At 43.1% G+C, this 285,677-nt stretch overlaps 5 protein-coding genes and 1 non-coding gene across 15 annotated transcripts; 3 read left to right on the top strand and 3 right to left on the bottom strand.

The window, feature by feature from the left end:
- Positions 1-24,635: 24,635 nt before the first annotated feature.
- Positions 24,636-56,002, top strand: Ctps1 (CTP synthase 1). Of its 2 annotated transcripts, XM_041652251.1 has the most exons (19): positions 24,636-24,789; positions 27,986-28,164; positions 29,477-29,647; positions 31,570-31,670; positions 32,535-32,651; positions 37,294-37,377; positions 37,983-38,063; positions 40,706-40,857; positions 42,380-42,512; positions 44,736-44,824; positions 45,796-45,890; positions 46,643-46,705; positions 48,912-48,955; positions 50,009-50,105; positions 50,999-51,054; positions 51,138-51,234; positions 51,762-51,906; positions 52,322-52,410; positions 52,872-53,637. In XM_041652251.1, exons 2-18 carry the CDS (start codon positions 27,999-28,001, stop codon positions 52,404-52,406), a joined length of 1,776 nt encoding a protein of 591 aa, XP_041508185.1. In that variant the 5' UTR covers positions 24,636-24,789; positions 27,986-27,998; the 3' UTR covers positions 52,407-52,410; positions 52,872-53,637. The 2 variants fall into 2 exon arrangements, with proteins under 2 accessions (XP_041508185.1, XP_041508184.1); XM_041652250.1 differs by lacking the exons at positions 24,636-24,789; positions 52,872-53,637 and adding an exon at positions 54,388-56,002.
- LOC121448330 (U1 small nuclear ribonucleoprotein C-like) lies at positions 33,556-34,133 on the bottom strand. The gene has a single exon (XM_041652253.1). The coding sequence runs from the start codon at positions 34,131-34,133 to the stop codon at positions 33,654-33,656; it is 480 nt and encodes a 159-aa protein (XP_041508187.1). The 3' UTR covers positions 33,556-33,653.
- On the top strand, positions 34,805-34,932 carry LOC121448958. The gene has a single exon (XR_005974427.1).
- On the bottom strand, positions 55,811-59,261 carry Slfnl1 (schlafen like 1). The gene is made up of 4 exons (XM_041652252.1): positions 58,875-59,261; positions 57,059-57,403; positions 56,718-56,861; positions 55,811-55,933 (listed from the first exon to the last, which is right to left on the bottom strand). The coding sequence occupies exons 1-4, from the start codon at positions 59,259-59,261 to the stop codon at positions 55,811-55,813; spliced, it is 999 nt and encodes a 332-aa protein (XP_041508186.1).
- Positions 59,262-62,662: 3,401 nt separating this feature from the next.
- Scmh1 (Scm polycomb group protein homolog 1) lies at positions 62,663-193,456 on the bottom strand. 9 transcript variants are annotated; one of them, XM_041651516.1, is made up of 19 exons: positions 193,216-193,456; positions 162,180-162,309; positions 139,768-139,830; positions 139,047-139,070; positions 136,150-136,374; positions 131,558-131,697; positions 130,610-130,680; positions 122,546-122,780; positions 117,323-117,411; positions 110,788-111,031; positions 87,352-87,581; positions 83,050-83,176; positions 75,313-75,513; positions 73,504-73,695; positions 68,744-68,938; positions 66,318-66,383; positions 64,601-64,743; positions 63,619-63,733; positions 62,663-63,110 (listed from the first exon to the last, which is right to left on the bottom strand). In XM_041651516.1, exons 6-19 carry the CDS (start codon positions 131,631-131,633, stop codon positions 62,935-62,937), a joined length of 2,160 nt encoding a protein of 719 aa, XP_041507450.1. In that variant the 5' UTR covers positions 131,634-131,697; positions 136,150-136,374; positions 139,047-139,070; positions 139,768-139,830; positions 162,180-162,309; positions 193,216-193,456; the 3' UTR covers positions 62,663-62,934. The 9 variants fall into 9 exon arrangements, with proteins under 9 accessions (XP_041507450.1, XP_041507441.1, XP_041507442.1 ...); XM_041651507.1 differs by having other exon boundaries at positions 62,663-63,733; positions 193,216-193,450; XM_041651508.1 differs by having other exon boundaries at positions 62,663-63,733; positions 131,558-131,700; positions 193,216-193,450.
- LOC121447999 (40S ribosomal protein S15a) lies at positions 188,037-188,487 on the top strand. The gene has a single exon (XM_041651517.1). It carries the CDS (start codon positions 188,061-188,063, stop codon positions 188,451-188,453), a length of 393 nt encoding a protein of 130 aa, XP_041507451.1. The 5' UTR covers positions 188,037-188,060; the 3' UTR covers positions 188,454-188,487.
- Positions 193,457-285,677: the final 92,221 nt, after the last annotated feature.

Below are 285,677 nucleotides of genomic sequence, written 5' to 3' on the forward strand. Positions count from 1 at the left end.
CTAAAGGTGTCTGGCAGTTATGACCAGCCTAGAAAAAAACCAGACATAAGCCGGATCTGCGTGTGCCCGGGGGGTGCCGTGTCCTAGGCTATAGCGCCCTCTGGTGTCTAGAGCTCAGCTCAGCACTTGACACTAAGTGAGTGAGACTTGGTAAGGGAACCCCTCGTTAACCTCCCAGCCTCTGATTCCCTCCCCTTTTCTTTGGGTTTTTCCAGACAAGGTTTCTCTGTGTAGCTATGGCTGTCCTGGAACTAATTTTGTAGACCAGGCTGGCCTCGAACTCAGAGATTCACCTGCCTCTGCCTCGAGGATTGGGATTACAGTGCCTGTGTCACCGCTGCCGCCTGGCTGGTTTTCTCCTCTTGACCTCACCTACAGTCACTACCCTGACCTGTGACTTTCCAATGCTTCTGAGACAAAAGTGCGTCTGTCAACGTCGCTAGCTATTTCCTGGCTGGGGACACTCCAGTTTGCGTCCTCAGTGGCATAAAAAGAACCTGTTTGAAGAGTCAGAGTCCTCCCTGAGGTAATGAGATTTTGGGAGGTCCTGAATCAACCTGGGTGTCTCTATATGTATGTGGCTTACAGACTCTGAAAAGGCTACTTAGCCTCTGTAACACAAAAACAAATACCTCTTGTGCTCTGCCTTGGCTCTCTTTCAAAGCAAAAAAACCATAGTCAAGTACCCAGGCCTTACAGAGTGTCCAGTACCATTCATTAACGTAGGCAATCAAGCTGGGTGGTGGTGGTGCACACCTTTAATCCCAGCACTCAGGAGGCAGAGGCAGGCGGATCTCTGTGAGTTTGAAGCCAGCCTGGTCTACAAGAGCGAGTTCCAGGACAGCTAGGGTTGTTGTACAGAGAAACCCTGTCTCGAAAACAACAACAACAAAAGATTATACACTCAGCAAAAATACTTGAGACAGACACTAGCCCCAGTGTAGGGTGTATAGGAGAAGATAAATGAGACAAAGGTCTCAGCCTCTGAGCACATGCTCTGGTGTCTGGTGGATGGGGTGGGGTGGAGCGCCGGTAATAAACAGAATACATTAAAAGTTGTTAAGCAGTGGTAAAAGTAGGCAAAGACTAGAGACCAGTGGAGGGGACTCCTCTCAGGAGAAGTCATATCCGAGTAAAGACTTGAGCAAAGATTGGGTTTACATGTGCATATAGGAAAGTCATTGCAAAAACCCTGCAAGGCCAGGAAAGGGAGATGCAGGAGCGGAAGTGAGGAATCTAAATCGAGTACTCCTTTAGGGATGGCTGTCAGGGCTTTTGGGAAGGCAAGCAAACTGTAGTGTGATTTGAGACAAAATCCAGCTGAGGGTGTGTCTCAGACCGATCCCGCAGGGCAGTTTGGGAATTTAAGTTCACGGAAGGGTTCGTCCCACCCCAAAGCAGGCTAAGCGGACTCGCTAATTCCTCCCCATCTGCCCCTAGTGTGGGGCCATCCTAAGAGGCAGTGCGTGTGGGCGTAGTGGGAACCAGGGTTGCAACTAACAAGAACAGCGGCCTCCTCAAAGGCGGGCAATGCGCATGGGCAGAACAGGCCCAGGAAGCTGGGACGCGCACAGAAGGGAAAGGGGAGTGGAGGCTCCTGGTTAACACCCTGCTCTAGGCAATAAGGTGAAGAAAGATCAAAGGCAGATTCACCACAGGAGGGAAGGTCAGAGGTCTCAGAGGCCCGCTCTGGGGCAAAAGTCTGACTTTTCTCTAAGAGGCACCAGTCTGCTGAGAAAGCGTCTCTTTTCATCTTCTTCCTTGCTGTTCCTTTCTTAGCTGGAGTTTGAACCTGAGGCTGGAGGTCATGCAGCCATCTTGTAACCAGGAGGCCATGAGGAAGTGAATGTGAAAACCGAAGCTAAGCCTAGCAAAGCAGAAAGACAGAAGGGGCCAGAGACCCTCGTGAACTTATGTGGCAGCACCAGGGATGCTTAGCTCCAGGCTTCTTTTATGGAAAAAACAATAAATTCCTATTAAGGCATTGACTCTGGGGCATACTCCCACTAAAGTGTCTGTCTGTCCACAAGCTTCCTACCTGAAATATTTGAGCCTCTGGTTATTATAACTCCTCCTCAAGTTTGCCAATCCTCTGTGTGGCAAGGTCTATTTTGCTTTATTGTGCAATTATTTAGTTATGAATGCCATTGAGCATTTTACTTTATGTTTTTATTGTGACAGTGTCTAATGTAGATCAAGTTGGCCTCGCATTCATCACACACTGCCGGGATAACCTTGAACTTCTGCTCTTCCTGCCTCTACCTCTCCAGGACTGGGAAGTCTGCATCCCTACACCCCCTTCACTTCATGCCAGAGGTCTAACCAAGAGATCCGGGCTGGGGATCAGGTTGGCATCAACTGAACTACATCCCCAGCTTCCCACTGAATTTTATTCATTTGTTAACTCGAGATAGCATTTTGGAGGGGGCAGGTGTGGTGGTGTGGATCTTTAACTGGGGCTCTTGGGAGGCAGAGTCAGGTGGGACCTCTGAACTCAAGGCCAGTCTGGTCTGGGTCAGTTCTGGGACAGCCTTGGCACACAGAGAGACCTTGTTCCAAAACAAACAAACAAACAAACACACACACACAAACAAACAAGCAAACAAACTGAAGACAGCATCTTGCTACATTTGAATTCAGTATATAGCCCAGTCTGGCTTCAACAAGCCGGTGACTCCCCTGCTTCAGCCTCCAGAGTGGCAGGATTACAAGTGTTCATCTCTACCCCTGGCTCCGTGAATATTTGAATACTTGTTGGATGTCTGTGTATGTGAACTGTGTGTTTCTGGGCTCTGCCCACTGTTATATGAAGGTTAAAAAGAAAGAAAGAATTAGCAGGCATTGGCCTCTTAGAGACTGTGGACATTCCTGCAGAACTGAACCTGCAGTTTTAACTTTGCATCAAGTCTTCAGTCACGTGATCACAATGCATGTCTTGTTCTGGAATCCCTGTTTCCATTCATTAGGATATAGCTTTCCCCTGAGCGGGCCATGAATGAGCCGGAGGTACGCCGGCCTGTTCAACTACGGGATAGTTACCACAGCTGAGAATATATTTAAGCTCTAAGAGATCGCTCCCTCTCTTCCTGAGTCCAGTGGTAATTATTTTAGCATCTTGGTTTTACTCAAAACCGGCTGCTGGGTAGCCTTCGGGGTGGTCGTGGTCACACTGTTACCCTCGGTCACACACAGCAGACAGTTCAAGATGTCGCCTGCAGCAGTTTGTTTTGTTTTGTTTTTTGTGTTTTTTCTTTTGTTTTTTTCGAGACAGGGTTTCTCTGTGGCTTTGGAGCCTGTCCTGGAACTAGCTCTTGTAGACCAGAGCTGGTCTCGAACTCACAGAGATCCGCCTGCCTCTGCCTCCCGAGTGCTGGGATTAAAGGCGTGCGCCACCATCGCCCAGGTTTGTAAGGTGATGTAAAATAGAGGCATTTCAAGTTGTCCGTGGTGGCTCACACAGAAAGTTCCGGGCCAGCCAGGCCTACAAAGAGAAATCCTGTCTCAAAATAACGACAACAATAAAAGGCTCAACTTTCAGAGATTTTGCCAGTACTGGGTTTAATCTTTAATACTATTTTTTTTGATTTTTGTGGTTATTCTAGAAACACCATAGAATTTAATTAATTGCAGAGATCTCTTTTGTTACATTATAGTCTGTAATAGCCTGCCTGCCTTTTGAATGCGTTGCAAGACTTTGCTGAAATATTGAGCAGTTAGAAAGACTTAAAACTAAACAGAGCTCAATCTCACCACCCTGGCTGTCACCAGCAGAAGAGACAGAACAGGGGCACCCTCCACTGTTCATCCGGAAAGGGAGTGACTATCCAAAGGACGGTTTTGTCACATACTTGTTAGCTTAAAAAAAGAGATAAAAGTTGAAAATTAGGAATCATTCCCACTTCACAGTATTCTGAAGCCTCAAAATCTGACTTGACATTTTTGATCAAAAATTCCAAGAACCCTGTAAGCAGACGCGTTTAGTGAAAGGTGAACTGGGGGGGGGGGGGGCGTGGGTCTTTACCCCTTCCAGGTGGCCCAGCCCTTGACCAGTTTCCGGAACACAGCCCTGGCAGCTGTGGGCTATCCTGAGGGTGGGAGAGCTTCCCTGTGCCTGTGGCAGTGGACAGCACTGTGTCACTGACCTTTGTGGGTGGCGCTGGGCTGGGGGCTGAGTGGCCCCTGCAGGCCCTGCGTTCCTGTGTGACAGTCCTTGATTAAACCTCCTGACACTGAGGTACTCCTCCGGTTTATATTCATGTTTTTTTGTTTTTTTTTAATTTTTTTAATTTTTATTATGTATACAATATTCTGTCTGTGTGTATGCCTGAAGGCCAGAAGAGGGCGCCAGACCTCATTACAGATGGTTGTGAGCCACCATGTGGTTGCTGGGAATTGAACTCAGGACCTTTGGAAGAGCAGGCAGTACTCTTAACCGCTGAGCCATCTCTCCAGCCCTATATTCATGTTTTTATGTCCACATTGGGAGAATCCACTGGAGGACGATGGGAACTTGAGCCTGGTTTCCTCTGAAGGTATCCAGGCATTTCTCCTTTTCTGACTTTAATCTGTGTCCATTCTCTATGACATCCGTAACCATACGGTGTCACGACTGTTCTGATCTCTGCCATTCAGCCAATCCCTGGGTCCAGAGATGATCTTGGGAGCCCCCTCCCACCTCACAATGTGAATGTGTGTGAGCAACAGTTACAGATTCGGAGAAAAGGATGAAACTGCAAATGCTTATCTGTGAATCAGCTGGGATTATCTGAAACCTAAAGAAAAATTAGGGCAACTACAGAGAGCTGTGTCTGTGTCTGAAGAAAACGTCAGCACGACTGGAAGACAAGGAGCCAAAATGCCATTGCAGTCGGAGGCATTTGTAGTGTTTCAAGCAATACAGCATTGCGTGTTGTCCATGAAAGACAAGGCAGAGCCATTAGATCAGAGAACAATTACACCAGGCAGGGGAGCTCCTAAGAACCCTAATTCTATTAAAAGCAAGAAAGCCATTTCTGACAATGGCCGGACGTGATGGATGTTTCTGCCTTCTGCGGGATCCACACGCGCAGTTTCTTGTCAATGCTCACGGTGACCGGGAATCTGAAGAAAGGATAATCAGAAAAGCAAACCCAAGGATTTTTGTAGCCATCTCAAGCATAAAATCTAATATAGAAAACATATTTAGGGAAGAAAGCTCATTCCTCATAAAAAAAAAATTTGAAAAGCTATTACTTGGACATTTTATCCTAATTAAATATTTACTGAGTTCTGAAATGCTTTTTGTTTTTTTTTTCTTTTTATGTGTACTATAAAGAAAATGTGAGTGGGAAAGTCCTTTGCTGACTTTGAGAAGTCTAGGGTTTCTCTGATGTGTCATAAAATGCTTCCATAGTCCACGCATCCCACCCACGGTGTGAGAAACACCGGGGAGTACTTGTCCTGCCATAAGAAGATTCAAAATAACGATGGCTTAGAACGCAGAATTTTCTTTTCCTCTCCGTTGACAGCTATACAAGAGGAATCCCAGGATGATGGAGGGATTCCTTAGGACAGTGTTCTGATGACCCCACCAGCAGGGAGGCTGCAGAGCGTCCTCTGTGTAGTTTTCCTTACTGCAGCCAGCACGCATTGCCAGGCATTCCCTAGCTGCCTAGTACTCCGTGCTTCCTAAAGGAGCAGCGCTCTTAGAGCCGAGTAGACGTGTATCGCGCCCCATCTCTGGTCACCAAAGCCGGGGATCTGTCAAGGGGCCTATCTATCCTTTCTAAGACTCGGTTTCCACATCTGTGAAATGAGAAGAGAGTCAACAATCTAGCAGGCTTCTGTGAGAACCAAATGAGGAACTGGGGTAAAGCACAAGCAGAGGGGAGCGTGGGCTTTTCCTCAAGGTCTAGTGCAGTGTCCACACCAGGGGGGCAGCATTAGTGTCAGTGGAACTGAAAGGAATGGGATGTTAGTCTCGGCCCAGTGGCCTCTGGGGTACGCAGGCTCCAGTAATTAACACACATACACACACCCCAAAAAACCAACCAGAGGAGTGCTTCAGATCCTGATTTGGAGAGCACCCTGGTGGGCTAAAGGCCTTAACAGGGAATTCACAGCATCTGCCCCACCCACTAATGTTATTTTTTCACATCGTTAGTGAAAACCTCTGGGCAGTTTCTACAGGAGCCTGTGGATGGAAGCAGGGTGGAAATGGACCCTAATGAGGAGTACTTGCTTCTAGGCCTGAAATGGTAGCCAGGCTGCTGGGAACTTCTGCAATCTGTAGAAACAGAGTTTATTTGGGGCTTGACTGCTCAGCCAGCAACTTTATTTCCCAGTCTCTCTTGAAGCTTAACTTATTATAAGTGTTTGTGTGTGTGTGTGTCTCTGTGTGTTGGGGGCTTGCCAAAGTGCACAGGCTACAGCAGGCCTGTGGAGGGCAGAAGACAATTCTGTGGCCTTGAGTCTCTCCTTCCACCTTTATGAGGGTTCTCGGGACTGAACTCAGTTTGCTAGGCTTGCGAGGCCTTTATCCTCTTAACCATCTGTCTAGCTCTGTGACTGCTTGTCCAAACCTGAGCAGTCCAGGTCTGGTATGTCTGGCCGGAAGCGAGGGAGTTGTTGCTGTTGTTCTCTGAAGGGGAGAGACAGTGATAGGACCAATGAGTGTTGTGGGACAATGGTCTGTACCCTGTCACTTGTATTTTAAATAAACGCTGATTGACCAGTAGCCAGGCAGGAAGTATAGGCAGGGTGACCAGGCAGGAAGTGGAGGCAGGGCAATGAGAATTCTGGGAAGAGGAAAGCTTCAGTCTGGGGTCATCACCTAGACAGAGAGGAAGGCAGACACAGAGCAAGCAAGATGCGACTACCTCGCCGAAAAAGGTATCAAGCCACGTGGCTGACACAGACAAGAATTATGGACTGATATAAATTATAAGAATTAATTAATAAGAAGCCTGAACTACTGGACCAATCAGTTTATAATTAATATAGACCTCTGTGTGTTTCTATGGGACAGAAACCTCAGACAATCAATGAGAGGTACCTGGTGGTTCTAGCTTGTCCTTCTGCCACTCAGAATGCTCCTCTTCTCACCCTGGCTCTGCAGGCCCCACAGGTTCCAACCAGGCCCACCCTCACACAGGTTACAGCCAGACAGTCTTCCCCACTGGTGCCCTTTGCTGAGTCTGTGCTCATCTGGTCAGGGCTCCCTCTCAGCTCCAGTGTCTGCTGTGACAGCTCCTTGGAGGACTGTAGCCAGCCTCTTCTTCACTTCCCCAGCTCTGCTTCATTGTGTGAGGCCTAATTCCAACACCTCCCTAAACCCATCCATGCAAATGGATCTCATTTCCTGTAAGGGACCAGACTCAAATACCTCTTGCCAGGGTAGAGATGTGGGGATTTAGAAATATAGTAAAGAATATGAAGATGCAAATGAAAATAATAGAACCTGGAAACAACCTAAATGCCCCTCGATCGCAGAATGGATAAAAAAATGTGGTACATTTACACAATGGAGTACTACACAGCAGAAAAAAATAACGACAGCTTGAATTTTGCAGGAAAATGGATGGAACTAGAAAACATTATTTTGAGTGAGGTAACCCAGACACAAAAAGACAATTATCACATGTACTCACTCATAGGTGGTTTTTAAACATAAAGCAAAGAAGGCCAGCCTACAAACCACAATCCCAGAGAACTTAGACAACAATGCAGACATTAAGAGAAACTTACATAGATCTAATCTACATGGGAAGTAGAAAGTAGAAAAAGACAAGATCTCCTGAGTAAATTGGGAACATGGGGACCTTTGGGGAGGGTTGAAGGGGGAAGAGGAGAGGCAGGGAGGGGAGCAGAGAAAAATGTAGAGCTCAATAAATATCATGAAAAAAAAAGAAAATAATAAAACAGAGAAACATATAGGACCACGCCACAGGTCTCCGAGCAGTGGCGGCAGGCAGCAGGCAGCAGGTCTGAGACCACTGAGACCATGGCAGCCATGATGGCAGCTGGGTCCCAGGCAGGAAGCGGTGTGGCAGGTAAGAGACCCAGACAATGACCTTGAGGGAGCAGAACTCTCCCTCAATCTAGGTTGGGCCTTTGAGGTAGGACCACAACAATCTTGAAGGAATTAGAGGTAAATTCTGACTCTTTGACCTTTGGTCAACAGGGGAAAAGCTCACATTTCCCAGCCTCCACTTCCCTCACTTGTCCTTGGATTTTTTTGTTCCAATTTCTTGCTTCTTGAAACTTTCTCTTACAGGCTCTGCTCTCCGGTCCTCCCTGCCTATGAATTTCACTATGACAACACTGAGGTTTCTATGTGAAGAAAATCCCCATTTGTTCAGTCCACCATCTTAATCAGCAGGCTACCTGTCCTCATTCAATGAAGTGTTTGTTCCGTGAATGCCCTGGGCCTCCTGCCTCTGTGCCTGTGCCGGAGCGCACAGGCTACCTGTCCTCATTCAATGTAGTGTTTGTTCCGTGAATGCCCTGGGCCTCCTGCCTCTGTGCCTGTGCCGGAGCGCACAGCCACCTCCCTTCATCACACCCTCATTCCCCACTGCACTGGTCACTCTCTGGGATGACCTCTGCCCCTCACTGGAGACTGCTCTGGGAAGGTGAGGTACATTCCTGTGGATTCCAAGGTCTTCCACCTCCCCACCAATGCCCTGACCTCTGGACCCCAAGCTGTCTTTGTAACTTTGGTGACATAGGCAGTGCCTGGCACATGGAAGATGCCAAAAAAAAAGCTTGCTCAATGAATAAACAAAATAGACACCCATTCTACTGACTCCTTTGAATTGTTTGCATAGTGACCTTCGAAGGAAGATGATTTGTTTACTGAAAAAGGAAGAGAAAAGCTGGGGCTGGTGGGGCTGGTAGTTGAGAGAAGAGGATCAGGACCTCAAGGTAATCTTTGGTTAAGTTGCAAGTTGGAAACCTGCCTGAAAAACACAAAAACTAACTAACCAACTAGCTAACTAGCTACCTACCTACCTAACTAACTAACTAGTAAGTGAGAGAGAGGGAGAGAGAACAAGAGCAGGGGAGCCTGAGACTGAGCACACAGGTACCTCTTACAGGCACGCAATAAAATGTGAATATCACTGTGCTTAGCAAATGCTTTTTCAGGGGCTGGAGAGATGGCTCAGAGGTTGAGAGCACTGGCTGCTCTTCCAGAGGACTGGGGTTCAATTCCTAGCACCCACATGGCAGCTCACACCTGTCTCCAGTTCTAAGGCTTTTGGCACCATCTCACTAACACACATGCAGACAAACACCAATGAACATAAAATAAAAATAAACTATTAAGAAATGATTTCTGGGTCTTTAATAACATTATTCTAAGTTCTGCTTTAAAATGAGACCTGATGAGTGCACCCCCCACAAGCACCTGAATCCCCAGGAACTCCTCATCCATACCCACACCTCCTCCCCACTACAAGAGAGCACTGAGAGGTCAAACCTATGGCCTTGGAGGTCAAGGTTGCGGTTAAGCTGGAGAGGACTGAGGCAACTTCTAGCTTCTGTTTGTGTTTTCTTCATGACCTGATGTTCTAGTTACACAGGTGGGACAAATACAGAGAATTTATCGAGTTGTGTAGTTAGAATTTTTACATTTATTTAAAAATTTTAAAATTGGAATACTTTAAACTTATAATAAATTGTAATCTTTTAACATTTATTTATGTGTTTGTTTGTTTACTCATTTGTTGGTCACGTGTGGTACACACATTCTTTACCTGATGAACCATCTCACCAGCCCTCCAAATATAACATTAGATTAAAAAAAACCCATCTTAGACTTCCTTCTTTAGACTCTAGTCTTCAAAGGAATTCAAACTCACAAACAGATGGGAGCTTTTCCTGTGTCCCTTAGAGCTCAGATCAGTTAAATACACGTTGAATGCAGTTATTTTAAAAGGTTGAATCATTTAAAAACTCTTCCATGCAATAGGAACTCAAGTGCTTATTATGTAAACGTGAGGGTTGTTGGACGCCCTGTTTTCCACCAGGTTTCAAACGCGCCTTTCTTTCATTGTGCTAATGACAGGAGTGTGAGCTGTTGCTCCTGGAGACAGAATACGTCTCTTAGACAGATCCTGGGTACAGATGTCTGGAGCCTGGCCCAGAATTTGAAATTACAACTATTGAGTTTTATACACATATAATAGCTCCAGTGAGTGCTTGGTGGATGCGAAATCTCGATTGTCTCTCCGCTCTGCGTCATTAGATTAGGTCACTCGATGCTGTGGCAGCTGGAAGCACACTGGGTGTGTAGTGAGTACCCAGAGTGTATTGACGTACTGACCCATCACAATCCCCAGGCCACAAACCACCCTTGGGAAACATTGCCTGGCAACACTCAAGACCCTCAGATTATTGACCTCAACTGATGTAAAGATGGTTTTGTGGTGTTTTCCCAGCAACTGGAATACAATAATTGGTTTGCTTTCAAGAATGCTTGTTTGTCTTGGTCAGATAAGTGGATAAAAGCCAGACCACGAAGTTTACAGTCACTAGATAATTTCAGAGCTTTAATTTAGTTCACAATTGAGGGGCTGATATGTGCCCAGCTCTGTGCTGGGAACAGTGGACAGAATGCTATTTCTAAGGCTGAAAGGCTCGGTTAGTACTGAGTTAGTTAGTGCCTAGCACCCAGAAGTCCTGAGGTTTGATCCCCACCACACTCTTGTAATCTCAACACTTGGGAGGTAGAGGCAAGAGGATCAGGAGTACCAGGTCATCCTTGGCTACCTAGGAAGTTAGAGGCAAGCCTGGGCTACAAGGAACCTAACTTAACAAAAGCAAACAAACAAATGGACTGGAGAGATAGCTCAGCAGTTAAGAGCACTCCTTTTTCTTGCAGAGGACCCAGATTCAGTTCCCAGAACCCATTTGGTGGCTTACAACAGGGAATCCAACATTCCTTTCTGATCTTTGTGGGCACCAAGGACACCCGTGGTGTACATACATACATACATACATGCATGCAGGCAAAACCCCGAATACATAAAATTAAATATTAAAAAATAAAAACAAAAACAAACAAAATGCCCCAAAACAAAAGCAAAAAGAATGTTGTTTCCAGAGCTGCCATATTGGAAGTGGGGACCGCACACTTGGGGTGGTTCTGGAGGATTTGTGAAGGTTGCAGGGTGGCGTTACCTAGCCCTCCTGCAGCTAAGGAGTCAAAAGGAAGGATTCCCATCCCTTGGTCTAGAAATCCATCTGTAATCTTTTGTGTTGTAGGTGCTGGGATGGAAGCATCGAGAGGTCCTGCAGGTCAGAGCAGCAGGCTACCTACTGCCTCCAATACCTGCTGTCAGGGCGAGAGGTGGTAGGATGGACTTACAGAGGAAGGGTAACTAAGTGGCCTAGGCTTGTGGGTTGACCCAGGCAAGGAAGGTCTTCTTTCTCGTATATTTTATCCCAAGTATGAACATATGATGCAAAATAATCATGTTGTGTTTCCCATTTCTTTTTCACGAAGTCTCATCAATTGGTAGTGATACTTCCACTAAAAATAATGGTTCCAAGAAGTTAGAACTGCCTCCCCATGCTTGGGATGTAATAGCACTACCTATGGAATATTTGTCAACTAAGAATCCATTATTGACATTTTTTTTTAAAGTGAGGTGATGTGGGATTCCCTTCTGTATGCTGTGAATACCATTGGTTAATAATGAAACTGTCTTGGGCCTGAGCAGGGAGTAGAGGTAGGCGGGGAAAACTAAACTGAACACTGGGAGAAAGAAGGAGGAGTTAGAGAAAAGACAAAACTTCTTCTTGGAGCCAGACAAAACTTTACCCAGTAAGCCACAGCCATGTGACGATACGCAGATGACTAGAAATGGGTTAAATGAAGATGTTAGAGCTAGCTGGCAATACACTTAAGTAATTGGCCAAGCAGTGATTTAAATAATATGGTTTCTGTGTGATTATTTCAGGGCTAAGCAGCTGGGAATGAAACAAGTGGCCTCCTTACAACAGTGAGGGATTACTGCTGCCAAGGTTGTGAACTCGTTACGTATCCAACAATGATATCACATTCTAATCCTTCTGCCTCTACCTCCCGAGTGTGGGATTACAGCTGTGTGCCCACCACACCCAGTTTTATGTACGTTATCAGAGATCTCTGCCAGATTATTCTCACATTTGATTGATGTAGGGAGCATCAATTAACTTGAGGTGATATAAAGTCCACCCACATGACTAACTGCTGGTTACAGGCCATCTGCATTTAAGAGGGTACAGAACAGCTTCCTCCCTGTATCTCCAGAGATAACCCTGGATCCACTGCCCTCAGTAACCCAGCATCTAGGAAGAAGCTCCATAGAGGAATAGCAGTGGCTACGTTCCTCCTGTCCCCAGCAAGCCCGCATCAGAGTGTGTGCCACCCTTACTTCCTGAGAAGTTGTTTAGTCACATCTTCACTTGGTGGCATGGTCACCAGCTTTTATTCGGAGCCATTATGAGGAGCAGGTCGGTGACTCCTTCCTGTGTGTCCTCTTCATGAAGACTAGAGAGGAAAATGAATTTTGAGATCAGTGGCAGGAATGATGGTCTTTTGTTTATTCAGTAACTGTTTACTGAGCACCTACCGTATACAGACACCGTGAGGTGCTGTGGACAGACTTACAAATGCAGTAGTGAAGACTCGACTCAATTTACCAATTATTCCATCAAGTATTACAATTTTGATAACTGTTACTAGAAAGAATAGGAGGGACTCAAGGATGATAGAAAGGGAACCCGAGAGGATGTTTCTCCTGAGCAATTACTGAATGCTTGTTACTCGTTTAAACTGGTTGTCTTCACTTTGACTTACTGAAAGCTTGGGGCTGGAGAGATGGCTCAGAGGTTAAGAGCATTGCCTGTTCTTCCAAAGGTCCTGAGTTCAATTCCCAGCAACCACATGGTGGCTCACAACCATCTGTAATGAGGTCTGGTGTCCTCTTCTGGCCTTCAGACAGAATATTGTATACATAATAAATAAATAAATATTTAAAAAAAAAGTTGAAGAGAGAACAGTTAAGAGCCCTGAAAAAGTCTATGATCTAATTTCTTTTCTGGACTTCCTCATTTGTGAAATAACTACTTATTAAAAGCCTACTGTGTGCTGAGACCAGAGGGACTCTGGGCAAACGAAAGAAACAGTACTTGGGAGGCAGAGACAGGCAGATCTCTATGAGTTCGAGGCCAGCCTGGTCTACAAGAGCTAGTTCTAGTACAGACTCCACAGCTACAGAGAAACCCAGTCTTGAAAAAAAATTTAAAGCCGTGTGTGTGTGTGTGTGTGTGTGTGTAGGCATGTTTGTGCATGCACAGGCACAGGTCAGAGGACAGCAGGTGTCTTCCTCAGACACTGTCCACCTCCTTTGAAGCACAGTCTCTCATTGGCCTAGAGCTCATCAGTGAGTAGACTGGTTGGCCAATGAGCCCAGGATCTTCTTGTCTCTGTCTCTGCAGTGCTAGGGCTGCATGCACACATCACCACACTGGGCATTTTTACATGGGCTCTGGGGATTGAACTTGGGTCCTTATGTTTGCAAGGCAAGCATTTTTACCTACTGAGCCATCTCCCTAGACCTACAGTGTGCTTTTTAAAATTTTATCTTGAAGGCAATGGGCTGTCATTGAAAAGTAAAGTTTGTGGCTTTTTGGAGCCCATTCCCTGTGGCAGGATACCTTGTTCAGCCTTGATACGGGGCAGGGTGGGAGGAAGGGCTTGGTCCTGCCTCAAGCTGGTGTGTCAGACCTTGTTGACTCCTCAAGGAAGGCCTTACTCCTTCTGAGAAGTGGATGGGGGATGGGAAAGGGGTGGGGGAGGTGGGAGAAGAGGAGGAAGGGGAACTAGAGTTGGTATGTAAAATGAAAAATAAATTTTTTAAATAAAAATTATGAAAAAAAGAAAAGTTCTTTGGAAGGCAGAGGCAGGTACACCTCTGTGATTTCAAGGCTAAGCTGGTTTACCCAGCAAGTTTATATATATACAAATCATATATACATATGATATATACACATACACACACACACACACACACACACACACACACACACACATATATATATATATATATATATCTTACCACCTTTTGGGGGAATTTATTGGTAAATGCTGATGGCAGATACTATCCAAGAGATCAGATGGGAAAGCTGTTGTGACAAGGGAGCCCGGGAAGTTTCTGGGGCCAGAGCAATCTCCTACTGGGCAAAGCATGGGCTCTGGGCTCTGGGGATCCTGGCAACCTCCGCCACTCACCACCATCCAGATAAGCTTGTCATGGTGGGTGCATCCACTGAGGTCCTCATACTCTTGACACCAACATCTTCGCTTACCCCTCTTCCCACAAAGGGTAACAAGGACAGGACAGACTTCAGGGCCCATGAAAGTACCATTCCATTTCTTGTCAGACACCTGAAGGCCTACAACATAACCCTCATAGTTCCTAGCCCTGATTCTTTGCTATAGCCCACAGCATGGGCAGTGGGTTCTCAAAGCCCAGAATCATCTTGTTCGTCTCCTTGCTCTTTGGGCTCATAGGACCTTGAGTACCTGGCATTGGTGTGCTTCTGGCCAGAGCCCTCATCAAGTCCCCACAGTGGGGGTAGAGGATCTTGTTATTGTCTCCTCAGTTCAGAAGCTGGAAAACCGCCTTGAATTCTACAGTTTGATCCTTAATGAAGTCACAAATTTTACTGTTCATAGTAGGACTTTTTCTGCTTAATTTTTCTCTCATATTTTGCATACATATACACACAGAGTACTTTAAATTCTTTGTGATCAAAGACATTATAAATTGTGATTATAAATTCACTAAATAACGTAAGTAAAAAAGTGAACTTAGATGAGGAGACCTGATTTGACAGACAGCATGCAGCCAACAAGAAAGGCTAGATATGCATTCAGAGGGTGTCCCTTCAATGGATAAACAAGAATCTGGGAATAGTGGTTGTCTCTGAGCAGAAACTGGGGACCAGGGCACAGGTGTGGCCTTTCCAGGCATGCCTTCCTTTTGGGCTTCTGAATCTTGTGTCATGCATATGTTTTTTTTAAGTGTATTATAATTTTAGAATATTCTCAGTCTGTGAAAACTGACAACATATTTGATAATAGTTGTCTCTCTCCTGCCCTATCTCTCACTGAGTTAACCTGTGAGATTGCTAGACAGACTGACAACGTGGTGATGTGAAGTCAAGGACAGGTTCCAGGCTGGGCAGAATGAGGGGGACAGCACAGAAGGCTGGTTCAAAGAGAATGGCACACTGCCTTGGGAGGCCATTTGCATTCACTGCAGTTTGGCCTTCATAATCTGTACCAGTGGTTCTCAGTTTTCCTAATGCTAACCCTTTCATACAGTTCTTCATGTGGTGACCCCCAGCCATAAAATTATATTCGTTGCTACAACACAGCTGTAATTTTGCTACTGCTATGAACTGTAATGGAAATATCTGTGTTTCCTAATGGTCTTAGGTGACCCCTGTAGGTTGTTCACCCCAAAGGGGTAGAGGCCCACAGGTTGAGAACCAATGATCTCTAAGATGGTGGTAATGGTGGTGTTTTTATTTGCATTCATTCACTCCATTCCGGTCTTCATCATCTTTAAGATAGTGGTAATGGTGGTGTTTTCATGGGAGGGTACTAGTGAGAAAGATGTTAGATTCTGCTTATTAAAAGGTGAACAAGATGGTACCTGATAAAGAATTGGAGGCAAAGGAAGGTTAAGTAACCTCAAAGAGATTCCAATCTGGGTGGAGGAGCCAGACAAGAAAATAAGCAATGTCAACACACTGCGACCAACACCTCGGGCAGCATCCAGTAAGCTGAGCATGTGTGGGAGGGGTGCTGTCTTAATCCAGTCCCCTGGGAACATGGCCTGAGGTGGGGCTCTTGAGTCAGTGAACAACTGAAGAGTGCTGGAGGGCTCAGCACCTTTAAGCCATGACTGGAAACCTCAGGTGGAGTTGTGTAACTGGATGTGTGTGCTGTGTAAAACCACCCAAAGGAATTCAACATCAAACATGCGATGAACCTAAGATAGCTTTGGGCAGTGCTCAACCTGGTTTGTATCTTGTGATTTTACCACAGCCTTGGTTCAAGGCGTACAACGTGTACACACTTTGCACTGTACATGCAAAGCCAGTGACTGTTGCCTGAAACGCCTTGGTTCAGTTTTAAATCTGTTGCGTGCTATAAACTGCAGAGGACATGCTGAGTCTTCTGCTCTTACAGAAGCCTAGTAGTTTGACGACAGAAAACAAAGACTTTCCATATTTTCCTGCCATTATTTCTTAGCATCAAGTCTGTATATATTTGAATTGCATTGTATTAGAACGGGATGCATCTGAGTTGGCAGAGTACATTTCTGTTCTGGAGGAAGCCTTGGGTTCAGGCAAAACAAGCACGGTGGTCCATGTCTGTCATCCTCACCTTTGGGAGGAGAATGAAAAGTTCAAGGTTGCCCTTGTACTAAGAAAAGGAAAAGAATGTTTGATTAAGAAATTGTTGTTTGGTGAGGTAACCCAGACACAGAAAGACAATTATCACATGAACTCACTCATAGGTGGTTTTTAAACATAAAGCAAAGAAAATCAGCCTACAAACCACAATCCCAGAGAACTTAGACAACAATGCAGACACTAAGAGAGACTTACATAGATCTAATCTACATGGGAAGTAGAAAGTAGAAAAAAACAAGCTCTCCTGAGTAAATTGGGAGCATGGGGACCTTGGGAGAGGATTGAAGTGGGGAGGGAAGAGACAGGGAGGGGAGCAGAGAAAAATGTAGAGCTCAATAAATATCAATAAAAAAAGTATGAAGAAAAAGAAATTGTTGTTTGGGGTAGGAGTTGGAGAGACAGCTCAGTGGTTAAGAGCACTGGCTCAGAGGACCTGAGTTTAATTCCCAGCAACTCATAATCATCTATAGTGAGATCTGATGCCTTCTTCTGGCATGCAGACACACCTGTAGAGCACTCATACGTAAAATATAAATAAAAATTATTAAAAATTTTGTTTGGGTTGCTGATTTGATTTTAACTTTTTTAAGAATCATTAAATGAATTGGCTTGGGATTAGGACTGATTTACAGCAATTTCTGAAGCAGCTATAAACATAGTCCTGACATTTCATGTTACACAGTTATTTAGTCTTCTCACTACTGATGATTATAAAATAAAATCTATCAACTCAGGAAAACCTTGAAGATACCCTATGTCCTACAGTATCAAGTATTCAACCAAGATGTGGTGTGTGTGTGTGTGTGCATGCGCGCGTTCATGTGCATGGGCATATGAGGTGGCTGAGAGGACAAAGGTTGATGCTAGACTGTCTTCCTCAAATGTTTCTCCAGCTTAATTTTTGAGACAAGGTCTCTCACTGAACCTGGAGCTTACCTTTTTGGCTAGACTTGCTGACCTGGCCAATAAGCCCTAAGATCTACCTGTCTCTGCCTCCTGTCACTGAGATTACAAGTGTGTGCTGCCGTGTTCATCTTTTCATGTGGGTGCTGGGGATTCAAACTCAGGTTGGTCCTCATGCTTGTGCAGGAAGTACTTTGCTCACGGAACCATCTTCCCAGTGACTTCATTCTTCATGTAAAAATAAGCAAGCTGAAACTTGTTTTTTTTTTCTCCTTTTCTCAATAAAAAAAAAATAAGCAAGCTGTCCATTTCAGTAGTATGCAAATTGTTTTCATGTTTCAAATATATATTTTGATATGTTATACATATAATTACCTTAAGTTTCTTCTTTAAAAATATTTATTTATTTATTATGGACACTCTATTCTGTTTGCATATATGTCTGTAGGCCAGAAGAGGACACCAGACCTCATTACAGATGGTTGTGAGCCACCATGTGGTTGCTGGGAATCGAACTCGGGTCCTTTGGAAAAGCACGCAATGCTCTTAACCACTGAGCCATCTCTCCAGTCTCTTAAGTTTCTTCATGATGTATTATCATTAAATGTTTATTTTATACACCTATGTAACCCAGAGTTCCTTCTAGGGTGAAAAGAGGTTGTGAGTGGAAAATACTTCCTGATCTAGGCTAACACCCATGAAGGAGTAAAGGGAACCAACAGGGCAAGGGAGAAGCTAGGAATATGTATGTTTCATTTAGGGACTGCCAAGTTTTGGTCTTCATACTAATTCTATACTTCTGTAAAGAAAGTTTTATTGAAACACAGTTTTCTTGGGACAAGCCACACTTATTTCATTATGTGTAGTGGAATAGTTCTGTACACTATGTGAAGATGTGTCATTATGATTGGTATTAATTAAAAGCTAAATGGCCAATAGTTGGGCAGGAGGTTTATCAGGGACTTCTGGACAGAGAGAGCACTGGGAAGAAGAAAAGAAGTGTCACCAGCCAGACTCAGAGAAAGAAAGATGCGCAAAATGGAGATAATCACTGTGTGGAAGAATGTAGATTTAAAAATGTGGGTTAATTTAAGTTATAAGAGCTAATGGGCTTTTTCCATCTCTCTCCCAAAGAGGCAGCTTCTGCCATGCTCCCTTCTCCCCACTTCTCCCCTTTCCCCCTCTGTCTCTATTTCTCTTTCTCTGCTCTTCCCCCTTCTCTCCTTACCCCCTCTCCCTTTCCCTTCCATAACCCACAAAATAAATATCCATCCTCAAAAAAAAAAAAAAAAGCTTATAGGGCAAGCCTAAGCTATAGGCCAAGTTTTTATAGTGACTAATAAGTCTCTATGTCATTACTGGGGAGTTGATGGTCCCTACAAAAAAGTCCAGCAACAAATGGCATCCAAAGTGGGAGCATGTATCTCCACGTTTAAGACCTGAGAAGGATTAAAAAAGGGTTCCAAACACACAAAAATGAAGACAAATGTGGATTCCTTGTCCTGTAGTCTCTCATGCAGGCATCGGCATAGAGACTCCTGGCCACTGCCTGTGGGCTTGAGCCAGTGCCAGCTGGTTTAAGGTTTTGCTCATGTAGACATAAAAGGTTACAGATATGATATAAAGACAGATTCAGATAGAAAAACAAAAACCTCTAAATAAGTTACAATGTGTTTAAATATGTGCGTGGGTTTAAAAAAAGAAAAGAAATGGGTATAGACAGTCATAGAAAAAGTAATTTATAAATAATAAGACCAAGTCTTTAAATAGAGAACAAAGTAATATAAAAAATAAGTTATAGAAAGATGGAAAGTACGTGGAGAGCCTGGATCCTACATGGTGTCTTGTTGATTTTGACTTTTTGAATGCTAATAAACAGGGAACAACAGATGCTGAGACACATTGGATTGTGGAAGGAACTGCTGAATTAAACTTTAGGAATGCCTTAACTTTAAAATGGAAGTCAGAAAATGAATTGCTTTGAAAAAATAAATTACGCTTTTGCTTACACAGAAAATGAAAGGTTGTGAATTTGTTCAAGTTTAAGAAGATCAGGTTTAGTTAGTCATGTATAATGTTTTAGAGTAAAAATGAATAAAATTCATGCCTAAAGAAAAAAAGAAGAAGAAGATCAGATTTGATTGGGGAAGACCCCCTGGAAATCCTGGCAACCGGCATACGGAAATAAACGTAGAAAAATTACAGGACAGGTGATGTATACTTTACTTGCTCAAACATAAAATAAAAAAAAATCATCTTTGGCTGGTTTGTGTACAACACACAGTCCGTACTTGCACTAATGCAGGTATGTATGTGTGTATGTTACCTTTGAAAGTTTGTGTGTTTCTGGAGTAATGGGACCAGACCCCAAAGAAACAAAGAAGCCCAGGTGCTCCAGTGTCTCGGAGTGCCTTTGTTGCAGTTTCCTCAGGGTTTTACATCTAGAACAGCTGTAAGGCTGCTGGTTGAGATGGTCCAGCCAGGACTACAGATAAGCCTTGCACTTTCCCATTGCACAGAGACTGGACAACAAATATTACAGCTAGTTATTCTAGGACTTGACCATTATCCCGGTTTCCTTAGGGTTCCCCAAAGACGTCATTGCCCCAGACAACAGGAAGTCTAGAGGACACAACACCTATACTCCCAGAAGGTGGAATAGGTGGCTTTTGGTTATTTAATGGGTATGGATATTTGTCATCATTTAGGGGGGTTGGTTCCAAATTGTTACTGGTCATGGTCAGGGAGAAAGCTAAACAAAGGATCTCTTTCTAAAAGGAAAAAGGGGAAATATAATATAAAAATGATGGGATAAAAGGATGCATTGTTGAGTCTACTTTTGAACAACCACTAGTCTCAAATATTTTACATTGGTATGGAATTTTGTATATTAATACAAATTTAAGGTTATTTTCAATTAGAATATACTGTACATATGTTTCTACTCTCATTTAAGGTTTTGCACCTATGCAGCTCATTTAATAATATAATGTAAATTTCTAGTCCTTGAAAGTTATTAAAAATTATTTAGGATAATAAAGAAATACAGGTTAGTAGGTCCAACATATATTTTTAGATAGACAGGTGGTCTTGAAACACTTCAAAGAACTATAGAATATGTATTTAAAATGTTATAAGGCTTTTTTTTTTTTTTCGAGACAGGGTTTCTCTGTGGCTTTGGAGCCTGTCCTGGAACTAGCTCTGTAGACCAGGCTGGTCTTGAACTCACAGAGATCCGCCTGCCTCTGCCTCTCGAGTGCAGTGCTGGGATTAAAGGCGTGCGCCACCATCGCCTGGCTTGCCTACAGAATGTTTTTATCTAGGGTGTGAGCATTTACTTGTCTTGTTCTAGAAAGAGAATGTTTAACTAAGAATGTAGCCCACAACCCTCAACTGATCTGTTCATTTCCTTGTATCATTTTAACGTGTTTTTTTTTTTTGTTTTGTTTTTTAAATCTTACTCCTACCTTTTGGGGTCAGGAAATTTTAATCAAATGGAAATTAAATGTGGGCGATTTCAGTATTCACCGGAACTCCCTCCTAGTACTATCCTATGATTCTGTTTTATTATTTTCACTTATTTTTCTAACCCCCATACCCCTACCATGGTAAGTGGTATACTTGTTGACTCTGGTCTCCAACAACAGTCTAGGCATGTAGGTCAAAGATGGATGCCCCAACACTGCTGAGGAACCTTGGGGTGACTGTCCAGGCAGCCAGATGTCTCTGTCATTTCTACAGTTCTGGAAGTTGTTAGCTCTGCACTTTTTGTTTGCTCAAGTAATATTTTATGCTTCTTGGGTCTCTGGTGGAGATTGAAGACTATGTAGTTATGTTTCCTTGTTACCAAATTCTGATAAGAAACTTACAAGAGAGATGTAAAGTTTATAAGGCTGAGAAACATAAAACCTTAAGTTGTTTATCTAAAAAGATATTTTTAGAATGGTAATACAAGTTATGACAAAAATGGTTTATGTCTACAACTTTGGACTAAGCTAGGATAGATAATGGAATATTTTCTCTAAATTTGCCAAATACAAATGGACTGGATATTGTAAATGTAATTCTTACCTGATATTTGTTCTTTTTGTATATTGTTTTATTGTGTTAGAGTTAAAACCTTTTTTTTTAGACAAAAGAGGGAAATGTTGTGGAACATTCCTTTACACTGTATGAAGATATGTCATTGTGATTGGTCTAATAAAAAACTAAATGGTCAATAGCTAGGCAGGAGTTATACCAAGTACTTCTGGACAGAGAGAGCTCTGGGAAGAAGAGAGGCAGAATCACCAGCTAGATGGAGAGGAAGCAGGATGGGAAGTGCAGAGTAAAGGTAACTGAGCCATGTAAAAGAATGTAGATTAGGGCTGGAGAGATGGCTCAGTGGTTAAGAGCATTGCCTGCTCTTCCAAAGGTCCTGAGTTCAATTCCCGGCAACCACATGGTGGCTCACAACCATCTGTAATGACATCTGATGTCTTCTTCTGGCCTGCAGACATACACACAGACAGAATATTGTAAAACATAATAATAAATAAATATTAAAAAAAAGAAAAAAAAGAATGTAGATTAAAGATATGGGTTAATTTAAGTTATAAGAACTAGTTAGGAACAAGCCTAAGCTAAGGCTGAGCTTTCATAATTAATAAGTCTCCATGCCATTTTTTTTGTGAGCTGGCAACCCTAAGAAAAATCTGACTACAATTATGTATTATCTGTTTCTGTGCTATGTAGTCAGAGCCCAGTTGTTTGTGCCACACCAAGTCTTGCCCTCTACACAATCTACCTTGACGTCATTCTCTGCTGAGCTGTCAGCTATGAAAGGTGGCACAGAGAGCCAGGCATAGCCAGAGGGCAAGGTGCCTAGCTGACTCAGGACTGCACTAGGAGGGGAATTACTCCTGACATTCAGAACAAGTTCAGGCTGGGATTAGAAGCCCCAGAGTTGTCATTTTGAAGAAGATTTTAGATGGAGACTTTTTGAGTGAGCCCTTTATCAGGTCAGCATTCACAGGTCAAGAAGAGAATCTAGGGAGATCCAGAAGGAGAGGCCTATAAAATTAGAAAAAAATTTGAATGTGGTTTCCTAGAAGCCAAGGGAAGAACATTTTAGGGAGGGATGACCAGCTGGGCCATACAATGTTACAGAAAATGTCAGGTTAGGGGGCTGGTTTTTGGGACACACTATGGCTGAAGACAGAAGCTTATAGGAAGACTGGGTCTAAGGTTAGGGAAACAAGCTGTCTGGGTATGTGTGCACACCCCTCACTGCTTCCACACCATGCACACGTTGTCTTCCTTTGGGGCCTGAGAACAGATGAGATTAGAATCTGCATTCAGGGACTGAGAAAAGGTTTGGGAACATGAACTTGATTTTTGACAAAAACATTTTTGGTAGAATTACAGACCATGAACTGGGCTGGAAAGATGGGGTCAGGTCTCAAAGGCTATGGCTCACAACCAAAGAATGTCAAGAGTTCAGTTCACAGAGCATGAACAATGGCTGATTAGAACTCGTACAAGGAAAGGGGCAAAAAAATCCAGAGATCTGCAGTGCCAACATTTTCCACAAATTTTGCTGAGAAGTGATAGAAAAGATGGATGTAGACCCCAAAACCGGGGCTCTGGGTTAACATGGGAGAAATTCTAACATTATTGCACAGGGGCAATGGAAAGAGAGGGAGACATTCCAGACACTGGTGAGCTGACAAGCTTAGCTGGCGCCTGAAGCACTGGGGAGAGGCTGACCTCTCTCTCCAGGGCAGCCGCCTGTCCTCAGGAGGAAAGACAATGCTTGCCTACAAACCAGAAAGCAGGTTGATAGTTCTGGTGGTTTCCATTTTCTTGGTGACCATCAGATGGGAAGGAGGCTGGACAGGAGTGAAGGGGTTCCCCAGAAGGGTGGCTGGGTGAGGGATTCCATTTTGTGCCTTTGGTAGAGGCTTCCTGGTGTTGAGCAGTTTGGGTGTGCTGGCAGGTTCAGAGTACAATGTTGGTTTGGATTTGGAAGAATCCAGAAATCCCCGAGAGCAGTCCCTAGAGAGGTCTCCTAACTGGTTTCTTGGAATTCCACCCGTTTGAGTCATTTTCCTGTAATGCTAGTGTGGGCACGGCAGACATACCTTTTCTTTAACTCTTTCAGTGAAGACAGAAAAAAGTGGTAAATTGCTTCTAAGGAAGGAAACAGGCCCAGCATAGTTCAGGGCATCCTTGTATAGTGTTTGCGGTGGAAGGTATTAAAAACTCACATGGGTTTATGTACTTTGCAAAAGACAAAACCCCCACCTTAGAACAGTGGTTCTCAATCTATGGGTCGCAACCTCATGAGGTGTCGCCTAAGACCGTCCATCAGAAAACAGATATTTACATTACAGTTCCTAACAGTGGCAAATCTGCAGTTATGGAGTAGAAATGAAAATATTATGGAGGTCACCACAACATGAGGTATTAAAGGGTCGCAGCATTAAGGAAGATTGAGAAACACGGCTTTATAAGTTTCCATGGCTTTCCACCCACCTCAGGGGAATGAAACCTTTCGTCTGTAATGCTGTGGCTGGGGCTGCCCTTCCAACCTCTCCAGCATGCTCTGGCTCTGCTAGGCTCTTCCCGGCCTCGCCTGGAGTCTGCATACAAGCCTTTGCTTTTGCCTCATTTTCTAGTCCTATTTCCTTTCTCTGTTTCAGCCCCCTATACCACACACATGTTCACATCCCCTGGTCCCAAGCATTTCGGGAGGAGGCATTTGTAAAAATCCCGATTAACGGCTAGGAGCGGGCCCATCCTGCCTCCCTGCACTAGTCCCGGTGTCGGGTTCCTGGCTACGGGAGGACACGCCACCGAGTGCGCGCAGCTCAGGGAACAAAGGGGCAGGGCACTCGGCTCGCGACCGTTGTTCCACAGCAGCCACCGTCTGGGCACTCTGGGAGGAAAGGCAGGCTGCCTAGGAGCCGAAGCCGAGCGGCCTGGCCCGATGGGGGAAGACATGCAGCACCGGGAGGAGGCGGCCGCGCGGGGCGAGACCACGAGACGGCCTGGCCCGCAGCACTGGGGGAGGCAGACGGCGAGAGAGTCCACCGGCTATGGCGGGACAAGGCGAAGGCCCTCAGTGTCCTGCTTCGACGTGAGCCACCCGGCAGCCGCCACACTCATGGCGACCAGGCCAGTAAAACCGGGCCGACCCGGGTCCACCGCGGCGGCCACACAAGCCACAAGGGGGTGGGGGACGCGGAGGGAGCCGCCCCGCGCCTGCGCACCATAGCCCCACCCACCGGGCCGCCCCTCCCCGCCCTCTGCGTGCGCACCGCCTCAGGTCCGCCTCTCCGAAAGACGGCTGGCGCGTGCGGCCCGGCCGAGCACTGGTTACCCGAGCCTCACCGTGCGCGCGTCCGCCTGCTTGTGGCTGACGTGAGACTCTGAAGCCGGCCTCAGGTAGGCTGACTTCGGGGATCCCGGAGGAACGGCTCCCGGGTGCAGGAGCCCGTGGCGCCGACAGAGCCCCGGCGCGGTCGGCCACGCCACTGGGGTGATAAACGTCTGTCCTCACCAATCAGGGGAGAGACATCCCGGCTCCTGCCCTATGGGCTGCATCTCTAACGGGAGCGGGGCGGGCAGTCACGGAACGCGAGGTACCGGCTCCCGCGCGCGGGCCGCGTGGCCCAGCTGAGGGAGAGGGGTCGAGCGGGGAGACCCGGGCAGCCGGGATCGGTGTGGTGGAAAGTGCCGAAGGCCGCCGCCGAGGGGCCTCCCCGGGCCTCAGCCTGCCACCGGTGGGGCCGGCCCGGCGGCCTGGCGAATCCTTCCTGCCCTAGCCCGCGGGAGGAGGGGGTTTGTAGGCTTGCTGGGCCTCACGGGCCTGGCCGCCCAGCCGCTGTCGCTCTTTCCAGTCCTGGGCAAAGATGCTGGCGTTTGGAGCTGGTCTACGTCAGCGTGGCTCACTTACGTCCACGCTCGTCCTTTTGAACCTCAGCAGCTCGGTGACGCGGCTGCTGCTGCGGGGGTTCTCGTCCCACTTTTTTATGGCGGCGCAAACCCAGGCAGCGGGCGCCCCGGGGGGCTAGATTGAGATCTCAGCACCAGCGGGTTCTGAGCTTATTTCCTTTCCTTCCCTCCCTCCCTCCCTCCCTCCCTCCCTCCCTCCCTTTTTCCTTTTTTTTTTTCATCTCTTGATCTATATTGCTTTTGTACTTGAAAACCTTTAGTGTCTTGTCATCTTCAGGAAAAACTTCAGCGTGGACATTCAGCTTTGCGCATCCATGGGCTGGCCCTTTGCCCAACCCATCCCTTTGCCCTCATCCTCTTTCCTTGGTGTATCCCCGGGGCTCACTTGCTTTTTCACGCGTTGCTGTTGTTTAGCTTGGTTCGGTCAGACAGCCTTTAAGGCCCATTGCAAGGCAGGTCTTCAAAACGAGTGCCTGGATCCTCCTGACTCCAGGTCATCCCTCCCTGTCCTCTGAAGAGCCCCAAGAGGCTACCTTGCTCCTGTCACTGAAAGATGGGCTTTCTTATTTCCCTTTAAGAGCCTCGGTGTGTTCTCTGTGCTTCCTTCCATCAAACCCTGCTACTCGTTTAATTTTAAGTGTTTTAACCAGCCTGCTAGAAATTTGAAGTGTGGACCCTCATCTGACTTACATATTTTTGAGGTGCCCCTAACATGTGAGTAGCTCTCCCATAGTAGGTAGTTTGTAAATGTTAGGGAATGGGCCCTCTCCAACTGGATCTTTGTGGTTGTTTTTTTTTTTTTTTTCTTCTTGCCAGTCACTGTGGGAAGACTGCCATAGTATTCTCTGGTGGGGCAAGGTGAGACGATTCTTGCAGTAGCAACCTGTTCTGAACTCATTCAGAGTGGCTGAGGAATCTGTAGGAACATCAGAAATTTTCTCTGTGTGTCTAATAGACTTCGTGAGATATGCCAGGTTAGCACATACACACCTAAAATATACCCAAGTTTGGTATGCATGTGCTGATAAGGAACCATTCAGTTATGAGGTGACAGCAAATCTCCCAAATAACATTTAGTGTGAGGAAGAAACTGTGCCATATTTTGGGGTTCACAATCTGCATTAACATACTGAAAACTCCTGAAGATCATGGGTTAAAGATTAGTCAGAATTTCTTTTGATTTTTTCTTTCCCCATAAAGTAAGTCTCTTCCCTCTTTTGAGATAGGGTCTCCTTATGTTTGTAGAGTGTCTTCAAACTTGGGACAACCCTCCTTCCCAAGAGCACCCTTTTTCTCCCCTCAAGATAGGGTTTCTGTAGCTTTGGTGCCTGTCCTGGAACTCTTATAGATTAGGCTGGCCTCACAGAGATCTGCCTGCCTCTGCCTCCCTAGTGCTGGATTAAAGGCATGCGCCACCACCACCACCCAGCTATGTAACCAGTCTTGAGACCCAAGAAACTAATGGAAAGTCCAGGTCCATAGAGAGCAGACTGCGGGGATGGAAAGGGCTCCTTAATGACCCCAGAGGTGATGTGGAGCTCAGATGCTTACTTTTGGCTCATTCCTTACATTTTCCCAAATGAGATCTTTGGAGACCTGCTCTTCACCACTGTCAATAGATACATCCCCAGAAAGCAACTGGGCCGAAGGGGTCCAGCTCTTAAATGATGGCTGCCCCACCTCCTGGTGCTGGGACTAAAGGCGTGTGCCACCACCGCCCAGCTGAGTAATCCTTTACAGGCCTTTCTGGAAACCCGATTGCATTTTGCGGAAACATACTTTTGAAACATTGCAGCAGAGAATAGAAAAAGCAGGCTAACATTCTTTGCTGTTTGAGGGGAAAGATATTTCAATCATTATGATTTCCTTGCCAAGTATGTTCCTGGGAGGAGTGGGGCTGGGAAATGCTTCCAGCAAAACTTCCCTGTCCTTGTTCCTTAGCTTTAATTTGGCCTCACACAGAGTGTTCTAGAGGGGGAAAAAAGTGTCTTTTTGCTGACGTGTTTTCCTGCCACAGGGTGACTGAATTTTCTCTTTTTGGTTAAATTTAGGTTTGCTGACCCAGTGGTCTCCCAAGCTGGGGACTGGTGATAAATCTTTTGATGTGTCACTGTCTCCTTGCTTGTTGATGCTGTTTTCCCTGGTCTCTTGATTCTGCTGACCTTGCATCTACAGTACTTGTCTCGAGTGTTTCTTTTACTACATTATTACTATCTGGGTTTAATGTGATCTCTGTTTGCCTCCTCCTCTGTTCAGTATGGGCTTTGGACTGGATTATTTCACAAGTTCCATTTCCTTTAGCCTGTATCATCTCTTTAGGGCATACCTGGGAGAGATTGCTGCCAAGAAACATTAATTAAACTACAGATGAGAACTACATGTAATTGAAGGAACTGGAGGTTTTGTATGACTTCTTTTAAACGCTTAACAGTTCTTTCCTGTTGGTCAGTCTTCTAGAACTTAGCAGAGCTTTGTTCTCTGTGTGTTTAGCCAAACACATTTTTTTCAAGGAGAATTGGAATGCTCTTTCAAGATTGTGACTTTTTCTCTCATATAAGGGAAATTTTGAGACATTTGCCTGGTACTCGGTGTCTGGCAATGATACTGGCTAACTGGCTGTGAAGGTTTATTTGTAAGATGTATATATAAAAATCTGTGTGTACTTATATGTAAATTTCCCTTCTAGGTTAAAAGGGAAAATGAAGTACATTCTGGTTACTGGTGGTGTTATATCAGGAATTGGAAAAGGAGTCATTGCTAGTAGTGTGGGCACAATACTCAAGTCATGTGGCTTACATGTAACATCAATTAAAATTGACCCCTACATTAACATTGATGCAGGGACATTCTCTCCTTATGAACATGGTAAGCGAACTGCAATTTTCTTTTCTAAATAGTAGCTGTGTCTATGTAAGAACATGCTAGCTCTTGGGGATTAGGTGTACATCTTGCATAATTTCCATTTCCTGCCTTCTAGAATGATCCTTAGTGTAACAGAATGATGATTTTTCTCATCATAAAAGGAAGCAGCTATCTTAATAGATAACTTATTTTCTATAATAGATGTGGAATGTGGGTGGCAGGTGGGTGTGGTGGCAGCGAAATGAAAGTTTTTCATGTCATTTAAAAGAAGACAAAATATGCTGTTTGTGGCCCTGAGTGCTGGGATTAAAGGTGTGCATCACCACTGCCTGGCTGGAGAAGCAGGGTGGCATAGGACTGTAGTAGTCGTCCTAGTACTTAAGGAGGCTGAGACAGGATTGCAAGTCTGAGGCCAGCATGGACTAACTACATAGTAAGCTCAAGGCTAACCTGGGCTGCTTGTTCAAGGCTAGTTAGGATTATATAGCAAGACCTTGTGAAAACAGTGAAACTCATTAAGACCCTGTGCCTTCAAGTTTTAAAGTTCTATACTTTTGCTTTTTAGTGTTGAAATAAGAATCTGGAGGATATATACTGCCGTTTTAACAAGTAGCATCAGAGGATCCATATACTAGAGGAATTTTATTGTTCTCTCAGTTCTAGAGGATTGAACTGAGGGCTTTGTGTGGTAGCATTGCCCATCCACCTTTGAAGGGATTTTAATACAAACTTCTTGAGCAGAGGTTGGGTTCTCTGAAGGGTGATATAAGACGGTTTTCCTGTTTTTGAGCTTGTTCCCTGTGTAGATGGTGGGAATGAGTCATTCTAGGCAGCATTTCCATCATGAAGTTGCGAAGAATAAATGTGAAACAAAGGAATGGGGCAACTAGGACTATTAATAACTGCCCAGAGCTAAAGTATGCTCCAAAGCTGGCTTTAAAGTCAGTACACCCTTCTTTATGTCATAGAAGTTTCGAATAGTCCTGCTTCTTTTCTTGAACGTTTGCTGCTTGGGTAGGTCTTTTGTTCAAGATCCTGAGTTACTGCAGCGTCTCTTCACCACAGTCTTCATGACTGGGCTTTCCCCCATTCCATGCTTCCCAGTAGTGAGTGAGTTCAGGTTGGAAGCACGAAGCACTCTTTTGGAGAGTAATTGGCAGTTGTCTTCAGACATTTAGTTTTCTAGAAATAATGTCCTTGTTTTGTAATCTGGTTGTGCAGACTTTGTTCCATCTGAATGTTTATATTTCAAGATTGAAATTGCACATGGCAAATGTGTTTTTCATTTCCTTGAAATGTTCACTCTCCACTGAAGGAGAAGTTTTTGTGCTGGATGATGGTGGAGAAGTTGACCTTGACTTGGGAAATTATGAGCGGTTCCTGGATATCCGCCTCACCAAGGACAATAATCTGACCACGGGGAAGATATACCAGTATGTCATTAACAAAGAGCGCAAAGGAGATTACCTGGGGAAGACTGTCCAAGGTAAGACTGGATTTACCTTTAAGAAAGAAACTATTAGCCAATTTAATTTCTTTTGAGTATAAAAATTTATTTTTATGTGATTTTAGTATTTTGTCAAGGTATTATTACCAAAATATCTTTTCGGTTGGAAATTCAGAATTGTATGGCTATTCCCTCAGAAAATCCTTGGAGAAAGCTGCTATTGGCTCTAGTAATGGCATAGGTGTTGTCAGTCAGCATGGCGACATGGTTGGATTCCGGAGAGCTGCTGCTTTTACATGCTAAGCAGTGAAGGAAGCTTAACTGAGGCATTGTGCTTGGTGGCTTGTGTAAGTGATGGGAAATGAACTTCCGTTGCTTATGTTGGGAAACATACATGTGACATAGGCTTTTCATGTGATGGAAGTCTGAGAAGTGGGCTCCTGGGCCCTCTGGAGTTTTCACCAGCTCAGCTGACATCTCTGTTGGCTGTTCTGAGATTTTCTGTAAGTAGTCATTTAGGAAAAGTGCTCCCTGCTTTGAAATGGTGGCACTGGGACTCCATTGGTCTAGTGGGATGGCAGTATGCGAGTTTGGGCCATTGCTTTCCTCTGAGTAGAAGAGCAGTTTGCTACACTGAGAACCAAGGTTCAGCCTGACTCTGGTCTGGGGCTGCCCTGGCCAGAGTCTGGTCCAATCATTTCATAATTTGGGGCTTAGCTCTGTTACATACTAGCCCTATAAACACAGGAAGGAAAATTCTGTACCCTTTTGAGATGTGGTTTCCTTTTGTGTAAAATGGAGGTGGTAAAGGCTTCTGCTTTTTGAGTTGATAAAGAGTTAAAAGACTGCATCAGGATGCTCTGCTCCACCTTCCTGGCACATAGAGAGGGTCTGTTGTGAATTAAGGTCATGTTGGTTGTGCAGTTTGTTCTGGTGTACTTGTTCCTTTATTTGTCACCATGAAATGTGACTCATTAGTGGAACACAGGTACACAGGCCCCAGACTACAGGAATCTGTGGGCAAGGACTAGAGGGGAAACTGCTGTGGTTGAGACATTACAGTCTGGGACAGCAGCGCTGTCACCAGTGGACGTTATGTGAGGCTTTCACTGATTACTAAGGAGTTTAAATGTGGAGTAATGAATTCTGATTAGTGTTTGTAGATCACTTGGCTGCTCTGTGTGACGTAGGTAATGGATATTTATGCAAGAGCACTGTTGTTTAACCCCAGATCATTCCAGTCACCTGGGAATTGCATTCTTGACTCCAACAACTGTGATTCTAAAAAGTGTCCCACAGTAGCTGGTTATTACTGAATCCTGGATGTTCTGCTATCTTATAAGACATTCTCAGAAGTAGACGTCGTAATTACTTCTACTTGAAGACTCTCAGTACAGCTGGTGAGTCGTGAACCGAGATTTGACCCTAGGTGCCGTGCCTTTCACAGCTTTGCTGTGTTGTTATGTCTCTTGCAGTGGATTGCCTACCCTTTGGTTAAACTGGAAACATGGCACAGGGTTCTGGTAGTATGTTTGCTCCTGGAAAAACGCTCAGGTATGATGCACCCACTGCAGCTTCAGCTGAGAGCGGTAGGGGTGGTCACAGGTTTTGTGTCCTTGTGTAGTAGAAGAGTAGACTGCACAGGCCAAGTGTTTGGAGCTGCTTAGGGAGCCACTTTTGGCTTCATTCTTTTCACATGGCTTCCAGCAACAGTCTAGAAGTCTGGAAAGGAGGCCTAGAGAAGTGTGAACCCAAAGATTTATTGAGTAATTTAAGGGCACTTCAAAAATATTATGATCCTATTGCTTGTTTAGGAAGAACTTTTCCTAAGTACACCCATACCATTGCTTGTATATCTAGACAAGAAAGTATATCAGTTTGTCTTAACAGTCAATGTATTTGCCTTCATAAATGCTGATTGATAGGCAAGCATAAGTTACAGGTTTCTTTTCTTTTCTTAGTTGTCCCTCACATCACAGATGCAGTCCAAGAGTGGGTGATGAGACAGGCATTAATACCTGTAGATGAAGATGGCTTGGAACCTCAAGTGTGTGTTATTGAGGTTGGTATGATTCTTGCCTGTGTGAACTAGTTCAGTCATTCCTTTCCTTAGCCATCAATAGGACCATGCTCAGTCAAAACCCAGCCTTCCATTTCTGTGCATGCAGTGTGCAGCAACAGATAGAATGGTGCACAGGGGAGACAATATTTTCCCTAACAGTGTTCTCTTTTAGTGTGTGTTGGACAGTCTAACACATACTCAGAGTGACAGGACACATTTTTGTCACTTGTTATTAGTAGCCCTTTGCTTGCCTCTGCTTGCTAGCTTCCTTTGCTTTGTTTCTATTCTACTGTCTGTTCATCCCAGCTCAGGAAGTCCCAGCAGTTTTGTTATAACTGGTGGTTTTTAGTAGAAAGGTTATACTTAACTAAGGAGACTCATCTAGGTTTGTTTGTTTGTTTGTTTGTTTCTTTCTTTTTCTTTCATTCTCATTCATTCATTCTCTGTGGTTCTCAAGTGAATCAACAATGCCTAAGAATTATAGTCTAGTTTCTGGTTCCTTCCCTCCCTCCCTCTTCCTCCTCCTTTTTTTTTTTTTTTTTTTTTGAGACAGGGTTTCTCTGTGTAGCCTCAGACTCACAGAGATTGGTTTGCTTCTGCCCCCCAAGTGCTGGTATTAAAGGTGTGTGTCACCACTACCTGATTCCAGGTACCTTTCAAGCCCAGTCATTTTCTTAAAATGCTGTGACGTTATCTTCAATATTTTTAGGGAAATCAGGAGTTCCTAATAGTATCAACTTTGAGCGCAAAGCAGTGTCTGAAGACTGACATTCTGTAAGGCTAGGAGTTTACAGTTACACTGCAATCTGGGCACTGAAATGATAGAAATTCAATGTTAACCTCTGAGATGGTGTTTCTTTTCAGCTTGGTGGCACAGTGGGAGACATTGAAAGCATGCCTTTCATTGAGGCCTTCCGCCAGTTCCAGTTCAAGGTCAAGAAGGAGAACTTTTGTAATATCCACGTCAGTCTGGTTCCTCAGGTAAGGTGTACAGTTTGGTTTTAAGCTTTCAACACTGGAGGTACAAGAAATAGGAAATAAAGAACTTCTGTGAGTTTATTACAATCACACGCTTTATTTATTTGATGTATGTAGCTGAGTCTTCTTGTTAGTCCGTGTTCTGAAAGATTAAATGGAAAAGGTTTGAAAAAATGAATCAGGATTCATTGTAATAAAGGTGGTAGATTGAACATGTATGCTTGTCTTTGCTCTCTGTCAAAATCAGAGTGAAGTACTTTTTTTAAGACAGAAATTCAGAAAAGAGCATGGAGATGAGTTGGCAGTAATAAAAGTAAGGAATTTACAAAGGACACTGACACATAAAAACTGACTGAGCAATCTTGGGTGTGCACCTGTAGCAGGGGGTGCTGAGAAGCTGTCCTTTTTGCTCTGTGGCCCCTCCAGAGGCTCATGATAGGCAGTGTCAGGCTCTTCTAGGAGTAGGAGGAGTATAGGGCTCACTGCAAAGACTGCTCATACCTGTTTGCTTTTGTGCCCAGTCAGGCATCTGCGTCTCTTTTTTTTCTATAAGATAGCCCTGGGAAGAGTGTCTGACAAGCAGACACTGGATAGTTGAGAGCAGTGGTGCTGAACCATAAACATGCCATGTTGCTGAGATGCTTACTGTCTTGTACCTATTGGTTCTCAGAGTCTTCAGAGCCAGGCTGGGCCCCTCCACATGGGAAGTCTGAGACTTCTGTTATGTGTGACTAGCCTAGGAGAAGACACTGCTCCTAAGGCTCCTCAGTCACCAGCCTATCTTTTTTTTTTTTTTAACTCAAACAGCTGACAGATTTATTTTCACATTTCACAATGTAAGTGAGCGCTGCACTTTTTCTAACCCCACTTCCTCCCTCCAAACTATTCTGTCAGGAAAGGGGAAGCCTTGCTTGTCGTGCAGCTAGAAAACACCCAGGCTCAGCACTGTGATCTCCTGCTGAAACGGAACAAGAAATACAAAACCGAAATAGAGCCTTTCCGCTCTTATCTGTCTGGCCGAGTCATGCCAGGCCTTGTGGGCACCATCATAGGACGAGCAGGGGGTCTCATCATTGGAGGCCCGGGCATCATGGGCATGTGGCCACCCATGGGAGGCCTCATTCCAGGAGCAGGTCCCACGGGCATCATCCCAGGAGGAGGTGGACCCATCATCGGCATCATGGGAGGGCCTCCAATGTGGAGTGCAGGCATCATGCCAGGGCGAGGAGGACCCGGGAGACTGGGGGGAGGCGGGATCATGGCCCCTGCAGGAGGAGGAGCAGAGAATGGAGCTGGAGGTATCTTTCCTTGTTGAAATGCAGCCGTTGTTTTGTCAATCAGGCTCTGGGCCTGCTCTTCCATCCATTTCTGGTAGTAGTCTTTCACGTTCTCCTTGTGTTTCCGACCGCTGCAGTGCGTCTTTCTCACAGATGGAGAATCATGCGTAAGATACGTATCACAGTAGTCACAATAAAACTTAGGCATGTTGGCCGGGCGATGGTGGCGCACGCCTTTAATCCCAGCACTCGGGAGGCAGAGGCAGGTGGATCTCTGTGAGTTCGAGACCAGCCTGGTCTACAAGAGCTAGTTCCAGGACAGGCTCCAAAACCACAGAGAAACCTTGTCTTGAAAAACCAAAAAAAAAAAAAAAAAAAAAAAACTTAGACATGTTGCTCCACAGGCCGTTGGCTACTCGCTCACCAGCCTATCTTTTTTTTTTTTTTTTTTTTTTTTTTGAGACAGGGTTTCTCTGCGGCTTTGGAGCCTGTCCTGGAACTAGCTCTGTAGACCAGGCTGGTCTCGAACTCACAGAGATCCGCCTACCTCTGCCTCCCGAGTGCTGGGATTAAAGGCGTGCGCCACCACCGCCCGGCTACCAGCCTATCTTTTATAGGGAACTTCTAGTTTGCTTTTAGATAGGAATCAGCAGCCAGTAACTGTATGTGTTCAGCAGGAACTGGATGCCACATGACAGGAACACAGGTAAGAATTGAAGCTAAGAATTAGATAAAACAGAGATGACAGTAAGAAGGAGGGAAGCTGAAGAAAAACCCAGAAGTAGGACAGAGACAGAAAATAGGAGAGAGAAGGTAAGAAAAAGAGGATTGGTCCAGATCTGTTATATATAGCAGGGTATCCTGTAAAGAAATAAGGGAACTGGAGGACCAAGAAGGCTGAGTCTGATGAAGCAGGACTTGGCTGATACACTCCTCCTAGACAAATGGGTGAAGAACGCAGCCCTCACTGGAGAAAACCACAGGGTTGACTGTACAACCCAACATTTTCCAGCACTATCTTTGCTATTCTTTTTTAATTAAATATCAATTGAAGAGAGAAAAAAAAAAGAAATGAAGAGGGAAATGTAGTTTGAATCACAGGTTGTATTTGAGGGCCAAGGGCTATTGATTGGCTTTTTTTTTTTAGGTTTATTTACTTATTATATAGAATGTGCTGTGTCTACATATGCTTACATGCCAGAAGAGGTCATCGGATCTCATTACAGATGGTTATGAGCCACCATGTGGTTCCTGGGAATTGAACCCAAGACTTGGAAGAGCTGTCAGTGCTCTTAACCTTTGAGCCATTTCTCTAGCCCCTAATGGGCTATTTTTTTTTTAAAGGCTTGTTTTATGGAAATAGATCTATATTCCTTGGTTGATGTGTCATCTGTGAAACAAAGTTGAATTTGTATGACAAACTATGGTCCACAAAGCTCAAAATAATAACATTAGTAATAGTAATGGGCTTTGAGATGGATAATATGCCATGATGTAGCTCAGAGAGGACTGGACTCACTGTAGTCTAGACTGTTGGCCTTGAACAGCCTGCTAAGTGTTCAAGTAAAGGGCATGAGCCATGACGTAAGACTAAACCCTAAAGTAATTATTATCTGGCTCTTTACAGAGTTTACTGGCCTCTGATCTGAACAAGAAAACTTTTTAAGACACAGTTTCTAGATTGGAAGAGCCCATTGTGTGCTTACTGTATTGATTCTAAAATGGCCAGACTAAGGTTCAGAGTGATGAGTGTAGCTACAGATATTCCCCGCCTGCTGCGCCCCCTGGACCAGGTTTTCTCTGTCCACCTGTTCCTGAAGCTGCTTATAAATTATAAACCTCTCTGTCTAGGTTGTGGCGGTGCACACCTTTTTCCCAGCACTCGGGAGGCAGAGGCAGGCGGATCTTTCTGAGTTTGAGACCAACCTGGTCTATAAGAGCTAGTTCTAGGACAAGCTCCAAAGCTACAGAGAAACCCTGTCTCGAATGAAACCAAAAAACAAAAACAAACAAAAAAACCTCTGAGGCTTAGTATTTATTACATACGCTTTGGCCTATTAGCTCAGGCGCTTTTTATTAACTAATTCTAATATCTTAAATTAACTCATTTTTATTATTTTATATTTTATTACAAGGCGTCTGCCTGCCTCTACCTTCTTTCTCCTTGCATTGTTTAGTTTTCTCGCCTAATTATATTCTGTCTTGCCATAGGCCAAAGCAGCTTCTTTATTAATCAATAGTAATAGAACATATTCACAACATACAGAGGGAATCCCTTATCAGTGAGAGTATAGAATAATGAAGTAGAAGACTTCAAAGGCCCTATGGAAAAAAATTAAGTCAGTATGACCAAACTGCATTAAACATTCTTTTTTTAAAAAAATATTTATTTATTTATTATGTATACAATATTCTGTCTGTGTGCATATCTGCAGGCCAGAAGAGGGCACCAGATCTCTTTACAGATGGTTGTGAGCCACCATATGGTTGCTGGAAATTGAACTCAGGACTTTTGGAAGAGCAGGCAATGCTCTTAACCACTGAGCCATCTCTCCAGCCCAGCATTAAACATTCTTGAGGCAATGTTTCTTCTCAACCTGCCTAATGGCTGTAGCCCTTTAATGCAGTTCTTAGGTTGACCTAAGGTGGTGGTGACCTCCAACTATAAAATAATTTTCGTTGCTACTTCATAACTGATTTTGCTGCTGTTACGATTTGTAATAGAAATAGCTGTTTTCCAATGGTCTTAGGTGACTGTTGTGAAAAAGTCATATGATTCCACCAAGGGGTCACAGTCCACAGGTTGAGAACCATCATTCTAAGGGAAGGTTCTTTCCGACTGAGAACTCTAAACCTAGCAGATCTGTCTTAAGTGTGGGAAAAGAATAAAGATACTTTATTATAGACAAAGTATGGCACATGGCCTACCTGAATACTTCATGTACTCAAGAGTGTACACAGCTGAAATAGCATCATGGGTCAGGAGGGAGAGAGCTCAGTAGAGCATGCCTTAGACAAGCTGAGCTGTGGCAGAAAAGCAGGGCAGTAGTTTGGAAGTTGACATGGACTGGGGGCTGTCTTTAGTGTCGGCCAAGCTCTGGTTCAGTTCTGCCCCAAATACAGATATGGAAAAAAGCCCATTATTTGTAGGATTTGGAGAGTGGCAGGGTGAGACCGTGCAATATTGTCTGTTAAGCTAAGCCCCCATAGAACCATTTGACCCTAAAGAATATGCATGTGTAACTTCAATAAAAATCAAGGCTGAATTGTACAATCAAATTTTCCAATCAGAGGTTTAGAGAAAAGTCCTGCTTGGAAAGCTGTCAGAGAAATGAACCACTTTTTTTTTTTTTTATTTTGTAAAACAGCCAAGTTCAACAGGGGAACAGAAGACAAAACCTACCCAAAACAGTGTTCGGGAGCTTAGAGGACTTGGGCTTTCTCCAGATTTGGTAAGGTTTCCTTCAATGCCTGCTTTTGGTGTTACTGACCACATCTAATTAAAATCTAGCTTCTCGCTGAGAGGCAGGTGGATCTCTGTGAGTTCAAGGTCAGCCTGGTCTACAGAGTGAGTTCAAGGACAGGCTCCAAAGCTACAGAGAAACCCTGTCTTGCACGCCCCCCCCCCCCCCCCCAAAAAAAATCTTGGCCTCTGGTGTGATGGATGTTTGTCAGCAGATGTCTAATTGTGGAGAAAACAGGGCTTTGACTGGGATTGGAGTCTGATTTTCTTGCAGGCACATAGAAAGGCTTATACTTCCTCTTGTGTCTTGATTCTCGCAGTCCTTCACTCCTCCTAAGAACATTGAGGAGGAGGAGAACCAGTTAGCTCTTGTAGTTCACTCTTTCCCCCTTGCTGTCTCTCATGCTCTGCTTGGGATGTAGGAGTTGTGGTTTTGAAAACTAGATAGTGGTGTGTTTGTGGATCATGTGCAGTGTGCTTGGAGCTGACATTTTGGTCCATCTCAGAACATTACCGCTATTTTAATTCCAGTTGCGGAAAGCCCTACTTAGACTCTTCCTTCTGCTCCAAGTTCCTTGTTTTCTTAATTACTAGGTGGTGTGCAGATGCTCAAATCCTCTTGACACATCCGTGAAAGAGAAAATATCTATGTTCTGCCATGTGGAACCTGAACAAGTAAGTACTTTTCACCTCCGGAAATGACTTTACTTCTCCTTACCTTGGGGTAAAGGCATCTGGGGCTGGAGTCACGATCCTTGTGTGACTCTTAAGCCAGGGACTCCTCAGGTTCTGCTTCATGCTCAACCCATGGAACACAGGATGATTTTCATTTTTTCACAGTGATCCTTTATTGTGTACTTTATTTTAGGTACTTCTGTCTTCATAAGTGAAGAAGGGGGAAGATTTCTTTTCTTTAGCAGAATTGATTCTCATAAGAATTACTCTCTGGGCATGGCAGTGCACTGTTTTAATCCCAATATTAAGGAGGCTGAAACAGGTATCTCTGAGTTTGAGGCCAGCCTAGTCTACATGGCTAGTTCTAGGACAGCCAGGACTTCTTGTTTCAGAAGAACAAAAACAAAAAAAATAAAAGCTGTGAAAACTCTTTACTGTTACTCACATTTATTGCAGATTTGAATTGCAGGTCTTCTGCCTATTTTTGGATTGTTTATATCAAGCTATAAGAAGTTAATCTGAATGTAGTCTTTCGTCAGGTATTCAGTGTTTTTTCAGCCTGTGGCTTGCTTTTTATGCTCTTAGTGGAGCATAGAAACTTATAAATGTTCAATGTTTTCTTTTGTGAGTTGTGCTGCTTTCTCTGCTTAATGATGGTCATGAAAATTTTCCTCAATTTTCTCAAGTTTTATATCATACCAGACTCATTTTGAGTCAGCGTTTGTGTACAGTGTGAGGTAAGTAGTGACAGATTATCTTTTTGTGTATGAATATTCAGGTATCCAGCCCTACTTGTTAAAATCAATTTTTGTATAGTATGTAAGATTTGCTTCATAAACCTTAGATTTATGTATAACTTCATTTTTGTTACTATAGTGAATGATATTTTAAAAAACTGTTTTCTTGATTAGGAATAGCCCACATGCGGGGCACCCTAGTGGTTTCTTTTGATTTATAGTCTAGCAACCTACTGAAATTCTGTTAAGTCTTGTTTTTTATGGGCACATACAGTCAATCATGATGCATGCATGTAGTTCCAGTTGCTTTTATTTTTCAGATCACATTGTATTTCTTGTTTGACTTTAATGGGTGACATTTCCAGGATCTCTGACTAGTGATCAGAGCTATCTTCTCTCTCTCTATTTTTAAATTTTATTTATTTTTGTTTGTTTTTGGTATGAATACTCCATCTACATGTATCCCTACATGCCAGAAGAGGGCATCAGGGCATCAGACCCAATTATAGACAGTTGTGAGCTACCATATGGTTGCGGGGAATTGAACTCAGGACCTCTGGAAGAGCAGTCAGTGTTCTTAGCCACTGAACCAGCTCACCAGTCCTGAGCCATCTTCTCTTATTCTTTTAACAGAAAGCAGGAGTTTTGTTAGACTATGGGTATTTTATATTTTCAAAATTTACCTAGTATTCTTAATTTATCTCAATTTATTTTGAACAGGTTCTGAATTTTTATCGCCTTTATCCACAGAGATCTTACTTATCTCCTTTTTAATGTGTTCATGTGGCATGTTCCATTGTTATCTTATTATTGGCACATACTCATTGTACAGAAGGATCAGTTTCTTTATAACATTTCCATAGTATATATCGTGAATTTTGAATTTACTATTTATTTATTTTTGATTTTTTGAGGCAGGGTTTTTCTGTGTAGCCCTGGTTGTCCTGGAACTTGCTTTGTAGACCAGGCTGGCTTTGAACTCAGAGATTTCTGCCTGCCTCTGCCTCCAGAGTGCTGGGATTAAAGGTGTATGCCACCACTGCCTGTCTTGACTTTGTGCGCCCCCCCCCCCCACACCAACTTTTCTTATTTCCCACCTCCTTCTTCTGGTTTTCTACCTTTTACCTACTGTGTGAACCCCCTTCTACTTTCATGTCCTGTATTTGTTTTTAAAAATCTAGATTCCTTATGGGAGAGAAACCAAGGTCCACTTTAAAATGGGCCACTGCAGTAGATTTCAAATTTGACTGCACACTGGGATGAGCTGGGAGCCTGCCACTTCCAAACAGTTGGACCTGAGTGATTGTGCAATATAGCATAGACTTAGCAATTCTTACAAACTCCCTCAGAAATTCTTCTGTATAGCTGTTTGAGAATCACCGATTCTATTAATATGTAGGCATATTTTTGTTGTTATTTTGAGATAACCTAAGGTGGTGTCTAACTTATGCTTCCTTGCCTTAGCCTCCTGAGTACGGGAATTACAGGTGTGCACCACCACATCTGGCTCTTTTTTTAAAAAATATTTATTTATTTATTTATTATGCATACAATATTCTGTCTGCATGCATGCCTGAAGAGGGCACCAGACCTCATTACAGATGGTTGTGAGCCACCATGTGGTTGCTGGGAATTGAACTCAGGACCTTTGGAAGATGAGGCAATGCTCTTAACAACTGAGCCATCTCTCCAGCTCACATCTGGCTCTTTTTAAAGGATTTTTCCACTCATGTTCATAATAGTTTCCATTCACTTATTTTCTATTCTCGAATCAGTTGCAAGTTTATTTTTCTAGAAAAATCACTTTTTTTGTTCCAAATTAAAGTTTTCCTTTATTACGATCGTGTAGGTGTAACCCTAGTAAATTAGTTGTTTTTATTAACCCTCCCCCTTTTTTTAAAACAGGTCATCTGTGTTCATGATGTCTCATCCATCTACCGGGTACCCTTGTTGTTAGAAGAGCAAGGGGTCGTAGACTATTTTCTTCGGAGACTTGACCTTCCTGTTGAGAGACAGTCACGAAAGATGCTGATTAAATGGAAAGAGATGGCAGACAGGTTTGTCATAAGCAGTTGGGCATGCATATGTCAGTCTTTAGTAGGGCTCCACCATGCTGTCATAATGGGTAGAAAAGGTGCTCATAGAAAGATGTTCAGAAGGCTAACAAAGGATTTTATACCCAGAATGTGGTCACAACACAGAGGAGGATCTAGGTAGTCTAGGCCTGTTCCGAGGACTTCAAGCAGTGAGTTCAGATCACTACATTGTGCTGTACTATCTCATTAGCTCAACAGCACCAACAGCAGCCTGGTGGCAGAGGGGTACATGTATTCCCAGAGGCTACAGGAATGCTGGCCTTGGCGGCAGCACTCTTAATACCTAAACTGTGTTTGGGAACATGCCATACTCTCAGCTAGAAAATGCTGAGCAGGGATGAACTGCTGCCACCTTGTCCTTAAGCTCCGAGGTTGTCTCATTTCTGAGATACTAACTCATGGCCTAGAGCAGGGTGAGTCAAACTGTGGCAGGGTAAGCACACACAGATGGAGTGGAGTGCTCATTGTCTTGTCTGTGATAACTGCTTTCACTTGGACAGTTTCTTTTTTGTTTTTTTGACCATTTATGTGGATATCTTTTGTAAGTCTATTTGCATGTAGCTGTAAAAATAGCCTGTAGTTTTTTAATGACCTTTTTTCATAAAACTTGAAACATTGTTAGTCTTTTAATTGTCTTAGGGTCTCTATTGCTGTGAAGAGACATGACCACAGCAACTCTTATAAAGGAATCATTTAATTGGGGCTGGCCTACAGTTCAGAGGTTTAGTTTATTGTCATCACGGTGGCAAGCATGGTGGCTTGCAGGACATGGGTACTAGAAAGTTCTACATCTGGATCTGAAGGCAGCAGGAAGAGACTGAGACACTAAGCCTTAAAGCCTGCCCTCAGTGACACACTTACTCTAACAAGACTTGCTACACCTACTCCAACAATGCCCTATCTCCTAATAGTGCCACTCTCTATAAGCGTATGGGGACCATTTTCTTTCAAACCACCACTTTTAATTATGTGTTAAAATAGAAATTTTTGATGATTATGGACAGGCATCCTTTGTGACTGTACCATAATTTATTTGACTTATGTTAACTCTCACGAATTGTTTGTTTAGTTTTTTTGCCTTTTTGGGTTGATTTTTTTTTTTTTATTTTTAATGACATTTATTTATTTTGGTTGTTTGTGTGCTTGAGCATTTGCATGCCACAGTGTATATGTGGAGATCAAAGGACAACTTGTAGGGGTCTGATTTTTCTTTCCACCGAGTTCTGGGATGGATCTCAGTTCATTGGGCTTGTGTGGCAAGCCCACCGAATCATCTCATTTTACCTACTCAGTCATCTCATTTACTCCAATCCTATTCTTTTTCTGAGACTGCCCTTTTGATATAAGGGTTCTTTTTGTTCTGTGCACAGTACTGAGGTGATACTCTACCGTCTTCCCAGGCATGTTTCCTCCTTGCAGAAGTAATTTCAGTCTCATAATGGTGTGGATGTTGCAAGTAACTGTCTTGATCCTTATTTGCTAGATATGATCGCTTGCTGGAGACCTGCTCTATTGCTCTTGTGGGCAAATACACCAAATTCTCAGACTCGTATGCCTCTGTCATTAAAGCTTTAGAGCATTCTGCATTGGCTATTAACCACAAGTTGGAGATCAAGGTAAGGAAGGGTGGGGTGGGTACAACTAAGGAGTAAATGAAAACAGCTTGTGTGTGTGTTTTATACATTAAAAAATTGGTTGGGTGCAGGTATATGTGGGTACATGTGTATGTGCCATGGTACACGTGTAAAGTTCAGAAAATAATTAATAGAAGTCATTTTTTTTCTTTCATAATGTGGGTCCTAGGGATTAAACTAGGTTGTCAAATTTGACAACAAATGCCTTTACCCACTGAGTCATCTTGAAGACTCAAGCCTTGTGATCTTGTAGATACTCCATACCTACCTGCTTTATGGTTTTTGGACCTCTGCATTTATTTTTAGGGATAATAAAGATTCATGTTGGTTTTGGGTTCCAAGGAGATACCAGAGTATTTCTCAGAAATAATGAAGGGGCCTTAGTACATGGTTCTGAGTGTCAGTCTCTATGGAATGGGAGGGCTGTTGTAATAGGAGCGTTGGGGCTGCATCCCCAACACCCCGGCCGCCTGGCTAGCTTATGCCCCGAAATAACAACACACAAATTGTATTCATTTAAACACTGCTTGGCCCATTTCTATCTACCCTCTTCTATGCTAATTCTCACATATTAATTTAGCCCATTTCTAATCATCTGCATAGCACTGCTAGGTGCACTTACCGGGAAGATGCTTACCTACGTCCATCCTGGATTGGCGCTTCACCTCGTGTGTCTGCCCGGGAGCGGGGAGCATGGCGTCTCTGAGCTCACTTCCTCTTCCTCCCAGCATTCTGTTCTGTTTACTCCTCCCACCTATGTTTTAACCTATCAGGGCCAAGCAGTTTCTTTATTGCTTAACCAATGAAATCAACAGATTGATATATGACACTACCATATCAGAGGGCTTGGTGGACATAGGTATAGTGCACAGCTGATGGTACCACCAAAGACTTTGCCAGTAGCTGCTCTGCTCCCATCAAGTGTCATGATTAAAGGCACAAACTACAGAGCAGGTGGCCAGTCTTAGAGTGCTGGATCTGCTGCCCAAGTGCTCTGAGCTTGGATGTCTTAATCTGCCTGGGTTTCCTTTAAAAGGGGATTGTGATAGTGGTTTCTCCTGTGGTTAAGAACTAAATGGTGCCGGGCGGTGGTGGTGCACGCCTTTAATCCCAGGACTAGGGAGGCAGAGGCAGGCGGATCTCTGTGAGTTCAAGACCAGCCTGGTCTACAAGAGCTAGTTCCAGGACGGGCTCCAAAGCTACAGAGAAACCCTGTCTCGAAAAACCAAAAAAAAAAAAAAGAACTAAATGGTTTACTTGGAACGCTATATAGTAACTGCTGGATGTAGTCACTTCCTTTGGAAGGTGACTGGTCCATTTAGAGTTCTTGTTCCTGTTGCACTGACTGGAACTTTTCAGGAGGTGGAGGAGAGAAGTGAGAGCTTGGAGCCTAGTGGTCCATGAATACAGGTTCCCACAGAATGGTAACATAGACCTAGATGACCCCATTTTACTATCTGGACTTTTTTTTTTTCCTAGTTATTTACATCACTGATTAATTTTATCTATTTGAAATTAGTTTGTGGCCACCTTGTGTTCAGTGAATGGAGGCTGAGAGAAGAATAAAGAATTAAAAGCCCCAGTTTTTTAGGAACACCGAGGCTCTCAGACATAGAACACCTAGGAAAGATCACTTGCCTTGGTAGATATATGAGAGAGGAAGGCCCTAAGGAGGTTGAGAGGGCTTGGGAAGGCAGAGGGAAGGAAGGGTGTCTGATATTCAGAAAGCATTTTCTCAACTGAGGCTCCCTCCTCTGTGATGACTCTAGTTTGTGTCAGCTTGTCATAAAACCAGCCAGTACAGGGTACTATTCCTAAAATGGTTATATCTTATTTTTTATAAATCATACTTTCATTCAGGTGGGAGAAAAATGGAAAAACCAGCTAGCAAATAAACCAAAAACCTATGTGGGATGGCCTGTGGAGAGTGTCATTTGAACAAAGGACAGAGCCTTTTCCAGTGACTTACTTGCAAGATCTAAATACTCCAAGTGGAGTGGGTAGAATTGGACTTGACGGTTAAATAATCTTAAGGGGGACCCTTAATTAAAATATTATTTTTTATTAAATACTAAATTATTGAATTTAATTATGTTCACTTTAAACTGAAATTAAGGGAGATGGAACATTGATAATGTTATTTGAAAGTTGAGAGGTATGGTTGGATTCATAAGCTTCTGTTTTTCTCTCTGCGTGGTGCCCCAGTACATTGATTCCACAGATCTGGAGCCCAGCACCCTGCAGGAGGACCCTGTGCGTTACCATGAGGCATGGCAGAAGCTCTGCAGTGCTCAGTAAGTAGCCTTCTCTGCCAATCCACATAGACCTGTGCTTCCAGTGCTGAGGGAGGTCTTTTGCCTGTTAAAATGTCTTTTAATGATTAGACAGCCTAGTAAATGGAATAATTTGTTTAAAAAAATGCGACGTTATAGTTGGATCTAAAGAAATAAACTCTCATTTTACTGATACTTCATGGGGCTTAAATATTGTTTTCATCTGGATCATTTGATGAGTAGCCATCAGTTGAGTCTCATAAATTGTTTTTGATAGCTGCTGCTAATACTAATGTAGGGCAAGTGCTCTGTCACTAAACCACATCCCCAGGTCCTCTTAAGAGAAGGTTTCTCTGCTTAGCCCTGTTCGCCCTAGAACTTTAGTCTGGCCTTGAACTCAGAGATCTGTCTGCCTCCGCCTCCCAATCATTGGTATTAAAGGTGTGTTCCACTATGCCCAGTTAGATTTTTCTTAAAATATAAAAAATAGAAGGAAGTTTGAATGCACTAGAGCAGTCAGTGTTATGAGGCTCTGAACTACTGCTGATTTGCTTGGTCAGTGTGGTGCACTGCTGAGGCCCCTCATGGAAACTGAGGAACTGGAATCCAGAGGAAACGTGCGCTGACTGCACTTTGAACATACCTACAGTCTGGTATTTAGGAGGCTGAGGCAAGGGGGATTTGTGAGTTTGGAGCCAGTCTGGGCTATACTGAAAGACCTATCTCAGAAAAGAAATACGAATGATGAATTAGGGTCAAGGACAGTAGCAGCAGCATCCTGATAGCCCATGTTTCTGTTTGCACTAAGTTTATTGTGTTTACATTCACAGAATGTGTACCCCCAGTCTTCCAGCTGTAGTCTCAGACCCCCTGGGGGCTTAGATATATGGGAAGTTAGTTCATGGCTCAGTATTTTGGAAGTGGCTTCTTTGGTATGATTAAGGGCTGGATTAGTGGAAAAGGGAAGTTGCTTTGTCTTCTTCTCTCTGCAGTGGAGTGTTGGTTCCAGGAGGATTTGGTGTTCGGGGAACAGAAGGAAAAATTCAAGCAATTGCCTGGGCTAGGAAACAGAAGAAGCCTTTTTTGGGTAAGGAGCCCTGCTGTGCCCTCTTCACTCTGTAGAGAGAAGAATGAGGAAGATGCCATTTTTTTTTTTTTTTTTCCTAGAGAGGAGAGGAATTTTCTGGGGGAAATTCAATTATATTTTCTTATGTGTATGTGTGTAGGAACATGTCATGGCATACATGTAGAAGGCAGAAAACAACTTGTCATGGTTCTCTCCTTCCACTATTTTGTCCCAGGAATTGAGCTTAGGTTATTAGGCTTAGGTTAGCACTTTCAGCTACCGAGCCATCTCATTGGCCCTCAGATTCGTAGTATGGAAAGTTTTTGAGCTACATGTAAATAACAAGGAATTTTGAGAAAGTGAACTGAGATAGGAAATGTTTGCAGTGCATGTAAGGCTGGGTTTTGTGTTATCCTCACTTGGCAAAACAGCCAGTAACTGGGCCGAGTGATTTCTGGATGCTTCCTGTTGCTGCACAGTTAAGTGGTTTTCAACCTGACCAACCTGGAAATGAGCACATAATGAGAAAGAATTGGGAGCGTGGATTTTTAAGGTGCCGAGTGGAGTTTCATTTCTTTAACTGAGTAGCTTTGCAGAACCCTGAATCTTCATGTGTATATAAGTCCTTGTTTACTTCAGCAGGTAAAGCTTTTGGGTGTTTCAGACATGATGTTAAGCATATGATTTCCACTCAAGACACAAAGACAGGCTGGGGGGAATGGAGGAGTTGCCCTCTCAGTGGAGATTGACATTATTTTTCCTTCTCTTGGAAGGTGTGTGCTTAGGAATGCAGCTAGCAGTGGTAGAATTTTCAAGAAATGTGCTGGGATGGCAAGGTAAGTGTCTTGTTTAGCAACTCATTCCTGGCCTGAAAGCCATTGTATGCTGGTGGTTGAGAGCTGTGAGTATGATGCCTGTTTTCTCAGCAAGTCTCAGTGTTCAGGGAAGAAGGCACCTTATTCATAGTGGTGCAAGAATCCCTCTACATATGCATGAAGTAGCACTTGAGTGAACAGGTCTTTGGCTGTTGCCCTGCATGTTTTGTCTCAAGATTCTTACTTTGAACACAGTGACCACCACCCAGATGTTGTCCAGCAAGAAGCCACTGATGTACAGAAGGATGGTGTAGTTATAGACTTGGGCTCAAGTTCTGGCTTTATCACTAAATATATAGGTAGTTTTAGGCAACTTAGTTTTTCTGACTTCTGTTGCCTATAGAATAGGCATCACTTCACACAGTTGAAAAAAATGAGGTGAAGCTGAGTGATGATGGTGGCATATGCCTTTAATTCTAGCACCCAGGAAGCAAAGGCAGGTGGATTTCTGTGATTTCAAGGCCAGTCTGGTCTACAAAGTAAGTTCCAGGACAGGCAGGGCTACCCAGAGAAACCAGGTCTTGAAAAAAATAACAGCAAAAGTAGGTGAAACACTATAAACAAATAGTCCCTATCAGTTCCTGCCAGAAAGTGTAAGATCTACTTGTAACTGGATGACTATGAGAGACTAGACTTCTCACAGTGCTGGCTTTTGAGCTTGCTACAAAATGAAGCATGTAGGTATGAAAAAGCTGTCTGTAGTGTGAGAGCCTCTGGGCAGCTGGCTTGTGGCCAAGGCTGGGTTCCACCTCACAACCCTGGGGACCATGGCTCAGTGGGGATAAGCAGCTTGTCCTTTATTTCTGGTGTCTGAGTCTTCACAAGGACTATGCTCATCACCCGGAGCTGGCATCTAGGATTCTTGGATGCTTTTACACTCAAGCTCAAGCTCCTCCCTCCCCCTGGGGTTCCTAGTTGGGCAAGTGGCCTTATGATATGCTTAGCCTGATTTGGGCCCAGGCAGGAAACAGTACCTTACATTCACACAGAAAGGGATTTGATCCTTTGCCTTTTTGCCTAGTGCAACCTATAGGAAGGTAGTTTATGTTGAAATCAGTTAACTTCCCACCTTTTTCAGAGACTGAGACAGTGAGTTTCATGATGACCTGGACTGTACAACAAGACCTTGTCTCAAATTAAAAATGAAAAAGGGCTGGACATTTTGCAAGGCCCTGGATTCATTCCCAGTGCTGCAAAGAAAAGTAACAGCTCAGCTAATTCCTAACTTAACTGAGGATGACAGCATATTAGATGCTGAGGACGGAAGGCAGAGGGAACAGTTCTTACTCACCTTAGAGAATCTATAACAAAATGAAAAATTAATGTAAAAACTGTTATCAGAGAAACAATCTAACATGATTTTTATCCACCTTGCAGTTTGACTTCCCAGAAAGATAAAGATTTGATAGGGCGAGTTCACGGGTGTTTAGTCCTATTTTACTGTCCCCTGAAGGGATAAAACTATGTGATTATATTTTAATTATTATAGCCGGGCAGTGGTGCGTCCGCCTCTAATCCCAGCACTCAAGAGGCAGAGGCAGGGAAATCTGTGAGTTTGAGGCCAGCCTGATATACAAAAGCTAGCTAGTTCCTGGACTGCTAGTACTGTTACACAGTGAAACCCTGTCTTGAAAAAAAAGCAGACGAAACAAAAAAATTTACTAGTTCTCTCTCTCTTTTTTGGGGGGCCTTGTTTTTTGCTTTTTGTATTTTGAGACGGAGTCTCACTGTGTAGCTCTAGTTGGTCTTGAACTCTCTGTAGATCAGGACTTTAACTCACAATATTTTCCGTGCCTTTGTATCTTGAGTTCTAGAATTAAAGACATGTGCCACCACACCTGGCTTTTGGTGTTCCATAACTTTGTAACAATTTATTTTTATTTTTTTTTACTTTGTGCATATGAATGTTTGTAAGTGCATTCTATTTGCCTGGTGTCCATGGAGGTCAGATGGCACTGGATCCCCTGGAACTGAAATTATGGATGGTTGTCAATAGCTGTGTGGGCACTAGGAACCAAATCTAGGTCATCTGGAAGAGCCGAATGCTCTTAATTATTTGGCCATTAACTTTAAACAGAGAAAGAGATCGTGATTTGTTGCTTAGCATGAAACAATAACAGGTTTTGTTTATAGCTATTTTCATAACTCAAATATTTTAACTTTTCAGATGCTAATTCTACAGAATTTGACCCTAAGACTAGCCATCCTGTGGTGAGTCAAGCATTTGAACCTCTCAGGGCTTAGAAAGGGTGGAAGGACGTCTCTGAAGCAGGGGATGGCAGACAGGCAGTGAGGTCACTGCGTCCCCAAAACCCTCAGATCTCATGATAAGGACTTTCTGAGTTTTCACTTAATTCCTTACCAGTCTTTTCAGGTAACCACAGGAAATCTGTAATAGACAGGTATGGTCCCTGATAGCAAGGAGACAGCTCTCCTGTCCCCTCAGTTCCTGGTGGGAAGTGTGTGGGGGTGGAGGCTTGTTGATGGTAACCATTGTTCTCAGAGTTCCATAAAGCAGTTCATGTTCTCTTGGGTACCAATCCTGAAAGATAGACAGGCTCAGGGTTGACAAGCTCGGAGTGGTGATTTCTTTAGTGGTAAGCAAGGCTTTTTCCAGACTGCAATACTGCTGCTGTTGATCACCTAGATATGTGGCCTAGACAGCCTGTGATGGTACTGAGGTTCACTGGGGAGGAGCTTTGTCTTTGAATCCCTAGCCCATGAGTGACAGGCATACTTAAGCATTTTCTTTTTCAGTATTCAGCAAATGCTAATCATTGGTTGTGTACAAGGAACTGTTTTGTCGCTGAGAAGATGGACAGGTTTTTGATCTCAGTGACTTAGCATCTGTATATTAGGTGATCTGAAGTTGGAGTTTTGTTAATGTAAGAACAGTGGGATGAGGGAGTGGTGCATAGGGAAGCCTGGAGGAGTTTGTAAGGTGCTCAGGCATGCTGGGCCAAGAGGCAAGCCATTTCAGCCCCCTTTGGGGTGCCACAGTCTCCCTGTTCATAAACTTGTTAGTGGCTGTTGGTCTTTTGTACCCTTTTTTCAGACCCAGAGGACAGCCATGTCTGACTAGTTAGTCTTGTGGCCATATTAGTGTGGTGCCACAGCACAGAGCCTTTGACCTCCCAAGGGGACAGCATCATGAGGCAGGCTGAAGCACTGAACTCCTTTCTTGGAGTGCTTCACTTGGGGAAGGAGGTCTGACTTTAACAGCAGCAAATGTGGAAATCAGATTTGTTTTCTGAACATCTCTAGGTCATAGACATGCCAGAACATAATCCTGGGCAGATGGGTGGAACCATGAGGCTGGGCAAGAGGAGAACCCTGTTCCAGACCAAGAACTCAGTCATGAGTAAGTTGTTTCACATGAGTCTGGCTTTTGTCCTGGTTTATACAGGGCACATGGGCTAGGTGGTGCTGTAGCTCCAAAGAGCCAGGCCAACTTTTTCTTGGCCTTGTTCCTGTTTTTGCAATTTTTTCTTCCTCCTTTTCATGCTTGTTTAGGATGTTCTGTGTTAGCTAGATGGTCTCTGGTAATGCAGACAAGCCATTAGGTTAAATCCATTGCAATCCATGGTTACTTTCTTATACTAGTAAATAAAACTATGCAGAATTTGATGGTTAAAGAAAAAAATCACAATTTCATATAGTTTAAATACATTTTATTCTAACAAATAATCATGGTTAAAAACTTAGGAGAATTGGAGGAGGAAAATATCGAAGAAAATTAGTAGACATTGCCTTGCCCAGTGGAAACATTGCTTTCTATATCTTGTGGGAGTTCCAGTGGCAGACTAGTTTGAGAATCACTTGTACCATTTTCCAGTTTTTCCAGCTGTGCTGTTATATGGATTTGGGGCCTCAGTAGGCAGTGAGGAGCGAGTCAGTAAGCACCCCATTTCCTCACACTGCTTGTTTATCCACAATCACCAGGCACCAGCCAGCTTTTCATTTCCCTTCCAGACACTGTTCTGAGGGCCTGTCCTGTCCCTGTGGTTCCAGCATCACAGTGCTTTGCATTTAGCAGTGATTGTTCAAGGGACCCCGTGAAAGTTTGTTCCTGTTCTGGTACTTAGTTTGGGCAGAGGAGTCCGAGCCCCAGGAATTATCTGAATTATATATATCAAGAGCAGATGGCTAGCAGAATTTTTGGTTGCCTGGTTTACTACCTACATGATGGAGTGAATTGGGAAGTTAGTAGTTTACATAGATTGTTTGTCATACAAATTGCCTGGTTTTCTGTAGGGAAACTCTATGGAGACATAGACTACTTGGAAGAGAGGCACCGCCACCGATTTGAGGTGAGGATGTGAGCCTGCTCCTTCTGTTACTCTGCAAAGAAGGGAATGGAGAGGCCAGCATAATGAGTTTTCCTGCCCCCCAGGTGAATCCAGTCTTGAAGAAGTGCTTGGAAGAGCAAGGCTTGAAGTTTGTTGGCCAAGATGTTGAAGGCGAAAGGATGGAGATTTTGGAGTTGGAAGGTGACTGGGTAGTGATAACTCCTCGGTTTGTGGGAAAATAGAAAAATGTGTTTCCCAGGTGAGGCGGTGTCACACACTGCAGTTCCAGCCCTTAAAGAGTTGAGGGAGGAGGATGAGTTCAGGTTAGCTGGGGCCAGAGCCAGATAGACCATGTCTAAAGAAAAACGAGGAGGCAGCAGTGTCTGGGCAGCAGTTTCTGTCACAGTTCTGGAGAGGGGAGGTGCATCCCTAAGCCTGGCTTCCAGAGCAACCATGTAGCCCTGGGCTCTCCCAGCATGAAGAGCTGGACTTGGTGCTAAATTCCTTTCAGATTTCATGTGAACTGTAGGCAAGTCACAAGATACTCAGGACTCTGGAGAGCAGGAGCCTCAGCCCTGAGGTATATGGTATTGAGGAACATGTCAGCTCCCTCCTGCTTTGGAATACCTTTTGCCTTGAATTTTCTTTCAAACACTCTTAGGGTTTATTTGTCTCATCTTTGTATGCACAGAATACTAATTTTTCCTTCTGAATTTGTTGTGTTGCAGATCACCCATTCTTTGTTGGGGTGCAGTATCACCCCGAGTTCCTGTCCAGGCCTATCAAGCCCTCCCCACCCTACTTTGGCCTCCTTCTGGCCTCTGTTGGGAGGCTCCCACACTACCTGCAGAAAGGTTGCCGGCTCTCACCCAGGTAGAGATATTAATCACAGTGAGTCTCTAAGAAAAAGCCATTTGGCAGGTCCTTGCTATGCTGTAAAGGTTGAAGGTTCCCGTCCTTTTCCTGGGGTTTTGTTAGGCTTCCCCTGTCTTACTGGCCAGGCCTCATTTCTATGATTTCTGGTTGTGGGAATGCTGCTGAGCAGATCCTGTCCATGGCAGGTGGGTCACAGCCAGGTGGGCTTATGCCTGATTACTTTTATCTGAAACCAGTTTCTCTCAGTAGGTGGCAACCATATCAGTATTGAAGTACTCAGAAGGAAATCCCTCCACAGCCTCACATGTGTGGTAGAGATTGTTGCCATGTGTGGACATACTATTGTATAACGGGTTACAGAGATGGGGAAGTAAATTGTTAGCTGGGAGATGAGTAAACCTGTATTTCACAGGGACACTTACAGTGACAGAAGTGGGAGCAGCTCCCCCGACTCTGAAATCACTGAACTGAAGTTTCCATCAATAAATCAGGACTGATCTGGTAAGTGACGTTTTTAATGTCTATTTAAAATAGACGGTCTCTAAGAGCTCACTGGCCAGCCCACCCAGCTGTATCAGTGAGCTGCAGAGACTGAGTTGTCTCATAAAGTAAACTGAAAAGTGACAGGAAGACGCCTGCCAGCCTGTCCTCCACGTAGAGGGCACACACAGGTGCATACACCCACACTCCCCTCCACACACACAGACATTTGTTAGTCATTGGGAGTGCCTGTCCCTCAGCAGCCTTGAAGCAGGCTGCCACTTTAGACAGAGTGCTTGTATCTGGCTGAGCATAGCACAGAGGGTTGCTGCACATCAAGGTGTGTGGTTCTGTGGAATTGCAAATGCAGGCTTCTGCCATTTTCCCCACAGGAACAGGCCTCGTTCCCTGTGGTGGCTGGCAGCTGACCAAGTTCTGACACTTCTCTAATCATGTAATTCTAGCATTTTTTTTTTAAACAGGATGATTCTTCAAGAAAGCCTTTGACCTGATAGTTTACAACTATGATTTTACACTCTGCTTTTGACACTTCCTTTAAATTATGTTTTTATTAAGATTATTTTATTATGGGGAAAAAGTACTTGGAAGACTTTGCCACTTGCATGTCCTATCATTTATATTGGCTCCTGCGACATACCTGTTTGTGAGACAATTCCTTTGCAGTTGTGTTTCTGGCATGGGAAGTAGGACTTTGGATGGGACCTGATGGTGGCCAGCGGCTGGTTGAAGGCCATCAACCACTCGAGTTACTGCCACTCAAGTGCGTTGCTATTATTTCCCTGGGATGCCAGCTCTTCCAGTGCTGGGCTTCTGACTGTAGGTATTGTTGGAATCTCGGTCCTGCTGAGTTGTGGGGGACTTGGTGCCAGTTGTGGCCCTTGTCATCCAGAGGGATGTTTGGTTCTTAGGCACATCAGACAAGCTCTATGAAGTGTCACATAAAAACCTTGGGGCTCTGGCCGCACTTCCTGTTTGTGCAGCTCAGAACACTCCTTGCATCAAGGGGTCAAGAAAAGAGCAATCTTGGGAACTAGTTATGAGCCCTCTCTTATGTATGCAGCATTGGTTTGGGGGTATTTTTTCTTCCAGAATGGTGTTATTGCATCTGAAATGCAATTCGAAAAGTTATTTTCTTAATGTGACATAGCAGTGGGTGTGGCCATGTGCCCACACTATGGTGGCTGACTCAATGTATACTCCTAACTTAATAAATAATGAGGAACCATTGATGTGCGTTCTCATTCTGTCACTGGTTGGTGTGTTTTTCCTTGGGCACTGAGCTTCAATGCTGGGCTGTTCCTAAGCCAGCAGTCTGATGCTTTGTATCAAAGTAAGATGCAAGCCTTAGTAGCAACCAGGATTTCTCAGCAAGGCTTCAGTTTGTCATGACATACCATGTACCAAGGGATTCAAAGCCAACTGCTGCTGTGTGTTACTCAGCTGGGGAAAAGCAGAACCATGGGCTGCCTGGACAGGATCATTTGCTCACTGCAGACAGGGCACTTCACACATGGAGCCACACAGCTAACCAAGGGCTATTTTAACCAGCTGGTCTTCTTTCTCTCACTCTGCACCCATTTGTGACCTCTAGAGTTGAGGCTCAGAAGTTCAAGGTCACAGGGACTAGATTCTTTTCAAAGTCAATTATGAGGTGATGGTGGCAGCATTCACTCACTCAGGCTGCAGGCGTAGTTGTGTATAGGTGGTAAAAGTAATATCCTTCACTTGCTGTAAATTGAGACATGGAGCCTTGGGGGCAGGGATATGTGTCTCGCCAGTTAGCCCAGCTACCTCAGACTCAAATTTCCTGGTCCAATGCCACTATCATCCTTGAGGCCTCCTGATCAAAAGCATCCTATCTTTCTCTCACTTCTCAGTAAGCTTATGTTTACTTCTATGTAGATCCTGTCTGGGTTGTAGCTGATTGTACTTCTAACTCTCCTTCCCTACCCAGTGGTTTCATTTTTCCCCATGCAGAGGCAGTGTGTCCCAGAGGGCTTGGCTGGGTGTGGAGTGGTTTGGAAGAGCTGTTTGGAATGCTTTTCTGATGGAGAGTGATGAAGATGGCCTCACTATTGACCAGTTGCCACATGCCAGCTACCTGTATAACCTGTCAGCAAAAAGAAAAATCCCTGGAGTTTGCCATGGTGCTGGAGGGCGGCCCTCTGTGTCCAATGACTACCAGACCGCAGGCTTCTCCCTAGCCGGAGGGAACCTGGCAGGCTTCTATGTCCTTAATGTGTTCGCCTCAGACCTAGGGGACAAGGGCAGGTGGCAGCTGTGCTTCCTGTGACTACCTGCCTTAGCAGAAACCAGCTTCCAGAGAAAAATACTTCCGAGGATGTTGCCTCCTGGACCAGAATCTAACATGGGTTGATGATACCCAGAACATTCTCTGGCTTCTTGAGTAATGACTTAATTTTTACATTCATTTATTTTGATTATCCTGGGGCTCAAGCTAGTGAGCGAAATGTTCTACCACCGGAGCCACAACTCAGCCTTAGGAGCGCATTCTTTTCTCTTTTCTTTTCTCCCCCTTTTTTTATTTTTCCGTTCAAATATTTAGACTTCCTTCCCTCCTCCCTATCCCCTCCCGCTCCCCCACACCCCCTTCTCCCTCTCCCTCCCTGCTTGAGAGAGGGCAGGGAACTGCCCTGTGGGAAGTCCAAGGCCCTCCCTGCTACATCCAGGCCTAGGGAGCTGTGCATCCATACAGAGTGTGTTCTGGCTTTTTAGGAGCGCGTGGAGCCCTGTGAACACCAGTGTGTGGTAAATGTCTTGAACATTTCTGATGATGTTTGGTCCCTGGCAGCATTGTAAGTTCTGGTGGGGGTTGTATTCTGTTTGCTGCATGGAAAGATCAGGTTTTGAGTGGTGAGTGGTCCAGGGAGTGTCCAGTAGCTGGTGAGTGGGGCATGGGAGCTGAAATTTCAAAACTCGTGTGTGCACGTGTTGAGGATACAGTGCCTTTTTCTCTTTGATGCCTACTCTGAATGTGGCTGAGAACCTCAAGAAAGGGAGAGTGGATAACTACTTTCGTTGTCTTATAAAATGTTATTTGTCAGTACTTTAAAAGTACCCTTGATTGTCTCATTAGGGAATTAGGTACCTACCACATGCCTGTGTTCTGAACACAGACCATATCCCTGGCCTGCAGCATGTACTTCAGTGGGAGAAACTGACATTGCTATGGAGAGGAAAGGAAGCCAGACACAGTTGCTCCTCTTCTAGAATAACTAGCTAAGTTTTCCGAAATCGGGGTTCCTTGGTGGTGTGCCAAGAGCTGATCATCAGCCTGTTCGGAGGTGAAGCCACAGCACCTGCATGAGCAGTGCTGAGGGAGAGAGGTGGTAGCCCATGTATGTTTTATTCCAGGCCTTAGCCCCCATCTTCCTTAACCTCACAGGACGCAGCAGCTGCAGGACAGGGACCGCCGCTGCTGAAGCTGCTGCTGAAGCTGCTCCTTTTCCACTGTTAGCACCTTCACCTTCTCTTCCAGCTTGCCCAGCTCTATCGTCCACTTCTGAGAGGACAAGTGTGACAGTGATAATCAGGCTGCCAGTCTTCTTTTCTGGGATGGGCCGTAGCCTGGGGGCCCTGGTTACGCTGATGCCTCTGACCAAGGAGCTTGAGGTGCCTGTATACTCCACTGGGATGGAGCCCCCTTTGCAGCCTCCCAAGGGCTGGCACAGGGACCTGATCACCACCTGACCATGTCTCCAGTGTCAGCTCCCTTGCCCTCTGTTTTTCACTACCTGGTGGTTCTCTCAGAAAGACTGCACCATGGGACTCAGTCCGGCTTTCTGTTACCCCCTCACCAGGCTCTACCCAGGTACAGTGCATAACATTTGGGGTTTCCGTATAGCACCTCAGTAGTCCAATCTCCCTGATCCCCTGGTCCTCCAACATAATGGCTCAATGGGCCAGGGTGGGTGGCGCTTTGTGCTGTGGATTTGGGTATAGGTTTTAAAATGACTGATGGGCCGGGCCGTGGTGGTGCAGCCTTTAATCCCAGCAGGAGGCAGAGGCAGGTGGATCTCTGGGAGTTCGAGGCCAGCCTGGTCTACAAGAGCTAGTTCCGGGACAGGCACCAAAGCTACAGAGAAACCCTGTCTCGAAAAACCAAAAAATAAAATGACCGCTGGGACTTTCCCTTTGGCTACTGAGCTGTGGAATTTGGGGGAGGAGGCAGAGTTCCTTTCATCCAAGCCCTCCCTTCTCCAAGCTTGCCCAGCCCTTTAGGGTAAGTGACTGGAGAGGTCTGAGTCTGCTTGACCTCAGCCTTTCCTTGGCCAGAGCCTCCTCACCTGCCTGCACCAGTCCTGGATGGCGCCAACAGACAGTGGGCCCTGGATGCTTCCGTCACGCCGTAGAAATACCTCCCCCTGGTCTGTCTCATAGAGCTGTGGCTCACCCTGGGCCTTGGGGGTGTGTACGGTCAGGCGGAGTACCTTAGCAGGGGCAGCAGCAGCTCAGAAGGTGCCACACCTGATGGTGACAGCCCTAGTTCCACTTTAGCAGCCCCACACTTTACCTCCCAGAAGCAGCCTGGTGGGCTTCTGCTTGCTGCTACCCACCCCTGTGCTGCTCAGCAATGTCCCAGGGCAGTCCCCACTGTTCTGAGTGACCACAGGCACTAGTAGCTCACCTTGAGAGGGGTGTTGGCTGTGGAAGTGCTTATGACTGGGATGAAGGTGAGGGTGTAGGCATCAGGGAAGACCTGGGGTTTGAAGCCCTGCAGGATGGAGTCCACCAGCAGGCGTGTGCGGTCCTCATCACGGTGGCTGCAGTGGATGCCCTGTACCAAGCCATTGTCCTCGACACCTACCAGCAGGCTGCCACCCTCACTGTTGAGAAAGGCACACACGTAGCGCCGTACGTGGTGCTTGAAAGCCAGGCTCAGGTACTCACCGCTGCCTCGCTTAAATTCCACATTCCGTGTCTCACTGCCAAGGAAGGCACCCTGGAATAGCTGCTCCTGGCCCAAGATCTCCTGGTGCACAATGGCACTATCAGAGCGCACGCCACTGGGTCGGTTCTGAGAAATCTGTCGACGCCCAGCCCAGCACCAGTTAGGGGAAGGGTCTGGCAGCTGGGGCCGCTGTGGGCGCCTTAAGCCTGGGCTGGGGCCAGGGCTGGGACTTGGGCTTGGGCCGCTGTCCTCCTGTTGGGGTGGGGATCGAGAGTGGGTGTATAGGCAAAGGTAAAAGACAAGGAGCCCTAACCTAAGAGACTGCTAGACCCCCATCACATTACTGCTAGTGGTCCTCTCCCAGGCTGAGGGCCCATGCTAGCCCGTGGGTTGGGCTCTTACAGTGGCGCCTGCTCTAGGATGCCTGGGTGGGTAAAGAGATTGTCCCTTTGGAGGTGGGAACCACCCATGGGCCAGTCTTCCCACTTGGGAGTATGCAATAGGTTCCAGGCCCCGATGTTCCCAGGAGGCATCTTGGTACCCTGTAGTTCTCTGGGCAGAGCTGTAGGGAGGGCCTTGAACTGAGGGACCCTACTCTCTTTGTTGTCCCTGGAATGTCTGCCAGCTAGCTTGCTTTCTTCTTCCTGAGTCCCTCTGTGGCTCCTGCTTTATCTCTGGGGCTCTGAGCATTTTGTTTCTGCATGGTAACTTCCTCTTCCCATCCTCTCAGGAGCTCTAAATGCCAATCCAGTGGCCACTCCCATTTCCCAGCAGCCTTCACTTCTATAGGGAAGGACACTCAGCTGGGCTGGTGCACTATAATGGACAGGACCTAGCAGCCTTCAGCTCCCCAGGGAAGATGAACTTAGCCTCAGAAACGAACAGAACTGGCACAGAAATACAAAAGCAGGTGCTCGGGCATCAAAGGTATCACAGAGCTGCAGAGCCACAGTTCACGCCCCATGAGTTTGCCCTCTGGACAGAAGACCCAAGGATATTGGTAGTATAAACTTTCACCCCTCAAAACTGGCCTGGACCCTGCTTTCCTGGGATCATGACAGCTGTAGTGATCTGGACCCAGCCTCTGGCCCAGCTTCTTCCTCAGGTGCCTCTGTGGCCTGCAGCCTCAGCTCCAGAGATATCAAACAACCTGTTCTGAACATCTTTTCTTAGAGGGCCTTCTGTACTCCCTAGCCTGGTTTTTCAGTCCCCTTTAATTTGTCTTCAGTGAGCCATGAGGGCTTGCCTGTTCTCCCACTGCCACCCCAACTTTGGGACTGGCAGAGTTGGTTCTGCTCCTGAAGGGCTTGCCTGCCTCAGCCTTGCTCTGGTAACTTATGGTGTTTGTCAACAGAACAAATGAGGTAGGCCGAGGAGAAAACTAACACTTGGTATGTATGTCGTGGGCCTCCCAAATCTGATTGGAATGCAAACATTAGTCCCTCTGAGAAGAGGGGCCAGTCATTTGAGTCACATCCCCTGGGCATGCTTGCAGTTCCTCATCTCTTCCTTAGCAAGCCTTTCAGGGGACACTTGGGTAAATGACACTTACCTCCCTGTGGTTTAAGGATTCCAAGCCTTCATTCAACACCAGTTCTTTGCCACGGGCTGTGAGCTCTTTGAGGATTAGCTGCTCCTCCATGGCCATCTGCAGACGCCAGGGGAGGGAGGCCAGGGCAGCCTTGGGGGCAGCCACCTGTACCAGTGCATAAGTGTTTCGTGGCCGCCTCACTACTTCAATGTGCTCACGGGCCACTGGCAGCTCCAGCCGCTCTAGGGTGTCTCGTAGCAGGCAGGCAAGCACGGGCACAGAGAACTGGGGGTTCAGGTGGCCCACATAAAGAGTATGTGTGCTTGGAACTGCCTTGAGGCCAGAGTCCTTGGGCGAGGACTCTTTTGGAGGCAGCTTTGGCAGGAGCTGCTTGTCCTGGGACTTCATGGGGGACTCCCACATCTGTCTGTGCTGACCTCTTCCTCTGAAGGGATTTTGGTAGTCCTCACTGCTGAACGCTCTTTCTGGGCCTGGCTTTCAGGCTGTCCAGGACGTCCTCACAGGTGCCGAGGCTTCTGGAGGCAAATGAACTGGCAGAGGCTAGGCAGGGTTAGAAAGAAAGGAGGGCAGAAGGCCAGTAAGCCGCTCTCCCCCCTTGGTGCCTAGGAAAGAACCAGGTGGACCTGAGCCCAGCCTCTCTGGGCCTGTGGATAGATGAGGGTTTGCTTGAAGGGTTAGGAGGAGTCTTTGAGGTCTCCTTCACACCCTCTAGCTGCCTTCCTAGGACCTCTTAGCTGACGCTGGGGTTTCCTCACACCTACAAGGTTCTGTCTCCAGGTTCTAGCAAGATGGTTATAGTGGGCCTCAGAGTATATAGGTCAAAGTCCCAAACTCTCAGGGTTAGTTTGGCTCTCTTCCACTTGCTTTAAAACCTGCCAGGAGGCTAGTATGGGTCATTCAAACTAGGATTAGGTTGGCAGGTTCATGGCTCAGCGGTTAAGAGTACTACCTGCTCTTCCAAAGGTGCCGAGTTCAATTCCCAGCAACCACATGGTGGGTCACAACCATCTGTAAAGAGATCTGGTGCCCTCTTGCCGATGGTCAGTTGTCCTCATCAACTTAGACCATGAAACCCAATATGGACAAGTTCAACAGAAGCACCATATATGGGCTGCCCATGCATGCTTCAGTATTGCCAGGGCATAAATTTCAATTTTTCATTTTTGGCAGGTTCTTGGGGTTTTGATATACTGACGAAAGTTATAGTCCCTCTCCATGAAAATGATCTTTGCATATATGCATAGAACTTGAGACCAGGTGATGGTGGCACACACCTTTAAAGCAAGTTCCAGGACAGACAGGACTATACAAAGAGACCCTGTCTTGAAAAAAACCAACCAACCAACCAACCAAATCCAACTTGAGATGCCTCAGGAACTAGAACTGAGCTTGCTTGTCGCCCTAGGCTTGGGAGCTCATTTACAAGTTGTGCCACAGGCCCTCCACTCACCCCCACGCCCCCAGCCTCCAACTTGGGTGGCAGGTGCCACCAGCCCGCATCTTTCCAGATTGGACTTTTGAGGTAGTTGGAATCCGAGAGCCACCGCAGCTGCAGTGGGGGCATTCAGGGCAAGCCACAAGTGGAGGCAGGAGGAGGCCTATGATCTTCATGTCCTGCTGGCTCCTGCGGGAGGCATGGGAGGTGCTCGCCCTGGGCTCTCACAGCTCCCTGGCCTCTGGGGTATTAGGACCTGGCATGGAGGCAGAGAGAAGCAGGCTCTAGGAAGTGGGCGGGGTCTGCACACGAACCTCTGTGATCTCACGAAGGCCAACAATGCCTTCTGATTGAGCCACAGGCAGCAAGCAAGAATGGTCCTCAACAACCATACTCTTGGCCAGACACTGTAAGCAGATGCAGCTGATCAAGCACCACACAGCTTGGCCATGGCGGCCTTGGAGCAGCTTCCAGAACTGAGGGTCCAAATCCACTTCTTCCCCCTGTACCACCTCTCCAGATCTCAGTGCTCACACAAGCCAATAGTTGCCACCTTTTTGGCTCTGCTGGCTAAAGTCTTTACCTCCTTGGTCCTCAACCCCAAGCTCCACAGAGTGCTTACAGGACCTAGCTGCTTCCAGGAAGAACAAAAACGTACAGGGTGGGGTTCATGGTTCCCTTGATACAAGACCCCTTTCTGTGCCAAACAGTCATTTCTTGTTAGAGGTTATAATCTAGAAGGACCTACAAATCAGCTAAGTGACATGCAGCCTCTGCCAATGAGGCCTTCGAGGGCAGCTTAGCTTAGGTAAGCTTTCTTTTTCTTCCTTTCTTTTTTTTCTCCAAGTCAGGGTTTCTCTGAGTAGTCCTGGCTGTCTTGGAACTTGCTCTGTAGACTAGGCTGGCCTCAAAGAGATCTGATCTGCCTGCCTCTGCCTTCCCAGAGCTGGGATTAAAGGCGTTATCACCACTACCCAGCAGGATTTTTTTATGTGCACTGATGTTTTGCCTGCATGCATGTCTGTGTAAGGGTGTCAGATCACCTGGAACTGGAGTTACAGACAGTTGTGAGCTCCCATGTGGGTGCTGGGTATTGAACCTGGGTCCTTTGGAAGAGCAGTCAGTGCTCTTAACTGCTAGGGCCATCTCTCCAGCCCCAAGTACCTTTCATTATTATTAAAAACTGATGTATTAGCCGGGCGGTGGTGGCACACGCCTTTAATCCCAGCACTCGGGAGGCAGAGGCAGGCGGATCTCTGTGAGTTCGAGACCAGCCTGGTCTACAAGAGCTAGTTCCAGGACAGGCTCCAAAGCTACAGAGAAACCCTGTCTCGAAAAAACCAAAAACAACAACAACAACAACAAAAAAAAACACAAAAAAAACACTGATGTATTGCTGTGTGTATGATATGGGAGAAGGAACACACATGTCATGCCACACATGTGGAAGTCAGAGGACAACTCTGGAGCTGATTCTCTCCTTCCTCAGGTCTCCAGGCTTGCACAAAAACACCTTTACAAACTGAGTCATCTTGTTGGCTCCAGGTAAAGACTTCATTACACACTTTCCCACTTCTAGTAGCCCTGATTACTGGGAGCAAGGGGGAGACCTTCAATCAAATAGCTGTTTGCCTTCCTGTGGGCAGCCAATTTGAAGGCATGCCTGAACTTTTTGGTGCATGTAGATTGGAGGCAGAAGCTTGGGCGGGGAACTTGATTGAATTAAGACAATGGTGTACAGACAGGAAGAGACCCAGTCCCTCAGAGAGGCTGAATGAGGCTCTGTGAAGACCTGGCAGGTGCTAAATGGCTCATCCCTGCAGTCACACCTGCCCCAGCTGTCCCTAGTTGAGTCACTCAGCAACACTAAAGCTTGGTGTGCTTCCTGGCTGTTGTCTCAGGTTGCTCTGTCTACACTATGGCTCCAGACAGCCTTCTCCTCCTTCTGTAAATCTGTTCCCACCGGAAGCCAACAGGTTGTGTGACCCTGGGATTGGGTGCCAGGCCCTGGTCAGTGCAATGGGTACCATGCAGGCCTGCCTGTTCTGCCTCTCTTTTCACCTCACAAGGAGAAAGCAGCCTACTGAGGCTTCTGGGAGTTGCCAGTCCCTGGGCTGCTCCTCCTGGCTTCATGAAGGTGCAATGTTGACAGCTGTCTAAATGACAAAGGGAAGCAACTTGGGCAAAGGCTGGGGTCCGCAAGGTGCTGGGTGCTGTGGGCACCTGGACTGCGGGACTAGAAGAGTTCCTAGAGATAATCTGGCTAAGGCTCCTTGTTTTACATGTGTAAACACCAAGATTAAATGAAGAGACAACCTTCTTGCCAAGTAATTTGGATGTCAACTGGTTAACAGGACACGGGCATTTGTATTGGTTTTTATTTATAAACAAACTGACATAAAATAGTTCAGATGGCAGTGGGGGCAGCAGTGCTGCTGGCTTGCTTAGGAGGAAGCACAGAAGCTAGCAGAGGGCAACCCCTCCAGCCTGGAGGTCCTCCGTCCCACCTTGGGGCCATGGCCTAGAGGCATTAGGCCCCATCTTTTGCAGCAATTCTGAACAGGGCAGGGAGCTATGATGTGGGCAGGGTGGTGGGAAAATACATCAAAGAGAGAGAGACTGGGGCTACAAAGGGCCTAATGTGGGAAGAGGGACCCTCACCTTTCCATGCCCAGTCAGCCATATGCCTCTGTCCATCCCAGAGAGAAAGAGGCCTAGGGCAGTGTCCTCTGGAACAGGGTCATACTTCTCTGGAGAGGCCCTCTCTGGAACACAGAGGGTGGTCTCCTTCCTAAAAATGTCTGGTGCAAGAAAAGCATGAAGTCCAAGTGCCAGAAGCAATAAATTAGCAACAAGAAAGGAGCTTTTAAAAAAAGGTCTGCACCATAAGTTCAGAGTCTGGGGATCTGGTGAGAAGGCATGAGCTGGGGGCCATGGGACCCTCTCCCAAGCCCAGGAGGCGGTGAGGGGCCTGGGTGTCGGGGCCTTTCAAGGCCCTAGAGTTGGCCTTTTCCTCCATCTCTTTGCAAGGTGCTCAGTCTAAACTTGTGGGGAGTGGCTTGGCAAGCCTTGAGAAATAAATAGGAGGGGCCTGGGAGCCACAGCAGGCCAAGGGGAAGAGCAGCACCAGCCCTGGGCCCACACTCTTCCCTCCTCAGTCCTTCATAGAAGGACACATCATGGTAGGAGGGGCAGTAGTGGTGGTTCTCCAGCCTCCTGGAGTCCTGAGGTCACCCAGAGCCCTATGGAGGTGCCTGGGAGCTGGCTGGCGGCTTCCGGGGAGAAGAATGCCTCCTGTTCAGAACTTGCCCTGCTTCAGCCGGTCAATGTGAAAGGAGAGCTTGAGGGCGGGCCCCAGCTTCAGGCCCATGTACTTCATCATCACGTCACTGCGCAGCAGGAGCAGGGCCTTGCCATCGATCTCCTGGGGTGGGGAGGAGCCACCATCAGATGCCTGGTTGGTCTGACTGCCTCAGGTGCCAATGATGACCCAGGGCAGTGCAAGGCACACAGTGCAGTCAGGCTGTCAGGATCTTGAAGCCTGCCTGCCTTTTCATCTCCCTGGCGCTCTATGCACGTCTCTCCAGGCAGGCACTAAGGGGCTGCTCCTCCCACCTTGTTCTTCACCACTGCTTTCCTGTCCTAGGCCTCTGAGAGGCCGTGCAGTGAGCGCACCTGTGCCTTTTGTTTTGCCATCTACCCTCAAGATACACTCTGCACTGAGCCACAGTCGGCCTCTTGGGGGCAGTGGTGACTTTCAGGCTTGCTCTGGAGCCCTTGCAAACACACTTACCTAAAAGATTTCTGTGGTCAGTGAAGGGGCAGACTTTGTAACCACAGGAAGGCTGGCACTAAGCAGCACAGAAGTAGGGAAATGTGTGAGCCCTAAAGTTGGGGGTGTGGTCAGAGCAGGAAGAGCAATGCTAGGCATTGGTCTCTGGAAGGGAGCACCAGGCTCACAGGTCAGCAGAGGAGGGGACTGGTGATAAGGAGGCAGGGGCTCCTTTAACTTAGGCTAAAATCCTTGAATCTTGTAACAAAGCAGATGGAGTAAGGTACTCTTGGGAAAAGAGATAGACCCCTCTAACCTAGAACTGAGCCCCAAACTACAAATCCAGTGGGAATCTGGCTCAATGAAAGCCTATGCCAAGAGACTGAGGTAAACACAGCACCCAGTGGGGTCTGCTTGAGATGGCATCATGTATGTTGTTTCAGTGGACATAGAACACAGCCACACCCTTTAAGATTGAGAGGTTGCCACACATACAGGAGGTCAGACAGAGGCACTTACGTGTTTTCGGAAGAGGTCAGCATGGGGTCCGAGCTGAGGATCTGCTTCCCGGACAAACTGCATCACATCTTCCACTGACCATGAAGAAGGGTCCCGGCCACTCAGGCGAGGGGCATCTCTGCTCTCCAGATACCGATCTGACCCTGAAGGACAGAAGGGCACTTACCATAATGCAAGTAATGACCACTGGTCCATTCCCACTAGCCTCCCAGCACACTCCATGGCCTCAAAGGTGATGCTCACAGTGACATTCAAGTGGTAAGAGATGATTGGAGGTTGCCCATGGAATGAAGACTTTTTCCATAGAGAATTCACAACTTCGTTCTGTAATGCAGGTCTGATTTTGGGGAATTTTTCACTGGGGCAGTGAATCACACTGAACCCGAGGGAGGTATCAACAGGCTTCCTGGGTTTGGTGGCGGGGCAGGAAGGAGTGGGTACTTATTTTTGTCTTGGCTTTGGGGACCAGATAAATAATGGTTTTTGAGTGAAGCAAGAGCCAGTTCTTTGGGGACTGGAGATAAAACTGACAGAGCAACAGAGCATACTCTGGGTCCTCTCCTAAGCCTGGACTAGACAAAACCTTTTTGCCTTGGCTGCTAGGAATCTCAGTATTTATTTAGGGGTCTGTTTGCAGCTTTTTTTTTTTTTATCTCAATCATGGTTGAAACACAGCTCTTCTACTTTCCCTGCGTGACGTGGGATCTGACTGCTTTGGTCATCTACCATTGTAGATCCCTTGTGCATGTATTCCCTCTGCCCTCCTTCCCTCTATTCCTTCAGCTTCTCCATTTCTTCAGGCAAACTCCAGCTTAGCTAAGGAGGTCTTGGCTCCAAGGACCAGATCCTTTCTGTTTCAATGCTGAAATAAATGGTCCCTCAAAGCAGTAATGGGATCTTGTCAGTTCCCTCTGAGTCACTGCCATGGCCTCCCATTGTCCAGGGAGGGGAACCTGAATTCCTACAGTGCTGATGGAGCGGAGTGAGGTTCGCCTCACGTCACACTCCATACTGATCTGCCCCTACTTTCCCACTCTGGAACAAGCCAACTGTCTTCTGACTTGTCTAGAATGTCCTTTTCTAACCTGACTCCTCACATTTGCACCTGTCTCAGTTACCTGCCTTCTCTGATCTTGTCACTCTCGGTCAGTTTACCATGGGCACATGTCACACCATTATACTCTCATGCACTCATTTATTTGGTGTGCATTAACTGTGCCCCTATATAGAATATAAGTAGTACCATGTTCCTTACACATGAAAGAGTAACTGATCTGACACACTGATGCCTGAGTATGTTTCTCAGTGAGGTGAGGTGAGGTGACTAGCTAAGATTACCCAGCTAGGAAGGAGAAGAGTTAGTTCTTTATCCTTGACTTGTCTGTTCCTTTTTCTGGAGAGAGCTGACCTCCCTGCAGTGACAAGGGGCCAGGTTAGCACACTTGTATCTGATCCTCTGGATTAAAGAAATAAGAAAGGGAAAAGACTCAAATTCTTAATTTTTTTGAAACAAGCAATCTATAGCTTATCAGATTGGATTCTCCAGTCTTAGAGGTTCTTCATGGACAAAAGAGTTTTGAGTATGAGCTGGCAGAGATTCATGATGTGCTTGAAGCTGAGAGCCCACAGTTAGTAGGAGAGGCAGCCCATTACTGTGATCCCTGCCAGACAGGACCTTGCCTTGGTGGAGATGGAAATACAGTAACTCACCACATACCTGGGGAATGACTTCGTTTCCAAAATGATTCCATGTCCCTCCGTTCATTTGTTCCTTTCAGCACTCCTGCGGAAAGACCAGACTGAGATGAGAAATTCTATTCTTCATGAGGAACACACTGCAGATGGGAGACCTGAGCTGAGACAACTTACTCAAGCCTCAGGGTGAGGAAGCTGAGGGAGCCGCATCTCAGCTCCACCTCTACTTGACAGTTTTCTACTTCATTTAGCCTCTCTCCAGGGCTGGGGTAGAACACAGGCTTCTTCCTCTGTCTCAGTCCTTATGAAAGCTCTCTTCAAAGTCACCTCTTACTTCTTGTATTGGAATCTTTATTTTTCTACACTTCACATACCCTGGGCTGGGGGAAGCCAGGCTAGGGTTTGAGGATAGTATCCTCCTGGCTTCCTGTTGGTGTTTCTAGACCATCCTTCTATGAAACTTAGAGGCTAACCCTATGTGCAACCACCTGCTCTTTCTGGCCACGATTATCAATAAATCTCTGTGTTGCGTTCCCTTATTAAATGAAGACTTCTGGTGCTTGGCTCACCCCTTTCTGTCCCACCCCAGTTTCTACTGCTCTCTGGGGGGCAACCCACTGACCTGTCTATAACAGTGGCAGTGCTCTCACCTCTCTTCTATGTCAGACACCACTGCTAAGGCCACTGGCTGGTGCTTATCAGCATTTGGAACAAATGCTTCAGAATTTTAAGTACACTCTTCTCTGAAACCAACTGCTTGCCTTTCCAGCTTGCTTGAGAGGTACCCCCCAGAGCTACTACGTTACAATGCTTAGCTGTCAGTGAGCTTCACTGCTCTCCCTCCAGCCCTACTGATTCTTTTATGTGAAGTTCTACTCTCCTGGCTCTTGTCTTTCTAGCTCACCAGAAAGTTCTGAGTCCCAAACTGTCTTGTCTCACCTCATATAGAAGACGCTAAGAAACAAAAGAAAACCACAGCTCTTGCAAACTAGTTTCTGCCCACTGCTGGCCCCTGAGGTTTCTTGTAAACCTTTTCTTGACCCACCATATCTCATCTTCTGGAGGACTGGTCTAGTTTTTCAGATTCATAAGGTCTTCCCTACGCAGTCTTTCCTCTGTTCACGGACGGCTGCCAGAGAAGGTGTATCTACTAATCTGTCTGCCTGTGCTCTGGACTCTTACTACTTCCCACCATTCCTTTCTCCTTTGCTATCGTGCTAACGTCTCAGAAGTTCAAGCTGTCTGTTGACAAACATGCCCAAGTGCTCCATTCTGTAAGAATTTCTTCAGACTCACAGCTCTCTCTGTTCTTTATTTTAAGTAAATTCTCCCTCAATATTTCATTAACCCATGGCAATCTGCCTTCCCAATGTCTCTAGATAAGATTATCAAATTCTACCTACCAATTATTGAATCTTGCAGATATTCCTCAGGCCTGATACTACTTGAATACTCTTGGATTGTCCAGCCACCATCCAGTCAACTTTCCTTCCTCCTCATACTGAATGCATTTCCTCCTGTGTCAACTTCTGTCCCCGTTTCTACCTTTTGAACTTTGCCTATTAAGACTCCACCTTTGGTAAGCTGCTCTTTTCATCCTTTATTTCTGGGAATTCGTCCACTGTAAAGTTTCAATACACAGATTACTATTAAACACTTAACTTCAGCTCTGTACTTTTCCTAAGATTATTCACGGTACCCCCTTTCTTCCATTTCTAGGTCTTTCTTAGTGAACGGCACCCCATTTAGCCTCCTCCATCTAGGTAGCTAAACCTGGGAGACAGTTTCCACTTCGTCCGTCCTCACATTTACCTAGTGAGTAGTTGCACATATACCACTGCCTGATTTTCAGGCCTTTCTCATGGCTGTCTCTGGTCCATCCTTTTAACTTCCTAACTGGTCTGTCAATCCAGCATTCAGTGATACTCAAACAGAGTTCTGTTTGTACCTTGCTTCTGATTAGAATTTAACTCTGCCAAAATGATCAACTCCAAATTCCTTAGTTTGAAAGTTTTCAATAATATAAGCCCTGACAATTTCATACTATCAATTGTGTATCTTTATTGATTTACAAGTATCTTTTAAAAGTTTGTCTTCTGTATAAGACATTTAAAAAGGTAATTTGTATTCTTCTCATACAAAATACAAATGGTATCCAAATAAATGACTAAGGGCTGGAAGAATAAATCCTTGCCTGTCCCTTTTAGTTCTAGGTATCTGGTTCCCAAGTTATGTTTTTTTGTTTCCTTGTTTTGTTGTTTCAAACCAAGCCCAGAACACCAGTTACATGCCAGATGGTTGGGGAAGGCACAATACTGAGCATAGCTCCAGTCCCAATACCATGCAGTAAGTAGGGCAGCAATGCTCGTTTCCTTTTGAACTCTCTGAGCCCAGGAGCAAGGGAAAGAGAAAGGAGTCATGAGAACCACAGAACCCTGATCAGCTTACCCCTGGAGCAGAGCCTACGCACAGCTGAGGCAGTGCTCAATGGGAGGCCACAGGAGGGAGCCAAGGGCCGATAACCAGGAGTTCGAATGTTCTGGGAGGTGCCGACAAGGCTGGCAGGCTTCAAGGCAGTGTCCATCAAGTCTGAGTGTGTCTCCAAGGACCGGGCCAGGCTATTCCCCAGGGCAAAGGATTCACCTGGAAAATAATAAAACCAGGATTAAAGTGAGGACTAGCAGAGTGCTGCTGGCTACAGGTACTTGCCTGAGTGAAAAAAGAGGCAGCAAGACATAAAGTCCTCTGCTTTGATAAAGACCCCAATGAATGGTTATACTCTTGGGGGATTTTTTAAAAATAATGTTGCCCTTTTTTTAAAGATTTTATTTATTTATTTATTAAGTATACAGAAGAGGGCACCAGATCCCATTATAGATGGTTGTGAACCACCACGTGGTTGCTGGGAATTGAACTCAGGACCTCTGGAAGAGCAACCATTGCTCTTAACTTCTGAGTCACTTCTCCGGCCTTTCTCTTGGGGGATTTTTGGTAGTCATTTTATTGAGAGGTCTCATGGATAAAATGTCCTCTTTTTTTTTTTTTAAAGTTAAAATCTGTCTTCTTACAAATTGGTCCCCATGCTCTACTCTCTGTACTCCAAAAGAACAATTCTGAGTCCTTCCTGTCTTCCCAGACTTCCCTGGGAGTATTTGCTATGGTGATTTTTCTCCATACTCCTTTCCCATCCTCTCCCTTTCTGGCTACCTTTCACTGGAAATGCTTATAGGGAATGCTGTGCACTAAGATGCTGTGAGCCCAGGACAAGGGTCTCATCTCTGCCCACTGACTCTTGGAGAGCAGCAGCACACACTCACTCTCCAGCATCACCACAGAAAGGGTAATTTACATTAACCCGATATGACTAGAGATTTTCCATCTCTTTCTTAATTGATGAGCAAGCTGATGCCCAGGACAAAGCACAATGGAGATGGATAAATGATCCTGCCAGAAACAGAACTCAAGTCTGTGAGTGATGGAGGAAGGTCGTTGGCTAATAAAGGAACTGCCTTGGCCCATTTTATTGGTTAGAGGATAGGTGGGAGGAGAAAACAGAACAGAACGCTGGGAGGAAGAGGAAGTGAGCTCAGTCTCCACAGCTCTGCTCTCCAGAGCAGATGCCTGAGAGAGACGCCATGCCCTGCTCCCGGGATGAAGCTCCAACCCAGGATGGACATAGGCTAGAATCTTCCTGGTAAGCGCACCTTGGGGTGCCATACACAGATGATTAGAAATGGGCTAAATTAATATGTGAGAATTAGCCTAGAAGAGAATGGGCCAAGCAGTGTTTAAATGAATACAATTTGTGTGTTGTTATTTCGGGCATAAGCTAGCCGAGCAGGCGGCCGGGGTGCTGGGAACGCAGCCCCGCCGCTCCTATTACTACATGTGAGTCCTCAAACAATGGCACTATTTCCCCTAGAAGGTAACAGTCAAGAAATTTCAAAATGGCAGATCTAGAAGTTACTCTATGCAGATTTCACCTATAGCTAGTGTTAATATCCACAGCAAGTAGCTGAAAAAAATTTCCTGCCTCATATTACCACCTCTTCAGGGAGTCCCCAGGAGCTCTTTAATGTAGCCCCCACTAGTCTGGCACTTGACTTAGAGCAGCACATGCAGTCCTGTAGAAGAGGCACTACCCTACGCTGCCTCCTCCAGGAATCCTCTCATCCACTCTCTTTCACAAGTGGCTGGGCTGGAGCATCTCTACTCCATGCTCTTAACCACGTCTCTTCCCTCTTAGCTTTCAGGGTGCAGAGGTTCAGTCTGTCTTATCTCAGTCTTCTAAAATCCAGGATAGACTGTAGTAAACAGTGATAATTTAATGACCTTTTTGGTGACCTAAAGCCAAAATGCCTGGATTGGGTCCTTCAAAATGCCAATGCAGTCAGAGAAGACAGAAAGAGTAGAGAATGGCTCTAGATAAAGGAAGCGTAGAGTCAGGACAATGAAATGCACCAAACAATCTTTTATTTGATCCTAAATAAGAGAAAATAAAGCAAAAAACAGCTATAAAGGACAATTTTGAGACAACTTGGGAAATTCTGATCTGGATGGAATAGTAGCCCAGGAGTGTTTTATTTACATTAAATTTATTGAACACAAAAATATTATCCTTTCTGTTTCCCTTCTACCCTTATTCTCATCCATTCTCCTTCCTTCCCTTCTTTCCCCTTCTTCTTTCTCTTTCTGATATAGGGTTTCACTGTGTAGCTCGGCTACCCTTTAATTTGTGAACCTCTTGCCTCAAATTCCTATGGGCTGGAATTACAGGTAAGTGCCTATATGTTTTGTGCTCTTTAAAAGTATATATGTCATCCTCGTTTGTATAGTGGTGAGTATCCCCGCCTGTCATGCGGGAGACCGGGGTTCGATTCCCCGATAAAAAAAAAAAAGTATATATGTCACTCATGTGTGGTGTGTATATATACATACACAAATTATTTTACCTAGCAGTTAACTGTTGTGTGCAAAATAAACAAAAGCCACACATACATACACACACACACACACTAAGTATATAGATACAAATATATCTGCAGAGAGACAAAGCTAAAAGCGACTCTTGGTGAAGGACTCATTTTACTTTTGTTGTTGCAATTTTACTGTAGGTTTGAAAGTTTCTAAAATAAAGCAGTGAAAATAGAAATTGTTTCAATTTAGGTAAAGAAGCTTTAAGGGATATGTACTTTTGATGGCTATCTGTTACATTGGAAGCACATGGTCAGCTAGGCAAAGTCCATAGAGGGAGGGAAGTGTGGTGGCAAGGTAGGAAGTGGGGGAAAGGGCTCCAGTAAGCAACTCCGTCAATATAGGTGGGACCCATGGATGACACATCAGTAGAAGTATGTGACTATGCAGATGGGCAGGAATGGCAAAAAACAGGTTCAAAGAAAAGCAAAAGAGAGCTGATACTGATGGAGTTTTCTGCAGAGGGTAGATGTGTAATCAGGAAAATACAGGTGCTGATGAGATATCAGAGGTAAGACAGCAGGCAGGCAGGCAGGGAAGACAAGCTACAGAGCAAAGAGGAGTCAGAAGCCCAGACAAGGCCCTGGCTTGTCCGGGCACAGTTAAAATATTGCTTCTGAGAATCCAACGGAAGACAGGATGAGGCAGTGTGCTGAGAATTTCATGAGCAACTGAGCTAGGTGGGCAGAGGCAGTGCAGTCTGTGTGGAAACAGGGTAGAGAAAGGACCCAGAGTCAACAGCTGAACGGGACACCCCTGTTCTTTGTCTTTTCTTGTAGCTTGTGAGGCAGGAGCATATCTGGTACTGAATTAGAGAGATACAAACCAGAAGAGAAGTCCCAGGAAAGGTTGTACCATGACTGGAAGCCCATTGTGGGCTTGTTCTCAGTAGCCTCTCAATACTGCTGCCAAAGTACTTTCCTTAGTTCCTGAAGGACAGTGTTTTGTTTAAAAATTCTGAGTTTCTGTTTCTTTGAGCAGCTGCCCCACTGGATATGAACCTTCTCTTTCAGACTTCTAGCAAGGCCTTTCAATAGGGCTCCTGAATGACAGTGACTGACAACATTTAACACTTTGTCTTTGTCTGTACCAACTCCATCCTATCCAGTACAACATTTTAACTCAAGGCTGTTTTACGGGTTCTGATGCTGAACAAAGCCATCTACAGCAGGTAGTTTAAGAAGTTCCCTGTGAAGGAAAGAATCAGCGGAGGAGCATGGCACAGCCCCAGGACCACATGTTGGTTGCCTGCCACTGCATATGAGGAATTTAGGTATCTTTTTGCCCCTAAACACACCAGCAGTTCTCATGTGGTCGCAGAAGTATAGAGGGTCAGAGGAGGAAACAGGGTGTGTGGTCACTTCCCTGAGCACATTCTCTAGAAGCGATACTTTAGTCACAAGTCATGAAAAGATCAAGGAAGGGAGTGTGAGGCTTATGTAGAAGATCCCAGAGCACCTCTCAGACTCAGACTCACCCCCACAGCAAACAGAATAGCCAGTACCTCCTCTCCACCCAGGACACCATCTACAGGTCTCTTTTAAAGAGAAATTCTTTCCTCTTAACAGCAACCTACCTCTCTATGTTTGTGACCAAGCTTGTCCCCCTCCCTCGATTTTGCGTCCTGTACTCCAGATCAGAGATGCCGAGTTCCACTCACTCTTCAAGCCCTCTTGGAAGTGCTTAGTCACCGACCCAGCCACGTGGCATCCGCTTTCTCATTGTGGGTCTGGTATGGTTAACTAAAAAGTTATTTTCCAGCCTAGTTGGAAATAGCAGGAACTTGAACTGACTTGTTAGACTGGCAATGCTAGAAGAGTTAGGGCCATGTGCCAAAGAAAAGAATGGATGGCCAATCAACATGGAGCAACTTTCTCAACCTCTAGCCTAAGACTAAACCTTGTTGCTGGTAAAGGAGAGCTATATGAGGCCTTTGATGCCAGATTCACCCTGGGAGATGTGCTGGGACTTCATGGGCTCCACACTACAGATGGAAATCATAGGGCAACTTCTAGAGATAGGGGTCCAGAGGAAAGAGAAATTCCAGAGTGACAGCAAAATCCTGAAGAGCTAAGATGACTGAAGACTAAAAGCCTTAGATGTGACCCAGATGTGGCAAGGGATCTCTGGACAGTGGGTGCTAGACTTGCAGACCTGAGGGCTGCCCCTGAGCCCTTGCAGATGCTACTGATTGCCCAGCCCCCTTGCAGCCCAGGCCCCATCCCAGCTCCTACCTGGTAGGTACCTGTCGTGGCTATGGCTGTACTCTGTGGCAGTGAGTGGTAAGTGAGTCTGTGTAAAGGGCTGGTTGCCAAACAGATTGTCACTCCGAAGGTTGTGGCAGAGCTTCTCCAGGAAGCGGAGGACATAGGTGATGCTGTTGACTGCTGGGAGGTTGAGGGTGTGCTGTTCCCGGTCAAACATGGCTGTGGAGTTAAGTAAACAAAGCAAGTTAGTTGTGCAGTGCAGTGCTTGCCAGAGAAGCCCAGCTCACTGCTTGACTTGGGATTGGCTGGTTACACAGAGGCAATGCCCAGGCTGCTTGCCAATCTGTCTTCTTCCTGCCGCCCTCCCTTGCTCAAGGGCTTTGATTTTTGCTTCTAGCTCCAAAGGGTGTACAATCATGGGAGTGGCCAGGCAGAGTCTGTTGCACCCTCAGGGCTCTGGAATGATTTCACTCAAATGTGAAAACAACTATGAACATAATGCTATCTGCTTCATCACCTGGCTGAGCTTCCTTCAGGAAATGTGTTCGCCCAGGGTGCTATTTTCACTAGAAAACTGCCCAAGAACAAGAAAACTGTACAGAAGGGAATACTGCCATTGGTAGTAAGGGCTTAGGTAAACAATTTCCAACTTATATAAGGACACCAGATTTGGGTAACACTTAGAAATGTTTCATGCTTTTTTTTTTTTAGTTTATGTCCTATCTAGTTCTATCAAAATATTGGCATAATTTTTTAAAAGCAAAAAAGGTTCATGCAATTGTCTTTGGTGGAAGTGAGAAAACAGAGGTCTGGGGAGAAGATTCACTCTAGGAAAGTCCTGAAAAGAAAGAATTCTAGGTAGGTAAGGAGCTCAGACCCTGCACAGTGCTGCAAGGGAGAGGCCAGAGAGTAGTCTGGGCCTCAGAAGGACAGGCTTAATGTATCCATTAAGTTCCCATTCTCCATGCAGCCAGTTATTGCCTAGACTTGACTCCGTAAGAAATAGTTCTCTGTTGACGCCCTTCCACAGACTATTTAAATTTTCTTTTCTACCAGTGAGAATCTGAGCCTATCATCTTCTGTTTTCCTTTTCCTGGCCAGTGTGTGGCAGAAACCTCTGATATATAGTAAAAGGTCAACAGGTATTTGCTAAAAGAACAGTTTGGCTATTTATGCTCCTTGTCAGCTGTTTTCTGAAGCTAGTTACAACAGTTTGCTAAGGAGGAAAGGCAGGAGGCATTAGAGTCAAGACTGGAAGGCTGTAGGTCAAGCCTCTGTAGGCTTGGTGGGTAAAAATAGGATTTCGAACTTAAGAAAATTGAAACAGAAACGGGCACAGCAAGAAAGTATTTTCAGTTACAACTTTTTTTACAACAAAAAGTACTGCACTGTTAAACTCATTTTCCCTCTGGCCTGGGATTCATTTCCCTTGTATGGGTCCTATAAACCCAGAAGCTAAGGAGGCAGAGGAATGAGAGGAGGTCAGAGGTCTTCTGAAACCACTTGGGGAAATTCTCTTGTGGCAACAACACAGCCCATATGTAAAGCCTTCCTCTAGAATGGCTTTAAGCCATATACTCATATATTCTGTAGGGACAGCAGAGGACTCTGTTCAAAGGCTGTGTTAGGCAGTTGGCTATTCTTGGCAGAGATGTATGGCGTACACCATCTATGGCACATAGTTCAGAAAGTCTGGAGCAGGAAGTGAGGACTCTTGAGGAAAGGGGTACTTCTGCATTCTCCAGAGTGGATAAATGAACTTGGAACTAGGATGTCTCATCAGAATGAAGGCCTGCCTCTCTGGCAAGGAGGCCAAGCCAACCTGAAAGTGTTTACCTGAGATGACCTCACCGCCGTGGCCCTGTTTGAGGAAGCTGAAGACAGTTTTCTGATGATAAGCACAGTCAATGCAAGCCTGGACAGCCTGCTGTAACACCACGGAGGCACGGGCTGGCCCGAAATGATCAGGAAGTCGTTGGATCTTCTTCTTATCCAAGTGGGGGCCTGTGCTGCCACTCTTGTTCAAGTAGATACAAACTACAGGAAACAAAGAACCCAGAAGCCTTACAGTGTGCCTGGCAGAGAGAAGTCAGAGTGCGGCTCTCTCTTCTATCTGCTCAACTCTGGACTTGGCTCTCCTGAGTTTTCCCCACAACTACACTGCAAAATACTGTGAGTGATAAAGGGAGGTTTGGAAAACTGCCACTAGTCTAAGCTGCATGATCAAGGTCTCTGGAGACACAGCCTATTAGGAGAAAAACCCAGAACAGAAACCAAAGCACAGAACTTGTGTTTTGTTTTCTGGACCCTGAAAAGAAAATATAAACTCTGCTCTTTCCCAGAACTTTCTAACTTATCTAATTTTGTGAATCAGACAACAAGCGAAGAGACAGCCAATAGCATTGTGGAAATTAGCAGATTGGTGAGGTAGCCACTGACTTAGCAGACTCTAAGAAGCTTTGTGTCCCAAAGCAGGAAGGAGACTGACTTAAAGACAGCTGATTGGCAGAATAAAGGTGCTATGGAATGGCTATAAGGGTCAGGCTATGAAAAGAAGGATCAATCTAGGTCTTTTAAGAAATAAGGACCCGGGGAATATAGAGATGTCCAGTGGATAAAGTGCTTGCTGTACAAGTTTGAGGATTGGATTTAGGACCACAAGAACCCATGTAAATGCTAGGTAGGCATGGTGGACCACCTATAACCCAAACAGTTGCAAGGCAGAGAAAGGAGATTGCTGGAGATAGCTAGTTACACAGACTATCCCATATTGGTGACCTTTGGTTGGTTTCAACTGAGAAACCCCGCATCAGTGAATACGGTAGAAAGAGATCAAAGAGGACTATTGGCCTCTCCACGCACGTGTGCACATGTGTGCACACACATACACACACGCAAATATACATGAAAAATAAACAGGACATAGTGGCAAACATTTATAATTCCAGCACTCAGGATGTTAGGCACGATTCTGAGTTCAAATTTAAGAAAAACAAACAACAATAACAAAAAAACAAAAAGTAAGAAAAAGAACCTGGGTGGTGGTTGCACATGCCTTAATCCCAACACTTGGGAGGCTGAGGCAGGTGGATCTCTGTGAACTGGAGGCCAGCCTGGTCTACAAAGTGAGTTTCAGGACAACCAGGGCTACAAAGAGAAGCCCAGTCTCAAAAAACAAACAAAAAACAAAAGTTTAAAAAAAAGTAAAAAAAGGATTTTCATGTTTGGCGGTGTTGCCCTTGTACTGAAATGGCTAAAAATGGAGGGACTCAGAGACAAGACCCTTAACACAAATGTTCATAGCAGTTAATTTACAACAATCTCAAAACCAGCTCAAGTTCCCATCAGCAGGAGAATGAACACACAAACTATGGTATGTTTGTTTAATGGAATACCACCTGGCAGAAAGAAAACCTTGACCTATAGATAGGTACAACAATATAACTGCCTTTCAAAATTTTTATTTGAGTGAAAGAAATCAGATACAAGGGTGCAAACAGACAGCATGGCTAATTTATATTAAATTCAAGATCTGCAAAATCTAATTTATGATAAAAATATTTCAATCACAGTGGAGACAGAGACAGACTACAAGGAGCCTGACGGAACTTCTGGGGTAACAGAAGTGTCCTATGTCTTGATCACAGGAAATGTACTTAATGAGCTCAATGAAAGAGCTAAGATTTTAAAAGTCATCAAAATGCTACCTGCCTTCTTGCTGCTTATGAAAAAATGTAAGACGTGCGATAAAATTCTTTATTAAGAGGTAAGAAAGAAGGTGGGGTACGGTGGCATATATCTTTAGTCCCAGCATTCATAACAGAGGCAGGTGAATCTGAGTCTGGTGCCAGTCTGGTCTACATCATGAGTATCAGTGAGACTTTGTCTTCTCAAAAACAAACAAACAAACAAACAATCAGAAAAGGTCTAAGAATATGCTTCATAGACTTCTTTCAGACCAAAGATTTTCTTAGGAATTTGCTAAGGGAAATCCTTGCAGACTCTTTTCTTTATACAACAAGATTAATTTTTTCTCTTTAAAAGTATTTTAATTAAAATACAATTACATAATTAACCCCCTCCCAAAGTTCTCTCTCATGTCCCCTTCCTTCCATTCCCTCTCAAATTCATAGCCTTTTTTAAAAAAAATATTTATTTATTTATTATGTATACAATATTCTGTCTGTATGCCTGAAGGCCAGATGAGGGCGCCAGACGTCTTTACAGATGGTTGTGAGCCACCATGTGGTTGCTGGGAATTGAACTCAGGACCTTTGGAAGAGCAGGCAATGCTCTTAACCACTGAGCCATCTCTCCAGCCCCATAGCCTTTTTCTTTAATTATTAAGATTCTCCAGGGTACTTTTAGTTGTATCTGCAGAGGAAGTAAACCCTGATGTTACTCAGAGAAATCCTCACACTGCTAAGAAAGTCTAAGCTATCATTTTGTTATAATGATCGCCAACATGAACTTTAGAAGGTACAGAGACATACAGAATGGAGGACATTTGCTCCTCCAGCCCCACTTCTTTTTATTCTTCTCTCATATATTACAACCCAACCACAGTTTCCCCTCCTTCCTCTCGTCTCATCTCCACCCCCACCACCCCAGATTCACTCCACCTCTGTTTCCCTTCAGAAAAGGGCAGGCCTCCCAGGGATATCAACCAAACATGGCATATCAAATTGCAATAAGACAAGGTGTCTAACTATAATCCCAGAGGATCTGACACACTCTTCTGGCCTGTATAGGTACCATACACACATGTAATACACAGACACATACTTGCAGGTAAATATTCATATATATAACCTGCCTCCACTGAGAGGTGAGCTCTGATTAGAGATTCCTTATTACTGAATTTAGGTTTTGTGGCTGACTGACCAATAGAATATGGTTGAAATGATGCCATCTATGCTAAGTTTGGGGCTTGGCATTAGTCTCTTTCTAACTATATTCTATTGATAGTGTGTATTGTGGCTAGGACAAGTTGGAGTTCTCTGGGAAGAGGTATCTCAATTGAGAAAATGCCTCGATACGACTGGCCTACAGGCAAGTCTGTAGGGCATTTTCTTGATTGATGATAGGTGTGGTAGGGCCCAACCCATTGTGAGCCCTGGGTAGGGTAGGTACTGGAAGGTATAAGAAAGCAGGCTCAGTAAGCCCTGAGGAGCAGGCCACTAAGCAGCATTCCTATATGGCTTCTGCTTCAGTTCCTACCTCCAGGTTGTTGAGCTAACTTCCTTTGAGGGTGGACAGTGATGTGAAAGTGTAAACCAAACAAACCCTTTCCTCACCAAGTTTCTTTTCACCATGCTGTTTTTTGTTTTGTTTGTTTGTTTTTGAGACAAGGTTTCTAAGTACAGCCCAGGCTGTCCTGGAATGTACTTGGTAGACCAGGCTGACCTTGAACTCAGAGATCTGCTCGCCTCGGCCTCCCAGAGTGCTGAGATTAAAGGTGTGTGCCCACTACTACTGGGCTTAGTCAGGCCATTTTATCACAGTAATGGGAAACTTTAAGTTAGGATGATCACAGTATCCGTCAACTCTCTAGACAGAAAAAGTACAAGGCCAACTTGGACAATACGCAAAAGATTGTCTCAAAACAAAGCACCAAAAAATCAAAACAAACTAAACAAAAACCCATCAACGAAACTAAAATAATAAATATTAAAAGAAGTCAGGTGGGGCTGGAGAGATGGCTCAGCGGTTAAGAGCATTGCCTGCTCTTCCAAAGGTCCTGAGTTCAATTCCCAGCAATCACATGGTGGCTCACAACCATCTGTAATGAGGTCTAGTGCCCTCTTCTGGCCTGCAGGCATACACACAGACAGAACATTGTATACATAATAAATAAAAAAAAATTAAAAGAAGTCAGGTGAAAAAAATCATCTTACCCATAGGATAATAGAAATTATGCAAGCAGAAAAAATATAAGGAAATATATAAATTATTTTGAGAGACGCCTCTACCAACCTAGACTTCTGAACCCCATGAAATTCTCCTTTAAATGTGAAGGAGAAATAAAGATAAAGAAAAATCAAAATAGTATCTCTCAAGAAATTTTAAGTCCTTTAGTAAGAGATGAAACAGATCAGAAACCTAGATTATAAAATAATGAAGGGCTAAGGAGTGTAACTCAGTGATCCCTACTTGCTTACTACAAGACCCTAGGTTTGATGACCAAAACTATTGAATAAATAAATAAATAAATAAATAAATAAATGAAGAAAAGAGAGGAAAGTAGGAGAAAGACTAAATGAAGAAAATGTAAACATTTTTATTCTTAATTTACTAAAATTTATTCTCAATAATAATTATCAATAATATATTTGATTATCTATGCTATTATGTGAATATATATATATATTTAAATATAAGTGAAATGATTAGTACTAATGTCTTAGTAACTGTTCTATTACTGTGAAGAGAAACCATGATCAACACAACTCTTTTTTTGTAAGTGTTTTGTTTTGCGACAGAGTCTCTCTACAGAGCCCTAGCTGTCCTGGAATTCACTACTAGAGCCAGCTGGCCTTGAACTCATAGAAATTGCGTGTTTCTGCGTCCAGAGTGTTGAGATTAAAGGCGTGTGTCACCACGCCTGGCTACAAAGGTAACTCTGATAAAGTATTTAACTGTGGGCTTCCTTACAATTTCAGAGATTTAATCTATTTTTATCATGGTGGCTCAAATAGTGCTGGAGCCATAGCTGAGAGCTACATCATGATTCACAGGGGATGGGAGGGAAGTGCGCGCGCGCACACACACACACACACACACACACACACACACACAGCCTGAGTTCAGACAACCTGAGTTTAATACCTAGGACCCACATGGTGGAAAGGGGAAACAGACTTCCTTTCTGCAGAACTGTCCTCTGATCTTCACACATGCACTGTGGCATATGTCAACCCCAAGTATATAAATGAAAAACAAAACAGAACAACCAAAAACCAAAAACCCAGAAAACCAGATAGAACTACAAGGAATCAATTATTGTAGATGGAGACTTCAGCAACCTTCTATCAGAAATGAATAGATACAGCAGGAAAATAAAAATAAAATTAGCAAGAATATAAATGAAATCAATAGTACCATAAATCAACTGGCTATAATTGATATCAAATAACTATTTTATCCAATAACAGTAGCTCAAGCCCACAAAGACCAGTGAGAAAGGCAAACCACATCCTGGGCTACAGAACACTTGAACAAATTTAAAACAGAAACTAAACAGTGTACTCTTTCATGTCACAGTAGAGTTAAGATAAGAAATACCCAAATATGTGGTCGTTAAAACAACATATCCCTAAAAAACACATAAGACAAGTAAATAGTATGAGAAATTAAAAATATTTTATCTTAATCAATATGCAAAAAAATCTTACTGAAACCTGTGAGAAGCAAAGTACACAATGAAAAGATTTAGAAAAGAAAAATCAAAGTCAGTAATACAAATTTACACCCAAAGAAACTAAAAAAAAAAAAAAAGGAATTAAACCCAGACTAAGCAGAAGAGAATAAAAATTAGAGAAACTAATGAAATTTAAAGAAAAAAAATTAGAAAAAAAACCCCAAAAAACCAAAAGTTGGTTTTGTGAAAAGATAAAGGGTATAACACCAGTAACTTCTATCAGAAGCAGTAAATAAGACATTGCTACATGTCATATATTAGTAAAAGGATAATGATATTATGAATCCCCCTGTTCCCTGGCTTTGGTGTGGATCCAGGGAAAACCTAGTTCTCCATAGCCATTCTCATTCTTTCCATATCTAGTCTATCCCCATTCCTTTGAGACTCCTTGCTGATGTAGAGAACCGCTCTCTACAAGGGACACATAGTTGTCACACTTGGTTGGAATCCAAAACTGCTCTTTACCAAGGACCCCATAGATGCTATACTTGACTAGAACCCAGAATGGGGAAACAGCAATGAAAGAACAAAACACACTTGTAGTTGTTTGAAAGAAAATAGCCCCCAAAGGGAGTGGTAATATTAGGAGTTATGGTTTTGTTGGAGTGGATGTGGCCTTGTTGGAGGAAGTATGTCACTGTGGGGGTGGGCTTTGAGGTCTTATACCCAGTGTTCGGTTCACTTCCTGTTGCCTGCACAAGATATAAAACTCTTACCAGTCTCTCCAGCACCATGTCTGCCCTAATGCCACCATGTCCCAACCTGATGATAATGGACTGAACCTCTGAACTGTATGCCACCCAATTAAATGTTTTCCTTATAAGAGTTGTCATGATTATAGTGTCTCTTCACAGCAACAGAAACCCTAACTAAGACAACACCCACCCATCAAAGGTAAGGCTAGATATTTATACCCAGAAGCATCTCAAATGTCATAACACTAGCTGCCTATATCCCAGTGGAAACACAAACATGAACAACCAAGACAATACTTCTCCAGCAGAAGCCATCAGACCTATTGTAGTAGGCTCTGAGGACCTTGAAGTGGACATTACTAAATGCCTTGATGAAGACCATGAAAACAGAAAGAGTTCAATGAAATAATGAAAACAACTTAAGATCTGAAAGTACAATTTAGGAAATAAATTGAATTGCTAAAAAAAGTCAAGTTGAAATAAAATTCAAAATGAAAAATTTAGGAAGTTAAACCAAAAAACCTCAGCAATGAAGGTTGAAGATGAAGACATAGAAGAGAGAATTTCAGGTCTTGAAGACAAAGGGAAAGAAATAGATATGTATATGCACTAAAGGTTACAGGTATTTTGCAGCTACCTTGATAGGTATTTTATAAAATGGGGACACATATGACTTTTGCATGTGCCAGCCAGTGTATAGCGCGCGCGCACACACCCACACACACACCCACCCCAGGTTGATTACCCATTCTCATCAGCTACCAGATTTTACTTTGAATCAATCATTCATTGTCTGGTACCCAAAGTAAAACTCATTTTCACTGTATCAAGGTTTGCCTCCACTAATGATTTTTTTTTTTTAAAAAAACTCAGAAGCTGCCGGGCGGTGGTGGCGCACGCCTTTAATCCCAGCACTCGGGAGGCAGAGGCGGGTGGATCTCTGTGAGTTCGAGACCAGCCTGGTCTACAGAGCTAGTTCCAGGACAGGCTCCAAAACCATAGAGAAACCCTGTCTCGAAAAAAACCAAAAAAAAAAAACAAAAAAAAAAAAAACAAACAACTCAGAAGCTTTTCGTCTGTATTGAAATGGTGGCAGCCTCACGATACAAGGCTTCTGAAAGGTAAAAGGGACCATTAATAAGGAAATGATCCAACTAGGCAAGATGAGTAATTACTCTCAACGGGGCCAGCAAGCTTTGAATGTTTTCCTATTCTTTGCAACCGGCCCCAGTTTCACAGCTTTGAGTTCATAGAACAATTACCCCAGTTTTTTTTTTTTGTGTGTGTGTTTTCTTACTGCTCTGACAAAATGAAAGTTTTATATTTCAAAAGCTATAAGGAATTTTTCTAAACCTAGGTTTACACATGGACAGGGTGAGTTATTGGTAGAAGACAAGAGGAAATGTAGACACTATGCCTCAGGGACAAACTGCAGCTAGTTCCATCCTCTGCTCTTACCTGTGGGGGCCTGCATGGCTGAACTGGGGATGGTGGCAGCATCTTGGGGAACAGTGCTGGTATCCGGTTCAGGGGTGCTGGTTGTTGGTGAGGTGGGTGGTGGGCTCAGCAAAGTCCGAGGTTTCCTCTGTTAAAATGGATGGGAAAAGTTTGCTACCCGTGCATGGTACTTTCTCTTTTCATTTCTCTATTCCTAGCACTCACTACACCCATGAAACAAACATATTTATTAATGGAACCACATTTTATTTGCTACTCAGTAACTGGCCCCAAAGTTGTACATATTGAAAGTACTTAATAAACATTTTCTGTTTAATGCACTTTGTTTGTCAAGACAAGGTTTCTCTGTAGTAATGCACTTTTATGCTAGATTCAGTATCATAAGAACTCTAAATCTTTTGTAAATTGGGCAGATAAAAGCAGAAAGCATGCTATGGCTTAATGTTATTTTGTTTCTTTCTCTAAATGGAATTGGACCTTCTGACTCTACCAGATGCTTTCCTCTGCCCCCCCCCCCCTTCAACTCATTACCTGCTATTCCTTCCCAGTCCCCAGTTAGAATTCTCTAAAACTCTGTGGTTTTATCTGGCTCACATCTTACAATCTTAAGCTTTCTCTTCAACAGGAAATGTTCTCTTTTCATGTTATAAATTTATGTCCATCTAGAAAGCTCTCTTACTTTTCCTCTTAGCTCCATACTTTGTACTGTCCATGTGCTACCATTACCTGCTTGCACACTGATGCTCCCTATTGACCTTGGGCTCCGTGAAGGTCTGAGTGCCATTCCTCACATGGCACCTGACATATAAGTATTAATAAATGTTTATCATGAAGCATACAGTATAGAGTACCAAAAAGGGTGTAATTAAGAAGATCTGAGAGAAACCCATTATTGTTATTATTTTTTGCTGGAACTCCAATGTTTGGAATGTTTCCAAGAACAGTTTCTAAAAGCCTTTAGGTATACAAGGAAAACAACTATTACCAAGATCCAAAAATCATCTTTCACAAAGTATTTGTGTAAGGTACTCTGCCCTCTAAGGACACATAATTTAATATAGAGAGATCTGCTGATGGCAGTGGTCATACATCAAATGGCTTCACATGAGGAAGTCATCATGCAAAACCCTTATTAGAAATGGACATATGCTTACAATATCAGGTATTCCTGAAAGTAGAAGTCTATGTAAGTAGGAAGTCATGATAGAAGGTAAATAAATACAAGTTCAATGAGTTGGTACTAGGATTTCAGGTTCTCTCAAAGAGCAGCCTGGTGAGCTGAGTACCAGAATGTTGTAGAAGAAAGCAGAAAGATGGAAGGTATCATTAGCATTTTGGATAGGTGTAATTACATGTATTACACAGATTCATGCATTAACTTTGATGTGGGATTCCCCTCTGTATGCGATGAATATGTTTTATTACCATTAGTTAATAAAGAAGCTGCATCGGCCTATGGCAGGGCAGAATATATACAGTCCGGAAGAATACAGAGAGAGAGAGTAGGATGAGTCAGGGAGACACCATGTAGCTGCCTAAGGAGACAGACACCAGAACTTTACTTGTAGGCCACAACCTTGTGGTGATACACTGATTAATAGAAATGGGTTAATTTAAGATAGTTCATAAGAAGTCTGAGCTAATAGGCCAAACAGTGTTGAAATAATATAGTTTCTCTGTGATTATTCAGGTCTAGTTGGCCGGGAATGAACAAGCAGTCTCCACCTACAAACTTAGTTCCACTTAACAGGGGGTAAGGGGGCTCAACACCTTACTGAAAGAAGTTATTCCAAAGTCACACAGTGACCATAAATGGGGATGAGACAAAACCTAAATGTGTCTGGTTTCTAAGACTTTCTGTTTCAAAAGAAGAGGTGTCACCACATGGAAGGCATATACTTTTATATGATTATGCAAAGAGTAAAAGGGGTCAGATGTTAGGACACAAATCATGATACTATGAGAATATTTACTTTCAAAAGAATGGCTACTATGTTTTTGACTTCCTGAAGGGTGCAGAGCAGAGAAATCATAATAATTGAGTTCTCAGTTTTCAAAGGATATCGAAAGCCCTATAATGTAATCATCTTCAAAAACAAGAAAATAAAAACAAACAAACAAAACCACTTTGCTCCTCCATCTTTCTCACCTTTCCATTTGTCTTAGTGGCACAGGAGCTACTGTGTACCGTGTAGTATACCCTTCTGTGCAAACAGCTTTACTATGTTCACTATGTAATGTGTTGCTGGCCAGGTTCAAGGCCTCTGGCTTTCAGTACACCATGAACACTGGACCCTCACCAACACTCTTCTAAGAGTGTTACTTCCTTGAGTCAGTTTTCTTGTTTTTTGGGTCTTTTTAAATTTGCTTTTTAGTTAATACTCTTATTTATTTATCTCTATTATATTTTTGTTATTTCTTTTAAGGTTTCCCTTGAGGGGCCGTTACAAGAGTGAAGGGTAGAGGGACTGGGAAATGAGTGGGATTGGAGTGCATAATGTGACATTCTTAAAGAACCAATAATAATTATGATAAAAAACTGAAGATTATAGTAATTTTAATATTTAGCATTCTGATTCTATGGTTTCAATGTTTTTTTTTCCTACTTATTCTGTTTTATTTTGAAGAGAAATTCTAGAATATATTTAAATGGCTTGTACTTTGTTAACTACCAAAATGTATGCTAAAACAAATTTAAAAGGATTTTTTTGGTGACAGGTAACATATAAAATAAAAGATTTTTTTCTGAAAAAAAAGTCATCTTCAATATTTCTGCCTTCTTTTTCTTGAAACAGATCCCTGGCAGTGCACCTAGTCCCTGAGAAAACACTTGTAACTACGGGAGCTTACTACTATTTGAGATAGTTCCTTATATACTGAAACAAAGACTTTCTGTCTTAATTTCAATTTGCTCTCTTATTTTGCTTTTGGAGTCTCTCTGATACACACATTCCCTCTTTTGACCACCCTCGAGATATGCCCACGTAATCAAAACCAAGCCTCTCTGGCCTTGCATTCTTAGGACCTTTATTCAGCCTCTCCTCTACAGCAGAGAAAGAGAAGAGGGAGTGAAGTAATGCTGTGTGATACAGTAACAGCAGCAGCAGTAGTCGTCGTAGTAATAACACTGCAGGACCAGGGCTAGGTATTAGCAGTGAATATTATACAGAAAGAGTAAGCAGTGACATTGAGAATTTAAATCCAATAAAAAAAGGGACAATTAAGAGAGGTAGCGTCATGACTAAAATCATCCATCCATCCATCTGTCCATCCACCCCTCCATCTTACATATACAGAACATCTCCCATGAGAATGAGAAACAAGGAGGACAAGAGAAGAGGGTTAGGTACTTGACCTTGAGGGGCTTATACTCTACAAGGACTAATGTTAGCTAGAGTTATTAACAAGCATAGCAAATCAGCCAAATAACCAACTCTAGGGAAAATATGGGACTGCAATGGAGGTCCAGGGAGAACAGGACAGCATTTCCACAGGGTGATTCAAGTAATCAAATTCAGGAGGTTTTGAGAAACCCTTGATCATTAGAAAATACGTGGAGGAGAGATGATAACAAGGGCCCCAGAGGAGTTTTTTTTCCACACCATTGCTTTTGCTAGGGAAGCTATCCATGGAAACACTGAATGATTTAAGAAGTAGTATTCATTCAGTAACCATGCTCAGTGAAGCTTGACTTGATCTTTTCCTACATTAGAGGAAAGTATATGACCCTTAGGTGTGTGTGTAGTGGCGATCTTGGAACTAGATGTAGAAACCAGTCAATGTAGTCTTTGTCATTCACTTGATATATGGTCTTAGGAAAATCATTTCACATGTCTAACTTTTAATTTACTTCATAATAAAGTAATGCTAATAGTCTCCCAGAGCATTGTGATGATCGTGATATGAATGTAATAGCATCTAATAGTCTGACATTAAATAATTAAATGAAGTTTTAAAAAGAAATCTTTGCAATAGCAAATGAAATACATTTAAAGAATTAATATACTCTATTTACATGCTAGGCATCTATTTTGTGAAGGTTAATGAGAAGCAGGATCTTTTATGTATGGAAGACATTGGATTGACTCTCTCAAAAACTAAAATTGGTTTCCTATCCCTACTATCCTAACATTAGTAAACTACAGGTAAGCGCTAAACAGAGATGACAATCTAGATTTCTCTTAAAAACCACCAACTAGGTGAACGAGATGGCTAGATGTGCTCCTTTTCGAGATGAAATGTGTGGCTGAATTGCCTCTGCTGTTCCATACCTCTTTCTGGGAAGCCCACATTTTTACCTACCTTACTGCCAGGTTTGGGACCCCTCTTCTTTGGGAATTTCAAAGGTTCAGCTGACTTGGATGGGGTAGAGGTGGGATGGGGAATAAGGATCTTGGGTGTTCGGCCCCGCTTCTTTCCTGGTTTGCGCCCCCTCTGCCCTGGTTGATGCTCCAAGACAGTTTTGGTGCTGTGGATGCTGGGCTTCTCAGTATTCACATCAGATGCAGGGGAAGGATTCTTTGGAATCACAACTGTAAGAAAAAGACTCATTCTATTATCCCTCTTCCTGTATTTCCACCTGTCTTAATTAGGGTTTCTATTGTGACAAAACACAATGACCAAAAAGCAATCTGGAGAGGAAAGGGTTTATTGGGCTTATACTTTCATACTGTAGTACATCACTGAAAGAAGCCAGGACAGGATCTCAAACAGGGCAGGAACCTGGAGGCAGAAGCTGATGCAGAGGCCATGGAGGGGTGCTGCTTACTGGCTTGTTTGCCATGGCTTGCTCTGCCTTTCTTATAGAACCCAGGACCACCAGCTAAGGGGTGGTACCACTCACAATGGCTGGGCTCTCCCCCATCAATCACTAATTAAGAAAATGCCTTACAGCTGGATCTTATGGAGGCATCTTCTCAATTGAAGTTCCCTCCTTTCAGATGACTCTAGCTTCTATCAAGTTGACATAATATCAGCCAAGACACTATCCCAGACAGAAGGAAAAATAACATTTCTGTCCAGGGAGGTTGTCCTAGTTTCTTGACATTTGACCTAGATGCTTAGAAAATTACAAAATAAATTGAATTTATTTTGGCTACAATAGAAGTTTTTGTTTTTAAAAAAATCATTTCTAGTAGATACAGGAAAATATTAAAGATTTCCCTAAGTATCTTAGGGAAGCATTGTGACCCAAGTTCAAGGTGAATCCTGTGGCTAGAACCAGAGGCTCACAACTGGGACAGATCTCAGGAGTCTATAGTCTTTTTCTGATGAGAATTAAGATATAATAGAAGAGAAGTGGTGCCTCTCCCTGGCTACTCAGTGAGGCAAGAACTTTTGTTTTCAAAGTGAAGGTGACATCAATGTGGCTGAGATTTTACCATGATTAGTGCAGTGTGTGTGTGTGTGAAACATGAAAATGGAAATAATTTCTCCTCAACTTAAAATGTTTGCTCTTAATTTTTTTTTTTGTTTTTTGTTTTTTGTTTTTTGAGACAGGGTTTCTCTGTGGTTTTGGAGCCTGTCCTGGAACTAGCTCTTGTAGACCAGGCTGGTCTCGAACTCACAGAGATCCGCCTGCCTCTGCCTCCCAAGTGCTGGGATTAAAAGCTTGTGCCACCACCGCCCGGCTAGGTCAGCACTTCTACAGTATTCTGTGGACTACTTAATTTTATGTCATTCATTCATCTTCTCCTTAAATTTAGACCATTTAGAGATAAGGAATACCTAATTCACTACAAAAATAATTATTGAGCACTTGCTATGGGTTATATACTGTTTTGAGTCCTGGGAATAGAACAGTGAACAGAGCAGACATAGTTTCCACTCATCAACTCAGTGGGAGAAATGAAAAGTGAACAATATTTATCAGAGTACCAGGTACTGACAAGTGCTATGATTCATGTAGGGTAAGGATACTACATTGTTTGGGAAGCATTCTTTTAAGAGAAGAGATTTAAGCACTGTTCCAAAGAGCAAGCCTACGAAGACCCCACAGAAGAGTTGTCAAAGACTGTTTTGGTAAGTCTAATGTGTAACAGATAGGTATTCTAACGTGGGAACATGTTAGTGTTTGAAGTTAGCATAGCTGGACATGAGTTTGCAATGTGGAGAATAGATTAGAGAAGAAAAGCAGTAGGAATGAACAGATCAAGCTGGGTAGCTAGCTACTAAACGCTTCCTATGCCAGCACAAGGACGTACGTCTAAACCCAGGGTCCTAGTGGTGTGCACCTGTGACACTAGTGGATTCCAGAGACTCATTAGCCACCCAGTCTAGCCTAAAAGGCAAGCTCCATGTTCAGTGAGAATCTGTCTCAAAAGGGGGCAAGTAGAAAGCAATAGAGGAAGACACCTGAAGTTGGCCTCTGGCCTCCACATGTGCATGTATGGGTCAGGTAACCATTATACACATGTAAATACGTGCACACATGCATACGTGCACACATACCCCACCAAAGTATAATGGTGCATTGAAATCTTGGTATTACTAGAGAAACAGTGATTGGATTCAGAGTACATCTGAAGGAAGAGTTGACTTGACTGGATGTCAGGAAGCAAGAAATTAGCAAGAAAACCACAAAAGCATATTGAACACATCCAATTAAAATCATATCTAATGAAAAAGAGGAGTTATACGTGAAACAACGTTACTAGCTGGGACAGTTGGGAGATTAATGATGCCTTTTATTGAGGTGGAAAACACCAGAGAAAGAGATCCAGAATTGAGATTCTAAAATTGTTTCTTATGAGCTGTCTATTAGATATTAAAATACGGAGATGTTAATTAGGGAGTTATATATCTGAGTCTGGAATCCAAAGGAGATGATAGAACCGAAGATAAAAATTTGAAAATCATCAGTGTGTTTACTGGTATGTAAAATCATTTCACTAAATAAGATTTTGTTGAGTATGAATATATAATCAAGAAAAGAGGGAAAAAGATAGTTTCTAACTTTAATGTACATCAGTTAGACAGAAGAGCTGGCAAAAAGATTAAAGAGTGGTCCAAAAGTGAATCCAAAAGAAAATGAGTGTGAAGTCCCAGAAATCAAGAGAAGTGTTCTAGCACCTCAACCTGCTAACCAAATATCACTCCACCTGGAACACGTCCAGTCTATCTTCTAACTTGATGGACTGAGAATACCACATATTTATCATCTCAGCTTCAAATCAATTATCTTGAGGTCAGACACACCAAAATTGAGATTCAGTTAACAAAACAACTAGCCTGGTCAATGTAGAGAGAAAAATACAAGAGCTATTCTAGATTCTGAAAGTGAACATGACATACAGTTAATGCAATATATGGTTTGGTTTAGAGCCTGGGGGAAGATATATTTTGAAAAGGAATATTAGATCAATTGATAAGATTTATATACTGATTCTGGTAATATCTGATGTCAAGTGTGGCTTGCTGAGTCACGAGTAGGGCATCATACACATTACTGAATAAATCAGAAGATGTATTTATCCCTATGATTTAGCAATTCCAACCACAGGTATAAATGCCAGGGAGGTTCTTACACATATATATCAGCATATGTGTATTAATGTTCATAGTAGAATTATTTTTAATAAATGGCAAGTTTAAATGATCCAAATACTCACTATTAGTAAGATGGGTCTAGGCCGGGGCACAGCTCCCTGGCAAAGCATGTGCTCATGGGCATCATGAGTCCTGGGTTTAATCTACAGCACACATACATTTAAATAAAGGAAGGGGGAATATTTTGTATGTTATGTAAGCTAAGAATGGTGGCTTATGCCTATAACACAAGCACTTGGGAAGCCAAGGAAGGTAGACTGTGGTGAGGCCAAGGTCAGTCTGAGCTACAGAATGAGACTGTCTCAAAAAGGTTATGAAGATAGTACTCATAGTGTATGGTCTGGAGACTTCTAGGGAAACAGCTTAATTAGTGAAGTGTTTGCTGCCCAAACATGAGGATCTGAGTTTGATGTCCAGAATGTACATAAAAAGCCAGGCAAGGTGATATATGCTTGTTACCACAGTGTTGAGGAGAAGGAAGCAGATGAACCCCTGGGACTGACTGAGAAGTCAGCCTAGGTTAATCAGATAAGCCCTAGGCCAGTGAGAGACCTTGTTTCTAAAACCCAAGATAGTGCCTGAAGAGGAATGGTAGCCAAGTTTGTCCTCTGGCCTCCAAAGTCATGTGCACACATGCATGTTCTTATTTGTACATATAAACATGCACACACACAGATACAAAAAGAAAAAAAAAAGGAAAAATCCTTGTATAAAGTACAAATGGTTTCTAATGGTGATCAGTGTTATTTTCATAGAAAGAACCTAACCCTCATTAAATTCAGCACTCTACTTATTTTATACCTTAGCTTGAGTAACTAAACCAGCCAAACGGCCTCCCTTTAAACTGGTTTTTAAGAGTCCCAAGACAGTGAAAGCCCATGAACCTAAGTGGGGTAGGGAGGTAATGAATCACCTGACAGACAAGGCTCTCAGTGGGTACCTAGTACATGGCTACAGAATAGAAATGAAGCCAGATGGAGACCTTGGGGGAGGGTTGAAGGGGAGGGAAGAAGCAGGGAGGGGAGCAGATAAAAATGTAGGGCTCAATAAAAATCTATTAAAAATATTAATAAAAAAAAGAAATGAAGTCAGATAACGAGAAGAGCAGTTCCCTGTCTCAGCTCTTTTTAGCAGTACTAAGAGTTTGCTTCTCTCTTTCCCTGAGGGTTAAGCACACACAGTGTGGTGCACACTATGAAACTAGGGAAAAAGTTGCCTTCACTGCACTCAAAGATCTGGACAGAAGAAAACAAATGATTTCATTGGACAGCTCTTAAAAACCATGTTATGCATGTCTTTTGTGAGCAACACTGAGGTGAGGGTTCAGGAGAGTTTTAACAGCTTCTTAATAACTAGATTTGAAGAAGCTATCTCGAGGGAAGATGTGGAAGCTCTTCCTATTAGGAAGCCCTGATCTGCCTTGCCACATTCTAACTTAATTATCCTGCTTGAAAAAAAAAAAAGAAAATAAAGAAGGATAGTATCAAGGAATTAGGGATCTAATTTTAGTTCTGTCCCTTATGATGTGACCTTGAATTTGTTATCTTTTCTCACTTTTCTAGATGTAAGTGATTAGTCAATTTATGATTGTCTTTATCAGAGAAAGATGAAACACATGAATATAATCCAACACATTTTGGTGTTACTAAGGTGGAAAGAATTAACTTCCTAATCAACAATACTTAAGTTCTTATACACTTGGGGTTCCACTTGGCCTTCATGACAATCTTGTAACACTGACAGTACCTCCTCTAACAAGTGAGGAAAGCAAGCATCATCAAAGTTAAAGTGGAAGAGCTGGCCATGATTCTAGTCTTTGGTACTGTCATGTAGCCCAGAAGAAAGAAATCTCTCTCTGAATAAAAGGGAGAGCGCCAGTGAGCACCAGCATTCACCTTTCTGCTCCTGACTGTTGAGGCAATGTACCTCTCACTCCAACTAACAGCTAGAACTGCTCTCACCAACACATCTTCCTCATCAAGGAAGCCCTGGGAGCAGCAATTCATGTGCTAATTAACTTGATCATATTAACTTTTGAAAATGTAGTAAAAGCTGTCAAGGATCTACACTGAAAACAAAACAAAACAAAAACCAGCATGACTCTAAAGGATCCAGTTTCAAGAAGACTGGTAGAATTTTGCATAATAGTTTGGTGGGTGTGGAAGATACAAGGTGGCCTGGACATCTAGATCAGAAAGAACACATGAGTACATCACAAGAAGCTTTTACTTATGGCGGACAGCCTGAACATCTCAACAGTTGACAGTAAAAACTTATGACTAGTTAAGTAAGTAAGAATCCATGAGTTCACACTGATGTAACTAAATAGGGGAAAGGGAAAGCTCTTATTGCGTAATTCAACTTAGAACTATGGTAATGCCATCCTAGCCTAACTTTACTTCATGCTTGCATGGTCATTTATCAGCCTTCCACCCTTTACAGCCACATATGCCTGACCTTGACCATGGCCCAAATGTTTTATGTAGTATCTGGAAAGTATCACTGAGCTTTACAATAAAAGATGTTACTAGTCCCCCCGCTACACACACCAATTCCTTCCCCTAGCCCCCACTGATGTAATTGGAGATTTGTCTTTAAAAATGCCGTATCTCTGAGCTTGAGTATTAAGACTTTTCAGAAGTATGAGCCCACTCTTGGTCTGGCCATTGATAAAAACTAAAAATTTTAACTGGCTTAATTAGCATGGTTGTCAATAACTTTCTTGTGGGGATCATTCAGTTAATGAGTACAAATAAAATGAGAAAATTAAAAATTGGGAAATAATTAAGAAATAATTGATTTAAGCAAGATGTACCCATAGATGCTAAAACTTGAAAATTTGATGAAAAAGAAGATATTTGTGGAAAGACAAATACTGCATATTCTCTCATATGTGACATTCAGATTTAAATCTAGGTTTAGAATACAAAAATATATATATACATGACAATGTCATAATGGAATCTATTATTCTGTATGATAACTAAAATTAAGAAAAAGTAATGAAAAAGAAAAGCAGGACATTTATAATCTCTAAAAATTTTCTCTCTTTTTTAAACCATTTATTATTTAGTATGTATATAGTGTTCTGCCTGACATCTATGGCTGCAGGCCAGAAGAGGGCACCAGATCTCACTACAGATGGTTGTGAGCCATCATGTGGTTGCTGGGGACATGAATTTAGAACCTTGAAAGAAGAGCCAGTGCTCTTTACCTCTTAGCCATCTATCTAGCCCTAAGTATTTTCTCATAAGACAATTACAAGGGAAAAACAACTCTGTGGTAAAGAAATGGATAGTTACAGCCTGAATCACATAATTAAAGTTATGATATATAGTAATGAAATGGAAATATCAAGAAAAAATATGCATTATATATTGAGAGGTTGATGCAACAGTAATTTGGGGAGAATCTTGGTTAATGATATAGGAAAACTCTTTGTATTTCTGCTGCAAATTTTCTATTAAGACAGAATTATGTTAAAAGATTTTTATACTGAAAATCTAATAGCATCAGTAGGAATCAGAGACTATCAGTAGGAATAGATGGACATATGAGAATCAGAAAAACAGAACTTGGTCTACGCAGTTAAGCAGAAAACTTCTAAAATGAAAAAGGAAGAAAAGTACAGACATTATTTGAACCAACTAAATTATAAGAGCCTGGAAATACCTCTCAACAATAATCTTAAATGTCTTAATTCTTTAATTAAAAGATTCAGGTTAGCTGACTGAAGTAAAAACAAGGTCCAAAGTCTTTGTTGTCTGCATGAAACCTTACAGGAAAAGACAGGCACAGATTGAAAATGAAATAATGTACCAAGTAAATCAGTTTGCAATTAACAAAAAATGTTAACACATTTCATGAAAGTTGCTGAATTTATTTTTCCTAAGTATTGTTGCATAACAATTCCCTCAGAGATGGAATTAATCCCTCTACAAGGAAGCTTTTTAAGCAGGGAGATAAACAACTCAAAATAGTTTCAGGAAGTCTCTGAAACTGACCAGATTTAGTAGGCTCCTCCCTCCCAGAATAAACAATAGACTGCTGAGAGTAGCTCTCAGAGGAGGCAAGTCATAATAAAGATGCTCAGACAAGCCAAACTGGAAAGAAGATTCTGAGACCAGACCAGCTGCCCCAGTCTGTTGGGCTGTCTGTAGGCTGTGAAGTGTGCTTTAGGTTTGAGCTGTTACCCATGCTGGGTGGGATTTGGTGATGCTGCTGTCACCCATACTCCTATAAATAACCCCAATAAAACTTATTGGTCAACCAAGCTGGATTTTTAGGGATATCTATACGTTGGACTGTTGTGGGCTCCCTATCTGGAGTGAGTAGACCTGTGTGCTGCATCTCCCCAGGAAAAGTCTTATTGCACAAGTATCAATATATCTGCCCAAACAATACCTTCTAGTAAAAGTTCCCATGACCATTTTATATAGAACAAACCTCTGGCAATAGTTATTTCCCATTCTCCTTTATCCTCTTGCCGTCAGCCCTTAACACCATCCATTCTTGTGCAGCCAAGATAGTTCTCCTGAACATGAATCTGACCTGTAAGTTTGCCATTTTCAACCATTCAACAATCTTCAAGGCTTATAAGATAAAGACCCAGGTTTGGCAAGTGGAAAACTATGGAAAACTTTGCATTCATGTGCCTTCCTTTTTAGTCTTATCTCTGTCCCTCATCTTACCACCATTGGAGCTGGAAAGATGGCTCAACAGCTAAGAGCATTGGCTAGTCTTCTAAAGGACCCAGGTTAACTTCTCAGCATCTACATGGAGGCTCACCACAGTCTATAATACCAGTTATACGTGAAGGCAAAATACACAAATAAAAAATAAAAAACATACTTCACTAAAACAAAATTCTGAGCCTCTACTCATCTGTTTCCACTGCTAGGTAGAATTTGCCTCTATTTTTCCATAGCTCAGGTTTTAGTTTAGTTGTTAATTTGGAACTTTCCTGATCTTCAACCTCCAGTCCTGCAGCCTAGGGATCCTTTGGCAAATTGGTTCTCTAAAGTTATAACAGGTCTATTGACTCACAAAATTGTGACCTCTAAAAGCAGGGTACCCTTAATCCAGCTAATAACAACTCAAATATGATCTGAAGCTGGCCTTAGCTATGGTGTTCTTGTCTCTATCCTTTCCTATCTATAATCTGGGATTATATTTTAACCAATTCCCTTTGTGTCTCAGAATCTGTAAGTGACTATAGCATTGTATGGTGGTTTGAATAAAAATGGCTCTCATCGGCTCATATATTTGAATGTTTACTCATTAGGGATTGGCACAATTTAGAAGGATTAGGAGATATGGCCTTGTTAGAAGAAGTGTGTCCCTGGGGATGGGCTTTGAGATTTCAAAGCCCATTCCAGGCCCAGTCTATCTGTCTCAGTCTACGAACAGGGGATCATAATGTCTAGCTCTTAGCTACTTATCTAGCACCACATCTGCCTGCTGCTATTTTCCCTGATGCCATATTCCCTGCCATGATGACAATGGACTAAGCCCTGAAAACTGTAAGCAAGCCCCTAATAAAATTCTTTCCTTTGTAAGAATTGCCTTGATCATTATGTCTCTTCACAGCAATAAATATTTACTTGCTATATAGTTTTACAAAAACAACAAAAAGAGAAAACACTTTACAGGAGAAAAAAAAGTAAGATATAGTCTGACAAATTGGTATGTAAACAACTGCTTACCACCCAGATGAGGGTAATAATGAACCTAACCAAAGTTGAGTCATATTTTTAAGTTTTCTCTTTGCAAAGTGAAACCTGTCACAGGTAGAATAGGTGAAATGATGATGGAAGAAGCCTGGCTAACCATGTATATCAACAGGTATGCTCAAAGGTAATATCTCCACTGGACACTGGACACTGGACTTGAGTAGACAGTCCCAATAAACTGACTAATGTGTAGTATAATCCAGGATAACAATATATTATTTTTTTAAAAATAAATATATGGGTATGATGTAGGATGTATGTGTTTTCTTTATCTTATAAAAGTACTTAGGAAGCCATGCTTTATTGAAACCGGCATCAAATCAAAGCAAGAAGTGAAATGACATGATGACTGAAGCCTGATTACCATCAGTCTGCTAAGTGGATGAATTATTTCTTATACCTTTTGCATTTAAAAGTAAAGCATGCACTATTTTAGTTTTGAGTTGTTTAAAAATGATAAACTAGCCAGGTGTGGTGGATCTCTGTGAGTTCAAGGCCAGCCTGTTCCAGGACAGCTAGAGCCATTAACACAGAGAAACCCTGTCTCAAAACAAAACCCTGAAAACCAAAAGATAAGCTAAAAACCAAATAAAGCCTTTGCTTTTTGTTTGGTAGACACCTCCAGCTCTTTCCGTCATGATTTAATTTGGGAAGCCTCATTCCTCACCCTACCCCGTCTCCAAATCCAGAGAACCTTCGAACAAAGGAAAGGTGCCAAAAAGTCCAGTCTGCATTCTTGGTGGCTACTGCAATTTCCTCCCCTGAAGTTGCCAGCTACCCAAGTCCCCACCGAAAGTGCTCAGCTTTTGACCATAGTTGGGCACAAACCCAGCTTGTGGCCAACATGTCATCACGCCTGGCCTTACAACCTATAAAGTCTCCCAGCTTTCGTTTGTGGGCTTCTTCAGCCTTGATCTCTGGGACTGAAATACTTGCCCCAAAGTTGCTTTGCTCAAATAAACTTGTTATACTTTTTCAAGTCAACTTGACCTGGCTTACTGCATTGGCAGAGAAACTTATTATGGGGGCGGGAGGAGGGCAAAAAACCTATTTCTTTTTATAAGCAAGAACCTTGAATTAGTTGGCTACTTGGTAGCTGTAGTCATGAGTTTAGGAGCTAACAGGCACATTCCTAGCTTAGTAAAGGGGAGAAGAAGAGGTTATGAACAGCATGTAGGATTTTCTTTACATAGGCACTAGAGTTGAGCAGTACACGAACTGACTCTCTGGAATCAAGTAGGGGACAAAGTCATGAGTCACTCACTACCTGTTTCCAAGATTGTTAATACATAGAACTTTTAAAAGACTACGTCTCTTCAAAGTCCTAGTTAAGTCTCCCTCATTTAGGATGATTCCTTCAAAGACAAAACAGGTTTGTGATCTCACTGAGTGTAGAACCTACTTTAGAGCCCTGTTAGTATAAACACTATCTCTTTGCTATTTCCTGCCAGGGCCTGGAAGGCCAAATCTAAGATCTCAAATGAAGCTTTGAAAAATACAGGCCTCAATTGTCATTAGAGAGGCTTCACCTAGCTATGAATGGAAACAGATGTAGAGACCCACAACCAAATCTTAGGTGCACCTCCAGAAATCCTGTGAAAGAGAAGAAGTATTATGGGAGCCAGAGGGATCAATGACACCATAAGAAAACCCACAGAATCAACTAACCTGGGCTCTTAAGGGCTCATAGAGATTTAACTGCTAACTAGAGAGTCTACGTGGGACTGACCTAGGCTGTCTACATGTATGCTACAATTGTGTAGCTTGGTCTTCTTGTGGGACTCCTAACAGTAGGAGCAAGGGCTGTCTCTGATTCTGTTACCTGCTTTTGGGATCCTTCCTTCCTACTAGGTTGTCTCATCCAGCCTTAATAGACGAGAAGGTGCTTAGTCTTACTGCAACTTGATATGCCATGCCTGCACTTTTCTGAAAAGAAGAGTAGTAGATGAGGGAGGGGAAGGGAGGTCACAGGAACAGACTGAGAGGAGAGAAGGGAGAGAGGGAAAACTTATTTGGCTGAGAAAATAATTAATTAATTAGTTAATAATTTTTTTAAAAAGTACAGATGTGTGGAGAACTAGGCATGGGGTAAAGGGTGGGGCTTATGTGTAAGGGCGGTGTAGCTCAGTGTACTGGTCTGACAGTTGTCTCTCCTCACATAACACATCCCAAGTCACTTTGTTTCAGTTTTCTCATAAGTAAAATAAAGCTGAAAATAATCATGCCTACTTAGAGTTATAGGAAAATAAAATGAAACAATAAGAAGTGTGAAAGAACATTAGGTAAACATTCCTTTTTCTTACCACAAGAAACATTTCTATTTTTGCTTAGAATTTTTAAACATTTGCATATTAATGACTAGTAGGTAGGAAATATGGAGGAGACATTACAATCAGAAAGGGAACAAACAGGCTTACATGCAGGGCACATCTTGCTTTCTGAAGTGGATTGCATAAGCGCATTCCTTCCACATATGTCACTTGCTTCCTAGTCAGGGCAAGAAGCTTGCTAAAACTCTCACGCTGGGACCCACTGAGGCAGGAGACAAAGAAGCATTATTGGAGGGAAGAGGAATGGTAAATGCTGGAAATGCTGTGAAAGGTATTTGCCGTCTTGGTCTTTCTGGCCATCTGCTATTGCAAGGCTTGCTGAAAGACACATATAGCCCACTCGCCTGGAAGCATCAACCACACAGTGAGTCATGCTTCTTATCAGCATGGATGCAGTCAGGAGATGTGTGGCTTCCAGTGGCTCCCAGCTTGGGGCTCTCTAGTTTGGCTCTGTGGCCTGCCTGGTTGGCCTAGATTTTCCAGTAACAGAACTTTTGAAGGAAGAAGGTAAGAAATCAGTCTACTAACTTCTGAACAAAATCTGGAGAAAAGACATTATCTTGTTCTAGCCTTAAGTAAACAAAAATAATTCCACTACTGTAGGAGCCAGCCATGATAAGCTAAACATGAACAAATCACCCAAAGGAAGTTCTTTATTTCCAACCATTATCACCTGTCAGTGTAGGATCAGCCACCAATAAGTTTAATGGAGGCCCGAGTCTTAGCAGTTTACCCTGAAGCAATACCTGGTTGTAGGAAAGACCACAAACTAAGATTACCTGAGCACCACCCAAGAACAGACCATCCAAAGGAAATGCCTAAAGTTCCAACCACTGTAGATAGGATCACCTGCCAGCACACATTCACTAGAATACCCCTAGACAAATGTCAGCCAATCAGGGGTCCTGAACTTCAGAAACCCTTCAAACCCACCTTTACTACTATAAAAACCCAATTCTAATTGAGCTCGGGGCTCTCCATTTATTCCAATACGTTGGACATGCGGAGAGACCGAGTGCAAACTTGCATGAAATAAAGGCTCTTGCTTTTACATACAGGACTTGGTCTCCTTGTTGGCTTTTGGGGGACTTCACAGATTTGGGCATAACAACTACCAGTTCTAAGGCACTTGCTGCTTCCCAGAGCCTTGCAGGCAAGTAGGGGGATGGCAGTAAATTTCTTACCCTGATCCAGGGCATACATTTCTTGCAGCATATAGAAGAGTGGTACTTTTCTGAGATAAGAAGCCTGTTTCCTCTCACCTCGCTCCAAGATCCTTCTACTTCAGCACTACTGACTGAAACCAAACCATCCTTATCTCACTTAACACGACTGTCTGGTATGGCTCTGCGACAACACAAGCAGCAATTTATTCCTTTTTTGTTGCCAAATAATATCTTATTAAGTAGATATACTGAGTTTTATTTATCTGCTCCTTGGCTGGTGAGTATTAAGGGTATTTCAACTTTTTTTTTTTTTTTTTGGTTTTTCGAGACAGGGTTTCTCTGTGGCTTTGGAGCCTGTCCTGGAACTAGCTCTGTAGACCAGGCTGGTCTCGAACTCATAGAGATCCACCTGCCTCTGCCTCCCGAGTGCTGGGATTAAAGGCGTGTGCTACCATCGCCCGGTGGTATTTCAACTTTTGAGCTGTAATAAACAGTGCTGCCAAAACACTCATGTTTCATAGGGATGTGTTTTCTGTTTTGCGGGGGTGGGGAGATATATACCTATGAGTGGAAATTCTGGGTCATACAGTAACTACATCCAGCTGTTATAACTTCCAAACTGTTTTCTAATGTGTCTGTAGCATTTTACCCCTTACCAGCAATGTATAAAGAGTCCAATCGTTCTACATCTTCTGTAATATTCATCCCTATGTTTTGATTGCAGTTGTATGAGTGGGTGTGAAGTAGCATCACACTGTGATTCAATTAGCATTTCCCTAAAGACAATGACACTGAGCATCTTTCCAAGGCCTTATTGGCTATTTGCATATATTCTCTGGAGAAATATCTACCCAAATAATTTGCCTGTTTATAAGTTAGCATATGCAGTAATAGGTTTCAGCATGGAATTTTCACACATGTGTATAATTATACTTTGTTCTTATTCACCCACCTCCCCTAGATCATCATCCTTACATCCCCTCTTGCTGGTTTCCTTACCCCTTGCATCTTCTGTTTTCATGCTGCATGTATTACATTATTGCTACTTTCCCCTTATTCCTTCAGCTTAAGAACTTTTTCTCACCTCTCAACTACACATACACACACAAATCCAGAGTCCACATAAAAAAATATGTGCATTTGTCTTTCTGAGTCTGCTTTGCTTAATATCATAAGCTCTGGTTGTATCCATTTTTCTACAAATATCATGATTTCATTTTTTATTATGGAGGAATAAAATTCCATAGTGTGTATATATAATTTTATTTAATATCAAGCATGTGCAATTATAACATTATAACATGTTATAATATTTATATATATTTATATTTAATATATATGTTAGATATAATTCTCTTTATCATTCATTTGTTAATGGAAATTGACTGTTTTAAAATTGGGTTATTTATCTTTTCTATAGCTGAGCTATAAGTGTTCTTTTACATTCTGGAAAATGATTTCAAACAATAAATGTCTTCACTCATTGTAGGCATGTCTGACCGGTGGCCAGGCTGCACGTCTCCCAAGGTAGTTATGAATGCAGCTTAACATATTTTTAGATAAAAATTTGAAAACATTGACATTCCTATGTTGTTCTTCAATTAATTCAGAACAAAGTCCCAAACTGTCACTCTGGCTTACAAAGCCCCACATGATAGGCAGCTGCCTGCTTCTACAGTACCTAGTAATATCACCTTCCCCTCAGCCTACAAGCTTCTTATATCTTCATTTTGCTCATGCATGGTAGTAGCACAGTGTCAGTGGCTCTGTCTGCATGTTTGTACTCTCTTTCCCTAGACGGCGCCTTCTTACTCCCCAGGTCTCAATTAAAATAGCAACTTCACAGACAAGTTTTCCTGAAAAGAAATTCTGAGTAAAGAAGCTCTCTTTACACAAAGAAACTTTGGGGGAATGACAGACATAGCCACTATTTTTTTTTGATTTATTTATTTATTATGCATACAACATTCTGCCTCCATATATGCCCTCGTGCCAGAGGAGGGCACCAGATCTCATTATAGATGATTGGGAGCCACCATGTGGTTGCTGGGAATTGAACTCAGAACCTCTGGAAGAACAGTCAGTGTTCTTAACCTCTGAGCCATCTCTCCAGCCCCATAGCCACTATTTTGATTATGGTAATGGTACCATGGATATATATTTAAGTTAAAACTTTTAAAAATGTACATTTAAAATATGACCTTCTTTGTATGTTTTGAAGACTGAAGCTAGGACCTCGCTTATACTATAGCACATATCCTACCACTGAGCAAGTGGCATCTCTAGCCACTGAAATTACCTCATTACTTATTATAAATATTTATGTCTGTCTCACATCACTAGAACAGAAGTGCCATGAAAGTGAGAAGACTGTCCGTTTGTGTCACTGCTGAATCCTCAGCTTGGCTGAGGCATTCAATAAATATTTGGTTAATTAATGAATGCATTCTATAAATGATTAGAAAAGAAATTCTGATACAATAGAGAATAATTTTCCATTCTTTTAGATTCATTGCTATGCTTTAGACTTAGAGAATGGATGGTGGTGGCACACGCCTTTAATCACAGCATTCGGGAGGCAGAGGCAGGTGGATCTCTTGAACCTGAGGCCAGCCTGGTCTACAGAGTGAGTCCCAGGACAGCCACGGCTACACTGAGAAATTCTGTCTCGAAAAACAAAAAAGAAAAGAAAAAAAGCTGTTAAGAGTACCTATTGCAAAATCTCACTTGGATATGATAAACCAGCCTGCCTCCATCTTGGGTTTGAAAGTCATTTTATAGTAAAGACAAACTAGGCTCATTCCTGCTTATGACTAAATCTCTGTTTCTTAAGGATTGGGCCATGCTGCACCTGTGACCTTCACTACAAATGGTTCTGTACTGTCTCTTCCAGGAAATGGCAACCATGCCTTTGCTTCAGAAAGTTGCTTATAAGCATCTTACAACCCTACTCTTTTTCAAAAAAAAAAATTGTTATGACCACCTTGCAACCACATTTTTATTTCAGGAGGTTGTTATGACCAAGTTGTTATGTTTATGTTCTGCTTCTGTAAGTCTGCCTATTTGCCTGCCAAATCTCCTACTCCTGAACTAAACTCTTATCTTCCCAATGTCCAATACTGATCTCTTAAACTCTACTTTAGGGAGAGACATCTCATGTGCAAGAATTAAAACAAAGCTTGCATTAATTAATCTGGCCATGTGATCTTTCTCCTCACATCTGTGGAATTAACAGATGACCTCCATTATTATCATTAGAAATATCATTTATGTTTCATTTAGTCTGTGACACTACTGTAGTATGCTACATATACTCCCCCATTTATAGTGGCTACTTTTATAGTGACAGTATTATAATAATGGCAGTGTACTACAGTAATAGCCTAGTATATCATATATAATATAGTAATGATAATATAGCACATTGCTGTATTATAGAATAGTCACAGAAACACAGAAATTGTCTTAGAGCTTGCTATTTTCAAGACATGAGCATTTTGTCCATGTGATTTCATTTATTTCTCTCAAGAATTTTTTTGAAGTAGGTATTCTTTTATAAATGGGAATTAGGCAGCAGACAAGTCTCCTAAGGCCAGGCAGCTCTACCACCATCCCCAGCTGCATCAAGGAAACACAGCCCCCAACTGCACTGATTGGATGAAAAGGGGAGTGGCTGCTTTCCCAGTAGGGACAGCCCTGCTCTCTAGGTAGGAGGTCCATGGCATTGCCCCTGCCCCTCCCCGCCATATCCCTGTCCCAGCAGCTGGTCAGCAGGCAAGTCTCCTCCAGCCAGGCTGCTTCGCCACCATCCCCACCTGCAGCTGAGGGCGCCTGAGGCACAGCCCTTACCTGCAACGATTGGAGGGAGACGGGAGTGGTGGCTGTTTAGGTTGAACAGCCTTGATCTCTAGGTCCTAGGTCCGGGGTACTGCCTATGCCCCTCCTCAACCTACCCCTTACCCTGCATCAGGTCAGCAGGCAAGTCTCCTGTGGCCAGGCCACTCCACCACCAGCCCCAGTGGCATCAGAGGCTGCCCTGAGGCACAGGCTCCACCTGAACCAACTGGAGGAAGGGCCAAAGCCTGTACCTTTATTTACTCCAAACCCAGATGAGTAGAAGACAGTGTAAGAACACATCCAACAACATAAAGAGCAATACAGCACCACCAGAACCTACTGGTTCTTCAACAGCAAAACCTGAACCTCTCAAAACAGATAAAACACAAGAAAATGACCTTAAAAATAACTTTATGAAGATGATAGAGGCCTTTAAAGAGGAAATGAAAAATTCCCTTAAAGAAATGGAGGAAAAGACAAGCAAAAAATTGGAAGAAATCAATAAATCCCTTAAAGAAAGCCAGTTAAGTCAAGGAAAAAAAAAAAAACAAAACAAAGAGTTGAAGGAAACAATTTAAGACTTGAAAACTTAAAAACAGGCAATAAACAAAACACAAACCAAGGGGATTCTGGAAATGAAAAATCTGAGTAAAGGAATAGGAACCATAAATGCAAGAATAACCAAGAGAATACAAGAGATGGAAGAGAGAATTTCAGGCACTGAAGATAAGGTATAGCTAGTTCAAGGACAGTTAGGACTGTTACACAGACAAACCCTGTCTTGAAAAAAAGATCCAACAAATTCTTAACACAAAACGTCCAGGAAATCTGGGACACCACAATAAGACCAAATCTAAGAATAATAGGGATAGAAGGAGAACTCCAGCTCAAAGACACAGAAAACATATTCAACAAAAAATCATAGAGAAAAACTTTCCCAAACTAAAAAATCCATCAATGAAACTTACAAAACACCAAATAGATTGATTAGACCCTCCCCCCCCAAAAAAAATCCCTTCGCCATATACAATCAAAACACTAAACATCCAGAATAAAGAAAGAATATTAAGAGGTGAAAAAAAAAAAAAAGGCCAGGTAACATATCGGAGTATGCTCAACCTAACAATGGAGACTCTGAAGGCCAGAAGGTCCTGGAAAGACGTTTTTGCAGACACTAAGAGACCATGGATGTCAGCCCAGATTACTATACCCAACAAAACTTTCAATCATCATAGATAGAAAAAAAACCCCACAAGATATTCCATGACAAAGCCAGATTTAAAAAATACCTAACCACAAACCCAGCTCTATAGAGAGTACTAGAAGGAAAATTCCAACCCAAGGAAGCTAACCGCATCCAGAAAAATACAGGCAATAGATAATCTCACACCAGAAAATCCCAAAGAAGGGAAACACAAACACACTACATTCACCACCAACAAAATCAGAAAATAACAGGGATTAACAATCACTGATCATTAATATCCCTTAATATCAATGGACTCAATTCACCTATAAAGACACAGGCTAACAGAATGGATATGAAAACAGGACCCATCCTTCTGTAGCATATAAGAAACCCACCTCAACTTCAAAGACAGACATTACCTGAGAGTAAAGGGTTGGGAAAATATTTTCCAATCAAATTCACCTAAGAAACAAGCTGGTATAGCTATCCTAATATCTAACAAAATAGACGCCAACTAAAATTAATCAAAAGAGATGGAGAAGGACATTTCATATCCATCAAAGGAAAAAAAAATCCAGCAAGATTTTTAAATCTTGCTCAAATCTAAATAGTTAGGCCCCAAATACAAGAACATCCACATTTGTAAAAGAAACATTACTAAAACTTAAAGCACAAATCAAACCCCACACACTAATAGTGAGAGACTTCGACACCCCATTCGCGCAAACAGGTCTACCAGACAGAAATTTGAGACATGAGGAAACTAATAGATGTTGTGACTCAAATGGATTTAACAAACATATAGAACATTTCACCCAAACACAAAATATAACTTCTTCTCAGCATTTCATGGAACCGTCTCTAAAATTGACCACATATTTGGTCACAAAGCAAATCTCAAAAGATAGAAAAAATGGAATAACTCTCTGTATCTTATCAGATCACTGTGGCTTAAAGTTAGAATTCAACAACATTAATTGCAGAAACCTACTGACTCATGGAAACTGAACCATGCTCAACTGAATCACCACTGAGTCAAGGAAGAAATAAAGAAAGAAATTAAAGATTTCTTTAATTTAAGTGAAAATGAAGGCATAACGTACCCAAACTTACGGGACACTTTGAAAGCAGTGCAAAGAGGAAAATTCATAGCACTAAGTGCCCACATAAAGAACCTGGAGAAATCCCACACTAGTGACTTAACAGCACACCTGACAGCTCTAGAACAAAAAGAAGCAAACTCACCCAGGAGGAGTGACAGGAAAGAAACTGAGGGCTGAAATCAATAAAATAGAAACAAATAGAACAATAAAAAGAATCAACGAAACAAGGAGTTGGTTACTTGAGAAAATCAACTAGACAAACCCTTATCTAAACTAACCAAAAGGCAGAGAGAATATCCAAATTAACAAAATCAGAAATGAAAAGGTGGACATAACAAAAAACACTGAGGAAATTCAGAGAATCATTAGGTCATACTTCAAAAACCTGTTCTACACAAAATTGGAAAATGTAAAAGAAATGGACAATTTTCTGGATAGGTATGACTTACAAAATTAAATCGAGACCAGATAAACAACTTAAACAGACCAATAACCCCTAAGGAAATAGAAGCACTCATTAAAAGTCTCACCCCTCCCCAAAAAAGTGAGGGCCAGATGGTGACAGCACAGAATCCTACCAGAACTTCAAAGAAGAACTAATACTAATATGCCTCAAATTGCTCCACATAATAGAAACAGAAGGAATGTTGCTAAACTCTTTTTATGAGGCTACAGTTACCTTGATACCAAACCACACAGACACAACTAAGAAAGAGAATTACAGACCAATCTCCCTCATATACATTGATGCAAATATACACAATAAAATACTGGCAAACCGAATCTAAGAACACATCAGACCCATCATCCACCATGATCGTGTCGGCTTCATCCAAGAGATGCAGGGATGGTTCAACATACGAAAATCTGTCAATGAGCTGGGCGGTGGTGGCGCACGCCTTTAATCCCAGCACTCGGGAGGCAGAGGCAGGTGGATCTCTGTGAGTTTGAGATCAGCCTGGTCTACAGAGCTAGTTCTAGGACAGGCTCCAAAGCCACAGAGAAACCCTGTCTCGAAAAACCATAAAAAAAAAAAGAAAAGAAAATCTGTCAATGTAATCCACCATATAAATAAACTGAAAGAAAAAAACCCATATGATCATCTCATTAGATGCTGAAAAAGCATTTGACAAAATCCAATACCCCTTCATGATAAAGGTCTTAGAGAGAGCAGGGATACAAGGAATGTATCTAAACATAATAAAAGCAATATACAGCAAGCCAACAGTCAAAATGAAACTAAATGGAGAGAAACTCAAAGTGATTCCACTAAAATCAGGAACAAGACAAGGCTGTCCACCCTCTCCATATCTATTCAATACAGTACTTGAAGTTCTAGCTAGAGCAATAAGACAACAAAAGGAAATTAAGGGGATATATGATGGGGGGGGGGGAGTCTTCTGTTTTGTGTTAATTTCATTGGTTAAATAAAAAGACTGCCTTGGCCCTTTAATAGGACATAAAATTAGGTAGGCGGAGTAAACAGAACAGAATGCTGGGAGAAAGAAGCTGAGTCAAGGAGTCCATGATTCTCCCACTCCAGACAGACGCAGGTTAAGATCTTTCCTGGTAAGCCAGCTCGTGGAGCTACACAGATTATTAGAAATGGGTTAGATCGATATGTAAGAGCTAGCCAATAAGAAACTGGAACTAATGGGCCAGGCAGTGTTTAAAAGAATACAGTTTCCGTGTAATTATTTCGGGTAAAGCTAGCTGTGTGGGTGGCTGGGTGCAGGGACGCAGCCCACCGCTCCTATTACAACAGATATAAATTGGAAAGGAAGAAGTAAAATCTTTGCTATTTGCAGATGATATGCTAGTATATATAAATGACCCCAAAAATTTTACCAGGGAATTGGTGATAAACACCTTCAGCAATGTGGTGGGATACAAAATTAACTAAAAAAAAAAAGAAAAAAGAAAAAAAATCAGTAGCCTTCCTATACACAAATGATAAATGAGCTGAAAAAGAAATCAAGGAAACATCACCCTTTACAATAACCTCAAATGACATAAAATATCTTGGGGTAACTCTAACCAAACAAGTGTAAGACCTGTAAGACAAAAACTTTAAGTCTCATAAGAAAGAAATCAAAGAAGATATCATAAAACAGAAAGATTTCCCATGCTCTTAGATAGGTAGGATCAACATAGTAAAAATGGAAATCTTACCAAAAGTAATCTACAAATTCAAAGCAATCCCTATCAAAATTCCACCACAATTCTTCGCAGACCTCAAAAGAATAATACTCAACTTCATATGAAAAACAGACAAACAAAAAACCCAGGATAGTCAAAACAATCCTGTACAATAAAGGAACTTCTAGAGGTGTTACCATCCCTGACTTCAAGCTCTACTATAGAGCTATAGTAATAAAAACAGCTTGGTATTGGCATAAAAACAGACACATGAATCAATGGGATCGAATCAAAGACCCTGACATAAATCTACATACCTATGAACAACTGATTTTTGACAAAGAAGTCAAAATTGTACAATAGAAAAAAGAAAGCATCTTCAGCAATTAGTACCAGCATAACTGGATGTTGATATGTAGAAGAATGCAAATAGATCCATAGCTATCATTACATACAAAACTCAAGTCCAAGAGGATCAAACACCTCAACATAAATCCTGCTACACTGAAACTGATAGAAGAGAAAGTGAGAAGTAGCCTTGAACGAATTGACACAGGAAACCACTTCCTGAATATAACACTAGTAGCACAGACACTGAGAGCAACAGTTAACAAATGGGACCTCCTGAAACTGAGATGTTTCTGTAAGGCAAAGGGCATGTTCAATAAGACAAAATGAAAGCCTACAGAATAGGAAAATATCTTCGCCAACCCTACATCTGATCTCCAAAATATACAAAGAACTCAAGAAACTAGCCATCAAAATACCAAATGATTCAACTAAAAAAATGGGGTACAAAAATGGGGTACAGATCTAAATACAGAATTCTCAACTGAAGAAACTCAAATGGCCAAAAGACATTTGAGGAATTGCTCAACATCCTTAGCCAGCAGAGAAATGCAAATCAAAACGACTCTGAGATACCATCTTAAACCTGTCAGAATGGCTAGAATCAGAAACACTGATGACAGCTTATGTTGCAGAGGATGTGGGGTAATGAGAACACACTTCCATTGCTGGTGGGAGTGCAAACTTATACAGGCCCTTTGGAAATCAGTATGGCAGTTTCTCAGAAAATTGGGAATCAATCTACTTTGAGACCCAGCAATACCACCCTTGGGCATAAAAGGATGTTCAATCATACCACAAGGACATTTGCCCAGCTATGTTCATAGCAGCATTATTTGTAATAGTCAGAACCAGGAAACAACCTAGATATCCTTCACCGGAAGAATGAATAAAGAAAATAGGTACATTTACACAATGGAGTATTACTTAGCAGTAAGAACAATGACATCTTGGAATTTGCAGCAAATGGATGGACCTAGAAAAATACCACCCTGAGTGAAGTACGCCAAACCCAGAAAGACAAACAGGGTATGTACTCACTCATAAGTGGATATTAGACATAAAGAAAAGGATAACCGGGAAACAACCTACAACCCCTGAGAAGCTAGCTAACAAGGACACTAGAGAAACATGCATGGATGCCCCTAGGAAGGGAAATTAGGTAAGATCTCCTGACTAAATTTAGAGGTGGGGTAAAGGGAAGGGGAGGAGAACATGAAGGAAAGGGATGGTTGAGTTGGGGGAGGGCCAGAGAGGGAGATCAAGGAAAGAGATATCTTGATAGAGGGCACCATTATATGGTTAGGGAGAAATCTGGTGCTAGGAAAACTCCCAGGAATCTACAAGGATGACCGCAGCTAAGATTCCTAGCAATACCAGACAGATAGCCTGAATTGGTTTTCCCCTGTAATCAAATTGATGGCCACAGTAATTGTCATCATAGAACCTTCACCTAGTAAGTGATGGAAGCAGATCCACGGTTAGGCACAGAGCAGAGCATCCAGAGTACAGCTGAAGAGAGGGAGGAACAATTATATGAGCAAAGGGCTACTGGTAATGGGACCAGGATTTATCCCCAGTGTATGAACTGGCTTTTTGGAGCCCATTCCATATGGTGGAATACCTTGCTAAGCTGCAATTCAGGGGGTGGGGTGGGGAGGGGCTTGATCCCGCCTCAACTTGATATGGCGACTTTGTAGACTTCCTATGGGAGGCCCTACCCTTTCTGAGTAGTACATGGGAGGGTGGGTTGGGGGAAGGTGTGGAGGTAGAATGGGAAGAGGAGAGGGAGGGGAACTAGTTGGTATGTAAATTGAAAAAAGCTTTTAAATAAAAAGATAAAATAAAACAAATGGGAATTTGAGGTTTAGATAGGTGAATTAACTGCTGTTGAAGAGAAGAACTAACGCCTATCCTCAATTGCCTTATTTCAAAGGCTCTACTTTGTCCACCCTGTTGCAGTATTTCTTAAATGTTCATCAACAGTGTTACCCAGCTCGTTACACAACTCTCAAGGCTTGGGGGAAACATTTGTCCTGAGAATGACACTTCCTAACTTTGAAAAGGGTTAGGGGAAAAAGTAGGAGTCGCCAGAGAATAAGTTGAGATATCTAGAAGAGATAATGTTGTACTTTATCCCAAACTTCATGCCTGGTTTCATTTGATTTTACTTCTGAAATGTTAGTGATTATTCTATGGCAGCCCTCAGTGTATACTTAAGGAGCCAGCCCTCATTTTTCCCTGCCGAAAGTGAAGGATGCCAGTAAAAACACATGACCACAGCAGACCCGGGGCATTTCTCTCACCGTCTGAGCGCTGGGTTCAGGGGATTAATAGGCTCTTTACCTTTGGTGCCAGGTGGCTGCAGATTATCTCCAGTCAAAGAACACCAGCCCACAGGAAAGATGTCCCGGGAGTCAAAGCGGCACCAATAATCAAATGCACCTCGCCACCCATCAAAAGTGACAAGCACCTCTGAGCCTCGAACTTCTCCAATAGTGGCTGGGCAAATGAAATGAGGGTTCTTTCTGTCTACAGCTTCTAACTTCATTCCCATTTTGAAGAAATTGTGGGAAGGTGATGGTGGCTCCTAGATGAGAAAAAGAAATATTCAGACCTACCTCTAAGTTGTGAGGTGGATACACAAATCAAACTTCAAATAAATTCACTGCCCACTCTATTCTTTTCTCTTAGCAATGAGTACCTGGCTGGAAACAACCCTCTACTTTGCCATCCTTTCAGCATTATTTTGAGGTGTTCTTTCTCTTTCGTCTTCAAATGAATTAATCAGCTTTTCAAGATAGATAGAAAAACTATATTGGATTTGAACTGGAACTGCAATGCATTTAGACTGACTTGGGAAAAATAACATTCATTACTGATAACATTAAACCTTATCTATGAACATGATAGCCTTTTCCATTTAAAATTTCTTCAATATAGATTTCTCCTTTATATAAAAATTTAAATCTCCTTTGTAAATATGTCACACTTAAAATTTTTTGTTACATTTATTCATTTTGTATGTGGGTGTGTGATATATGTGCTATGGCACATATGTAGTTAAAATACAACTTAAGGGAGTTGATTTTTTTCTACCATGTAGGTTCCAGGGATAAGACTCAGGTTATCAGGCTTGGCAGCAAGCACCTTTATCGACTGAATCATCTTGCCATTTCTTTGTGCTTACTAACATTTTTTAGGCATATTAATATTCCATTTTAACCATGAATGATATTTTGAAAATTTATTATCAAACTATGGAGGCTGGAGAGATGGCTCAGCGGTTAAGAGCACTGGCTGCTCTTTCAAAGGTCTTGAGTTTAATTCCCAGCAACTACATGGTGGCTCACAACCATCTGTAATGAGATCTGGTGCCCTCTTGAGGAAGAGACCTGGTCAGTCATCCTCATCAACTTAGACCATGAAATCCAATATGGACAAGTTCAACAGATCCACCATATACGGGCCGCCCATGCATGCTTCAGCATTGCTAGGGCATAAATTTCATTTTTTTTTCATTCAAAATTTCTAGCCGGGCGGTGGTGGTGCACGCCTTTAATCCCAGCACTTGGGAGGCAGAGGCAGGTGGATCTCTGGAAAATTCGAGGCCAGCCTGGTCTATAAGAGCTAGTTCCCGGACAGGCTCCAAAACCACAGAGAAACCCTGTCTCGAAAAACCAATAAAAAAAAAAATCTGTAAGGTAGGAATAAATGATGCTTTAAAAGTTGATCAATATACTGATTAATAAATGAAATTCTGTCTGATTTATTTATCAATCACTGAGAGATACACATAGAAATATTTCCTACTGATTGCAGGTTTTCTAGTTTTGTTCTGTGTTGCAGAATGAGGCCCTCCGAGCAAAACAGCTGCCATCTTCAGAGCAGCTGTGTCTGCTTACAACAGATCAGCTCTAGCAGCCCGCAGGTGTTCCCTCAGAGAAAAGGTCACTGGGCCCTCTCCTGAGTTGTGGCTGCTCTCCTAGGGTCTAGTGAGGTACTAGAGTACATAGGCTTGGAAGGCTCTCTGGAGAGAGGAGCCCCACCTACTTATGTAGCTACGGGGAAGTCATCATCCATGCTGGATCCAGGGTAGCTGCTGTGAGGTCACTTACATTCCCGAAAGCAACCCTTCACTGTGCTCTGGAAGTTTGCCCAATGAACTCACTGAGTTCCCTAGGATGAACTTTGCTTTGTCATTGGGCCTTATAAGGAAAGGCTAGACAGTGCCTACAACTTCCTAGTGAAGGAATTCCCACACCTCCATTGATTGTCATTTTTTCCTTCATGTACTCTGAGGCTATTTTTATGGAGCACATGTACTATGATTGTTTTGTTTTCTTGGTGAATTGTATGTTTTAACCATCACCTAGTGACTTCTTCAGTATTTTTTAGTATCAACATCTGACTTAAGTATATATCAATTTTATCTTTTATGCTCCCCCCTCTTTATATACATGCACATATACACACACCACACACATATACATATACTTGATATAGAATTTTAAAATGGATACATGGCTTGCCTGGAGCTTGCTATATAGACTACACTGTCCTTGAATGCATAGAGATACACTTGCTGCCTCCTCTACCTCCCAAGAGTTGGAATTTAAGGCATGTGCCACCCTGTCTGGTAACTACTATAAATATTTTTATGTTATTACATTTAAGTAGTGTCTGTTCCAAATGGTATGTTGTAATTAAAAAGTTTCTCATGATAACCAGGGTATCAGAATACTTATTTATTTACTTTTTTATTTTTTGAGAGGAGGTCTATGTTTTCCAAGTTTGACCCAAATGTCTGGGTTAAAGGGATTTTCCCATTTTAGCCTCCTGAAAACTTGAACTGCATACAAGTAGGTACCACTGAGTCCATTTTCTTTCCTTCCTTCCTTCCTTCCTTCCTTCCTTCCTTCTTTGTAGCATGAATTCTAACTATTCTTAATAAAAGCCTGGAGTCAGATACTAGGGGGTGAAAGCTGAGGGATCAGAGAAGCAGTGCAGCCAGTCACTAGAGAGACCTTTTACCCCTACTGAATCCTCAAACCAAAAGGGCGATCCTGTCCTCAGATTGTGTCCTCTGATGGACTGCTTCAGACTGCATCTCGAGACTGCATCCTCGGATTGCAACAGTCTCCACCAAACCTCAGACTGCATCCGAGCTTGTCTCCTTCAGATTTCTCTCTCTGTCCAGCCATATCTCTTCCTGTCTCCACTTCCCACGTACTGGATTAAAGGTGTGAGCCACCACTGCCTAGCCTCTAGTGGCTTAGCTCTGAACTCTGATCTTCAGGCAAGCTTTATTTGTTAAAACACAAACAAAATATCACTGCCTTTATTTATTTATTAATTCATTCATTCTTTTTGGTTTTTCAAGACAGGGTTTCTCTGTTTAGCCCTGGCTGTCCTGGAACTTACTTTGTAGAGTAAGCTGGCCTTGAATTCGGAGATCCACCCACCTCTGTCCTCCAAATGCTGGAATTAAAGGTGTGCGCTACCACCACCCAGCTATATTTATTACAGATATGTTACTGTCTATGTTTCTATTTAGCTTGATTTATGGTTTACTTTTAAATTAAGTTTCCTATACTTTTCCTTCACTTACTGAGAAGTTAAACATTCTATTTGTAAGTGTTTTGTGGATCCCTTAAGATTTTAACTATATGGCTGATACACAAATTCTTAAACATCTTTCTTTATTAAAAGTTCTTCCCTTTTTCTCCTTTACTGACTCAGAAGTTATTCTATTATAATTGTTTTGCAGATTCCCTTAAGAATGTAACTGTATAGATGACATACTCTAAACCATCTTTATTTCTAATCCTAGACAATGAAAGGACTTTAGATGGTTTTAAACTACTCCTGGGTAATACTGTGATAAGTAATTACTTCTTACATTGCTTTTACTCCTGATTAACAACTTTTGTTATTATTATTAGAGTACATAGAATCTACATGTTAACAAACCCATTTCCTCCCCAATTCTTCTTATATCTCATTCCTACTTGTGGTTCAATTGCTTTCTTTCTTAAACACACTCAGAAACTATGGTAGGCTCTGCCTACACAGGTCTGTTTGATAGTCTGATTTTTAGCTCCATTCTGAAATGGGAGTGTGGTTAGATATCAACTCCAAGGTAGATAGATGACTTAATACTTTGTAACATAATGTATCGCCTTTCCTTTGAACTGCTACTGTGGAGAAATGTGCTGTGGTTAAAGTAACCCCTATGAAGGCATCCTGCTGATTGCTTGCTCAGACCTTATGTTTTGACCTTAGTTTCCTACAGTTTTAAGACTGCCTTATTCTTATAATGCACATTTGCTTTGATTATACATGCTGGGAAACTCATGATCTTTTCAAATGCAACTCCTTTTTACTCTTTCTAACTAGTCTTCCTGGGTTTCATGATCTCCAAGTATGAAGCTTCCTTATATTCTCCTTGTTTTATCTCCTTAGTAAGTACTTCCATTTCTTTATTTCTCATTTTATAGTCTGAGGGGGAAACTCCTTATAGATAGTATATTTTGGTGTATGTCTTTTAAGTTACATATGTGCTATTAATCTTTAATACCAAAGGTTTAAAATGTCTCAAGTTTCATTTTCAGATGTTCAATTTGGTCCTTTTAAAAATGTGGCGTTTAAAAATGGTGTTTTGAGCTATTGAGATGGCTCAGTGGTTAAAGGCACTTGTTGACAAGTCTGATAATTCAAGTCCCATCTGCAACATGAGTTTCATCCCCAGGACTCAAAGAGTGGAAGGAGAGAACCCACTCCTGTAAGTTGTCCTTTGACTTCCATATATGTATGTTATGATAGGTACCCCTCCCTACAAAATAAAATAAATATATAAATATAAGTTAAAAATAAAAATTATTTCATATTTCTTCTAGTTCTTCAGGCATTTTCAAATACTTAGGTTTTACCCTATAGCTGACATTTGTATTGTCTGCAACTACTTGGGGTGTCTCTATCATGTGAAGTCTAGACAATCCAAACACAAGGGAGATGGCTGCACCCCAATTTCTTCACAGTCTCTTCCTGAGAAATGTCATTATCTTTTTCACTAAGGGCTAAAATGTAAGTGATTGGGCCAGGCCCTAAGATCTACTTAAGCTTGCATGGGTCCAAACCTCATCTTGTGTTTTACCAAGATTCTATAAAGTAAGATTGGCAGAGCCCCCATAACAGCTATGCATTTAGCACATATGTTTAACACTGTTGTTTTTCTTATTTTCTAGTAAGCTCCACAAAGCACGAAGGAGAGTATTGATGATTCTTCCCCATACACCCACCTCACAGTTTGAGGTATTTCTCATTCTCAAGTGGCCCAATATATTTGAAAACCAGAATGCTCTTATGATTTAGATTGTATTACCAGCACAGGCAAACTTAACTCAGTCATGTCCACAGTAACTCTCACCCTACTGGAGAACTTAACTACCAGCAGACTGACTTTCTTCTTGAGGCACAGAAAGAATAAGCACAGGTTATCCATCCCTGTTCTGTCCCTTACTAGCTATGTGATTTTAAGTAAATTCCTTACTCAGAAGCAGCTAGCTCAGCAGGTAAGAGCACTCACTGCGTACTCGTACTCTTGCAGAGGACCCAATTTTCACTCCCAGCACCCACATAATGGTTTACAACCACCTGTATTCCATTTCCTGGGAATCTGACACCCTCTTCTGGCCCTCATGGGCACAGGGCATGCATGTGGTACAAATGCATTAATATGAGCAAAACACCCATACACACGAATAAATAAATGCAATTAAAAACTTTAAAGTATGTTTCCTTAATGATTAAGTGAGTTGAGTAATTCTTCATACATATAAGCTAGATGTGGGTAATAAATATGATAATATGTATAAGGCTACAAACATATTATAGATAATTCACATTTTCCCCTATTTAGAACACAGTCTACAGAACTCTGTAAGAATTATACCTTTAGGTTTACACTATATTTCATAGTTCTAATAAACACATCTTAATTTTTTAGTAACCCTGTTACTAGACATAAAGATATCTATAGATAAAGTCAGAAAAGATCTTACCAGATAGATTATCTTGTTATTGATAGCTAGAACCCCCAAACCAGAAATCCTGTCTCGTTCTTTTTTTTTAATTAAAATCTTTTTTAAAAAAATATTTATTTATTATCTATACAATAGTCTTTCTGTGTGTATGCCTGAAGGCCAGAAGAGGGCACCAGACCTCATTGCAGATGGTTGTGAGCCACCATGTGGTTGCTGGGAATTGAACTCAGGACCTTTGGAAGAGCGGGCCATCTCTCTAGCCCTCCTGTCTTGTTCTTATAGTCTAATACAATTCTCTGAAGATAACATTTGCTTTATAGATTTTTAAAAAATATTTATTTATTTATTTATTATGTATACAGTGTTAGTTTCCATGTCTGCCTACAGGCCAGAAAAGGGCACCAGATCTTATTATAGATGGCTGTGAGCCACCATGTGGTTGCTGGGAATTGAACTCACGACCTCTGGAAGAACAGCCAGTGTTCTTAACCTCTGAGCCATCTCTCCAGCCCTGCTTTATAGATTTTTAAATCTTCTGCTGAACTAGTGTCTGAGAAGCATTCTCATGCCATAGAAATAAAAGAGACAGTAGAGGTTCAGTAATTGATAGAAAGCAAAGGCAAGTATTTGATTTTTTGTTTGTTTGTTTTGGTTTTGTTTTTTCAAGACAAGGTTTCTCTGTGTAGCCCTGGCTGTCCTAGAACTTGATCTGTAGACCAGACTGTCCTCAAACTCAGAGATCCACCTGCCTCTGCCTCCTGAGTTCTCACCGCTGCCTGGCTAGTTGTTTGATTTTTAAGAAGCTTGCAGATCGTGATAGCTGAGGGATAGTATACCTTATGGAAAATCTTGATGGGAGCCATCTCTGCTCCATTTAGTGTCTTCAAAAGAAACATGGGCCAAGAGGAGGCATTCAGTCGAAATCCTGCAGTGAATATAATGGAGATCAGGTTAACAAAAAATGTTACCAAAGGGCAGGGTGATATCAAGTTCTCCCTCCAGAATCTAGCTACTCCTGCCACACCTATGACACTCATAGGCCCTTGAAAAGGGTTTAAAAATTGGACAAAGGAAATGGCTCATTAGACAGATGAGGAAAAGAGGCCCTTTGGAGAGAATGTAAATTTATCCTAGGTAATGCAACAAGTAGGTGGTACAACAGGGTCTCCAAACCAAAGACAAATATAACCATAATTCCTCAAATGCTTTCTTGCATAAATCCAAGACAGATATAATATAGGAAAAACAGATACTTGGAAGTGATATAAACAGTACACTATAAAATTGGATTTAACAGTCTCTTAATAAAAAACGGTTGATTAAGTAAGTCAGTTTGTAAGTCTAAAAACACAAGTAAGCCAATCAATCACTATAAAACAACTCACTATTTTCCTATGGCTCTCTGAAGACAATCACATATGCACATATACTTTTGGACTTCTTGTCTTCGTAAATAACTAAGATCAATGAGTGATGAAACAGAAAAATCATTCTACCCTAAATTATTCATTTCGCCAAAAAGAAGCCTAAACATTTAATTGTCCATTGAAATCCACAAAGTCAGTGGGAATGTACCATTGAATTAGTGAGTGGTAAAAATTAAGATCATTATTAAATTTGGTCTTCTGATTTGATTCTCAAGTCCTCCTTTCAATTTGGCTTCAAGCCCCTATACTGAAATGATTTTAAAACTGTCTCCCAACCTCGGCCTTATCATCATAGTCAGAGGACAGTCTGCGTCAATGCTGAACATATGGAACTAACAACAGAAAGTTGTTAAGTGTGAAGCTCTGTGCCAATCACTTTCCACTGACTGCTGAATATTTAAGCAGCCTCAAAACATAGACAGTATCTTCATTTTACAGATGAGGAAGGAGACAACAATAAACTATTTAAGGTTTCAAATGTGTAAATGACACAATCTGAGTACGCAATCTGATACCTGATCCTATATGCTTATGCACTATGTTGAAATAAATATGAAAGTAAAAATTAAAAATCACCTTTTGGGATTAGCATTAAAAACTAGTTAAATTCATGAGAAAGAGAAAATGAAAGTTAGGAAGGTGCAATACCTTCATATGATTTACATTTTCTGTCCCAATCTAACTCTACTAAGTCAACCTTCCTAAAACAAGTAGGTTCTTGGGAGAGCTCATTCCTATCAACAACCGCAATAGCAAGGTGGGCGTTTTATTACTTAATCTGAAACTGCCATCTCTTACTCTTTTGTTGCTTAGCCACTTTGTTCTTTTGAAAAACAAAACAAATACAATATTCTTAACTCCACATGATTTGGTGGGATCTCAATCAGGTTGCCCTATCTACTTGGCCACAGGATGGAAAATAATTCCATGTTGGAGCATCAGACTCTTTTAGATCAAAATTATATGTGTAAATGTAGGTCAATTATCTTGTGGCATTAAAAGTATGCTAAAAAGGGTCATAGCTGTAAGAATATATATAAATTCAGCATTGATACATAGAAAACATTTCCAAATAAGACCAAAGTAGGGCTGGGATGGAGAGAACTATAGCATTTAAAACAGCCTATTAAAACACAATACTAGATCATTTCTTGGCCTTCTTGGTTATAAGATTAAATAACTCTTGCCTCCTTTTTGTCCTTTTCTAATCTGGCTTGAAATAGGTTTTTGACTACTTCATTTGCTTTGATCATAATTGTTTGTTTGCTTATTTGGTTGGTTTTTAAATTCAAGTCCTCCAGAAACTGAGGACTGGTGTGTGTATGTGTGTATAAAAGATAGGGATAGCATGGATGCACACTCAATTAGATTAGATGCCTGCGCAATTAGGAAATTCAGGTTTCACACCCTCAGTTACCTGTCTGACCAGGTAATTTAAACATTTTTAAAGAATGGGTCTTCCATTTTGTTTGGAATTTGAGGAGCTAAAAAATCCTCCCTGCCATATATGATACAAGGGTATCAGCACAATAGCTAATGTGCACTGAATGTATTACCCATGTTACATGCCATTTCTTATTTAACATTCGAAATGGTAACATAAGGCAGACACAATTACCTGAACTTTACAGAAGATGAAATGTAGATCAACTAGTAGGTTGTCCAATGTCACATAAGTGTGGTGAGGACAGATTTCAGTATGTGATGGTTTAGCCCTGTATCTTACAGTTCTTTGTTTATTACCTCCTAGCAAGCATCTTTAGGATTAGAAGTGCAAGATACACAAGTTAGAGTGGCAATACTAAGAACTTTAATTCCATGGCCTCCAAGGTGATGTTGATCTCTTTCTCCCTCCAAATTCAAGAGAATAAGTAATTTGTATTAATGTTCTTGGAAGTCATAGATATGAGTTTCACATTGGAAAGGAGCTTGAAGGTGAACTACCCAAAGATTTCATATTGTAGAAAACAAAGCTAAAGTAAAGAGAAGACAAGAAATTCTTCATGGACAATGAAGCTGCTTGTGGTCAGGCTGGGATCCTAGGACTTATTTTAATATGTGTTTATATGTTTATGTGTATGTGGGTGTGGGTGGGTGCATGTAAAAATGTTGGCTTTGTGTGCATATGAAGGCTGGAATTGGTTTTCTACCTTATTTTTGTCATAAAAACACCACACCCATGCTTTTATTCAACCCAACGAGACTATTTGTGTCACAAATAAATAAATTAGAGACATTAAAAGAGAAGGAGGATTAGTTGGGAAAGAGAAAAGTGGTAATGGAAAGGGCAGAATAGAGGGTAATAAGAGGTGAATATAATCAAAATACATAACATGCATGCACGAGTCAGTAAAATCTGGTTATATATATAACTAATACATCCTAATAAAACAAATGACAATAAACTTTAACATATATGTTTTCTTCAACTACAGTAAGATTGATGTCATTTTACTGAAGGGAAAAGAACTCCATTTGTTAAGTGGGTGTCAAAAATTAATGGGGGGCTGGAGAGATGGCTCAGAGGGTAAGAGCACTGCCTGCTCTTCCAAAGGTCCCGAGTTCAATTCCCAGCAACCACATGGTGGATCACAATCATCTGTACTGAGCGAGGTCTGGTGCCCTCTTCTGGCCTGCAGACATACACACAGACAGAATATTGTATACATAATAAATATTAAAAAAATTAATGGATGGTTCATCATGTTACTCCATTTGCTTGTCACAAAAGCCACAAGAGCTTATTAATTATGTTTCAGGTGAAGCTCAACTGAAACTCAAGGTTAAAAGCAAGGTAAAGTAAATTAACCTTGGCCACACAATCTTAAATCAGTCCTGGGGCAGTCTTACATGTGCTCTGTGCTCACTTGCTAGGATTGTTTTAAAATCTTCAAAAAGAAGCTGTTCTGAAGAGTTTCTGGGTGTTCCTGGGGTTGTGAGAATCACTGAATAAGCTGTCCAGTGAACTACCAAGCCGCGGATTTAAATGTGTATCAACAGAGCATTATTCCAATCATATTTTGCACCCTCTAGTGGCACAAAATAGAACATCATTCACTGCAGGTAACAGGTGAATCCACCCCAGCTAAGACCCTAAGCAGTAGAGGAGAGGGTGCCTGAACTGGCCTTGCCCTGTGGTCAGACTGATGGCTATCTTAAATATCACCATAGAACCTTCATCTAGCAACTGATGGAAACAGAGGCAGAGACCCACATCGGAGCACTGGACTGAGCTCCCAAATTCCAGTTGAAGAGTGGGAGCAATGAGAGTGTGAGCAAGGAGGTCAAGACCATGATGGGTACACCCACTGAAACAGTCTACCTGACCTAATGGGAGCTCACCAACTCTAGCCAGACTGGGAAGGAACAAGCATAGGACCAAACTAGTCCCTCTGAATGTGGCTGACAGTTGCATGGCTGGGGCAAACTGAGGGGTCACTGGCAGTGGCACCAGGATTTATCCCTACTGATTGTACTGGCTTTTGGGGAGTCTTATTCTCTTTGGAGGGATACCTTGCTCAGCCTATATATTGTATGGGGGCCTTGGACCTTCCCCAAAGCAATGTCTCTTACCCTCTCTAAGGAGTGGATGAGGGTGGGGTTGAGAGGAATGTAGAAGGATGGGAGGAGGAGAGGAAATGGGAACTTGGGTTGGTATGTATAATAAAAAATATAGTTTCTTTTCTTTTTTTATTAATTAATAAAAAAATTTCATTTTACATTCCAATCACAGTTCTTTCTCTCCCACCCCTCCTCCTGCCCCTCCTTGCTGCCTCTCCCAGCCCACCCCCCATCTACTCCTCCCAAAGGAGTTGATTTCTCATGCACATTAAGTTGAGGCACATTTGTAGAATTTGCTGAAGGAGGCGGAGGCAGGAGGATCATGAATTTGAGGCCATCCTGGGACACATTCTATTTCATAATAAAGTGGTACTATATTTGTATTTTAAGACAGACACAATCAAGTACATATAAAATAAAATTGAGTACACGATGATAATTATAGCAATAGAGGACAGACTGCCATAACTGTGTTGTTTACTTTTCTATATATTTGAAATTTTCCCACATAATTTTTATATGGAAGAAAATGTTAAACTCTTTCAAATGATACATATCCCTGAAGCTCAATTAACATAGTTCAGCATCTTGAAGGGAACATGGCCCTGAAACCATAACTTAACACTCACTGCAATCAATAGTAACTGTCAGTAACTGATGAGATGGCCTGATTTCCTCAGTTATTGAAGCAGAAAAAAAAGGAGAATGATGATCTAAAAAAGGAGTGTGATTATTAGTTTAACTAAAAGAATAGATTTCTTTAATAACAAATTCTTAATAAGAAAGTTCCAAGGACCAAGTAAGCACTGGGAAAGAAGAACTGGGGGAGGATACATAAAAGAAAACATAAGTGAAACAGTTGAAAAAGAGTACGGTTTCTTGTTAAGTTAAAATAGAGTGTGTGAGGACTAGACACCCTATACTAATGTAAAGATAACTTACTTTATATTAGGTAGGTCTTTTAGGGAAACTACTATGAAAAAGAAAGGGCAGTCATGTGTTCCTGGGCTTCCCCACAACAGGATGTATAATTTTTGAAAGCCAGGGAGAACAGGGTATATAGTTACTCACCTAGTGGGGGCTGCAGCATGCCACCATTCTTCTCGCAGTTTCCAACTGGCTGTATCTCAGAGGAGTCAACCAGTCTCCAGAAGTCATTCTTGTTGTCACTGCCATCAAGGCGCAGGCGCAGTCGGGCACCTGTCAGTCCAACTACTGTGGCAATACAGGTGGATGTGGTGTTCCTGGGGTCCTGGGCTTCCAGTTTCATGCTGATCTTGAACTCATTGCTTGGAGGTGTGTAGGACTGAGAAGAACAACCCAAGCAAATTAGACAGACTAAGTATAAACTGCATTTCAGTAGAAATATGAAAGAGGTAAGATTTGAAAATGTATGGACTGGATTCAAACTGGTTATAGATGGCCAAGGATAACCAATCTGGCGTATTCCCTAACCTTTAGGAAAGATGTTATGCAAATGAAGCATTAGAAAGTAAAAGGAAGGAAAGGTTCCTTTCCTCTGAAGTAGAAATGCTGACTCAGACCAGTACAAGACAGGGTAGGAGTGTATGATGATGTCCGCTGCTCATTTGCTCTTCTACAGCTAACTCACAGACTACTAGGGGTTGATGTTCTTCTTATTTTAATGTTAATTCATACGTCAACTATCACTGACATACAGTAAACTGTACATTTTGGTAAGTCTTGACATATGCCATCATATATACTCTACCTTTGAAAGCACCATTATGATCAAAACAATGACCATGCCATCAGCCTCAAGTCCTCACATGCTTCTCTGTAATTTCCTTCTCCAGCCCCTCTCCTTCTAGTCTTAGATAGAATCATGGAGGAGTACTGTTTTTTACTGTCTAGATTTTTTTTAGTCAGTGTAAATATTATGATATTCTCAATATTGTTGACCTTATCGGTACAATTGGAGTATATCTCATCTGAAATTATGAAATTCAAAATGAGAAGCTTTGTTACTGACATGCTGGTACAAGAAAATTCTGTATTTGGCATTATATGATGTGTTGAAGTAAAAATATCATTAAAAATATTATATAATTACCTTCAGACCATGGGCATAAGGCATGTAAGAAACAATAATAAATTGCATGCTTAGATGGGTCATATCCACAAGATACTTTACTATATAGGAAAATATTCCAAAATCTGAAATCTAAAACACTTCTGATTTCAACTTAATATCCCTGGATCTGATATGCATTTCTTTTTGTTGCTGAATAGTAGGCCATTTGGTTCAAATCTAGCTTTTGGCTTTTATAAACATGTGGCTATATACATGCACAAACAAATATTTGTATGAAATATACAATAGTACATTGGAAAATACCCTCTATCTATGTTAGAACAGGAACCCTTTTACCTACCTACCCATTTTTTTTTTTGAGGTAGGTGTTTCAACTATACCTCCAGCTGTACCTGGATCTCACCATGTTGTTCAGTTGGGCTTCTAATACCGCGGTCTTGCCACTCAGTCCCCCAAGTGTTGAGACTAGAGATGTGCACCACCACACCTGGCTTTTCCTAAACATTTCTGGTCTGCTGTTGACTAAATCTACAGATATGGAAGTCACAGACCCATAGATGGAGGGTCATTTTCTTTTCTCTTGCATAAATTTCTAACAGTAGAATGGCTGGCTGATGTGGGTATGTTTGTGTGTAACTGATACACCAAAACTTTTTAGCATATTCATAGTTGACTAAATATCATACCTATCCATTTTGTAACATTTCATCATCATCCTTAAAGAAATCCTATCATTGTTAGGAGTTATCTTCCATTTCCCTCTCTGCAGAGACCTTAGACACTATTAGTTAGCCTTGTATGGATGCACTCCATTTTGCTTACTTATCATTGATGGATTATTTGCATTGTTTTTTCTTTGAATATTACACATGACTGATATTAATAAAATTAATTATAATTTTTCCTTAGGAGGTTCATAGCCACACTTCAGTTTGTCTCTCTCATACATTAAGACTAGATTAAACTACATTTAGTAATAAAAATACACACCTGTTTAATAATACTTAATTCTTATTTACTACATCAAAGCCAGGAATCAGTTTGTCTTGAGTCAAGGTCCTTAAAGGACTAGGAGACCTCCTCATGCTGCTAAGAGGAACAGTGTAGTGCCTCTGTCCCTTCACCACTGGCAGAATTACATCATTTTTAAAGAGTGATAATTTGGCTTTTCTTTCTCTTGCCAAATTGTTCTAGTTAAAATTTGCTCTAGTTAAAATTTCTAATATTATACTAAATAAAAACTGTGACAATACAAAATTTGAAGACACATTAAGAGCTATACTAACTACAACAGCAGGATATTTCAATTCTTACCTGGGACAATATGTTTTCAGTTTTCCTCATTCAGTAGGATGCTGCCTAAATGTCTGTCATATACAGGCTTTATTATGTTAAGGCACAATTTTTCTATGCCTAATACATTCAGGAATTTTTACTATGAATAAATGTTATCACTACTGTTTCTGTATCTATTGAGGCAATCATGATTTCTATAATTCATTCAATTTATGCAAGGTATTATGTATACATTATGTAATATATAGCTGATTTATATATTCTGAAACATTCTTGTATCCCTGGAATGAAACCAACCTGAACATAATGTATGATCTTTCTGATAAACTCTTGATTTTAATTTGCAAGCATGTTCTTGAGGATATTCCCTTTTTTGCCCAGTAGGATTATTGCTCTGTAGTTTTCTCTTGTTAAGCTGTCAGACTTTAGTAACAGATATTTCAGACTGAACAGAATAAGTTGGGAAGGGTCTCCTCCCAACTTTCAGTTGTTTTCTACGTTTTAACGATCAGCACATAACGTTTTAATGATCAGCACAGAGGTGCTAGAAAACACTATAACTTTTTCAAAGTATGCTTTTGCTCTTCTTCCCATCTCACCCTTGTTCCTCTGTGTAGTCACATCCACATATACCTATGCACTCCTACATACAATGATTCTTGTCTTCTTCTATGATTTGAGAAGCATTAGTACTGGTTCTTTAGAAGTTTGGATCAACTCAGGAGCTTGGGATGTGGTTCAGCTGGTAGGGTGCCTGCCTGCTGAGTACAAAGTCCTGGGGTTCAATCCCCAATTCTGCATAAACTGGCATGTGAATGCAAGCAGATCAAAAGTTCAAGGTCATCCCCAGCTATATAGGGTGTTTGAGACTAGACTGGAATATATAAGACCATCTCCACCTCCTCCCCATACACACGCACATACATACACACACACACACACACACACAAAAAAAAAAAAAAAAAGAAAGCAAGAGAAAAAAGAAGCAAAGAGATAACAGCAATGTAACAATCTGGACCCAGGATCTTTTTAGTAAGACTCTTTATCACTGATTCAATCTTTCAATATTACTATTTCTTGTAGATCTACATTTTGGGGGCATGTACAGGTATGCCTGTGGTGCAGGTGCACACGCATAAGTACACATTCATACAGAAGCCAGAAGAGGCCAGTAGGTGTCCTGCTGTGTCATTTTCCAACTTATTTTTTTGAGACAAAGTCTCTTACTGAAGCTGAGGCTAGGTTGGCAGCCAGCGAGCCACAGAGATCCACAATGCAGGGGTTACATGTTGGTGGTCATGCACAACTTTTGAGTACTCGGGTCCTCATACATGTGCTCTTATCCACAGGCCTTAATTTTTTTAAACTGATTTATAGAACTTTTCATTTTCAAGATTCTGATTTATTCTTTTTTGAAATCCCCATCTCTCTGCTAAATTCCTCACTCAGCATTGCCTTACTAATTTCACTTAACTGCTTGTCTGATTTTCTTGAGATTTTTAGAAATAATTCTTTTGATTTTTCTAACAGGTATTTCATCTACTTTGATCTCTTTGGAATATCCTACTAGAGTGTTATAATGGACTTTAGGAGATGTTGTATTAACTTGTTTTTCACAGTTCTTGTAGTCCTATATTAAAGCTTACATATCTGGTACAGTGGATACCCTTATCACTTTTATGGAGTGGACTTAAAGTTTTCCGAAGATGTATCTTGTTTGTTCATTGACTTATTGATATTCAATGCCAATGCGATTTCCAGTTGAACACCATAGTGTAATCTCTCTGAAGCACATTTGTTTATGATCAGTGAGTTTGGATATAGTGTGTTAATACCAGTTATATCTGTATTATATCAGAATCAGAGAGAACTACTATCTCTCTGGGTGATACAAACAAGACTGGAGATACTCAAGCAGTTCAAGCAAATGTGACATAGAAAGCAGTATGTGTGGTTATACTCTGTGCCTACTCCTATAATGAAACTTGTGACTCCTACAAGGTGATTTGTTTCCTTGGGCAATGATGATATTCATTTTATTACTTGAACCCTCTGGCATTTGCTGTTCCAGTAATGAGGACCCTGAGGTACTTGTCCTCTGATTTGATATTGGCATGGGTCCAGTACTAGACAGAGTGGGTGTAACAGGAATCTCTGTCTGTGGCACTCATACCCTGACTTAAAAGGAGGGTGTGGTAATACAGAGTGATCAATGCAATGATCAGTGAGATGTAGGGAACGTTGGTTGTTCTTCTGCAGTGAGAATGCCTGCCCTAGAGTGTTACTTCAGACCTGAAGATGTATGGGGACCTCCCCCAGTTTTTCAGATACAGTGCCTAAGAAGGATACAGTGGGGATGGATCATGACTGAAATCTGGCAAATTCCTCCCAGAGAGGTGCTAACAGAAGGGAGGGCAGAATGTGGCTGATATTGGCTATAGTTTCCTTGGACTTTGATAGGCATTGTACCTTGAGGCAGGAGTACAGCTGGGACCATGGGGATGCTCAAATATTTCCAGCACATCTCTGTGGCAGGGGAGTAGTAGAAACCCATTAATTGTTTTTCTAAGTTATAGCAACAAGTTACTGTGGGTAGTGGTGGGAAAGGAGTGTCAGGAACAACATGTACAACTATTTCAATCCTGATACCCATGTGAAACATGTCATATGCCACATTTCCAGTTTCAGAAGGTAGTATTAATCTCATGTTTTTGCAAGTGGTAGCCTCCACTTTCCTCCCTGTTATAACATCTGATGCTCAGCTATGTAGGTGATTTGTCTCAGAATCAGTCTATCTAGCCATGTCTGACAATGCAAAATGCACTGAGCCTGTACAGTAGAATGTCTACCAGTCCCCAGAATTAGGATATACAGAGTTTCTGAATCCTAAAGCAGTTCTAATTCAGACAATAGGTTTCCTTTCAAGATATTATTTTTAATTATGTGTATTTCTGCATGTAGGTATGTGTACATGAGTGCAGGTGCCTGCAGGTCCAGAGGTTTTAGATCCCTTGGAGCTGAAGTTACAGATGGTTATGTTACCTGATTGGAATGCTGGAACTGAACTCAGGTCCTCTGAAAGAACAGCTAGTGCTCTTAACTGTTGAGTCACCTTTTCTTTCTTTCTTTTCTTTTTTTTTAAGTTTTGGATGAGTGAGTTTATTCAAAAGCATCAAGCAAAAGAAGTGAATAAGAGACAAGTAGCAAATAGAAGATGCCAATATATAGCAAAATGTCATCAAACCAGGGGGAAAACATCTGGCAGAGAAGCCTGGAGTTGTCCAATTGAGAGAACAAACAAGGTAATTTCATCAAACCAAATATCTTGCAAAAATTAGACAGCAGCCCTCACAAGTATCTTTTGAGGAACAGAAGTTTATAATTCTGAAATTTTCCTTTTTTGTGTGTTTTTGTTTGTTTTCATGTTTGTGCATGTGTATGACCAGAGGTCAGTGTGAGCTGTCTTCAACTGCTCGTTAGTATTGAATGGGTGTGTGCTTGCCTATATGCATGCATGTGGAAGTCAGAGGATGATATCAGGTGTCTTCGTCTGACACTCTCCACCTTAAGTTTTGAGACAGTCTTTCACTGAACCTGGAGCCTAGCACAGCATGGGCTGTTGTGCTTGGGTGCTAGGGATCCAAAGTTTGATCCTTGTACTTGAGCAACAAATATTTTATTGACTAAGCCATCTCCTCAGCCCCTCCTTTTATGATTTTTAATTTTATAGAGCATTTTTGGCCTGATAATTTCCTATATGTAAGTTTTGGACATTTATAAGTTCACCTTGCCCCTTCAACTGCTATTTTAAGTCAGAGTTTCACTTCTGTTATATATTGTTGTATTATTTTAAATAATTGACTAGAATGCTAATTTAATACTGAGGCACATTTTCTAGGATTATATTATTCTAGTCTAACAGTTCTTTTTCCTTCAGTATTACGATGTTTTTCTGCCAAGGATAAGACATTGTTTATTTCTGCTAGCAGCTAATAAGAGTCCTTTTTGCTCCATATCTTTTCTCCACTAAATGTGTCTGTCATCTTTTAAATCATAGCCACTAAAAAAATGTATGGTAATATCTTAGTCATCATTACCTCACTTATTCCTTTCTTTCTTCTCATCAGGAACACCAATTACACATTGATCTGGTAAGCAGAAGCTACAGTTTGATGTTCTCTTTTCACTTGTATCTGAACTGATTCACTCTGGATAGTTTCTGTTTCTGTGTCCCAGAGTTTGGTAGTATTTTCTTGTAACATTAATATTAACCAGTGTATTTTTAATTTTGCATATTATGAGTTGAGAGTCTTGACATCTTTCATTTCTCTGCTTACATTTTGAACATATCAAATAATTAATAGTTTAAGGTGTATATCTTCTGTTCTGTCTGCTGCATAGGTCCCAAGTCAGTTTGAACCAATTGATTATTCTCCTTACTACTGACTGCACTCTTTGCATGCCTACAATCTTTGACTAGATGTTAGGTATTGCCTATTTTATCACTGGGTACAAGATATTTTTTGCATTTCTATAGATTTTCTTGTGATTTGTTTCTAGATGAAGTTTCCTGGGGGACAGTTTGATTGATCCCTTCAATTATTACCTTTATGAGTTTTTTAAATGCATGTCTGGACTATTTCCCATTATCCAAAAGGCTTTCCAATGTATTCGCCCAATACTCAATTTATGAAGAGATTTTCCAGGAACTGTGCTCAGTCTTGTGTTAGTATCAAACTCTCTTCTAATATTTTCAGAAGGATTTTGGCCATAAGTAGTTTCCTGTCACTCAATAGCAATACTTTCCCAAATAAAGATGATCCTCTATAGACCTTTTGGGTTTTGTTATGTTAAATGTCCATCTTCTCTGACACAGTGACCTGTAAGTTTTAGCTACTTTAATGCTTCTGAACTCTCAGTTCCATGTCCTTGAATTAGGGAATTTGATGGCTCAACCTAAAGTTAACTTTCCTTGGAACATGATCTGGATCCGAGAGGTAAGCTGCAAATCACACAGGCTTAACTCATTTGTTTCTTATTTCTCAGATCACTGTTTAGTTCCCTTGATCTTGGTGATTTGAGAGCTATTGCTTAGTATATTTGACTTAAGAATGTTTTAGGTAAACATATGAACTTAAGACAATATATTTCAAGTAAAGAGAATATGTACTTTTACTTAGAAAGTAGATATAACTTAAAGTGAAATGTTGATTAGGAAATAACTGAGGACCGAAGGAAGAGTGATATAAAGAACCTGTAGCATCCTGCTCTATTTAGCAACAGTGAACTGCTTAGGTTACCAACCTTACTACACATTGACATGGAATCATCACCACACATTGTCTAGAACACTTAATTCTATGCAAGAAGCTATGAATGACTCAAAAAATGTCCCCCAGTAAGACTGGGTTCAGTGTTATTAAAGAAAGGTAAAATTGTGACAGAGGTGTTGAACACAGGAAAAGGCTCCACATTCAAAAACCATCTAAAAACCACAATTCTCTTTCCTATCTCTCTGAATTAAGAGCTCCATAAAAAAAAAAAATACCCCTCCCCCCTCCAGTAACAGAATAACTTTGGAGGAAAGAAGGTGTTCTATGGAATGAAGTTTGGGGGAGGCCTGGTGCTAAAACTCAATGACCAACTTTTACTTGAGCTCCTCTCATACAACTTTATCTTAGGGTCCTCAGGTAAGAAGTCAAAGGCTCCTACCTCATGTTCTGATTACTCAAGCACCAGAAAACACTGTCTCCCACCTACTAACCATGTTGAAAATCAATTACCTGCTTGAAGCAATGGACAGGCGCTGGGACTGAACATGTTTCTTTTAGGTATTTGTCCCAGGTAAAATGACCTGTAAAGGAAATAGAAATCTCTATCACAGTCAACTTCCTAAAAAAAAAATGCTTTTAGGATGTACTCTACACTAAATATCAAGCAATTAGTCGAATGGTTTTAACTTTTTTTTTCCATTTGTTCTTGATCAAAGGTAATCTTAGAGGGAAGAATCTGAGTGCCCTGGATGAACCTTTTTAAACTAATGTTTTAAAATCATAGTCTTAAGATGACCAATGCTGTTTTATAAGTTAGTCCCTAGACTGACTAAAAATTCTAGAACAGAGTATATTAGCATTTAAAAGAAATACCAAGAAGCCATGGGAAGCGGAGAAGGCTGAAGGTAGTGGAGAAATTGTTCTTCTTGAACAATCTGACTACTCGAGAGGCCCTGCACTGCGGTCAGGGAACATGATTTAGTACCCAATATGGTTTGATCCCACACCTCAACTTAGGAAGTATAAAGCAAAGACTGTCTAGAGAAATGGGCAAGCGGATTTCAGGGGAGGGAAAGCAGCATGAGTGAGATAAATATTCTTCAGTCCTCACCTTTTAAATCGCCACTCCAGGTACAAAATGTTGTACTGAGGTACAGAATGATGGGTATGTGATAGTCTAGCTCAAAGTAGGGTTTGAAAAGCAATTCTGATGACAAGGAATAACAAACCGGGTTGTCTACAAAATCTTTTAGTCTCTTGATGTTGCCTCAAGTATGTCAAAGTCTAAAGAACAATGAACTAGAAGGGCAGTCTTTAAGGTGGCACTGACACTGTTCTGGGGATAGGACAACATGGAAAGGCATATGCTGTATGATACGAGTATCATTAGCCTACAAAAGATTACCAAGTTCTTTATTTCAAAATTAAAGCAATTTACAGTTTTCACCTAATACCCACCTAGAGGTGACCCCATGATGGAGCAGGGAAGGTCCCAGAGACTCTCACAAGCTAAAACACTGTAGCAAACCAGCATTTCTTGAAGTTTCCTCTGTAGTGGACCAGCACAGGGCCCATTTGGGCAATGCAAAAAGCACTAGCTGCTGGGAATAAAATGAATTACTGAATAATGATATCTAAGTCACAACAAATATGATGCCAAGACTTTACACTATTCTGACTTTATAGCTTCTGCTTTAAAATCGGTTCCTTTCCCACCATTCTTAACTAAGCAAATAGGTACAGCCAGAAATCTCAATCAGTTCTGAAGTATTTCAAAAGCCAGTCCATAATTAAATAACATGACCAGACAGTCCATACAGTAAACGAGAGAGTTATGTCCTGGAGTGAAGATTTAAAGAGGTTATCAAAATTTAATAACGAATTTGCTTGCTATTAGTTGAGAAAGTCTTAAGTCAAGGACTGAATAAATGTTATCATTATTTGCTATTAGAAAAAGAAAACACTGAAATTATTACATTTTTACAAATGAAAGATTAAGTAAAATTTTAAGTCTTGGCTTTCACTGGCCTGAGACCCTAGAGCAGCAAATTCAGTTTAACTTTTCTGTGCTGACAGAAATGAATGGTGTATCCATGTTATCCAATAGGATAGCGGTAGCATATAACTTTTACATATAACTTTTGAAACTTTTAAATGTGACTAGTGTAAGTAAATAAATTTTAAATTTTATTTAACTTTAAATAATTTTACAATGTACATATTACTCACAGCTAATATTCTAGAAAACAAGGTCTAAAAGTTTAGCCAATTCTGAGTAATTTCTTTTATTAACTTGAGTTCTGATCAAAAGTACCCAAGAGACTTTGATTTTAAGAATTATGGCAGCATCAATTACAGTTGTCTATTAGGCATATCAACCATGTTAATCAACTCCTGTGCTATAAGTGTGTTACAAGGTAAAAAGGCCAGAAACCTCAGGCATATACGATGTAGGAAACCTCCTATTACTGATTAAAAAAGAATATGTGAAAAGCAGTCCAAAACATCATAATGACTGATTTGAACCATATCTTTTTTCTTCATCAGGTAAATTTAAAAATAAGATAGTTTTTTCTTAAACCAATCAGATTACTTAAACACATTCTTTCATGTTTATCATAAAGTCAGATATCATATGACTTCTGAATCTGCAAGCATTAAAATAATCACAAATTAAACAGTAGAAAGCAAGGTATGGATCAAGAGTTAGTTTGATAATAAAACTATTATGCTTTATAAGACACATAGTCCATATCATAGCTGTTAAACTCAGTCTTTCTGGTAGTGGACTACAGGGTACAGACAGTGAAAAGTGAAAAGAGAAGAGAAAGCTTGTGTTCTAGGAAACTGACAAAAGCAGATAGCAGACTCAGTGTGGCCCTCCAACAGTAGTTTCACAACACAAGGTCTAAATTGCTGATTCCAAAACCATATTCCTAAGTATTCTCAGTTCTTCAAAGTTCATGGAATCAGCTTTAAAAGTTTTCACTCAGTAGCTTCAAATTAAATCTGTGTCTGTAGACTACTGGTATTTTTTAAAGATATACTAAAAATCAAAACATGTTGCTTAAGTCTATTTTTATAGCAAGTATCTTAGGCAAATTTAACCTTCCAAGCCTCGGTTTACTCATCTGAAAGATGGAGATAATTATTTATATAATGAATACAATTTTATCTAAATTCTTCATCTGATAAATGCATAATATCCTTCAAAGTGTAAAGAATTGTATTAATGGTGGACCAAGATAGGCAGAGTTCCTACACCATGACACTTTTCAGTCACTAGACAAGCAGAAATATTAAACTTGCACAATAATATTGTAATTAAAGTAAGTTTAAGTCAGCAAACTGAATATTTTAGGTTCTGACATAATCTGTATTGCTGAAATATCCTCTAGAAAGAGTATGACTGATGTAGGTGGGTCTTCTGTCTATGTGTTACTTTCATTTGTTAATAAAGAAACTGCCTTGGCCTTTTGATAGGGCAGAATTTAGATAGGTGGACTAGACTGAAAAGAATGCTGGGAGAAAGAAGTCGAGTTAGGCAGTTGCCATGAAGCTCCGGCCCAAGATGGACGTAGGTTAGAATCTTCCCGGTAAGCCACCACTTCGTGGTGCTACACACATTATTAGATATGGGTTAAAGCAAGATATGAGAGTTAGCCAAGAAGAGGCTAGATATAATGGGCCAGGCAGTGTTTAAATGAATACAGTTTGTGTGTTGTTATTTTGGGTGTAAAGCTAGCAGTGCGGAAGCCGGGTGGGACAAAAAGCAGGCCTGCTCACCTCATCACTACATATGACAATCTTTATTACTATCAAAAGTACATGAATTAAGAGGAGGTGTGACCAAAACACACTGCATACATGTGTGAAATTTTTAAAGAATAGGTGAATGAAATGAAAAATAAAGTATATAAGTATGTATTTCATGCTTTCGTTAAAAGTTATATTTTAACAATTTCTAGATTTTTGGTATTTTTTTGAAATAGGGTCTCATTTATAAAGCCCAGTCTGGCCTGGAACTTGGCTGACATCAAACTAGCAATTGTGCTACCTTAGTTTATCAAGTGCTTGGAAATTTGATAAGTCTAATAGTAAACAAACAAACAAAACAAAAAACCTTGCTAATATATGTTATGGACAATTCTTTGATCACTATTAAGGTGAAGACTTTCAGAGGCTTATTAACTAGATCTTATTTTTGCTATCTTTCAGTTAACATAAACTTCCAATTCTTATAGATCCTAAGGTCTTTGAAAATTCATATAAGCCCTTCATGTATATGATTAAGATGCTTGTCTCATTTGGTAGGGTTAGGTCTCATGTTTCTCTTTCACCCTGTTTATGGTTTCTTGATTTTCATACACACTTTCCTCACTTAGATATTATAAAAATATTAACCATATTTTCTTCAAGAATGTCTCTATTTCATTTTTTATATGTAAACATCTGATCTAGCTGCAATTTAATTTATAAAATGAAAGAAGCAAACATCTAGCTTTCTCTTTACACTTTTTTTTTTCAATAAATGTGCTCCAATACCGCCTATTGAATAAAGCATCTTCTCTCTATGGATTTGCAATCACCTTGATCTTGCATTGATTTTTTTAAATAAATTCTTATATCTATTTCTGGATTACATTTTTTCTTCTCATTAGTCTGTCTATCTCAGCATCAGGAACACTGTTTCATGTAGTCTCATAAACAATTTAAGTAATTTGTTTGAGTGAGTTCTTTTCATAACTCATATCCTCCACATTATGTGTTCTTGGTATTTTTCAAATGATTAGTAAATGGCAGCATATATAGTGCTTAAAATACCCAGTTATTTTAAAATATTTAATGTTAAATAGCCCTCTAAAACATCATCTAGAACCCTTTAAAATCACTAGCTTTATATTTTAATGGATCACTTAAAAATAAAACATCAAGTCAAAAGATAATTTCTGAAAACAAATAAGAGGAACTGAATTATATTATTAGTGTCCTTTCTATACCACAAAGAATTCTCTTAGCAAAACACAAAGAGCTCATCAAATACCCTGGCTAAAAAGGGAAGTTTCAAGAGGAAGCTCAGCTCCCAGAATCAATGCAATAAAAATTCATTAATATACATTCAAACCATCTGTTCTGAGGTTTTAAAAAATTAATGCGCACAGAATTATGAGTGTTTTAGTATGTACAGTCATCAAATCCCTGAAGACTAGAGCAGAAGATTGGGTAAAATAAAAACCAAACATCCAAAACAACAACAAAAACCTCAAACAAAATAAAAAAAACACAAACAAACAAACAAACAAACAGTTTCAGCTATGATACTAATATTTTTATAGAGTTTCTTCACTGAGAAAAAAATGAGAGAGAAGTCACCTAGGTACTTTAGTAATAAAGTATCTAGAGCAACATTACTGTTCTTTTCAGGCAGTGAGGAACAGAGGCTTTTTAGGGCTTTCTGGACAGTTAAGGCAGGCAACCTGCAGTGAAAAAGGCCTGGGCTGGGAGGCTTTACAGGTCCGGAATCATGACACTCACATTAAATGGGATTTCCTCCAACAAACTTTTAGATATTTTGTTTGGCCTGTACCTTTGCCCAAACCTCCCATAAACATCGACAGACACTCAACAAAAACACTATTTTCTCTGCAAAGCTTTCTGGTTTTTCCTCTCCCCTTTAAGACCCTTTCACACTCGGCCCATCATATCACTGTGATAAGCTATTTAAACTCTGCATAGCTAGAGACTGTTAATTTCTTTCAACCTTTGCTGTTTAATTATAGTGCCTTGAAGCTTAGTATTGGCTCAGTCAAAGGTTTTGGGTGAATGAAAGCAAGAAGAAGCACACAAGCCCTACTTCTACCTGGACTATTAACATCACATGTGGGCATTAAGTTTGGCCTGACTCTGAGAGAGATACAGCACACAAGAATAGAAATGGTGACTTTGTGGTAAGGAGATCCAAAACCATGTCACCTGTGAACCAACTGAAGGAACAATCCATTAGCATTAATCATGAGTAAGAAAGCAAAACCTCAGAGCCATTTCCTCACCCATTCTTCCAAGAATTATTTACAGTATTGTGCTGGGTACTGGAGACACAACCATTATCAAAATATTGCCCTTGTTCTCGTGAGCTTCAGTCTAGGGAGGGACAGAAACTAAATGATCCATGGCAGAATGGTGTGGTGAGGGCTGCACTTGGAGAGGTGGAGGGTGCTGTAGGAGCACGCAGAAGGTTTGTGGAAGGCTTCCCAGAGGCAATAACATTCGGGTTCCTAAGTATAAAAGGATAAGATAAGCAGGAGTCAAAGCGAAAGCAAACTGTTTCAGAGAAAAGTTTTAAAAGAGGTTGTAGACAGAAAAAGTATCTGGGTATCAAAGCAACCTTTATACCACACTGTTAGTATAGTCAACCCAAAAGGACCTAGAAGCACCTTAGAAACAAATCTCTGGGCCTCTGGGCATGTCTGCAAAGGTTTATCTGGATTAGGATAATTGAGGTGGAAAGACCCACACTAAATGTGAATGGCACCATTCAATGGGTTCCAGACTAGTAAGAAGGAGAAAGTTAGCCAAGTACAGGCACTCATCTCCCTCTGCTTCCTGGTTGTGGGCATGGCTAGTTGTCTCAGCTCCTGACACCACTGCTGCCCCACTCTCTACATGACCTGCTCATGAGCATTGTCTTAGACTGAAGAAACCCTTCTCTCTTCTTTAAGCTGCTGTTGTCAAGTATTCTGCTATACCATCAAGACAAGAACCATGTTTACAACTCACCATGTTTATGAGAAATAGAATACTAATAAATTTAGGGTGCAGTCATTCTGACCACAGTGTTAAAAATGGACTGGAGAGGAATAAGGCTGGAGGCTGGAAGAATAGTTAGGGAGCCAAATCTAAAACCTAGGTGGGAGATGACAGTGGCTGCACTATAAAAGTGGCAAAGCAGCAGTGAGAAGGTCGTCCCTGAAAGCGCCATCTAATAGTCAGAGAGCTAAACCTCTTCTGTTGGCCCTAAAAGTTAGGATGTGGCTAGCAGAATACAAAGAAACATATTTGGCTCAATATATACATGTCTACTAATATGATACAATTTGCCTAAAAAGGCTTTTAAATTTCTAAAAATCTAAGGTACTCAAGAATTCAATAGGCAATTTGAAATACCAAATTTTGAAATGCTACATATAAACAAAAGATTATTACTATTATTATCAGACCCAGGGCCTTGAACATGCTAGGTAAACACTGTATCACTGACTTAGAGCCCCAGACCACCAAAGCAGATTAATTTAGTTCAGAATGAAGGCTCCAGGAGTCTTCTACTCTCAATTCTCATTAGGAAAAATAGAACATGCAGCCTTAATGTATATCAGAGAATATATATATGTGTGTGTGTGTGTGTGTGTGTGTGTGTGTGTGCCACCAATTACTCTCATGAGGAAAATTGTACTTTCAAATTCTGAACTCCCTTGATAACTGATATATTTCATGTAATATGAGTAACTAAACTTCCTATCCACAAACATATTGTTTATAACATGCCCAAGGCTGTCACATGAGCTACAGTTGTTATCATTATTCATATTAGCAACAAGACCAACATCAGCACCAGCTATAACTATGCCCCCTTTGCCTGTTTGTGTCAGATTAGCTCAGCATCTCAGTTTCATGTTCATTTTAAAGATAAGGAATTATGCCAGAAAGATTAATTTGGTTGAAGTTATAAAACTGATGAGTGGGGAATAGGACTGAACCAAGCCTGTCTGAATCTCTGCCCATGGTTTTCCGCTTACACATTAGTACTATTGCTTAAGGAATATCTATCGTTTGTTACCAAGTCCCAGATACTTTGCCCTTCATCATTTCACTTCATTCATTTGTTCAGCTCACATTCATAATGCTTCACCTCAAAGGAGGTCAGACTGGACTGAAAGTGCGAGCTCAGCTGCTAAGAAGAATGAAAAACATTACAATTCTCCAGTTTTAAGGCAAATGCAAGCTTTATGGTGTTTTCACATTCATTAGTTTTTATGTGAGCTTCCCAACCCTGTGAAGTAAACAGGATGAGATTATTATTCTCATTTAAGTCATGATAAAATTAATGATCAGAGTCACAAAGTAACTAAACGGCAAAGCCAGCTCTCCGCAACCCAGGAATTCTGTTGGACTTCTGTAGTTTTCTATTTTGTTATTTTCTGTTTTGGAATTGACAGAAAATAGCTTATAGAAAGAAATGGTAAGAGGAAAGAAGTAGATAATGATTATAGTATCGTTGAACACATGGAATTATGGTAACAAAAGATATCAAAATATTTGAGCAAAATTTGGTAAAAGTATGAGTATGTGAATATGTAATATACAGGCATCACAGGACGCTAAGAAACTGACTGGAGTTTATGCATAAACCACTGACTAAGAACTATGAGTATTGGTTTTATTCCTCAAATCTTATTCCTAAAATAAACTATGGAGGATGAAAACCAAATGTACTATTAGTTTGACTTGTTACTTAAATAGGTATGTTTGCATTTTTCTGTAGTTTATAAATGAAAGAAACCTTTACGTTTAATTTTGGTTCAACCTATCTTATGAATAATTTCTTTTAGAAAAATGTCACTAAACATATTATGAACAATGGCCAGGTTTGTTTTAGCTAAGACTTGGAAGATTAAGAAGTTACTTCCAGTTTGGTTAGTTTCCTGTTTAACCTATACTCTAGGTAATTAACCACACCTCTTCCCTTTTGTTATCTTGGTCTATGTCCTCCTGATAAGAAGGGCCTGATAGGCCATCTAAGGTAATTACACACTAATTAGGCAAAGAGTGATTTCCTAGATTATGAAATAAAGACATATGGAGTTCTTTTCCTAGTGGATTAAAAACTGCTTACAATCAAATCTCTGGTCTAGTCAGTCCCCTTATTTAACAGAAAAAGAAAATATCTTACCTATCTCCAGGATGTTAGCAGGTCCTATTCAAGAAAACAAATGTTAAACCATAGGTCATCATGATGATTTTAACAGAATGATAGAAAGGTAAAGTTCAGGCACAAAACAGTGGTTTGAAAACTTATCTACTACAATCATCTCATTTTAAAAGAGTCTCTTGATAACAGTAGAAGTATGTAGAGCATTTGTGGGGGTTTGAAAGAAAATGGCCCCCAAAGGAAGTGGCACTTTCAGGTCTCTTTTTTCTCAGGCATCCCTCAGTGTGATGGTCAGATGTAAGACACTCAGCTATTTCTCCAGCACCATGCAAGTCACTAATCTCCCATCATGATGGACTGAACCTATGAACTGTATGTGAGCTCCCTCGATTAAATGTTTTCTTTATAAGAGTTGCTGTGGTCATGGTGTCTCCTCACAGCAATAGTAAGCCCTAGCTAAGACAGCATTCAATTTTGTCTTCCTTCTGAGCCTAAACAAAATAAAAATGCAGAGGCTGAGCAACTGTGCTTAGAGCAGTAACACTAATTTGGGATTATTTATGCTCAGAATTTGGGTTTCCAGATCAAAAGAAAATATATTGCTTTTGACAAACACCTCTATAAATGATCATATATTCCTTTGATTTAACCAGTAAATTAATTGTAAATCAGACCTTTAAGGATAACTATTTTATGGCAAGAGATTGGATACAATTTTTCATACTAACTAGTTTTTTCTTACCTTGATACTGAGATGCAGACTCTGACAGCTGATCATACTTATGTTTTCTCACATCATTCCAGTCTATTGTTATAGAAAGAGATAAGGATAAGTCATGAGGAAGGAAAATACAAAATTCAATACTTGAGGCAGTATGCATTAATAGTTCTTAATAAAGAATGCACCTTGGAGATTTCATTCTAAGCAAATAATATAAATACAGAAAAAGATTTTATTTTAAAAGGTTCAGCATTGTTTCTAAGAACAGAAAAAGACACGAGTTTCAGGATTTGGTATCATCCCTTGGTTCAGGTTTGCTTGAGTTGGCTCTTTCTTTTGGTATGCTCCTGTTCCCTCCTTTTGGAAAGGGAGTGCTTTGTTGTAGAACACTATTTTAAGGTGTCTTACTTTTGTTTATGCTCTGGTACATTTGCTTAATGATGTAAAGATGTGTTGCTTTTGTTTATGCTGCATTTGTTAACTCTGTGAAGCTGTGATTCTTTGCCTGTCTAAAACACGTGATGGTCTAATAAAGAGCTGAACGGCCAACAGTGAGGCTGGAGAAAAGATGGGGGGGGGGCTGGCAGGCAGGCTATAAATAAAAGGAGAAATCTGAGGAAAGGGAAATAGCAAGAGAATAGGAGAGGAGGATGGGAGGATGCCAGGGGTCAGTTACCTAGCTACACAGCAAACCACAGAGTAAAAGTGCAAGTAAGATATATAGAAGAAAGAAAAGGAAAAAGCCCAGAGGCAAAAGGTAGACCAGATAATTTAAGAAAAACTGGCAAGAAACAAGCCAAGCTAAGGCAGGAGATTCATAAGAAAGAATAAGACTCCAAGTGTGATTTGAGAGCTAGGTGGCATCCCATCCCCTGCCCCCAAAATGCCAAAAGAGTAAAAAGAGTAAAACAACAAACTTTTGGCATTCCAACATGGGCTAGAGTAACAGAACACACTACAGCAGTGTTTACTATGTGCCACTGTATATTGGAAATACATAAGTTCTTTATAGGCATTCACAGTAAGAGATTGCCTGAGTCTCAGAAAAGACTGCACTTACTCCTTTGAACAGCTTTAGATCTGTTAAAGACTAGGCGATGTTTTTGAAGTTGGACTAAATGTATTCTGCCTTATCAGATTGCCAAAAGCCTATGGGCAGGCTTAAGGTAATATATTTGGATGTCAAATTGGCAAGGAGTAGACTGTCAATGGTTATTATTGTCAATTTGATTAGCTCCAGGGTCACTTAAAATATTAGGAATGTCTTTTGTTTGTTTGTTGTAGATCGGGTTAAGTTGAGAAGACTCTCCATCAACCAGCAACAAATGTGGGTGGTACCATTCTATGGGCTGGTTTCCTAGACTGAATGAAAAGGAGAAAACAAACAATGGCTGGCAGTTCAGGCCACACCAGTCAGAACAGGTATGAGCCCCACCTTTACTTGGAACCCTTCTATTCCCTCGGTTTGGATCTCAAAGACTCACTTCACAGACACCCCTTTCCAACTTTATAGCCCACTACTCCTGCTGTGCCCCTACCCTAGTCCATCTCTAGCAGATATCTACTGCTAAGGTACAGGCCACACCAGCCAGAACAGTTAAGAGCCTCACCTGTCATCTAAACCCTTTCACTCCCTGGGTTCTGAACCCAAAGACTGAAGTCACACATGCACGTGCAGACACATGGACACACATACACACCTGCCACCTCCTATAGGGGCAAATATCCAATGCTCAAGTGAAGGTCACATCAGTCAGAAGAATAGAGATCCCTTTGACTAAAGGCTACACCAGGCTAGCTATCAGAAGTCTAGTCACCTATCTACAGACTTCCTGCTGGATCAGAGGCCATGTTGACTGTCAGAAATACAACCAGAGAGCAGAAGACCTAAGAGGAAACAGAAACCAAGGAACAAAACACCAATCCAACAAAAATAAACTCAGAAATTGGCTCCTAGACCTATATTGATCTCAAACCCAGATGCCTAGACACTAGTGTGAAAACACAATCAATAACAGTCATGACAATGTGGTGCTACCAAAGCCCAGCTATTCCAACACAGCTGAAGCACAAGAAAACAACTTTAAAACCAATTTTATGAAGATGATAGCACAGCAGTCCTTAGAGAGGAAATGAATAAATGCATTAAAGAAATACTGGAAAACAGAAACAATTGGAGTTAATGGATAAATCTCTTAAAGACACTCCCCCTTAGAAAAACCCAAACAGGTAAAGGGAATGAAGAAAATTGATCAAGATATGAAAATGGAAACAGAAGCAATAAAGAAAACACAAATTGAGGGAATCCTGGAGAGGAAAAACCTAGGTAAGAGATGGGGAACTACAGATGTGAGCATTACAAACAGAATACAAGAGAGAGAAGAGAGAATCTCAGCCATAAAAGATATGACAGAAGAAACTGATACACTGGTCAAAGAAAACATTACATCTAAAAAGTTCCTGACACAAAACATCCAGGAAATCTGGGACACTATGAAAAGACCAAACCTAAGAATAATAGGAATAGAGAAGATAACCAGCTCAAAGGCACAGAAAATATTTTCAACAAAATCATAGAAGAAAAATTTCCTAACCTAAAAATGGAGATGCCTAAAAAACACAAAAAGCTTATAGAACACCAAATAGGATCAGGAAAGAAAAGTCTCCTAGCTACGTAATAAGACACTAAACATATAGAACAAAGAAAGAATATTAAAAGATGCAAGGGAAAAAGGCCAAGTAATATATAAAGGCAGACCTATTAGAATTATACCTGAATTCTCAATGGAGACTCAAGAAGCCAGAAGAGACTGAGACCACAGATGCTAACCCAGGCTAGTATACTCAGCAAACTTTCAATTACCATAGATTGAGAAAACAAGATATTCCATGACAAAGTCAAATTTAAATAATAGCTATCCACAAATCCACTCCTACAAAAGAAAAACTCTAACCCAAGAAGGTTTACATTCATGAAAATACAAAATAATCTCACACCAGTAAAACCAAAAGGGAAGAGCACACAAACACACACACACACACACAATCAACATCACTAGACAAACAACAGGAATTAACAATCAATGGTCATAATCTCAGTAACAATGAACTAAAATTCCCAACTAAAAAGACATAGACAGAATGGATGCAAAATTAGGATCCATCCTGCTTCATATAAGAAACACTCCTTAACTTCAAAGATAGACATTACCTACGAGTAAAGGGTAGAAAAAGATTTTCCAAGAAAATGGACCCAAGAAGCAAGCTGGTATAGTCATTCTAATATCTAACAAAATAAACTTCCAATTAAAATTAATCAAAAGAGATGGGGAAAGATTACTTCATACTCATCAAAGAAAAAATCCATCAAGATGATGTCTCAATTCTGATTATCTATGCCCCAAATGCAAGGGCACCCATATTTGTAAAAGAAACATTACTAAAGTTTAAATCACACATTGAACCCCATACCTTAATAGTGGGAGACTTCCATGCCTGACTTTCACCAATAGACAGAACATCTAGACAAAAACTAAACAGAACTAATGGAGCTAATAGACGTTACAACTTAATGGACCTAACATAACATTTCACCTAAACACAAAAGAATATACTGTCTTCTCAGCAACTTTGGAACATACTCTAAAACTGACCACATACTTGGTCACAAAACAAGCTTCAACAGATACAAGAAAATTGAAATAACCCTCTGTATCCTACCAGACCACCAAGGATTAAAAGTGGATCTCAACAACAGAAATAACAGAAAGCCTACAAATTCATGAAAACTGAGCAACTGCCTACTGAATGACTACTGGGTCAAGGTAGAAATAAAGAAAGAAATGAAAGATTTCCTAGAATTCAATAAAAATAAGTGCACAATCAATCCAAACTTATGGGACACAATGAAATAGGTGCTATAAAAACAAATAGGAGGACCAATGGAACCGAATCGAAGACCACATATCAATCCACATCCCTATGAATACCTGATTTTTTATAAAGAAGCAAAGAATATAAAATGGAAGAAAGAAAGCATCTTCAACAAATGGTGGTTATAACTGAATATCAACACACAGAAGAATGAAAATAGATCCATATTTATCCCCATGCACAAAACTTGAAGTCCAAATGGATTAAAGACCTCAATATAAATCCGACCACATGTAACCTGATAGAAGAAAAAGTGGGAAGTACACTTGAACTCATTGGCACAGGAGACCACTTCCTAAATATAACCCCAGTAGCACAGGCACTGAGAACAACACTTAATAAATGGGACCTCCTGAAACTGAGAAGCTTCTGTAAAGCAAAGAAAGGACACTTAAGACAAACAACAAGACAAAATGGTACCCTACAGAATGGGAAAAGATCTTCACTAAACCCACACTGGACAGAGAACTGATCTCCAAAATATACAAAGAACTCAAGAAAATGGTCATCAAAAGAACAAATAATACAATAAAAAAAATGGGGTACAGACCTAAACAGAGAACTCTCAACAGAGGAATCTATAATGGCTGAACGATACTTAAGGAAATGCTCAACACCCTTAGCCATCAGAGAAATGCAAATCAAAATAACTCTGAGATTCCATCTTACACCTGTCAGAATGACCAACATCAAAAACATTGATGACAACTTATGCTGAAGAGGATGTGGGGTAAAGGGAGGGAACACTCCTCCATTGCTGGTAGGAGTGTGTAGACTGGTACAGAAACTTCTGATATCAATATGGCGATTTCTCAAAAAATGAGGAAACAACCTACCTCAAGACCCAGTAATACCACTTTGGGTATATATCCAAAGGATGCTCAATTGTACCACAAGGACATGTGCTCAGTTATGTTCATAGCAGTATTATTTGTCAGAGCCAGAACCTGGAAACAACCTAAATGTCCCTTGAGTGAAGAATGGATAAGGAAAATGTGGTACATTTACACAATGGAGTACTACACGGTGGGAAAAAATAACAACATCTAGAAATTTGTGGACAAATGGATGGATCTAGAACACATCATATTGAGTGAGGTAACTTAGACCCAGAAAGACAAGTTATCATATGTACTCACTTATAAGTGGCTTATAAGTAGACATAATGCAAAGAAAAAACCAGCCTACAATTCACAATCCCAGAGAACCTAGACAACAAAGAGGACCCTAAGACAGATATACATGAATCTAATCTACATGGGAAATAGAAAAAAGACAAGATCTCCTGAGTAAATTGGGAGCATGGAGACCTTGGGAAAGGGTAGAAAGGGAGGGGAGAGGAAGAAAGGGGAGTGGAAAAATATATAGCTCAGTAAAAACAATTAAAAAAAGAAATTGGCGCTAAGAGGAAAATGCATAACACTAAGTGCATTCATAAAGAAATTAGGGAGATCGCCTACTAGCAATTTAACAGCACATCTGAAAGCTCTAGAACAAAAAGAAGCAAACACACCCAAGGAGTAGACAGCAGGAAATAATCACACTGAGGGCTGAAATCAATAAAACAGACATAAAGAGAACAGTAGAAAGAATCAATGAAACAAAGAATTGTTTCTTGAGAGCATCAACAATATAGACAAACCTTTTTTTTCAAACTAATGAAAAGGCAGAGAGTATACCCAAATTACCAAAGTCAGAAACAAAAAGGGGACATAACAACAGACACTGAGGAAAGTCAAAGAATCATTAGGCCAAACTTCAAATATCTGTACTAAGATGGGTGGTGGTGGCACACGCCTTTAATCCCAGCACTTGGGAAGCAGAGGCAGGTGGATCTCTGGGTGTTGGAGGTCAGCCTGGTCTACAAGATCTATCCCCAGGAGAGCTAGAACTGTTATACAAAGAAACCTTGTACTCCACAAAATTGGAAAACTTAAAATAAATGGACAATGGTCTTGATAGATACCATTTACCAAAGTTAAATCAAAATCAGATAAATAACTTATTTATTTTTTTCCATTTTTTTATTGAGAAAAGGAGAAAAAAAAAACAAGTTTCCACCTCCTCCCAGCCTCCCATTTCCCTCCCCCTCCTCCCACCCTTCTCCCCCTCCTCCCACCCTTCTCCCCCTCCCCCCACTCCTCTCCCCCTCCCTCTCCAGTCCAAAGAGCAGTCAGGGTTCCCTGCCCTGTGGTAAGTCCTAGGTCCTCCCCTCTCCGTCCATTCCTAGGAAGGTGAACATCCAAACTGGCTAGGCTCCCACAAAGCCAGCACATTACGTAGGTTCAAAACCCCGTGCCATTGTCCTTGGCTTCTCATCAGCCCTCATTGTTCGCCATGCTCAGAGAGTCCAGTTTTATCCCATGCTTTTTCAGTCACAGTCCAGCTGGCCTTGGTGAGCTCCCAATAGATCAGCTCCACTGTCTCAGTGGGTGGGTGCACCCCTCGTGGTCCCGACTTCTTTGCTCATGTTCTCCCTCCTTCTGCTCCTCATTGGGACCTTGGGAGCTCAGTCCAGTGCTCCAGTGTGGGTCTCTGTCTCTATCTCCATCCATCACCAGATGAAGGTTCTATGATGATATGCAAGATATTCGTCAGTATTGCTATAGGATAGGGTCATTTCAGGTTCCCTATCCTCAGCTGCCCAAGGAACTAACTGGGGACCTCGGCTTGGGCATCTGGGAGCCACTCTAGGTTCAAGTCTCTTGCCAACTCTAAGGTGGCTCCCTTAACTAAGAATTGTGGTTCCGTGCTCCCCTATCTAACCTTCTTTTATCCCAATCCTCCTTTTTCCCCAAGTTCCACCCATTCTCCCCTTCTCCCTTTTCTCTCCCCTTCTCCCCTTACCCCCATCTCACCCCACCCCCAAGATCTCAATTTTCTCCCCGGCAATTTTGTCTACTTCCCATAGCCAAGAGGACAATTATATGTTTTTCCTTTGGTTCACCTTCTTACTTAGCTTCTTTGGGATCACCAATTGTAGACTCCGTGACCCTTGTTTATGGCTAGAAACCAATTATGAGTGAGTACATCCCATATTCATCTTTTTGGGTCTGGGTTACCTCACTCAGGATAGTGTTTTCTATTTCCATCCATTTGCATGCAAAATTTGAGAAGTCATTGTTTTTTACCGCAGCGTAGTACTCTAATGTGTAGATATTCCACACTTTCTTCAACCATTCTTCCATTGAAGGGCATCTAGGTTGTTTCCAGGTTCTGGCTATTACAAATAATACTGCTATGAACATAGTTGAACAAATGCTCTTGTCATATGATAGGGCATCTCTTGGGTATATTCCCAGGAGTGGTATTGCTGGATCCAGGGGTAGGTTGATCCCGAATTTCCTGAGAAACCAAAACACCAATTTCCAAAGTGGTTGCACAAGATTGCATTCCCACCAGCAATGGATGAGGGTACCCCTTCCTCCACAGCCTCTCCAGCAAAGGCTATCATTGGAGATTTTTATTTTAGCCATTCTGACAGGTGTAAGATGATATCTCAAAGTTGTTTTGATTTGCATTTCTCTGATCGCTAAGGAGGTTGAGCATGACCTTAAGTGTCTTTTGGCCATTTGAACTTCCTCTGCTGAGAATTCTCTGTTCAGTTCAGTGCCCCAGTTTTTAATTGGGTTAATTAGCATTTTAAAGTCTAGTTTCCTGAGTTCTCTATATATTTTGGAGATCAGACCTTTGTCTGTTGCGGGGTTGGTGAAGATCTTCTCCCAGTCAGTAGGTTGCCTTTTTGTCTTGGTGACAGTGTCCTTTGCTTTACAGAAGCTTCTCAGTTTTAGTAGGTCCCATTTATTCAATGTTGCCCTTAATGTCTGTGCTGTTGGGGTTACACATAGGAAGCGATCTCCTGTGCCCATCTCCTGTAGGGTAATTCCCACTTTCTCTTCTATCAGGTTCAATGTGTTCTGACTGATAGTGAGGTCTTTAATCCATTTGGACTTGAGTTTTGTGCATGGTGATAGATATGGGTCTATTTTCATTCTTCTACAGGTTGACATCCAGTTATGCCAGCACCATTTGTTGAAGATGCTTTCTTTCTTCCATTGTATACTTTTGGCTCCTTTATCAAAAATGAGGTGTTCATAGGTTTGTGGGTTAAAATTCGGGTCTTCTATACGATTCCATTGGTCGACTTCTCTGTTTTTATGCCAGTCCCACACTGTTTTCATCACTGTAGCTCTGTAATAGAGTTTGAAGTCAGGGATGGTAATGCCTCCAGACAATCCTTTATTGTATAGGATTGTTTTGGCTATCCTGGGTTTTTTGTTTTTCCATATAAAGTTGATTATTGTCCTCTCAAGATCTGTGAAGAATTTTGATGGGACCTTGATGGGGATTGCATTGAATCTACAAATTGCCTTTGGTAGAATTGCCATTTTTACTATGTTGATCCTCCCAATCCAAGAGCAAGGGAGGTCCTTCCATTTCCTGGTATACTCCTCAGTTTCTTTCTTCAATGCCTTAAAGTTCTTGTCAAATAGATCTTTCACTTCCTTGGTTAGAGTTACCCCAAGATATTTTATGCTATTTGTGGCTATCGTGAAAGGTGAAGCTTCTCTGATTTCCCTCTCTGCTTCCTTATCCTTAGTGTATAGGAAGGCCACTGATTTTTTGGAGTTGATATTGTATCCTGCCACATTACTAAAGGTGTTTATCAGCTGTAAAAGTTCTTTGGTGGAGTTTTGGGGGTCGCTTATGTACACTATCATATCATCTGCAAATAACGAAAGTTTCATTTCTTCCTTTCCAATTCGAATCCCCTTGATCCCCTTATGTTGTCTTATTGCTATTGCTAGAACTTCAAGCACTATATTAAAGAGGTATGGCGAGAGTGGACAGCCTTGTTGTGTTCCTGAGTTAAGCGGGATGGCTTTAAGTTTCTCTCCATTTAATTTGATGTTAGCTGTCGGCTTGCTGTATATAGCTTTTATTATATTTAGGTATGACCCTTGTATCCCTAATCTCTCCAATACTTTTATCATAAAGGGATGTTGAATTTTGTCAAATGCTTTTTCAGCATCTAATGAAATGATCTTATGGTTTTTTTCTTTCAGTTTATTTATATGATGGATTACATTGATAGATTTTTTTTTTTTTTGGTTTTTTGAGACAGGGTTTCTCTGTGGCTTTGGAGCCTGTCCTGGAACTAGCTCTGTAGACCAGGCTGGTCTCGAACTCACAGAGATCCGCCTGCCTCTGCCTCCCGAGTGCTGGGATTAAAGGCGTGCGCCACCACCGCCCGGCACATTGATAGATTTTTGTATGTTGAGCCAGCCCTACAACCCTGGGATGAAGCCTACTTGATCATAATGGATAATTTTTCTAATATGTTCTTGGATTTGGTTTGCCAGTATTTTGTTGAGGATTTTTGCATCGATGTTCATGAGTGAGATTGGTCTATAATTTTCTTTCTTGGTTGAGTCTTTGTGCGGTTTTGGTATCAGGGTAACTGTAGCTTCATAAAAGGAATTTGGCAATGCCTCTTCTGTTTCTATATTGTGAAATACATTAAGGAGTATAGGTATTAGTTCTTCTTGGAAGTTCTGGAAGAATTCCACATTGAAGCCATCTGGTCCTGGGCTTTTTTTGGTAGGGAGGTTTTTGATAACCTCTTCTAATTCTTCGCGACTAACAGGTCTATTTAGATTGTTCACCTGGTCCTGGTTTAACTTTGATATATGGTATTTATCTAAAAAAGTGTCCATTTCCTTTACATTTTCCAGTTTTGTGGCATATAGGCTTTTGTAGTAAGATCTAATGATTCTCTGAATTTCCTCTGTGTCTGTGGTTATGTCCCCCCTTTCATTTCTGATCTTATTAATTTGCAAATTCTCTCTCTGCCGTTTGATTAGTTTGGATAGGGGTTTATCAATCTTGTTGATTTTCTCCAAGAACCAGCTTTTTGTTTCATTGATTCTTTGTATTGTTTTCTGTGTTTCTATTTTGTTGATTTCTGCCCTCAGTTTGATTATTTCCAGTCTTCTACTCCTCCTAGGTGAGTCTGCTTCTTTTTTTTCTAGAGCTTTCAGGTGGGCTGTTAAGTCTCCAATGTGAGCTTTCTCTGTTTTCTTTAAGTGGGCACTTAGTGCTATGAACTTTCCTCTTAGGACTGCTTTCATAGTGTCCCATAAGTTTAAGTATGTTGTTTCTTTATTTTCATTGAATTCCAGGAAGACTTTAATTTCTTTCTTAATTTCTTCCTTAATCCAGGTATGGTTCAGTAGTTGACTGTTCAGTTTCCATGAATTTGTAGGCTTTCTGGGGGTAGGATTGTTGTTGAATTCTAACTTTAATCCATGGTGATCTGATAAGACACAGGTGGACACTGATATTTTTTTGTATCTGTGGAGGTTTCCTTTGTTTCCGAGTATGTGGTCAATTTTCGAGAAGGTTCCATGAGCTGCAGAGAAGAAGGTATATTCTTTCCTATTTGGGTGGAATGTTCTATAGATGTCTGTTAAGTCCATTTGATTCATTACCTCCATTAATTCTCTTATTTCTCTGTTAGGTTTCTGTCTGATTGACCTGTCCATTGGTGAGAGAGGAGTGTTGAAGTCTCCTACTATTAGTGTGTGCAGTTTGATGGCTGCCTTGAGTTTTAGCAATGTTTCTTTTATGTACGTGGGTGCTTTTATATTAGGGGCATAGATGTTCAGGATTGAGACTTCATCCTGATGAACTGTTCCTGTTATGAGTATAAAATGCCCCTCTCCATCTCTTCTGATTGATTTAAGTTTGAAGTCTACTTTGTTAGAGATTAGTATGGCCACACCTGCTTGTTTCTTAGGTCCATTTGCTTGATAAGCCTTTTCCCAGCCCTTTACTCTAAGTAGGTGCCTGTCTTTGTGGTTGAGGTGTGTTTCTTGTAAACAGCAGAATGTTGGATCCTGTTTTCGTATCCAATCTCTTAGCCTGTGCCTTTTAATACGTGAGTTGAGTCCATTGACATTAAGTGATATTAATGACCAGTGGTTGTTAACTCCGGTCATTTTTTTAGTCGTAGAGTTTGTGTGTTTCCCTTCTTTGATTTGTGTTGGTGAAGGGTCTCTAGATGTCTGACTTATTGTGGTCATTGTTGGACTCCTTGGTTAGTGCTTTTCCTTCTATTACTTTCTGTAAGGTTGGATTTGTGGCTGCGTATTGTTTAAATTTGTTTTTATCCTGGAAAATTTTATTTTCTCCATTTATAGTGAACGAAAGCTTGGCTGGGTATAGTAATCTGGGCTTGCATCCATGGTCTCTCAGTTTCTGCAGTACATCTATCCAGGACCTTCTGGCTTTCATGGTTTCCATGGAGAAGTCAGGTGTAAGTCTGATAGGTTTACCTTTATAAGTAATTTGGCCTTTTTCCTTTGCAGCTCTTAATATTCTTTCCTTATTCTGTATGCTTTGTGTTTTGATAATTATATGGCGAGGGGATGTTTTTTTTTTTTTGATCCAGCCTATTCGGTGTTCTGTATGCTTCTTGAACCTTCATAGGTATATCTTTCTTTAGGTTGGGAAAGTTTTCTTCTATAATTTTATTAAATATATTTTCTGGACCATTGAGCTGCACCACTTCTCCTTCTTCTACTCCTATTATTCTTAGATTTGGTCTTTTTATTGTGTCCCATATTTCCTGAATATTTTGTGATGAGAGTTTGTTGGACTTGCTGTTTTCTTTGATCAGTGTGTTTATTTTCTCTATGGTACCTTCAGAATCTGAGATTCTTTCTTCTACCTCTTGTATTCTGTTGGTTATGCTTGTTTCTGTAGACTCTGTTTGTTTACTTAAATTTTCCATGTCCAGCCGGCCCTCTGTGTTTTCTTCTTTGCCTCCATTTCAGTTTTCAAGTCTTGAACTGTTTCCATTATCTGTTTGATTGTTTTTCCTTGGTTTTCTAGGGTATCATTCACTGATTTATTCAATTCTTCAAACTTTCTTTTATATTTCTCATCCATTTCTATAAGGGCGTTTTTTACATGCTGTTTAAGGGCATCAATCACTTTCATGAAGTCAATCTTTTCTACTTCTTCTTGATTAAGGTGTTCATGTCCTCCCGTTGTGAGGTCGCTGGTTTCTGGTGGCTTCATGTTGCTTTTCAGCTTGTTGGGCAAATTTTTGCCTTAGCGTCTGCCCATCTCTTCTTCCAAATGCTCCCTTATGGATCTTCTTTTACAGGATCAGGTCTCCTTGCCTACCCAACTCTGGCTCTCCCCAACGTTGGCCCTCCTGGTGCCAAGAGATCAGGTCTCCGTGCTGGTTGGGCAGGTCGCAAATAAAGCCCCTACCCTGCTTGGTGCAGGCAGGCCATAGAAACAAAGGGGCTCCCGCCCGCTTGGGTGCCCCGAGGATTCGGATCCAGTGCCCAGACAGGCTGGGCTGGGTGATGTTACGTGCCGAAAGAGGGCGGTGGGGCTGAAGTGGGGAGGGTTCTGGATGGAAGCTGGGTGGGCTAGGAAGAAAGAGGCGGTATGCCGGGAATAGAGGCCCTGCAGAGAGCCCAAGAAGGATAGGGGGCCAAGGAACCTCTGAGCTCCGTGTCCCAGGCTGGCGCTGCGGGGCCAGAAACTCACCCCAACGCTGTCTCTCCTGGCGCCGAGAGATCAGGCCTCCGTGCTGGTGGGCAGGTCGCAAACAAAGCGCCTACCCTGCTTGGTGCAGGCAAGCCATAGAAACAAAGGGACTCCCGCCCGCTTGGGTGCCCAGATAAATAATTTAAACAGATGTATAACTCCTAAAGAAATAGAAGCAGCCATTAAGTCTGCCAATCAAAAAAAGCCCAGAGCTATACATTTTTAGCGCAGAATTCTACCAGTCTTTCAAAGAAGAATTAGTACCAATACTTCTTAAATTATTCTACAAAATAGAAACAGAAGGAGCAATGCCAAATTCATTTTATGAGGCTACAATCACCCTGATACCCAAACCACATAAAGACTCAACAGAAAAAAAAAAAGGATATTACAGACCAATAACCCTCATAAACACTGAAGCAAAAATACTCAATAAAACCCTGGCAAACCAAATCTAAGAACACGTCAAAAAGATCATCTTCCATGATCAAGTAGATTTTCTTCCAGAGATGCAGGGATGACTCAATATACGAAAACCTGTCAATGTAATCCACATGTAAACAAACTGAAGGAAAAAAAATACATGATCATCTTATTAGATGCCAAAAAACCCTTAACAAAATCCAACACCCCTTCAATGATTAAAGTCTTGGAGAGATTGGGGATATAAGAGACATACTTAAACATAATAAAGGCAATTTACAGCAAGCTGATAGCCAACATCAAATTAAATGGAGAAAAACTCAAAGCAATTTGGCACAGCCATATCTGATGGGAATGGCAAAAGTCATAAAGCCAGAACAGCTGCTTGACAAAGATCCAGCAAAGCTGAGCCTCACAATGGCCACTATGCCATTTCTGGTTTTGATCTCTGCATCTATCATGCTTGGAGAGGGGCATTTTTAATATTTTTACACTCCCTTTATGAGGCTCTGAGGTATTATTAAAGTATCTGTCCCTGCACTTACTCAGGAACAAGATAATCAGAACAAAGTAAACTTTAAAAAAGTCAACAAGATTCAGTGGGCTAGTGGAGCTGGCCACAGGATCTCTTCCCCAATACACTAATGTGATTATGTGGCATATACAGCAACAAAGTTAGATTAACTCTGCCCTACAGGGACATATATTGATAGAAAGAATGGTGTGGAAAGATGATAAAAGAATGAGGTGTCAGGGGCTGGAGAGATGGCTCAGAGGTTAAGAGCATTGCCTGCTCTTCCAGAGGTCCTGAGTTCAATTCCCAGCAACCACATGGTGGCTCACAACCATCTGTAATGAGGTCTGGTGCCCTCTTCATGTCCAGCAGGCATACAAACAGACAGAACACTGTATACATAATAAATAAATTAATTAAAAAAAATAAAATCATAAGTAAAAATTTAAAAAAAAAGCCACCAGTAAAAAAAAAAAAAAAGAATGATGAGGTGTCAGGACTTCCTTTCTTAGAAAAGTTAGCTCATGCAGAGTCACTGTGGTGTCATATGAGCAAGGAACAAAAGAATGACAGGATTAGACATATAAATAATTTCTATAAAGATATAAAGTATAAACACAGTATTGTGCCAGAAATTTAATAATAACTGCAGAAACTTTGGCCTGAGGGATTTTTCTTGGGCATTCTGACCATTAAGAGTTAATAATAGGGCTGGAGAGATGGCTCAGTGGTTAAGAGCATTGCCTGCACTTCCAAAGGTCCTGAGTTCAGTTCCCAGGAACCATCTGTAATGAGGTCTGGTGCCCTCTTCTGGCCTGCAGGCAGACATGCAGACAGAATATTATATACATAATAAATAAATAAATATTTTTAAAAAAGAGTTAATAATACAGCTGGGCAGTGGGGAGGCACACCTTTAATCCCAGCACTCGGGGAGGCAGAGGCAGGCGGATCTCTGTGAGGTTGAGGCCAGCCTGGTCCACAAGAGCTAGTTCCAGGACAGGCTCCAAAGCTACAGTGAAACCCTGTCTCGAACTGCCGCCCCCCCCCCCCCAAATAAGTTAATAATACACTGCTTGGGACACAGCAATCTGCCTGGGCTGGGTTGGAGATTTTCTATCTAGCATCCTCAAAACCTCAAGAGCTAAGTAGAAGTTGGGTCATAGGGTTCATGAGTAAAAATGATTGTAATAGATAGATCTAGATCCTCCTGCAACCTCGGAGTAACTCTAAAATATCTAACAAAATAGACTTCAAATTAAATCAATCAGAAGAGATGAAGAAAGACACTTTATACTCATAACAGGAACAACCCATCAAGATGAAGTCTCAATCCTCAACATCTATGCCCCTAATACAAGAACACCAAAATATGTAAAAGGAACATTACTAAAACTTAAACTGCACATTAAACCCCACACACTAATAGTAGGAGACTTCAACACTCCACTCTTGCCAATGGACAGGTCAATCAGACAGAAACTTAACAGAGAAAGAAATAAGAGAACTAATAGATGCCATGAATCAAATGGACTTAGCAGACATCTATAGAACATTTCACCCAAACACAAAAGAATATACTTTCTTCTCAGCACCTCATGGAAACGTCTCTAAAATTGACCACATACTAGGAAACAAAGCAAACCTCCACAGATACAAAAAATTTGAAGTAACCCCCTGTATCTTATTAGATCACCATAGTTTAAAGTTAGAATTTAACAACAACACCACTCTCAGAAAGCCCACCAGCTTATGGAAATTGAACAGTGAGCTACTGAAACACCTGTGGGTCAAGGAAGAAATAAAGAAATTAAAAACTTCTTAGAAATCAACGAAAATGAATGCACAATGTACCCAAACCTATAAGACACAATGAAAGCAGTGCTGACAGAAAAGTACATAGCACTAAATGCCTACACAAAGAAAGTGGAGAAAGCGTACACTAGTGACTTAACGGTATACCTGAAAGTCTAGAACAAAAAGAAGCAAGAGTCATCCAGGAGGAGTAGAAGACAGGAAATAATCAAATTAAGGACTGAAATAAAAAAAATAGAAACAAAGAAAACAATACAAAGAGAGAGAACATCCAAATTAACAAAATCAGAAATGAAAAGAGGACATAATAACAGACACTGAGGGAATTCAGAGAATATTAAGTCATACTACAAAAACCTGTACTCCACAAAATTGGAAAATGTAAAAGAAATGGACAATTTTCTGGATAGATACCATATACCAAAATTAAATAAAGATTAGGTGAACAATTTAAATAGACCTAACAAATGGCAAGGAAATAGAAGCTGTTATCAAAACCCTCCCAACCAAAAAAAGCCCAGGGCCGGATAGTTTTACTGCAGAATTCTACCAGAACTTCCAAGAAGAGCTAATACCTATACTCCTCAAAGTATTCCACATAATAGAAACAGAAGGAACATTGCCAAACTCTTTATACAAGGATACAGTTAAGCTGATACCAAAACCACACAAAGACTCAACCAAGAGAATTACAGACCAATCCCGCTCATGAACATAGATAATAAAATACTGGGAAACAGAATCCAAGAACACATTAAAAAAAATCATCCACCTTGATCAAGTTGGCTTCATCCCAGAGATTCAGGGATAGTTCAACATATGAAAGTCTATCAATGTATTCCATCATGTAAATAAACTGAAAAAAAGAAGCCATATGATCATCTCATTACATGCTGAAAAAGCATTTGACAAAATCCATCACCCCTTCATGATAAAGGTCTTGGAGAGATCAGGGATATAAGGAACATATCTAAACATAATAGAAGCAATATACAACAAACCAACAGCCAACATCAAATTAAATGGAGAGAGATTCAAAGCAATTCCACTAAAACCAGGAACAAGACAAGACTGTCACTTTCTCCATATCTATTCAACATAGTTCTTGGGGGAGTGGGAGGGAAATGGGAGGATGGGAGGAGGTGGAAGTTCTGGCTATCACAATAAGAAAACAAAAGGAGATCAAGGGGATCCAAAATGGAAAAGAAGAAGTCAAACTTTCATTATTTGCAGATGATATGATACTATATATAAGTGACCCCAAAAATTCTACCAGGGAACTCCTACAGTTGATAAATACCTTCAGTGATGTAGCAGAATATATTATCAATTAAAAAAACAGTAGCCCTCCTATATACAAATGATAAAGCTGAGAAAGAAATCAGAAAAACATCACTTTTGACAATAGCCACAAACAGCATGAAATATCTTGAGGTAACACTAACTGAAGAAGTGAAAGACCTATTCAACAAGAACTTTAAGTCTTTGAAGAAAGAAAGTGAAGAAGATACCAGAAAATAGAAAGATCTCCTGTGTTCTTGGACAGGTAGGATCAACATAATAAAAATGGCAATCTTATCAAAAGCAATCTATAGATTCAATGCAATCCCCACCAAAATCCCAATACAATTCTTCACAGATCTTGAAAGAACAATAATCAACTTCATATGGAAAAACAACCCAGGATAGCCAAAACAATCCTGTACAATAAAAGAATTTCTGGAGGCATCACAATCCCTGACTTCAAACTCTACTAAAGAGCTACAGTACTGAAAACAGCCTGGTATTGGCAGAAGAACAGACAGGAGAACCAATGGAACTGAATAGAAGACCTGGATATTAATCCACACACCTATGAACACCTGATTTTTGACAAAGAAGCTAAAGTTATACAATGGAAGAAAGAAAGCATCTTCAACAAATGGTGCTGGCATAACTGCATGTCAGCATGGAGAAGAATGAAAATAGATCTATATCTATCCCATGCACAAAACTCAAGTCCAAATGGATTAAAGACCTCAATATAAATCTGACCACATGGAACCTGATAGAAGAGAAAGTAGGAAATAGCCTTCAATACATGGGCATATGAGACCACTTCCTAAATATAACCCTGGCAACACAGACGCCGAGAACACTTAATAAATGGGACTTCGTGAAACTGAGAAGCTTGTGTAAAGCAAAGGACACGGTCAATAAGACTAAAAGGCAGCCTACTGAATGGGAAAAGATCTTTACCAACCCCACATCAGACAAAGGACTGAGCTACAAAATATATAAAGAACTCAAGTTATTAGACATCAAAATTCCAAATAACCCAGTTTTAAAAATGGGGTACAGAACTAAACAGAGAATTCTCAACAGAATTATCTCAAATGGCTGAAAGACATTTGAGGAAATGTTCAACATCCTTAGCCATCAAGGAAATGCAAATCAAAACAACTCTGAGATACCATCTAACACCTGTCAGAATGGCTAAGATCAAAAACACCAATGATAGCTTATGCTGGAAAGAATGTGGAGTAAGGGGAACACTCTTCCATTGCTGGTGGGAATGCAAACTTGTACAACCACTTTGGAAATCAGTATGGTGGTTTCCCTTCAATGTAAATTTTTATTATCAAATTATTTTATGACATATGAAACTAGCTGTAAAGCAATATATTCTTTTTAAAAATGTTGAATACAATAAGATGGATGAAGTGCTGCAGATACTCCCATCCCTGCTGACACGTGGTGGCTGCTAGCAAAACATAGGGGACCACTACTTCCTGAAAGCCATCGACCAATACTGGCATGAGGATTGCCTCAGCTGTGACCTCTGTGGGTGCTGACTGGGAGAGGTGGGGCGGCACCTCTACTACAAGCTGGGACAGAAGTTGAGCAGCAGAGACTATCAGGCTTTTTGGTCAAGATGGTCTCTGCGCTTCCTGTGACAGCGGATCCATGTCTATGAGATAACAATATGCGTGAAAGACAAAGTGTATCACGTGAAGTGCTTCAAGTGTGCTGCCTGCCAGAAGCATTTCTGTGTTGGCGACAGATACCTCCTCATCAATTCTGACATTGTGTGTGAACAGGACGTCTACGAGTGGACTAAGATCAATGGGATCATCTAGGCAGAGTCCCCGGCACCTTTGGGGAGGTGTTCGGTGAAAACACTGGCTCTGTTGGGTTCATTTTTGGGCACTTTGGTAACCTGAGGGTCGGTGAGGCATGACTTAGGAGACTGGACTCTCCTTGAGCACTAAGACATAGCATCCACATGACAAAATGCAAAGGCCAAGACTTCAGTGACAAAAGGACCAACTCTTAGAGAGAATTTGTGGTCACAGGCTATCCACAGTAACTGACAAGATTAGTGGAGGAAACGTTTGGGGACCAGTATGCACTGCGCCATCAAGATAGGATTTCCCAGATAAGCAGTGTTGGGTAAAGACTAGATGTAACCATGGCATTTATGGACTAGAGATGTGCAATTGACTTCTTCCTGGCTTTGTAACTACCCTATTCTAGTCACTGTCCTTTACACAAAAAAAGGAAAGAGAGAATAGCAGGCATTCTTTTTTTTCTTGGTCATCTTCCCATGGCCTAAAGCTTTGGAGCCAAGGGAAATTGCATGGAAATACATTTCTGTTGGGAATGAAATACACACCTTTCAATCAAACAAATATTTAAAGCAAAGATGATTAATCACAACCTGATAAATCACAGGGAGCATAGCTGGATGAAGGAAGGCTTTAAGGTTTTTATATTAATTTCATTTCAGATTCAACTAATACCTACTATACACAAGTATTAGGCCAGTATAACTGTCTCATATATATCATATCAGGTATTATCAGTATCTTTTTAAAGGTGAGAAATTAGGATGTAGTAAGGTTAATCATGCCAGAGAGGAGAAAGATTTGTTGGTTGGACCAGAGCAAGAAAAGATAAATATACAATAACATTCTACAAAAAAGTTAATGCACAAATAAATTGAAATAATATCTGGGGGAACCTCCTTACTAGCTGTTGGTCAAAAGACCCCTAAGGTCCCTAGAACAATACAGATATTTTGCCACTGTTCTACAATGCTCATCAGAACTTGATGGGAAGACCATGTAAGTTTAACCACACATTTACAGAACACAGAGAAATCAAGCTGGACCTGAGCTGGAAGCTTCCTTTTTGCTGGCTACCTCTCATGCTATCAGAAGGTGCCATGAAGGCTACTGGGGGAAAAATATTCAACAAGTCTTACTCATCTGTGAACCCTGCAAGCTACAGTAGTGACCTGCCAAGAGTCATGCAGTGGCTTTCTGATTTGAGGCCCAATCCACAGAAGGGAACCCATTCTGGTACTGTAAACCTACTAAAGAACCCATGACTGGGGAGGGTCATAGGCCTTAGTATTGTTTTGCTAAATGGACAAGTTGTCAAACTGCCTTCTAACTGCCAGAGTTTATACCCACAGATTGGTGCTGTTCTCAAATTTTGTCAGAGAAGCTTCTCACTGGTGCTGGAAGCAGTTAATGAAGAGATTCAAAACAAGTCAACACGCCAAGAATAAGTGACAGCGCTCTACCCTAAATAGAACATCTACATAACTCCTTCCAAGACTCAGGGAACATTTTCGGAGAGGGGGGCAGAAAGAATATAAGAGCCAAATAACAAGGAAGTGTGCTGTGAAAAGGGTCTTAAGAATACAACATGGGGCCCACAGCAGCTGTGGTTACATGCACAAGACCAGCCAAGACTGGGCCAGCCAGCATTTCATCATGGATGAAGGGGGGGTTCATACGGCCTCACCTGTCATCTAAGGGACTACTGGCAGTTAGTGGCTGCTGTGAGGGAAGTGTCATTTTCTTCAGTGGAAAGTTGCCCACACTACAGTAAATAACACCCTGCTTATGCTCGTGCAAGCAAGCAGAAAAGACATGAAAGGAGGAGGGGAACTTCTTGGGAAGAAAAAAGGATTCAGCAGAAGATGAAGGGGGAATATGCAAGGTAAAAGGGGTGAAAATAATTAAAATTAATTATATACATATATGAAATTGTCAAAGAAAAATAGAAATAACACTTGTAACCCTGCTTATGTAGGTTTATTCATTCAACAAATATTTATCATTTACTATTTATCAGTCACTACTCTAAATATTGAGATTTATCACTGAATAAAGCAGACAGAGACTCCAGATTATATTCTATGGTGTGGTCATCAGGGATTTCAAAAAATCTTTTTTTAAAAAAAAAAAATTAGAGACATCTTTTCTTGAAGATTTTACTATTTACTTATATGTATGTGTGTGTACCTGTGCATGCATGAATATGTGGGTGTGTGTGGCTTCCTATGGAGGTCAAAAGGGGGCATCAGATCCCTTGGATCTGGAGTTATGGGGTTACTGGAGTTACATATGACATGGGTTTGAAATTCAAACTGGAGTCCTTTGAAGAGTAGCAAGTTTTCTTAACTGTTGAATCATCTCCCCAGATTCTTATCTAAGGCATTTCTTTAATTAATTTATTTTTCATTTATTTTATATACTGACTGCAGTTTCCCCTTCCTCCTACCACCCCCCCACCATCTCCTCTGTTTCTGTTCAGAAAGGGAAAGGCCTATCATGGGTATCAATAAACCATGGCATATCAAGTTGAGGTAGGACTAAGCTTCTCGTTTTGTATTAATGTTGGGCAAGGCAATCCAATATGGGGCATAGGTTCCTAAAAGCTAGCTCAAGTGATCTGAGACATCTTAAAGAATATTCATTGCAAGGAGGTACATGTCAAAAACTTTTAGATAATGGCATGTGCCCTGTGGTTACTCATACCCTAAAATGAGCAAGCTGAGTACTTACAATGTGGCTATGACAGCTGAAGAAGGGAATATACACTTTAGGGTATTTTTATTCATTTAAATTTAAAAAACCATGACTCCCGAGAAAGCTTTATGTATATTTGAAAAAAATTTTAAAGATATTTAGAACAAATCAGTATGTGAACTTACTTTTCCAATTGTGATCTTCCCCCCCCCCCCCGCCCCGCTTCTTTTAGATTTAGTTTATATGCACGAGTGTTTGCTTGAACGTTTTTACAATGTGTGTGCCTATAGATGATTGTAAGCCACTATGTGAGTACCAGGAACCATGGCTATGTCCTAGAAGATCAAGTGTTCCCAACTGGTGAGATATCTCTCCAGCCTGTAATTATTTTTAAAATATAAATACAAGTTAAGTATTTCTGATAAAACTTAGGACCTGAATTACAATGTGCTAAATAGATTGTAAACACCTTTTCATTAGACTTTTATGTTGATTGTGTAAAAAAATGTTTTAGATATAAAAAATTAAGTGCATTATTAAATTAGTTTTTCTTGTTTCATGTCTTTTTTAATGTGACTGCTGGAAAATTTGAAATTATATATATGATTGCACTGATCTTTACTGGCGAATGCCATTTTGGACAGTTATGGTTCAGTTTGGCCAGGGAATAAGACCTATGTGTAAAAGCATGGCTACACATTTTAATGATACTTAAATAAGTTGAAGCAAAATGACCAGCATGAAAGGCTGGGAGTGGAGGAGCATCCCTTTAATCCTAGTAATTGGGAGGCAGCAGCAGATGAATCTCTGTGAGTTTAAGGCCAGCCTGGTCGATAAGGCAAGTACCAGGCCAGCCAGGGCTACAAAGTGAAACCTTGTCTCAAAAAATAAAAATCATTAGAGTTTAGATCTTTTTTCCATTCTTAATAATCTTCAGTCTGGCCAAAAGACAAACAGTTTCAGCTATTTAAAAATTAAACTTCCAATCTCCTCTCCCAACTTGGAAAATTCATGATAATAACACAAAAATGGCATTATAGGTATAAAGAGAAGGAAAGAGAGCCTAGAGAGATGAGTCAGCCATTAAAAACACATACTGCTCTTGTAGGAGACTAGACTTTGGTTCCCAACACCCATGTCAGGTGGCTATACCTCCTGTCACTCCAGTTCCAGGACATCCAATACCCTCTTCTGAACTCCACAGGCACCTTACTCATTTTCACAAAACCACATGCAGATAGATATATACACCAAATTTAAAAATAAACTAAATGGAAAAGGATAATGACTTTGGTTAGTAACAAGGAATTTCTTAAATTCACTCTTTGTGGCCTCCTTAATTCTACTTACTGTTAGAATGCATAATGAACACTTACCACTAGGCTGCATAGTCAATGGACTAAAAACTAAGCAAGCAGAGAAGAGGCTTCAAACTTATTCCTGGATTCACCTATATCTTGCTCTGACCGCTGACAAGTCAGTTTCTCTGTATATTAATTTCTCCATCTGTAAAGAAAGGTGTGGAGAGAAAACAGTTAAAATTCTATGGTGAGACCTTTAAGTACTAATATTAGGCTGCACTATTAAGAAAAAATATTCAATGCATAGTTTTACTATTAAGAGTATCTCAGAGTGGGAAGGTAACTTATAACAAGTACCACAAGTACAACGGAAGCCTTTATATGCATAGAAATAAATATAAATATTTTCTATATTTGTTCATATGCAAATATTGAATATAAACAGTTTCCAACTAAACAAACTGAAAATTCAAAAGTCACAAAAACCATTAATAAGGATTATAAACTAAATTCTACCATACATATTTTGAAATCTTAGCCCTATAATTTGAATGTATTTATAGACACATTTTGTAAGTGGGTAATTACTGTAAAGTAAAATCACAGTAATAATAGGGGTTAGTGTCCACTGTATTGGATAGTGCAGATATACAGAATATAAAGGGAACACTTCCCCATTGCTGGTGGAGTGCAAACTTGTATGGCCACTCTGGAAATCAGTATGGTGGTTTCTCAAAAAATTGGAAATCAATCTACCTCAAGACCCAGCAATACCACTCTTGGACATATACCCAAAGATGCTCAATCATACCACAAGGTATCTTAGCTTCAAAATTTGAGTCTAAGGATATGTTACTTTGGAAAAGAGGTTCTGTTTTTGTTCCACAGAAGACGAGAACCTCTGAATTCCTTCCAGATTAATGTGGTCTGATAGAACAAGAGCCCCTGAAAGGTCTCTATGAACCCTAAAAATACTTTGCCCAACAAATAGTAGGAAGCAGTTTGGAGAAAACTATGCCCAAATTCCCAAAGTGATTGTTTATAAATGTTTGTTTTCATTTAAAAGGGGATATGAAGCCGGGCGGTGGTGGCGCACGCCTTTAATCCCAGCACTTGGGAGGCAGAGGCAGGCGGATCTCTGGGAGTTCGAGACCAGCCTGGTCTACAAGAGCTAGTTCCAGGACAGGCTCCAAAACCACAGAGAAACCCTGTCTCGGAAAAAAAAAAAAAAAAAAAAAAAAGGGGATATGATATAGAGATGAATACTTTGCACTGATATGGCTCTTGGTCTATTGATACAGATTTAAGGTCAATGCTGTTACACTGTATGTATTTCTGCTCTTGTTTATATGTTGTATTATGTTGATACAGTTCATTTAAAAATGTAATGTATAATTAAATTTAATGGATTAATACATAGCCATTTATAAAAGTCAAACCTGTAGTCATGTTTTCATTAGGTTTTTCTAGATATACAGAGATATATTTCAGTTAGACAGATAATCTTCAACGCTTCAAAGACCTCCAGAATATGGCATTTAAAAGGTTTTAAGAACTTAAACTTTTCTCAACAGTGAGACATGTCTGCTTCTGGCAGTACCAATTACTTCAGAGAGGTTGATTGGCATTGAAAAAACTTGTTAAGGAATTTTCCTTCATTGTGATAAGTTAGCCATTTGGGCAAGAAACTGCTCTTGCTTAGACTGCTTGATGATATACTGTATGAACTGAACATGTAGGACCACAGAAAAGTGACTGCTGAACTTTCCAAAAGATGGGATGGTCCTTCAGGGTTCCTGCTTCACAGAAGAAACTGCCATACATTCTGCAGGACATAGAAAAAAGCAACTAGCCGAGCGATAGTGGTGCATGCCTTTAATCCCAGCACTCGGGAGGCAGAGGCAGGTGGATCTCTGTGAGTTCGAGACCAGCCTGGTCTACAGAGCTAGTTCCAGGACAGACTCCAAAGCCACAGAGAAACCCTGTCTCGAAAAACCAAAAAAAAAGAAAGAAAGAAAGAAAGAAAGAAAGAAAGAAAGAAAAAAGCAACTAATGAACTTTGTTAGTACAAGGAAAAACATTTTTAACTTTCCTGCTTCATGTAAAAATATGTCAGGCAGCGAGATGCCTCTGTCAACTCCAGAGTTCTGGAAGTTGCTTACAATACACTTCCTGTTTACTTAGGTAATATAATATCCTTCTGAATCTTTGGTGGGGTTGAAGAATAGTTATACTTTTCCTTAGTTATGATAAAATATAAATTAGATATAACACTTTAGACTTACAAAGAAATATTGTAACTGTAATTCTTGTTTGGTAACTATTTTATTATATGTAATGTTACTATATTAAGTTAAAAGCATCCTTTTTATTTAAGCAGAAAAGGGGAGATGATGTGGGATGTCTTTCTGTATATGTGTTGCTTTTATTGGCTAATGAATGAATCTACTTTGGCCTATGGCAGGGCAGAATATAGCCAGGCTGGAAGAGATATAGAGAGAAAGTAGGCAGAGGGAATGAGACACTATTTAGTTCCTGAAGGAAAAATCATCAGCAAAAATGCACCTTTTCATATTAAGTCTTCAAAATCTGGTATGTGATTGTAATTCATATCCATTTAAATGAGAAGTTTTAATTAGAAAATCACAAACTGTATTTCAGTATTTTAAAGTTTATAGTTGAAAAGCATCTCACTCAAGTTATTCAAATCATACTTAAATTTTTCCAAGAACTTAAATGAAGATTAGTTTCTGATTTAAAGTTATAGTAAGTTTAAAAAATAGTATTTCAAGTAACACCCAACTGCACATCTTATGGGACAAAAGCTTGAAAGAATAAATATTAATAATAGACCTCTATTAAGTGTTTATCATGTACCAAATTTTCTCTAAACATTTCACATGTATTAAGATGTTCGATTCTCCCTATTCTATAAGGTCAAGTATTATTGTTTTCACAGTAGTAATGAAGACAGCACTGTAAAAAGAGGTCTGAAAATTTGTTCAAGTTTACACATTTAGTTAATGGTACAATTACTCACAAGCAATAGAATCTGGTCAAATTTCTTACCTCTATGGTATGATGGCTTTTTTTTTTTTTAAAGAAAACTAGAATACTTCATTTTACTTAGCAGAAAATGCAATCTCTTATATATCCTCTAGTTAGAAGTTCTCAGTATTGACCATCTTATAGTCTTGTCTTGATTATATGTCAATGTAAATTTGACCATGTCATTCTCATTTAAAATCTTTCAAAGGCCTACAGAGTACCATGTGATCTGGCCCTGAGCTACCTCTCTTCTGCCCCATCTCCTAGCTCTCATCACTCACTCTAAGCTCCAGCCATGGAGTCTTCTCAGCCTCACTTGAGAGGCCAAGAATCTGCATTACTTGGACTGTTTCATTCTTCTATTCACACTTGGCAAACTTTTTATTTTCCAGATCTCAGTTTAAATGTAAGCCCCTCAGAGAAACCTTCTTTGGCCTATCACTCAAGCCTTCTATTTTTCTTTAGTTATCTACATAGTAATTAGCACTATTAAATATTTTCTACACCTATTATTTGTCTCTCCCAACAGGGCCTTTGTCTTTGTAATTTATTCAGTCCTAGAGCTCAACACCTGGAATATATTAGCATGGAGGAGACAGTATTTATGAATTAAATGAAAGTATGCCAATAACCAAGAAAATAGTATAAATTTTTAAAATATAGGATAAGAAAGAAGAAAGTAATCATGCTTGAAATCTTAAAATATTTTACTTGGAAGGATTGTAATTAGAACCCATGAGTAAATTTCTAAGAGAATCACAGTTAATGAAAACCTCCTAAAATTAAACAAAAAAGCTGACTACTTTAGTATCTATCTGTAAGTCACTGAAATTTGATAGGATCATTATTTAAAGATACCTTCATGATGGAAGGAATTGAGAAATATAATCATAATTTAATTCACCTTTACAAGAACTTATTAAGGAAATCTACATGACGCAAGACAAATTCTAACTGATTAAGAGTCATTTAAAAGCCATGCATTGAAATGATGAAAGATTTTAAAAATATATTACATGGCTGCTTAGCACTGGAAATAGGGAAGTGCCACCAAAAAACTGTAAACTTGGAAGAATTTTCGTAATATAAAACACAGATTTCTGGAGAAAATAATTCAAAGCTGATTGTCTCTAAACAAATACAGAAAAGCAAAACAAAACTTGTTTATTACTTGGATACATTAGAAGGTCTAATTTTCCTAAGGAGTGGGGATGGGTAGAACTAAGATTCCAAACCCCATGCTAGCACCCCACTCTACACGCAAGTTCTAGCTGCAGAGTCGGTCATGGGGCTACTAGGTCCAAATCATGCAAGATTGTTTTTATTAAGTTTAAAAGTTCTTTAAAGGGAAAAGGCAAAAACTAAACTTTAAAACACCTATTCTAAATGTGATGGACTAAAAAGATCAGCTAAAGGTGTTCTACAGAAAGTGCAATAATTTCAGAACACAGAACCCCCCACAAAATACAAAACAAAACAAAATACCAATGACAACAACAACAAAACAGGGTTTCTCTGTGTAACCTTTTCCATCCTAGAACTCACTCTGTAGACCAGGCTGGCTCCCAAATCCTAGGATTAAAGGTGAGCGCCACCACCATCAAGCTTCAAAAATATGTTAAACTGAAACAATGAAAGAACACAGCAGAAGCCACTTCCATCTTTCCCATTCCCCTCCTCATATCTGGTCATAAAACCTGAGGTTTTCTTACTTTCCTCAACACAAAGTCCTAAGACCATGAGAATAAAAGGTGCCTCCTATACCAGAGGTTAAGTTATCAAAGGCAGAAATGCCAGGAAACATTCGAACACTCTGTCAGGGTCTAGTTGCTGAAGCCTCTAGGTTATGTTTATTATACCTCATCCTTTTTGTTCAATTTTATTTCTCCCTGACTACATCACTAAATGTGGCATAAAAATACACAAACCACTAAGTATTATGTCATCATAAAACTTAGCTAAGTTAAATAAATGATCTTATCTTGTCAATATGTCTTTCATTTTGTAGAGGCTCAGAGTAACTTAACCAAATTATTTGGGTATCTATATTAAGCCTAAGTTGGAGATCAAAATACACACAGAGACTTAAACACATGAACACTTAAATCATCTGTATCATTTACTTTTGATGTTTTGGTTGAGAGTCTAGCCTTCAATGGCTGAGCTCTCTCTTCAACCCTTTTGTCACTTACGTGAAAGGTATCCAACAAAGTAGTAATCAGACATACATGGAGAGGCACTTTAAATAATGAGCATAATTAAATACACTTATAAAACCTAACTATATAAATATATCATCCTTATAATTGTATACATAAGTGACCCAAAAAATTCTACTAGGGAACTCCTACAGCTGATAAACAGCCTCAGTAATGTGTGACATGGCAGGATACAAGATTAATGCAAGAAAATATCAGTAGCCCTCCTATATATAAAAGATAATCAGGCTGACAAAGAAATCAGAGAAACAACACCCTTGGGTAACTCTAACCAAACAAGTGAAAGACCTGTATGACAAGAAAGTCTTCGGAGAAAGAAACTAAAGAAGATATCAGAAGATGGAAAGATCTCCCATGCTCTTTGATAGGTAGGATTAACATAGTAAGAAAGGCAATTTGCAGACGCAATCTACAGATTCAATACAATCTCCATCAAAATCTCATCACAATTCTTCACAGACCTTGAGAAAACAATACTTAACTTCATATGGGGAAAAAAAACAACACAGGATAGCTAAAACAATCCTGTACAATAAAGAAACTTAGGAGGCAACACCACTGCCAACTTCAAGCTCTACTATAGAGCTATAGTAATAAAAACAAGTTGGTACTGACATACAAACAAGACACATGGATCAATAGAATCGAATCAAAAACCCTGACATAAATCAACACACCTAAAAACATCTGATCTTTGACAAAGAAGCCAAAATTATACAATAGGGAAAAAAATTTTCAACAAATGATGCTGGCCTAACTATATGTCAACATGTAGATTCCAGATTCATATTGATGCATATCCATAGCAGTGCACAAAACTCAAGTCCAAGTGGATCAAAGGCCTCAACATAAATTCAGCTACGCTGAAACTGACAGAAGAGAAAGTGGAAAGCAGCCTTGAACAAACTGGCACAGGAGACCACTTCCTGAATATAACACCAGTAGCACAGACACTGAGATTGACAATTAATAAATGGAAGCTCCTGAAACTGAGAAACTTCTGTAAGGCAAAGGACATGGTCAATAAGATAAAACAGCAGCCTATAAAAAGGAAAAAGATCTTCACCAACCCCACATCTGACAGAGGGTTGATCTCCAAAATATATAAAGAACTCAAGAAATTAGACATCAAAATACCATAATTCAATTTTAAAAAATGGGGTACAGATCTAAGCAGAGAATTTTCAACAGAAGAAAATGGCTGAAAGACATCTAAGAAAATGTTCAACATCTTTAGTCATCAGGAAAATACTAATCAAAATGACTCTGAGATATTATCTTATACTTGTCAGAATGGATAAGATCAAAACCACTGATGATAGCTTATGCTGGAGAAGATGTGGAGTAATGGGAACATTTCTCTATCACTGATAGGAATGCAAATTTGTACAGCCGCTTTGGAGAATCAGTTTGGTGGTTTCTCAGAAAACTGAGAATCAATCTGCCTCAAGACCCAGTGATACTACTCTTTGGCATACACCCAAAGGATGCTCAATCATACCGCAAGGACATTTGCTCAATCATGTTCATAGCAGCATTATTCATAGTAGCCAGAACATGGAAGCAACCTAGATGCCCCTCAATGGAAGAATGGATAAATACACAATGGAGTATTACTCAGTGGTAAAAAACAACAATGGCATCATAAAATTTGCACGCAAATAAGTAGAACTAGGAAAAAAAAATCATCCTGAGAGAGGTAACCAGATCCAGAAAGACACACATGGTATGTACTCACTCATAAGTGAATACTAGATGTAAAGTAAATGATAACTAGGCTATGTTGTGATGCCTCATTCCCTATGTTGGGATGCCTCACTCAGACTTGATGTAGGCGGGAAGAGCCTGGATTTCCCTCAACTTGATAGACCATGCTTTGTTGACTCTCATGGGAGGCCTTACCTTTTCTGAGGAGTGTATGAGAGGGGGTAGGAAGGAGGTGGGGAAAAGAGAAAAAGAAAATAGGAAGGAGGGGAAACTGGTTGGTATGTAAATTTAAATAATCCAGTTTCAAAATCCTTTATAATTTTCAGTCATCTAACTCACATATTGACCTATTTGTATTATTTATTTGTATATTGGTACAGGAAAATTGTCTGTATTCTGTCTATCATGTTTTAAATAAATGCTGATTGGCCAGGCAGGAAATATAGATGGAAAAACCAGACAGGAAGTAAAAATGATGCAATGAGAACAGGAGAATTCTGGGAAGGAGGAAGTTGATTCCTCCCACTCCTGCCCAGACTCCAGAGAAGCAAGATGTGAGCTGCCCTGCTGAGAAAGGTACTGAGCCACGTGGCTAGCATAGATAAGAACAATGGGTTAATATAAGCTCCAAGAGCTAATACGTAGCCTGAGCCAATGGGCCAATCAGCTTTATAACTTATAGAGATCTCTGTGTGATTTTTTTGGGGGGCTTGCTGGCTGTGGGGTACCGGGCAGGACAGAAACCCCAACAAGCAGGACCTACATGTTACAGTATATTTATATGCACCAAACTTAAAGTTTTAAGATTTGCTTCAAGATATTTTCCCAGATCATTTTCTCCCCTTTCTTTTCTTCCTCCAAGTTGTTCTAAAAGATTCACAACACTTTGCCTCATCTGCTATAGATGAACTCTAAGTTGCTAACTTACAACTCTACCTTTACAGTTTCACTGAAAAATCACTGAAACCTCTTTTTCAGCCTTCCTGACTCTTTTCCCTTGGTAAACAATTCCTCTTCTATACTACATTATAGTGAGTTCAAACTTAGAACAAATGTAAAATTTTTAAAATAAAATTTCAAATACACTCTTACTAGCACATAGTACTCAAACAGCATTTGGATTTTGCAAAGTATGTGTTCCAAAGGGAATAAAACAGAAACCTCAAACCTTTAAACTAAGTTGTGCACAACAATGGCAGTTGCCATGAAGGTTCCTGTTAGCACTCTGTGCTCCAGCTGGCCTCTAAAGGTTCATTAACTTTCCTATTACCACTGTGGCAATTTATTAATGTGTTCAATGCAAATAAAATAAATTGAAATGATGTCCCGGTAACCAACATTTCTTATCGCTAGAGCTTTTTTCTCACCAGTAGTGCCACGGATAAGTCTTAATACAAAACAATTTTATATAGTTTAAGAGACTTTCAACATTGATGTTAGTACTAAAAAGAATAAAACAGACACACACACAGTATAGGTCCTCATGAAAACAAACAAAGGAACTAGGCATAGAAGCACATGCCTGTTATCCTAGGACTCAGGAGGTTGAAAGCCCTCTAAACAGACAGCTACTTGGTTCCCACTGCCTTGCACTGAAGAATACAGTACCCCAGGTAACAATCCTATTTCCTTTTTCCAGAGCTGCTACACTCTACAGCAGTCACACAGTATATCATGTTACAGAGAGGCTGATGTCTAAGGGCAAGCTATTGAAAGGCCTGTATACTTTAAAACCTTGCCTTCTTTGCCTTTCAGCTCTAGCAGCCCTAGGGAACTAATAATGATCTTTATACCAAAAATGGAAAGCTGCTCTAATTAAGAGAAAGAATTGGAAGAAATTTAAAGTCCTCAATAGAAAACACCATAAATTAATGGAAGAGGCAGTTAAAAATGTGAGCACTAAAAGTATTTCTGGTGGAATCTTAAAAGGAAATAAAGTATAAGTTTATTGGACACTTTTGAGAAATCTGTTATAATCAAGTGGCAGAAAACTTTGAATTGTGTTCAGCAGCTGGATTTTTCTAGAAAGTAAAAATGACTAACTGGGATGCCTATTTTATATTAGAATTAAAATGTGAAAGGGCCTGGAGTCTTCTTGATGCTTGAAGAAAAATGCAGAAGACAAAGCGAGAGGGCTGGAACTGGCGAAACTCAAGGGATTGCAGCCTGGGCTTTCTAGTCCATGTTCCCAAGAGGTCTCCAACAACATCCTGGTCCCATGCCATGAGACTGGGGTCGGCAGAACTCAATGGATGGCAGCTCAGGCAGTTGGGCATTATTGTGATCCCTTTGCTATGAGGAAGCATGGTCTTGCCCAGGGCCATGACTCCCTACATGGGGTAAGGACACCCACAGGTGAATCTGGGGCATCTGTCCCAGGTTCTGAGAAGAAAACACTGGCCCACTTGGTACTTTGCAGCACCAGGCATATGGGCACTACTATAGTGAGCAACTGTATGGAACAATATATGTGGGAGAAGAGAAACAAAATGGTTCATGTCCTGTGAACAGAGGCATATCTAAAGAGGGAAAAGAGATGAGCAGTGGGCTGAAGTGGGTGGCTTCATTGCCGTCCAGGTGATATCTGAGTGTGGGCTTCTGTCTGGGTTCAGGTTCTGATGCAGTCACAGTCTCTGTTGATGTTTATGGCTCCTGATACCACCAAAGGCAGAGAGGATAGGGCTATAAAAAGGTTGGTCCCACCCCTACTGACTGCAACACTAGAGAGAACTGGTTTTGCTCCTGACTAGTTGAAGCACTCAGAAGAGAGCATCCTACACCCCTCCTGGGCTGCACAATAGAGCCGACCCTGTTCACAGGGGCATAGGCAAACTGGCCCTGGGCATTGAGAATGGCAGATCAGGTCACATCCCTCTCATATGCCATGTGGTGGCATGGGTGAGAGAAAGAGATTCCCTCCTCCCCTCACCCCTTGCCAACTACAACAGGTGAGGCACCTGACTCAACCCCTCATCAGCTGCAGCACTTGAAAGAGCAGGCCCTGCACGGGCCGCACGATAAAGCCAACACTGTTAGCAGAAGTATAGATGAGCCAGCCCTGAAGTTGTGAGCATGGGAGAACTGTCTCCACTACTCATCTGTCTGTGACAGCATAGTCAGGAATAGATCCCCCACATGCACCCTCCCCAAGCCCCTGGGTCCATCAATGCCTGATCGTAAGAGCAGAACAGCTGTCCCTGCCCCTCATCAGCTGCAGTACTCGGGAGAGTGACCCGTACACTGGACAACATAGGAGAGCTGGTCATGAAGATGTGGGTGTGGGAGAACTGACTCTGAGGATGTGAAAGTGGGAGAACCAGGCCCACCCCTTGCTCACAGCTGCATGGGGTGAACTAGTCAGGGCAATGCTGGAGAGCTCACCCTGGTGGCAAAGACAGGTGAGAGCTGGTGGGCTGACCAGCCCCAGAACTAGGGGTATGTGCTGGTCCAACCCAACATCCACCCCATCTGTGATCTGTTGGAGCATGGGAGTCGGGGCAGGGTGAGGGAGGTCAGTCCTGTGGACCCAGGGCTGCATAATCTCCACACAACACAAGCAGCAACAGGATGTACAGGAAGAGTTCCAGTGAAGATCCAGCATCGATGGTACAGCAGAGACCGGGAGCCTAGAACCAGACCAATGACTCTTTCCGATAATACCTGCATGTAAAAATATATGGATAAAGGGGTTAACTGCATGACTCACTGCGTCACAATGCAGCTTCCCTGACAAGACTTCTCCTTTTTCCTCTTAGATGTTATTTTGATTTATTTTGGGGTGAGGCAGGAGATGGGTGGGATTGGAAGGCATGATGTGAAAGACACGAAGAATAAATAAATTAAAAAAAACTGAGGAAACAGTAAGCAAAAAGAAACTTGGAAAATTCTCTGCTAATTCAGGCAGTGTATTCTGAAAACAAGGTAAAAAAAAATAAGGCTGGATAATCATTTGTGAGTGATTCGTTCAAGCATCTCAGCAAAAGCCAGACACAGGAATACACTACACAGGAAAAATACATGGAGCAATCTCTTATCAGCTGGCTTGGGTACTAGTACATGGCATGGGAAGACTGACAAGGTGCTGGGAGTTTCATACCAGTAGAAATGCCTCCAGACTGGAACAAAGGGACAGAAATAGAACTATATATATATATATATATACATATATATATATATATGTATATATATATATATATATATGGCAGTTACAGATACAGAGATATAGGGTAATGACATTCTCTTGGGATGGAAAGATAGGGCTATCATAGCAGCTCAGAAAACACAATTTGACTACAAAGGACTATTTTCATATCTTGGAATTGAATAAAATGTCTCCTGCAACTTGCTCTAGACCACTGATACCTTTATCTCCAGGTCCTGGGGAATTAGTCCAGCACCTTGAGTATGTTCTTTTTTTTTAAATTTATTTATTTATTGAAGATTTCTGCCTCCTCCCCGCCACCACCTCCCATTTCCCTCCCCCTCCCCCGATCAAGTCCCCCTCCCTCGTCAGCCCGAAGAGCAATCAGGGTTCCCTGACCTGTGGGAAGTCCAAGGACCACCCACCTCCATCCAGGTCTAGTAAGGTGAGCATCCAAACTGCCTAGGCTCCCACAAAGCCAGTACGTGCAGTAGTATCAAAAACCCATTGCCATTGTTCTTGAGTTCTCAGTAGTCCTCATTGTCCGCTATGTTCAGCAAGTCTGGTTTTATCCCATGCTTTTTCAGACCCAGGCCAGCTGGCCTTGGTGAGCTCCCAATAGAATATCCCCATTGTCTCAGTGTGCAAGCGTTCTATCACTGTACAATATATCCCAGTCCCCAAACCAGTGGCTCTTTTATTCTTATAAAATTTTCTCCCCTTTTCATGGAACTCTTTCTCTCCTGTGACTGCCCTATCACTGTGTCTTGGAAGCAGGTAACTTGCCTTCTAGTCTTCACACACATCAGTTCTGTCTCAGGACTGGCCATATCCAGGGGCTTCCTCATACCTGATTCAGATAATTAGAAGAGATTTGCAATTTTATTTAGAAAAGATCCTGTCTCAAAAACAAAACCAAAAAAGATGGAGGAGGGTGGCGGACAGACAGTTCCTGAGAATCCTGAGAAACAACACCTGAGGGTATAGTCTGACCTAAACACACACATACAGATTATGCGTAAATGTGCATGCACACACACAATGTGTAGAAAAGAAATTCTACACATGGTTGGGGGCACATAAATAAGCATAACCATTATAGGCTGTACATAAGTAAAGACAAATGACATAACTTTCTTAATCTTCCCAAATGAAAAATTTCATTATGTATAAATGCCACATTTTCCTTATTCATTTCTCTCTTGACAGACATCACTGCCAGTATCTTAAAATGTTTTCTGTACTTTTTCCTCTAAAAGTTTCAAAGCTTTAAGGTTTACATTAAAGTCTTTAATCATTTGAAGTCGAGAAATGGGGATCTAGCTTCATTTATGTGTGGTTAGCTTTTTTTTTTTGAGACAGAGTCTCACTATGTCCCCCTGGTTGACCTAAATTCTCATCACACTAAGTGAAGTAAGCTAGATACAGAAAGACACATATCATATGCTACCATATACAGATTATAGAGTTTTAAGAAGACATGAAAGTAGGAGGACTGCTTGGGCAGAAGGAGGAGGAGGATATAATGGGGAAAGAAATGATCAAAGTATGTAACACACATATGAAAATGGCATAACCAATGCATTATTTCCTACAATAAATGCATACTTGTCAAAGAAAAGTAGATCTAGCATACAAGACAGCTGTCCCAATTCTGTATACACACTGGAAGGAAATGTGATTAATAAACACGGGGATACTTCCATGTCTATGTTCACTGAGGTGCTATTCAAAATAGCAAACACCGAGAATCAACCTAGGTGCCCATCATGAATGAGTAAAGAAAATATGATATCTGTGCTGGCTAGTTTTTGTCAGTTTTACATAACTAGAATCACCTGAGAAAAGGGAACCTCAACTGAGGAATTAGCTCTAACAGATTTGATCTGCAGATTAAGTCTAGAGGATATTTGCTTGATTAATGGTTAATGTGGAGAGCCCAATCCACTACAGATGATGGTACTCTTGGACAGGTGGTCTTGAGTTGTGTAAGAAGGCAAGTTACTTAGTGAGCAGCATTCCTCCATGGTCACTCTGTTTCAGTTCTTATCTTCAAGTTCTGCTCTTGAGCTCCTGACGACCTTGCTTCCTCCAAAGATGGGGAGAGCGCTATAAACTGTAAGTTAAAATAATCCTCTCTTCCCCTAAGTTGCTCTTGATCAGTGTTTTATCATAGCAATAGAGAATCAAACTAGGAAAGCATCTCATTTATCCATCAACCCGTGTGTGTGTGTGTGTGTGTGTGTGTGTGTGTGTGTGTGTAAAGATAGATACTTCAAGCAATGAAAAAGAATGAAATCCTGTCATCGGTAGCAAAATAGATGAAACTAGAAGATATTTATTTAGTGAAGTAAGGCAGGCACAGAGAGACAAGTACCACATGTTCTCTCTCATCTGTGGGAGGGTAAAAAGTAAAGAAAAGGGAAACATGGCAGTCTTGACTATAGAATAGTGATTTCTAGAGGGTGAGAAAGGAGATCAGCTAGGTAAAAAGAGCTGGAAATATCATATTGAACATAAAAATGTGTAAAATCAATGCATGCTAGTGAATAAAATAAAGCCAATTATTTTACATTTACATTTCAAAATAAAAATATTCAAAACTTTCACTGAATTAAAAAGAAACTTGTATTGATTTAACTCTTACCTCAACTCTCATTTCAATCACTTATTTACTTATTCATTCATTCTAGAAATTAAACTCAGAACCTCACATATACTAAGCAAGTATTCTACTATTAGGCTATACAATCCCTGCCTTGTTTTTAAACAAGTAAAATAAAATAAAGGTAGGAAAAATAAAGATACATTTCAAAAATTCAACTAACAACTCTCAAGAAGTTAGTGGAACAACTAAGTATAAAGATCAACATAAAAACAACCCTACTCATTAGCTCAGCAGTAGGCTTTGCCCCTGTAAATCCTTGCTTGGTCATTAATTGAAGCTGCTTTAAATCAGCTGCAAGTGTGATGAAAATCTGAGTTGAGCTGAAGGATTTGGGGAATGGGTTCTTAAACAAGAAAATTTCTAGCTCTATAGACATTTGTTTAGCAATAGTTTTCTACAGCAAGAGGTCTTCTGAGGTCATTATATAATATTTACAGAATATACACTGTAAGATAGAGTTCTACAAATAGTTTTCATTATATAATCAGAAATGATGAAAATAATTTTTAGTAGAATAGAAACTCTTTTGAGATTTCTCAAAAGATAACAATTCTTTGATGTGTTTGTATGTGCTTGGGTGTGTGGTACATGCATGTGCGTGCACATGTGAACTGGGATGTGTGTATGTACACAGGTGAAAGGTAGATGTCAAAAACCTTACTCTGCGGATCTCCACTTTATTTTTTCACACAGGGTCTCTCACTAAACCTGAAGATCACTGTCTGGGCTACTGTCTTCCAGCATGTACAGGCATCAGACACACATGTAAATCACATGTAGGAAAACACCTACACATATAAAAATTAATTTCTTTAAAAGATCTTATTGTAAGCATCACTGATGCTCACTTTGCTGTAAATGAACAAATATATTAAGGGATAGGGCAATGTGACCCTATAATTGAACTCTCCTTGTTTCCCTGTCTGCTGGAAAAGGCTCAAAGAACCAGAATACTCTTAAAGGAACACTAGCTGTTTCCAACACTCCATGGATACTTTGAAGAAGAAAAAAAAAAACCTGTATAAAGAATGCAGCTGATTGCTCTGGCTCCTGAAGGTGCAGACTTAGCCAGGACTATTTCAGTTTGTATCTGTCCTTTTGCTATCCTCATAATCCTCAGTGAACTCCAGATGACCCTGTAACCATTTCCAACAAAGGCAGAAGAGGGAGCATTTTTCTTGGTGGGACTGCTGTGACAGGTGCTGAAAAGACAGTGCTGCAATTGGTATAAAACAAACCTTCATCTATTCAGGTTTGCTATGATTGAAGAAAACACCCATTCTCTGGTTATATGAGCAAAGTTTGGTTACTTGGTAAATTGGCTGGGAGACAATTCTTCTGCCAGTGCAAAAATTAGCTTCTTGGGTCTTTCCTTGTCTACTACTAGTGATGGGAGCTGAGCTAGTAACAGAAAGAAAGAAGCAGCAGAGAAAGTACAGCAGCAGTAACAGCAAGGCAGCAAGCAGCAGAGGCACAGCCCGAACTCTGAGACAAAAGCAGGAGATCAGCTGTCTGTATAGACATAGGACCATAAGACTGGTGACCAAGTGCAGCAGAAGCAGCAATGGCAACAACAGCAGAGGAAAAGCAGTGGGAGTCACCTCCTGAACAGTAGCAACTGGGAAAGGGGTCATAGTAACAAGAGGGAGCTGAAAATTCCAGAGGCCATTTAGGGCAGAAACAAGGAGAATGGCAGAGATAGAAAGAGGACAGTCTTGAGGCCGACAAAGAACAGAAGGTTATAAGGAGCCAGAGAAGAGAAGTTGTGGATACCTTAGTCACCTTTAGAGTTCTAAGCTGACAAGCCCTTAGGAACAAGCCAGAGATATTAAACACCCCAGGCCAGGATCTCTAACACTGATGACTGCTAAGGGATAAGGAATCTCAACTTCTGAAGCCTATGCAGGAGCTGTAGCTAAGGGGCTGGTTTCCTGATGCCTGCAGGAAAGCCATAATACTAGAAGGTACTGTCAGCTGCTTCTCCACCCGCCTACTGCCATGCCCTCTGCTGTCAAATGCCAAGAGATACCAAAGTTGCCAAAAACTAGAACTTGTGCTTTGCTTTGCCTAACCACTATTTCTATCCTAGTAGAGCATAAGGGCCCCAGTCAGTTAATCAGTAGCAAAGTTACCAAGGGAACAAACCATCTAATCCTCCTTTTTATCATTAGGAAACAGTTTGTAAATGAGTTTGAGGTGATGAAGTGGATGCAGACCAAAGGCTGAAAGGGTACAGACATTTTGGAACTTATTAAAACATGAGCACTGACTCTTTTAAAAAGAAACAAATCATACATTTTATCAAATTCAAAATCAACCTTAAGCTGAAGAAATAACTCAATTGGTATAGTACTTGCCATGAAGCAAGTTCTAATCTCTAGAACCCACATTTTTAAAAAAGCTAGACATGGTAATGTGAACATTTTTTTTTTTTTTTTGGTTTTTCGAGACAGGGTTTCTCTGTGGCTTTGGAGCCTGTCCTGGAACTAGCTCTGTAGACCAGGCTGGTCTCGAACTCACAGAGATCCGCCTGCCGAGTGCTGGGGTTAAAGGCGTGCACCACCATCGCCCGGCGGTAATGTGAACTTATAATCATAACACTGGAAGGCAAAGACAGGAGGATCCATTAGGCTTGCCAGCCAGCTGGCCACCCAGCCTAGCCTAATAGGTGCGCTCTGGACCACTGAAAGCTCCTGTTTTGGAAATAAAGTGGACAGTATTCCTGAGGCTTTCCCTCTGGCCTCCACAGGCATGCAGGCCGCCTTGCATGGGCATCACCACACAAACACAAACAATCTTGATTGATTCACTGAATCATTTCATTCTTCTATTTAGATGTTAATCAATTTTCTGTCATTCTAACAGATACCTGAGGCAATCTACTAATGAAGAAAAATATTTATTTTGACTCAGTTTTAGAGAATTCAACCCATATTCAATTGGCCCTGTCATTCTGGGCCTGTGTGTCAGCATAGTGTCAGCGTAAAGCTGTCCACTTCGTGGCAGGAAGCAGGAAAAAATGAAAGATACTGTTTTTTAGGGCATGTCCCCAATAGCCCAGAGACACCCCCCCCCCAGTCGGCCCATATCTTAAAGGTTCCAGTAGCTTCAAAAAGCATCAATCCAGGGACCAAGTCTTTAACAAAGGGGCCTTTTGGGGGGACATTTAAGACCCAAACTATATCATCAGGATTCTAGTATGCCTAGACTGATTGATGAAATAATATGTACTCAATAAACATACATATGATAACACTCACAAATGGACTGATAAAGCCTTAAAATTATAGAACACTGCTGGGGATAGTGTTCATAGCAAATGGAAAAGGCAATGGGGTTAAGTTAGGCTGGCCTGTGTTTGAAACTGTGTGCTACCCATACATTTTAAATTAGGTATTTGGTCTTTTTGTTGTTGTTTTTACATATAAAATAGAACTAATAATACTTACATGCAGTTAGTGAAAATGTTTTCATGTATCTGGAAGATACTCAAAGGTTCTTCTTCTCAGTATAGCACCTTATATGGAAGAGGTGTCATATAACTACATTCTAGAACAAGGCAAGATATATGGACAAACACACACAGAGAAGATCTGGTTGCCACTTTGGTACGCTGCATAAATTTTAAAGCAATTTCCTAAGCCTTTTTTCATAGAACTAGCTCATGCCTGATATTTAGCAGTAAATCAAAACTTGATAATTCATTTGTCAAATTTTGGGTCAAGAGTCAATAGAACCAGATTCTAGTTTTCATGCCCTTGCCAAGCTTATCCCTTTCTTTGGGAATAGTTTTGCCATTGAACAACTGATTTAACAGTTCCAGAAACCTGAGTTTGAAGAGATCTTAGATATCACCATTGCAATGTCCTTGCCTAAATCACAGATCCAGCAAATAAAAAACTAGGATTGAAGAAGGACTTTCTAACTACCAGGTCACACAACAATTTCCAGACTGTTTTTGTTTTAATTAGGTATATGGGGGGGTGCACACCAGTGTGGGTGTCCTCAGAAGTCAGAGGCATTGGATCCCCTGGAGCTGGAGTTATAGGAGGCTGTAATCTACCCAGTAGGTTCTGGAAACTGAATTCAGGTCCTTTGTAAGAGCAATACATACTCTTAATCACTCAATCATCTCTCCAGACCTCAATTTCCAGATTGTTAAACTCTGCTTCTAAGCTCTCTTCCATATTCTCATCTGTGAAGTATTTAAGGCTGAAAAGTTCTTGAGAGTATCTGGAAACCCTGTACTTTGTCTTGAAATACACTAAAAACAACAACAGGATAAGTCCTATTTTTGTTAAAAATCAGAAGGTACCGAGAAAACAAAATTGTCAATATCAATCCTGGTTGATTGAGAAACTAAGATTACAGACTGCAAAGGATAAAAGGTCCTTTCTTCATGTTGACACACCAGGCACTTAAATATAGAGATGTCTTTTGAATAATCTCTAACTCAATCATCTTCTCAATTAAATTGAATTATAGTCACCAATCAAGTGAACTGGTAGGTTGAATAATTAGTATTCTAAAAGATATTAACTCTATTATCTTGGTGTCCTATATTTAAAGCATATGAGTTTTTTTTTAAGTCAATGCTGTCTTTTTAATATTTCTGTTTTGACCTCCTTGGGTTTTTCACACCAATGACTATTCTCTTTTAAGTTACTGTTGTTCCTTTGACATTCAAAACACCATTTCCTACCAATTTTGCTTATAAGCTTATTGACCATATGCACAGACTCTGGTCCCAAGTTGCCAAAGTTCAAATCTCAGTTTTACCATTAGCCAACCTTGTGACCTTGGGCAGATTGTTTTAAGTTCTACAGCTGTCAGTGCTACAAATAAGTGCTGTTATACCTGTTCTTCCTCTTAATCCTTCCTCCATGGCATTTCTTTGGCCCCCACTATTCCATTCAAAGGGGTCCTTACCTCTTCCTATCAGAAAAGCTGTCTTTTCATTATCTCTTTCTCAGAGTCCATATTGCTATTCTCACTATAGAGGCTCCAAAGTCCTCTTCCTCTTCTGCCTTGGCAGATTGCTGTTCTCACCTTTGTGCTCATAGTAATTTGAATGTATTTCAACCAAAGCATTTGTTAGTTAGATTCAAATAGTTTAGGTAATTTAAAGCAGCCTGTATTAGGCTATTTCAAACTTACAAAATTATATATAATTCAGCTTAATTATATCTTTTTATACTCCTGCTATCTTCTTCCTGTGCTACACTCATAAAAAGGGTTGAATACTGTTATTTAAAACACAAATGGTAAGATCAGATTTTTATAGTGTAATGAATAGATACATATATTCACTACACAGTTGAAATACAACTTTATGCTTATTTTCTGAAATTTACTCTATACTCAAACTCTTATGAGGTTTACTTGAGTTCACTCATTTTAATTATCATATGTAATTATATTAGGTAAAGTTTCAATATTTTATTTTTTATTGAAAGATATTTGAACTAGTTTTTTGTTTGTGTGCTTTTGAGACAAGATCTCTCTACATAACCCTGGTTGTCCTGGAGCTTTCTATGTAGACCAGGCTGGTCTTGAACTCACAGAGATCCATCTAACTCAAACTCCCAAGTGCTAGAATTAAAGGCACGTGCCACTATGCCTAACCTTAGTTTTATTTTTGCTATAATCATGTGTGAATTTTTTGTATATTTCCTTTTTCTGCTTTTTTAATTATTTTATTTTTTGAGGTTATACTATAATTACCTTTTGACCTCCAATATGTCCTGCCTGCAATATGTGCTGAGGTAAAGGTGAAGCAAAAATTGTGGGAGAAGCCAATCAATGACTCCTCCAGATTGAGACCCACGCCACAAGAGGAGCCAGGAACCAAAGGCTAGACAGTCCAGAGATGTAGGAGAGAACCAAACACACTGGTGGGGAGCAAGTCAATGAGATGATTCCTAAGAACACTCTGTTATACTTGTAGACAAGAACCTAGCATAATCGTCACCAGAGCGGCTTCATCCAGCAACTGATGGGAGAGGGACCCACATTAGATGGAGCTTGAGGAATGCGGTGGAAAAGGGGGAGAAAGGATTGTAGGAACCAGAGGGATCAAGAAACAAAACAACAACAAAAAAAAAAACACCCCAAAGAATCAACTAACCAGGCTCACAGAGACTGAATCAACAATCAGGGAGCCTGTATGGATCTTCTGCATATATATTATGGCTATATAGATTGGCCTTCTTGTGGTGACTCCTAACAGTGGGAGCAGTGGCTGTCTCTGACTCTTTTGCCTGCCTTTAGGACCCCTTTCCTCCTACTGGGTTGCTTTACCCAGCCTAATTTATAAGGGAAGATGCCTAGTCTTATTGCGATCTGATATGCCATTGATGGAGGAAGGTCTTTGGTTAAAAAAATAAAGAAACTGCTTGGCTGGCCCTCATAGGTTAGAACATAGGTGGGTGGAGTAAACAGAACAGAATGCTGGGAGGAAGAGGAAGTGAGCTCAGACTCGACAGCTCTGCTCTCTGGAGCAGAGATGCCATGCTCCCCTCTCCCGGGCAGACGCATGCGATGAAGCAAGCCGCCAGGTCAGACATGCTGAATACCGGTGCTACACAGTTTATTAGAGATGGGTTGATCGGGATATCAGAATTAGCCAGTAAAGGGCTAGAGCTAACGGGCCAAGCAGTATTTGAATGAATACAGTTTCCATGTAATTATTTCGGGTAAAGCTAGCAGGGTGGTGGGAAGCAAGCCCGCCGCTGCCATTACAACATGCCATGTTTGGTTGAGATCCCTAGGAAGCCTGCTCTTCTCTGAAAGGAAACAAAGGAGAAGTGGTTCTGGGGGAAAGGGGACAAGAGGCTGGAAACTGTAATTAGGATGTAATATATGAGAGAAGAATTTTTAAAAACATGATATAATTACATTATTTCTCCCTTCCCTTTCCTCCCGCCCATATACACCTCCTTACTCCTTTCAAAGTCATGCCCTTTCTTCATTAATTGTTGTTACAAACACGCGCGCGCGCGCGCACACACACACACACACACGTATATTCCTAAATGCATAAATACAACCTGCTTAGTCTATATAATGTTATTCATATATGTGTGTGTGTGTGTGTGTGTGTGTGTGTGTGTGTGTGTGTGTTTTCAGAACTGATCATTTGATATTGAGTAACTAATTGGTGTCCTCTTCCCTGGGGAAAACTATTTCCCCCACTCTCAGCATCCCTTAGTTGTCTGTAGTTCTTTAAGTAGTGTGGAGGCCTTTTGAACTTCCCTACTCCTTCACCCACCATTCCACCCCTCTGGCCATGTTAGCATGTTTCTTGCTATCCTTGTTTAACTCATGTTAGCCTGCCATGCTGGTGAGACTTCAGAGTGAGGCTCCGAGGCTTATTTTACTTTTAACAGGGATTGGCAAACTGTTTTCTGCTGTGGTTGTGAAATTACTAGTCTCACCAACAGTATCCAAGAGTTCTTTTAGCTCTCCATCACCACTAATTTTTGAGATTGCAAGGCTTCATTTTTTGCCAATTTGATGGGTGTAAAATGGCATCTTATAAAAATTTAATTTGTCCAGATGACTAATAAACAATCTATTTTGCATACTGATTTGTCTTGTTTTAATAGACTAAAAGGGGTTTTATTATTTTATTAATATTGACTATTAAGTGTACCACAAATATATACTTTTTCAACTCTATGACTTATCTTTTTTCTTATGCAAATCACAGTTTATTATTCTTAAAATTTCTCTTGTCAACATTTTATTTTATTTTTATTTTTTTCTTTTCTTTTATTTTTTTAGTTGTTGCAAAAAAAAATTTCAGCCTCCTCCCCATTTCCCATTTCCCTCCCCCTCCTCGCACACATCGCTCCCTCCCCCCACTCCTCTATCCCTCTCCCCCTCCCCCCCACTCCATTCCCCCTCCCTCTCGAGAATGAAGAGCAGTCCAGATTCCCTGCCCTGCGGGAGGTCCAAGGTTCTCCCACTTCTATCCAGGACCAGGAAGGTGAGCATCCAAACAGGCTAGGCTCCCACAAAGCCAGTTCCTGTATTAGGATCAAAACCTAGTGCCATTGTCCTTGGCTTCTCATCAGCCTTCATCTTTTAATTTTTAAAATTATAGCATCCATCTTTATCATAGTGTACTGGCTAGTTTTATTTAAATTTGACACAAGCTAGAGTCACCAGAGAAGAGGAAGCCTCAATTGAGAAAAGCCCCCATACAATCCTATTATAAGGCATTTTCTTAATTAGTGATCAAGGAAGAAGGCCCAGTCCATTTTGTAGGTGGTGCTAACCCTGGGCTGGTGGTCCTGGGTTCTATAAGAAATCAGGCTGAGCAAACCATTAGGAGCAAGCCAGTAAGCAGCATTACTCTATGGCCTCTGCATCAACTCCTGCCTCCAGGTTCTTGTCCTGCCCTCACTGCTTTTGATGATGATATGGAACTGTGAGCGAAATAAACCCTTTTCTCCCAAGCTGCTTTTGGTCATGGTGTTTCATCACAGCAAGAGTAGCCCTACCTAAGACAAATTTTAGACACAAATATTTGTTGGATTAATGAACAAATGTAGCCTGGAAAATAAAATTATGTGTCTAAATTAAAATATTCTCTTACTTTGGGATTATTAACCTTTAATTCCTTATAAGCTTTTTAAAAGATTTATTTGTTTATGATGTGCACAGTGATCTGCCTACATGTACACCTGCAGCACAGAAAAGGGCATCAGATCTCATCACAGATGCTTGTGAACACCATGTGGTTGCTGGGAATTGAACTCAGGACCTCTGGAAGAGCAGCCAGTGCTCTTAACCTCTGAGCCATCTCCAGTCCTATGTAAGTTTTTATACTCCTAATTTTTTGGAGGGACAGTATTTTACTAAGAATTGGAAGCCTAAACTTCTAAATTATCTGTTCAAGAATTAATATATTGGCTCTTCTATTTTCTATTACACTTAACAGAACATCATGGTTAAAATAGTCTATTTCTATTGTGTTAGAATGCTTCAGAGGAAATGTTTATGTAGGTGTCATAGTTAGGATTTCTACTGCTGTGCTAAAACACTGCCCAAAAGCAACTTGGGGAGGTCAGGGTTTAATTCATCCTACACTTTCTTATCACTGACCATTATCAAAGAAAGTCAGGGAAGGAACCTGGAGGCAGGAACTGATGGAGAGGCTGTGGAGAGATGCTGCTTGTTGGCTTGCTCTCTATAGCTTGCTTAGCTATTCTCTTATACCACCAAGGACTACCTGCTCAGGGATGGCTCTGCCCATAGTCTGTTGGGCTCTCCCATATCAGTCATCAATCAAGAAAATGCACCACAGGCTTGCTCACCGGTCAATCTGGTGGGAGCATTTTCTCAACTGAGGCTCCCTCTTCCCAAATGATTCTAAGTTGTGTCAAGCTGATATAAACTAGCCAGCACAATAAGCATGGTGTAAATCAACTCTAATAAAACAGTCTAAGAACAAACCTGGGAATGTTGCTATAATAAGTCAAGCAGCAAAACCATTGGAGATAAAATATATGCTTTTATTTTTAAAAGCGACTAATATTTATAATAAACATGGAGGGTAAAATAATACAACAGACTTTATAGGATCAAAAATTAAGAAAATGAATTTATAGTGACTTTCAGGAGAACCACCATGAGGTTCAATAATACACACCAAGTTTTTAGAAAGAGGTCAAAAGAGGCAATGAGTCACTCTAGACAAAGTGTAGAGTGCAGTAAGGCCTGGTTTTGAGGAGGCATTCTGACACTTCCTAGCTGTTCAAAATTGGGTACATCATTTCCTCCATCTGCACTCTGTTCCTTATCAGAAAATGCTGACAACGTCTAGCATCCCACTGACAGAATTAATACACACTTTAAATTTAAAAACATGTACACAACATCTACCAATATTTTACAGTTATAATCATCTGTCCTTCCCCACCTTCTTCCTTCCTACTGTGACTGACCCACAGAACCTCTGATACTCCTAGGCAGAATTGGATACTAACTGCTCTGAGGCAGATACTAATTTGCTAGTGCTGTTGTAACAAATGGCAAAAACAAGGTGGCTTACTGACTGAGGGAGAGATATGGCTAACAGGTTTTGTGATGCCAATATGGGTAGCTAAACACAGGCTAACACTCAGAAGAAATATCAAACTGCAGAAGGGTTTGAGTTCTGAGTATGCAGGCGTACTTGGAAACCAAATGAGCAGCTGCTTGTTAGGAGAATGTGGTGCAGGGCAGGCAAGGGAAGAAAAGTTCTCACCAAACACTGCATGCAATGATGTAGTCAGCAAGGGACCCAAACACTGAAGGGCACTGAAACCCAAGGAGAAAAGAAGATGTTTTAAGGAAGAGGAGATATCACGAAAGTAAAAGTAAGGCCGGAACCTGCTGCTTTTAATACCTTTGCCCACTTCAGCACAAAGGAGGAAACTGATGACCTTGACTGGAGCAGTTCCAGGGCCTTTGCCACTTTACTGTGGTGACTGGGACAAATTCCTAATCCTTTAAATGTGTCTTTTATTTTTGAAGTAAGAAGACCAATATGTCATTTATGTAAGCAGCAATAATTAATATATACACAAATGTAACATGACAGTCCTACAGTGTTTCAGACACTGTACAGAGCTTCTTCATATAGGTTATAAAAAAAAAAAAACCTTAAAACTAACAGAAATCTTAAGATGCTATAGCACCTAATAAGTACTCTATTATCCTCATTTTCAGATAAGGAAACTGAACCTTATTAAGTTAAGCTACAGTGAAACATAAAGGTGGAAGGCCTGCAAGATGGCTCAGCATGTAAAGGTACTTGCTGCCAAGATTGATGAGATGAGTTCAAATCCCAGGACCTCTGACCTTCACGGGTGCACTAACACACACACACACACACACACACACACACACACACACACACACACGGGGGGGGGGGGGGAGGAGAGAAGAGGGAAAGAGACCTGAAATAAAATATAAATAAGGGGTAAAAGTGAGAAAGTTTATATTCCCAGTGTATATAACTTAAGTTTATAAAGCATAAGCATTTTACAAGATTTATTTCACTGATAAGATGTGTGTGTGAAGTCAGATGAGAAAAAGAGGTTAACAACTAGAAAAGACAGGCCTCAGAGATTTAGTTTAGCAAACAGGAGATGCAGGAAAACACATATATAGTTAAAAGCAACTTTGTTAGAAGGATATGAGACAAATACCCCTTCTAAGCAGTTGGTCACAGGTTGAGACTAAGAAGAGGCATTACCGAGGTCAGAAGCCTGAAAAGAGTATTTTTACACACAACATCACAGAATATAGGACAAACAAATATGTACATAGCAAAAGCCCAATGGCAGCAATCAATTTAACAGTGTGGTTTGTCTCATGCTCAGCAAAACTGATAGAATGAGAGAGGTTAGTTTGAGTCAACAAGGTTATGACTTCAGCCAGACAGGGTCAGAAAAATGGGGCATGGTACTAGAGGGTAATGGCAAGAGAGTGAATAAAAAAGGCACATGAAGGAACACTGAACTGGAAAGGGAAGGGAATGAAAAGATCAAGGGCCATATCTAGTGAGAATAACCAAAGGCCAGGTAGGGAGAAATTCTGCAGAAAACTGTCCACCTTCATTTATCATTTCAGAGGTGGGCCAGCTCTAGGTGAAATGAATTAGGTATAGAGATGATCTCCTGAGTAGAAGAAAACAGTTTTAGAGGGAAAAAATCATCCATATAAACACTGAAGTCACTCAGAATGAGGAGAGTAACAGAGATTGTAGGAGACAGTGTGCTCCAGATCCTAAACGATAAAGAAGATCTAACAAGGGCAATATAATACCTATTCTAGAAAGCCATGGGCATTTTAACAAGAGAGAAAAGACATGATCTGGAAACAGTGGAGGAAGAAAAATTAAGTATCTGTGACTCTTCCACTGCGATGTTTGTAGGAGAAAGCACTGTATTTAAAAGGGTTACAGAACAATTAATACCCCCGCCAGGATTCCAGGAGGCATACACCACCACCAGCAAAATGGTTAACAATACAAGAAACAGTAGTTAAGGAGAACAAGAAGAAAATACGGCTTAGGAGAGAAAGGAAGTCAGGCCAGACAAGAATAAAAATACCAAAGATGACAAGTGATTGAAAAAGCTGGGACACCTCTCTTTCGGCCATCTTCCCGTGCCGCCACCATGGTGCGCATGAACGTCCTGGCCGATGCTCTCAAGAGCATCAACAATGCAGAGAAGAGAGGCAAACGCCAGGTCCTCATCAGGCCCTGCTCCAAAGTCATCGTTCGGTTCCTAACCGTGATGATGAAGCATGGTTATATCGGTGAATTTGAAATCATTGACGACCACAGAGCTGGGAAGATCGTCGTGAACCTCACCGGCAGGTTGAACAAGTGTGGAGTAATAAGCCCTAGATTTGATGTGCAACTCAAAGACCTAGAAAAATGGCAGAACAATCTGCTCCCATCCCGTCAGTTTGGCTTCATTGTACTGACCACCTCAGCTGGCATCATGGACCATGAAGAGGCAAGACGAAAGCACACAGGAGGGAAAATCCTGGGATTCTTTTTCTAGAGATGTAAAACATAAATAAAGAGCCTTTATGGACTGTGAAAAAAAAAAAAAAAAAAAAAAAAAAAAAAAAAAAAAAAAAAAAAAAGCTGGGACACCAAGAGTTGCTGGATTTATCCAACCATGAAGTTATCAGAACAATTAACTCTAGAAAGTCCTTGATAGCTCGAGTTAGCACTAAAGCTTTGACCAAGGTATCAACCATAGATGAGGAAAGAGAAACCCGGCACTTGAGTGCGTTGTGACCAATGACTACCTGCTCTACACGAACTCATAGTTCAACCTTAGCATATACCTCCCCTCACTTTATAAAGAGGCTGAGTATCTGAGAATCAAAGTAACCTGTATCTATGCAGTTAATATTTAGCAACACTGAGAGCTCTGAGCTTTAATTCTAAATCAGTACAGTGGGAAAGAGAATCTTTCATCAAAAAAAATCTAGAGTTTGACTGAGCCTATCTATCAAACAAGGTCATTACAAGAACTAACTACAGCTTCAAAACAAACCACAATAGTTACTTTGCTAACCTAAAATCTGCCTACATGGCAACTTACTTTCAGATGTGGAATTTATTTACTTCAGAAAAAAATCTGAACTTCTGAATTAATATCTATAAATGAACACATAGTAAACTGAGGTAGGTAGAGAGGATGAACAACCCATTGCTCACTAATATGTCTAGAAGCAATTCCAAACTCGATAGTCTCAAGACTTTCACAGACCAAATCCATCACTTTAATCTCATTATTGACTTAAATACCATATTCAAATTTATGTCAAAGCTAATAATTTTAAACAAAATACTTTATACTTGAAATACTGGTAGCTAGACATAATTATTATTTAATCTACTGAAATTTGATCTCAAGGATCCAAAGAAAATTATTTTGAATGTGAAGACTAAACTTGTTTTCAAATATTGAAAAATGATCGTTCTCTCCTCTGAACTGCTATACTACTCTACTTTTACCTCCCTAAGGTAAATGAATACTTACTGTATTCTGTCTAGTAATTTTGGTTAAGTGTGGAGGGAAAAGCTTTATTTCTGTAAGCAGAGTATAAGCCCATTAAAAGTAGGGATAAGAAAATTAGCATTTACTTCACATCTATGAAGAGTCAATTTCTTTTCTAGTGACTGTTTTTCATGCAAACGTTGTGAAACTATGAAATAGTATTTATTTATTTATTCTATAGCTTAGGGTATGTTACAGCCATAAGGCTAGAAACAGAGCCTAAATTTGAATCCTGGTCTTTCTAAAGCCAAAGTCTAGGCGTTTTCTACTAAACTCCCCCCAAACCATAGATTAATTTCACTGCTTTATCTAATTGTTTCTTACTCACCCAACCAATCATCTGAGAAAAACCCTCTCTCACTATATATGGGCAGAAAGGATTCAATATAGGGCATCTGCCCTTATTTTCAAGACTTAAAACAAACTCTTCAGTGCAAATAACAATTGATGTGAGTCCTGAATGAAAATGAAGAGATCAGAACCCTACCTGTAAGAAGGAAAAAGTAAAAAACCATCACCCACTCCTGTGTTTAAAAACTCCTCCTTTGAGATTTGTACCATCTGGCCATACCACTTTCTGCCTCACGGCTTCACATGTCATCTACTACCTCAATTAAATCTTTATCCTTATTGCACCTGGGTCACAGTTTTCCTCTCTTCCTCATCCCATCATCCTAAATCACTTTGCTATACACACACACACACACACACACACACACACACACACAATGCATTCGATATATACTAGCCTCACAGCTCGTCACACTCCACTTCCCTTTACTTCTGTTGTATTTTAGTTACACCCCTCCTGTATATGTGTGCACGCACGCGCGCGCGCGCACACACACGCACGCCTACCTTGCTGTCATCTAGAACAGCTCCATACTCCATATCAGACAACTCTTTTATTATTAATAATAAAGCAATATTTCACTTTTCAACTTCAAACTCTTTTCCCTGTATTTGTTCCCTGTTCTACCTCAAGAAATTGCTAGATCTAAAAATAAGTAAATAAACTTAAATTTAAAAATTCTCATCTTCAAATGTTTCCTCTTTCAGTTAATCATTGCCTCATAGATGTAAGATCTCATAGGTTTTCTCAAATTTCTTTCTTTTCATCTCTATTTTTAATGTTACTTCAACTATGTCTAGATTTTTCTGTATGTCTTTCAATGATTAAAAACATCACCCACTAAATTAATTTCACAATGTTTATGTATATAAGGTTCACAACATGGCTTCTGCCTGGCTGACGCCTCATAATTTACTGTTTTATCTTTACTCTTATTGGCACTCATAAAATCCTGTGACTTTTGTGCTGATTGCTCCTTTTCTCACACTTTTCCTTTACTTATGCATATTCTACTCCTCTTGGCCCCCTTATCACAGAGCCCGGACCCACCCCTCCACAAAACATTTCCTCAAAGCCTGGATAGCTTGAGAGCCCTCACTATCAGGTAACCAGAGCATTCTACGCATAGTTCTTAACTTTTATTGAGATAACCTAAGTAAGCAATGATTAGAAATGTCTCCTATCTCTGTGTAGTCAGTTCAGCTCCTCACTTAACACCCTGCCTGACACAGGGTTGTATATAAGTATAAAAGTTAGAATACAGCAAGTTTAAATTTCATTGTAACAGTCAAGCCAGTGTTTTGTTTTTTGAATTCTTACACTGGAGGGTTCAGAGACTTCTGTATCTATGTAGTTCTGAAGAGAATGGTGCCACACAAACTTTTTTTTTACTAATTTACACAAAAGTGAAACAGCATTTGTACAAACATTCCTGAAATTAACCTTGGCATTTGCATGGGGCTGGAAAGCCAGCTCAGTGATTAAGATCATGTAGCTCTCTTCCAAAGAACCCAAGCTCAGCTCCTGGCATCCACCTGTCAGTCATCTGCAACTCTGTAACTCCAGCTGTAGGGCACTCTGATCCCTCTGGCCTTTGTGGGCAGCTGCACTCGTGTGCATGCGTGTGCGCGCACACACACACACCTAAAAAAAATCTATTTAAAATTTTTGACATCTCTGCTACAAACTTGAAAGCCACTAACCAAGTCAAGAAACGAAGATGTAAGAGCAATGATAAAGGCAGTTCTGACTGCTGAGTGCTTGCTTGCCATAGTTATAAAAACAGTGAAACTTTGCTTAGAGCAAGAACAAGGTCCAAGACACAAAAGCATTTTATCTACAAGGCCATCAAGCCTCTAATGGGCTTAAGAAATTATTCATTTGCAGGGCTGCTTAGGCAAGTGTTTAAGAAATTGATAAAAGATCCTTTTTAAGTACTTTAACCCTACGTACCACCAAGGCTAAGTGGCTTAGAAAAAAAAAAAGAAATGCTTTAAAATGAGCAACAAAAAGTGTTGTTTTTCACAGCAAGTTGGGGCCTTCTGTTGGCAGAAAAAGCACACAGTTCATTGTAATAAGGCAGTTCTCTCTCCAAGCAAATATTAAATTGCAGTTTGGCACCAAATTAGGTCTCAATCCTTTCTAGAGCAAAAATAATAAGCTCTTTTATTTGCATGATATATTACACTGTAAAATCTTTTGATATACATTAGCTCACTTGATGAAGTGTTCACAGACTTTTTTTTTTTTAAAGGAAGAGAAACCACAAAACAGGATGAGAATCTCTTCTAGCTTGGGTGAACACATGCTACTAGACAGCTTTCCCTCATCCCCACCCTCAGCACAGAAATGAGGAAGGGAGAGTACTGTCTATTTAAGAAGGTCAGTCCTTGAGGGTCAAAGAACTTCCTTCAGAAACGACCGAGTTTGGTCTCTCGGCTCACAATAAGTTCTTCTATGAGGGCGACGCGGGCATCAAAGGCGCGGATCAAAGAGTAACGGAGTATGAGAAACGACTAAAAGAATTGGGAGTTAGCCAAAACAAGACTCGGGGGACGCGATAACTATCTTCACTCTCCACAGCTGCCCATAGGGGAAAAGAAGAAAAGAGACGGGAGACAGCCGGTTCTTCCCACCTCTAACCAAATCCATCCAGGGCCAGACTAAGTTACCTTGGAACGGTATTAGGACAGAAAGCCCTCCTAATAGGTTCGCCAAATTACTGAGGTTTTAATTTTATTTGGGATATTATAAGATAACTTCCGTTCCGAATAGGCGGAGAGTGGAAGATCCTGGAGGACTCTCAGTTCTCTTCGCGTCTGGGATGTTAAGGGGGTTCACCCATTTGCCTGCGAACCCCTTTCCCTGCTGTGCTCCCCGGTGGTCCGCCGTCGTCCCCCTCCACCCCGCCCCAGTCTGAGGTTCGAAACCTGCTGCAGCCGCCGGGTGCTAGCCAGGCACGAGCAGGTGACACACGCTGAGATCTCCCCGCCCCGGGACGCCGGCAGACAGACCGCTCCAAGCCTCTGCACCCTCGACCCTCGATCCTCCGCTGCCGGGACCCCGGCGACTCCCCCGCGACGCGTCCCACCAGCCCGAAAGCCTCCGCACCGGGCCCGAGCCAGGCTTCCCGGTTCCGCCCCAGCCCTGCTGTCCCCTCGGAAGGGGGCCCCCGTGCCTGCTGCGCTCGCGCGCCGCGCCCCCAGCCGACCCCGGCGCGTCAGGCCGCCGCCGGACACTGGGCCCGAGCGGATGGCGCGCAGGCCGCCGGGGCTCGGGCCGGGCTGACACAGCCGCCCGAGGGCCGCGGGGTCACCGGGCGGGGGCTCACTCTGGCCGGGCGCCGTTGGCGGCTCCTCCGGGCACGGGCTCGGCTGGCGGCGGCTCCCAGGCGCTTACCTGAGGGCGACCGCGGCGCGGGGCGCGGGGGCGCGGGCGGCTCACTCCCTTCCAGCCGCCATGTTTCCGCTGCGCAGGGAGCGAGCGAGGACGCCGGCAGGGGCGGGCGGCGGCTCAGGAGAGCGGCGCGGCTGAGGCGGCGACGGGCGGCGAGCCGCGAACGGCGGGGGGCTCCACCGAGGCGGCGGCGGCGGCGGCCGAGGGGCGGGGGCGAGAGCTGCGCAGCCCCGCCCGCCAGAGACTCCTGCCGCGAGGTGGCGCGCGCCGGGGCCGTTGGGCTCGCGCGCGCGGGGCGGCGGGAAGGAGCGACCCCGCTCGCGCCTGGCGCCTCCCGCCTCGCGTCCCGCGCCCGCCGGCCCTAAGCGCCCGGACCCGCTGTATTGCTCCGGTCTCCCAGACCAGGGACGTCCTCTGAAGGCGCGGGTTCGAATCCCGTCGGCCCTCAGCCCCCACCCAGCCGGAGGCCTACTGTGGGGGTGACCTTACAGAGAGTTCCTTCGCACCTTCTCCCGACGCGCTGGTGGGAAAAGGCATGAGGAGAAAATGAGTGTTCCCTGAGAAGGTGCAACAATGCAGCAACGCTAATGAAATCAGGCCTTCTCTTTTCCCTAGAATGGGCTTTGAGCCGTCGTGTTCCAGGCCTGATGACCCTTGGGGTCAATCTTCCAGTGATACTCAGCACACACACTCCCACTTCCACACACCATTGCCTTTCTAGGACATAATGTTTTAGCTGCACGGAAACTAGTCCAAGAAGGTGAAGTTACTCACGCAGCTTCAAAGGTTGTGCTACTGCCTGAGGGTCAGGTATGGAGGGGGGGGGTGTTTTTGTAAATTTGAAACAAACCTAGACATTTCTCGGAAGAAGTAATCTCAATTGAGGACTTATCTCCATCAGATTGTAGGCAGTCTGTGTGGGCATTTTTTTGATAAATGATTGATGTGGGAGGTGCCACTCCTGGACAGCAGACAGAATAGACATGGCTGTGGAAGTGGAGCCAAATAAACCCTTTCCTCCCCGAGTTGCCTTGGGGCCTGGTCTTTATCACAGCAGAGGAACCAGAACTAGAACCGGAAGATTCCAGGACAGCAGCCCTCCAGCCAAGTTCATTCGAGCTCCTAAAGAAGCTGCACGGGAAGGCAGCTCAGGAGACAGGCAAAAGTGTCAAGGCGTGGCACGCGTGACTCGCAGGAGCACGAGAGGCTCCAGGATTATGGTGGTGATGCTGTTAGAGAGGGAAAGAGAAGCCAAGACGTAGGAGTTCCGTGCACATCTAGATTAGAGCTTTGAACTGGTTTTCTTTGAAGTCTATGGTAATGTATGGTCCCTGAGATCTGAGGGGCCAGTGATCTGAGGTGTCTTTTCCCTACTAATTTAGCTTTCTTGAGAGCACGTGCGAAGGGTCCTTGTGCCCAAGATATTCAGGAAAATCAGAAGTGTTAAGCCAGTGAACAGCATCCTTCCATAGCCCGTCAGCTCCTGCCTCCAGGTTCCTGCTTTGAACTCCTGCCCTAACTTCCCTCAGTAATGGGCTGTTAAGTGTAAGCAAAAGAAAAACCCTTTCCTCCCCCAGTTGCTTCTGGCCATAGTGTTTCATCACAGCAATAGAAACCTCAACTAAGGTGTAAATAGTCTAAATTTCCCAGAATCTCACCGAATAGCCTCTGGTCTCTGTGAGGTGAAGTGCTGAGGCTATCCCGGGAGGCAGTTAAGAGCTGACCTTACCATCTCTGGCTTCTGTTTTCTTCTCTTTCAAATGTGGTGGCACTTTCAACACTTGAGAGCTTGGGACTGAATATCACCAGCTCAGATCCAGCCTGGGCTACATACTGAGACCCAACGTTTTTCTTCAAAAGCAAAACAAGAAAACAAAGAATAAAGAGCTCTTTAGAATAGGGGATTATCAGATGCCTGTTGTGGGAAGGATTAACTCAAGGCATTTGGCTTTTCTCATCCACCCTCTGCTCAGACTTGCTTGTCTGAGCCTCCACTTCTAGTACAGTTCCAAGTGGAGCCCTTCAGCCTCACAGGTTAAGAAGTAAATAGTGACTTCATAAACCTCCTCTGTCTTGGTTCACTGCTGCAAGCAATAGCTCCAGCATGCTGCCAGTCATCTAGGGGTAGAACCATCGCAGCTGCATTAGTCTGCTGTCTGCACTGTGACAGAGTGCCTGAGAGAAGTCCGAGGAGCAAAGGTTTAGTGGCTGGCGCTTACAATTTCAGAAGTTTCCCTGCACTGTTACTTTAGCTGGCTGCTGCGTGTTCCATGCATGTATGTGTTTGTGTGTATGTGTGCCTATAGAGGCCAGAGATTGAGATCCAGTGTCTCTGTTGCTTTCCATACTATCTATTGAACCTAGAGCTCACTGGTTAGCTAAGCTGGCTAGCCTGTGAAAGGGAGAGATCCGCTTGTCTTCACCCCCAGATGTTGGGGTTGAGATGTGAGCCACCGTACCAAGCTTTTACGGGGGTGCTTCATGCTTTCACGGCAAGTGCTTTACCCACCGAGCCAACTCGCTAGCCCCTACCCATTTGCTTTTATGTGTGTGGTAAGGAAGCAATAAGAGAACTCGCTTTTATAGCAAAGCCCTCCTCCCCAGACCCATCAAGTTTTGAATCTATCCATTGATTTATCCATTCATGAGGTTAGATCCTTCATGGTCCAATCACCTCCCAAAGTCCCACCTCTGAACATTGCTACACCGAGGACCAAGCCTTCCACATGTTAATTTTTAGGAGGCATTTAAGAGCCAGATAATAATCATGGTTTTGAAATGACTTCCTGTACTTATCCAGGTCCAATAAAGTAACTATAGGGGTTGTAACCTAACTCCAGGCTGTGTTCTCTCCAACTTGCCTCCCACAGCTGCCAGATCCTGGCAGCATGTCTCCTAGTTCATAAAACTTAATAAGACCTCATTAGCTACAGGACACAATCCAAACTTCTCAGCCTGGCATTCAAGGCTCTCCATGGTGTAACCACAGGCTTTCCTCCTAATTTATTACCCACTATCCTTTCCTCATCTTTGATTGGCGTGTTTTCTAATTTGCCCTTTGTGTTGTATAGGCTTCCTCGTATACTCTCTATCTTAGGATGCTTTTCTCTCGTGTGTCTGGGTCTTCTCTCTCTGGCTTAAACCCCCTACTTAGCACTGCCTCCATGCAGTCTTCCATGATCTTAAGCAACAAAGCATTTCCAGTCTTTACTATGAGCCAGGCACTCATCAGGTGCGTCACATGTTCTGTCTTCACCCATTCACGAGACCCTGGCTTTCACAACAAGCCTGTGTGTGCAGTGAGCAGTGCTGTGGTTCATAGTTTAGAGACAAGAAAATTGAAGCACAGAACAAGTGAATTGTCCCAACCCAAGGCCGTTAAGTGGTGGACACCCAAAGGAACCTGAGCAGTCCTGTTTAGAGCTCCTTTCTCACCCACTGTTTCAAGACCAGCTGATCTTTCCCACCCCCATTAGTACTCACGGCCTGCCATGTAATCTCCTCTAAGGTCAAGTTAATACTTTTTTCTTGTTACTGGGTAACATGATTTACTTTACCTACTTAGAAAGTAAGTTTATGTATACGATTACTGGTAGACAATTTATAAGTATTTCTAAATGAATGGATAGATAGTAGTAAGGAAAAAAAAATGAGTGATCTGGAGCAAGATCAGTTGTCCTTGGGCTAAATCTGGCCCCTCCTATTTGTGTTTAGACAGAAACTAAAAATGGCTTAACATTTGAAATTTTATTATTTATTTATTTATTATGTATGGAGGAAGAAGAAGAAGACAGGGTAAGAGGAGAAGGAGAGAGTGGGCACATATGTGCCATAGTGCACTTGTGGAGGTCAGAGGCCAGTTTTTAGGGCATTGGTTCTCTCCTTCCACCTTGTTTGAAGTAGACTCTCTGTTTCTGTTGCTGCACGTGCCGCATACTTCCAGCTAGCTGGCTTGAGAGCCTCCAGCTCACTGCCCTGTTCCTGCCTCCCATCTTTTAGTGGGGGTGCTGGGATCGCTGAGGTCACTACCACGTCCAACATTTTACCTGTGTTTGGGGCCTCAGGTTGTCAGACTCACACAGTAAATACTTTTACCTGTTGATCCACATCCCCAGCTTTGTTTTTATATTTTGAATCATTGAAAGAAAAAAAAATCATGCTGGATATGATAGCACATACCTGTTACCCAGAATTTAGGAGGTGAAGGCAGGAGGATTAGAAGTTCAAGGGTGAACTTGGTTGGCTACATAATGAGGTCTAGGCCAGCCTGTCTGAACAGACAGAAGGAATCAAGAGTAGAATCTCACAGCATAGGAAACTCGTGTGACAAAATTTTGACACAGTTCAACTGGGCTTCCTGTGAAGCCTGTGTACCACAATGGGCTTAGGACCTGCAGAGCCTAAAGAGAGCCCTGATCTTGAACTATAGTACATCCTAACATGGAGACGTCTCAGAAAAGCCTGGACAGATAGGTTAAGCAGTATGATGCTACTGATAGCATACTAAAAGTAAATGCCAGCCTTGTTGAGGGACACACCCATAATAAAAATACAAAGACATGCATGAAGACAAATACGTCCCATCAAATTGAGGTTGTTGGGGGCTTAGGAGTGGGCAGTGGGCATATCCCTGGGAGAACTCCAATGGGATTTTAACTGTTCTAAGCATTTCTAGTGGCTGGCTTGAACAGTTTATGTCAAAAACATTAGAAAATAATTCTTAAGAAATTAATAAATGGAGTTCAAAGACCTTTTAAGCAAAAGATTCTGCTTTAGCCACAAAAGAGTTTATGTATAGGTAGTGAGTTATAGGGAAATAAAATCCTGAGACTGCAGCTCTACTGGGGTTGTCATGGATGTAAACATCACTCAGAACTAAATTCTTGTGTGCGGGGTGGGGCATAGGGGGGTGTGTTATGCATGTGGGATGGGAGTGGAGATTAGAGACAACTTTATGAACTTGATTCTCTTCTTCCAGCTTTATATAGCTTCTAGAGATCCTGCAGTATCAAACACTCCCCTGAGATTTAGCTATTTATATAAAAGTGATCTATTTTTGTCTTTGATAAACGATAAGATTATGTTTACAAAGAATTGTTGCAAAATAAATTTCTTTACGATGAAAATGTTTGATTTGTATGCCTGTTTTATAGACCTAGCTATCCAAGCTCTTCTAAGACTTTTCAGGCAAAAACAGGTTGCAAGTAGAAAAAGTTTATTGTCATAAGAGGTGTCCTGTGGATGTCCCTGGAGAGCAGAGGGACATCTTCCTTGGAAGGAAGTCCTTCTGGCCCATGCTTGGGGTCCTTGAGGCTGATTACTTGCTTTACTCCTGGGCCCAGGGCCTGGAATATAGTACTGAAGGGAGTATGGGTGCTAGTCTCTGTCCAGGTATCCTTCTGTGTAAGGTCACTTTCTCTCATCTTCTCTCATCCTCGGGAAAGCAGAGTAGACACAATGTGTGCATCCCTGAGCCTAACACTTCCTCTTTAGTTCAGTGGAATTTTATTTAGTACCTAGGGATAGTTACAGCCTGAATCTGTGATGCTCCTCGTCAAGGAGGGAAGTATATTAATAGCTATGATAGCAGTGCTGTTGCTGCATGAGCAGTTAACACAACCTTGGCAGCTTTAAACAATACCTACTGATCAGCTCTTAGCTCTGGAGGTCAGAGCTCTGGCCGGTGTGATTGTGTTCTCTGCTCAGTGTGTCCAAGGCTGAAATCAAGGCAGCTGGAGCCCCCGTGAGGGAAAGGTGTGCTGCAAGCCCCTTTGGGTTGTTGGCAGAATTCCTTTTGTGTGTGGTTGCAGCGCCAAGGTCCTCCATGTTGTGCGCTGTTAGCTGAGAACTGCGTTAGGGTCCTTGTCATGAAAACCTCTCACACATCAACTTCCCCTCATCTTTCGAATCACTCTGATCTCCAGTCCGAGAACACTCCAGCCTTTCAAAAGACGTGTAGCTGGCTGTTTGTAAATGCTCTTTCTAGGCTGAAGGGTCCTTGAGAACCAGGCATGCCATTCACACCTGTAGCTCCAGTGCTTGGATGAGACTGGCGGGGGGTGAGGGGGGGGCAACAACACGGTACTACTTTGCTAAAAGGTAAATAAAGCTACATACTGTTCTTTCACTCCCTGCTTTTCTCTTAGATGCCAGAGCATCTCTGACATGTCTCAGAAGGCTCCCTGCTCCCTCCTCCTGGTGGTCACTCAGTAGATAGCCACATGTGAAATGTATTTCTCTGTAATATTTTTAAGTGAGGCTGGTTTCCTTGGACACAGCAGCTTCATTTATATTCCACACTCACCATCCCAGGATACAGCCATCATAGCTGTCGTTCATTGTTTAATGTTGGGGTTTTTTTTTTTAAAGAGGCGATCAATGGGCTTTAAAGCTAAGGAAGCAGCTGGAGGGTGAAATTGGACAGATGCTGTAACCCTTGGGGTCATAAGTAAGAACAGAGGCAGTGGGAGAAGGATAAAAACAGGCAAATTAATCAAGATACAAGCTTTTTTTTTTTTAAAGGATGCTAGAAAGTCCAGGTCTGATGTTCTGTGTATTACATTAAGGAATTAAACCTGGCAGAGCCTTCCAGCAGGATTAGCAAACAGGAGTGATTGTTATGTCACTGCCAATTGAAAGAACGGTATTTTACTTTTATTGTGTTCTTGATGATCCAGGGCAGAGCTGGTGAAGGCAATGAAAAAGCATGGCTTCTGGTACTTAGAGGGAGGGGGTGGGAAAAGGAGCGGCATGGACACCGGCTTGGTAACCTCCCCCCACTCACGTCTTCCTGTTTGTCTTTCTGCTTCGAGGCTGTCTGGGGTCATTAAATGGGCAGTTTAAACCTATCATCTGGGGCTGAAGAGATGGCTCAGTGGTTAAGGACCTGCTCTTCCAAAGGTCCTGAGTTCAATTCCTGGCAACCACATAGTGGCTCACAACCATTTGTAATGAGGTCTGGTGCCCTCTTCTGGCCTGCAGACATACACACAGACAGAATATTGTATAAATAATAAATAAATAAATATTTAAAAAAAAAAAACCTATCATCTGTGTTCCAAATCTGGATCTGAAGAAGGGTTGGAAGATTTTGTTTTTGTTTTGTTTTTTTTTGTTTGTTTTTTTCGAGACAGGGTTTCTCTGTGGCTTTGGAGCCTGTCCTGGAACTAGCTCTGTAGACCAGGCTGGTCTCGAACTCACAGAGATCCGCCTGCCTCTGCCTCTCGAGTGCTGGGATTAAAGGCGTGTGCCACCATCGCCCAGCTCTGGGTTGGAAGGTTTTTAAATCTGATTTGCTGGGAACTCTGGGCCTATTGTCCCCTCACAAGAACTGTGATGTGAACTAGCAGGTACAACACAGTGGCAAGGCGTTAGCCCTCACTCCGTGATATAGCGCGTGACAAGGACTGACAGCTTACTTAGACCTCTCTGAGCCCCAAGCCTCTCTAAGCCTGTTCCTCTGTAAAGGAAGAACAGTGTACCTACATCACAACTTGGTAAATGTTCCTCTGTAAAGGAAGAACAGTGTACCTACATCACAACTTGGTAAATGTTGGCCCAGCAGTGTTCACAAGTTTTCTTTGCAGGACCATTAAGTTAGATGGTTTTGTTTGGAAATAGTCTAACCAGATAGCATTGGATGATGACCTTGAACTCGGGTAGCCTAGGTTGCCTTGAACTAATGATCCTCTTGCCTCTACCTTCCTAGGACTGAGATGATGGGCTTGTGTCACCATAACCCCGATTTTATTTCTTATCTATTCATTAGACTCAAACATGCTCCTTACACTCTGCCTATACCTCTCAGGCAGCTTCATCCTTAGACACCCACCAGATGTGTGTAGGAGGATGTCAAAGTTTAACCACTTCTGATGCTAGAACTGGAGGTGACCTCTTGAGTTGAGGAGGCAATTGCAGGACTAACCAAATAACGATAAAGCAGGAATTCAGGTTGCCCTGAGGTACGTTTCAGGAAGTTCACTTAGTCACTCTGTGTGTGCAGAGCCCACATGTTTCCTGAGGAGCTGGTTCTCTCAGTTACTAACTACTAAGTGATCCCATGCTTAAGACCATTGGGAGAAATGTCAGTATAGCATGGACTTCTCAAGGCTTTTAGAGTCCAGTGGTGACAGACTATGAAATAAGACAGAAAAATGTAAGTACACAAGGGGTATATAATCAACATGCTGTTGTGTGTGGAAGAGACCTAAGAAGGGTTACGAAGGCATAAGCTTCCTCCCCTGGGAGTTGCCTCAGTCCAAACTCCACCTCTGGGAAAGCCCACCCAGGGAGGGTCAAGAAAGCCTGCCAAATGGTAACCCCTCCCCAGAGAAGGTCAAGACCACTCCCATAGGCTACTTAAACATCCCCCCTCCCCAGAGAATGAACACGTGGTCTCCGGGTTTCTTGGGTTCTCCCCTTCTCTCTCTCTTCCCCTCTCCATGTTTTCCCAGGTCCAGGAGCACTCCGTTAAACATGGACATCTTTAATTCAGTCTGATTCAGTCTGATTGGGATTATTTACATCGGCGGAGAGCTTCATTCTTAAGAAAATACTCATTTTACCAGAGAGGCCCAGAGAGGTGCAGTAAGATCACGTGGTAAGTTGAAGTTTAGAAATAAAGCACGTGTTTGCCACAAGGTCTAACACTCACCAGACACTTAAACCTGTCACAAGGTCTGCCTCCCCAGACTCTTGAACTTTCAGCCTTGAGCTGCTTGTAATTCCTCCCACACTTAAGCAAAACTTCATTCTGTTCCTGGTTTTGCCATACCTAGAAGTTTTCTTCTTTCTGCTATCTTCACCAGGTTAATGCCTACTCGTGACTGAGGAGTGCCTTCCCTGGGAATGCTGAATGTCTCTTGCATCCTCACCTGGGGGTGTGTAGGTCTCCTCTTGCTGTCCTGGTAGCCAGCACACACACTTTCATTCCTTAACTAAAATGGGTGTCTGCTACGCTCTAGAGGGTGGGAGCTTCACGGTCACTGTGGCCCCATGTGGAACTTCTGCTCAGTAGACGTTTATAAAAGGAGATAAACAGCAGGACCCTCTCCCTCCCAAGCCACAGGCTAGAGAAGCAGTTTCCTTATCGCCTCCCAGGCACAATTTGATAAGCAGACTCCGATAACACAAGTGCTTTCCGGAGATGAGCCGAGCCCTGGACCTCACTGTTTATCTAAAACACTTCTCTCTCCCCCTTCTTGTAAAATACCAAATAAAAATAGTTCCAGGAAGCTACGTGGTTGAGAAACTCCAGGCTCTGCCCTAAGCTCTTAGATCAAGGCTGTTATTGTTGGGCAGCTGGTCATTAATCCAACATGCCTTTTCTCTGTGCTTTGGTTTCGTACCCTTCTAAAGACACTGATCCTTTTTGTCCTTGGTTGCCCTGAAGTCTGCCACTAGCTGGTAACTGGAAAAAACAATAGCTTGACATCAGTTGATGTTGAAATGATTTACAGGTATCAGTTGGCTACAGGCTCATTGTGCTCTGGGCTTGTGATGCTAACCAGATGGCTAGGATCCTAAGTTTTAAAGCAGGAGAAAGAACACATATCTTATCAGATTATTGTGGGGCCAGCAGGGAGTGGGTAAAGCCGGAACTGGATCCCACACAGGCCAGTGTGTATAGGGAGCACTCCTTCCACGTACAGATCAGAGTCCTAACTCAAACTTTGCTCTGCTTGGCTGTACTATGTCTAGGCTGCTGACTGTTGCCCCACATGTCATATATAAAAAGAGGAACATATGTATATATGTATATATATATATATATATATATATATATATATATATATATATATATACCAGTTGATACCTGGAAGCAGATAATCAGCTAAGGAATCTGGACATGAGACTATCTAAGAAATAAATGAAATATTTGAGACTATTCATCCTGCATAATCAAGAGTAGAGTGTGGGTAAGACCTTAGGTCTTCAAAAATACCTGGAAGCAGATAATCAGCTAAGGAATCTGGACATGAGACTATCTAAGAAATAAATGAAATATTTGAGACTATTCATCCTGCATAATCAAGAGTAGAGTGTGGGTAAGACCTTAGGTCTTCAAAAAACTGAAAACAACTATGGAAAAGGGTTAAGTCTGTTCAGCTTTAAAATGTTGGTGCTAGGAACTGAAGATGCAAAGTAAAATAGGATGCCTGTCCTTGAGGCTTGCTTGTAGACCTCAAAAGACCAAGAGACAAGGCCAAAAAGGCTCCTGCAGAAGCCCACAGAATACACTAGAGAAAGTAGAGAAAGGGATATTTTGCTAGAAGAGAATGAGCAAGCTTCTTTGGGAAAGTGACATTTGAAGGAGCTTAAAGGACAATCATGAATTCTTTAGGCAGAAAAAGAGGCCAGGGCAGGATGGCAGCAAGCACAATCCATACAAAGACACAAAAGCATCCTCTTGGGAAACCTCAGGGCACTGGAAGAGTGGCAGAAAGTGGGCCTAGGAAGTCTTCTTAGAGTCAGATTGCCAAGGGTCTTAGTTGTTCAGCTATACAGTTTGGATTGTTTACCTCAAGTGGGCGTTGAAGAGCCATCGGAGGTGTTCAGCAGGGTATTTGATTCTAAAAGTGAAGCTTTAGCCCAGGCTGCTGTCACAGCTGCACAAAAAAGCTGCATAGCAGAGGCAGGAAAGACAGAAAGCACACACATCGAATCTTGTGCTTGTCACAGTTGAACTTGAGCGTGTTCCTTAAACTCTTAGAACCTTTCGGGGTTTTTGGCTTATGAACTGGGATGTGGGTAGAACACCCCTGAACTGAAAACCTAAAATACAAGCCTTCTCTGAACACCAACATGCTATTCAAAAAGTTTTACATTTTAGAGCTTTTGTAGCAGGCTTTCTTAGACAGTCAGCCCCTAAGTCATGACATGGAGATTTATTATTAATTATGAATGCTTGGCTTTATCTTATGCTTGTCCCACTAGCTTTTATAACTTAATTTAATGTTTCTCTTCATCTACGTTTTTGCCTCAGGACCTTTTACCTTTCTTTCATCTTGTATGTCCTACTTTCCTGCTTCCTCCATGTCTGTCTGTCTGGTCCCCAGCTGGCTGGCTCCTGGCTGACTGGCTGGCTCTCTCTTTCTCTCTCCCCACCAGGCCTACCCATCCCTCCTATGCTTAGCTATTGGTCATTCAGCCTTTTATTAGACCAATCAGATGCCTTAAACAGTCAAGGTGAAATAGCAAGACATCTTTACATAGTTAAACAAATGTAGCATAAACAAAAGCAATCCATCTTTACATAGTTAAACAACTATGTTGCAACACAAATAAATGTAACACATCTTTACATAGTTGAACAAACATTCTATTCCACAACAGTTTTGGGTTAAGGATACCCAACCAGGAAAGTCCATACAAATATTCTAAAATGCAAGTGTAGTGATGAGGCGAGCAGGACTGCTTTTCGTCTTGCCCGGCTCCCACATAGCTAGCTTTACACCCGAAATAACAACACACAAATTGTATTCATTTAAACACTGCTTGGCCCATTAGCTCTAGCCTCTTACTGACTAACTCTCACATCTTGAGTAACCCATTTCTATTAATGTGTGTAGCACCATGAGGTTGTGGCTTACTGGGAAGATTTCTAACCTGCGTCCATCTCGGAGAGGAGAGCTATGGCATCTGCCTCACTGCCTTCTTCCTCCCAGCATTCTGTTCTGTCTTCCCCGCCTACCTATGTTCTGACCTATCAGGCCAAGCAGTTTTCTTTATTAATTAACCAATGAAAGCAACAGATAGATAGAAGACCCACCTACATCATGCAAGAAACTCTGAAGTCTGAGACTTCTGTTCCCTGGTGCTTTAGATAAGAGTACCAACCTGTAAGAACCCCTACTCTATAAAAGCAAAGTGAGTGGTCCCAGTTCTGTTTCTGTGGCTGTGATAAAGACCCTGACAAAAAGCAACTTAGTGGAAAATGGGCTTATTTTAGCTCGCAGTCCCCACTCCATTACTGGGGGAACCTGAAGCAGCTAGTCACAGCACACCCACAGCCAAAGACAGAAAGAAATGAGTGTGCATATGTACAGCTCTCAGCCAGCTTTCTCTGTTCTTCAGTGGGTCAGGGCTCAGAACCAGGCGATGGTGCCACCCTGGGTCTCCAGGCTGGATCTTCCCACATTGAGTCAGTGATGATATGCTCACAGGCCAACTTCTCCCAGGCAGTTCCTCACTGAGGCTGTCCTCCTAGATGATTTGAGGTTGTGTCAAGTTGACAAACTAACCACCACCCAAGAAATGATTTATCCAAGATGCACGGTGTATGCTCAGCGAGTGAGCGCCATTTCCCCCTTTCCCTTCCTCCCAATAGAGAGGTCAGAGGAACAGAGTTCTGCTCACTGAAGTGTAGAGGTGTGATCAAACAATGGCACACATTCCCTCAGAAGGCCTGGATACCCTAATGAATATGTTCGAGAATTTGTTTGTAGAAAGGGAGTTAGACTAGATAAATACCTGAAATTCATTTCTTACTCTTGGAGTCCATTTTTAACACCTTCAGGGTCCTAGTATTGGGAAGATTGCCAAGAGCCCAGGAGATTTTAGTGTTGGTCTTATTTAGAGCAGCCTCTTGGACCCAAACGGAAGGTGTCTTACTTGAATGCGCACCCATGACTGCAGTGTAAACTCTGTAAAGACCCCCTGTAAACTTCCCAGTCTCTTGGGAGTAACTATAGTACAGAAGCTAGAACATTGGGTCGGAAGCGTAGAGGTCTGCACTCCAGAGTTGGAAGTCAAGGATTTTGCTCTGTGGTCTTAAAGAGGTCTCGGCTGTGTCGGAGCCTTAATGTCTCCATCAGGGATTCATCCTTGAAAGATCTTCTGGGACTAACCTTTTGAGATTTGAGGAATCAAAGTTATTAAGATCATGGAACTGTGGCTATAGTAACACCAGGGGATCCCAGGTGTTCCTATGGCAGCCATATGACTCCCGGTTATACGCGTGTCTCAATCTCCCAGTGTCAAGTTCCATCTAACACATTTTCCAAGATGTATCACACGCACTAGGGCAAGACTCGCTTCCTGTGCTTCCTAGAGTCAAAATCTGGAGAGCCCATGCATTTCCATTCTCAGCCTTAACTCAGCTGAAATTGGGTTATTTCATATTTCTGGTTGAAAGAGAAGGCACTTTCTCCAGTATGGCATGAAAATAAAAATGTCAGTCATCTGTCACAGAAGGAAGAGATTGTTTTATCCCTGAGCTAACTTCAGGGCACAGAAGCTGCCTCGCTTGGAAACAGGCAAAGATACAGACGAGGAGTAGGAGGAGGCTGCCTTTGTGCTGCAGTCCCCTTCCTGCTATGGAGTATCTCCTCCAGCTCCCGCTCCTCCTCTGATGGGAGCTGCCCCTCCCCCGTGCAACGCTTTCCTTGCACATTCTAATGTTATAGGGCGATCATAGCATCAGTGTGTAATGACCAGCACCTGTAATACCAGTTCTCTTGGAAAAGTAAAGGGTCGGGCCACTGAAGTTTGATGACCTCCTCCTGCAGGATGCCAGGCTATGTCATCTTACATCATCCATGTGAAGCTGCTGGTTTTTTATTTCCTGTTTACCTAAGGAAAGTGATGTCCTGGAAGTTAAATCACTTACTTGGTCAAGAGCAAATGGTCAGTAAGTAACTAAGTCTGGCTTTGAATTGGGCTGTTTTAGGTTCCAGAATGGGCTGGTGATTATTCACACCCCTTTCTTGTTGTCTTGCCATCTCTGTAACCTTCAGTAGACATCAATTACCATTGTTGAATGACAGCCCAGTTCTGCTCAATCAGTTGGGAAAGATTTCCTGAATGGGGCAAACCTCTCGGGGAGCTACAAAGGAAACTGTAATTGGGTGGGGATTGAGCTAGCCTTTCCTTGACTTGCAATGAGCTTCCAGAGACATCTGCTTTGAAATAAATACTCTCATTAGCCTTGTTGGTGTCTCGCCTCAGCGGGAGGCTGTGGTAGTCTTTTGACAGGGCCAGCTGGCATGATGGATTTGTTTAAGCCAAATTAATTTCACATCTTTCTAACAATTCCACTTTAAGGTCCTCATGTCATAGAAAAAGCAGGACTCACACATATGAAAAAAAACAAGTATCACACATATGAAAAGAACTGTGTTCAAGAGGGTATGGCTCTAGGAGTAGAATGGGAGGGAGCAATTTGTTCTGCCAACAAGGGTTAGAGGTTCTGTTGCTGCTTTTAAAAACATTAAGGAAAGATTCTGGGGAAAAGTGACCTCTGAGATGAGATTCAAAGGACAATCAATTGTGTTTATTTTCCGAGGACAGAAAAGAAAGGGCATTCCTGGTGAAGGCTATGTAAAAGAAGGCAAGCGCCACCTGGAAATACCAAAGGGCCTCTTTGGTGGGGCATCGACTATGAGGGGGCAAAGGCAAGAAAAGAGGGAAAAATACTTGCTTGGTGTGGTAGTTTGAGTATAATTGACCCCAAATGCTCATAAGGTACTATTTATTGGGAGGTGTGGCTTTGTTGGAGTGGGTGTGGCTTTGCTGAAGAAAGTGTGTCACTGCCGGGTGGTGGTGGCGCACGCCTTTAATCCCAGCACTCGGGAGGCAGAGGCAGGCGGATCTCTGAGTTCGAGACCAGCCTGGTCTACAAGAGCTAGTTCCAGGACAGGCTCCAAAGCTACAGAGAAACCCTGTCTCAGTCACTGTGGGGGTGGGCTTGAGGTGTCTTTTTCTTTACGCTTCACTCAGTGTCACAATCCACTTCCTGTTGACTCCTGATCAAGATGTAGCCAAGCACTACATCTACCTGCACAGTGCCATGTTCCTCACCATGATGGTAATGGACTGAACATCTGAACTGTAAGCCAGCCCCAGTTAAATGTTTTCCTTTGTAAGAGTTGCCGTAGTCATGGCATCTCTTCACAGCAATAGAAATCCTAACTAGGACAGTTGGGGCAGAGAATCCAACAGCCTCGAATGTTGGATTTATTTTGTAGTTATCCCAAGACATTCAAATGTTCCCCCAAGCTACTGCTTCTAGATGTTACTCAAGCTTATTATATCTGTTGTCCCCAAAGTCATGATATTAAGCAGAGCTAGCAAAAGTGTGAAAATAGTAGAAATTGAAATTCTGGATTCTATTCCTACAGCGCTATTTAATCCCACTTGCTGCTTGCTCTTACTAGGCTTTCTACTAAATTAAGCAAACTAGTTTATTTATATATACATGTAAATGTATATATGTATATATAAACACACACACACACACACACACACATATAATTCTAGGGCTTACTGTGCCCAAGTATGCTTGGTAGTTTTGCCAGTAAAATCCCCTAAAAGGTTTGCCTCCGCTCCTGCAGTGAGCAAATCTCCTACCATCTCCCTCTCTTCTACAATTGTGGCTTGCGTAGTTCCTTCCACGTTAGTGTACCTGTGGCTTGCGACTTGCTTCTAACTGGTAGAATCAGCTCAGGGGTAGAGGGGTAGCAAAGTCCTATCACCTGAAAGCATGGCCCCATCTTTCAGAGCCTCTGCTACTCCTTTGTTGGTTTTGAAGAAGCAAGGTGCCCCGTGCTGGACTGCCTGTGGTGGGAGACCTCCAAAGCAAGGCGCAGAGCTGAGGGTGGCCTCCCTGACAGCCAACAAAGAAACCTGAGCTGTCAATCCTGCAACGGGAGGAACCGAATTCTGCCAAAACCACAAGTCTACATGGGAGTAGATCCCTTCCCAGCCAAGTGCAGAGGGGACTCCAGCCCTGGAAAGTGCCTGCATTGATTCCTGACACACAGAACTCAGACTTGTGGGTTTAGCCTCTGAGCTGGTGGTAATTTGCTGCAGAAGTGCATTCAATTCCTGACCGCTGCCTAATGGTTTGTTTAGAATTCCATGCTGCCTCCCTGTGGCAATCCCCAGTCAGTAGCTATGTGTATCTCTGTGTGTGCTTTTTGCTTAGGTTTTTTGTTTTGTTGTTGTTACTTGTTTTGTTTGTTTATTTTTTCTCCCTGTGGCACATACCTGCTTATGACAGCCAATGTTATATGTTAACTTGATGGCCTATGGGACGTCTGCTTAACTGGTTGAGTATTATTCCTGGGTGTGTCTCTAAGGGTATTTCCTGAAGAGACCAGTATTGAGACTGATTAATTGACTGAACCATTCACTGCACTGACTGGGCGGCACATATGTTGTTGAGGGTCAGAAGAGACCTGGAAGGCAGAGGAAGGTTGTTTCAGCTCTCCTATCCACTGTCTGTCATGGGACACTGATGCTCTCCAGCTTTCAGTGTCCCTGCTCCTCACACTTACAGGTCTGGACTGAAGTCACCTCAGCTCTTGGGGTTGTAAGACTCTGAGATACGCAAGAAGCATTCCTCTCTCCAGATATTACATAGCAGAGTGCGGAACTCTTCAGCTTCCAAGACCTTCTCTACATCTATCTATCTATCTATCTATCACCAAGATAGGGGGCCTGGCTTCACTCATTCTTAGCTAGCATGTCGCAGGCATTCAGGAAATAGAGGTGGAATTTTTATCTTTTTTTGGAGGGAGGTTTAACCTTTGCTGTGTGTGGCTGAGGTGTTCTTTGATATGACAGAGAGGTCAATGTCTAACCCATATTTCCTACTGATTCTGTTCTCTGGAGCACCCTTAGACCTAGGGTTTATATTCAGTATTCCGATTCAAACTTCATGCTTTATAGGAAATATTTAGCATGTTTCCAGCACAGTCAGAGACAGTTCCCGTGACACTGAGAAGAACCATTAGCAAGGATGACCTAGCTGAAGAAAGAGCATGTACCCAGAACTCTGTGAACAAGTTGGCTTTCACAGCACTCTGCTTGGTGTTCTCAAATCTCTAAGCTGAGAGATAGTTTTATAGAGGGGACAACAAAGCCCTGGAGAGGTTAGGGGACTTAACTTTTATTACACACATCATATCAACTAGATTCAGGCTCTAACTCAGTTCTTCCAACTTGAAAGTTTAACCAGTTGAGAATCCACTATGCATTTCCATCTGTTAATAGATTCTGTCAGAAGATCTAGTAGGAACACACCCAGAAAATTTTGGAGGTGAGGTGGGTGGGAGTCTGTCTGATTCCAATGTCTATGCATCATTGAGGTTCTAACATCACCTCAGAAGTGTAGAACCAAGATGTAGGGGTCTGGCTTCACCCCACCCTCTGCTAGCATGCCCTCAGCCTCCATATGGCAGAAAATCAGGAAACAGAAGTGGAATCTTCTACTTATCTTCTTTGAGGGTCTATCCTTGGCTGTGTGTATCTGAGGTGTCTCTTGGTATGACAGAGAGGATTAAAACAGTTGTGACAATCACACTCTGAAGCCAAAGCGTCATCTCAGGAGCCCTGATGGAAAATGCAGATTCCAGGGTCTCCCTTCACCAACTCCTGACTCAGTACAGTCCAGGATGCATTTTCAACAAGATCCTCTGGTCGCCCTGACACAAGTAGTCACAGATCACATAAATATTAATGGCAAAAATCACAGTTTGCCTGTTCTCTGACAGGAGATGTTCCCTAACATCCCCACTCATGCTTATCGTCCCTTCTCGTGGAGAGAAGAAGCCTATGGTGTGCTGGCAAGTGCTTGAAAATTAAAATCTTTAATAACTCGAAGTGAAAAAAGAAAAAAAATCCTCTCTGTAGCATTTCCTAAGATCGGCGGCGTAAATTCATACACCAAAGGCTGGCATAACCACTGTTGGGTCGCCCCTTAACACAGGCTCATCCTTGTGCCTTGGAAATTAGAAGACGCTGGCTTCCCACCCATCGGAGGAAGTCCAGAGGAAAACAAGGATTCACCTGCTCTGGCCCCAGCTTCTTCACAAAATTAGACTTCATGACAGGCAAGAGTGCTTTCCTCAGAATGAATGTTCCATCTTAGTCTGTGGGTTATGTCTGGGGTAGAGGAGGCTGCGTTGAGGCAGTGGAGTTTCCTGTACAGGGTGGTCTTGCTTTGCTCATCCCTGCTTCCTGGGAAAGGCGGGGTGCCTACAGCCTGGGTAGGCCAGCCAGGGGATGAGGGGACAGTTCTGCTTCACAGCCCCACCACACTCACCTCTGTGGGCTTGTTTCCTTGTCTTCAAACTGGGAGCCATAGTGCTGTACCTGCAGGGGGCCTGTGGGGAATGAACTAAAGACTGGCGTCCAGCCAGGTTTCTACAGATACTTCCCTCTCCTTGTCCTCATGTCGTTCCCTGACCATGAAGGCTCCTGCCCAAATTTTACAGGGGCTCAGTTTCCCTCATTCCCAGGGTAGTAAGTCATCCACTGTATAATTTAAAGAAAAGATCTTGTGACAGAAACTGTGTGTGTGTCTATCTATTTCTCCACTATTACATAGTCCAAGCTGAGCTTCCCTGTGAACATCCCACAACAAGGCTCCCCAGAAACACATCCTGGATGCAAAACTGAATGACCCAACACTGTTCCAAGGCCGTGGCACACCATGGGAGCATGTGCTGGCAGTGGGCAGGGGCAACTATGCAGGTAGTGGTCTTTTTCATTCCTATTAAGAATGGGAAGAATGAAGCAGGGCCGAGGCTGGAATTGGTAGAGTACTTGGACTCTACCAATTGTTGCTCGAGGGAGGGTGTTTGACGTTTGACCATTTTAATGATTTTACCCAGTGTTCTTTTTTTTTTTTTTTTTTTTTTTTTTTTTTTTTGGTTTTTCGAGACAGGGTTTCTCTGTGGTTTTGGATCCTGTCCTGGAACTAGCTCTTGTAGACCAGGCTGGTCTCAAACTCGAACTCTCAGAGATCCGCCTGCCTCTGCCTCCCAAGTGCTGGGATTAAAGGCGTACGCCACCACCGCCTGGCTTCCCCAGTGTTCTTGACTGTTAGGACTCAGGTGCAGTTACAGGGTGGTGTATTTTTGTTTCTAGTCTTGGAATGACAGCTATCTTGTCTGGCCTAGTGTTCTGAGAACTCCCGAGTATTCCACAGAATTCCACAGCCTAGCTATGAGTGCTGGGCCCTTAAACTGCTGACATGGCGGCCTTTTCCTCCTTCTTCACACACCAGCTGAGGCCTTAGGCACAATTACACACCTCACTACACCTCACCCCCATGACAGCTCTGAGCAGCACCTTTGTCTCTGTTTTATGAATAGGACCCTAAAAGATGAATGACTTTTCCAGTTCCCCCAGTCCAACTAGAGGCGGTGTCCAGCCAGATGTGGTGATGCACACACCTTTAGTCCCAGCTCTTAGGAGTCTCTGGCAGGTAAGGCAGGTAGATTTCTGTGAGTCTGAGGCCAGGTCAGTTACATAGTTACATGCTACAAAAACAGTGCCAGGGGGCATGTTCCTCGAGAGTCCAGGAGGACCCGAAATCTTCTCTCCTTGTCTGTAAGTGAAGCTGCAGCTGCCTGGATTGGCCCACCCTGTCCAGGCCTCGACTCCTAGCAGTGAGTCAAGGCTGCCCATTCGTCAGCACGGCTCTGTGCTATTGAGAGAGTGGTGGTCTTGAGTTACAGGCTTGCCAGTGACTCCCAAGTGTGACCTCGAAGGGGTGAATCTCCCACCTTAGGCCCCAGTGTCTTACCTTCTATTCCCCCCCCCCCCATACACACTTCTTTCCTTTCCTCTTCTTTTTCTTCCTCCCCAGTACAGGATGGAATGTCAGCTCTCCAACTTCCTAGGAAAACGCTGTGCCAGGTAATTATGTCCCCAGCCCCTACATTCCTTCTTCGAATGCTCCCAGAGCCCCTCCCCCAGGAAACCTGAGCATAAGTGGTTGGGTAGGTGAGGGAGTGTGGTGTGTAGATGAGCGGCTGTCTGGCAGAAACGGCTTTCTGACTGAGGACTGGGTTGTTTTTTTTTTCTGTTTTCCCCACGTGGACGGTTCTATGCTCTACTCCTACCCACTCCTTCCCTGAGTTCCTCCCTCTGTGGTGTTTGTGGCCTCTCCCTGACTAGGGCTCTGGATCTCTTGAGCTCTCCTGGACCAGTCACCCAGCAGCAACAGCTGACACACTGCGTTTCCCAGGAGCAGAGCCCCATCGTCTCAGCTTCATTTCCAGGCGTTTTGCCCTTGGGTGATGGCCAGTTCCAGCCACTGCTCCCAGAAGCCTCCTCCAGGGTCTCCATCTCTGCCTGCCCAAGTCACAAGGCAAGGCTCTCTCAAGGCCCTGTCCGCAGAGGACCTTGATGCTTGCCTTAGAAATGACCCTTTCCAACGGCCTCAGGCTCAGAGAGGGGACACAGTTTCCCCACAGTCACACGGCAACTTGGCATGAGGTAGGAGCAGAAACCAGGCATCCTAGTTGCTAGCTAGCCCTCCCTCCCTCTTCTGGCAAGGCTAGATTTGTGTAAAGCCCATGACTTCTGGTATGTTTGATTGGCTGATTTGTTGAGCAGCATTGTGTGCCTGGTCCTGGAGACAGGAAGAAAAAAGCCCTGTCTATGTGTGTAGAGGATACTTGTCAAGTTAGGGAGGCAAATAGATACAAATGACATCATAAGTTCTCTAAGTAAACAAGCTAAGCAGACAAAATCCTGCCAGCAGATGATCTGAGGGAAAGGAACTAAGAATGGGGGGATAATCATGGTGTCTGCACTGGGCCTTAAAGTCTGAGTTCACCTTGCTATCTCAGATGCCATGACTGTGTGGGTACGGGTCAGAAGAAGGCTATAGTTGGGGCACCTGCTGAGCAAAGGAAATCTCCAAGCATGCAGTGGCCATGATGCTGTGAATATGAGCTCACAGAATTCCTGCAAACCTCCAGTTCCAATTTATCCCATCTCAGGTACTTTCTGGTTTCTGTAGGAGGATGCTCATCAACCTATGGAGCCAGAACTGCTGTATGTGGCCATCAGCTATAAGGGACTATTCAAGTTTAAATTAGTTAAAAGCAAATAAAATCAAACTGACCACTGTTAAAATGCTCCAGAGCACTGGTGCTTCCTGACCGCTATACAGTGCAGTGTAGACGCCAGATCTCACGTCTTCCTGACCACTGTGCAGTGCAGCGTAGATGCCAGATCCACATCTTCCTGACCACTGTACAGTGCAGCATAGACACCAGATCTCACATCTTCCTGACCACTGTACAGTGCAGTGTAAATGCCAGATCCACATCTTCCTGACCACTATACAGTGCAGCATAGACGCCAGATCTCACGTCTTCCTGACCACTGTGCAGTGCAGCGTAGATGCCAGATCCACATCTTCCTGACCACTGTACAGTGCAGCATAGACACTAGATCTCATACCTTCCTGACCACCGTACAGTGCAGTGTAGACACCAGATCTCACATCTTCCTGACCACCGTACAGTGCAGTGTAGACACCAGATCTCACATCTTCCTGACCACTGTACAGTGCAGCATAGACACCAGATCTCACATCTTCCTGACCACTGTACAGTGCAGTGTAAATGCCAGATCTCACGTCTTCCTGACCACTGTATGGTGCAGCATAGACACTAGATCTCATACCTTCCTGACCACTGTACAGTGCAGTGTAGACACCAGATCTCACATCTTCCTGACCACTGTACAGTGCAGTGTAGACACCAGATCTCACATCTTCCTGACCACCGTACAGTGCAGTGTAGACACCAGATCTCACATCTTCCTGACCACTGTGTGGTGCGGTGTAGACCCCTGATCTCACGTCTTCCTGACCACTGCACAGCACAGCATAGACACCAGATCTTACATCTTCCAAGGAAGTTCTGCTCTCCTAAGCCGCTCTGCAGCCTGAAACTCTGAGGGAAGAGGCTGTGTCCCCACACACGGCAAGGTGTCCGGCAACCCCACCTGGGAGTTCATGGGAAAACCTCAAAATAGGGTAGAGAAAATAATCACCATTCCACAGAGTTGGTATTAATAGTGTACTTTTGTCCTGTGTATGTATTCATTCATGAGTGTGGAAGTTTCTATGTGTAAATGTGTTCATGTATGTAAATAGGTTCATGTATGTGGAGGCTTCTGTGTTTGTGTGTGTTCATGTGTGTGAGGCCATGGGACAGACTGAGGGACTCCTCTTCAGGCCCTATCTGCCATTTTTCATTTTTTCTCTATGTAGTATTATCACTAGTAGCACTGTCTTGAGACAGGAACCCCTGATGGTCTGGAGCTTGCCAAGTGGGCTAGGCTAGCTGGTCAGCAAGCTCCACCCACCTATCTCCAGCTCCCTAGAACCACACTGCTCGTACTTATCTGGGTTCTGAAGATGGAACTTAGGTCCTTGTGATTTCAAGGACCTTGTTAAATTATCTCCCTAGCCTGGTACCTGTCATTTGTAACCCAGGAAAGGCCTGGTACCGTTTCTCTTTGCCAATACACGCTGTATTTTGACTTACCTATGTGAAAACCTACTTAGAACCTGGCTCATATTAGGGCCGTCTGCGAGTATTGGCTGGTCTAGTCCCCAGCTTCACAAACTGTACCCCATAGTAGCTTGGTTTAGGACCCGAATCTGCATATTATAGCCATGGAACTTAGGATAGAACAATGCTCTTTGGATTCCCTTCGCCTTAGAAATGTCAAATTTTATTGACATTGTAAATCTGGGTGATCAGTGCGGAATGCGTGTGTCAGACAAATGATTCTAACAGCTGCTTTTTCTGCAGCTCTGTGTGTGATGGTGCTGCAGACTTACCTTACAGGAGTTAACACAGTCCTGTATGTAATGCTCCAGACTTTCACATGATCGGATTTGGGGGCTTAACAAAAAGAATTAGGAGGTGTACGGAGTCAATATATTTTAAAAGATGAACACAAATTGCCACCTATTACGAACCAAACAGCTTGCAAAGGTGCTTATAAATGCATACTTTCATATTCTTATTTTGAAGAGAGGAAAATGTAGCCAAGATGAATAACTTACCCACAGTGGTACAGCTATTCAATGACAAATCCGGGGCTTGTGCTGGCAATAGCCTTGGAGACCACTACCTTAACTGTTCAACGTTAGTGTTTATGGGAACCTTTTTTTTTTAAGATTTATTTATTATATGTACAGTGTTCTGTCTGTCTGTATGCTTACTGGCCAGAAGAGGGCACCAGATCTCATTACAGATGGCTGTGAGCCACCATGTGGGTGCTGGGAATTGAACTCAGGACCTCTGGAAGACCAGTCAGTGCTCTTAACCTCTAAGCCATCTCTCCAGTCCTATGGGAACCTTTGAGACTCCTTACTCAATTCTTTTTTTCCTGGTGCCGCTGAAGTCCACTGAGGATCACTAAGATTACTTAGCCAGTTCTTATGACAGAACTTGACCCTGGGTGTGGGTTTCCTGACCCTGCTCAGTGGCCTCTTTGCTTCATAACTTCAAAAGACTCTAACACACAGGACAGCCCACAGAGCATCCCAATGCCTAGTTTGTGCTAAATGCAGCTGTGGAAAACAAATCCTTGGACTCGGGCCAGAGAAACGACTCACCGAGTAAAGGGGAAAAGCTCCTGCCAGCGGGCCGGACGATCTGAGTTCCGCCCCTGAGCCCTCAACATAGGAGAGAACTGACTTCTGCAAGCTGTCCTTTGGCTTCCGCGTGTGTGCTGCACTTGTGCATGCAAACACACACACACACACACACACACACACACACACACACACACATCACAGACACAAATAAAGAAAAACCAAATAAACTTTTTAGAGCCTTGCACTTACAGAAACAGGCTCTGAAACCAAATATTACCTCTATTTCTCATCTTAGAAACCTCAAGTGAACACCATTTTCTGTGTTTCCGCCTCCATTTTTCCAGATAAGGAATAAGGACACACAGAACTTAAGGATCAGAAGGGAAGTAGTATTGAAGACACAGGTCCCTACCTTCTGCTCTCTGTCCTCAGGACGCACAGAGAGGCTGGCACATAGTGGGGGCTGGAGGGCAGCAGAGAGTAGTTGTTGGCAGGCCGGACAGTGAATGTTAAGACAGTTAATGTGTCCTTGGCTCCATCTCACAGAGGAGGTCTTCTTAAGGCCATTTTGGAATCAAGCAATACTCCCCAGAAAGATTGACCTGCAGAGACAAATGGTGGACACTAGGTGGCGGTAGAGACCTTCCAGGAAGGGGAGAGGCCAGGCAGCTGGGAAATCTGTAGCCAGAGGTCTCACTCTTGTTACTTCCAAGAAAGGAAGAGCTCTGGAGACTGTGGGTCAGGTCATCCTGCTCCTGGGAAGGGGAGGCACACTTTTGGCAGACGGCATTCACAGCCTTCCTCTCAGGTCTAGCTCTGGATTACCCTGAGTAGGAGAAGTTAAATCATTTCCCACAGGGATACAGTTGAGAGTTGGCGCCAACGAACTCCACCGCTTCCAAGTCCTGCTCTCATCCCAGAGAGCAAGCGCCTTCCAGCCAGTGACTCACTCTTACAACACAGCCTAGTGCTTGCAGCTCTTAAAAGTGGGCGCTCTGGTTTGTAGAGTTTAAGGGTGATGTGTGCTCTCTCTCTGGGGCGGCTGATTTCAGTCTTCCAGGGAACATTGCCAAGCTCAGAACTGAGAGGTGGGCAGTTGTGCTCAGGAGTCTGAGGGGCTCCAGTGCAGGGCTGTACTGAGGGTCCGCATGCAGAATGAAGAAGCGCGGTCCTGGACGGCTTCTGACGGCTTCTTCAGGCCAAGTGTGGGTTTACTTTTCTTTTTCGTGTTCATCCTTGAGTACGCATTTCAAATCCTCCTTTAATCCTGGCAAAGTCTTAGTCTTTGCTGCTTTAACCTTGCTTCTCTGGCAGCCCCTCCGTTCTGGAACCTCTCCACACACCTGTCAATCTATGTATCTGAGCTGCTCGGGCCATACAATGCCACTTGCCTCCCAGGAGCCAGCCTCCTTTTTCCTTAACAAATAAAAACTCTGTCTTTTAATTAGACACAACATTTCTCCAAATAAAGACCACACTTTGGAGTCTTCCACTGAAATATCTGTGGGCAGGAAATAGTTCTAGACTGAATACAGACAGGAACCTTGTGGGAGCATCTTTAATGTAAAGGAGGGTGCCAGTCCTTGGCTTGGTCCTCTCTTATCTGTTTGAAAGATGCATGAAAAGGCTGTCATTGGAGCAGCCTTTATGGTCCTCGAGGTGCATGCATTAGAAGACTTTATGCAATTGTCTTAGTCTTCAACTATATAAGGCCAGAGCACTCCAGGAGAAAGTTGCATCTTGGTTAAGCTGTGGTTCATTTTCTTTTTGTCTCTCTTTCAGTTTCCAAAAGCAAATCCTGAGACAGGATTTGCATGTAAGTGGTTTATTCAAGGGATGAACATGAGAAACACATTAAGAGGCCCCATAAGACAGAAAAAAAAGACTAACAAAAGACATGAGCAAGTTGTTGCCGGATACAACTGAGACTGTAATCTGCCAAGATAAGAATAAGGAATATCTTAGCTAGGGTTTCTATTGCTGTGAGGAGACGCCATGACTGCAGTAACTCTTTTAAAGGAAAACTTTCAAATGGGGCTGGCTTAAGGTTTCAGAGGTTTAGTACCTTATCATCATGACTGGAAACGTGGTGTGTAGGCAGACATGGGGCTGGAGAAGTGGCTGAGAGTTCTACATCCAGATCAGCAGGCAGCAGGAAGAGAGACTGACACTGGGCCTGGCTTGAACATTTGAAACCTGAAAGCTCACCCCCAGTGACACCCTTTCTCTAACAAGGCCACTGTAGGTGGAAACTGCTCGCTTGTTTCCCAACTGCTCAGACCCTAATAATCACACAGAAACTACATTAATTACAACACTGTTTGTCCTATTAGCTCAGGCTTTTTATTAACTTACTCTTACATATTAAATTAACCCATTTTTATTATTCTGTGCATCGCCACGAGGTTGTGGCCTACTGGGTAAGTTTGTGTTCTCGTGTCTTTCTCTTTCGGCAGCTACATGGTGTCTCCTTAACTCCGCCTACTCTCTCTCTCTGTATCTCTTCCAGCCTGGCTATATTCTGCCCTGCCATAGGCCAAACCAGCTTTATTCATTAGCCAATAGAAGCAACACATATACAGAAGGATATCCCATATAGGCCATACCAACTCCAACAAGGCCACAAATCCTAAACCTTTCAAATAATGATGCCATTCCCTATGAGTCTATGGGGGCCATTTTCATTCAAATCCCTACAAGGACCCAGTACCAAAATGGCTACATAATTTATCCACCAGTTCAAAGGAAGCCAGAGCATCGAGCCATGAGGCGATGTCCTCTGCTGGCCCAACAGCTTTTCTACTGTCTGCTTTTGCGCTCTGTCCCTTTAAAAACTGAGCATGGCTTTGTGGTCAGAGATGCTGCCCCAAATGATTACTCGCGTCCCTCAGGGGAATGTGGGCTATGCACTGACACTACTAACTGCCAAGACCTTCCCTAGAACATTCTTTATTTCCTACACATCCTATAATTTGACTCTTGCTGCATCCTGGGTGAAATCTCCAATTCTTTATTTATTTTATTTATTTTATATACAATATTCTGTCTGTGTGTATGCCTGCAGGCCAGAAGAGGGCATCGGACCTCATTACAGATGGTTGTGAGCCACCATGTGGTTGCTGGGAATTGAACTCGGGACCTTTGGAAGAGCAGGCAATGCTCTTAACTGCTGAGCCATCTCTCCAGCCCGAAATCTCCAATTCTTGCCTCGAAATATTTAATTCTACCTTTTACCACATCCAATCAGATTTATTCTGTCTCCTGAGGTTATCTTTTTTTTTTTTTTTTTTATTTTCGAGACAGGATTTCTCTGTGGCTTTGGAGCCTGTCCTGGAACTAGCTCTGTAGACCAGGCTGGTCTCGAACTCACAGAAATCCGCCTGCCTCTGCCTCTGCCTCCCAAGTGCTGGGATTACAGGCGTGCGCCACCACCGCCCGGCCCTTAAAATGTTAAATGTTTAAAATGCTTACTGTTTACCCATCTTTATCATCTACTATTATTATTATAATGAATGTTATTATTGACTTTTTATAGTGTGTGTGTGTGTGCCATAGCATGCTTGTGGAGATCAGACAACAGCTTATAGGAGTTGATTCTCCTCTTCCATGTGCGTTCGTCAGTGTCAAATTCCTGTCACCAGGCACTTGGCAGCATGCCCCCAACTGAGCCATCTCACAGTCTCTATTCTGGACTTCAAGGAGCTTGAGCATTAATTCTGAAGTTGTCTTCATATAATCCCATGACTTACTTTTTGTCTGTAATGAAGTCATTCCCAAGCCATTGATTTTGTTTTCCCCTTTGTTCTGGAATTTTCTTTTACAGTTTTTCTGTAGCAGGATTAATGTTCTGTGGATGGCGGATCCTTTCTGCACTCCTGGGTCTCTTCCAGTTTCTTCCGGAATCAGGTTTTAAACAGATGGCTCAATATTCTTGTCCTGGGGTGAGAGTGGGGACTTCACACACCTGTACCGGAACAGGTGTGAGCTTTGTACAGTCTCACACGTAGCTCACACAGCCTCCTTGGCCATAAGGAACAGGTGCCTGGAGAGTCCCCTGTTGCTGGAGTCCCACCCTGGCTGAGGTTCATTCCCCGTATTTCTGGTCCACAGAAAAGTTTGGCGTAGGACTGCAAACATGAATTTGCAGTGCCTTCTTGACCAGAAGTTTTTGAATTCCTTTATCTGTACAGGGAAGACACCCCTGGCTAAGGGTAGGGTTGTCCCAGGAGTTAGCATGCAGATTCAGAGAACAAAGGGTCCTTCTTCTAGAAATGTCTGTCCTACTACCTGAGAAGACAGGTCTGTTGTGCATTTGAACCACTAGACCCCCAGGTTTGCCGTTCATTGCACCCCACCTCTTCATAGTGATCTTAGCCTGGGGTTCTCTGCACTCCACCTCAAGGTCTCCTCTCGCTGGGGCTTTAGGTGTTCGTGGTCGTATTTGCATTTCAAGAAGGAACTCAGGAGGATGTTTCCGTCTTTCAAAGGTGCAGGAATGGAAAGTAAATGGCGGGCTGACAGGCTGTGTGTGGGGTTGATTGGCTGGGTCAGCGCCATCACACCTGGCTGGCCCAGCGAGCCTCCCGACAACAGGAGCTGTCCAGCACTGGGTGGGCTGCTGTCACTGGAGGAACTCAAGCGGTGGACAGCTGACCTTCCCCCAAGCCTGGGGGCCCTAGGTAGAGGGAAGCTTAAGGCAAGAGTGAGAAGCAGAGGAACAGCTCTGTGATAGAAATCGGTGTCATGAGACGTCATGAATGCAGCTGCTGTTCCCGGAGACTGTGCTACTCCCCAGAGCTGGCCACACTCCCCATGGTGATAAATTTCCAAAAGGAAGGCCTGAGAACTTGGGGGCACAGGCTTCCTGTTCTGGGGGGGGGTCTCTTCTGTGAATAAAAGAATTGTCCTTGATGCTGGGCAGTGGTGGTGGCGCACACCTTTAATCCCAGCACTCTGAATGCAGAGGCAGGTGGATCTCTAAGTTTGAGGCCATCCTGGTCTACAGAGCAAGTTCCAGGACAGGCTCTAAAGCTACATAGAGAAACCCTGTCTCAAAAAACAAAAGAAAGAAATGCCCTTGAATGTGGTGGCTTGGAGACTCTCTGTTGGTGGCACTGAAGAGCTTCCACGCTGCCCAGGGTCCTCAGTCAACCCACCGCGTCTGCCTACCTGTGTGGCCACTCTTGACAGGTGACTTTCCTGCCATCATTAGTGTACTCCAAAACAACAACAGCAAAACATGTTTCTGGTACATTCAACAGTATTTAGGGAATTTTCTAAGTCACTTCAGATGCAACTATCCTGCTTGGTCCCAGCAGGTGAAAATAAGGCGCTCTCAGGCCAGGGCAGCTGTCATGGCTGAAGGAGGTCCTGAGCACTGAAGGGACTAATTTCTACTGAGCATTATGCTCTTCACAAGTGCTGTGTCTTCTAATCTATAGAACAACCCATTTTGCAGATAAGGAAGGGCCCAGAGAGTCAGAGTGACCTGCCCCAAATCACACAGCTAAGAGGTAGAATGCCCTTTCTTCTCAGCTGCTTTCTTTCCAAATTCTCCCAATTGGTTTCTGCTTCAGTGTCTCTTCCTGGAAGAAATTCTGCTAATGTGAGAAGCTCTGTGTGGATTGTAACCTTTAGGTCCCAACAAGATATATTTTAACTTTCACCCATGTGGCGATTAATATCTTAGGATAACGTTTCTGATTATAAGATAAGACGTTCTATTTTTGGTGAGTTTTTAGTTTAAAATAATTAGACATTCACAGGAAGTTGTCAAATGTGTACAAAGAGGTCCCTTGACTCTTTGCCCAGTTCCCCTGAAGGCTCAAATTAAAATCAGGAACACAATATCTACACAATGTGTGTGTCTTATGTCATTTGATCACATGCATAGATGTGCGCAGTCACTACTGCCATCGGGATACAGAACCATTCAAGTGCTGCACAGGTTCCCTGTGTGCTACACACACAGCCTCACCACCTCCTCTCTCTCTCTCTCTCTCTCTCTCTCTCTCTCTCTCACACACATACACACACACACACACACATACACACACACACACCATCCCTGGCAATCACTAGTCTGCTCCTCAACTCTATAATTTTGTTATTTCTGGGTTGCTATAGAAATTGGACAATACCGTATGTAGCCTTAGAGACTGACTTTCTTCACTCACCCTGCAATCTACTCAAGTTGTTAGGTGGATTAACATATTCCTTTCGGTTCTTAAGCAGTATTCCATGAGAATACTTTACAGAAAGTACTTAGAAACACACACACACACACACACACACACACACACACACACACCACAGCACAGAACAGTATAAGAAAACAATTCCAAGTCTTCAGAATGGAGGAGGAGGTCTGTTGGGTCCCGTCTTGACCAGGTAGGGTCAGAACCAGCCCTAGGCTTGCTGTCCTGACTCTGCAGACAGATAGCAGACGCAGGCCAGATGCAAGACTATCCTACTCACCCACTGTTCCCAACATGCTCCTCACTAAGACTCCCTCTGGCTGTCACCACTTTTCTCTGCAACTGTCCACTCTTCCCTCCTCCTACCTTTTTCTTGCCCTGTGCGTGTGTCTATCTGTATCTTCTTGCCCTGTGTGTATCTATCTGTATCTTCTTGCCCTGTGTGTATCTATCTGTATCCTCTTGCCCTGTGTGTATCTATCTGTATCTCTTGCCCTGTGTGTATCTATCTGTATCCTCTTGCCCTGTATGTATCTATCTGTATCTTCTTGCCCTGTGTGTCTATCTGTATCTATGAGTGAGTCTTGCTTTTTCTCAAACCACAGAACATAGCCAAATGCAATTTCCACAGAGTACAGTCTTGTGTCTGGATTGGTACATGTTTCCAATTGTACAGTTCCCTTCTTCCTCATTTGCTCCCCAAGACTTTCTCCCACATTATATGAGTATTTGGGGACCTGCTTTTGACAGCTCTGCTTTTGAATGCTTTGAAAAGTAGAGCCAGTACCTCTTTCAGTCCTGCCCCACCAGGAATGCTTGGATGGCAAGTTCCTGGGGTTCCTGTTGAGTTCATTCTTTGAGACCAGTCTTGGGGAAGGAGAGCTTCATTGCCTGCATTCCCAAAGTGTCTGCCTTGAAATGATCCAAGAGCCTTCTGATGGCCAGCTCAGGCCTTCTCCTTCTGGGTCCAGACTCCCTCCTCAGGCCAATGCGTTTATCTATTCTGTCTGGTCTTTCATTCACACAGGCTGGGTGACACTGTCTCTTGCTCCAACAGCCACTGAAGTTTTGAAATGGGTTTAAGACAGACAACCCGAAGATGAATCAGTCTTTAGTCACACCCACCTTAGATATTCCTGGTTGCATCTAAATATCCAACAAGCAGAGAATGGCTAAATTTCTATGAGATGTCCTAGAGAATCAGATGTCACAAAGCTGTTAAATCATGGTTTGGAGAGCTTTGAGGATGGAAAATGTTCATCATATATTATTAGCTTCTTAATTATATAAAAGCATATAAGTGTAGGAAAACAACTCAGAAGCCCCCATAGTGCTAACAGCTCTTATTTCTGGATGGTGGGATTATAAACGACTTACTATTTTTTTCTGGTTTTTGAGACAGGGTTTCTCTGTAGCTTTGAAGCCTGTCCTGGAACTCCTTCTATAGACCAGGCTGGCCTTGAATTCACAGAGATCCACCTGTCTCTGCCACCTGAATGCTGGAATTAAAGACTTGTGCCACTACTGCCTGGCAAATGTTTTTGAGGCTGGGGTGATGGCTCATTGGATAAGAATATTTGGTGCATAAGTACAAGGACCTGAGTTCAAATCCCAGGCACCCATGTAAAAGAGTGTGGGTTTGCAATCCCGTGCTGAATTGGGGGGAGGGCAGAGACAGTAGGACCCCCTAGGACTTGTTGATCACTAACCTCTCTCACTTAGCTTCAGCGAAAGACCCTGTCTGAAGTGCACAAGGCAGCAAGTTACAGAGCATGACACTGACATCCCTCTCTGGCCTCTGTCCACATACACGTATGCACACACATTTTTCTTAATGTTTAGAACAAGCATTTTTCCCTTTATAACTGGAAACTAGTATGCCTCATTAAAACTAAATGAGATCTGCAAGCTACAGGAAGTCACCTCCGCAGGTTTCTGCTTGAGTGGTGTCACAAAGATCCCACACTGCCCCCCCCCCTTGGCCTGAAACTCCCTGGGAGGCAGAGTGAGTGTCCAGACACTTTCCCTGGCAGCCCCTGCTGTGGGGCTGCCCTCATGGAGCCCTGCTCTGCCCTGCAATGGGATGGCTGCCTGTCTGTCCTCTGAGCATGGTTTCAAATGACATTTGTGGAATAGGCAGGTCCGACTTGATGCCCCCATCTCTCTGCATGAAGCCAGCCTCGGCCTGTGTCATCCCAAGTAGCTCTGATGATTCTTATGCCCCTCGTAATCCCCGCACCAGGCCCTGTACACAGCGGCCTTACACCGGCCCCGCCTGGGGTGAACGCCAACACTGGCCTTCCACATCTTCTATTTGGGACCCAGAGCTCTCAGCTGCCAGCCCATGGAGAGTTCAGGAGGTGAGAACTCTGCCATTTACTCTTGTTGGAGGGAAGAGACCAGTAGCCCCGTTGCCTGAGGGGAATTACTGGGGGCGCTGTTTGTTTCTTTGATTCTTTAGTGCTGGGCGCAAACTCAAGTGCAGAGTATGTTGCTGGCCACATGCTCTCCAATTCAGCTATATCTCTGGACAATTGCTTTGACAAAGGGATTTTAAAGTCACTCCTGGGTGTTATTCAGGCTCTGTCCCTGATGGTTTGGGGCTACACTTGGAGCCAGTCTGTCTTGGCTGGGATTCCACCTCTACCAACCCAGATAATTTCCCTACTTCCTATTTGTCTCATTTTCTCATGTGAAAAGGAGGAGTAATGAATGATTTGACCTGCTCTGTCAGGTCCTTGTGGGAGTCTTTGCAAGTCCTTTCACGGGGTCTGGAGAAGAGCGTCTGTCTAGGCAGAGCGCACAGGGAATGCCAGCCATCACACTGATTGCTCCGAACTGTGTTTATGGGAATGAGCATGCAGGATCTCTGACACTGGGGCTCTCCCAGAAAAGCCCAGATGTGATGAATACCAAATGAGACTCACCAATTAAAAGCCCTGCGTTGTCTGTTCCTTAGTGAGACAAGGGATAAAGAAATGTATGCTGCTCTGTGAGGGGGCCTGGAAAGAAGAAAGCGTCCAGGGGCACCACTCAGGAGTCCTCCATCCCCACCCCCATAGCCATGGCCAGTCTGTACTTGGCCTTGAAGGAGAGCAGGAGGCTGATGAAGGGGCGTGGCAGGAGGAGAGAGGGACCTATATTATAGCACGATTCTTCAGTAACTGAGAAATCCCAGCTGGGTTTGGGGAGTGGTCCATAGATAAGACTGGTTCAAGAGGTGATTTTGAATCCACCCCTGCAATTCTCACCCCTTCTCAGATGCTGTTTTCTCTGCTACCTACAGGGTAAGCCTACATGCAAACAAAGTGACGTCTTGAGTAATGGCTTGCTCAGGACTCGGCACCTGGGATGGGTGGATGGATCTGAGGTTTGAACCCAGGGCTGTGCATCGCAAGCCCTCAACTCCTGCTTTGCGGGGATCATAGACCTCTTCACTGCAGGGGTGGGGCTGGGAAGGCCAGAGACCTCAGAGGTGACATATGGCTGCGAGGAACAAGGCGAGGTGGAGGGAGACCTGGTCCCAGGTGTACTAGAGACCCAGAGCTGCTGGGCAGCACATGGGAAAGAGCAGAAAGTAGGTCAGTCACGCAGGAGACAGAGCGTGAAATTAACGAGCACATGGGATCTGGAGTAGTCACCTTCCAGGAGGGCAGCAAAAGGGGTGGGAAGTCCCTCTGGGAGAGACAGCGGGGCCTGAGGGGTTGGAGCAGGTGGGAAGAGGCTGGGCCATGGGTTTCCTTTCTAGTCCTGGGTATTGGGGGGCACATCAGTGGGACAGGAGAAGGGAAGGATAGGGTTCTGAGGGGCACAGACTGGTGGTACTGAGTGTCAGACATGAGCTCTGTGGGGGCAGTGGCCAAGAGTGTTCTCTAAATGCTGATATTCCTGCTGCCTAGGGCAGTGCCTGGCACAGGACGGACGTGTTGAGGGCTTACGTGAGGAGAGGACCCTCTCTGCCTTCTACATTGCTGTGTAGCTCGGGGTGGGGGGCAGCAGCAAGGGCTCTGCTCCTTATTTGTGTTGCGAAGCTCCAAGCTGAATTCAGTAGCATCCGCTGAGTGCTTGCCAGGTCCATCTCTGACCCAGGGCCGGACACACAAGGATGTGTGAGGGAGGGCCTCTCCTGGGACTCTCACCGTCTAACAGACAGCCAGGCTGTAAATGACTTTAGCAACATGTGCTAAGCACAGAAATGGATGGCTAGTGGGGACCGAGAGATGTTCTGTGACACTGCTTTGAGCCAGGGGTTACTAGGGAAGGGGAGGCTGTCAAAGCTTAAGTGCATATACTAATATGTACACACACACACACACACACACACACACACACACACACACGCACGCACACACACACGGGTGTAGTGGTATAGCCCCCAAAGGCATGGGTCCTGGGTGTCAGGAAAAGGAAAATCACAAGTTCAAGTTTAGCCTTGGCTATATACAGAGTTCAAGGTCAGTTTAGGCTATATATAGTAACACCCTGTCTTAAAACAAAACCAACTAAATTCTAAGTTTATAGATTCTGCTACATTTTGCATATTGAATGTCTCCCAAAGACCCATATGTTAGAGCCTTGGTCTCTTATATGGTGGTCTTAGGAGGCGCTGTGAATCCCTCAGGAGGGGGACCTACTGGGTGTTTCATAGATCATGGAAGGGTTGGTTCCAAAGGGAACTGTAGGGCTCTGGCCTATTTCTCCCCTCTCCTTTGGCTGCCTGGGTGATAAGGTGAGTGATTTTGCTCTGGTGCACACTCTTGCCCTGCCTGGCTGTGGGCCTAAAGTAATGAGGCTGATGGATCATAGATCAGAACTTCCAAAAGCAGTGAGCAGAAAGTCCTTTTCATGAGCATTATAGTGCCAGAAAGCTGTCTGCTCAGCTCCCTTCTGTTTCCTACAAGGTGACATGGAGTTCATTTGGGTTGAGGGTCTTCGCCTTGAACTCTTCTTGGAAGAGGGGGAGGGTAGTTAAGTCGGGAGGCTCAAAGCACAAGATACCACTTGGGCTGCCTCACCTTTGCGCCCTTGGTTCCATTAGGAATGCATCTTCTCAAAGAAGGACAGTTACAAGTGTTAAGGGGACTGTGAGGACACTAGGACAGGATGCTGACCTGGTAGAGTTCTCCTGGGGACAGAAATGAGTATGGCAGACTCAAGGAGATGAGCTAGCAAACATGGCAAGTGCTGCCCTGCTCAGAAAGTTTACTTGGTGCCCATGGGCATCTCCCTGGGTTTCAGATCAGGTCTACCCGCTGCTGAGTTGGGTTGGACCCTGTTCCTGGGGCACCTTTGTTGGTTCTGGCTTCACCAGCCCATGGTAAGCAGAGTTGTCCTGGTGAGCTGTACTCTCCAACCGGGCCCTTGCCATCAGAAGTCTCCAACTGAAGCGCTCACTTTTGTCCTGCTTAGTATAGACACGTGTCCATGCCAGTTCAGCCCTTTATGTGGACTCATAGGCTTTTGGAGGCAGGGACCTTGGCTTGGTTTTCAGATGAGAAGGGAAAATAAAGTGATTCACCACGGCTATTCAAAGGATGTGTGTGTGTGTGTGTGTGTGTGTGTGTGTAGAGCTCAACTTGAATTTATGATGGGCTAATCCCAAAGCAGGCAAGAGGAGGTGTGTAAAGGCAGAGCAGGGACTGGAAACTTTGGGTGTGGGGAAGGAAAACATGTATGAGAAGGATTTGAGTCCTCTGTTCCTGGGGATACTTTTGGCCTCCAGCACCAGATCCGTCAGCCTGTCAATGAGAAAGTTATATGAGGTCTGATGGTAAAGTCAAAGGGTTTGAAATCACAGGCCCAGAGCCAGGCAGACCCTGAAGCTTTCTGGTCTGGCCCACATCCATCAGCGAGCATGCACAGATATCATTCCAGGCACAGAGCACTGTGTGTGCACGTGCACACATGTGCACACACACGCGCATGCACACACACACACACACACACACACACACACACACACACATGCCCTGCTCCTCCAGGACTTGGGTCTGGCAGGTTTTTCTACCTTGTCACAATTGACCCTTCAGGCTAGGTAATCCTTGAAGGGCCCCATGTGGCACAGGACATTACTGTCTAGGGATAGTAGCATCCCCCCAAATGTGGCAATCAACAAAGTCTCCAGACATTGCCAAATGTCACCTGGGGCACACATGCTAATGAGGTTTGCTGAGTGCTGTGCCAGAGATGAGCCCAGGGGCCAGAGTGGGTGAGAGAGGTAAGACCCCTCAAAATTGGCCAGTGGTGGGAGGCCTCTTGCCAGAGAAGATTGGGATTCAGTCCTAGAATCTCTGTACCTGATCCCAGTGCTCCCCGGCCCATCCCTCCCTGCTTCTCTCCAGGTCCATCCACTGCCCTCAACTCCCCCAATAGGACAGATTCCGCTCTGGGAAGCCAGCCCTGCTGTGTAGAGCAGTTTGCCCTCTCTGCCCTGGACTGGTCTCTTCGTTTGCCATAGGACTGGTGGCTAATAAGCTTTCACGCATGTTAGGAAAGGCTCTGTCTGTCCCTTGAGATGGCCCTCTGAAAGCCGACTGGGTGGCCACTTAAGTGCTGTGCTTATGCGAAGAACAATACTTGAGCAGAGTGCTTCAGCGTAAGTACTTCCAGGTCCCCCACTCCACTGAAGCTGCAGCGTGGGAAGGAGATGGCTCTGTAGCGGGGAAGACTACAGACTGGGCTCTCAGCAATAGCCCGAACAGCTGTGGGCCCCACTCCAGCCCTGGAGCCTGCAAAGCTTCCACTTCGTTATCTGCAGGGGGGAGGGGCACTCCCATGCCTTCCCTTGTCTCCCAGTGCCCTGGGTGGGGGCAGGGGGGTGGGAGAGGAGAAGGCGTGTGCACTCAAAGGCAAGAGTTTCACAAATGAATTATTTACGTTAACTCTTTTCTGAGTTTGCAAGGGTAGTTTGTGGGGCGGGTCAGTGTTCTGTTCTTACTTTCCTCTTAGAATTACTGCTTGAATAGTCATCCACACACTTAATGAGTGTTTACTAAGTCCCTTCTCTATGCCAAGAGCTCAGCAGTGCCTCACTGAATGGAGGCAGAGAGTAAACAAAAGTACAATCAGAACAATGCTGAGGCTGAGAAAGCAGGGCAGGTGCCGAATTTCAGGTAGAAAAGATCTCTCCAGAAGGTGACGTTTAATTAAAACCCTGAAGGCAATTGGAGGGAGGGTTACACAGAAGGTATTGCAGACAGAGGGCAAAGTAAAAACTCCCCCTAGGGTCCTAACAAGTGGTGAGGTGGCCAGTAGCAGTTGGGGGTGTAGATGAGGGACAGTGGGTGGGAAGGGAGGGTGGAGGGCGAAGGATAAAGGACAGGGAGGGGAGAGGAGGCAAGGATTTTGGCTCTTGTCCTAGACAGGTGGAGGAGGGGCAGGTGGCTCTATTGGTTGCTTGATAGACAGAATCTTAAGTCAGGCAGGTCACATGCTTGCTTTCAAAGTGTATTCAGGAGAACCCAGAAGAAAGTTGACTCTACTTCGCCACTTTGCTGGAACTTTCTCCTGGCCAGCAATCAGATTCGCACAGCCAAGTCCTTGATGAAGCCAGGCCCTAGTTTGTCCCCTCCAAGCCCTGTGGTTTCCATCAGGCTATTCCCACCCACAGCTTACTTCAGCCCACTCTAAATCTTCATGGAAACAAGCAGAAGCAGTTCCTAGTGGTTTAAAATTATTTCTGTGCCACGAAGGAGTGTCATTAAGTCTTACTTCTTATGGATGAATGTTGCTCTACCCAGATATCCTTGGGGCAGGGAAATAAAGGAAGATCTTGGTAGATTAAAGGGCCTGAGATCTGGTCTGGATTGTATCATGTGTTGCAGTGTGGTGGGTCTTGAATTCTCTTAACTTGAATTCTCTTCCTCTTCTATCATGCTGCAGTGGAGGCCAAAGGCCCCTAGGTGGCACAGTTTCCTAGGTTCAGCCCCCGAGAGCAATTGCTAAAGGAGGCTAGAAGATTGGGGAAAATAGAGGGGCAAAGATGATCCAGAGAGTGAATTAAACAGAAGATAGAGGCAAAAACCCAAAGCCAGAGAACCTTTTTGCTCCTTCCCTGATCCCTGTGGGAGTTGGCGGCACAGGGTACACCTCCCACTACTGCTATCAGATCCTATGGGACCCCGGAGGCTGTAGCCCTTAGAGGTAGGGGGCGAATGTCTAGGGATAGATACCACACAGTACTTATTCTCTTTTTGCAGATGAAGATACTGAAGACAGAAGGGCTTTCCCGATCACCTGGGGAGCCAGAAAACACAGTGGTTGTTTAGCTGGCCTCAGCTGATGAAGTCTTCCATAGCAGGGCCTTGGGCTCAAAGCATGTGGTGGTATCCCTTGTTTGCCCAGTTCTTTTAGCTGGTGGCCTTTTCTCCTCCCTGCATTTCTTCTTGGGCTTACCTTTTCTTCCCCCCACAGCCGTGGATTTCTCAGGGAATCCTGGGAGAGGAGTTGTTTGCTCTTCATATGAGAGCTGTGTCTCAGGGCAGTTGTAGGACATGAGGTGAGGGTCAGGAGACTTTGTGTCGCCTGCTCCTTCTGGTTTTCTTTCTCCTTATAGATAAGGTAGAGCAAAGAAAGAGGGAGCTGGGCTAGATAGCCAAGGTCACGGTCCAGTTTGAACCTTCTGAGTTATCACTGAAGCCCTCTAACGTCCATCAGCAAGCTGGAGAGTCACGCAGGGCTCCACTTTGCTTACTTAAGAAGAATGTGGGGTGAGGCGTAGGTGATGTGTCATTTTGATTCTGACATCTGGCTTGGCACAGATGACAGGCAGCCACCAAGGTCAGAGTCCTCCTCTCTGAGTTCCCACAATGACCACCTTGTCTGAGGAAATGCAGATCTGCCTCTCTCAGCCTCCAGAGGAAGCCATGCAAGACTTTCATGGGCAACCGGAGGAAAGCTTGATCTCCCGCCTGTGCCCCTGAAGATGTCCTTCCTGGCCTCCATCACTGACCGTCTGACTCTCTGACCTTGGTTTGTTTGTTTTTTTCCCAAAATCAAGCCTTCCTTAAAGGAAGGAAATGGGTTGGCACTGAAGAAATTCAGAGAACAATGCTAGAGGAAAAGATGTGAGAGGAAGGGAAAGAATGCCCACTTCTCATTGGCCAGCCATGTGCTAACTACTAGATGGTCCTCTCTGTGTATTAACTCATGGCCTGTTGTCAACCATAGATTAACTTCTCTGCTCTCCTGTTGTCTGAGGAAGAGTCTCGGAGGGCATGCGTCATTCTTCCTGCAGTTGTGAAGCTGTGAGTGCCCCGTGCCCCACTCTTGCCCCCTGGAACACAAGAACCAGAGAAAGATAATAGGGAATGGGCCAAGACAGTCAATGCTAATTTACAGTTTCCAAGTGATCACCAAATCAATGTCTGATTTCATTCTCACATCAGCCTATAGTCAAATGAGGAAATTGAGGCTCACACAGGCCTAGGGATTTGCCTAGTTGTGGTCACATAGTACCTGGGCTGGCTTTAAAGCATGTCTTTGAACCCAAAGTCTGTGCATCTCATAAAGAACACTAATTCTTTGACAAGGTAGGTTTCTCTTGCATTCATTTCTTCATCTTGTGGGATTAGAGGGTCAGAGTAGATGATTAAGTAACCACGAATTCTTAGACTCTCTAAGAAGCAGGAAATGGGATGCCTAGAGTCCAGAGAATCAGATAACTTGAGATTGTTTTGTTGTTGTTGTTGTTGTTGTTTTCTCAGGACAGAATATTTTCCCTCAAGTTTATGAAAAAGAACATTTTGTGGATTGGGTACGTAGCTCAACTGGTGGAGGGCTTGCCTTGCATACACCAAGTCTTGGTTTCAATTCCCAGCACCTCATAAAACAGGCATGATGATGCAAGTCCATAATCCCAGAAGTGGGAATTGGAGGAGTTGATGTTCAAGTGGAGTTCAAGGTCATCTTTGCCTACACAGCAAATTTGAAGCCAGCCTGGGCTACATGAGATTTTATCTCAAAAAAGAGAATATTTTACCTTCTAAAACCTAGAAGAATATAAATTTAGCATAAAGCAGAGAGAAAACCAATCATAACTAAGAAAATAATTCCTCTGCAGAATTAACTAAGCCAATATAACACCTTGATGAACCATTGTGTTTGTAGCAAACACTTGATACCTAGGCCTGGTTGGAGTGAGCCAGGAGGCAGATAAAACCAGAATAATTCCTTTAACAGACTTGATTTGTATCTAGGGACTAGGAAGGACAAACAGGCAGGTAATCTGAAAACAGAAGTGTTAGAGACCCAGAGACCATTGGCAAAGGTCCCTAGGTGGAAGACAGAGAATGTCCCAAGGACTTTCAGGGAAAGGATAGCCAGTATCCAGCTTTGATTGGCAGGTGTCTTTTCCTCCAGGACCTTCTGATCCTGGGGATGTCTACAAACCCTCAAACTCAGAGCATGCAGCTTTACCTATGCAAACAGGCAGACCGCAGTTTGAGATCCCACTCTGCCACTTGGAGGTCATAGGAGCTGTGCACGCTCCAGTTTTTCTTCTCTGTGAAATGGATATGATATTCCTGGTGGGAGGTTGATAGAGGAAATAAGTAGGACTGAGGACTCAGCACAGCACCTAGTGCTCAAGTCCTCAGTAAACAACCACTCCGCTGCTGGTTATGATTAGACCGAGTTATTTGGATATTCACAATCTTGTGTACTGTGGCAAGCATGTGGGAGTTTTTTGTTTGAGGAGTGGGGTAGGCTTTGCTGCTGTTAAATCCAGCACAGGATCAGACAATATATCATCTGGGGGGAGGATGGAGGAATATAAAATCTCCAACTTTAGCCCTTCCTGCGTTCTCAAGGCCAAATGTTGTCTGTGCCGAAAATCTGTCCCCTTGGAAATGACATCTCCTTCAAGGGCTGAGCCCAGAGGGCAGGACTCCCGACAAGGACAGGCTAAGGGCTGAGGGTAGAGACACAGAGGAGGGTGAGGGAGTAGGAGGAGGCAGGAGGAGGGAGAAAGTGCTTTCAGAGCCTGACAGTCATTCACAAAGGCAGAGGGAGTATGCTTGTGCCTGTTTGCATGCGAGCGTGACTGTGGAATCGCGTGTGTGCATCAGGTAGCAGGTGCATGCAGAGTGTATGTGTGTGGGTGTGTCAGTGTATGAATGAGTGTGAAAGCTGCCAGTGTTTGAGCTTGCCAGTGCATGACTCTGCATGTGAGTGTATGTTGTGTGTGTGTGTGTGTGTGTGTGTGTGTGTGTATGAAGTTCATAAGCACATGCATCTTGGGTGGGCTTGAGTGTGAGGCTGACTATGTGACTCTCTGAATGACAGTGAAGGAGAACAATCTTCTAACAGTGCCTGGGTAGCACATGGAGTACACGTCTGCCCCCATGCATACAATATCTAAGAGGAGAAACGTCCGCAGCTTCTGACTCCCCTGACTCCCCACCCTACCGCCACCAATCTAGCCCCCCCTCTTCCCTGGTCCATTCTGGCACTCCCAGCACCAACCTGCTGATCTCAACTATGGGGAAGGAAGAGGAGAAGGACAGGGGAGGGGGAGAAGTGACCAGCCCCTCCCATCCCAACCCTTGGTGCTGCCAGGGAAACGTCCTCCTCCACCCCCCACCCCCCAATCACCGTGATTCCTGCTGTGAGGGAGAGAGGAACCCTCTGTTTCCATGGCAACGTAGCAGCCCTGCTTCTCAGCCTGAGCCCAGGCTCCTCTGAGCCATGGAAGGAGTGGGAAGAAAACCCTTCCTTAGGCTTTTGAGCCCCCACCAGGTGTCCTGACCTCTAGACTCCCCACCTTCACCCTGAAGACCCCCCAAGTCTTCTTTTGTGTTCACAAATCCTCCAAGACTCCCTAATGTGTGTCCACCATTTCTGCTGCTTCTAGGGTCTGGGGACCTGTCTTGTCCTCACAAGAAGGACTAGACCTGAGCATGAACCTCAGATAGCAGCAAGATGAGGTCGAATTCCAGACTTCACCTGAAAAAGTTACCTGTGTCACTGCCTCTCTGGCTTCTCATGAAGCGCAAGTAAGTTCAGATGACACACAGGTTCTGTGTGTCATGCCACTGGCAGGGTGTAAATTAGCCAAGCAATTTTTGCAGGGGCACTTTCTTCCCTGGAATTTACTTATTTTGTGGTGTTGAGGATAAAACTCACAGCTTTGGTCCGTACTAGGCAAGTGCTTTAGCCTTGAGCTACCTCAGCACCTCAAGTTCCCTCTCCTGTAGAGACACACAGGTTCACAGACATGTACTCAAGGGCACTGATTGCAAAGTTTGCTCTGATAAGGAAAATCTGGACAGTAACCTGATGTCCAACCAAGAGAGGTGATTGAAGGAATGCACCCACAGTCTCAGAGACCTTAAAGTGGAGTGCACATGTCTAACCCCAAAGATGGATGGCCAAGTAAAGAAGTATCAAGCTGAAGAGACTGGCTACTCAGTGGTGAGGAGATGAACTCCAAGGATAAGGTCCTGAAGAAGGAGGACGAACCAAGAAGAGACAGCAGAGGACGGTGACTGATCCCTGTCATGGCACACCCTGGGCACACCATTCACTCAGTGTCCTATCCACAGGTGTGGTGGTGCATGGCTTCCTAGATGGACTGATGCCAATGTAGAGGAAGCTAGAGTGTAACGATATAGAGACGAGGAGAAGACAGAATTGACAACAGTCTAGTTATGTTCCATCCTTTAGCAAACCCTAGTCAGCCAGACCAGGTTAAACCTTACGTGTAAGATGGAGGGGACCCCGAGACAGGAGAGACTCTGAAACAAGAGAAGGAGGGTAAGATAGAGACAAGTGACAAATTGGCTACATAGTCGGTTCTAGTCTGGACTACAGAAGACCCTATTTCAAAAAACAAAACAAAAACTTTTATCTAGGATCCATAGCATGCCAATCATGAACTAGATATTTTAATGTATTTTTCTCATCTTCACTGATATTTTAGGAGATAGCTATGAGTTCAGAGAAACTCATTCACATACCCACCCACCTGCCCACCCATCTATCATTCACTCATCCATTAGCCATTCATCCATTTACCCTCTCATCCACCTACACACCCACCCATCCATTCAATCAATCTATCCATCCTTTATTGACCCCTCCATTCATCATTCACTCATCCATCCGTCCATCCATCCATCCACCCACCCATCCACCCATCCATCCACCCATCCACCCATCCATCCACCCACCCATCCATCCACCCACCCATCCATCCACCCATCCATCCATCCATCCATCCATCCATCCATCTATCCATCCACCCACCTATTTATCTGTCCACCCATCTAATCTCTCAGCAAATACTCTTTGTGCCAATTCCATAGTAGACACCATTCTAGTTGCCAAGCGATTGAAGAGTCCTGGTCTCATGGAGCATATAGTCTGGAAGAGGGATAGTCAAAGCCTAATAATGTTGAATAATAATGAGTGCCGTGCTGAAGAGAAACCAAACAAAGAAACTTAGAGCATCAGGGGTTGGTGGGACAGGTTGCTTTGATTTTTAATTAAAAAACTCAATGAAGGGCTGGAGAGATGGCTCAGTGGTTAAGAGCATTGCCTGCTCTTCCAAAGGTCCTGAGTTCAATTCCCGGCAACCACATGGTGGCTCACAACCATCTGGAATGAGGTCTGGTGCCCTCTTCTGGCCTGCAGACATACACACAGACAGAATATTGTATACATAATAAATAAATAAATAAATATTAAAAAAAAACCTCAATGAAGTAATGTAGAGCCATTCCAAGCAGAGACAAGCAAAGGCCCTGGGGTGGGAGCGTGTCTTCTGTAATCAAGGGTAGACAAGAAGGCCGATGTGGTTGTGGGTAAGGACTGGATGAGAATGGAAAGGGGCGACAGGTCTAGAAGCGCAGGTTTTGTGAGGTTTTCCAGGTCAAAGCCAAGGCCGTGGGTGTGATTCCACAGTGTGTTGTCTTAACTGGGATAGAACCTCAGTCTTGCAGTTGTAAAAGATCACTTTGACCACACGGTGAGATAGGGTCATAGGTGGCAAGACAGAGGCAAAGAGTTAAGTAAGAAGCCACTGTACAAGTGCAGGTGAGAGGAGATCTGGCGTGTGGAGCACAGTGGCAGCCTCAGAGTGTAAACAGAAGTCAGCCCTAAAACGCTTTTCAAAAACAGAGACAGCCGTGTTGCCTGTGAGATTGAATGTGGAGATGAGATCAAGGGAGAAGCCAAGAATGACTCCGAGACTTCAGGCCAGAGTGACTGTGGGACTGTGGATGCTGTTTGCTAAGAGGAGGCCTATCGAGCAAGGACAGGTTTGGGGACAATGAGGGTTGACTTTAATTTTGAGACAGCTTTAGACATCTAAGGGGGAATGTCAGCGAGGCAGCAGGATGTATGACATGGGAGTTCAGGGGAGATGTCAGGGCTGAAGGTATAAATTGGGAAGCTGTCAGTGTGAAAGTGCTGCTGAAAGCCACCGGGTGGGATGAGATCACCGGAGGGAGCACAGGCAGGAGATAGGCTGCTTCAGCTTTGCTAGTGTAGGTGAGAGGAGTCAGTGCGTCTGAAGACCTGTAGGCCCTCCGCTGGAAGCTCTGCTACCCCAGGAGGGAAGCACCAGGTCCTTGATGATGGGCCTCAGAATCATTCAGGCTTAACTCACAGGTCGGCTCCTCCTTTTCCTCTTGAGACAGGAACATACAGATTGGGCCTCAAGTATCCCCAGCTGGCTTCAAATCTGCTACGTAAGCAAGAATGATCTTGGACTTCCGATCCTCTTGCCTCTACCCCCTGAGGGTTGAGATGTCCGATGTGCACCCCCATGCCCGTTTAGTGTGCTAGAGATGGAACCGAGAGCTTTGTGCATGCTAGGTGAGCATGCCTATGAACGGAGCCACATCCCTGGCACAAGGATTGCGTTTCTTTCTTCCTTCCTCTCATGTGTATGCACGTTCACATATGTGTGGGCCCACATGTATGTGCAAGGACCCAGGTACATGCGTGTGCATGCATATGGAGGCCAGGGGCTGCTGTTGGGGATCTTCCTATTGCTTCCACTTTGTTCTTTTGAGGCAGCATCTCTTCATCAGACCCAGACATTGCTGCTACATACAGCTGGTCTCACTAGCCATTTTGCTCTGGCAATCACCTGTGTCTGCCTTCCGAGGCTGGAGTTAAAGGCTGGCCATCATGCCCACCTGACATTTACCTGCATTCTGGGGATCTGAACTCTGCTCTTCAAGTTTACATGGCAAGCGTTTTAACCCCCAAGCCCTCTAAGATAAAAATTACATATCTACTAGGTTGCCTGGTGACGCCACCATGAATGTAGGGTCACTTGGTTGGTCCCACTTCACCGTGTAAGAAGGGAAAGGATCCTACAACAAGAACCTGGATTTTGGAGTCAGCTCAAATTGGTTGTAAGTCTAGGCACTAACACTAACTGTCTGTGTGCTCTTGGATCAGATATGATGGCTTTCAAGCCTCCATATCCACATCTGTGAAATGGGAACAGTCTCTCTGAACCCCTGGGGTTATTCTGAAGGTAAGCAAGTCACATCTTCAGTCATTCTTGACAAGTTCCCAGACAGCTGGGGTGAGAAAACAATTCTGTATTACTGTAGCATCCCTGGGCAGGCAGGGATGGTCCAGGCCTCTTCAGGTTCATGGGGCTCTAGGTGCTAAGCTAGAAGAATGATAGAGGAATTGACCTCCACACTGGAGCCTTGCTTGCTCCAGGATGCCTGATATCAGGTCCCACAGGAGAAGCAGAATACTACAGGGTCACCTCATCCCCACCCTGATGTCTTCTAAGCTCTTTGCCCACCACCTTCCCTCTAACGTCACCACCAAGGCCCCCACCCCTGTTGAATCTTGTCTCTTGTCTCCTGTCTTCAGTGACCAGTGACAGCTTCTCTGTACACCCTGGCCCTGTATCCCATCTCCACAGACATTACCACCCAGCCTGCCCCAGAAGGGGATGTGACCTGATGGTAAGAACTTGGCCTGGGATCACATAGATGGGGCACAGCCTTGGGGCAGAGGAGCCACGGGAGTCGAGCAGCATGTTGCTGGCGAGAGTGTGGGAAGCTTGGGGCTCACAGTAGATATGCTCTGCATGCTCCTTTCTCTTCCTTGTGCCATGAGCGCCACCCCCCACCCCAGGCCTGGAGTGCTGAGAAGAGCAAGGAGGCCGCCTCCCCTCCCCCCTGTTGCTATTTAATGCCGTTAACAATGGATTCATTAGCTGGGATTAATCTCATACACCAGCTCTCTATCCCCCTGGCTATTAATCACTCACTTCATTAACAGGACAGCATTAGCCAACCTGGGAGCCAGGACATGGTACCCATACCAAGTACCTGTGCCTGCACCTCTGGTCTTTGCTCCTGGCTGGTCCAGCCCTCTCTGCCTCTCTGCCTCCCTGCCTCCCTGCCTCCCTCCTTGTCTGGGCCCATTGCCTGTCCACCACCCACATCTGCAAATGTATTTGCCTCTCTCCCTGTCTTTCCTGCTGTGGTCTTGTCTGTGCCCCATGCCTTTCCTCCCACTCCAGGCCCCACACACAGTAGGTTCACCTTCTAGGCTGAACGAACAAAGCACTGAGGGAACCAGGGAAGGAGCCGCCCAATCCCAAGAGGCTTATTTTTTTAAATTGCCTTTTCTGTTTACAAAGATAATATATGCTCGCTGTACAAAATCCAAACAACACAAGAAAGGAAGAAAAGAAAAAATACAAATTCCCTGAAATCCCCGTCAAGATAATAACCTTTCGAGTTTTGGTGAGCATCGCCTCCGATCTTGAGTGATATATATATAATTTTACCTAAATGGGATCATACCAGGCATGCTGTTTTGCAACCTGCTTTTCCACTCAACAATATGTTGTGGAAATCTTTCCATATCAGCGAATATAAATATACATCAGGCTTTTTAATGGTTGCGTAGCATTCTGTCTTATGGAAATAACATCATTTAGTCAATGGATCTCCTATCGATGAGCTTTGAAAACGTTCCCGTCTTTTCACGGACGTCTTTGACACAGAGGGCAACATTCTTACCTCTATATCTCTGTGCGTTTGCCTAGTTAACGCCCTAAGATTCATTCCCAGAAATGAAAGTTCTAGACAAAGGGTTGGCATAGTTTACGATTTACCACAGAAAAGCCTCATAGAGCCAGGTGCCTGAGATTCAAAGCCAGTGTTACCACGGCTTAGCAGAGGTCTCAAGTAAATTGTGTCTGTGGGCTTCAGTTTTCTTATCTCTAAAATGGGGATGATGGAGGGCTGGTAAGATGGCTTAGCAGATAAAGGAACTTGCCATCAAAGCTGATGACCGGAGTTTGATCCCAGAGACCCCACATAGGAGAGAATCAGCTCCTCTAAATTGTCCTCTGACTTTTAGACATAGACACGCCACAGCACCCACAACCTACCCCAATAAATTAATACACATAATTTAAAAATTGTAATGGGGTTGATAATAAGATTTATTCATGAATTTAGTGTTAGGATTAAGTAGACAGTTGCATGCAAACACTTCGAAAGCTGTCTACTGCATGGTAAGGGCAGTATGCATTTGCCTGCATGGACCAGTGGCTGGCTGGTCCTCAGAAATGCCGAAGCTGCATCTCTTTTCCTGTCTAGCAGTGTGGAGGACAGCTCCTTTCTTTATGCCATTGCCAATCAAAAATACCCTTGCCCCTCTGAAAACAAAGACAGGCTTCTGCATTTGTTAGGTGACAGTGGACTTCCCTTTTCTGTTGATTTCTTTGATCAGCAATGAACCAGCATGTGGACTTGAACTCGGGTCTCAGCAGACATTCACATCTCATCCCCGAGGCATCTGGTCATGTGCTTGGCCCATTTCTCCACTGGGGCATTTGTCTTTTTTTCTTATTCCTGAGAGCTGTTTTGCATATTAGAGATCATATCTCTAATCTTTTTCTACTTCATCCTGACTTTCAACCTTATTTATTTCTTGTCCTTCATAAGTACTTGATTTTTTTTTTAATGTGGTGAAGTCTGCCAGGCTTTTCTCTTTGTTTCTTTTATATTTCATGTTGTGTTAGAGAGGCCTTTTTTTCTTTCCTAAGATGTGGATGCATACTTCGTTTTAGTGAGCTTGTCCACAGTCACTCTTAGCTTTTTACACTCCATGTTTTTACCCCTTCGAGTTTATTTTGGTGCAAAGAGCAAGGCACAATTCCAGTATTATCATTTTCCAAATGATTGGTCAGTGTTCTAGTCTGCTTTCTGTTGCCGGGAAAAACACCGTTACCCAAAGCAAACCGGGAGGAAACTGGCTTAGGGGCTACAGCCCATCATCAAGGGAAGCCAAGGCAGGAGCTCAAGGCTGGAGCTTGAAGTAGAAACCAGACAGGAACACTGCTTACATCCCATTGCTTCCAGGCTTACAAGACCTTTGTGTACAGTACAGGTCTACCTGTCTAGGGATGGCACCACCCGCAATGGGATGGGTCTCCAACATCAATTAGCAATCATGAAAATGCCCCCTATGCCAACCAGATGGAAGTCATATCTCAATTCCCAGATGTGTTGAGCTGACAACTGAAGCTACTATAACAGTCGGTTGATCATTTGTTTATCCAATCCGAACCTCAGTGAAAACTATAGAAGGGAGGAAAATACACAAGCACTGTTCTATGAGAGAAAGGGGAGCCCATAGGTCAGAGGAACAAGTCTGAATGGGATTTCCCTCCTCCTGGTGGTCCTGCTTTTCCGGGTGTGCACAGAAGTTAGGGTTACTGAGCCAGATCCAGTACTATCATCAAAGTCCCTTTGGAGGGGCTGGAGAGATGGCCCAGGAGTTCAATGCATGTGCTGCTCTTCCAGAGGACCGAGTCCAGTTCCCAGCACTCCACCAGGTGACTCACAGCTATTCGCAACTTCAGCTCCAGGGGCATCCAACACTGGCTTCTGTCAGCATCTATACTCAAGTGCACACACTCAACACAGATCCATACATATAATTTAGACAACATTTTAAAAATAAATACCTTTAAAGTGCCTTCCAGAAAGAGCTATATGTGATGGAGCTCTTAAAAACCAAGATCAAATTGTGTCTGCTTTTGGTGTCAAGAGCAAATTTTCCTTCTGACTTCAGACCTCACCATCATCATTATTTCCGCAGCCACTCTCCCTCAAGACATCCAGACTACTACAGTAACACATAAATATGCCATCCTGCCATGCTCATTCATACTGCTACTGCCTAGGGTGAGCACTGGCTCCAGACTTGGTTTAGGGACCTTCCATGCTCTTCAGGAACATGCCCTGAGCCACCACAGCCAGTGTGTATGAAGTATGTTAGAGCTTAGGAGAAGGGAAGCTGTGCTATGTCAGCAGGAGCTTCTGGGTCACCTGTTCTGGAAGAGGCTAGATCCTTATCATCAGTGTCCAAGCAGGTTGTCTAGAAGGTCCCTGGACAGGGGATTCCAGAATAGCTTTCAGGTGACGTGAGCATTTCTGAGATCTATAAGCTTCTATGTGTACAGTCTTTGTACAATAGCTGGATCCCACTACAAGCCAGGATGACAGGTGTGGACAAACCTGGAATCTATGTCAGGCAGAATGCCAGGCTGGGCAGTCATCCTGTGGGCACCAAGGATAAATTACAGCACCAGGGCCCACAGAGTAGGCACAAATCATGGGCCATCAGGAATAGGGAGAGGCAACTCCAGGCTCCATTCTCAGCAAGATTGATGGGCTCAGTTCTCAGGTCTGGGTTCGAGATGATTGGATTTTATGATGTTTCATTTCCCTAGGACACACCTCTTGTTCAGAGCATGTCATAGGACTGTGTGTGCATGAGTGTGCACATTTATTTATCATCCCATGGGACTTGCTGGGATGCTGTGGGCAGTGGGCTCTGTATGCCTCTCTGTAGGGCTGTGCTGTCTGAGCAACTCACAGTCCTCTGCATTCGGGAAGGGCTTTGTGGGAGGGTTGTCGGGTTTAAGTGTCCAATGTGTCTGCCATGGGATGAAGATGCGAGGAGCTGAGGAGTCAGTGAAATTTATGTGTGGCTGGGCCACAGTTTTCCCATGTCAGCTAGGGAGCAAGTTGTGGGGTCCTAAGTTGTGTGTCTGGGTGGTTTGGTTATGTCCCCCACCAGGGAGAAAGAGAAGAGCAGATTTGGAAAGGAAGGTTTGGGATATAAGTCTAAGATCTGGATAGGATATTAAGGGGAGATGAGCCAGAAGTGAGATAGGGATTCAGGGCAAGTCCTAGGGCAGAGGTCTCAGGGCAGGCTGTCTTCCACAGGTCCAAGGGGTAATGCATCGGAAGAGGTAGGGTTTAGCACCACACACACACACACACACACACACACGCACGCACGCACGCACGCACGCACGCACGCACGCACACACACCTCTGTAGAGAAGACGCCTGAGGCTATGCTAACTGTGACTGCTTAGAATCCAGTAGGAAATTTCCCAGGGAGCTAGAGTGGCCTAAAAGGCACCTAGTGGGGAGAGTTGAGGGAACTTCCTGACCAGGATGAATACCCAAGAGAGTCACAAGGAAAGGGAAAAGCAGAGGGCAGAGACAATGTGGCAGCCTTCGGAATGGGGACGGGGCAGTGTCTTGGAAGACTTGGAGCCCAGCTAAGAAATTTGCTGCTCAGAAGGCAGGGCCATTGCCTCAAGGAGACATTTCTAGTGTTGGCTTCAGGAGAGGGTTTTGTGTGTGGCGGTGACTTGGATGAACTGAGTGGATTGGAGTCATGACCAGAGCCACTGAAAGGGACTCTGGGTGCTTTGCTAAATAACTTTGAAATCTACATAAGACCTCTGATGGCAAGAGGCTGTATGGAATGGCTGGACACTCAGGTGAAGGTCTCATAACTCTCCCTGCCTCTGCTTTGCTAAATAACTTTGAATCCACACAGTTCAGGTGGGAGGAAGTGGGGCAGTCAGGTATTCAAACGGCTCTCCTGGGTTCCTCAACCTGGCAACCTTATTCCCACACCTTACCTTGCTTTTTGTGGAAAGAGCTTTCTCCCCACTTGTTCCCTCCCTGGCTTGCTCTCAAGATCTGAGTCATAACCCTATCTTGCTTTCTGCTTCCTTCATGGCCTCTCCACCTTCCCTGCTCTGCCATTGACTCGGTTTCCTGACTACAGCTTTTCTAGACTTGACACATGGAACCAGCTTTCAGTCTGGTTTTTGTCTGAATAGATCAAGATCCAGACAGAGGTCAGGCCAACCTCAGGACACTTTGGCACACCCTGCTTGTTCTGGTTATGGACAGGAGTGCCAGGCACATAGGAGAAAATATATCTATGGGATCCGAATGTGACAAATGACTTCTAGACTTCTACGGAGAAAGAGCTCTAGATCCATAATTAGATTCTAGCAGGTGACAGGAGTGCTCTAATGGGGGCTCTAAACCTGCCACCTGCACAGGTATGTCGACAAGGGTCAGTCTCAGGAGCTCAAGCGGAGATCAGGGGGCTTCTGAAACCCTGGGTGCAATTACATCTTTGGATGCTCGTTACAGAAGATCTCCAACTTGGAGACTGTGAGCTGAACAAAAGAAAGTGCATAAATACATAGCCTCATAGGAGAGCACCTCTAGAAGGGGCAAGAGTCTTTACCCAGTAGTTCTGTGGCATTATCAAGGACCCATGTTCCGGCTGCCATCTCTGAGCCCAATAACCACCATCTTGAGGGGTTCAGCTGTACTAGTTTGCAAATGATCACCCCACCTGGGTTTGCTGACTATTCACATTCCCTCATAGAGAGGCAGGGAGGGTTGTGAGACCCTCACCCGAGTGTCCAGCCATTCCATACAGCCTCTTGCCATCAGAAGTCTTGTGTAGATTTCAGTTATTTAGCAAAGCAACCAGAGTCCCTCTCAGTAGCTCTGGTCATGACTCCAATCCACTCAGTTCATCCAAGTCAACGCCACACACAAAACCCTCTCCAGAAGCCAACACTAGAAATGTCTCCTTGAGGCAATGGCCCTGCCTTCTGAGCAGCAAATTTCTTAGCTGGGCTCCAAGTCTTCCAAGACACTGCCCCGTCCCCATCCCGAAAGCCAGCACATTGTCTCTGCCCTCTGCCTTTCCCTTTCCTTGTGACTCTCTTGGGTATTTATCCTCGCCAGGAAGTTCCCTCAGCTCTCCCCACTGGGTGCCTTTTAGGCCCCTCTAACTCCCTGGGAATTTGCTGTGTGCAGTTCTACCTTCACTGTACATGACTGGGGACTTGTGTACATATAGGCTTCAGAAGACTAGAGGAAATGAACTCCATCTGTGTGGCTGTGGAAAGCTATTGGCCCTGCTGGATAAAAACTTTGGGGTGCCACCTTTTTATGGGAGGAGCACCCACATCCCTGTAGGTAACCCCTCATCTATGCTCTATGATGAAGCCCAATGAGCTCACTGATTGCCCAGAGTGAACTTTCTAGAAATCACACTTTCTAGGAATAAATCAGTTTATGTTTGGTGTCTTAGGAGGAGAGGTCTACATTGTTCATGTCTCTCCTTGGGAAGGAATTTTAGAGACAGTTGACTTTGTTGTCATCCTGGTTCTCCTCATGGTCACAAAACAGCTACTCAGACCCAGTATCCCATTTAAACACACAGTACACGTCCAGTAGAAAGAAAGGACACTTTTTTTTTCAGGTTCCTTTTAGGAATGAGAGGCCATCCTCAGAGCCTTGCCCAACAGGCTCCTCTCTGTGCACCTGTACCTAAACTAATACATGACAAGGGGAATGGGAAAGGGTTGCCAGCACAGGCTGGTCATGACCTGCCATGAGATCTAGACTTCTGAGTGGGTCCAAGGCCTACTGCTCTGAAGCACAGGCCTCCGACAGGAAGAATTCCTACAAATAGACACACTGTAGTTAGGAAATGAGTGGATACTCAGAAGGTAGCACATTCTCTCTGTTTCATTTGGCTTCCACCAATGCCAGAGAGCAGTGAGGTCAAGACTGAGCTGCAGGGGAGTTGTCAGGAATCCCACAATGGGAGAGCAAATAGCACCCTGTCTTTTGAGGTGAGCCTGTGTCCTGATGGAATTATCAGACTATTGGTCAAACTATCAGTCACCTTCTCTGGCCCAACTTCCCCCAAGGCCACTTCAGAACCAAAAGCCTCATGAGGCCCACAAAACCCTATGTGATATGCCTTCGGCCTTTAAGCCTCTATTGGGTGGAGCTCCTGTGGAGACTCGGCGCCTACAACGATCTTTCCATTTTTCCTCATTATCTCCCTTTATCTCACTCTGCAGTGCCTTCCTCCAGCTTGCTACAAACCTCCCATGTTGTGGGAAAATTCGCAATTATTATCTGCACACTGGCCCACACTACAGCTCCTTTCTACCAAGGACAGTGTCTGCCATATGCACTCTATGCTGGCCTCTCTACCCAGTGCAGAATAGGCTCCTGATAAATGTCTATGGGATGTATGTGTGAGAGAACCCCACAACTAGGGACATGGCTGGTCCTAAGCTTTGGGCAGGCGTCATGGGGGGGGGGGGTTGATGAGGAATGTGGTCTGGTAGAAGCCCCCGGTGGTTCTCGAACACAGAAACTGTGGCACAGTGAGTTCCAGGACAATAAGGGCACCAGTGTGTGCAGGTGAATGGGCAGCCAGCTAAGACTCCACACTCATCTCCAGGTAATAGGTCTACCCACAGAGGCAGCATCAAGAGAACTGGTACCAGACCAAACCCGTGTACAGGCACGACACGAGAAGGACTTGGCCTAGTATCAGGTGCACAAGCAGCCTTGGCCATCCCCAAGCTATGCGTGCTAAGAATTACACACAGGGACTTAATATGCTGGACAAGTACTCCAATACTGAGCCCCACCCCAGTTGGAGCCCCACTCCAGTCTACCTTCGCCAGCTCCTTATACTACGTGACTTACAACCTCAGCCCAGACCCAAGTGGGTCTCGAGCCAGTCTCTCCTCTCAGCGCTCTGTGCGTGTGGGTCGGGCCCCCTATTACCCTAAGCTCTTGCTGAGCAGCCTTCTTTTTCTAGTTAAATGGAGTCATCATGTGGTTGTCACCTGGCTCGTAGGTCAAGTAAGAGAGCGCCTTTTAGGGTGCTTTAGAAACTGTGAAGGGCCGTGGGCCGCAAGGAATCACGGTTCTCATTATCTTCTTGGAGTTGGGCTCGTTCCTGGGCCTGGCATCTGCTTTGACTTTCCCAGTTCCTGTTTCTTGCCAGTCTCCGATTGCTTGTAGCCACCCACGATTCTGGCACGGATCGTGCAAGGATGGGGAGTTTGAATGTGGAAGGAACGTGACAGCAGCCAGCAGCCCCCTGTCTTGTTCTCAATCCCTAGGATGACCTGCCATCTTCCCGAGTCAGAAGGCCCCAAGCCATCCCATTCCACACCTCAGTCCCAGTTACTACAGTGACATCACAGAACTCTAAAGTGTAGGGACTTGGGACAGCAATTTAGTATAGCCCTAGGGTTGATTTTGTGGACGCTATTAGGGCTGCGGTCTGTGGGTGGGTGGGAGCCTCCAACAGTGGCATGGCAGTGGACATTTAAGATGGCTTCCCTTTCTTTCCTCTCGCACACATCAGGTGGCTGGTTGCACCAGCTGGATTAGCATGGGCTGGCTCTCCATGAAGCCTCTCTGCAGGGCCACCTGGGCTTTCTCATTGCAGAATGGCCTTAGCACAGCTGGCTTTTTAACCGTCAGCTGGCTTCTAGATTCAGTGGTTCTCAACCTCCCTAATGCTGTGACCCTTTAATAGAGTTCCTGATATTGTGGTGATCCCAACTATAAAATTACTTCATTGCTACATCATAATTCTAATGCTGCTACTGTGATGAATTGTAATCTAAATAGCTGATATGCAGAATATCTTGTATGTGACCCCCAAAGGGATTGCCACCCACAGGGTGAGAACCCGAGTCCCAGCACCTGCTAAAGGACGAAAGTGGAGACTTTGTGTATCCTGACTCACTTCAAGTCACAGTCCTGCTGTGTTTTATTGATTACACAGGGTCAGTCCAGATTCTATGTGGGAGCCCTCCCTGGAGAGTAGCTGGCAAGGTGCTAATCTGTGATTGGAACATAGCTCCATAAAATACCCTTGCTAGATTTGGAAATGTTTGGGTGTAGCCACCCAAAGGTTCACCTGCTGGGGCTGGGTCTCCAGGGTGTTAGGGTTGGGAGATGGTGTAGAACCTTCAGGGGGTGGAGCCTCGTGAGAGTTCAGTGATCGGTGTTCCATTACAAGGGATTAAGGTATTTCTCACAGCACCGTGGTTAGTTCCCTGGAAAGGATTATAAAAGCCCGAGTCTGGTGAATATTGTGGAAGAGTGGACAGAAAGATTATAAGAGTCAGAGATCAGGAAGGATGGAAGAAGACAGTGTCTTCTGGACACCTTAGGACCATTGCATTTGTGAACTCACAACAGATGTGTTTGCCTGCATGAGACTTGCATAAGATCAAGCCAGTCAACATCTAGCCTGGAGTGGGGAGGGGCCCCCGAGCCCCACCCTGAGAAACTACCAACAGTTGATGGCTCCTGGGAGAAGGAAAGTTGGTTTCCTTTAAGGGTGTGGATCTAGTTAGTTGACCATGCTCCAGGTTCCCACATTCATGCACGTATGTGCTGCTCAAACTGGACTCAGTGGGCTATTAAAAAAAAAAGAATATGAAGTGGTGGAATAGATCTGGGAGAAGTTAGGAGTAGAAGCAGAGGTGGCTATGATCAAAATGCACGGTAGCATCTATCTTGTGTCTGGTCCTACTGGATTCCTGCTTCCTTACGAAGCATTCCTGCTGCTGTGACATCATAGGTCCTAAGGGCCTCACTGAAGCCATGTTGATGCTTGAGTGATGCCTTTGAACTTACAGAATTGTGAACGAGTCTCTCTCTCTCTCTTTCTTTCTCTCTCTCTCTGTCTCTCTCTCTCTTTCCCTCTCTCTCTTTTACACACACACACACACACACACACACACACACACACACACACTAGCCTGCCTCAGATAACTTGTCATTAATAGCAAAGCATAGACTAATGCGTTTCTCAAGGGTCAGAGCTGGGGACACAGAGGAGATGCCGGTGAAGGGTGCTGAGCAGTCATGACTCATAGTCCCCAAATTTCAAAAACAGTCCTTGATTATGACTTAAGACTTGGGAATTTTACAAATAATCTCATGTAAAGTGAAAGCTCTGAGGATCGCCTTGCTAAAGAAGAGTTACAGATAGAAACATGTTCGACATTAATCACCAGAGAAAAGCAAACACAATCTCAATGAGGTATTACTACACACCTGCTAGCATGATTAAAATAAGAATGGGATCTAAGGCTGGCGATTTGGCTCAGTGGATAAAGGCTCTTGGTATTAAGACTGGTGGCCTGGGGTCCATTCCAGAAGCCCCCAGGGTGGAAGGAGAACGCTGACTCCTGCAGGTTATCCTCTGACTTCCACATGCACTCAGTGGCATGTGCATGTATGTACACATCCAGAGAGACAAAGTGAACAAATAAATAAATACATGCAAAAGAAAATTGTTTGAAGATTGAGTTTTTAAACTGATGGCATCAAGAGCTCATAGGGATAAAAACGGTTGGAATTTGCACACACTGTCTTGTAGGACGGAGTACAGCACAGACACTTTGGAAGTCAGCGTGGCAGCCTCTTACACACTTTATATCTGATCCCATAAAGCCACTCTTGGGTATTTGCTCAAGAGAAATAAAATGCCACATCTACAGGAGGACATGCACATAACGTCCCCAGCAGCTTCCATCCTAGTTCCAAACTGAAAATAGACCAACAAAGAAATCCAACTGTCATTGAATTCACTATACATGGTGCATTCATGCAGTGGAACAGATCTCAGCCAGTGGACACTGTCTTAGTTACTTTTTCCTAACTCTGACCAAATACTTGACAAGAGGCAACTTAGGGAGTAACGGATCATCTTGACTCAGAGCTCAAGCAGAGACAGAGCTCATCACGTTGGGGAAGGCATCGCAGCCTGAGTGCGAGGTAGCTGATCGTATGGCACCTGGAAAAGCAGAGTGGTGAGTGCCGGGCCCTTCTTGCTTTTCCCTTTCACTCTGTCAAGGACCTCAGTCCACGAGATGATGATGCCCCCATTCAAGGTGGGTCTTCACTCTGCAGTTTAGTTTTTCTAGGAACAACCTCATAGACCTATCCAGAAGTCCACCCATGGGGATTCTGTACCTACTTAAATTTACCATTGATACTAATCACCAAAGATATCAACTGTGGTGGTTTGAATAAGAATGGCCCACACAGGCTCATGGATTTGAATGTTTGGTTACCAGGGAGTGGCACTATTTGAAAGGTTTAGGAGGTGTGGCCTTGTTGGGGTATGTAAGTGTGTTACTGGGGGTGGGCTTTGGGATGTCAAGGGACCAAGCTCTCTCTCTTTCTGTTGCCTGTGAATCCGGATGTAGAACTCTCAGCTCTTTCTCTAGCCCCATGTCTGCCTGCATGCTGCCGCACTCCCCACTATGATAATGATGGACTAACCTCTGAATCTCTAAGCCAGTCCCAATTAAATGCGTTCTTTTATAAGAGTTACTTTGATCATGGTGTCTCTTCATAGCAATAGAACACTAACTACAATTCCAACAGATACATCTGCATGCATTAATCTCTAAAGCTTTCTTTTTATTGAGTTAGGAAACTCCCCTGAAGGCTTTAGATAATACACATTACAGTAACAACAAGCTGAACAATCAGTGACTGTGATGGCTGGCATGGATGGGGACTTTTAGGACAAGGAAACACTCTGGGGCCATAGAAATGCCGTATGACTTGACTGTGGTTATGGTCTCATGACTAACATGTTTGCCAAAAATTCAACAAACTGTCCACCTGACAAGGATGACATTTCCTGACCAGAAATCAGACAGTTCTGAGGCTATCAGAGTTGGGAAATCCAAGCACCTCCTTTCCCCACCTATCTCCTTAAATCTAATCAATCTCGGAGCCCCCTTTCATTCTTGTTTTTCTTTCTACATAGTCTGTGCACCACATACCTGTCCTACTCACCAGCACACAGCCTTCAGAAGCACAGTTCCCTCTCACTACCTCGGCCCTACCTGCCACCTGGCTAACCCTTCCTGAGCCTTCACTTTCCAGCAGAGACCTTTCCAACCCGTCTAGATTAAGTATGCCTTGACACTTGATGGAATGTTTGCCTTGCTTTGCTCCCCTGCCCCCTGCCACTTTTAACTTTTGAGACAGGATCTCTTTATATAGTTCTGGCTGTCCTAGAGCTCATTCTGTACACCAGGCTGGCCTTGAACTCAGAGATCCACCTGCCTCTGTGGATCTCTGGGATTAAAGCTGGGATTAAAGCCTGCACTCCCACACCTGACTGGTTTTGCCTTCTTTAGCAGAGGGCAAGCTCTATGAGGATGGAGACAGTATTTGGCTCCTGTCTGGCCCACATTGGCACTTAACTCATTTAATGAATTAGTAAATGAGGCAAGGAAGTGCCCGTTTTCCTTGGTCTTGTATTTCATGAATTTATTTACCCATAAGCACGTGATACTTTTTTCATTTTCATGCATTTTTAAACTCCTTGTTAATATTGAAATAATTCAAAAGTTCAAAGAGTAAAAGATAAAAAAAATCTTTCACATACAGTGTTTAAAAAAATAAAAATGAGGCAGTGCTCCTCCCTGTTAGTACATGAAAATCATCCTTATGATTTTTAATAGGCAGGTGTGATGGTGAGCTTTAATCATCAACTTGACACAACCTAGAGTCACCGAGAAGAGAATTTCATGAGAAATTGTGTGCCTTGGGTTGGCCTATGGACATGTCTGTGGGGATTATCTTAATTAAGTTAACTGCTGTGGGAAGTCCCAGCCCACTGTGGGCAGCACCATTCCCTAAGCAAGGGGTCCTGAATTGTATATGAGCGCAAGCAAGCAAACATGGGTGCTTGTCTGCATCCATTTCATTTTGTTCTTTACTGGGGATGTGACCAGCCTTCAAGCTCCTGCCTTGACTTCCCTACAATGATAGATTGTAACCTGAGTGTGAGCTAAGTGGTTACTTTCCCCTAAGTGGCTTTTTTTCTCAGGTATCTCAGCAACAGTAACGATACTAGAGTAACAGGTTATAGTTCAAAGTACATTCCCATCATTGGAAACATGAACCAATTCTTGATGGGAATTTAGGGAGCCCCCAAAATGAATGTCTCAGAGTTGTCTTAATTAAAACGTGGGACTAGACATGGGCACATTTATGTCACTATTGCTGAAACACAGAGGCCTAGAAAACTGAGCTATTCATGAAGAGGGATATGTATTTTAGATGTAGAATATATCCACTATATTCTGAAAAGATACACAGGCCAGGCATGTTGGCATGTGCCTTTAATCCAAGCACCTGGGAGGCAGAGGCAGGTGGATGTCAGTGAGTTGGGGACTAGATTGATCTACATAGTGAGTTCCAAGTAAACCAGGGATACATAGTGAGACCCTGTCTCAAAACAACAGCAATGATGCAAGCCAAGACCTGTCACTACACCCTCACCAAGGTGGAAAAGCATCCCTCCCAAGTCTTACCACTCAGATACCATCTCATTATTTTGATGTGCCTCCTCACACTGCCACTGTGGTTACACACATTGTCATGTGATTGATAGTTTTTTGTACATCTTGAACTGGGACTCCACAGTGCTAGCCTCTGTCCACTTTTATGTTCTTTTGTTTCATTTTGATTTTTTTTTCAAGACAAGGTCCCACTATATAGCTCTGGCTGTCCTGGAACTCACTATGTAGATCAGGCTGGTGTTGACCTCACAGAGATCCACCTGCCTCTGCCTCCCTCCCAAGTGCTGACATTAGTGTGTGCGCCACTATTTCCTCATTTTTTTTTTTAGTGTTCTTGCCTTATTGATGTGTAGGAACTTCTTATGTATGTATGACATGGAAATCGTCTGCTGGAAGGATATAAATAACTTTTAGGGGTGATGGAGATGTTCATTCTTGATTGTGGTGATGGTTTCACAGGTGTATACTTTGTCAAAACTCATCAAATTTTGTACTTTAAATATGTATAGTTTATTGTATGTCAATCACACCTCAATAAAGCTGTTTTTGAAAGAAAGTCACACAATTTATGATTCATTTATTTCTTCTTGCATTGTTCTTCCTTAAACTCTATTTAAGACATGTAAAAGTTCTACACACAGCATGTCAACTATCAGTTTCTGTTCTGGAGTTAGCTGTGTGACCTAGGCAAGTAACATCATCATCTGTGCTCAATTTCCTTATGTAAAATGAAAGAGTAACTACTGCAGTGGACTAAGTTATTACGTGCACACTAAATATCTTTTTAGAAGGTGTGTTTATCGGGGTACAGGAGAGATGGATCAGTAGTTAAGAGGAGCTTACTACTCTTGCAAAAGATCTAAGTTCGATTCTCAGCTCCCACCCACATGACGGCTCACAACCATCTGTAACTCCAGTTCCAGGGGAGCATATGACTTCTGTGAGGGGCACATGCATTTTGTATATACAGGTAAACAAAGACACACACACACATACATGCATAAAACATATTTTTTAGTTTAAAAGTTTATTTATTTAATTTCTCTGTATCTGCCTATGTGAATTTATGTGCCCCATGTGTGGATAGGGGCCCTCAGAGACCAGAGAGGGTATTTGGTGCCCTGGAACTAGAGTTACAGATGGTTTTGAACCATCATGTGGGTGGGTGTTAGGAACTGAACCCAAGTCCTTTGCAAGAGCAGTAAGTGCTCTTAACTTCTGAGCCACCTCTCTAGCCCAAATTCATACATGGTAAAAGTTCTTAGGCTGATAACCAACATATGACCCCATACAATAAATTAACCATTGCTCATGATGTCATTTCTAATTTAGGAAAACTTTTTCATGCCAATATTTTAGTACATTCCTGTTCATTTTCTTTGAGTAACTAATATTTAGCTCTTTCAGTCCATTTGAAAGTTAATCTAAGCAGTGTGAGTCAGGGGTCAATTTTTATTGTTTTCCAAATGGGTAGACAGTTGTCCAGTGCTATTTATGGAATCGTCCCTTTTCTCTGTTCTAATTTCACAAATTATCTTTTCTAAATAGTAAATTCTCATGTAGGGGTATTTCTCCACTTTGACTAAATCTTTGCTGTGTTTATTCTTTCCCTCTTACATTCTACTGGCAAATGATTATGGCTTCTATTAACTCTAATCTGGTCATAATTCTTGGTGATTTCACGTTGGACACCTTGATTCTGTGGTTTGAGGGTTTGTGGGTCTTCTAAAATTTATTGGTGGAAACCTAATCCCCACTGTGAAAGTGTTGGAAGGTGGAGCCTTTAAGAGGTAATAAGAGACAGTTAAAGGTGCTGGGAAGTTGACTCCGGGGTTAAGAGCACTTGTTTCTTTTTTAGAGGACCTGGGTTCAATACCCAGCACCCACATGGCAGCTCACAACGTTCTGTAACTCCAGTCTCTGGGGATTTAGTGCTCTCTTCTGACCCCCTTAGCACCAGGCATACACATGATGCACACACTCATACACATGAAATAATAAAATAAATAAACATTAATTTTTTCAAAGAGATTGCAACTTAAAAGCAAACATAATTAAAGTAATTATTCTTACAGGGTCACTGCATGGGCTAGCACTGTTGTTAACACGGGCTTGTAGAAGCAGGGTGGCTCTCGGCTGAACTTTTGCCTTGATACAGCAAGGTCTTTCCTGAATGCTGGCACCTTGGCTTGGGACTTCTCAGCCTTTAGAACATAGACCAACAAATGCCTGTCTGTTTTAAGTCACTCAGCTGCAGGTGCCCTCAGTGGCCTCAGATACTCTGCCCTTTGCTCCCTTGACTTCCTCTCCACTGCACTCTGTGCTTTCAACGCCTTCTTCCGCTCAGAGCTCTCACTCTCATCAGGCTATAGACCTGAGATGACCCACAGCTCTGACTTCTCTGCAACCCTGATTCAAACAATCCTCTGTTAGGCCGTCACCTTTCATCTTCCCTGCTCATTCTTCTTGTTCCTCTGAGATGCCTTCAGGCTAGCAGGACCTACCATCTGGTGATCATGTAGTCTCACTATCCTTATCTTCCACCCTGCCCAGTTCAGAGTCTGGGGTTCATCATCACAACCTCCTCACCTATATCTCGTGCCCCTCACCCCCATCATCATACTCACCCGTTGACTCAACCTTGGCTCATTCCAGTGGTCCAGGGCCTCCTGTATTTTTCCTATGCAGCTAAATTAATCTGGTGGGGAAGAAAACACGCAACACACTGGCCAGTCTCATCTTAAATTCCTGGCCTCCGGGCTCAAGTGGTCCCGCAGTGGGTACAGGGAAAGAGAAAGGTTCCCAGCCACTCACGATCCTGCTTTCCCATTCAACACCTTCTCATCACTCCTCAAAAGACTCGAGCCACTTTGTAAAGAAAGCATCCAAATGGCTTTAAATGTACAAAAAGGTACTCAGCTTTATTCATCATCAAAAGAATGAACATTAAAGCCATGGCTGGGATACAGCTCAGTGGTGCAGCACTTGCCTGGCATGTATTAGGTTGTAGCTTTACTCCCAAGCACGGGGCGGTGGGGGGATGCAGCCCTAGTGGAGTACTGTGACACACCCGTCACAGTGGGTAACATTAAAAATTCTTGTGACAGTGCTAAGCGGAGTGGATGAGAGGGCTGCCCTGCTGGTGGCAGTGTAGATTGATGCGGCACTCTAGAGAACTGTTTGGGCAATATCTACTACATATGAGGAAATGCTCACCCTAAACCCCAGCAATTCCAATGCCCTTGGTACGCTAAAGGGAAAGGCATGCATTTGTGTTTGAAAGGCACATTCAGCCGTGCTCACAGCAACATTAAATACAACAGCAGCAACAGAAATTCCTCCGACTGTCCATCCATCAATATAGAATGGACATGTAAATTGCCAAATAGCCAGATGAGAGCATTCTAGATGACAATGGAAAGAAAGGGATCGTCGCCGCCGTTGGCTCACACTGTTGAGTGGAACAAGTCACATCAAATGGCTCTACTACCCGAGTTCCAGAAATAGACAAAGGCAGTTTGCTGCTTAGAATAATGGTTACCTTTGGAGAAGAAAAAGTAGAAACTGAAGGAGATGGGGGAGAGGGTCTTACCGACAGGGACACTTCTGAAAGCTGTGAGCACATACTTACGTTGTGTGCACTTGAACAAAAAGTTATATATGGATGTACATGTACACATAATGTATATAAGTCTCATAGATTTCAGGCCTCCGTTTTCTCCTGAAATTGTTATCGGCAAGGTCACCAACAGCCACGTTGTATAGCCCAGCCAGCTAGGAAAGGCTGCATGGCAGACTTTATCTGTGAGGGTTTGATACACAGGACCCTTAGGCAGGATTCTTCATTTGACTTTCGTTCTTCCAGTTCTGTCCGTGTGTTAGTCAGCTTTCTGCTGCATGACCTGAGCTAATTAGATTACTGGGAGTAGAGGTTTGTTTGGGCTCAAGATGGCAGATATCCATGGTCACTTGCACATTTCGGGAGCCTGGGATGGCACTGCCAATCATGGCAAAAGCAGAGAGCGGAGGGCAAAGATCATGAGTCAGCCAGGAAACGATGAGAGAGAAGGTCAAATGTTTCAACAACCTCTTTGAGGGCACATACCCGATGACCCATTTCCTCCCATTAGGCCTGACTTCCTGAAGCTTCTGCTGCCTTGCAACAGTGCCTTGTTAGTGAGCAAACTCTCAACACACGGGCCTTTGGGAAACACTAAGAGTCAAACCTTAGCTTCTTATCTCTCAGGGGCACCTCCTCTCAGACTCCCTCGCCAATCCTCATCCCCTGGCCTCTAAACATCTGTTCTGTGTCTGCAGTTACCCCACTGGTACCCATCGACGTTCAGAGCTTCTATTCATGCATTGATAATTTATATTTGCATATCAAAGCTCTTTCCTGACAGGGGCTCTATATCCAACTGCCAACTTGCTATGTTTGAATGTTTAATAAGCACCTCAAACTGAACATGTCCCCAAACAAGCTCCCTGTCCCCTCCTGTTTCCTTAAAGCTGTACCTCTGTACTGGGTGCTCATGTGTTTGGGGCCATCGCCCTTGCAACACTCTTTGCCTTCTCCCTTCTTCTTCCTCCCCACGTGCAATCCGTAAGCAAACCCTCTCCTTCCACCTCTTCTTGTCACCATTGGGGCCATTACTTTGGAATATGTCACCTTTATTTTTCACCTGGACATGCCAGCAGTTCCATGACAGGTCCCCGTGTCCATCCCCACTCCCTTCTTTCAGCTGGGATTCTGCTCTCGGAAGCAGTACTGTGGGAAGACCGAGGAGCCGGTCAGGAAGCAGGGAGGCAGTGCAGCAGCCGTGGACAGCAGGAAGCCACAGCCCCGTGGGTTATAGAGGTGACAGGTGGCATTACCCACACTGGGAGGTGCCTAGGAAGAAGCTGGGACCCAGGCTGGCTTGTTTGGCAGGTACTAGGAACACCAAGCAGAGAGGAAGGAGAGTGGCTACTCCTTACTGCTCTGTGCTATCAGAGGTAGCTGACAGGATCCCTGGGAAATGGCCACAGGCTCACTCCCCTGCCATTGGGGGTGGGGCGCATAAGGATGAACAATGGATCTCAACAAAGCTGCTAAGGACAGCATATGATCCTTGTTCTCTTCCATACTCTGTTCCCTTTTGGGACTCATTCGGGTCTTGTGAGACCTAAAGCATAGGCCCTCATTAAGAGAAACATAAAGGGGAGAAAAAAAAAACAGACAGGAAATTGAGTATAAAAGCAAACATTTAGGATGAGAAATCAAAACAATTTCCACCATTTTTTTTAAAGCAGGTAAGGTAGATATGGTGACTCACACCTGTAATCTCAGCATTTGGGAGTCTGAGACAGGAGGATTGCTGAAAGTTCAAGGCTAACCTGTGCTATACAGCAACTTCCAGACCAGCGTGTTTAAAAACAAAAGCAATGACAACAAAGAAAACGAAAACAAAACCAAGCAGGTGAGAAGACACACACCTGAAAAATCCAGAAAAAAATGCAGTGCTTCTTACTCAATGACCACCATGCTACTTCCCCTTTGTTTTTGATGAAGAAGTTGTTTACTTTGCAGATTGCCATTCTTTTTCAAAGTTAATTTAAAAAATATTAGTTAGCCGGGCGGTGGTGGCGCACGCCTTTAATCCCAGCACTCGGGAGGCAGAGGCAGGCAGATCTCTGTGAGTTCGAGGCCAGCCTGGTTTACACGAGCTAGTTCCAGGACAGGAACCAAAAGCTACGGAGAAACCCTGTCTCGAAAAAAAAAAAAAAAATATATATATATATATATATATATATATATATATATGTTATTTGGTAAACAAAATCTGATCATATTCCCCTTCTGCCCCTTCCCCAACTCCTTTCAGTTCTACCCGCCCACCTTCTTTATCCACTCAATTTTGTGTCCTCCCCCTTTTTTTTTTAAGTCATGAAGACCAATTTATGCCGCCCAAGTGTTAGTGGCCTTCCACTGAAGTGTGGCTGACCTATCAGGGACTATACTTTAGAGAAAAGTGACTCCCCCTCTTCCACCAGCTAACAGCTGCCAGAACCTGTGTGACTAGAGGTGGGGTTTCGTGCCCAGCCTCCCCTCCATGCCTCGAGAAGGTACAGGTTGTGTGTGTTTTTCGTCACAGCCACTGTGAGCTCTATGGCAGCTGTCCTGCTGTGTCCAGATGACACTGTCCCCCTGTTCTCCTCCACTACCTCGTGCTCACACTCTTCCCACTTCCTCTTCCCCGGTGACTCCTGAGCCTTGGGCAGAGAAGGTGTGGTATTTTTGGAACTTTATATTTTTGGCCACTAGTTTATATGAGTTTTATTTGTAATGAACGTTTCAGTAGAATGAATATAAATATCCCTTCTCTTATGGTCGGGTAAAACACATTAATATTTTTAAGCTCTACCCTCACCAGTTTTCATTGCTAAAGGGGAGTAAACGTCAAGGTTGTCTCATTTGCTGAAGCTCCATCGAATGTCTTCTATACGGGAGCAGTAAGATGTCTTGAGTTTTTCAAGTTTTCTTAGGCAGTGACTAATTTTAAAAACTTTTGCGAGATGACAACACTCAATTAAATCTCTCACGTCAAGATCCGGGGTACGGCAACAGAGTGGGTGGGAGGAATGCTTCTGGAAACCATTCTTGCGCCGGTAAAGCTGGTAATAATGTCCAATAACATGGAAGGAACCACGAACCACTAATATACCCTGCAGAACCCAAACTAACGGTGCCTCTACTCAGGTCTCCCCGGATGCCTCCCCGACATGCCCAGGTCGCTCCAGCACTGAGAAAATACCCAGAGAAGAAAACCCTCAGGCTCTAGTTCTGGTTAAAATATCTCACTTTTGCAAATTTGCCAAGCATGTGCCATGTGAATGCCCAGCTTGAGTGTTGTCTTCTTCATGTAAGGACAGGATGTGTAGGCTCTGGGGACTAGACATGGGCACTTTGGGGAGGGGCACTATTAAACCTATTCTCTCTTGCTCATCTTTTCTAACCACCCCCTTTAGAAGATTAGAAAGTTGTTTGGGAATGAGCATCTGAGAGGCGGGGCATGGTGGTTCATGCTTGGAATACCAACACTTGGAGGCTGAGGCAGGAAGACCAGTTTGAGTTTGTGGTCAAAACCTGCTCTTGGTGTGTCCCAGAAAGAAAGTGTAGCAAGGGAACTGCCTCATGCTTCAGCTGCTGGGAAGGAGTGCTTCCTGGCGTTCAAGTGCATATGACTTTGCCATCATTGGAGCCCTGTACCAGCCAGGCTGCCGATATAGAAACAAAACTACTAGGAGATTCCTGCAGGGAATTGCCTGATGTGATTGTGGGACTCATTAGGCCTGTCCAAACCTACAGGGTGGATTATCAGAAAAGACCAGGGTTGGAAACTAGCATTAGAACTGACACTTCTGGGCCACCTTCGTTCTGCTCATAATGTCACTGAGTGAGCCAGGTCTTCCAAGATTGTCAAGTATGATTTCCTTTAATTAAAGGGACTTAGAGACTTCAACCACAGCTACTAAAATCCCGCAGTAATGCCTACAATCATACATGGTGCATGATTGAGTAACTGGAACCATACATAGCGTAGCATCTAGACACAACCAGTTAGCCTGGGTCCTTTGTCTGCTAAAGTAGTTTCTTTTTTTTCTTTATGATATTTTTCTAAACATTGCTGGGATTGGACCCAGGGCCCCGTGCATGCTGAACAAGCTCTCTATCAGTACCTCCTGCCATTAAGTAAGCTTCTTGCAATTTCATTTTTAGACTTGCATAGAAGTGATACTTCCGTTTGTTATAATATGTCACTAGTGAACTAAAAAGCATCATTTAGGTCATGATGTTAAAATGAAGAGTTGGTTGGGATAAACCTGCTTGGTCATGATTTATCAGTTTTATAATGTAGAGTAGTTGAGACGGCTGCTCTTTTATTTATAGGCCATCTAGCTGAGTAACTGATTGGGCCGAATGCCCTTGTGTGTGTTGTCTTTGCTTGGCTTTGGCACCTCAGGGTTAGTGGCTTCAGCTGATAATGACAACCTCGGTTGATTTAAAGACTAGCTCAGTAAGCTGAGGGGGAGGCCCAACTTAGGAGCAGCTGTGAGGAGGCTCTGTAACCAGATCACCTGCTTCTGCTTCCCTGAGTTATCCTTCCTGTCCAATTCCACGTGGCAGGCAAGTGTCTGCCCAGAAGATTGTGACCTCGAGATCAACAGCCACTTCTTTCCCGAAGTCCCTGAAAAATGTTTCTCTTTTTGCTGTCTTTCGCTTGAACCCCATTCTCATCCAAGAGTCATTCACACTGGGTGGAAGGAAGCAAAAGCTGATGGAGCTTCATCTGGTGCAGAAGCCAGAGATGGTCCCTAGAAGGACACAGCCACAGAGCTGGATGCAGAAGGAAAGTCAGGGCGGGAGCATGCATGGGAACCGAAGAGCTAAAACAGCAGATGCCTAGGATGGCCCAACAGGATATGTTGGGAAGGCTCCCACCTTTAGAACAATGTAACAATGCCGAGAATAGGAGTTACTTGTTCCTTAAACATCTCCTCTAACTCATGCTGGGCCTGATGCCATTTTCAGAATGAACCTATTTCTTCTGTGGATATTAGCATTTTCACCTCTCCCTGAGCCCTTAAGTCAATGAGTAAACAAAACGACCAGCATTTGGTTTTGTTTTCCGCGTCTCCATTTGCTTCTCATCTTATTAATTTCTGCTTTTGCCTTTATTAACCCCTTCTTTTTAGAATGTTTTCCCTCCAGCTTTCTCTTTTCCAGGTGCCTGGACCCAATTTTCTCTCTTCCCTTCTAACAAACTCGTTCAAGGCTATATATTTTTCTATAAGCACCGCGCTGACCTTGACAATCAGTTTCATCTTCCAGTGCCCTCAGTGCCATTCATTTTTGAAATGATCTGTCATTTTACTCTCGAGTGTTCTGTAGACGGTGTTTTAAGTTTCTGAGAGCTGAGTTTTTGTCTCTATTCTCTCATTGAGACTACTTCTTTTCACATTGCATTCAGAAAATGTCTATATGCTTCCTACTTTTTGGAAATCATAGGGTTTTTTTTTTCATTTGTAATCAACTTTAAGGATTGGCTATTTTTGTAAGTAAACCATAAATATTTTGAATGTATGAATTATGTTCTTGCCCATTTTATGTTGCTTTAGTATAATGCAGCAGAGGGGGTAATTTATAATAAATGGAAATTTGACTCATGGTTCTTGAGACTGGTAAGTGGGAGGTAGGGAGGCTAAATCTGTGAAGGTCTCCTAGCCATTCAAGACATGGCGGGGGCTGGAGGAGGCTCTCTGGGTAAAATATCTGCTGTTCAAATGTGAAGCCCAGAGTTCTGATCCCCAGCACCCATGTAAATGCCAGGCGAGCATGGCAGCCATTTATAATTCCAGTGCTGGGGAGGAGGACTCAGGATCTCAGGAGCAAGCTGGCTAGCTAGACTGGTTCATTGGAAAGCTCCAGGTTCAAGTAGGAGATCCTGCCTTGACAGATAAGATAGAGAGTGGCTGAGGAGGATGTCTGACATTAACCTCTGGCCTTCACATGCACACAAGTGCACCCTCACATGCACACACGAGTGTGAACAGGCATGTGCACATGTTTAAAAAAAATTAAAAGCATGGCAGAAGGCCAGACATGGTAGCACAAGCCTGCAATCCCAGCATTTAGGAAGGAGGAGGACATAGCTGATGACCAGCCTGAGCTACACAGTGACACTGTTTCAAACAAATAAATAACAACAACAACAAAAACCAAAGCGCGCGCGCACACACACACACACATACACACACCAAGCAAACAATAACAGCAAAACAAAAGAAAAAAATGAAACTTACATGGCAAGAAGCATGGCATAATGACCAAACCTACTCTTTTGTCAGGAATCACCCAAAAGACAACTGACTCAATCAACCTCCTCTTCTCAGCCCTGGTGTTCTCTCCCCCTGCCCCTTTCTGTATTTTATTTCATATGTATGAATGTTTTGCCAACATGTATGGACGTGTACCTCACGCATGTCTTGTACTTGAAAAGGTAAGAAGAAGGCATCGGATCCCCTGGAACTGGAGTTATAGATGTTGTGAGCCACTGTGTGGGTGCTGGGAATCAAACAGGCCCAGTGCAAGAGTAACAAGTTAAGACGGCTCACGGCTCTTACCCACTCAACCTATCACCCAACACTGTGCCCATAACTCAGTTTCTAGTGTGTTCTTTGAGGGGCACAACAACAACAACAACAAAATCACAGTAGCATGTTTCTGCACTTCAGTAAAATTCTTATATAAATCTTAAATTGAGTTTTCAGATTATATTATTCAAACTATCCTGTAACTTTGCCTACTTTTGACCACCCTACTTATCAATTTCGGGAGACATAGGTAAAAGTTAAGTAGTATTGCAAGTTTGGCACGTTGTCTTTGCAATTCTAAAGCTATTTCTTCCTTTGTTCTAATATTCCTTTGTTTAGTACAAAACACATTTTATTCTCATATCTTCTTGGTCGATTGTACCTTTTATAAAGTGCCCTATTTGTTCCAGGCAATGCTTTTATTTCCAATTCTATTTAATCTGATACTAATGTGTGTATACCTCATTTTTGTTTTGTTAGCACATACTGATTTTCCATTCTGGTTTTTTTTTTTTTATCTTTTCTGTGTTGTGTTGTTTTAAATGGAACTCTATGAGGTGCCTCGTTAGCATGGTAAGTAGAGTGTCAATCTCATAATGAGACTCTGAAATAATAGCATTGTGTGCGGGGATGTGCACATGCACATACGTGGGTTATTGAGAGTCTCTGTAGTTTAGTAGGATGTTCTAATCTATTCATATTTATTATTATTTCTGATATGTTTGGATTTCCCTCTGCTTTTTACTTGACTGATCAAGTTTTCCTTATTTTATTTTTTTGTATGTATTGGCAAGTTTTATGTACCATTTGTTAGTTCCTTACATTTTAGATAAATTTATTTAAATATCTTTTCCCTTCCAATAGTCTTAACCCTCCTACTACCTCCCACATTCTGTTAAAACTTTAGATACAAGGATTGTGATTTTACTTTATTTCTATACTTTCAAAAGAAGTCATTTCTTAAAAACCATGTGAACTCTTATAGATGCATTTTTATTTATTATTTAGACTCTTGGATATGTATTGGCTTCTTAAAATTTTGTGCTCCTGTGACATTCTCTTTCTTGAATTTCTTTTTTGTTTTTCTGAAGTACATAATTATTTTTTCAGCAGGAGTGAATGGGTAGTAAATTTTCTTTGTCCTTTATTATCTGAAAATATCTCAGATTTGTTTTTCATGCTTGATAGCTTGGCTGATGTAGAATTGCACGTTCAAAAAAAATCCAGAAGCGTTGAAATTTTTGTTTTTATTTTGTAACTTAGAAATGTCACAGGATGCGTGTCTTTTTAGTACTTTCTGCTTAGCATTTGGTAGGTCTTTTTATAGTTTGAGAACTCAGATCTTTCTCTAGCTTTTGGGAAATACTTTAAAATCATATTTTAAACTGTTTCATCACCTCTAGTCTTTGTCATTTTTGTTGCTAACTCCTTTAAGGTAAATATTGGGTCTTATATTTTCTCTTATTTTGAAATTTTTGTGTTGTCATTGTATCTTCTAGATTTCTTTGACTTTATTTTCTTGCTTTTAATGTTCAAGGATGATTTCCTCTTTGTCTCTTCCCATAGCAATCTCTTCTTATTTTATAAAAGCAATACTTTTTGGATCCCTTCGAATTCTTTAAGGCTCTCTGCTCTTCCCTCCCTTATCTCCGCTGACTCTGGGATGAATCATTTTGGGTTTTCATTTTATTCTTTCTCATACTCAAGAAAACATCTCGCATGAGTGTGTGAGTTGTGTGTGTGGTGTGTAAGTGTGTGTTCACATGTGTGAATTTGGTTGCGCACATGCCTGTGTTTGTGCGGAGGTCAGAGGACATCCTGGGGTGTTGGCTTTCCCTTCTCACTTCATTTGATGCGAGGTTTCATCTTATTTGCTACTGTGCACATGAAGCTAGCTAGGTCTGGAGCTTCCAGACATTGCCGTCTCCACTCACCATTTCACTGAAGGAGTGCTGGAACCAGACATGTATACCATTCCAGCTTTACATAGCTTCCAGAGATCTGAACTCAGGCCCTTACACTTGCTCACAAAGCAGTTTGCCCGTTTAGCTATTTCTCTCACACCCTTGACTGTCTCGAGTATCCAGTGACTAAGGATGGTCATTACAGGCCTAGTAAGTGACAATAGGATGACAAATCTTTGGGCCACAGTCGTGGTGACATGCTTCCAGAGTGGGCCATTGCCTTGAAATAAAACCGAGTGTAGCTCTGTGCGAGAGCCGGAGAAGGTTGTCACAGGAAATGCCCCTTTAGAAAGCACAAGAAGACCCTGTGTGGGCAAGCGGGCACCCTTAGGGTTGCCAGAGGAAGAAGACATCACAGTGTGTCTGAGTCTGGAACAGAACTGTCTTCCAGCCTGCTTTCCCTCCCCAGGACCATTGTAGATATGTAGCCAGTGTTCCCTTCCCCAGCTTGAAAGCATGCATGGCCAACCGGCCCCTCCTGCTCATCTCTGACCATATGACCAGACCCATAATAACTTAGCGAGTCTACTATTCTTGCCTTCTTTTCCACCCATCATGGACCTACACTCACTGGCATCACTGTGTTCAGCAGGTAGATGGTCTGCATTGGGAGGCCCAAGAAGGCTTCTTTACACTCTGGGTCTTTGGTGGCTTTCAGATATCAGTGACACCTTATTTTTCCATCAGGTGGCCTCTTTCTCTACCTTTTTTGTTTGTTTGTTTTTGTATTGTTTTGTTTAATTCTCCAGAGCTTTCTCTGGGAGGCCAGAATGGTCTTCCTTCCATGGGGACAAACCCCAGTGAAATACATATCTGGTCTCTCTTGCCTTGCCCTTGCTAATGCCCATAGGCCAAAGCAAGCCACACAGTACCAAGTCGAGATGCAGGGAACCCCAAAACATATGGAAATCAAGAGAAATGGTTCTTTGCCTCAGTTTACCATGCCTGTGAGGTGGTCTTTCATCAGTCACTGGGTTTCAGTATCGGGACAAGAGCGTCCTGATGTTCAGCATGGGGATAGTCAGGCGTCCTCTACTGGGAGAGGAGGGGGCTGGACTCCCTCCATGCTTGCTCAGCAGTTCTTTGCCTGCCCTCTGCTCCTGGCACTTGGAGTGTCTCCAAGGCTCTGTTGGAAGGACAGCGTGCACCTCTTTAGCCAGTTCTTTCTGTGCTGATGTCACCACTCTGATTTTCTCCACGCATCTCATCCTGTCTGCTCTTTATCTTCTAGAAAATCCTCAAATTTTTTCTGATGTCAAAATTTCTAGTTTCCTTAGGCTAGTCAGGATGTATTCTTGTAGGGGATGTCTATTACTGCGATGAATTTTACTTGGTAAAAAGGAGCCAAAAACAGTGAGATTTATGGTGATGCAGGCCTGTGTTCACACAGTAGGGATGCTGAAGAACCATCTTTCTTGGACCAGATGACATTAAAGATTTTTAAAAAATCTTTCCATTCATGCGAGATGCTGTGAATACTGGACTTCATCCCCTTCTTGTTCTAGAGACTGGGCTGGTAAGTCAGGTACTGATTTTTGGGAGGCAAAATGTCTGACCCTTTGGGAATAGAATGGGAACCCAAGGAGCTGGCGTTCCAGGTCATTTTAACACTCACGCTTTGTTCTGAAGGATTGAGGCTCAGAGATGGGAACAAAGTCACCCCATAAACCAGCTGAAGGACTGGGTTTAGAACAAGGGCCTTTGCTGCCTAACCCTCTGCCCCATTCTTGCCCATATCATGCCTCAATTTGCCCCTCTGGTCTCCTTAGTGCCCCAGGTCTAATGTCCTCAAGAGACCCAGGCAGTTGCCTTTACCGCACAATACCTAGAATGAAAGATTTGACACAGGAGTTGCTCTAAATGAGACAGGCCTCTGTCTGGCCCCTCCTCCTGAAGGCGATTATTTAAGCGGGGACGAGCGTGCCTTTGGATCCTAGATTCTCTCTCCCTGCAGCGCCCTCTGTCTCCTACTCCGTTATCTATTTACCTATGTATTTACGTGAGCTCCCCCCCACACACAATGAATTACGTCTGCAAGGCAGTAAAATGTTATGTATTTGCAAGGCCCATAATCTTTAAAAGCCCAGTGATGCCAGATCCAGACAGCAGCGAGCTCCCTCCAGTATGTTAATAGATAGTATTAGGGCAATAATGAAAACACTTGAGACAAGTAAGCTCCTATCAAAAGCTGAGTAATAGGGCTTCGCCGAGTGAATCACAATGCAGAAGAGATTAAGACGTCTGCCGTTGTGCAGTGTCTATTCAGACTAACAGCTGCTCTGCTTCTGATTAAAACCGGGTTGGGGAGACCTTTCTGAGACAGTCTCCCTTTTCCCCTGCACTGCCCTCACCCTTCCTACCTCTACCTTCATATGCAGAAACCTGCATTTGTCCTTAGCCAGAACCATTCGTGTGTGTGTGTGTGTGTGTGTGTGTGTGTGTGTGTGAGAGAGAGAGAGAGAGAGAGAGAGAGAGAGAGAGAGAGAGATTCATTGCATCCTCAAACACAGACAGAGCCACCATGGCATGCACAGCCATTAACACGCAGCCAAAGAGTCACATCAGCATATCCAAGCATGTACACACACTATATCCGCAAGCACAGGCACATGGCCATACGTGGAACCAGTCTCTTACACCCTCATGGCCTCAGCCAGTCTCTCTCACACGCAATAAATTACAATCTGTCATGAACACAACCTTACATCTGTCTCTCTTTGTGTCTCTCTGTCTGTCTCTCTGTATCTGTCTCTGTCTCTCTCTCTCTCACACACACACACACACACGTTTTACAATCACAAGCAGACACCCAGAGACAGTTAAACAAGAGTCTCAATCCCACACATATCTGACTGGTCGTATTCACATGCAGCCCTGGGAAGTCCTTTGTATGCAGAAACACATGAGAGCACTCATACATGTGATCCCTGTCCTCGACACACAGACCTCCATTCCCAGAAGCTTCCCTGCCCATGCCCAGACAATCATGAACACTCAGATGCAGCTGTGCGCTCATGCAAGACAGCCCAGCCATGTGCTCTCCTGTGTCTGCACACCTGCAAACCTCAGCCACAGGTGTGCTGTGCTCAAGGCACAAGCCACACACTCACCTGGGTCCACACATGGAGAAAGGCGTTGCTTCACACACGACGGCGGTGACTCCAGATTCAAGCCCACACTACATAACTAGTTCAGAGGTTTCAAATGTCTGAGGACACTGGAGTGACAATTCTCCCAGCTCTGTAAAGCTGTGGTGTGGAGAATGATAGAATAACCTCTGTGGAACCTAAAAGTACAAAGAGCTCTGATCTTGAGTGGCCTGCAGATGCAGATTTAGAACCTAGCACTATACTGGGATATAACAGCCTTCTTCAGGAGGTAGGGAACATCTGGACAGGCAAGATGTGCACAGAGGAACCAGAAAGCCACTAGGCAAGGATAGTGAAGAAGGACTCCAGCACTGCACTGGCAATGCCTGGAGCATTCATCCTGGTCCTGGTCCTGATGCTGTGTGCCCTGTCCCTCAGCCCTTGCCCCATCAGTGACTTCTTTCCTCCAGTCCAGTTCTACAAAGAGAATCCAGGCGTCCTGACCATCTGCTTCTTTCCTCTCATGTAACATCAGTTCCAGGACAACCCTGAAGATGCCCATTTCAATCTCTTTTTCCTGATGCTGGACTTGGGGAGGTACAGGCTTTAGTAAACTAAGAAATCACCCAACCGCCTTCTTAATCCTTGGAGCCTGGCAGAGACTTTGGAGACCAATTTAGATGTCCTCAGTGGAAGGGACTGCGTCCTTATTGAGCATCTGGAAATATCCTTCGTAGCCAGCTTCGTAGCCATCAGGCTGGCCGCAAGAGTGCAAGGAGAGGATGACTTCCTGCTCACAGCCATGTTTAGCAGTCTCTAGGGCGGAGCCTGTGGCTGTCACCTACTCACCCTTCAGCCTTCTCTTCTTGGTCCCCATTTTCACTTTGAGGAGCGTCTCACTGCTCCTTTCCCCAAGCAAATCACTTCCTCATATCGGACATCACATTCCTCCTCAAATGTGCTTTCATCAGACCCTACAATAATGTCTCCATTGGCCCAACAGCCTCGATCTGAATGAACGCTATAGAGGAGGCAGCCTTGGAGACCCTATGCTAGGATCGATCCTTTCTCTTCTATGCTTTGCAGGGTGGTTCCCCCAGTCCCTGCTAAAACATGAGTCATTCGTCTTCAGGAGGGACACTAGTCAGGCAGAGTGAGCAAACGGTGCATGGTTAGGGGCGGGGGGGGGGGGGGAGACTCTGAGTCAAGGGCCTAGGCCAAGTGGCCTGGAAGGAAAACCAAGTCCTGGGAGAGTAGACCTAAGGGCATAGTTGGGGAAATGAGTTCCTATTCAATTGTGCTACACATTTGGGATCTAAGTCTTGGTCCTGAAGGGGCTAAGTAGAGTGAGAACCAATGACTGGGTTGGAGAACTTGTCCTAGGTTCTGAGAGCCAGGATCCCAACACAAAAGAAGCAGGAGAAAGAGGGACTGGGGTGGCAGCAGGTTCAGACATGTTGGGGCCTTCAGACTGTTTCTTTGGCTGACCTAAAGGGTCAAGGGTTGAGTGAAGCCCAAGAGTCATATCCAAAGGATCAGGCCCCAGACAGAATCAAGGCATGAGGTCAAGGCCTGGGAAGAAATTTCAGTCAGAAAGTGCTTGCTTTGAACCTATGAGAACTTGAGTTGGAATCTCCTGCCCCTACGTAAATGCAGGGTGGAAGTGGTGGCTGCCTATAATGCTGGCTGGAGTTCAGGAGGTGGCAATGGGGCCCCTGGGATAAATTAGCTAGACTAACCAAATTGGCAAGCTTTAGGTTCAAATGGGAGACTCTGTCTCAATATGTAAGGTGGACAGTAATGGAGGAAGACAGTGTCAACCTCTGGCCTCTACATATGCACACACACATGTGCCTACACACATATGAACACATATACACATACACAGGCAATAAATGAACAAATAAAAGAGGTTAGAAACTAGGTACTCAAAACCTAGACGGCTGAAGTCTCTTGAAGAGTGGAGACTCTGGTCAGCTTCCCAGTGCTTCCCCACTTCCCCTGACATCCAGCTGTAGACCGATGACCTTGACCTACCCAGAGTCATCCCTGATTCCTTGTTCCCACAGCCTGGCTCCTGTTCCCACTCTATCTAAAGTTCTGGTAATGTGACGTCATCTGAGAAGGGACATAAGCAACTCTTCTGTCTCTGCCTGATCCATCTCTTTGGTCTGTGCTCTGTCACTGTAGGTCTGGCATTTTTGTGTCCATACTTAGCAAGTCATGGGCAAAGAAACCCATGTTTAAGTCCTACTTTTGGCTAGTACCTCTTGGACCCAAGGGCCCGCTTAGAACCCACAATCTCAAGACTGGGATGCTGGGGTGTGGGGGTGGGGACGTTTCTTCTGTGTTAGGCCCTTACATTCCTAAGTACTTTAAATGTGAGCCATGAATAGTTACCCCATGTTGTAGGAGATAGGAAGGGCTACTGTGTACACAGGGCCAGGACGGACCCATCTGACTGCACACTCCAGCATCTCCCATAGTAGTTCTTGGACATCATCACCTTCCTTCTCACTCACCCACTTATGGAAAAGAGGTGAGAAGAGACCTCCTCATGAACACACAGAGTGACTCCCAGGCCTTTGGGTTCAACTGGCTTCTAGTAGACCCAGAGACAGGAGGAGCACACCCCCTCAAGGCTGATCCTTTTACCACATGGCTCAGCTCCTGGCATCCAGGCTGAGACCTGCAGCCCTAGACAGAGCAAGCAATACCATCTCCCTTCCTGGGGAGGGGAAGGCAGCTGGGGCGGTTGTGGCGGGCGGAGAGAAATTTCCTCTTTCTGTAGATTGGATCAGTCACTCTCAGAATTGATGGCAACGGCTTCATCACGAAGATCTAATGCTTTAATTATGTTGTGACATGACCTGACATGGGGGTGGCATTTGATGGATTCTCTGGTGTCATCAGCATGGCCCTGACATAGGAAAGTGGCAGAAGGCAGGGGGAGGAGGGAGAAGAAGGGCTCTTGGAGGGAAATGGGTCCTCCCAGGGACCCCGCCTTGCTCCCCAGCTCTCTGTCTTCCAGGGAAGTTTGTGCAGCATGGAGGGGGAATGCAGGAGGGGAGGGGCAGCCACTACTGTGCTGGAGAGCGTACATGTGAACTTCCAGGATGACTGTGCACGTGTGCACATATGTGTGCAAGAACCTCGATATGCAGGAATGTGTCCTACGAGGTGAGGACATTCAGACCCGGAGATGACAGCAAGAGTGGCCTTGTTGTCTGCCTTCAAGGAGGACAGGGAAGGTAGGTGAGGGCAGGTCAGGGCATCTAGCTGGTCAGCGTGTCCTGGGCTGTCTGAGCAGATGCACTCACATAGTCTAGAGGGCAAAGCTGAAACCAACACAGAATATCTAGGGAGGCAGGCTTCACTTAGCAGAACGAAGGCTGCCCTGCCATGGCATGAGGAACTCTGGGGGACTGAGAGCAGTCTGCCCCAAGAGAAGATGCCACCATTGCTGCAGAGGGCTTTCTTCTCTCAGTGGGTACTCTGACCAGTGACCTCAGAAACTAGGACCCCAACTTTCTGTGCTGAGCAGGTGAGAGTGTTGTTTTCTCCCATTTTCTCTTCCCCACAACCCAGCTGCCTGCTCAGAATCCTGGGGTGCCCTAGATGTGGCAAGAAAGAGAAGAAATCTGTTTACATTAGCTCATTCTTTGCCTAGATACAGACATGCCCAGCCCCTCCTCTATCTGCTCTCCCCATTCTGTTCTCTTCCTTCCACGTTAAACTCTTGCAGGGCTGTAGGCTACAGAGAGCTGGACTCCTGGGCCAGCTGAGTACCAGGGCAGGCTTGATTGGGGAGGAAGCAGAGGTACCTGTTGGCACCCCCGAACACACATTCCTGAGGCCAGAAGCTGGGCTAGTCCCTTCTCAGGCTCTATCTGGGGATCCCCATGGCCACCTGTAACCAGGCTCTTATCTCCACTTTGCAGTTGAAGACAGTGAGGCTCGGTGACACAAAGCTTCGAGCCCAGGGCTACAAGTCTGGGAAGGAGAGAATTAGATTTGACTTAGTAAGGGTTTGTGGAGTGACTCCTGATGCCAGGGGGAAGCTGCAGACCCAGGCAGGGACTCCAGACACACGGTGCACCCACAGCCTTCTCTGATTGCATGTCATTGCTCTGGGCAGTGTGCCACTCTCATTTTGTCAGTGGGGCTGGTTCTGCAGCTCCCAGTAGAGGAAAGGCACCAAAACAGAGATCAGGAGATGGGGTCTTTCCTGTTGCCTCCATTATTAAGGAAAGTAATATGAGATTTAGGTCTAAAACATATGTAGCCTGGGGGCTGGAGAGATGGCTCTGGGGTTAAGAGCACTTCCTACTCTTTACATGGCCTGGGTTTAGTTCCTAGCACCCAAATCAGGTGGTTCACAACTCCCTTTAACTCCAGCTCCAGGGGATCCAATGCCATCTGGTCTCTGGTCACCTGCATGTGGATGCAGATGGTGCACACATAAACTCATGAAGGCACACACGCATACGCGTTTTTTAAAAAGGAAAGGAAGGGAGGGAAGGAGGGAGGAAGAAAGGAAGGAAGAAGGGAGGGAAGGAGGGAGGAAGAAAGGAAGGAAGGAAGGAAGGAAGGAAGAAAAAAAAGAAAAGAAAGAAAGAAAGAAGGATGGAGCTGGAGCGTCTCTGAAGCTCTATCCAAAGTGATTCTTATTCCATTCTGCTTATTGCACTGTAAGGGGAAACCGAAGCCCATAGAGAGTAGATGGGCCCGTGCTAGGATTACATCTCTAGTCTCTGAACTCCTGGATCAAGGCACTGCTAGACACAGTGATGAAAGGCTTCCGGAGCCTTGAGATTCCTCTTGAAAGGTAAGTTTCGGGAGAGCCAGCCAGAAGAGGCTCTGAAAGCCTGGGGGGATTTTACAGCCTGGAGAAAGTACCGCAATATATTCCTGGCCCTAAACCACGTAGCCCCAGCCTCAACAAAGGATATAGACAGGCCGGGCCTGCTGCAGCTCATGGCCTGGGCTGTTTTTCAGTGGTATCAGGGCAGGAGAAGGTAGGCATTGTGCCTGGACGTCTCTAGAGTCTTGTGTATGACTGTGTGTTCCAACACAGTGCCTGAGTAGGACTGGAAGAATTAGAAGCGCCTCAGAAGTACAGGTGCACCAGTGATGAGCTCCTGGCCACACACAGAAGCAGGTGTTCAAGTGAGTGGCTGGGCACCCATTATCTTGGGGTGCTGGTCAGGCTTTCAGGAGTCATCAGAGCTCGCAGAGCTGAGAGTGTGTGACAAGAGCTGGGGCAAGGAGAAGCATCTGTTCCCCAAGCAGAGCCAGTGTCCAGGTGCAACCAAGGACAAGTGTGACTGTGGAGTTTTCCTCAGGGCAGTTACCACCCAGGGCTCCCTTGTGACCAGCTGCGACGAATGTAGTTCGAGCTGGACACACCTGGCCCAATTTGCATGTACCATGGGTATAGCTGCACGTGCTGCCCTGATGTGTGCTTTAGGGTACCGTTGGGTTGCTAGTGACTCTGGCAGCAGGAATAGCCATGGTCCTCAACCTTCCTCCTTGTTCCAGTGTGGTACATTTGTGTAAAATTGTGCGGTCCTGTTTAAACCCATCTCTGGGTAAGTTTGGCCCCGGGACTCTGTAACAGGTCCCCCCATCACAAGGGGCCCACATTGCTTTCAGTTAGTGGCCCATGGTGGGCCGGGTGTGTTGATATCTGGCACCAAGACACCCTAATTCAGGCCTAGATGCTTCTGCCTTTAGGTTGAAAAGTTCCAGGTTTCTTTTCAGATTCTGCCCCCTGGGGGAACAGGAAGGGTGAGGTTAACATACCACCTGGTTAGCAACTCCTGTGGGAGGGGTCCAGAGAGACTCTACTGCTAAGGGGCCTCCTTCGAGAAAGAGAGAAACTGGAGTTCAGATGGGAAGTAACCTGCCCAGATCCAAGCCCAGGATCGTGTCCCACCCCAGGATAAAGCTAATAGTTTCCGACAAGTGAGCTACTTTTTCTGTTTCTCCTGCAGGCCTTAAAGGGCCACCCGTTTGACAATGGGTATCGATGGTGCTGGGTTTAGGGTCCTGCTCCTTGCTCCGTGAGTGACTCTGGGTTGCTTCTGTTCTCAGCTGGGTTCTTTTTGTTCCCTCCATGAGGCTGAGTGTGCCTGATAGCTGATCAATACCCAGGACTTAATGCGGCTAGACATCCAGCAGAGGGGAGAAGTGATGAACTTGAGGTCAACCATGAGATGGGTGCACTCCACTCCGGTAGCTATCCCACCCTCACTCAGCCTGTAGGTGCCAAGGCTTCTCTGTTACAACGTGCGGTTCTTCCCTGGCCAAGCTTTCCATTGTCCAAAGTGGCCTACTTGCCCACCATACCCATGGGAGCCAGGTCTCACGCCAGAGACTGTCCATTCCAAGTAGGAGCCCACAATAAGGCGAGAAAATTGTGGCTCTCTAGAATTATAGCATCAGAGCTACTGCTTCAGAGCCTTCTCTGACTGAATGAGAGGCGCTGGGCTGGACACACACAGAGGTGAACTGGGGGTGATTGAGCCAGCCTCAAGAGTAGCTCCCCTAAGAGTACAGAGACTTGTTCGGGATCTGCCAGCCTGATTTAGACAGCAATTTGCATACAATTTACCCAGAAAGCTGCACTGTGAAAAATATAATTACTTTTTTAATATTCTCACTCTGATGTGAATGCTTACCGCCCGTAATGAATTACTTGCTTAATGAAGATAAACCTGAATTGGAGATGCTCTTCGGAGGGCTGCTGGGGCAGCCAGTTTGATGCCATCATTTGCAGCTGTTAATCTCTGAAATTGATGCCCTTGTTGGTGGATCATAAATTGAGGGGAAAATCTGAGCTCCAGCTTTTCCAGCTACTTTACTGTGCAGTGGCGGCTAAACTACTGAGCTTCTCTGAGCCCCAGTTTCTCCATCTATGGCTAGGCTATCAGTACTGGGGCAAGTTGCATCTATAGAAATGCAGGGGTAAAGCTGGATGTGGTGGTGCACACCTATAGCCTCAGAACTGGAGAGGTGGAGGCAGAAGGTCTGTGAGTTTAATGTTAGCCTGAGGTGGGAAGGCCTCTTACTAACAGTACCCACCTAATATTAGCAAGGTCCTGAGTTTCATCCCCAGCACTGCAAAAAATGAGATGATGAGTAGGAGGAAGAGGGGGAGGAAGAAGGAGGAGAGGAAGAGAAGGAAAAAAGAAAAAGGAGAAGGAAGAGGAGTAGGACAATGGTCTGTATCCTGTCACTTGTATTTTAAATAAATGCTGATTGGCCAGTAGCCAGGCAGGAAGTAAAGGTGTGGCAACGAGAATTCTGGGAAGAGGGACGTTTCAGTCTGCAGTCATCAACCAGACAGAGAGGAAGCCAGACACAGAGCAAGCAAGATGTGACTGCCTTGCTGAAAAGGGTACCAAGCCACGTGGCTAACACAGACAAGAATTATGGGCTAATATAAGTTATAAGAGTTAATAAAAAGCCTGAGCTACTAGGCCAATCTGTTTATATTAATGTAGACCTCTGTGTGTTTCTTTGGGATTAACGACTGCAGGAACTCGGCAGGACAGAAACTTCTGACAACAATAGGAAGGAGAAGGAAGAGAGAAAGAGGAAAAGAGAAATAAGGAGGAGAAAGAAAAGGAGGAGGAGAGGTGGGAGAAGAAGGCAAGATTGATTTTTATTAAAGCATAACTGATCTATGCAATATAAGAGACAGATTGGGGAGTGACTTACTCAAAGACACACATGGATGGAGGGGCTTCTAAACTACAATTAGTAACCATAGCTTCTCTCCCACCACTTGCATGCACCTGCTCTTGTCTTTTAAAGGCCTTGGAGTTGCCTCTGCTGCATATGGTGATGGCCTGGAGAGCCAGACTGGAGTTCCACCCTGACAGAAGATAGAAGAATTCCTATGAACTGAGCTGGTATGGTCCCTGGGAACTGTTTTTTTTTGTTTGTTTGTTTGTTTGTTTTCTTTTTAACCTGATGCTGACCACTTCTGGGGGACCAATCAGAGAAGACTATGAGTACAATTGGGTCAAGGTGTGGGTAAGAGCATCCAGGATAACAAGTCAATAACTTAGTAAATATGCACTTAGCATCCTTTAGGACTATGCTCCAGATCGACAGCAATGAATGAGACCAATGAGGCCCCTGCTTACACAGACCTAAAATTCTAGAAAGCTGTGGAGAATACCTAGAGATAAATGAGTTGACAAAGAGCAAAGATTATCCCAGAGAGTGATAAGTGATATGAAATTTTAGATGGACGAGTGACAGACAAAAGGGTATTTTTGACTTGTTGGTCAAGAAGACATCCCTGGGAGGTAGTTAAATCTATGAGCTGAGATCTATGCAATAGGAAGGAAACAGTCCAGTAAACACAGGGAACAAGGTACCGGGGAGACCAGAATGATTACTAAGTGGGTTTATTCTAGGAATGCAAAGTTTACGATTTAAAAAGCTAATTAATTAAATGACTACATTGACAGAATCAAGGGCAAACCCCTAAAATCAGTTCAATAGATAGAGAGAAAGAGCATTGAAAGAGTATTAAACTGACAGATACAGTGCCCACTCATAATCTGAAAAAAACGAAAATGTTCTCAGCAAACCAGAGATAGAAGGGAACTTCCTCCACATGGTGAAGGACATCTATAAAAAAAAGTCTATACTTCATCTCTCACTATCTAGTGAAAGAATGAATGTTTTCCCCTTCTTAAGGACCAAAGGAAAGGTGTTTGCTCTCCTTATTTCTATTCAGTGTTTCATTAGAAGTCTTTGACAGTGTGATATATCAAGAAAAGGAAACAAAGAAACAAAGATTGGAAGGATGAAGTGAAACTGTTTTCATTTGTAGCTTATGTAATTATGTAGAAGATCATGTGGAATCCTCAAAAACTTAAAGAGCTAAGGAGGGAATTTAACATAGTTGCAGGATAGAAAGTCAATATGAAACATAAAATCAACTGTAGGGAGCTGCAGAGATGGCTCAGCTCCTAAGAATGTTTACTGCCCTTTCAGAAGACTGGAGTTCTTTCCCAGCACTCGCATGACAGCTCACAACTGCCAGTAACTCCAGCTCCAGGCAATCTGACACTCTCTTTTGGCCTTTCCCTGGATCTGCATGTATGCGTGGCTACACACATAGACAGACAGTCATACACATAAGTAAGTTAATAAATCTTATTTTTTTAATAAACGGTATTTTCTATATTACCAGTAAGCAATTGGAAAAGAGAAACTTCAAAACTTAAATAAAATAACATAGAAACATTACGTACTTTGAAACAGACTTAGTAAAAACATGTAAGATCTCTGTACAGAAAATTAGAAACCCTGTTGAACTAGAGAAGACCTAAACAAACCCACCAAAGATTACCTTCATGAGCTGGGAGACGCACTACAGCTAAGATGTCCACAATGTCTATAAGCTGTAGACTGCAGCCAATGTCCCAGTAGGCCTTCATTTTGTTGTTGTTAAAATGACAAACTCATTCCAAAATTATGCAAATATTCAAAGGAACTAGGTAGTTTTGAAAATGATAAAGCCAAAAGCCCCACACCACCCGATCCAAAGATAGGGCTTTTTAAAAGTTACTGTTTCATTTGAAAGAAGAGACCAATGGCAAAATCCCACTTCTCAGCCTTTCATTTTCTCATGCCCTACCTTTACCCGATGTGATCCTAAAATCCCACATGTGCCACAAAGATCAGGAATGTGCCTCATGCTTAAAATCTGCAAAGGTAAAATTAGGCACACACACACCTTTGGACCCTGTGATTGGGAATGCTGAGGCAGAAGGATCACTTGAGACGGTGAATTTGAGATCAGCTTGGGCCACATAGTGAGATACCATCACAAAACCAAAACACAAAGGTCTGCAAAGCTGAGTGTGCAAATGGGTATGTGATTTCATAGCAAACCACAGAGATCCATAACCCTCATAGGTTATCAGTTGTTTTACAAGTTCTTTTTTTTTCTAGGTCCCCCTGAACCAATGACAGTGACATCATAAATAAAACCACAAAGAGAGACCTATAACAGGCACACAGAGTTGGTTCACACATCCGGTATCTTCTCTGCACCGCACACTGTTTTCAAAGGACTTACTTACACCGCCCCTGGACAGCACTCTAAAGTGTGCATTATCATTCCTGTTCTGTAAATAATAAAACCCAGGTTCAGACTGGTCATAGAGCCCAAAGGGGATCCCAGATCAGCAGCGAGACTTGTCTCTGAGTACCTTCCACCACTCCCTGTCCATGTTTCCAGCAAAGGGCACAGGATTTGGGAAGCCACTTAAGAGTTTCCCATCTGCAAAATGTTCACCTTTCAGGCTTATGAGGATAAAATGGGATAATCCGAGTTAAGCACCTGGCAGTGCTTAACTGGGCAGGCCCTTGAGGGGGAACAGCGGCTGCAACTGTGTGTGCAATGCAGAGCTCAGTCTCAAGGACAAGGAGACCCATGCTGGGAAGAATGCGGTTGGGGCCTGAGAGTGAGGCAGGCTTCCTGGAAGAAGTGTGATGGGAGCCAAGGACTCAGTGGTTCTGAATGCAGATCTGAGACCTTTCAGTGTCCACGGGACCAAATGAAGAAAAGGACATGCAAAGGGATTTGCATGAAGCTCACAGTGTTTAATGTTTTATGTCTTTCCTACTTTGTTGGCATCAAGGCATCTTTCCCAGAAAATGGTTGTGGGTGGAGGATGGTTTCTGTTTTGTAAACACCCTTACCAACGAAAGGAAAATTTGATGACCTTCTATCAGCGTCTGAACTTCTCCTTGAAGTTGTAACGAGTTCATGAAATTCAGATGTGAGAACTGCAGGCAGCTGGAGCTGGAAGATGTCTGGGTTGGAAAGCTGTACATGCAGAGAACAGCACGGTGTGCCCTGGAACTGCCAACCAGCAGCAAGCACACACGGACTGAAGCTTCTGGTGGATCTAAACTAGGAACCAGGGAGCCACGTTCTTGGGTTAGAGTGGTCACCCTGTTAAAGTCCCTACCCTCTGCCTCCCAGTAACCCAAAGTAGTGGTGAGACCTCTCTTGGGGGGGATATGACTGCTCCCTAGGGATCCTCCATAAGTGTGCACATGTGTGCATGCATGAATCTCTGTTGAGGAAGGAAGTGAGGGACAGCAAATCATTAAGAACAGACAGGTTTTGGGGGATGGAAAGATGGTTAAGAACATTGACTGCTCTTCTGGAGAACCCAGGTTCAGTTGTCAGCACCCACATAGTGGCTCACAGCTGTCTGTATCTACAAACCTGGATATAATATACATATATATATATATATATATATATATATATATATACACACACACACACACACACACACACACACACACACACACAGTCTTAAAATACATAAAGTCTTAAAAGAATAGACCTGACCTGGCTTCATAATTACTGAGGAGATACACAGAGAAGCAGACAGGAAGTGGGGAGTACAGGAAGGAAAACCCAGCATTCTCTATGTACAGTTCCTGCATGTCTTGACATACGTGATTGTATGCCTACATGTGCAAACACATTCTAGCATGTGCCTGTCCCTGGGTGCAATCTGCTGGTGGTACTGGGGTGTGTTCTCAGTGTTGGCTAGAGTGCTTCATACGTGCCTGTTGGGAAGGTGCCCCATTCCTGTTTCTGTATGCATCTTGCTTACATATTTGTGTAGAGAACTCAGGTCAAGTGTGTGCTGATGGTGTTGAATCTGTGCTGTGTAGGTATATGACTCTGTTCAGGAAGTCCACGCTGTGTGTTGACGGTAGTGTGAGCTGTGTGCGTCTACAGTTAGGAGTAGGTTGAGTGTGTGCTGACAGTATCAAGTGTGTGATGTGTATGTTTATGTATCTACACAGGAAATCCAACTTGAGTGTGTGCTGACGATGTCTGATGTGAGGTGGATGTGTCCATGTATCTGAACAGGGCTCCACATCGGGAGGGTGCTGATGGCATTGATGGTACTGGAGCCCAGGCTGGACCTCTCTTCTTCCCAGGCTTCTAGGAGTCAGGCTACAGTTCCCGAGTACTTTTATGACTTCTTTTTCTCCTTACTTATCAATATCTGATCAAGAACCAGGGATCTCATAAGTAGGCGACGGTGTAGGGGATAGGGAGGTAAAGCCCCTATCAGTTCCCTCTAGTCCCCTCCTCCTACCCTCCACCAGGCATGTATCAGCCTTTGGTTCTCAGGGTTAGAATTGTGATTCTTACCTGAGGTTCGGGAAGACCTCGTAGATCAGGGACAGTCCTCACACAATCCTGTTCCCAGACTGGCTTGGTTCTGTCAGAGAATGGATCTGGGACCTCTTCCCTCTCTGACTTTTGCCGAATCTCTCTTTCCGAGACTCATCCCTGATACGAGCAGCTCAGCAGCCCTGTGAACAGGTTGGGGACTGAAACCCAAAGCCTTCATTTCTTGCTGTCTTTGCCACGCTCGCTCTCATCAGTCTCCGCTCCTTTCCTGGGGCTTCTCCAGATTTGAGCTCTGAGGAGGGGCTGGCTCATGGGCAGCAAGCTTATCCCACTGCACTGCCCTGCCCTCCCAGCCTCTTGGCGCTTACCCAAGATTCTGCCAGGGAGAGATAGCAGGGTGGGGTGGGGAATCGGAGGAAGAAGTGGCAGGAAGGTGTGTGTGGTGTGGTGGAGGCTTCCTCTGAGTATGTGTGTTTGGGAGCCGTTTATCAAGAGCTCACTGATACCCAGGCGAGGTGCTAACAGCTTTACTCAGATTATCTCATTTAATGAGTGTGACAGTGTGCAAGAGGGTGAGAGAAGCAGGGTGACAAGGTGAGCAGTCACTGGCTGGAGCTGGGAGCCCTCCCCTCTGAAGTGTATCCCTTGCTCCACGCTAACGGCGGCGCTGCCCTTGTGGGTTTGAACGGGGTCTCGGGATGGGGATCAGACTCATCCGCTCTGTGTGGGCCCTGGCTGGAGGCAGGAATGGGCTCTGGCCCTGTTCCAGGCCCACCTCCCTTCCTTTCCCAAAACTTAGTTCTTTTCTTCTCTAAGGTGTGCTTAGTATACTGCCCAGCTCTCAAGAGGCCATTCGCAGAGGCAAGGCTAGCTGACAAAGGGAAATGCCTGTTGGTTCAACCTGGTCTCCACTCTGCAAAACCCACACAGAGGGAGTAAGGTCTCCCATGACTCAGAGGCCAGTCCGAGAAACACAGGGGTACAAGGGGTCCTTGGCTTGCAGGTGGCCTGAGTTCTCACACAGCCTTTCATCTTCGTACCTCTGACCTTCTTTGGCAAGCCACTCTTGGGATAAAGACACCAATCGGCTTCCTTTCAACTTAATCACTATCTCTTTAAATGCAGCCACGTTCTGAAGTACGTGAGGGCTAGGACTCCAGCATGTGAGTTCTCTGTTCCCTTCCTTGTTTGGGTCACTGTTGATATCATGGCCCTCACTGCCAACAGCATTGCTGTAAAGACCTGCTGTTTGTCAATTAAAACTCTCCCAGAACTTCCTGCCTCCCAGAAGCTTTCCTTGCCGGTCTTCTGCATCCTCTGGGTCCCCATAGCCAGCACACACAGACCTGTATCATGGCACATACGGCACAAACAGTTGCCATTTTTGATACCTGTTATGTAGGACCCTTTTGCTCCCTAATCACCATCCCTTCCTTCCTGTGGCCCTCCTCCCTCCTTTGCCCCTGTGGTTCTGAGGATGCATTCAGTTGTGGCTCCTGCTTCTTAGCACAGGAGCGATCACGTGACTTGAGTAGAGCCAATCAGAGTCCTCCCCTGAGTCTGTCCTCTGTGAATACTGGGTGAGAAGAGGCCTCTCCTTCCTCTGGGATGCACAATGATGCAAGCCCGGCACTTTGCATGGCTATAGCCTCAGTCTGCTGGGCACGGATAAGCTTAGGCAAACCTCTCTGCGCTCCAGTTTTCTCTGCTGCACTAAGAGTGATGATAACAGGCCTGGCTGGGGCCTTATGAGACTTCCAGGTTAAGGCACCTGCTCAGGGCCAACCACCTTGCCTAAAGTTTAAGGTATATATATGTGTGTGTGTGTGTGTGTGTGTGTGTTGAGTGAGAAACATGGTTAAACAAATGATGCGGTTGGCTATACAATAAGGAGTCCTGGTTTAATCATTGTCCTTACCAACCCGGGTCTCATTACTTAGACAGTCAACTTCTTTTGTTTATTTGTTCAGCTGTTTGTTGAAATGATATCTTATTATATAACCTTCATTCTCCTGGAACTCACTTTGTAGACCAAGCTGCCTTCAATCTGAGGAATCCCCCTGCTAGTGCCACCGGAGTTCAGGGATTACAGCTATGTGTCACCATGCCCAGCCTGGTAACCGTTTCTAAAATCTTCTATGGAGGCCTGTGAGACGAATCAGCTGGTAAAAAAGCCTGCTTTTAACCCCGAGGACCAGAGATCAATCCCTGAGACCCACATGATACAAGGAGAGAACCAACTCCCGCAAGCTGTCCTCTGACCTCCTCCCACACGCTAATTAACTGATTTTAATTAGTTAGTTAATTAGAACTTCTTGTAGATCACTTTAATTGGTTCTGTATGAAAATATAAACACGTTTATTCTTTTCTCTAAAAAATAGATTATACCCTATCTATTCCGTGTCCTTTTTTAACATTTTCATTTAATAACACATCCTAGGGTGCTTTCCAGAAAGTTCTCTGTGGCTGGCTCTTTCCTGTTCCCATGTGTGGACGAACTCCACAGCTCATCGTGATGAGTGCCAGGGTTAATCCCAGTCTGTCTGATATTATAAATAATGCTATGGTAAGCGAGCTCTGTGTGCGTTGTTTCACACGAGTGCAATGGTCTCTGTGGACTTAGGAATCTAAACCAATCAGGAAACAAACCGACCAACCAGAGCATATTGGCAGACGTGTCTTCAGAGACCTGAACCAAGTGACTGCTGATGAAGAACACACGACTACCGGTTGTTAGGGAAGCACCAATCAAAGTCACCATGCCATTTCGCATCCCACCCACTGGGGTGCTTGTTCTGTCTTAGTCTGCTCTTCTCGGACTGGCCTAAGTGGCTTTGGCCCAATCATTCCCCGGAGTCTGGAGAGCCCGGGGTCTGGGTGCTGACTGGTGTGGTGTCTGGCACGGGCTGTCTTCCTGGATTGCAGACATCTGTATGTCACTCAGCACCCGAGAAGGGGAACTCGGGTTTCTTCCTCTTCCTTTTCTATTTTCATTAATTCACTTATATGAAAGTGATATGAAAAGCTACAAGGAAGTATCATTGGCCTCTGTGGAGCCCATGGACCTCATTTAAGAACAGTGTGATATTTTACCGTGTTTACCTCACAACTTCCCATTTTGTAGGAAATAAAATATTGAAGACATAGTCAAAGCCCAACCCTTCATCCTTTCCCATCGCCTCTCCTTAACCACGAAGCTGACATTGTGTGGTTTTCTTTTCTTTTAGTTTTTTGTTTGCTTGCTTGTTTTTGGAGACAGGGTTTCTCTAGCTGTCCTGGAACTTGCTCTGTAGACCAGGCTGGCCTCGAACTCAGAGATCCTCCTGCCTATGGCTTCTGAGTTCTGGGATTAAAGGCGTGCACCACTAGACCTGGCCTCATTATATGTTTTTATACTTTATTTCATGTATGACTGTGTACACAAAATATATTGGAGTTTTTCTAGTTTTGTTATATTTTCTCAATTTTTAATTTGTGTGTGCTCAGAGATACCCTTACATCCGCATGCAGAAGCCAGAGTCAACAACGCGGGGCGTCCTCCTCCTTTGCTTGCCACCTTATTTTCTGTAACAGAGTCTCTAAATAAAACTGCAGCTCCCAATTGTCCAGCTTGACTGGCCAGTGGACACCCAGGATCCTCCTGCCTCCTCTTCTCAGTACTGGGATTATTTGCATGTACCAGCATGCCAAGCTTTTTAATGTGGGTTCTGGAGAGCAAACTCAGACCTCACACTTGGGAGGCAAGTGCTTTGTACTGACTGAGCCATTTCCCTCACTCCACTCAAAATACCTTCCAATGTCCTTTTTGCTTCTATTATTAACTCATGTTACTTCTCCTTCAAATGTTGAGAGTAATGGGTAGGAGAGTTCCAGATATCTTCTTGTTATTGATTTGTGATTCTATTATTAGAGAACAAACTTTGGCCCATTGTAAACTTACTGCACCTGGTTTTATGGTAAAAATATTATCTGTTTGGGTAACAATTTTATGTCCACTTGGAAGCATTTCTTCTGTTGTTGTGGAAAGTATTTTATAAAGATCAAGTTAGGTAAGCAGGTTGATAGCATTCTTCAAGTTTATTACTACCCTGCAGCTCCTCCTAGTTGAAAAATCTCCTCCTGGAGGAGGGAAGTTTACAAAACTCCAATGTATATGAAACACACAAGGCTCAGGAGCTTCCTGAAAATTACAGGATTCAGAAGGCCCCTTCCTGAGGTTATGTAAGCAGTAACAGCTGATGAGAAGAAGAACCCTCCCCACAAACCTACCTAGAGGTTTTGTAGGGATCTCTGGGGGTGTAGCTTTTATGAGTCACCAACCATACTAGTGATGGATTTTTCAATGATGCAGCTGCTTTTGTGTCGTCTCCACTCCCGTAAATGGCTTTAGCCAATCATCAGTTCGCCAGGCTAGACTTGGGCAGAGCAATTTACTTGGTATGTTTTTGGTTAAACATGAGGTGGGAGCTGTTTGTTCATGTCTCCCCACCAGGAAAAGCCATCTAACAACTATGTACCCTTGCTGATTTTCTGCTTTTTATTGTTCTGCTAGGCATCGAGAAAAGGAAATTGAAATATCTCCAACTCTAATTGGAAATGCATCCATTTATCATTGTAGGTCTATCAGTTTTTGTTTAATGTATTTTGATGTTCTGCAACTAGGAATATAAATACTTGGGATTATTATCTCTTCTTGGTGAATTAATCTCTTTATCATTGTGAAACAACTCTGCCTCTGATAATATTGTTTACTTGAAATCTATTTTGTCTTGTATTAATGTAGCCATTTCAGTTTGGGGTTGATTATTGTAAGAGTGGGATATTTTGTTTGCTTTACTTTTCATCTATTTCTATCATTATATTTGCATGTAATATGGGACTATATATTGCTCTTTATAAACCAATTGGCAATCTTGACTTTTTAACTGTGGTGTTTAGACCATTTACATCTAATGCAGTCATCAATATGAAAGAGTTTCGAATCTGTCATCTTTCTATTTATTTTCTATGTACCCTGTGTGGTGGCTCCTTTTCCTCTTTTTCTTTGGCTTGAATATTTTATATCTTATTTCTTTTATTGGTTTAAGTGATTACTTTTGAAATGATGGTGTATATCATTAAATTTATCCAGGAGCACCTTCAAATACCTGCCAGGGGTTGAAGAGAAGGTAAAGTGCTGGCCATGAAATCATGAGGACTTGAGTTCGGATCCCCAGCACACCATGGTAAAAGCTAAGTGTAGCAGCACACGCCTGGACCCCCAGAACTGGGAAGGTAGAGACAGGAGGATCTCTGAGGCTTACTAGTGAGTTCCTGGTACAGAGTAATTGAGGAAGGCACTCAACTTTGTCCTCTGACCTACAACCACATTCAAATACATGCACACAAACACCCACACACATACACACAGAGAGAACCATCTAATGGTGAATTTCCACGAATTCTGTTATGGGATAATGCTCTTGTACACTTTAAAGATTTGTCACTTGTATTAGTTTAATAAAATGCTGATTGGCCAGTAGCCAGGCAGGGAGTATAGGCAGGGCAACTAGACTAAGAGAATTCTGGAAAGAGAAAAGGCAGAGATGTGGCCGTCAGTCAGATGCAAAAGATGCAAGATGAGAATGTCATACTATACTAGAGAAGGTACCAAGCCACGTGGCTGAACATAGATAAGAATCACGGGTTAATTTAAGTTGTAAGAGCTAGTTAATAAAAAGCCTGAGCTAAGAGGTCAAACAGTTTATAATTAATATAAGCCTCTCTGTGTTTCTTTGGGACTGAACGGCTGTAGGACCAGGTGGAACAGAAACTTCTGCTTACAGAATTCCTTGTCAACCTTTATGCTGGTGATGTATTTTATACTCTGTATATCACAAAACCAAAATAAAGTTTGTTTCATCCAAGAAATTATCTTTATTAGTATATGTATGTATGAGTTGTTCATGAGTGTATGAATGTTCACATGTGTGGGCATGCATATATATGCATATGCATGGGGAGGTCCAAAGTT

Source organism: Microtus oregoni, unplaced genomic scaffold (assembly GCF_018167655.1).
Source record: "Microtus oregoni isolate MIOR12 unplaced genomic scaffold, Mior012 000005F_ref0000423, whole genome shotgun sequence".
Taxonomy (NCBI): domain Eukaryota; kingdom Metazoa; phylum Chordata; class Mammalia; order Rodentia; family Cricetidae; genus Microtus; species Microtus oregoni.

Excerpts from the sequence above, each read along its gene's own strand:
- Ctps1 (XM_041652251.1), top strand. The coding sequence starts at position 27,999 with ATGAAGTACATTCTGGTTACTGGTGGTGTTATATCAGGAATTGGAAAA. Across the intron at positions 32,652-37,293 it reads ACGTCAGTCTGGTTCCTCAG|CCAAGTTCAACAGGGGAACA; the intron begins GTAAGGTGTACA and ends TTTGTAAAACAG. Across the intron at positions 48,956-50,008 it reads CTAAGACTAGCCATCCTGTG|GTCATAGACATGCCAGAACA; the intron begins GTGAGTCAAGCA and ends GAACATCTCTAG.
- LOC121448330 (XM_041652253.1), bottom strand. The coding sequence starts at position 34,133 with ATGCCTAAGTTTTATTGTGACTACTGTGATACGTATCTTACGCATGAT.
- Slfnl1 (XM_041652252.1), bottom strand. The coding sequence starts at position 59,261 with ATGAAGTCCCAGGACAAGCAGCTCCTGCCAAAGCTGCCTCCAAAAGAG. Across the intron at positions 57,404-58,874 it reads AATCCTTAAACCACAGGGAG|GAGATCTTGGGCCAGGAGCA; the intron begins GTAAGTGTCATT and ends ATTGTGCACCAG. Across the intron at positions 56,862-57,058 it reads CAGCCAACACCCCTCTCAAG|GTACTCCGCCTGACCGTACA; the intron begins GTGAGCTACTAG and ends GCCCCTGCTAAG.
- Scmh1 (XM_041651516.1), bottom strand. The coding sequence starts at position 131,633 with ATGCTGGTTTGCTACAGTGTTTTAGCTTGTGAGAGTCTCTGGGACCTT. Across the intron at positions 130,681-131,557 it reads CATCATGGGGTCACCTCTAG|GTCATTTTACCTGGGACAAA; the intron begins GTGGGTATTAGG and ends TTTCCTTTACAG. Across the intron at positions 73,696-75,312 it reads CGGCGGTGAGGTCATCTCAG|CCATGTTTGACCGGGAACAG; the intron begins GTAAACACTTTC and ends TTAACTCCACAG.
- LOC121447999 (XM_041651517.1), top strand. The coding sequence starts at position 188,061 with ATGGTGCGCATGAACGTCCTGGCCGATGCTCTCAAGAGCATCAACAAT.